Here is a 219,858-nt window from a genome sequence, read left to right as displayed (position 1 = left end):
TTTTTTTTTTTTTCTCGGTACGCGGGCCTCTCACTGTTGTGGCCTCTTGCGTTGCGGAGCACAAGCTCTGGACGCGCAGGCCCAGCGGCCGTGGCTCCGGACGCGCAGGCTCAGCGGCCGTGGCTCCGGACGCGCAGGCTCAGCGGCCATGGCTCACGGGCCCAGCCGCTCCGCGGCATGTGGGATCTTCCCAGACCGGGGCACGAACCCGTGTCCCCTGCATCAGCAGGCGGACTGTCAACCACTGCGCCACCAGGGAAGCCCTATTTTTTAGTTTTTTAAGGAACTCCCCCCATACTGTTCTCCATAGTGGCTCCACCAATTTACATTCCCACCAACAGTGTAGGAGGGTTCCCTTTTCTCCACACCCTCTCCAGCATTTATTATTTATAGACTTTTTGATGATGGCCATTCTGACCAGTGTGAGGTGATACCTCATTGTAGTTTTGATTTGTATTTTTCTAATAATTAGTGATGTTGAGCATCTTTTCATGTGACTTTTGGCCATCTGTATGTCTTCTTTGGAGAAATGTCTATTTAGGTCTTCTGCCCATTTTTTGATTGGGTTGTTTGGTTTTGTTTTGTTTTTTTGATATTGAGTTGTATGAGCTGTTTGTATATTATCACATTTTAAATAAAATCCAAAATTCTTACAATCCCTTAAAAGGTCTTCCATGACTACCATTCCAATCTTTCTATCATACTTCCTGTAACTCACTCTGCCCTCACCTTCTTGTTGTGCCTTGAAAAGAAAAAGCATGTTTCTGCCGCAAAGCCTTTGCAACTTGCTGTTCCCTCAGATTGGGATGCTCCTTCCCCAAACACTCTCTTTAGTTGCTCACTCAATTCTGGTCTCTGTTTAAATTTACTTCCTCAGAGAGGCTTTCCCTGGCTATCCTATCTAATACTGTACACTCTTGTCACCCTCTTCCATTTCTGCTTTTTCTCCATAGCATCTATCATTACCTGATACCATATCACATTATATTACCATCTCCCATCACTAAAACACAAACTTCTTGAGGATAGGGACTTTTGTTTTTGTTCACTGGTGTATTCACAGTGCCAGGCACATAGGGGCTCTCAGTAAATATTCACTGAGTGAACAAACTCAAAAGCATCACCAATGCAGTTAGTTACTCAGAGATACATTTCATAACTCTGGCAGGTTCACTAGGAAGCCATATTACTTCTAAAACCAAGTATTTGGTGGGTATTCTTTATCCCTTTCTTTTAATGAGATATAGTTCTTTATAAAATTCTCTTTTAAAGTATACAAGTCAGTGGTTTTTAGTATATTCATAAAGTTATGTAATTATCACCACTATCTAAGTCTGGAACATTTTCAGCACAATGGATATAGTCTTCAAATTTCTCTATGGCCTTGGTAAATGATTCCTGCTTAGGGAATTTTCCAGGCCAAAACCATGCTCTATAAGAACTTTGGGGACCTGAGCATTGTCTGTTCAGGTGGTAAACTCTTAAATTAAGGAAAATGTCAGTTTTGGGCGTACAAGTGCTCCTATTAGTACTTTGCCTACTGCACTATCAGTTTGGAATACTTGGGAGTCATGATTGGTTTGACCACCTATCTAGGTACCCTTTAAAGTTCACTCATCAGCCATTAATCAGTCACATAAATACCTGCGCTTCAGGAAAATATAACCTCAAACTCTTTCTTCAAAAACCTGGCTGAAAACTATTGAATTAAACAACAAAAAAACCAAACACCCCAATTTAAAAATGAACAAAGGACACGAACAGGCATTTCTCCAAAGATATGTAAATGACCAATAAGCACATAAAAAGATCTTAACATCACTAATCATTAAGTAAATGCAAATCGAAACAATGAGATACCACTTCACACTCATTAGGATGACTATTAAAAAAAACAACAGAAAATAACAAGTGTTGGTGAGGATGTTAAGAAACTGGATCCCTTGTACATTGTTGGTGGAATGTAAAATGATGCAGCTGCTGTGGAAAACAGTCTGGCACTTCCTCAAAAAATTAAAGAATTACTGTATGATACAGCAATTCCACTTCTGAATATAGACTCAAAAGAACTGAAAGTAGAGACTCTGATATTTGTACACCTATGTTCACTGAACTATTCACAACAGTCAAAAGGTGGAAACAATTCAAATATTCACCAACAGAAGAACGATTAAAATGAGGTAGAGTTGACCCTTGAACAACACAGGTTTGAGATCGCATGAACAAGCTGATGCAGAACCACGGATACGGAAGGCCAAGTATGGACTCAAGCATCTGTGAATTTCAGTATACCAGGCAGGTCCTGGAACCAATCCCCCAAGGATACTGAGGGACCGCTACACACAATGGAATATTTACCATAAAAAGGAATGAAATTCTGATACATGCTACAACATGGATGAACCCTGAAAACACCATGCTGAATGAAATAAGCCAGACACACAAGGACAAATATTGTAGGATTCCACTTATATGAGGTTCCTAGAATAAAGACAAAAAGAACAGTGTTTACCAGGAGGCAAAGGGAATGGGGAGTTATTGTTTAATGGGTACAGAGTTTCCCTTCGGGATGATGAAAAAGTTCTTTAAATGGATAATGGTGATGGATGCACAACCATGTGAATGCGGTTAATGCCACTGAGTTGCACACTTGAAAATGGTTAAAGTGGTAAATTTTGTGCTGTATATATTTTACCTCAATTAAAAACAAAAAACAAAACGTGGCTGAAACATTTACAGAAGCTAGTTTAATAGACAAGTAGCCAGTTCATCAATTCTTTTGGTCAGTCTGTCTTCTCCCTCAAGAATTGCTTTTATTGGGCTTCCCTGGTGGCGCAGTGGTTGAGAGTCCGCCTGCCGATGCAGGGGACACGGGTTCGTGCCCCGGTCTGGGAAGATCCCACATGCCGCGGAGCGGCTGGGCCCGTGAGCCATGGCCGCTGAGCCTGCGCGTCTGGAGCCTGTGCTCCGCAACGGGAGCGGCCAAAGCAGTGAGCGGCCCGCGCACAAAAAAAAAAAAAAAAAAATTGCTTTTATCAAATTACTTTGATGTTGTACATTTAGCATTCATCAAAAGACTTAAGAATTTCACTGGAAAAGTTTCTCTCAGAGCTAAGTGCTGGGAAAAGTTTTGCTTTTTCTGCGAACTCTAGTGTATTTGTCTTATGGCATTGTGAATCAAATGTCTGAGCTCTTCTTACTTTTAACCGCTAGGAGTCAAATCCGTGCTTGAATTTTGCTTTAATATGTCTCATACATAGTTATCACAGTTACAACACCCTCCTTGGCCTTGACTTTATTCCTGAATTTTGCTCTGTGTTTGTCAATTAAACTAATTACAACTTTGTAAGTCACACTAAACCTTTGAGGAGTCAGGTGAAGAAAAATAAATACAATTTAATGATCTTTGTAACTCTTCAGCTTACCTGCATGTTCATATAGCCATCTACAGACACCAGGTAGCCTTTGTACTCCATTCCCCACTTAAGCTTCACCATTACTGGCTTTCCTGTTAATCCATTGAGGAAAGGTTTGGGATTGAGGGGCAAACTCTGCACAAAGAACAAAAAAAGAACCCAATTGATTATTTTTCCTTAGTTTGGCTTCCATTACCTACTCTCTTCTCTATCAAATCACCAATATTTTATAGTACCCAAATAAAGCAAAACTCATTTCCCTCTCACATTATTACATAATTTTCACTTTTGTTGAAGAGCATCAGAGAAACTTAAATACCCAGTTAGCCAATTTCACCTTCAATCCATCAAGACTTGTAGAAGTATTCATTGTTCACTTAAGAAACACTGAACACCTAATATGCATCACTCACTGTTCCAAGGCCATAAAGAAACAAAGGTAAAGGCAGAAAAAAGAAAAAAAAAAAGCAGATAACAGTCCCTGTCCTCAGGCCCACAGTGGGAGGGGGGAGGGCCAAAACACATGCAAATAGACAATTATTTTGCAATGTAGTAAGAGGAGATATGCTATGTACAAGGGTACCAAACAATCAAACAATCCAGGTTAAAAGAAAAGGAAGAGTTGCCTGAAATAAGTAATGCCTCTGTTTTAAAGGATGAGAGGTATTTCCAGAGGGAAAAGGGCTGATCTGGTGGGGTGGGGGTGGGGGTACCTATGTAAAAGGAGGGAAGAGTGAATGAACAAGGGATCTCAGGGACACACAAATTAGTTTTGTATGAGGCTACAGGAGGAGGCAGGGACAGATCATGCTCCACGATCTTCAACTGAATTCCAGGAGCTAGGACTGGGTCTTCTTTGACTTTGCAGTGCCTCCTACATATGGGCAATCACTTAATGTTTGTTTATTCAGCTAACCGGTAGTACCCCCAGTGAATTCAGACTTTTCTTCCTTTCCTCATCTGCTCACTCATCGGCCAAAGAAAGAAAACCAATAACCTTGGCTACTAAACCCTCTAGAATAAGCACATTCACAGTGATCTCAAATGGGTCTCCAGTTTTCACTCATCTTTCTCCAACTTATTAGCCACATGGCAAGTATTATTTTTATCATACCATGTCTCTGCTTAAAATGCTTCGATGGCTTCCAACTGCACTTGGAGTGGAACCCAGACCTCCTAAAACGGCCTAAGAGGTCTTGCCCGACCCCATCTCATGACCACTATCCCTGCAGGCGGCTGTGGCTTTCTCAATTCCTCCAGCTAGTCAGGTGTTCCTTCCGGCCTCACAGCCTGTGCTCCTGTTCCCTGAGCTTGAGGTACACACGCTTCCTCCTGCTCTTCACGGGGCTGCATTCCACATCTCTTAGATTTCAGGTTCAATCCCTCCTCCAAGGGATGCCACCTGTAACCACTCTTCTAACGTACCTCGGCGCCCCCTCACAGCACCGTTTGCTCCCTTCTTAGCAGTTAACGTTATTCGAAATTATGTATTTATCGTTGTTTGATTAATGTCTGAGTTAACCTAGAGCAGGGTCCGCATCAGTACTTTTTATCCTATATTCCTAGCACCTAGAACGTTACCTGGCCCTGGCAGGCGGCAGGCGCTCAGTAAAGCTTTGCTAAACGAACAGGAGAATGCTCAAAGCCTGGGCTCTGTATTCCAAAGGGCTGCAGGGCCCCCCAACCTCACGGGACGAAAGCGGATTGTGGAGTGTGATAAGTGGGACGTGAAAAACCGCTGCATTTTTACCCCAGCCCTGTGGCCCCAGGCAGCAAGGACACCTCAGGCTCGGATACAAAACGAAGACGGGGAAGGGGGCAGGGGCACTCCTGGGGAGGGGAGCGCTTCGGAAGAAGGGCGCGCCTCAGACACCCAGAGCAGGGAGAAAGGGGCTGGCCACCCGGCGCGCCGCGCCTCACGCGGATGAATGGGAAACGCGCGAACCAACCACCAGGCCCGGCAAGGCTGGTCACCCGCCCTCTCTCTCTCACGGGACGCTGGCCGCTCTCTTTCTCCTTACCATCGCGACTACTGCTGCAGTAGTGGGCAAATGCTGCAGACTACTCGCCGCCGACCCAGCTGTCGTCCGACCCTCGTGACTGGAGTAGCCACAGCAGGGTCCCCAGCCGCGTAGCTTCCAGAGAAATGGCCGCCAAATAGCAGCGTGACCTTTCACCTCCGACTACCTCTCTTCTGGCTTCTGTGATTGGACGCAAAGAGGTGCGTGCTGATTGGAGGAGGTGGCTGGGCATGTCTCCTGGCAACCAGCTGCGCCGAGTGGGTGCGCGCCTCCATGGCAGTGCGCGGGCCTCTGGGAAACCGGCTGCTCCAAGCCAACGGGAGAATACCTGCGAGGCTGCAAATGCCGTGAGGCGGCTCTGGTTTCTCGTTTGCTCACCTACCTCGAGGGTGCACTGTGTACCCTGTAGAGTGGACGTGATGTCTTGCCAACTTGGCTAGTGGGGGCTTCCTTTGTCCTCGTACACCTGGGAGAACGAATTTGGGGCTCTCGGGTTTCCTCCTCACTTTCCCACAGAATCTGTGCTGGGAGGTCTCCTCTGACACGGTCCCCTTCTCTCTGTTCTGTAATGCTCAATGCTCATGTCAACCCACTTCAGGGGAAGTGGGAGAAGCAAGACTAGATAGGCTAAGGGACGTGAAACGCACCGAAGTAAGTCAAGTACAGAATATATTTCAGATGAGGTTACATGGAGTCTAGAACATGGTGTGGTGGGCTCCCGCTCCATCTGTTTCTTTTGCGTTGTGAGCAGAGGCCCGCTACAGTCTTTATACTGCACTTATAGCAGAAGGTGGAGGATGTTTACGCTATCACGGATTGATCCTTCCAATATAAGAGTGGAATTGTTGGGTCATACAGTAATTCTGTACTTGACTTTTTGAGGAGCTACCAAACTACTTTCCACAATGCCTGCACCATTTTACATTCCCACTAGCAATGTATGAGATTTCTAATTTCCCCACATTCTCACCAACACTTATTTACCATTAAAAAATATTATCATAGTCGTCCTAGTAATCCTAATAATAATAAGCCGTCTCATTGTGGGTTTGATTTGTATTTCCCTAATGACTAATGATGTGGAGCAACTTTTCATGTGCTTATTGGCCACTTGCATATCTTTGGAGAAATGTCTGTCCAAGTCCTGTATGCCTTTTTATATGTTCTATTTCTGGAACCCTTGAATGTATTGCCTAATTTGAAAAGTCATGTGACCATTCTGGGTCTCAGTTTCTTCGCTGATAACAATGAAGGGATTGGACTCGATCGGGGTTTTCAACCTCAATACTAGTGACATTTGGGGCCAGACAATTCTTGTTGTGGGGACTGCCCTTTGTATTGTAGAATGGATGTATTGTAGCAGTATCCCCAGCCTCTACCAAGTAGATGCCAGTTGCAACGCCCTCCCTCCAAGTTGTGACAACCAAAATATCTCCAGACATTGCCCAGTGTCTTCTGGAGGGCACAGTCGTCCCCTGTTGAAAACCACTGGATTAGATCCATGATTTGTAAACACAGGCCACAGACTTGGATCACTTTGCAGGTAGTATTGAGGCTTTGCAAACTATTTGTATTATTAAAAAATAAACAAAACAACTAACAAATCGTACATTTATTTAACAGGGACTGTATAAGAATGATGAAAACCTGATGCTTCTCTGCTTTTGATTAGAATGAAATCAACTCAAAATACAAATACTAGTTGATAATCATGGATCAGAAGCTCTGATTGACATTTATAGATGTATCTGATTTATAAAAATGGGAAAGAAAATTGTCAATAAATGATGTTTTTTAGCTTCATAAATCATAGATTCAGTTTGGGGGGAGGGTAGATAATAAAACCCTTTGCGGGTAAAAATCTGGGAACCCCTCAGCTAGCTGACCAGTGCTAAATACTGACTTTAAACACAGTTCGGTTCTTTGCCGTACTTCCACAAGGTGGCAGTGGTGAGTTTTGAGTAAAATTTCTAATCATACAGGCACTTGGAAGTTAATCTGTTCAAAAGGGGACTTCACTGTTCTCAAAACACAAACAACCCACTACTGGGCATATACCCTGAGAAAACCATAATTCAAAAAGAATCATGTACCAAAATGTTCATTGCAGCTCTATTTACAATAGCCTGGAGATGGAAACAACCTAAGTGTCCATCATTGGATGAATGGATAAAGAAGATGTGTGGCACATATATACAATGGAATATTACTCAGCCATAAAAAGAAACGAAATTGCGCTATTTGTAATGAGGTGGATGGACCTAGAGTCTGTCATACAGAGTGAAGTAAGTCAGAAAGAGAAAGACAAATACCGTATGCTAACACATATATATGGAATTTAAGAAAAAAAAATGTCATGAAGAACCTAGGGGTAAGACAGGAATAAAGACACAGACCTACTAGAGAATGGAGTTGAGGATATGGGGAGGGGGAAGGGTAAGCTGTGACAAAGTGAGAGAGTGGCATGGACATCTATACACTACCAAATGTGAAATAGATAGCTAGTGGGAAGCAGCTGCATAGCACAGGGAGATCAGCTTGGTGCTTTGTGGTCACCTAGAGGGGTGGGATAGGGAGGGTGGGAGGGAGGGAGACGCAAGAGGGAAGAGATATGGGAACATATGTATATGTATAACTGATTCATTGTTATAAAGCAGAAACTAACACACCATTGTAAAGCAATTATACTCCAATAAAGATGTAAAAAAAAAAACAAACGAAACAGAACAAAACCACATAGAACTTCTCCCACAGTCTCCTGTGCTGTACAGTCTCCATCCCCCTCACCCCTCAAATGTTTCCAGTGAATCAAATTTTTAAAAATAAGCTTGTTATTCTACTTTTCATCTGTTACCCACCTTGTTGCTAGAAGTATCTCTAACCTCCCCTCCTCCAAAATAAAATGAAAATCTGGACATACTACTCTGCTACCTTTTTTTGGTTCCCATTTACCAGCGGCCTAAAACAAGTTCCTTCCCAAAGTTTCTTTCCAGCTTTATGTCTTTCCGTTCTGTCCCACAAACCACAAAGCTGGCCTTTGAATCACAGGCCATGTTTGTTTTTGTTTTTGTTTTTTTACAACTCCATGTACTTACACATGATACTCTCTCCATCTAGAAATCCTTTCTCCTGTTTGCTTTGCCTGGAAAATTCTTATCTCCATGATCCAATTCAAATGGGCACTTTAGGTCTGAAGACTTCTCTTAAACTTCCCCAGGCCATTAGTTATTCTGTCACATGGTTCTACACCATCTATCCTGTTTTAACACCAGCTACCCTCTATTTTAGAGAAAAAAAGATTTTGTTCATTAACTCATTTGTTGCTGTTACATTTCATTCCGTAGTGCAATACACATCATTTTCCACATTCTGTTGGCTAGAACACAGTCACATGACCTCACCTAAGTCCAATGGAGGCTGGGAAATGTGCTTTGTCAGTGCACAGGAGGAAAAAGGCAACGTGAACACAGAGTGGTCTCTGCCACACTCAGAAATTCTACTCTAACAATTTGGTTAGTTTTTACAATTTTGCCTAACCTCTTATATGCCATCTGTTTACACTCATTCCATTTTAGGCTGTATATCAATATGTTATCCAGCTTCATTATCACCTTTCATTGTCCTGGGGTATTTATCAACTATAATTCCAATGCTGAAATAACTACTGTTAAATTTTGTTATCAACTCTTTTCTCTATGTATAAGTGTATGTATTTTGATATAGTTGGAATAATATATAAATTTTTATCCTATTTGACTTAACATTACAGTAAAAATAATTTCTCTTTCTTAGGAATGTTTCAGTGTCAATATTTTTAATGGCTGCATAACATTTATCATATATTTAGATATACCCTAATTGTTGGGATTTAAGTTGTTTCTTGATTTGTTACTATATAAAATATCAATCTAGGAATATTCTATTTATGTATGTATATTTCTTTCCTTTATGTCCATGTATCTCTGTACAAGTCATTCTGTAACATGGGTGCCTCTGTGCTACTAGAGGTAGTTTAGCGCAAAGTGTGTGGACTCTGGAATAGGCACTGCTTGAGTTCAAGTTCCTTCATGGGCCTTCTGACTTTGAGTTCTTCATTTGTATAGTGGGGCCAACGGTAGTCTCTACCTCCTGAGGTTTGGGATGACTAAATTAGTTAATAATTAAAAGAGATCCTTTCCTTCTTGAAACTTTCATTCATTTATTCAGCAAATATATATTGTGTCACAACGTGCTGATCATTATTCTAGGGGCTGTGGATGCAACTGTTCCAAAAGGAAGGAACAATCTGTGGGAGAAACCCAACCAAAAAGCAAAGAAATAGTTACAACTATTATGTGCTGAAAGGAAGTGAACTGGGCGGGGAGATAGAGAAACGGTATGGTGGAAAGTGAAACCAACTCAGATAAGGAAGTTCTATTTTGCCTAAATTTGTCTAAAGACCAGTCTGCCAAATGACGAATATACCAAAAATTGCTAAATATCTAAAACAGGTTGTTCAGAATGTTCCCTACAATGGTTTCACTGTCAGTGAGTGGCCAGGGTAGAGGCAAAGCTCCAGTTTACAAAAATAGAGAAGACAGCAAAACCTTTCTGATGGAAAGTTTACCCTCAAAGAGGGCTAGGCATCCTCAGATGAAATGCACGCAAAACTGATAATCAACTGAGCTGAACCCATAAATCCTTGGAGGAAAACAGCTGTGGCAAAATGACTGCAGTGAATCTTGCATGTAATGAATATTTCAAAAGCAATCAGTAATTCAGCAAGTGTGCGTTTAGTGAATTGACTTCCTTCTGGAAGTCAGAGAAGGCTTTTCTGAGGAGGTGACGTTTAACCTGAGGCCAAAACTATGAGAAGGCATAAAAACTCCTCTATTCGTAATAATTGGACTACTCACATAGTACATGTTATAGATCGTTCTGTATTGTGGTATTCGTGTACATGTATTTGACATCCTACTATAAGTTCCTTAAGTTCAAGGTAAACAAAAATTCAGTATTTGGTTACTGCTAGATGAGGACTGAGTGTGGTGAGACAAACAAAAGTGTCTGCGGGGCCATCCCTGTGGCTGTCTGTGGGTTGCTTGGTAGTAAGCTTGCTGGGCTTGGTGGCTCCTTGCCCTCTCTCTGCAAGGGTTCCAGGTGCTAGCACAGCTAGGCAACTAGCGTTCCCAGCACTGGTATGGAACAACCCTGAGCAGCTGGCAACCAAGCTCGAAGACCAGTTTTCCTCTACATGCAAGGCTGTTCTCGCAAGGAGGGGGCAGGCAAGTTTGCTTTTCTGGAGCACAACCCTTGAAGTATCTAGCCATGCCAAGCCCACACATATCTGTCCATGGGATGCCAAACAGGCCGCTGACCCTTCTGCCTGCAGATTCCTGCCCGCAGTGTTTGGCCCTAGCCCTTCACTCAACTGGATAACACCCAAGGCAGTGTTTCACTTTGCCGATATTGAGTGAATGAATGAACACATGGAAGAAAATGATGACTAGACTCAGCTCTGATCTAGATGATCCCACAGGCATACTACAGTATAAGTATAGGTGAGGAAAGCAATAAAGCCTTGAAACTGCAGTCTTAATGCTTGTTTCTCTTCTCCCAAACAGGGAGCTCCGCTGAAGATGCTACATTTGTTAAGCATAAGGTATCGCTGCTCTTTCTAGTCTTAATTTAGGTTGATGCTTTCAGAGAAGGAAAACCTTGCCAATGGTATGTGGCTTTTTTTTTCTTTTGCTTCCACCTATAATAAGTTAATTGTGTATGGAACATAAAATAAATATTAAAGAATACATTGATAATCTGTTATGGTCAGTTATTTCCTCTTTTATTCCCATCTTTTCTCTTCCCTTTTCTTCTCTCCCCTTTCGTTCCTTTTCTTCAGTAAGCATCTATTTATCACTGACTCTATTACAGGCTCTGGGGATACAAAGATTAACAAATAGAGGCTTGGTTCCTGCCCATGTGGAACTAACTGGACCCAGTTAACAAAAGGAAGAAGAAAAAACACTTTCAAGGCAAGGAAAGGAAGGCAGAGTAGAAAAAAGTGAACTACAAGGGACTAAGCAACATCTTTTATTTTTTCCTACCTCGGTCCTACTCAAATCCTTACACAGTTTTTCCTTGCTATGTGCTGTCTTCTCCCAGCTTCTCATAAATCCCACTTGCAATAATCATCAAAGGGTTCCACTGATATTACAGCAAGTTAACCATTTATTTTATCATATTTTCCAAGATGATCCTCAAAAACTTCTAGGAAAAGAGAAAACAGTACCTTTACAGCAGAGAAACTGGGCAAACACTGCCTTAACTAAGCAATGAAGGCCAAGATGACCAGTGATGTCTGTGGATCTCATTTAATCTGCCAAATGTGTATGCTCTCCTTTGCCGGTTAACGATGAATGAACCATCCTTGAAACTAAAGGAAGTTCTGTGCGCGAAGGGACTTCTGAAAGTTTTGGGGTCCTCGAGTTATTTGCTTTCTCCTTCAACCCTCTCCTCATCCATCCCTGCTCTCTGCTGAGACTGTCTTTTCTACTTTGAGCTTGATTTAGTGCATTTGGCCTACCAGTCAGGGCCACTTCCATTGCCATCATGCTTAACAGAAGTTGCTTTAAAATTGTTTTTATTAAAGTTTCAGACTATGTCAAACATACAGAAAAAGTGCAGAAAATAATGTGGCAACATGAAACACACTCCATCTCTGATTTAGCACATTCTAACATTTTGCCATATTTGTCTCCCATGCCACCCCACACTCTTTAACGTAGAGAAGTTCCATCCCTGCATCTCATTTTACAGCTCCCGACCACAATGCCAGTACTGCCCCTTTGAGAGGGACTGCAGGCTGCGTACCTAGATCTGAAATTGACCACGCCCATCTTTAGCTTTTCTAGAACTTGTTCAACTTCAGCTTTTCCCGAAATTGCCAAACTGTTCTTCAAAGTGAATTTGTATTATTTAGGGTTCTTCAGAGAAACAGGATCAGGAGGTTCTGTGTATATATGCATGGACACATGACACACAAAAACACAGACACACACACACACAGATTATATCATATACGTATAACATGGAGAGAGAGACAGACAGAGACAGACAGATTTTACTGAATGGGCTCACGAGATTGTGAGGGCAGACAAGTCCAAAATTTGTGGGGCAGGCCAGCAGGCTAGAGATTCAGGTAAGAGTTGATGTTACAGGCTTGAGCCTGAAATCTGCAGGGCAGCTCAGCAACTGAAAATTTAGGCAGGGCGGTCTTGGGGCAGAATTGCTTTTTTCAAGAAACCTCAGTCTTTGCTCTTAAGTCCTTTAACTGATTGGATGAAGCCCATCCACATCATGGAGGGCAATCTGCTTTACTCAAGCTCTACTGATTTAAAGGTTAATCACATCTAAAAATATACCTTCATAGCAACATCTGGACTGCTGTCTGACCAAGCAACCAGACACCATAACCTAGCCAAGATGACACATCAAATTAACGATCACAGGGTTGTACCAATTTACACTCCTACCAGCACTGTTTGAGAGTTCTTGTTGCTTCACAGCATTACAAACCCTTGCAATGGAATTTAAGAAAAAAAAAACTCAAAAATTACCCTTGTAATTTTGCTTAGTGTGAACAGGCATCTCGTATTAATTTGGATTTCCCTGACTACTAGAAAACTGAGCATCTTTTGTACGTTTACTGATCTGAGTTTTCTCTTTCATTATTTGCCTGTTTAAATCCCTTGTCCAATTTTACATTGGTTCTTTGCCTTTTTCTCATTGACGTATAAGATTCTTTTATAATTCTGGTTAAAAATACCTCATAGGTTATATACATTGCAACTTTCTTCATCTTGGCTGTAGATTTTAGTCACCTGGGGATCTTTTAAAACTCTAGGCACCTCAGCTGTATCTTCATCCACATAAAATCAGAATCTCTGGGAATGGGACCTATGAATCAGTACTTTTAAAAGCTCCCCAGGTGGTGACTATGAGCTTCTGAGAAACACTGTCCCAGACTGTCGCCTGAACTTTGATTTTGCCTATGGTATCTTCTGCCACACAGAAAATTTTGATTTTAATGTTTTCAGCTCACTAATCATTTTCTTTATAGTTTCTGCTTTTCATTTGGTTTACTTTTTTTCTTTACCCAAAGTCACTCAAATATTTCCCTATATTTTCTTCTCCCCATCTCTTTCGTAAATTAAAATTTTGTGACAAGAATTTCTCTACATATATGACTAAAATTCTTATTTTGACAGATTATCAGCATCTTTTTTCTAATGTGCTGTTATGGAACTAAGAGTAATTTTAGTAAAAGTTGTGTAAGATATTTATTTTTATGATGTGGCTATGTTATAGGTGAGAAAACTTTTTTTTTTTTTTTTTTTTTTTTTTTGTGGTACGCGGGCCTCTCACTGCTGTGGCCTCTCCCGCCGCGGAGCACAGGCTCCGGACGCGCAGGCTCAGCGGCCATGGCTCACGGGCCCAGCCGCTCCGCGGCACGTGGGATCCTCCCAGACCGGGGCACGAACCCCTGTCCCATGCATCGGCAGGCGGACTCTCAACCACTGCGCCACCAGGGAAGCCCGAGAAAACTTTTGATTCTAATCGTTGTGTTCCAGTTTTAGAGCTTCATTTTCATTTGTGTTAATATCAAAACTTTTGAAGGGCTATGGCTTTGCTGATATACTCTAATCCAGCTTCAGCAAGAGCTATTAATAATATGTATTGTCCCAATAAGAAATGTTTTAATTACCATTGACTAAATTGGGGAAGAGGGAATACTGATAAAATATTTGCAGAGCTGAAATAGTATAAAGTGAAGTGACTAATTACTACTGGGTTCAACTCTGAACACAGGGGAGATATTTAAAGTAGTGCGAAGGCAGATTTGAAGAAGCATAGGTTGAGGCTGCAGTCTACACTTGATAAACTTTCTTAATGGAACACTATTGAGTGGACGCCTGCATTTAGCTTCCTTTGTGACTAACACCAGAAAAAGAAAATAAATCTTCACTTCTATCTTTAGTGTTTTTTGATGCACGTTGCTTCATATTGTTTTGTTCTTTCTTCTCCATACAGCCCATGTGTCAAATTTTCTTATTTTCTGTGTTTCTGTGTCCAAGTTTCTTTGCTGCCCCTTATATTTGTCAAGACTTTTGTTGCATGTAACTGAAACCGAAGTCAAACTAGCCTAAGCAAAAACAAACAAACAAAAACCCTAATTATAGTTTCTGTTTTCATTTTTGTTGCAGTGGTATGCATGTTGGTGAGGAAACTAATTGTTTGGAATCATTCACTAGTGGATGAAAGAAATTTGGAAGCAAGTCAAGAGAGAACAAAATATGATTTAATAGAAGAAAGTAAAGTTGTTTGCTTTATTAATGTCACTTTATCAGATGCAGAGTCTTTTAGCCTTCCTGGAAGTACTGAAATACATTCCTTATAAAAGGACTCTCAGTGATTTAAAGCTCTCAGTCTCAGCACTATTGATTTCTTTTTATTGTGGTAAAATATACATAACATAAAATTTACCATGTTAACTATTTTTAAGTGTATAGTTTATCGGCATTAAATACACTCACATTGTTGTACAACCATCACCACCATCAATCTCCAGAACTTTTTCACTACTGACATTCTGGATCAAATAAGTCTTTGTTGGGGTTGAAGGGGGGTGTCTGTCCTATATATTGCAGGATGTTTAGCAGCATCCCTGGCCTCTACCCATTAGATGCCAGTAGCATCCCTCCTCCCCCTGAGTCTTGACAATCAAAAATGTCCCTAGACATTGCCAAATGTCCCCAGGAGGCAAAGTTGCCCCTAGTTGAGAAACACTGATTTAAAGAGGAAAAATTTTCATTGTAAATTGTGTCATTTTAACTGTGAAGAAATAACTTTGGAAAAATGCATTATGGGCATTCATTAATATCAGACACAGAACTATTTGTAACTTGACTATGTATCGGATCAGTCATGCTTTCAGTAGTAAACAAATAGAGCATTTAATTGCCACAAGAGTGATAACATAATCACTCTGATTGGCATTGCTTCAGAATAGCTAAGACTAATCAGAAATAGTCTAGATTGGAAATGACAGCTTTACATGCATGACTGAACATGCATGAGTGAAAAATTGTTGAAGTGTAAGGTTAAGAAGTCTATTTTAGTTTTTTATGATAATTACTGCCTATTTTATAGAGTGACATCAACTGGCTTACAGGAAAATAGCCATTCTGTGTTATTCTCAAACACAAAGAATATCCTTTGTTAAAAAATTATTTTATTTGACCTTGTTAGCCAATATATAGTAGAGTTACAGTGAACAAGACAATATAGACAAATATTTGAGTGATATATTAATATATACCAAGAACTGTGAAATATCCCAAAGCCAAATATGATTCTATATCCTTTTTTATCCAATGTCTAAAATGATGGACTTTGAGTAGCACTTTAACTTTTGTTTTGTTTTGTTTTTTGCGGTACACAGGCCTCTCACTGCTGTGGCCTCTCCTGTTGCGGAGCACAGGCTCCGGACGGGCAGGCTCAGCGGCCATGGCTCATGGGCCCAGCCGCTCCGCGGCATGTTTCCTGAACCGGGGCATGAACCCATGTCCCCTGCAACGGCAGGCGGAGTCTCAACCACTGCGCCACCAGGGAAGCCCTAGCACTTTAACTTCTAAGGCACTGAAGAACATGTCCATGTGTTGTAGAAATGCAGTGGGCTGTTATTCAAGGAGCTGTAGAAATGAAGCACCTAATGTTATTCACAGTGTCCCAAATAGCTGATATTTAACCCCAGGTGTGAGAACCAGTTAAGATTTAAAAAGTCAGATTTATTCCATACCAAGTTAGTTCTATTATTTACTTCTAGCAATTATCAGGTTATATTATTTATAGCTGCTGCAATTCTGAAAACAAAAAAATTTTTAATATTACCCTTGGTCCCACTGATATTTTGTGAAGTCCCTTGACTTCTGTAGGCCTTAGTTTTGCATTAGTCAAATTAAGGGATTGAAATAGATCATCTTAAGGACTTTTCCACCTTTAATATACTATTATTCTCTGATAGTTTAAATTAATAGCTGGAGTGAACTGAAGAGTAAAATAAAGACTATCCCTTGAGTTGTAACTATGGCTTCAATTACAGGAGATTAACCCTTCATCCTCCCAAAGACAGAATAGCTTTTCAGTAAGTGTCTCATAGCTTAAATCTTTCAGTTTTCCATGTATGTTGAGAATGTTAGGCAGTAAAATATAATTCTTTTAAAGCCATACACTGTAAAGTGAGATTTTGCAATGCTGCTGTTAACATCTGTATCTTGATTCTCAACGTATAATAGAGCAATCAGAAATGTAATAATTTAAGAAAGGGAACTGAAACTGATTCTGTTTCTATCCAATCATAGATAACAAATTAGATTTTATTACTGACAGAAGATTAAATTTATCAGCAGAAAATATTTTTATTCATAATATAATTTACTTATCCATAATTATTTAGACAATAAAAATTTTCTTCTCCTTACAGGAACTTATTATGCTTGGAGAAAAGCCTAGACTGTTCTTGGATCTGTATAATAATAATATTTAAGCCAGCAGCAGCATCATTATGACTGCCATTTATTGAGCACTTATGTGCCTACACTTTACATATATTATCTCATTTAATCCTTACAGGAATTCTGTTAAGCAGTTATTATTAGCTAGAATTGCTAAATAATTTGCACAAAGTCCCACAAGGAATAAGCCTCAGAGCCAGGATCTTTCTCCTAACTTTGCTCCTTAGCACTTCTAATCCAAACTGTAAGAAACTCAGGGAAAACAAACACACACAATCAATCTTAATCCTTAATTCCGCATGTAATTAATAGCCTAAGTAAGAGCGAAATTTCTATACTGCAGACTGAGTGCGAATTATTTTGACATATGTGATTGTCCACTTAATTACCCATACACATGACCTTCTGTATAGTATCAGATTCATCTGTCAGTCTCCAAATTAGGTTTTGGTGAGTGGTCAAAATTAAGATCACTCTTATATCCGAATGTCTGCTATTCTTTATTTCATTCTCTGTCCGTAAGCAGATAGAGTGCCCACAGAAAGCTCCTGGGAGTTTAAATTAGAGGAAGACTTTCTTAGCTTCTTACAAACCTACCCTCTCTTTTGAATGGTAGTCCTTCATAGGCTTGCTTAAAGAACAGACATTTTCCCACAGCCCCCTGCTGATTCTGACTGAACAGATTCTCAACCCCCTGCTGACTGGTGAATATATTGCTTATCCTCATCTTTACTCTTTACTGACAGCCTTCATAATAACTTGTTTAGAAGACAAATGGCATGGCAGAATCTCTGACAACTCATTAAGGAAGAATACAGTAGATTTCTGCCAAATATCACTACCATTTTAATGTGAACTAACAGCAGTTTTTGTCATGATGGAAGAAGGAAAAGATGCTGCCGACAACTGCTGCCTTCTGTCAAAAGCAGCATAATGTCTCTTTGCACTGTTTTTAAAGAGAGATTTAATGACACATCAACGTATCAATTATCTATAGCGTTTTGCCTCAGCACATCCCTCTTCATGGAATGCCTTTCTCTCCCTTCTCTGCTGACCTTTCCAGAGCCAGCCCAAATGGTACATTCAGTATGATCCCTTCCCTGTCCCCCACGGCATCACTCCTTCCTCTGGGATCTGGCAATGCTTCTTTTTTCTACCTCTGTTATAGCAATTAACATGTTGCAATATAGTCTGTATAATTCTTTGTCTGTCTTGAGTCAACCAGAAGCTTCTTGAACACAGGGACCATGGCATACTTATTCATCTTTGCATCCCTGGCACCCAGAACAATGCACAGAGAAGGTGCTGGGTTACTGATTGTTAAATAACTTGCCTACCATAGGATGAGTCTTTTCTCATTGGGGTCCAGACCTACTTAGAGTATGGTGATTGCGATCATGGAAACCACTGACAAGTCCCAGCTCTGCTAATTCTTTGACATGTAGCCTCTTCATTCTATAAAATGGGGGGTGTAATGGTACCTACCTCGTGGAAGTATGGTTCTGCAAGTGTTTTCAGTTTTCTTCATAGTTATAGATCTATTCAGGTTTTCTACTATTCTTGAGTCAATTAATGTAATTTATATTTTCCTGAGAATCATTCATATCTTGTTTTTATTTACTTTCATAAAGTAATAAGTAGTCTGTTGATTTCACCTATGCATTTGGTCATAGCCCATTCCTAATTTGTATATATATGTGCTCACCTGTCTTTTCCTCTTTCTAGAGAGAAATATGTCAAAATGTTAATATTTGGCTCTCTCTGGGTGATATTATAGGTTATTTTTATATTTTTCTGTTTTTTCCAAATATTCAGAAATCAGTATATATGTTACTTACATATTTGCAAAAAATACTTAAAGAAAAAAACTCTTTCAATTCCTGTATTTCCAAACAAGAAAACTGAGACCAGGAATATCACTTAAGTGGAACATGATCTTAGATTGCTGCTGGCTCAACTACTTTTTCCTGAGCCATGAGATAAGAGTCATGAAACCACCATGGTTTCTCTAGTTCTCATCTGATGTAAAGAAAATGAGCCACGAAACCATCTCACTTCCTCTTGTTCTCATCTTATATAAATGTGAAGTTTGTTAGAGGTGGGTAAAATATCACGAAGAATTATCACTGGGGCCGAACTCACCTTATGTGGTGGATTGAATTTTTTGGTGACTCAGCACATCGTTATCATAGAAGATCATTACTGTAGTGATAAAGGACAACTTAGTTAATATGTGAGGATAATACATGTGGCAATGAGTGAAACATCTGAATGTGTAATTGCAAGGTGGATGCTATTTATTTAATGTTTTAAAATTTCCTGTGATTCTATAGTAAGAGTTTTAAAGGAAAACTGGTTTTTAAAAAACTGTCTGGGAGAAGGCCCCATTTGGTTTTCCAACTCACAGCGAACTAAAAAGAAGAGATATGCATCCCAATTTGATTCGACAAATATTTTTGGATTATCTAGTTTGAATCTCTTACTAGACCTCAAATAGAAATGCCTTAATTACCTTGTTAGGGACATAACTACTTTCAAAGAGGCTTTCTACAATTAGATTTTAAATATTAGTTAACTAGGTTACTACACTGTAAATCACTCAAGGAGAGGCAAGTCATCTTAACTCACCTTTTAACTCAAAGTGATTTGCCTGGTGCTGATCACATAGTAAATACAATAATAATTGTGTCCTTTTCTCCTAGGATATATATAAGCATTATGAGAGCAAAATCTTTTCCTTATTTCATTGTTTTAAGGTCATTACCAAACCTTAGACCTCTGTGTGACACAATGGAGGCATGTAACAGACTTTTTTAAACTAATAGTGATAATAGTGGATAATATTTATCAAATGTGCCAAACATTGTGCCGGTCCCTTAAATGAATTATTACATTGAATCCTCATGATAACTCTGTGAGTTACTGTTAACATCTTCATTTGACTGAGGTTTAGAGAGATTAGGTACCTTATTCAAGGTCACATAGCTTGGAAATAGTTTGGGCAGAATTTGACACAGGTCCATCTGATTCCAGAGTTTTTGCTACTTTGATCACCAAACTCAAGAAATTAGTTAAAAGAGTGAATGAACTTTCATTCACAGAAATTTGTATTTATTTCATCACTTTTCTTAAAAAAGAAAAGGATTTCTGATTTTATGAACACCTTCCTATGGGCAGGAACAACTGCAAGTGCCTATGAGATTTATTTTACTATACTTCAAAGACATACCATTGTTTTATGTACCAGTTATGTTTCAGTTATAATTATAGGTATCATTTATGTATCAATATAGGTGTCAATTATAATTGTAGACCCTATTGAGGGTTGGTAATATCCCAATTTTAGAGACGTTGAAAGATGTGCCTTAGAACAGGTAATTTGTGTGATGCGTACATACATGTGTTTATTGCAACGTGAAGTTTTTTCTGTAAGTTCTGAGGCAATATAGTGTAGTAGTCAAGCATGAAGACTTTGAAGCCAGTCAGCTTCTTATTTGCTTGCAGGCCTGGGAAAGTTATTTAATTTCTCTGATTTTTAGATACTTCATCAATAAAATAGGGATAATAATATTTCCTCTGGATCATTCAAAGCACACTTCATTAGACCTAGCTAAGCATTTTTAGTTTGATTTCTAAAGCCTTTTGCAAAAGATGGATCTGGTTCTTTGCTTAAAATACCTATCAGCTCTCAGAAGAACTGCACCCATTATTTCTGCCTGTATTTTATTTTCAAATACTATCTTTTAGTTCAAAGACTTGTCATTGTCTTCAGGAGGTCTCCAGTTCTATGATGCCCTAAAAACAGCCGTCCTATCAGGTTATTGACACTAACTGAGCTCATGGTAAATGCATGATTTTGGGACTTCCCTGGCGGTCCAGTGGTTAAGGTTCCGCGTTCCCAATGCAGGGCGCCCGGGTTCGATCCCTGGTCGGGGAACTAGATCCTGCATACATGCCACAACTAAGAGTCCGCATGCCGCAACCCAAAAAAAAAAAAAAAAAAAAATCCCACATGACCCGCAATGAAGATCCCGCGTGTCGCAACTAAAACCCGGCACAGCCAAAATATAATAAAATTAATTAATTTTAAAAAAGAATGTGATGTTAACGAGACATGTTTCCATGCATTCACTTCCCACTGTAAACCAGTTAATTTTGCATAAAGAAAACTTCCAATCCATAATTACAGCCTACACTTCTCATTCCAGCCATCCAGGCAGGTTCTTGTTCCATATCTCTTTGCAACTGAAAGACATATAGTCATTCATATTTTCTTGATCTCTTGCTCTCTCCTCCTCTGTCTCACCAGTTAGTTTTTGTACAAATAAACCTCTTAGCTCTATTCAAGTAGCAACTGAATAGAATTTATTTTTGTCAGATGAGGCCCTCATGGGTCCAGTGGATCTATGTGGAATGTGCCAGGCTATTCGTTAACTAAGGAGAGCTATAATGCATTTTTGGAGGCAAAAACATGATGTCTTTTGCTGTGAGACTAGGAAATGTTTTCTGAATTTAAGTTTAGGAACTCTAAGATGTGGGGTTTTTGTTTGATTCTGTTGTATGCAATCCTGATGGCTAAGAAAGAATAAAGATGTTGACACGTGTTAACTTTGGACAGAGGATGTAAGAATGACTATTTTCTTTTCGTTTCTTCCACATTTAAAACACTTCCTCTAGGATAAGAAGCCTAAATTTCTGCTCCTCTTTGAAAAGGTCAGAAACTACTTCCCTAAAACATTATTTGATCATTATAGAACAGTGGTCCTCAACCCTGGCTGCTCATCAGGTCATCTGAAAATATTTATTTTAATGACATGCATGAGACCAAACACAGGGATTCAAATTTAATTGTTCTGAGGTGGGACCTGGGCATTGTTTAAAAGTGTTATTGTTTAAAAGTGCCTCTAGGTGATTCAAAATTACAGGCAGGTGTGACAGTCACTGAGGTAACGTGTTGCTTTATCTAAACATCTCCCCAATCTTTTAGTAGCTCCTTGGGAAAGGAACTGTTTGTAATACTTCATTTTATTCCTTATAGAACATTTGGTTAATATTTGTAGTTTGATTGAAGATAAAAAGGAAGAAGGAAAAGATATGATCTGTTATCTGAACTTTATAATACAATGATGTAATTGTGATCAATCAGAGACTCAGTTAGTTGATTTTTGAGTATTTATCTTAGTGCCACACACTTATTTTATTAACAGGCTTAAGCTAAATTTCAATGCCTATTCCTGCTATAGGAACTAGAAATTTTACATCCATGAACTGAACAATAATAGAACATGTTCCAGGACCCTTGTCAACCTGTTCAATGAACAGGTGATTGGCCATATGCCAAAGGAATCTGCTGCCCTCTAGAGGGTATTCTGCTGTGACAGATGAAAACAGAATTTCCCTATGTATATTCCAAAGTATGGGAAAAGTTATGAAAAAAGAAAACAAAAAGGTTTCATGGTCAAATCATTTGGAAGATACTATACTATCTCTGTATGGGGAAATAACAATGCAAACTAACAAAATAAAGACTGAGAAGTTCTATAATAAAGAAATTTATTTCCCACACTAATTGGATTATTTTTTCCCCTACCTAACTCCTGTTGATATTTGGGGAACTAATATTTACACAAACAATATTTTTATTAATAATCTACAAATAAGAGTTGGGATTTGGAGAAAGTAAAGGAGAAAACTTAATGAAAGATTTCTTACATAAGCTATAAAAAGGGAACAATTGATAAAGTAGATGCAATAAAATGAAAAGGTCCCACATCCATGCAGTGATGTTTTGACTGGAGGGATACAATCTGATGTGGCAGTGTGGTGTGCCATGCTATAATATTCATGTTTCTCTTTATTCTTAGTTTTTATCCTAATGAAACATTTGAGATGTTTGTACTGTTGCAAAACAAATGGAATTGTGACTTTTGCTTTATAATATATGAAGTTGACTTCTGTCAAATGTACCAGGAATAACATTCAACCAAAAAGTATGAACAGCGAGAGGCTAGGCGTAATGAGGTTCCACCCAGAAGTTCAGTTAGTACAGAGGTGGACCCCATGTATGCAACTACAACTATGCTTTCCTCAGGCTAGAATGATAGCAAGTTTAGTAGAAATAAAATACTTTTAGTCAAGAAACTTGGGTTTCAATCTTTTGTGTCACTAATTTTGTGATCCTTGCCAATTATATGCAACTCTCCTCGTGTATAAAAGGAAGACATACAGAGCTGTTGTAAGTGTTCAGTGAGATACTATATGTGAAAATGCTTCATACAGCCTCTGATATAGTAGGTGCTCAATAAATATAAGTTCAATGTAAAGATGATTGGTGAGCACAGAGATAACGCCAAATTAAAGAGTCAAGGGGTCAATATAGGAGGAAGCTGAAACTGGAGGTAAAAACAAAAGTGACCTACTGTCCCATTCCAGTTTGCCAAGAACTGTGCCAGTTTTTGCACTTAAAGTCCTGTTTTTGGAAAACTCTTCAGTCCTGGGCAAACTGGCATGGTTGGTCACCCTAACTCAGAATCCAGAATAGGAGTGCAAACGGCAAGGGTATGGACTGCAAGAAAAGAAACAGTGGTGAGAACACAGACACAGTCTGGGAACATTAGGAAGAATGGTGCTGAGATTGACCAATATTTCTCAGGCAGATGGCAAATCAGGCTCAGCATGTGAGTAGGGAAAAGCCCACAGGTGAAATGTGTCAGTAGATACGCTTGACTCAATTGAGGGAAACTCAAGGTCCTATTCAAGTAGCGCCATAAAAGAGAAATTTGACACAACTAATTTCTACAGTGAACAATAAAGAAGAGATCGTCTCTTCGATGAATAATGCTGGAACAATTATAATCTATAAGAAAAAAGAAAACAAATTCGCAACCTCACACAATACACAAAAGTTAGCAACATGGAAGCCTAAATATGTAAATCAAAACTTTAAATATTCGAGAAGAAAATAAAGGAGAAAAGCTTGCCAAAGGATTTCTTAAGCTATAAAAAGGGAAAGATAGATAAAGTTGATTACATTAAAAAGAAAGGATCCTATGAACATAGTGAAGAGCCGAGCCATAAACTGGGGAACAATATTTGCAGTGCATTAAACCTACAAAGTACTCATATCAAGAGTATGTAAGGAACCCCAAGAATTCGGTAAGGAAAATGCTAGCAATCCAACAGGCACATGTGAGGTATAGGCAATTCACAGTAGAAACTTGGGTGGTAAAAACATACTTTTTTAAGAAGCTCAGTTTTACTACTAATCAGGGAGATGCAAATTGAATATAAAAGTATATACCTGAGGGCTTCCCTGGTGGCGCGGTGGTTGAGAGTCCGCCTGCCGATGCAGGGGACATGGGTTCGTGCCCCAGTCCAGGAGGATCCCACATGCCGTGGAGCGGCTGGGCCCGTGAGCCATGGCCACTGAGCCTGCGCGTCCGGAGCCTGTGCTCCACAATGGGAGAGGCCACAACAGTGAGAGGCCCGCGTACTGCAAAAAAAAAAAAAAAAAAAAATATATATATATATATATATATATATATATATCTCTATCTGAGCACTACTTCCTTGGCATTCAGACTACAGAAACTCTCAAACGTGTGCACAAGGGTGCTGTGAGTGAATATGAGTGTTCACTGTAGCATGGTTTAAAAGAGCAAGACACTGGAAACAACCCAAATGTCCACCAATTGTAACATAAATTGTGCTATAATTTAGTCAGTGGATTACTACCACACAGCAGTTAAAATAAATGACTAGAGCTAATGATCCATATGAATAAATCTGAAAAGCATAATATTGAAACAGAAAGAGCAAGCTGCAAGGACTTATACAGGATGGTGTTATTTATATCAAGCATAAAAAGTGCAATATTATAAATTTTACAGGAACATAAATATGTAATAAAAAATATAAAAACAGTCACAGAAATCGCAAACCAGATAGTGGTTACTTCTGAGGAGAAAAAGATGAAAATGAACCAGGAGAGAGTTCACAGGGCATCAAATGTGTCTATTATGTCTTACTTTTAAGCTATCTGAAGCAAATACAGCAAAATGCCAAAACTGGGTGATAGATCCATGAGTGTTATTTTATTCTCTATGCAATACTTCTCTCTGTGCTTTGAGATTTTTTTTATGAAAGTAAAAACAAGGTTATCGACATTTAAATTCAGATTATTTCAAAATTACTCTAAAATGTAAAAAAGAATGAAAACAAACTATGCTTTTTAGGGTTGGTCAAGCCAAGTTTAACATTATTTCCAAAGAATAAGTTAAAGCTACAGTGTCTTTATACATATTTCACTGCCACTTAACCAACGCTAGATGTCACTTTACTTCATTCATTTAGTTTAATGTGAGCGCTTTTAGTTGAAATTAGATGAACTTGAGTATGTCTTATACATTTTTTTCCTCCAGTTGATATAGAGAACAAGGAAAACTGAGAGTGTCTTCTGCTATATATCCATCCTGGAAGGTGAGGGATATGTCTGTTTTGGTTCATCGTTTTTATCCTCAACATCTGCACATAATACATTTGCAAAAATATTGTTAACTGAACAAAGGATATGAGACTTTAACAGAAGAAATGTTTAATATTACCAAAATCTATAACATTACATTTAGAACAGTTTTTCTTGCAAATGGTAGCTAGGTATTTGAAGGGTTTTCCAGGGAAAGTTTGTGGTCAGCGGGGATGGGACATCATTTCAAATCTTTCTCTTTTTTTTAGCCATGTCCTGAGGCTTGCAGGATCATAGTTCCCTGACCAGGGATTGAACCTGGGCCCTGGCAGTGAAAGCGCCGAGCCCTAACCACTGGACCACCAGAGAATTCTCATTTCAGATCTTTTAATCCAAAGTTGTATTGCATTTTTGGTTTTTGTTGTTGTTGTTGTTGTTTGGTTTTTTTAATTAATTTTTATTGGAGTATAATGGCTTTACAATGTTGTGTTAGTTTCTGCTGTACAGCAAAGTGAATCAGTTATACATATGCATATATCCCTGTTTTTTAGATTTCCTTCCCATTTAGGTCACAACAGAGCACTGAGTAGAGCTCCCTGTGCTATACAGTAGGTTCTCATTAGTTATCTATTTATACATAGTAATGATTATATGTCAATCCCAATCTTGTATTGCATTTTATTGGAGCACTGGATCTTCCATGAACAAAGACTCCCTAAATCAATAATTGTTACCTTTTTAGGGGGATAATGACCTTTGATAATCATGAAAAACATGGAGGGGCTTCCCTGGTGGCGCAGTGGTTGAGAATCCGCCTGCCGATGCAGGGGACACGGGTTCGTTCCCTGGTCCTGGAAGATCCCACATGCCGCGGAGCGGCTGGGCCCGTGAGCCATGGCCGCTGAGCCTGCGCGTCCGGAGCCTGTGCTCCGCAATGGGAGAGGCCACAACAGTGAGAGGCCTGCGTACCGCAAACAAAACAAAACAAAACAAAACAAAAAAGGCACTCTCTGAAAAATTTCATATAAACACATAAAAATTTTTCATGCAGTTTCTGCAGATTTGAAGACCTCGGCTCATTAAAGCTCATGCTGGGGCCCCAGATTGAGATCCCCTGCTCGAGATAGGCAAAAGCACTTGCCTAGGTGCTTTTCCTGAGCCTCTTAAACGCTGCTTTCACTCTGGCAATAACCAGAATGTGCGTCTGAGGCCTGCACACATGATGGGGGCTTAACGATTTGATCGTGTGAATGAAAGGTATAGAAACAAACCCCGTAAATTCAGTATTAACCAATCATGGGCAATATCTGCTTTGGAAATATCTGGCTTATAGATACGAATCAAAGTATTTACATATATATATATATGTTTTTTCCTATCAAAATATTTAAGGAAAGAAAAAAATGTAATAATATATTTATTTGCTAAGATATTTATTGAAAGATTATTCTTCCTTGCGGAGCAAACTAAATCCCAGGAATTGCTCCACAAATTAAAAATATTTCCTGTGCCCCCTTGTCCAACTCTTTTCATTTTATGCATTCCAAATGGAATGAACTATTTTAATTTTTTATTATTGATTTTCTTGCATAATAAATAGTTCAAAAGTAATCTTTAGCACCAAACTAGGTGATAGTAGTTGATTTTATGAATTCAAGTTAATGAAATTTCACTATATAGTGTAAAGATACTCAAAATCAAATAAGTCTGAAACCTCTTTATCTTCTTTGTTTCAAATTCTTCCCTTATTCAAAAGGCCTCCCCTCTTTCTAGAAACTCTCAGTTCTGTTAGTCATTCTCAATCTACCAATAGCAGGTGTTGAAAGACAAACAGGATTCTTCTTTAACATGACAATTCTTTTTATTTAAACAACTTAGGCCATAGTTAACAGTAGATATATTGGGCCAGTTTTTTTAAATTGTAGTTTTACTCAATAGAGATTATGTTAATGCTGTGAGAATTGCACCAGACTTTATTTTTCTCCTATTATGCAACCCTACTACATGTGTAAGGCCATGGTAAAATAAACTAAGAGTATTTTAGAGTCCTGATTTGGCGCAATGACTCTGTATAGAACTATCCAGTTATAGCACCCATTGTGAAATTACATGTAGAAAATGGAACCTGCTATAAGAGAACAGAATCTGTCTTGGGTTCTCATTATTTGTCCACCAAAAACTTTCACAATCCTAATAGATAGAAAAGAACATATGGCCTTTATCAGAGGTATAAAAGGCTGCATTGCAGATGTTTTATTTGGGCAATTAAAAATTAAGAGCTCTGTTTCCTTAAAGCAAAGACCTGTATTCTGATCCTTATTTATAATTGACAATGCCCCTAGGATGTTTTCTTAAAGAAAATGATCAATATAAACTTTTTAACTCTATGGAGAAAAACATTTTCACAGCTAAATATTTAATCATTTACCCAATAAAATCTCTAAATTTTCAGTTATTGATTTAACTATTTCTCTCTGGCCTTAGAATTTAGAAACATTTGATCTTCATAAAAACTATTAACATAAGTGCTTAATTGAAAGACCAACCTTTTCCTTGGAGGAAATCATCTATATGAGCCATGGCTTAATCAATAGACTCGTACTTCCAGTTCTATAGCCAAAATCTTGGAATAACATTTGATAATTCTGTCAATTTCTGGTTATGTGATAAAATACTTTGCTTTTATATGATAATACCATATGCTAAATTTAAGTGTTTACCATCATTATTGACACTTTAAAAATTATTAGCATGTTTTAAGGTTTAGAATTTCTCAGTTTGGGGAGTTCAGTGAGGACTGTTGGGAGATAGCATCAGACCCAGGCGTTCCTAAAAGCTGGCTCCACCTCCTTCCTTATGCTGCTCCTTGGAAAAATAGACTTTCTTTCTGTTTCAAGTTATGTCTCCTTTTCCTTGCATTGTAAGCGTATCTCAAGGTCTTACAGTCTTTTCTCCTTCTTATTAACATAATAGAAGTAATTGGGGGCAGATGGGAATCCAATAAAGTATAATTTTGGCCAAACAGAAAATATGTTACACTCCTGATTAAATCCCACCTGTATCCCTCACCCCCAAAGAATGTTAAACGTCACAAGAGCAGAAACCTGGTCTGTGTTATTTCCCACAGAATCCCCAGTGCCTGAAAGAATGCCCGGCACATCGAGAGAACTCAGTCAGTATTGACTGAATGAATGAGTGAGTGAATCCAGTGTTTAGGATTGTGTGACTCTGGCTTTGGGAGAAGAAGCCTGTCTCAGTTCTCACAGTCTCCACTCGCCAAGTAACATCATGATTTTTAAAGATTACCAAGAAGCATTCTTAATTTTAAACATTCTTTAAATTCACAGAGAAAGGGCTTCCCTGGTGGCTCAGTGGTTGAGAGTCCGCCTGCCACTGCAGGGGACACGGGTTCGTGTCCCGGTCCAGGAAGATCCCACATGCTGCAGAGCGGCTGGGCCTGTGAACCATGGCCGCTGAGCCTGTGTGTCCGAAGCCTGTGCTCCGCAATGGGAGAGGCCACAACAGTGAGAGGCCCGCGTTCTGCAAAAAAAAAAAAAAAAAAAAAACACCCATTTACAGAGAAAGTTCTACCTCTGATCATGGTAAAATGGTCTTTATATATTTTCTGGTATCCTGAGTCACTAGGTTGTTTAAAGACTTTCACAAGTTAATAAATCAACTACATTTATTTTTGCACACAGAATCACTAGATTTTGTCAAATTAGATTCATTTTATATATTTTAAGAGAATTTTTTAAAAATCATAGACACCATTGGTTTTGGTATCAAACAAATACTAGGTAACTTTTGTGACCACTTTAACTCACTTATATGGAAGGTCCCCGATTTATGATGGCTGGACCTACGATTTTTTGACTTTACAACAGTGCAAAAGCGATTCACATACAGTAGAAACTGTACTTTGAATTTTGATCTTTTCCTGGGCTAGTGACATGTGGTACAATTTCTCATGATGCTGAGCAGTGGCAGTGAGCTGCAGTTCCCAGTCAGCCACACAATAATGTGGGTAAACAACTGACACACTTACAACCATCCTGTTTTTCACTTTCAGCACAGTATTCAGTAAAGTACATGAAATGTTCAACACTTTATTATAAAATAGGCTTTGTGTTAGATGATTTTGCCTAACTGTAGGCTAATGGAAGTGTTCTGAGCACTTTTTTGTGTGTGTGGTACACGGGCCTCTCACTGTTGTGACCTCTCCTGTTGCGGAGCACAGGCTCAGAGGCCATGGCTCACGGGCCCAGCTGCTCCGCGGCATGTGGGATCTTCCTGGACCGGGGCATGAACCCATGTCATCGGCAGGCGGACTCCCAACCACTGCGCCACCAGGGAAGTCCTGAGCACATTTAATGTAGGCTGGGCTAAACTATGATGTTCGGTAGGTTAAATGCATTTTCAACTTATGATATCTTCAATTTACAATGGGTTTATAAGACTACAATCCCATCGTAGGTCAAGGAAGACCTGCACTCAAATCCTTAGAGTTCCACAGTGTTCTTTGCTTGAAATCTGAATTTTTATGAGGCGAATCTATATCACAAATAATGCTGAAATATAAGAAAAATTTTAGAAGCTTCTCAACCTCATGTCTAATCATTTGAGCTGGCCAACGGTGGAAGGGCCATCTACCCTGGAAAAGGGTAAACACCTGGCTAGAGTGTGGACTCTGCAGCCAGACCATCTGTATGAGGATCCTGGATCAGCCACTTACCAGCAACGTGACCTGAGGCGAATCACCTATCTTCTCCTTGCCTCACTTCCTTATCTGTAAAGCAGGGATGATGAACATACCTTGGTCAGAGCGCTGTTATGAGACCACTTGAGTTAATGTCTGTGAACACTTCAGAGCAGTACCTGGAGCATAATTAGTGTTTTGCTAAACAAACAAGGAACGTGTAACAGTGGCTGTTAAATGACTATCATCCAGAGATGTTATAAAAGAGATTTTTGCATGTTCAGAAAGATGACATCTAAGCTCCCTTCCAGGCTAAATTCTATTATTCTACTCACCTCTGTGTACCCTGCTCCTATGACACGCCTACCCAGTGTATCCCAAACATTCCTTATTCACTTTAAACCTTCACTCCTGCCTTTGGAGAATGTCTTCCCTGCCCTTCTTTAGCTTATCCAAATCTTAGCTGCCCTTCTTCTTCTTCTTTTCTTCTTCTTCTCCTTCTCCTTCTCCTTCTTCTCCGTCTCCTTCTCCTTCCTCTTCCTCTTCCCCTTCTCCCTTCTCCCTTCTTCCTTCACCCTTCTCCTTCCTCTTCTTGGCATACCAGTCTCTGGTGTGTTTTATTGCTTTATATCATTCTCTGTTTGTTTTACGTGCAATTATTGTATTCTCAATCAGATGTAAGCCTCTTGAGAACAGTCTTACACTTCACTTATGTTTCCCAGCACATAAGTAAATATGTATTAAATGAATAAATGGTAGGGGGAAAGCAAATCAGAAATCAATTCTTTAGTGATAATTAAATGCAATTAAAGTGGATTATATATCCAGTGTTTATATTATATATTATATATATATATAATATATATCCAATAAGCAGTTCTTATTCCTAAAGAAATGTTGGTTCATAACTCCTCCTTCACTTTTTTGTGGTCTGATCTACTGTTGGTGAAACATTTGTAGATTAGCTGGTTTCCCTTCATTCCTTCTCTTCTGAAATGTGTGGTAAAGTAAAAATGCCTAGAGCAATAATTTGTGGATAAAAAACAGCTGCACATGAAAAATAATTGATGTGGTTTTAAAATTACCCTGAGATGGAAATTAAAATGCCTTTTCAACCTATGCTCTAAAAAGATTGCTGAAACTAATTCCTTGTTAATCATGAAATGGAAGCAGAGGAAGACACAAGTTTTTGAATAGTCAATTGATTTTGGATAAATAGAGGTTTTAAATTTTGTACATTATATTTTAAAATCTTCAGTTCTATGAAAGGACATATCTGTAGTTAAAGAAAATCTTATCTATACCGTTAGTAATGTGAGTAAATTGTTTTCCATAATTATAAATATGAAAGCCGATCACTCTGACTTCTTTATAAGTTAATTTTCTTTTAATTTTTTTTGTAGTTTTAATTCTTTCTCCTATTATGCCTCTGATATTTTCCGAGGAGTGAACCAAATGGCAAATATTCTTTATTCATCTTTTTCCAAGGGGAGGTTATCAGTGTGTGCTGCCTTCATGCCACCTATACCTGGTATGCAGGTATGTGAATGATGCCAGACATTGGGACAAGACTGGAGAATTCACAAAATAATATTCTATTAACATGACACAGACAACACTTGACTGACTCTTTAAACTCTAGATCTACATAGACCTATCCTTTCTAAACTCATAAAAATACTTTTTCTCTATTCACTTTCTCCTTCATCCGAAATTCTTAGCTCTAGAAGATATGCCTGTTAAGAGAATTCTAATTTCCTGGTTTTATTTTTATAGAGAATGCCTGAGAAATATTTAAAAGCAATACTTTCCTTTAGAAAGAAATTAAGCAGGAAATAGAAAAGGTTTTATCATTATTATTTAAATTGCTGTATCTCTTAGCTAATTCACACAGGAAGCCTAAAAATTAAGCAGCATTAAAATGGGATGCGGGGCTTCCCTGGTGGCGTGGTGGTTAAGAATCCACCTGCTAATGCAGGGGACACGGGTTTGAGCCCTGGTCCGGGAAGATCCCACATGCCGCGGAGCAACTAAGCCTGTGCACCACAACTACTGGAGCCCGAGCTCTGCAACAAGAGAAGGGACCGCAATGAGAAGACCACACATCGCAAGGAAGAGTAGCCCTCGCTCTCCGCAACTAGAGAAAGCCCGCACGCAGCAACGAAGACACAACGCAGCCAAAAATAAATAAATAAATTTATTTATTTATTTTTTTAAAAGTGATGAGTCACTGGCATATTTCTCTTCTTGATTTGAGCCTGTTGTTAATTTCAATACTCATAAACAGTACTTAAGCATAAAATTTTAAAATATGTACAAAAAAAGTACATGTATTTTGCTTAATTTTTGAGCTCTAAGACTTATGACGTTTAGCAGAGTCTGTACAAAAAATAAAATATTCTAAGTACTTATCACATTCACTATATCTTAACAGTTTGCTTTGTTAGTAAGGGAAATTGCTATAAAATTATATAAACAAGTTTAATCTCAAATAAACAACCTAACCTTACACCTAAAGCAATTAGAGAAAGAAGAATAAAAAACCCCCAAAGTTAGCAGAAGGAAAGAAATCATAAAGATCAGATCATAAATAAATGAAAAAGAAATAAAGGAAACAATAGCAAAGATCAATAAAATTAAAAGCTGGTTCTTTGAGAAGATAAACGAAATTGATAAACCATTAGCCAGACTCATCAAGAAAAAAAGGGAGAAGACTCAAATCAATAGAATTAGAAATGAAAAAGGAGAAGTAACAATTGACACTGAAGAAATACAAAGGATCATGAGAGATTACTACAAGCACCTATATGCCAATAAAATGGACAACCTGGAAGAAATGGACAAATTCTTAGAAAAGCACAACCTTCCGAGACAGAACCAGGAAGCAATAGAAAATTTAAACAGACCAATCACAGCACTGAAATTGAAACTGTGATTAAAAATCTTCCAACAAACAAAAGCCCAGGACCAGATGGCTTCACAGCCGAATTCTATCAAACATTTAGAGAAGAGCTAATACCAATTCTTCTCAAACTCTTCCAAAATACAGCAGAGGGAGGACACTCCCCAACTCATTCTATGAGGCCACCAAAACCCCGATACCAAAACCAGACAAAGATGTCACAAAGAAAGAAAACTACAGGCCAATATCACTGATGAACACAGATGCAAAAATCCTCAACAAAATACTAGAAAAGAGAATCCAACAGCACATCAAGTGGGGTTTATCCCAGGAAGGCAAGGATTCTTCAATATGCGCAAATCAATCAATGTGATAAATAATATTTACAAATTGAAGGATAAAAACCATATAATCATCTCAATAGATGCAGAAAAAGCTTTCGACAAAATTCAACACCGATTTATGATAAAAACCCTCCAGAAAGTAGGCATAGAGGGAACTTACCTCAACATAATAAAGGCCGTATATGACAAACCCAAGGCCAACATCGTCCTCAATGGTGAAAAACTGAAATCATTTCCACTAAGATCAGGAACAAGACAATGATGCCCACTCTCACCACTATTATTCAACATAGTTTTGGAAGTTTTAGCCACAGCAATCAGAGAGGAAAAGGAAATAAAAGGAATCCAAATCGGAAAAGAAGAAGTAAAGTTGTCACTGTTTGCAGATGACATGATACTATACATAGAGAATCCTAAAGATGCTACCAGAAAACTACTAGAGCTAATCAATGAATTTGGTAAAGTAGCAGGATACAAAATTAATGCACAGAAATCTCTTGCATTTCTATACACTGATGATGAAAAATCTGAAAGAGAAATTAAAGAAACACTCCCATTTACCATTGCAGCAAAAAGAATAAAATACCTAGCAATAAACCTACCTGAGGAGACAAAAGATCTGTAGGCAGAAAACTATAAGACACTGATGAAAGAAATTAAGATGATACAAACAATGGAGAGATATACCATATTCTTGGATTGGAAGAATCAACATTCTGAAAATGACTCTACTACCCAAAGCTATCTACAGATTCAATGCAATACCTATCAAACTACCAATGGCATTTTTCACAGAACTAGAACAAAAAATTTCACAATTTGTTTGGAAACACAAAAGACCCCGAATAGCCAAAGCAATCTTGAGAAAGAAAAACGGAGCTGGAGGAATCAGGCTCCCTGACTTCAGACTATACTACAAAGCTACAGTAATCCAGACAGTATGGTACTGGCACAAAAACAGAAATATAGATCAATGGAACAGGAGAGAAAGCCCAGAGATAAACCCATGTGCATATGGTCCCCTTATTTTTGATAAAGGAGGAAAGAATATACAATGGAGAGAAGACAGCCTCTTCAATAAGTGGTGCTGGGAAAATTGGACAGCTACATGTAAAAGAATGAAATTAGAATACTCCCTAACACCATACACAAAAATAAACTCAAAATGGATTAAAGACCTAAATGTAAGGCCAGACACTATCAAACTCTTAGAGGAAAACATAGGCAGAACACTCTATGACATAAATCACAGCAAGATCCTTTTTGACCCACCTCCTAGTGTAATGGAAATAAAATAAACAAATGGGACCTAATGAAACTTAAAAGCTTTTGCACAGCAAACGAAACCATAAACAAGGCAAAAAGACAACCCTCAGAATGGGAGAAAATATTTGCAAATGAAGCAACTGACAAAGGATTAATCTCCAAAATTTACAAGTAGCTCATGCAGCTCAGTATCAAAAAAACAAACAACCTGATCCAAAAATGGGCAGAAGACCTAAATAGACATTTCTCCAAAGAAGAGATACAGATTGCCAACAAACACATGAAAGGATGCTCAACATCACTAATCATTAGAGAAATGCAAATCAAAACTACAAAGAGGTATCACCTCACAGCAGTCAGAATGGCCATCATCAAAAAATCTACAAACGATAAATGCTGGAGAGGGTGTGGAGAAAAGGGAACCCTCTTGCACTGTTGGTGGGAATGTAGATTGATACAGCCACTATGGAGAGCAGTATGGAGGTTCCTTAAAAAACTAAAAATAGAACTACCATGTGACTCAGCAATCCCACTACTGGGCATATACCCTGAGAAAACCATAATTCAAAAACGGTCATGTCCACAATGTTCATTGCAGCTCTATTTACAATAGTCAGGACATGGAAGCAACCTAAGTGTCCATCGACAGATGAATGGATAAAGAAGATGTGGTACATATACACAACGGAATATTACTCAGCCATAAAAAGAAATGAAATTGAGTTATTTGTAGTGAGGTGGATTGACCTAGAGTCTGTCATACAGAGTGAAGTAAGTCAGAAAGAGGAAAACAAATACCGTATGCTAACACGTATATATGGAATCTAAAAAAAAAATGGTTCTGAAGAACATAGGGGCAGGACAGGAATAAAGATGCAGATGTAGAGAATGGACTTGAGTACACGGGGAGGGGGAAGGGTAAGCTGGGACGAAGTGAGAGAGTGGCATGGACTTATATACACTACCAAATGTAAAACAGATAGCTAGTGAGAAGCAGCCGCATAGCACAGGGAGATCAGCTCAGTGCTTTGTGACCACCTAGAGGGGTGGGATAGGGAGGGTGGGAGGGAGATGCAAGAGGGAGGAGATATGGGGATATATGTATATGTATAGCTGATTCACTTTGTTATACAGCAGAAACTAACACACCATTGTAAAGCAATTACACTCCAATAAGGATGTTAAAAAAAATTATATAAACAAGTTTAAACCTAAGCATGGATTTTAGGAAAAGTAACAGGCTGAGACAGTAAAAGGCAACTACTCTGAGTTAAGTATCTGAGGATTAAAGTAGAATTAAAGCAATAATTACAATATACTAAAATTAGATAGAAAGGCTTGAATTTCAACCACATATTAAATATATTTTAGGCATTTAGAGTAGGGGAATTTGAATGTTTTCCTATGGACATTTTGCTGATAAATTTTTAAAAATCAATTGACAAAATACATTTTTCAACTATATGGAAAAAGTATAAAAGAAATAATAACTCACGTAAGTGCAGACTATGTGCAAGGCATATTCCTAGAACTTTACTTGTAATGACTCATTTAATCCTCATAACAAGTCTATGACGTCGATACTATTACTATCCTAATTTACAGATGAGGAAAGTGAGGTATACATAGGGTAGATAATTTGCCCAAAGTCACTCTGCTAATGAGTGGAAGATCTGGGATTCTTCTAGAGTTAGAATGCCAGAGTCTGGTCTCTAAGCATCTCACTATTCTGCCTTTGCAACATGATCAATAATCTTTTAATTCATTTTTGTTAAAGCAATATGAATTCCTGGTTAAAATAGTAAGTTAAGGTATGTTGTATTACAACATGGAATATCCAAATAAGTTCTATAGGATTTTAAGAAATATGAGTACATGCTAGAAATCACATTCTTGGGCTACAGGAACTGAAAACATGTAGTGATATTGTAATTTTTTTTTTATTGTAATTTTTTTGTACCGAAAACAATCCACTGCCCCGATAGGAAAAAAATAAATAATAGTTAACTCTTATTAAATGCTTCCTATGTGCCAAGCATTATTCTCAGTGCTTTAATTAACTTATTCAATCCTATGGAAACCTACAAAATACATGTTATTATTACTCCCATTTTATGAATGAGGTTAAGTGGGCAGTAAAATGCTCACTGTCCCCTCCCACCTCTATTCTTTATTCCTGGAGATTTCTGGATCTTTGGTGTTCTCTTGTTTTATATTGTTAGGTAATTAGAAATGTTTAGGTGGCTTTTTCTGGTGAGGAAGGTTGGAATCGTTGATTGAGTTGAAGGATAATGCTGCTTAATGACAGAACAGGGAAAAAACCCATGACAACTTTAAGGCATTTTACTTTCTACCTGCCATGTAACTACTGCATAATCTAGTTTAGCAGAATGGTAATAACCACAGGCTCTGGAGTCCAATTTTTCAAATCCTGGCTCTGTCTCTTCTTAGGTGATCTTGGGCAAGTTACTTAACTTCCAAAGATAGTGCTCTTGAGTGGATTACAGGGAAACATCCCTGCCTCATAGGGTAGGGATGGAAGAGGTCAAGGGGAATAGGAGAAGTCAACATGTGAAAGGGAATGAAAGGAAGGAGGTTATAAATTATCTAGAAATGTCTCCTCCCATCATCATTCAACATTTTCCATTACCTATTTGATGTTTCCTATTTATTTAATGATGAAATCTGTTCAATTTCTGTTAGCGTCTTCTTAGTCATATGAGAACTTTCTAGAATGAATGTGCTTGTATGAGAACTGACCTACCAGGCCCACCCATGCTGCTTACAGTGAGATCACTTTTTTACAGCTTGTTCTCAGTCTGTTTGCCATCTTTCCTGATGTGTCACCAATGCTGGCTGAACCACACCTATAAAAACAACTCAGAAACAGATTTTCTTTAGCCACATGTGACATTTGTGAGTTGGGATATTTTATTTTATTTTATTAATTTATTTATTTTTGGCTGCATTGGCCTTTGTTGCTGGGCGTGGGCTTTCTCTAGTTGTGGCGAGCAGGGGCTGCTCTTTGTTGCGGTGCCCTGGCTTCTCATTACGGCGGCTTCTCTTGTTGTGGAGCATGGGCTCTAGGCGCACAGGCTTTAGTAGTTGTGGTATGCAGGCTCAGTAGTTGTGGCTTGCAGGCTCTAGAGCACAGTCTCAGTAGTTGTGGTGCATGCTCTGCAGCATGTGGGATCTTCCCGGACTAGGGCTTGAACCTGTGTCCCCTGCATTGGCAGGCAGATTCTTAACCACTGCACCACCAGGGAAGTCCCAGAATATTTTAAATTAGGTCACATAGGTATCTAATTGATCATCCTTCTTCCATTTTCAACAAGTATTTATTGAGAACTTATTCTGTGCCTGGCACTGGTGATATAAGGATGAAGTAATACAGTTGATGTCCCTAGCCACCTCATATTAGTGACAAGCCTAATATACCTTACACATTGCCAGGGCAGACTGTTTTTATTTTTTTCATTTAAGTTGCTTTCGAACTCTTGACTATTCATAACTTTTTCGTATAACCTGTGGTCTCTATTTTAGCCCTCTGTTTAGCTTCTATGCTAGCATCATTATTTGCAAATGTGTCCAAGCATCCAAACTTTATCCTTTTCTATCAAGGTCATGATTGATCTACACTCTTCTTTTGGCTCCATCCAGTGCTTTTTTTCTGATAGCGCAAGCTGGTTGCATGCGCTTACTTTGCACCCAGTACATGTTATTCCCTTTGTGGTATTACCTGCTGTGAGGTCTAAAACTGTGCTATCCAATACTGAATGAATGAGCAAGTGAAATATATATATAACTTAACACTGCAGATGTACAGCTATAAAGATGAATTGGCTATAATCTTTGCCCTTTTTAGTCTATAACTAAAGACCTGCCTTTCTAAAGAGAACTTTATGGGTTCAGTCAGATAAAATTAACTTTGACATTGCTTGGGCACAAGATGATAGTTCAAACAGTTGAGAATCTGGTATCATTGTATGTTTGGCATACATCATTAACACTGACATTTCTTAGTGAGAAAGTAGCAGCTATGCTATATAATCCTCTCTCTTTCTCTGTCTCTCAAGAACTTTTTATGGCAGAAACTAAGCCACAATGCAGTTTAAATTTGGAACTAAGCCAAAGTCTACAAATAACAAATGCTGGAGAGGGTGTGGAGAAAAGGGAACCCTCCTACACTGTTGGTGGGAATGTAAGTCGGTGCAGCCACTATGGAAAACAGTGTGGATGTTCCTCAGAAAACTAAAAATAGAATTACCATATGATCTAGCAATCCCACTCCTAGGCATAGACCAGAAAAAAACTATAATTCAAAAAGATACATGCACCCCTATGTTCATATCAGCACTATTCACAATAGCCACAACATGGAAACAACCTAAATGTCCATCGACAGATAAATGGATAAAGAAGATGTGGTACATATATACAATGGAATACTACTCAGTCATGAAAAAGAACAAAATAATGCCATTTGCAGCAACATGGATGCAACTAGAGATTATCATACTAAGTGAAGTAAGTCAGAAAGAGAAAGACAAATACCATATAATATCACTTATATGTGGAATCTAAAATATTGGCACAAATGAACCTACCTACAAAAGAGGAACAGACTCACAGACATAGAGAACAGATGTGTGGTTGCCAAGGAGGCTGGGGGGTGGGGGAGGGAAAGACTGGGAGTTTGGGATTAGCAGATGTAAACTATTATATATAGGATGGGTAAACAACAAGGTCCTACTGTATAGCACAGGGAACTATATTCAATATCCTGTGATCAACCATAATGGATAAGAATATGAAAAAAAGTATCTATATGTGCATGACTGAGTCACTTTGCTGTACAGCAGAGATTGGCACAGCATTGTAAGTCAACTATAACTTCAATAAAAAAAGGGAACTAAGCCAAACAACTACGATTCATTATTATCATTACCACCTTACCATTATCTAATCACAAATATTATTACTACTAGTGAGATTTGTAATTTATTAGTTTTATGTTGACTCTTCCCTCAAGCAATTCACCCAACTTTCCTTGTGTTTTTTTTTTGTGTGTGTGTGTGCGGTACGCGGGCCTCTCACTGTTGTGGCCTCTCCCGTTGCGGAGCACAGGCTCCGGACGCGCAGGCTCAGCGGCCATGGCTCACGGGCCCAGCCGCTCCGCGGCATGTGGGATCTTCCCGGACCGGGGCACGAACCCGTGTCCCCTGCATCGGCAGGCAGACTCTCAACCACTGCGCCACCAGGGAAGCCCCGACTTTCCTTTTTTTTTTTACCTCATCCTAATTGTGTGTTTATATAAACGGAAGTGACAATTTACTTAATTACATAATACTAAAGTTAAAGAACACTGAATCAATACTGATTTGGGGTGGAAGAAGAGGCTACCCTACTAAAGCTGTATTATCGTAACCCATCTCCTAGACATACTATTTTTCTGCTTGCAGCCAAAGAATCTTTTTGAAACACATTTAGGGTTATTTTTGGAGCCAGACATTTGCAGATTATCACTACTTGCTTGAGAGAGAACCCACAGTCCTAATTAGACAGAAAAATGAAACACACAGGCAAGGCCACTACATCAGCCTTGCAGGTTGTGCACTGAAAATTTCAGGAAACGCCATTCACGGAGACAGTGATGTGAATGGTGCCTCTGATGTTGTGCAACAAAGCAAGCTGCACATTCGGAAGTACCGGAAATATTGTAGGAAGATATAAAGAATGCTTCATTAATGTGCTAGGTAGACCCATGGTCATCTCATTGTCTTTGAAAGTACTTTCATTTTTTAATTAAGTTTTTCCTGGAAGCCATGAATATTAAGAGGTAATTTGAATGTAAAGAGAAAGATAATTTCTCAATAGGGTATTGATTTCACAATCAATATTCAATTTCAAAAAATATACACCATTGGAAATGAGAAAAGTGATTTTAAAACATGGACTTAGAAAGTGTATAAAGAGCAATTCACCTAGTAGAAAAAGAAGGTAAGGGTATGGGAAATGATTAAGGTAGGATATGACTCTAGCAATAGGGCAGATTAGACAACTTGATTTCTCCCAGTACAAAACACCTAGTGCTGGGTTAAAAAAAATCTTTTAAACACATTGCTTACCTCACAAAATAATAAGGGAAATCACCAGTCTTCCAGTATTGTGACTATTCAAAATGTACTAAGTGTTCTAGCCAGCGTAGTTAGCAAAGAAAAACAAAAGTTTTAAGGATTGGAAGTAAACCATGTGTATACACATATGATATGATTGTTTATACAGAAAAATCCAAAAAGTAAAAATATCAGAACTATGAATTTAGTAAGGTTGCTAGATATAAGATCAATACACAAAAAATCAGTTATGTACCAATATACCAACAACGATTTTTAAAATATTATTTTTAAAAAGGTATTTACAAACATAACCAAAAATAGTGTCTAGGAATGTCTGATTAAAGATTGACAAGATTTTTATGAAGAAAAGTATAAAACTCTATTGAAATGCCTTAAAGAGGACTTAAATACATGGAGAGTTATACCATACGCATAAAAATGTAAATTCAATTTCCTAAAAACGTAAATACTCCTAAAATTAACTTTTAATGTAATACAATTCCAATTCAACCCAACTCAACAGATGTGAGTAGTGGAATAGAATTGAGTTGCTGGTATTTGAAGTGAATCTGGAATTCTCTGGGGAGCCTAATATAATTAACGGTACCTCTGATAGAAAAAAAAAATCCCTGTAAAGTTTGTTATCAGAAAGATGAATGCTCAGATATATGTATACTGCAAAGAGAAAAGCTGTCTTATATACCAAGAACTGGATCGTAATGTCAACATTAGGAAATTAGGAATGTGATTTCTTGGCAAAGGAAGTGCTATCTCAGTTGCAAGATGGCATTTTTCATCTATGACTCAGAAGGGAAGTCTGGAATACCAGCCCAGTGCCTAAGATACAGACTCTAGGTTTCCAGATCTAGAGAGGAGAATGTTTTAGCAAGTGTACCCTGCCACACATGAGAGCATCGAAAGCATCCAGAGGTATCTGAATGACTATACCTCACCCAAAGGCCACTTGTTAAACTATAACAGACATGCCACCTGTTCCTTCAGAGGCCAATAAGTGATCTTTGAACAGGGTTGGAGTTAAAAAGTAAACCTATGGTTCACGTTTTTGGATTGCTATAACTAAAATGCAACCACTGACTTGATATAAGTATGCAGTCAGTGTTTGCTTCTAAGATTGGCTCAGTGTTTACTTTTTTTTTTTTTTTTTTTTTTTTTTTGCGGTACGCGGGCCTCTCACTGTTGTGGCCTCTCCCGCTGCGGAGCAGAGGCTCCGGCCGCGCAGGCTCAGCGGCCATGGCTCACGGGCCCAGCTGCTCCGCGGCACGTGGGATCTTCCTGGACCGGGGCACGAACCCGTGTCTCCTGCATCAGCAGGTGGACTCTCAACCACTGCGCCACCAGGGAAGTCCAGTGTTTACATTTTAAAGGAAGAACACATATATTATGAAAGAGGTTTTCCAAATAGTCTGATTGCTTTTGAAGGAGCTCTTAAAACTATAACACTATGTAATCAGTCAAACTTTCTGTACTACAGTTACCTTTACGACTCTTTAACTGTGATTTTCTGGTATTTTACAGTGAAAACAGGGTCAGTTCAAAATATTAGATTATAGATGTTGTTTTTAAGAGTTATTACTTTTTAATTAAAAATTATGAATTCTCAAGAAGACAAAGATAAAATAAGCTTTTTTTTTTTGCAATAGGCGTGAAACCATCATTTAGAATACGGAAAAATCTCAGACTAGTGACGTGATTGGTGTTTCCTTTCAACATTTTCTTCTGTGTTTCTGACTTACCCTCTCACCCAGCTTTTCCTCTCATACATCCTCTTCATTGTTAGAAGGAGGTAATAGGCAAAAATGAAAAACTTCATGAAAAGCATGCATGGAAATCTGTTTCCTCCATTATAAACTTTAAGTGTAATTAAGTTTTTTAATTTACTTTTCTCTTCTGTTGTTTTGTTCACTAGTTGTATAAAGTGAGTATAGGACTTCCCTGGTGGCTCAGTGGTTAAGAATCCTCCTGCCAAGGCAGGGGACATGGATTTGAGCCTGGTCCGCGAAGATCCCACATGCTGCAGGGCAACTAAGCCCGTGTGGCACAACTACTGAGTCTGCACTCTAGAGCCCGTGAGCCACAACTACTGAGCCCATGTGCCACAAGTACTGAAGGCTGTGCGCCTACAGCCCGTGCTCCGAAACAAGAGAAGCCACTGCAATGAGAAGCCCGCACACCGCAACGAAGAGTAGCCCCTGCTCACTGCAATTAGAGAAAGCCCGTGCACAGCAATGAAGACCCAACGCAGCCAAAAATAAAAAATAAATAAATAAACAAATAAAAATTTTTAAGTGAGTATAATTTGAAAAAGGTGAAAACAGTAAGGGTATATATGACGTGAACAGATCAGTCAATTTGATCGAGTTGACATTTACAGAATACTCCATCCAACAACAGCAGAAGTATACTTCACAAGAAGTATACACCAAGATAGACCATATTCTGGGCCGTAAGACACACGTTAATAAACTTGAAAGAATAGAAATCAAACATGGTATGTTCTCAGACCACAATGAATTAAAGTAGAAACAAGTAACAGAAAGATAACTGGAAAATCCCCAAATATCTGGAAATTAAACAGCATACCTCTAAGTAACGCATGAGCCAAAGAAGAAATCTCAAGAGAAATTTTAAGATATTTTGAATTAAAGAAAAAATAAAAGTACAACTTATCAAAATTTGTGGGACACAGCAAAATCAACTTGCTTAGAGGAAAATTTATAGCATTAAATGTGTATATCAGAAAAAGCGAACTAAAAACAATAATCAAAGCTTCCACCCTAGGAATCCAGTGAAAAGGGTAAAATAAAACTGAATAGCAAGCATCGAAAAAAATGTTCAATTTTGCACATAATCCAGTAAAAGAAAAGCAAATTAAAAAATCACTTTTCACATACTGAACTAGGAAATTTGTATTTCTAAAGTATAATACCCAATGCTGGTATGGGTGAGGTGAAATAGGCACCACATTGGTGGTAGTTGTACAGATTGATGTAACCTTTTTGGAAAATAAATTTGGCAATGTGATCTTAAATGTATTTAATGTGGCCTTTAAATGTATGTATTTGACCTGGTGTTTCCATTTTAATGATTATAAACAAAAAATTCCATTTTAATGATTATAAACTTAATCCCAGATTAAGAAAATATTTAATTCACATAAATAGCTATAAAAGTATTATTTATAGCAAAAATTTGAAAATAGCCCAAATAAGTGTGGCATTAAGTTGAACAAGGAATATCCAATCACTGGAATAGTTAATGGCCATGAAAATTGATATTTTGAAATAATTTCTAAAAAATTAATAATAATGTGTGAAAGAGTATGGAACAAAAATTGTATGGATAGAAATACAATCAGAAAGAAATATACCAAAATGAAAACTGGTTTCTTGGTATGATGGGTTTGCTCTTTTTGCCGCTTTTCCATATTTTCCAAAGACCCATGATGGACATAGTGGCTTTGGAGAAGAGTGGTTTGGATTACCGTCTCAGCTCTGCTGTGCGAGTCTCCGTTCTCATTTGTAAAGTGAGGATGATGACTGAAGGTCTCTCCCTAGTGTGACTGTGAGGACTGAAGGTGATAATGTATGTCACCTGTTTAGCACAGGGCCTGCTGTGTTTTAAGTCCCCAGTAAACACTAGCTATTGTTACCGGTTATAATAGTTTAAAAAACAATGTCCCATCGAGAGTAGGCACATTAGGACAGGTTCATCCAAATTTGCATAGGGAATTTTTTTTTCTATTTACTGATCCCTTTGGATTACATGCATATTCAAGATATTTGTTTACTGATTGCAGGATATTTTGAGTCCATAGAGGGGCCATTAAATATCCTTTTGTATACAAAAAAAGTACATACTAGAAAACCACAAATGTATTTGACTCTCTTCACGTATTTAAAAGTATGCATATAGCTGATTCACTTTGCTATACAGCAGAAACTAACACAACCTTGTAAAGCAATTATACTCCAATAAAGATGTTAAAAAAATAAATAATAAATAAACAAAAGCAGCATCAAAGTGGCATGGGAAAAAGCAAAAGTACTATATACCCAGGACCACACCAGTGAGACTGAGAAAAGAATTCAAAGCTACGGTTTAGCTACATATTACTTCAAGTCTGCAGGTTTTGATTTTTTTTTTCCCAGAGTAAGAGATAGTAATCTGTACCTCTTTCTTTTCCCCTGTTGGGTCGGTAGGAAGACAGAGAATATGATAATTTCAGAGCAAACATCCTATAGGGTCATTAGTAGACTGAGAAATCTCCTACTGCTTCAGGATTCTTTTTAATATAAATTCTAATACTGCTTTAAAAGTGTTCATATAATTCTATATGCTTTCATTACCAAAGGCAGAGTTCTGTCCATAATAGGGATATCATGTATTCTAACAATAATCTATCATTTTAAAAGAGGATTCCTTGTTTTCTGTTTGTAATAAAACCTGCCTTCATTCAAACATTCTTTTTTTTTTTTATAATTTGTTTAATTTATTTATTTTTGGCTGCGTTGGGTCTTCATTGCTGGGCGCAGGCTTTTTCTTCATTGTGGCGAGCGGGGGCTACTCTTGCTTGCGGCGTGCAGGCTTCTCCTTGTAGTGGCTCCTCTTGCTGTGGAGCACAGGCTCTAGGCGCGCGGGCTTCAGTAGTTGCAGTACGCAGGCTCAGTAGTTGTGGCTTACGGGCTCTAGAGAGCAGCCTCAGTAGTTGTGGCGCATGGGCTTAGTTGCTCTGCGGCATGTGGGATCCTCCCAGACCAGGGCTCGAAACCATGTCCCCAGCATTGGCAGACGGATTCTTAACCACTGCGCCACCAGGGAAGTCCATCCAAACATTCTTGAAGGAAGGAAGAAGGTGGGAAAATGATGTACTATTCCTTTATGATGAAGGAATCTTCTACAGTTATGTTAGAGAGACTAACTGCATACATGAAAAATTGCTTAGACTTCACCAGAGCAATGACTATTTTCATATTAATTTTGTATTAACTTTGGCTTTAAGGCCTTTATTCCTCAAGTTTAATAGGCACTATTTCTGTGAGTAAATGGCATTTATAAGTAGAGAAGGTTTAAAGTAGAACATTGGAGGTGCTATTTTGAATTTTGCAGGAACATAAATGAAATTATTTTTATTGTAACCTTGAGTGGCTATGGCCTTCCAATTTCCTTTACTGCTCAGTTTATAGGCTTTCGAAATGTATTAATACCCTGAAGCTGTTACCTTGAGCTCTGAGGATGGTGTTATGGTTCGACTTATTTAATGAGGTTCTCTGATGTTCCTGGTAACTGAATCTCTCTTCTACAATGAGGTCCATTATACTGAATTTAGGGTTAAAGCAAATTATGTCACCATTTTGCCCTCTAAATTGCATTGTAATCTTGTGAGATTTGAAATAAAAACATACAGAAAAGTGCTTGTGTTTGAAATCGCAGCCCAAGTTTAGTATTAAAAAATATCCAGGGCTTCCCTGGTGGCGCAGTGCTTGAGAGTCTGCCTGCCGATGCAGGGGACGCGGGTTCATGCCCCGGTCCGGGAGGAACGCATGTGCCGCGGAGCGGCTGGGCCCGTGAGCCATGGCCGCTGAGCCTGCGCGTCCGGAGCCTGTGCTCCGCAACGGGAGAGGCCACAGCAGTGAGAGGCCCGCGTACCGCCAAAAAAAAAAAAAACAAAAAAAATAAATGTGATCATAACAACTATATGGTATTGCTGAAAGTTTCGAAGCTAGAGAAACATGCATCTCTAGTATTTTTGATACATTCCATGCCTTTTTAATATGTATGTTTCCCATAGTTCTAACTAAAGCATAAATATAATTTTGCTTCCTGTTTTCCCCCACTTAATATATAAGAAAAAAACTATAATTGAGGATAATGAAGTGATCCATGGGATGATAGAGGGGGCAACTAACCCTGCTGGAAGAGGAGAGAGCAAGAGAGAAATGTGTCATAGTAGTTACTGTCTGAACTGAATTTCCGAGGACCTGCCAGAATTAGCCAGGAGAAGAGGAGGCAAAGGAAGGGAGAGAGCATGCAGAAACAAGAGGCATGAAGCCCGTTACCCACTCAGAGACTGCAGGAAGTTCACTCTGGGTGGAGCCAGAGACCCTGTGGCAGGAACTGGTACATCACAGCAGGTTTGGGTGCCAAGCAGCATGAATTCCATCTGTCAGCGATGTGGAGCCATGAAATATGTTAATAGGTGCTTGGGCCAGATACACTAGTGAAATATTACTAACAATTTGATGACATACACAGTACGTCTACTTGACATTCAATCTCCTCTTCCTTCTAATAGAAGCAGCCTGATTTTTTAAGGGTGGCAATGTGCCCAGTTAAAATATTCACCTCTTCAGACTTCCTCAGGGTCTGGAAAGGCCACATAACCCAGTTCAGGAAATTAGATATAAGCAGGTGGGTGGGGCTGCTGGGGAAGCTTTTTAAGACTCAGATGGCGTACATCCTTCTTCCTTTTCTCTGTTCCATTTCTCTTGCCTAGAAGGGGGATACAAGTCCTGGAGGTGGAATAGCCATCTTGCGACCATGAAGAAGAAAGCCACGCAAGTCCTGATGACTTCCTTGAGCAGCTGCACTTGTTGTGGACTGTCTACCTCCTGACTTCCGGTCATGGGAAGAAAATCAATCTCAATTTGGTTAAGCTAATGAGTTGAGTCCACGCAACTGAATGCAATCCTATGTAATATAATGTTATGTCCATTTCTTAAAGATTGGCAATGAACTTAGCATATGAAAGGTGCTAAGTCCTATTTAATTTTGTTTGACCTAATATTGATATCATTTGACAATAGAACTGTTTTTCCTCAGGACACTTAGTATATCTCACCGAGCATGAGTATTCTGCAGAAGTTTGGAAAATACTACTCATTTGTGTTGATCCAGTAGATGGATAGCTGTGACCTTCTACTAAGATAGTAAACACAGGAGGAGTAACCTGCTAGGGGAGAAAGATAGTGAGTTTAGTTTTAAATGTGTTGAATTTGAGATGTCTAAGTGGAGGTGTCCATTGACAGCGCTGAGGCCCATGAGTGACATTAGGGAGTAAACAAGGTAGGTGGTAGTTAAATCCATGGCTCAGTGGGTTCAACGGTAATTGTTAAGGTAGAAAATATTCTATGAGTGTTTTTACCAATGAGGAAATTGGCAATCTAGTCTCACACACTTTCTTTAACTGCCTTGTTATGCCACCTCTCTTGAAAGAGGAAACGGAAAGAATACTGTGCTTAAAGTCAGACACACTGGGGGTTCAAATCCTGCATTGTCAGTATACTTAGCTGTTTGAACTTGGCTCAGATATTTAACGTCTCTGAGCTTCAGTTTTCTCATCAAGTGGTTGACAACCTAACCATATAAAGTTGCTGTGAGAATTACGAAGTATTCAACATTGTGCCTGGTAAATTGCAGCTGCTCCATCAGTGCCAATCCCTCTTTCCCTCTAGTTAAAAAAGATTTGTTGCTTCATACTTTCACCTCCTGTGCAATGCCTTTTACACAGCTAAAACAGCACTTAAAATTAAGCCAGGGCAACGATTTCATTTCTGCCTATTAAATATCCATATATAACTTGAAGATGGAATTCTAGGGCAGGTCAAAAGAGACTGTATGTACTTGATGGATTTGTAGTTTACTATATTATGTATTTAACAAAACTTAAAGTGCTTCCAATGTGTCTTGCTCTTTTCTACCATTTCATAAATATAAACTCATTTAATATTCATAATAATCTTATTAATTAGATACTGTTATTATTTCCATACAGCAAATAAGGAAATGGTTGCACCAAGAGGTTAAATAACTTGCCCACACTCACACAGCTAGCAGGTGGCAGAGCCAGGCTTAAAATCTGGGGAGTCAGACCCCATTGTCCATGCTCCTAATTACTATACTGCTATATAAAAGATATAAATAAGAGAAATTACCCATATTGCTTACTGTTCTTTCATCCTCATGAGGCCTTTGGTAGCTGTTTCTTTATCTATTTCCCTACGTTTAAAAAAGTAGTTATTTGTCTCTGAGCATCTTTTCATTAATGTCAGAAATAGAAATATGTATAGAAAGTTTTAGCTAAGAGCTATTTTGAAGAGAAAATGTTTAAAATTCGTGCCAATACAGTGTTGTCCAGAGCAGCTATCTCTGTAACAACAACAGAACTGTTCTTGTTTATTTGAACTTTCTAGACTCCATATAATTAATTTGAACATGAGCGAACATGTGTGCATTTTTTTTTTTTTTTAAGGAAAGTACTGCTTACCTTCCTGGAAGAGCACATGTGTTTTCAAAGGCTCTTACTCCCTTCCTAGGAATGAGCAGCTGTAGCCAGGAAGCAGATGAAATAAGAAACACAGTGCCAGTGGCAGGAGGCTTAGATTAAAGCTTAAGGAAATTCCCAGGACGGTGTTTTTAAAGGGCATTTGAAGGGCATAGACCAGGTAGAAAACAAAATATAGGATTATTTCAATGGAAACAATTCTCCATTTCATTGTCTCCTAAAAGTCTTCTAGTTCAAAAAGAGAAGATTGTATTCACGGAAAATTGATGGATAAGCAATGATGAAAACAAACAAACAAATCTGGAAACCCATGTCCTATCTCTGGTGTATATTTATTGGATGATCTTAATTTGGCATTTATATCTTTCATATCATTTTCTCTCTCTGAAAATGTGCAAAATTATACCTGTTCCTTCCCACACATTGATGCTTCCAGGATAAATGAGATACTGTTTATAGTTCCATGGAGGAAAGATAGTAGGTATACTAAAAATATCACTATTTCAAAGTCCCTCCTTTCCTTGGAAATGTATAGTAATACCAATGTATACTGTGTTATTGAATCAAATTTTCCATAGAAGTGATGATTTTTATAGAAAATAGATACTTATCCCATTCAGGAGTAACAGTTTCCTTTTAAGAATTTAACCATTTTTCAAATTTAGCAATTTGAATTTGTTGCTTTTTTTCCTTAATATTTATTGAATGCTTGTTATCTGCAGTGTATTTTAGTGGAACTCTTTCCTTCTGGTTAAACAAAACATGTTTTATGTTTTATTAATGACTCTTTAAGACAGCAGTATATAAAAAGGGGATTTTAGTTTGCTTCAAGCATAATATCAGCTGACATCATAAAGCTTCTAATACATTTTTAGGCTAATGAAATATAAGCCCTAGACCTAAGTTAAAGGAACTACTAGTTCAGTTTTATTCCACACCGATTCAGACAAACCTGGAGTTGAGTTCTAGATGCAAAGTATAAAAGCAACATTGACAAACTGTAGTATATCTGAAGAGGGGTGAATAAGATAGTTAAAGGTTTGGAAATCATGCTACATGGGCAATTAAACACTTGAAGAAGAGAATAGTTAGGAGGAGCAATAAAACTTGACTTCAAATTTTCAAATACCTATTAGAAAAGAGATTGGACCTATTCTGTATTGTTGCAGACAACTAAACTATAAACATAGGAAGAATTTTAAGAAGAAAGATGTCACAGTTAAACAAAATAGTACCAAAAATGAAAAGGGCTGCTTTTGTTTACTGAGATTTCTAGAACAGAAACTGGATGACCATTGGACAGAGATTTTGTGGAGAGAATTCACGATGGGGTAAGAAGTTGGCCTCAAAGACCCCTAAGGTTCCTTTTGATGCTAAAATAATCCCATGATCCATTAGAAACCTCATTTACTGTACTAAGTTATACTCGAATGATACCTTTGCAGCCTTTTGGTGCTTTGCCTCTAAACTAAAAGTCTTCAGATGGCTGTGGGGTTTTTGGTCCTTATGGCTACTTTTTTCTTACCACTTTGCAACTCATTCCTTGTTTTAACAGGATTCTGCTTCATTCTACTTTGTTACTTCTAATATGCTATGGTCTAGGATAACAGCATAACCAAACTTATTAACATTGCATGAATAATTTAAGTGAAGACCTAAAGAGCTCTCCTGTGAGTAAGGTCTTTGGTGCATGGACTTTTTGCCATCTATTTTAGTTCTTAAAGGCCCTTTTATCTTTCTTTCAAGTTCTCAGGAGTAGTCTAGATTTGTCAATTATGTGGCTTCTGAAAACTGGTTATCAAAATTCCATGCTAAGCTTCCTACTAATTCATAATTTTTTAAAAAAATTCTAAACTCATTACTAAAATTTTCAAAAACACTTAATCATAGGCAATATATGCTGATCACTGAGCAAGATTTTCCTTAGGTAGGTAAACTTTTCCTGTATAGTTTCTTCAAAATGAAAATAGAAAAAAAGAAAAACAAAATTTTTAAATGAAAATAAAATTTATAACTAAATTAGACTATACCACCAAATGAACGTTATTAGAATGCTAATTACTTCTCTCCTGAGCTGCTTCATCTTGGTATAAACATACAGATTTCTTTAGACTATGGAGAATCATTCTGATTTCACTGGTTTTCTTCTTAATCCCTGCTCTTAGTATATAGTAATAATTTTAACATTACTCAGTCAAAAACATTTAATGAAAATTTACTATATATCTAGCAGGTGTTCTCAGTTACGAATAAAAGAAAAACATAATAATGTTTTATATAGACTAAGTATAAAAGACTGCTTGACCATTAAGGCATTTACTCTCTTGTTAAAGGAAACAGGAACCAGTTACAGAGCAATCAAGGAAGTATATTATCAAGGCAGGATTGGTGCAGATATTATGCCCCTAACACTTGTAATGAGAAATGGAGTAGTTCTGCCTCAATATAGTAGAATCAGAAGTTAATAATAAAAGTGCATTTTCTTTCTTTTTTTTAAAGATTTGCTTTGCTAATTAGGTTAATATTGGTGCTTAGAGCCTTTGGTTGTTATAATTTCCTATCATTTATTTGGTAAGAAAAATAATTTGGGGACATATTTCACTGACTTCATCGGGAACATGTCTATAAGATATGAAGAAAGCCCTAACACTACCAATATTTGAAAAACTCAAAGGGTTTATTTTCTAAAGTGTTACATAAATTGCTGTTCCACACCTTTTGCCACTTCCCAGTGTTGGCCAGAATAATTTTAATGTCTCCCAAATGGATGATGCTGACCTTGCCCCAGTCCCTCCTGGGAGATATAAACTTCTTACGTGTCCCCAGCTGAGTCATAAATAATATCTACATATGCCCCAGAGCTCTGAACTGTCGTCATCAGTAACACACACAACTGAATGGTATCTGTAAAGTAGATAATTTTCTGGAAAATATTTAAAGGCACAAAATGAACACTGCAATAAAAAATTGCTTTCTACTTAACTTTAACCAATTTCCCTGGATGTGTACGTAGAATTATATCTTCACAGAACTTGCAAAAGTCCCAGACTCAAGGGCTGTGTAATCGTCTTCCATAAGCAGCAGCCCTGAGCAATCCTATCCACAATTAGCTGCTTGCCGTCGCTACTAAATTGTTCCCCATACGTTATTACACAACATTATTGTTTCGCAGCACAACTGGAGAGAGAGTGCTTGGAAGGACCAAAGAGGTTGTCTTTGTCGTGCCCCTGCCCCTAGACAAGGATGTTCTTAAACTGGGTACTAGCTAATCCTGTGACCCTTTTCTTTTAGCACCTTGAGTTTGAATTAGGGAACACGTTTTACATCAAAACAGATACACCTCGGATGAAGTAAGCATTGATTGTTTAGCCAGGATGCCCTCCCCCACCCCCCGAAAGTCAGCAGAGAAGCGGCGAATGCCACTTAGCAGTTAATGAGCTCTCCCTTGCCCTTGACCCCGGACTGGATCAGGGGTTCCATCCCTGGGTCGTTAGACTCTGGGAGAAGGGGTGGCGGGAGAAGAGGAGGGCTTGTTTTTGTTGGGGGATGTAGGAAGTAGGAGCTAGCCTGTTTCGCGGTTTTTTAAGCCCCTTGGCATGCCCTGACCTGATCAAGAGGGAGTCAACTGCTCTCTGGAATGTTCCGGGAGAAGGTGGGAGACTGCTTCCAGAGGAGGCCTGTGGGTGCTGGAGGGCACCAGGGGGGTCACACAGGGAGATGCAGGGCAAGAGACGGGAGGGGCACGAGAGAAGCTGGGGTGCGAGGTGACGGACGCGCGCGGGGGCTGAGGCGGGCGGGTGGAGCTGGCAGCGAGGCAGCGGGGGCGGCTGGTCGGGCGAGAGGATCCCTCCCCGGGCGGCGGCGGCGACCCGACCGCGAGGGCTACTGCGCCCGGGCTGTCAAGCGAGCGCGGGGGGCGGGCGGGAGGAAGGGGTGGAGGTGCGAGGGGAGGAGGGCTGGCACCGGAGCGCCGCGGTGTCGGTGCAATAAAAATGCATCCCATGGAACTGCCCATGGAGAAGGACGGGACCGAGACGCAGCAGCAAGAGGACGTGGTAAAAGCGGAGGAGGACGCCCAGGAGGCGGTGGCGGCGGCGGCGGCGGCGGCGGCGGAGGCGGCCGGGAAGTGAAAGGTCTCGCAAAGTTCAGCGGCTGCTGCGGGCGCCGAGCCCCGGGCTAGCGGCGGAGGAGCTCGCAGGACCGCTCCGCGGGGCAGCGTGGCCAGGCGGGCTATGGTGCCGGGGCTCCCGCCGCCCCCGAGGTGCCCGCGCCCCTCCAGGCCGGTGCGCGAGGGTCACCCCACCGCCCGGCGCGGCCCCAGCCCGCAGCTCCCCGCCGCCGGCGCCCACTGACCGAGCCTGGCGCCCTAGAAGGAGGAAGAAATAAAGAGCCCGGTTCCTCCCGAGGACTGCTGGCGCTTCATCCCGCGGCCGCGAGGGCTCGACTCCCTCCCGCACCCGCCCGGCCCGGGTCCTCCCGGCTCCTCCCGGCCATGGGGAGCTGCGCGCGGCTGCTGCTGCTCTGGGGCTGCTCCGCGGTGGCCGCAGGTGGGTGGTGACGCTGCCGGGCCCCCAACCCCCTTCCTTCGCCCCTTGTGTGCCCCACCTCAGAACTCGGGGGTGCAGGCGAGTGCAGGTTGAGAGCGCAGAGCTCAGCTCCCAAGGATGAAATGAGTGGCCATGTTCCGCCTCCTTTCCCCGGGTCTCAGCAGTTTAAAATACTACTGATTTTTTTTTTTTTTTTTTGCAACTGCGATACACATGCCTTTGGATAACCCGATATCCTGGGTGCGCCCTGCCGGAGACAGCGCGACCTTGGTTTTTTTTCTCGGTTTGGACTTGTAAAAAACTGCCTTTCCATTTTGTGAGGGAACAAAGGACCAAGCTCGCCATCCCCCGGCACTTCATGGCCTGAGGAATGATGGGGAGGGGTGGCCCAGCGACCCTGGGCGCGCGTGGGCCGGGGCCGCTCTCTTGTTGAGAGCGATCGCCGTTGTCCCCGACCTCATGCTGGGTACTAGGGAGCCAGGTAGGGACACCTGGGGCGGGGTGAGTGGCCTCTCCCTGGGCAGTGGCTAGAACTCAGTGAGACCCCGGGCTGGGACGATAGGTAGTGATCGCCCCGGGTTGCACGGAGCCGGCCTGCCGCCCTTGGGGAATTGGTACCCTGGCCGAGGCTCCGCGGGAGGTCGGAGGCGGGTCTGCTTCCTGTCTCGGTAACTGGACGACCGATAGAGGCGTCGTCAGATGCGCTCTCCCTCCCACTCCCGTCCCGGCTGCCTTGGGTTGCCCTTGGCCACCCGTTCCTAGCTTGCCGTTTCTAAATTTGGGAACCCCTTTTGCTCCTCTCCCTCCTCTTGCAGGTCACCTGGTTTCCAGCTAGGCGTAAGTGCGGTTCAGGGTGTAAGGGGGAAAGAAAGTGAGGGACTCTTTGGCCACTTGGTCTCTCAAACGCATCTCGCTTGCTCCAGAAAGGGGAGTGTGGGCTGGAGGGACGGACTGGTGGAGAGAGAGCACTGGCACACTTCTCCCTTCCCTTCGGTTTCATCCACTCGGCCCCCAGAGACGCTAGCATGAAGTAAAAGCCAGGCTTGGAGTCTGCATCCCAAACGCGTCGGACTCTTAGGAGCATCCTTGCTATACTTGGATGGTCACTTCTTTAGGGATCTCTAAGTATTGTGTCCACCGATTATTTATCTGGCTCCAGTCTTTTCTGGATTTCTTCCTAGTTTGGGGTGGGGACATCTAAAATTATTCAGTACTTTTCCCAAGGAGCCGTTAAAGGTCTAAGCTTTTACTTTAATTCTTGCTACTTATGCACCCCTGCATGCTGTTATGCATGCTCCCCCAGCCACAAGGTGAACTTTAATAAACCTTTCCCTTTTCAAACCGTGTTATGGCAAAAACATGCAAGCAATCAAGAGGTTGTAAATAAATATCACAAGACAAGTGTTTCAAGTCAAAAATACTTGTACGGGCAGTATATGATTTTCCCTGAAATGCTTTACAGGTGAGTCATAGCACACTGTGTGTTTGGGTGATCCTGGCCACAAGCAACTGTTGCCCCAGCTAATCAGAAAAGTGGCAAACAGAGTCCAGGCATAACGCACACTTGAATTTGACATTTAAAAAATATGCCTAAGGAAGCCCTTTCTTATGGTTGCAAAGAACCATAAGGCTCGTGAGGCTCGTGATAGTCAGTTGAGTGTGTGAAATGTCTCTCTTTTGGTCTAAGCTGTCATTTGGCTTCTCCAACAGTATAGTGATAACGATTCAGAGATGCTCCCTCTTAAGAAGCAGAAACGTTCAATTAGCCGGAATTTGGGGTTTGACTTCTTTTTCCTTTTTTTCCCCTCTCTGTTTTAACTTTTAAAATAGATAATTTTGCTTCAGGTATTCATAATTAAAATGACAAGCCCAAATTAAGGATTATATTATGTAGTCAGGATGTTAGTAGGTGTATAATGTTTATCATTTTAAGTAATTTTGAAACATTAAAGTCTGTTGGACCTTTGTTTGGGTGGAAGCGCATGTTTCTTTAGGAAGGTGTTTTAGTTCACAGATTATGTTTAAAGGTCCTGTTAGTGGCTGCCAGACTGTAAACATTCTCCTGTTAAGCAAACAGGTAACTACTGTAGAACCTGTCATAGGTAGAAGCACTCAAGAGGCAGAGAGGGTGTCAAATAAGCTTTTCTGTCATTTGGCAGTTTAGAGGGTTTTTTCTTACTTACATTTACTTGATATTAAAAATAGATATTGCACATCTTGGCTCCAGTGGTCTCTAGCTTTGTATCCCTAAATGAGATCCCATTGTATACCAATACCTCATATTGATTTTCTTAGGGAATTGGTCCTTTCATGTTTTCGTCTTAAAAATATAGTAGAATTCTACATTTCCTCCTTAATGCATTCTCATAAACATGTTAGATAATGCTAAAGACTCAAATTATATCTGAAAGACTAAATTGAGTGATCTTAAAAACATTGTTGGTTTTTGGTATTATTTATGTCATGACTTCAAAAGCAAATGAGTGTATTTCAAAAATAGAGACTGTTAGAAAGCAGTCCCATTATCTTTACCCAATGTTTCCACTTTCCTTCCTCTTGCCCTTTACCCAAACTGATTTTATTTTCTTCTATGGGAATTTTACATGAAACGGGCACGCAGGCACACACTCACACACACACATGCACATTCACACACTTGCATATGCCAATAGTATAAATGCAGAACAGTATTCATGCTCAAATTCGGTAGCATTTCCTCTTTACTGAAAGCCTTGGGGCAATATGGGGATAACTCGACTGTTGAAGATGGACTAGGTGGACAAAAGAAGTTTCCAGATGGGTTTGTCTTGAATAACATATGCTCTCCCATCTCTAGGACTGAGTGGAGTGGCTGGAGTGAGTTCCCGCTGTGAAAAAGCCTGTAACCCTCGCATGGGAAATTTGGCTTTAGGAAGAAAACTCTGGGCAGACACCACCTGTGGTCAGAACGCCACTGAACTGTACTGCTTCTATAGTGAGAACACTGATCTGACTTGTCAGCAGCCCAAATGTGACAAATGCAGTGCTGCCCAGCCTCACCTGGCTCACCTGCCAGCTGCCATGGCAGACTCATCCTTCAGGTTTCCTCGCACGTGGTGGCAGTCTGCTGAGGATGTGCACAGAGAAAAGATCCAGTTAGACCTGGAAGCTGAATTCTACTTCACTCATCTGATTATGGTGTTCAAGTCCCCTAGGCCGGCAGCCATGGTGCTGGACCGGTCCCAGGACTTTGGGAAAACATGGAAGCCTTACAAGTACTTTGCAACTAACTGCCCGGCTACATTTGGCCTGGAAGATGATGTTGTCAAGAAGGGAGCTATTTGCACTTCTAGATACTCCAATCCTTTCCCGTGCACTGGAGGAGAGGTAAGGGCACATGTTTAACTCTACACTGTAAGTAAGGTAGAAAAATGTTACCAGCCCACATTTTTTTTAAAGCATGAAGGTATACTTGTAGCAACATGAGTGAAATTAGAATTTTTCATGAGCTTTATTTGTCATAAATTATTTCTCACCCTTAGACATGGATGTGTAATTATTTTCAAGCAGGTTGCCCACTGGCTAGGTTTAAGTCAGATTTCTAAGATTTTAATATTTTTCATTTTAAGAAAGAGGAAATATACAACATTATCATTTTGCCTTAGAGGTTTAAAAGGCTACTGATTTCTTCAGTTAGCAGGACTGATTACTGTGCTTCTGAAGAGGCAAGAGTTACTGAGACAGCCTGTTCCTGGAGCCCATGCTGGTATCTTCCTGAAACTGTTAGCATAAATAGGAAGTAAATAAAAACAAAACCAAGGGAGAAAAAAATATGTTTGTCAGAAGGATACTTTTATATAACAGAGGAGTTTTACTGGTAAGATTGCAAGAGTGCATAGCAAACAAATGAAGGTAGTTTCTTTTAAGATGCAGAAACTCTTTTTGGACACACATACACAATAGTTGCAGCTTAGAGTCTGGGGTCTATCCTGGGCGCAAGACCATCTCAATATCATTCTGCAAAACAGCCTCCTTAGCTACTAGTCCAATTTCTGTATGGAATGTTTACTCTTTGTTTCATATTTCCCCTCTCCTAAGGGGGAAACATGTCTTTTTTAACTTGTACAGATGTACCTAGAAAGCCCTCCCCCACTGAGATATGTGAAAACATGGAATTTAGAGGCAATTGAGAGAAAGCAGATTAAAAGAATAAAATACCTTCAACGTGTAGATCAAGAAATATCAATGCAGGAAAAAAGAGAAGAGAGAGTATAGTATTTCTAATTCTAGTACATGACACAAACACACAGAGTAGATAAGTGGTTCTCAACAAGGAGTGATTTTGTTACCCCCATCACGAGGGGGACATTTTTGCTGGGGAGAGGGACACTGTTGGCATCTAGTGGATGGAGGCCAGGGATGCCACTAAGCCTCCTACAGTGGGCAAGATAGCATCCCTCCCACTCCTGTTCCCAACAAAGAATTGTTAGCTCAAAATGTCAATAGTGTCAAAGTCGAGAAAGCCTGGACCAGGTGTTAAGCATATATCCAATGGCTTCAGAGACTAACATAATCATTCTTCTAGCAGTCATTTATATTACTGTTCACAGGCTTCCCAGATGATTATATTTAGTAAACATTCATTGAGCCCCTACTATGTGTGTCAGGCATTGTACTCAGTGCTGCTAATTCTGTCTTTGGTTTGGGGGACAGGGGTGCTTGCCAGGGACTTGATGGAAGGACTGGTTTGGAAACTTCTTCTCCCTCCTACCACAGACCCATATGGACTTTTGCCATGTTACCCAGCTACTTCTTCTTCTGTGGACACTCCCCAGACCAGGAACAGAGTTGCTGGCACCAGAGCCGAGCAGGATGTGGTACAAGCAGCACACAGACTATTTTCCATTCTTAGTCTTCTTTCCATTCTTCTCTAAAGTTGGCTTAATATTGTAAACCTGCATGCACCCTGTCATGATGGACATTTTTAAAGATACCAGGACAGGAAAGAGACAGATAAGTTAGACTCATTGTTTTCTTCCGTGGAGAACACTTCGTGTTGCAAACAAATGAATGGCTTGAACTCTCAAATTGCTTTGGAATTGATCCACAGGCTCCTATCAGTTGCCTGCATCTCAGTGCTACTGGGCCATGTGTACCTATGAAGTAGCAAAAATAGAGTTTCAGTAACCAGATGGCAGGCATGCTTGCTTAGCAAATATCATATTGAATGTATTACAATGGCCCAGCAATTACTTAGAGATGACTAAAGGAACATTTATTTAACCTATAGCAGAGCAAAATCTTGTCTTCTTTAAAGCCAAACTACTTATTGTCATCAACGCTTACATCAAATTTCAAGCAGAGACTAAAATTTACGTTAGATAGATCTTTCAATGTGCAGTCACCTTTTATATCCAGTTAAAAAAATTTTTTTTTACTGTAGTTGTTATTTCAGCAGACATATTTCAACGGCAAGAAAAACATCAAGGGCCACCTAGTTCTCTCTAGAGCATTATTTGCAAGTGTACATTAAACCATCATAGAATTTCTTCCCTTCAGAGACAGGTTTGAGAATGAATCTTTCCCTCCTGAGTTAGAGAGTAGAAGAGAGTCTTCCTCAAAGGTAAGGACCAGAGGAAGCCCCCTAGGAAATGATTATTATCTACCTCTCGCATGTTGCTTTGGAATATAAATTAGTGCTGAGCTACAAATTAATTTTTCAGTACAACCCTGTATCCTCAATCACTCTCTTTGAAAACTGAGTGATCAGAAAAATAAGCCAATTAATCTAGCATCAAATAAGTAGTCTCAAATTTCATTTACTCCTTATTTATAATACTATAGACCTGTATATAGACCTCCATTCTATATAAGACTTCTCAGGCTTTCTCTAGGTATTATCCTACTACTCAGACTAACATAAATATATCCCAGACTTAATTTGTTTCCATTATTCATTCTAAAATATTTCTTTGGGCTTTTAGGGCCCTAGAGAGTCCTGTAGTTTCATGTCTAAGAAATCAGATATGCCCATCTTCAGAGTGGAAGGCACCAGTCATCTGAAAAAGGACTTTAAAAATATAGGCCCGAAAAATCCACCCAGAAGAATACTTTTTAAATCCAAGAATAATTTTTAAATTTAAATACTTTTTAAATCCAAGTCAAATCTACTACACAGAAACTTTCTAAACTGGTCAGCAGTTTCAAAGAATAGGATATGGTTATCCTAAAATGTGTCTCCTTTACAGGAGAGGAGATAGGCTCAGAGGTAGGGCGATTTGCCCAACGACATACAGTTAGTTAGTTATGTGGCAGCGCTAGGACTAAATCACAAGTCTTCTGACTTTAAGTGTAGTATTTGTTTCAGAAAACCATGTTCTCTCTCCATTACCTCTAAGAATTGCTAGCAAAGAGCTATCTGCCTTTCTCTTCGCTCACTCTCTCACATTTGCTATTCATTTGGATGTGACATGAAGGTGAAAAAGAATTTGCCAGATGGCTTTCTCCTGAGCAGGAATGTCCTCTGAGATGTCAGTGGTGTTCTGGGAATGAAAGTTTCCATGGCCAAACCAGATTGGGAAACACTGACTGGGTTTAACAAAATTAGACATTTATAAGTATATAAATATTCTCATTATGTGTCCTCTGTCTCCAAGTGGGAAGTATAGGATGGGACATTCCCAAACTTATTTGCCCATGCAACCCTCTTTTTGCAGAACTCCGATGACTATCTTTCAGAACTCTAGAGATCCTCAGAGCACAACTTGGGAAATGCTGGGGTGGAGGTATTAAGTGCTCCCAAAATCCTGGTAAAAGGCACAGATGGGGAAGGTGTTGTTCAAGGGGTACGAAGTTTCAGTTATGCAAGATGAACAAGTTCTGGAGATCTAATGTACAACAGTATGACTATAGTTAACAATACTTTATTGTGTACTTGAAATTTGCTAGGAGGGTGGATCTGGAGTATTCTCACCACACATACGGAAAAGTGGTGACTATCTGAAGTGATGGAAACGTTAACCTGAAAGTGGTGATTATTTCACAATATTTATGTAGATCAAATCATCAAATTGTACACCTTAAATACATGCAATTCTTAATTTTCAAATATACCTCCATTTTTTTTTTAAAAAAGGCACAGGCAGATGTGGTGCTTGGCATGGTACTGGGAATGGGGGTGGGGAAGGGGGAGATAGAGAACAAATAACTAAGTAAAATATACAGTATGCCAGAGTGTGATAGGTAGTAAGGAGAAAATAAAACAGGGTAGGGGATAGGGAATGCTGGCAGGGGAGGGCTTGCTGTTTTTAAAACAGGTTGAAGGATTTGTGTTTGATGGAACAGACAGTGACAAGAACTCTGAGTTCCTGGCAAGTTTTCATGAGTGAACAAAATCTGTACTTAAGGGTCCCATTCTGTCAACCTGTTGATATGGAAAAATGAAGTTGTGTATTAAAATGACAAACATTGGTAAAAATTCCTCTTGCTAGTGTTTCTTAAAATGAGAGCATTTGAAAAGGAACCTGAATGTCATTGATGGAAAAGCACATGACTGATGAGTAATCTGAAGCCTGAAGAGAGTTAAGTGACTTGTCTACAATTACTCAGCTGAAATTCGTACTTCCTGACTTCTAGCCCAGTGCTGTTTCCATTATACTAGTTTGAAATTCCTTTGTACCAAGCTGTGTAGTGTGAAAGATACAAAAACTATATACATTCCTTTCCTTCGTAATCCTTACAGTCCAGTGGGTAAGAGATTAAATGTGATAATTTATGGACTGATTGATTAAATAATATGAGGTAGTGCATGATTAATTCCCCAAGTATGTTGTGAAAATAATGTGCTTTGCAAGATCTGAGTATCTGTTTGTCTCTTTAGGCCATTGAAAAGGATTATATTTCAATACCTTGTGATAAAGTCAGTATGGCACAAATGTGCAGAAAATGATAAATTAATCAGGTTTTTACAGGTATTTATATGTATAATGTCCTAGACAATATTTAGGATTTTTAAAACTGAAAAGATAAAGTAATACATGAGTAGAAATGCTTTCTAAACACTACTCTTTGGTTAGCTACTTGTTTTCTTCAATCATTGAAATGTGCTCATGCCTATTTTTTCAGCAGCATCAGTCATGAGTCATAGTGGCAGCTCTCATCTACTGAAGCTTTCCCATCTGCCAGGCATTCTGTAGAGTCCTCTGCATCCCTTATTTTCACAAGAACCCTGTTAGTTGGGTACAAGTATTGACCCCATTTTACAGACAAAGTACCTGAGACTTAGTGAGGCAGAGTAACTTGGTCAGAGTAAGTAAGTAATGAGCTAACCTGTGCCAGAGCTGGGATGATTAGCTTGCTTTAAAATTATTTATATGATTAGGATTTATTATAACTCCAAAATTAAAAACAAAACAAAACTAAAACTAAATTGCTCTGGTAATTATGAAACTGTAAGACAGTTTAATTGATAATTTGTAATATAGGTTTGTGAACTTTGCATAATAAAGTTAATTTTTTTTACATTAGATAGAAAAATAACAAGTAAAGATTCTTTGCACTTAATGTTACCCAAGATCATTTAAAATAAACTATATGGGAAAGAGTATTACTGTTCTTCAGTACCATTTAGCATACTTTTTATTTGATTGATTTGTTCGTTGGGTGGAAGGGAAATACTTTTTATCTAGTTGGTAACCGCTTTAAGTAATTCTTCTAAGTTATTAATGTTATGCTTTGAAGCATATTCTCAGCTACAATTTTGTTGAACTTTTTTGAAAATAAAATGTTGTATATATTTGTTTAGAGTGTTTCAATTATCCACACCCTGGGGCTACTCCCTTCCTGTAGGGGTGAGGCTAGAGACTTACAACAGCACATTTTAAAAAATGGCTTTAGTTTAAGGAAAACCCACAGGATGGTTATCAAATAAAATTATTCAAAGGAGCTACATTAAAAATTCGAACAAACCCAGAAATTAAATCAATACACTTTGACTTATTGATTTCAATGGGTGAATACCCCCCCCACCAAATACCTTCTTTCTAGCTATTAAAAAAATCTGTTTAGCATCTGCTTGCTTCGTATTTGTTCTACTTGATGGTTTAACTTTGCCAGTATTTGGTTGTCATTTTCTGGAAACTTTGAGAGATCAGATTGCAAAATGCTGAGTTAGTAACTGATGATTCATATGGAAAAATTAAGGCCAGACAATGAGGAACAGACACCTGGAGGTCAGGTATATCTGGGCATACAAGGTAACTTCCTACCAAGGAGCGGAGAACACAAACCAGGATGGGAGTATTAGAGGTTGGGGGCTCTGGAAGATGAGGAAAATGAATCATGCCAGAGAATATGGAAGTTGTTGCTTCTGATCAGTAATCAGAATTGTCTGAAAAGTCACTGAACGTAATCTCTCTCTGGTCTGCACTCCCATGCACTCTGGTCACTCACATGTAACTATAATATCATGTCCCCCGTCTCTTCTATTCCTACAGTGGTCACTTCGTGAGGAACTTTGTCTCCTCTCTCCTTGTATTCACTCTGTGGCTCCCAGGCCCCCAACCTCTGAACCTAGCACAGATCCCCACAAGGCATGAATGTCCAGAGTACATGTGGAGAATACTTCAGGACAGCGAGGGGGCTGGTGCTGAATTGAATTATATGAAGATAACTGTAAAATGATAATACTGTTTACTAATTGTGTTGGATGTTACACGACTCCTAAGTATCCTTTCAAACTAGTCATGATTCGTTCATTCTTCTTACAAATATTTATATAGTGTCTCCTATGTGCCAACTATTTTAGGAGTTGCGGACACACAGCAAAAAGTCAAAAACTGCTGCCCCTGAGATTACATTCTAAATGTAAGGTGCTAAACAAGTTAAGTAAGTAAAATATATGGAATGTTAGATAGTATCAATAATCAGTGTAAATTAAGAAAGAAAAAAAAAAAGCAGGGAAGGGGGCTAGGAAGTAGCAAGGGGGTTTTAAATGTTTAGACAGAGCTCCCAGGGAAAGCCTCACTGTGACTTTTAAATTAGGACCTGAAGGGAAGCAGAAATGAGTCATGGGCATGTCTAGGGGAAGAGCAAAGGCCCTGAGGAAGTCTGCCTCCTACTGATAGGACTGTGAAGAGGCTGGTGCTGAAGCAGAGGGGTTGAGGTGTAGTATAACAGGTGAGGTCAGAGGTCAGAGGGATAACAGGGAGGTGTGGGAGATTATGTGGAGTCTGATAAACAGGTGCCCAGGATGGCCCAAATTTACACCTAGATCACTTAAATCCTGTTCATTATTTGTAGCATCCCCTTTCACTCTCAAAGAGATCCCAGTTTGGACAATAAGTTATTATAGTCATTGAGTTTTACTCTGAATGATACTGGAAACCAGTGGAGTCTTGAGCAGAGGGGCAATATGATCAATTTATTTTTAATAGGATTTCTCTGGTTTGTGTGTTAAGGAAAGACCAAAGGGGGAAGCAGGGAGACCAGCTAGGACGCTGTTGCAGTAATTCAGGCTAGATCTGATGGTGCCTGGACAGAAGGTAGCAGTGGAAATGGTAAAAAGCTGTTGAGTTCTAGATCGGTTTTATGGATAAAAGCCAACAGCATTTGCTGACAGGTTGGATGCAGGGTATGAGAGAAAGAGAGAAGTAAGCATGTTTTTAGCCTGAGCACCTGGAAGAATGGGATAGCCAATTACTGAGATGAAGAAGACTCTAGAGGGGACAGATTTGGAGAGGAATGCCAGGAGCTTATATGTGGACACGTTAGGTATGAGTTGCCTGTGAGACATCCAAGTGGAAATACCGAGTAGGCAGTTGGATCTGTGAGTTTAAAGTTCAGAGGAGGGTTCTGGACTAAATATATAAACTTGGGAGTCATCAGTGCAGAGATGATGTTTAAAGCCATGAAACTGGATGAGATCATCAAGGGAATGGGTGTGGATAGAAAAGAGGAAAGTCCAAGAACTGAGCCCAGGAGAGGATCAAAGTTAGTCCACTGACGCTGCCATTACCATAAACGCTTGGAACTGCCCAGGCTTATACAAGAACCAGTCTTACCAATCTGCGGGTTCGTAATTAAATGGTTGTTTAATTAAGCAACAACATGAATTCGAATAACATTGACTTGCTACAGTCGAAACAGAGGGTACAAATCTAAAATGAAAAGTCAGAGGGAAGGCATGAGAACTGCAACTTTAGGTTTTCAAAAGATGAACCGAAACAAATGAGGAGAAGGGAAAGCACTGAGCAGGTAATAAATGATGATAGAAAAGGGAGAGGGAACAGTATTGAAGGAGAATGATAACCCTTGAAAATATCATGCTGAAAGAGAAATGTTGATTTTAGGTGCTTTCAGATTTTAAGGGCCTCACATTCTATTTTATCTTGACTCATCCAACTTTTAATCTTTTTTTGACTCACAATTCCAGCTATAGGAGCAATTTTTTGGAATGATTTTTTTAAAAGGCATTTTTTAAATGCCCCTGAGCTATTACAGTATTGGAAATGAAATTAAAATATAGCATTGTACACATTTTTTCTGCTTAGTGGGTTGTGAAATTTAATTTGCAAAATGTGATGGAGAACATCTACCTAAGGCAAGGGTGCTGTGCAGTTAATCCCATTTATGTAGAAGTATTTACATTTTCACAATCTTGAAAAATATTAATGTTTTTATTAATGCTTATGTATTAATGTTTAGTTGTTCTATTAAGGAGGAGAAGAGAAAAGCGTCATTTAGAGATCACAGTATAATGTGCCAGTTTCTATTAAGTTGGGCATTTTGTACACATCTCACTTTATCTCTAAGAAACAAGCTCTTTTCCTGGATAGTTTGTCTTGTTAACAAACAAACAAAAACAAAACACCAACCCTCTTTCTATGTCCTGTTTCACTTGTCTTCCTAACTTTCCTGTAACTGACAGGAGCAGAAGTCTTTCAAGGCATCAGCTATGTTTGCCGATGTTACTTTACACTTCATAATCACAGTTCCTAAAACAAAACAAAAAAAGTATGAAAAACATTCAAATGCCTTCTGCGTGACATCATTTGTGCTAACACTCTGTCTTTCGGCAGCTACTGAAAAAGGTTTCAGTGTTTTCAAATTAAATCAAAGAGAGAAAATGTAATCACTCCCTTATACTGTTTAATCTCCATTAAGAATTTGTGTTTCTTTTTATTTCAGCCAACCTGACCTTGCTGAGGTCTTTGAGGCTTTCCATCAGTTCCTTTTGTAATTGATGCCTACATTTTTCTCATATCCTGTGTCCCAATGAATAACCCTCTGACTCCACTCCCACCTCCAAATAAAAAGCAAAAGTAAATGGAGGCCACATCAACCACTTCTCTGTCAGAAGAACTAGGCACCTCACTCTCCAACAACCCATGTTCACCATCCCAACACACCCAAAGGGGGAGGACACTACACTCAGCCTGTTGTAACAATAGCTCTCTCTCTGATGATTACCAGAGTTCAGAAGAACATAGGCCCGCTGGGGAATCCTTTCTGGGGCAGGGGACGTAGTGAAGAGGTATAGTTTGCAACAACAGAAAGGTAATCGTCAACTCCTGCCCTCAATCCTGTTTGTTACTTTTGGCCATTTTTCTTTCTAATTTTTATTTCTTCTCTTTAACAATTTAGTTATGTCACATTAGACCACTTCTTTTATCTCTTCTTTGGCCCCCAAATATCTATTTGTCTGCAAAAATGGACATGATACCTAGCCTGCTCCCATGATTTTCTCTCTGGAATCTTCTGTCAGTTCTCTCAACTCCATTGCCCCCTTGTCTGTCCATCACATCCCCATTCTAGATCAATTCTACTGTTCGCCTTCTCGCTCCTTCAGCTAAATAGCTGAACTCTAATGGGAAAAATAATAACACAATTGTGCTGAGAGATACCTCTACAGATTTATGTTTTCCAGCCTGAATTTGGCCCTCAAACTTCCCTGGAAATCCTTTTTCCGTCAGCTCCCTTTCATTCCTGCAATGACTCTTTCAAAGTGTCTTCTCCTCTCCCTAAAACCCCTTCTCACACCATTGCTTGCTCTCAGCCAGAGTTTGCCTCTTACCTCACTGAGAAAATAAAGACCTAAACAAACAGCATCACTGTCTAACCCAGAAAGACCCATCAAGGCGAAAACTGAGATTCATTCTCGATTCTTTTCTCTCCTTCACCCAGCCTCAGCCAGTCCCCAGGGCCTGTCCCATTCTGCTACTGCAGTGTCTCTTGAGTACGTATGCTTCTCTCCATCCCCACAGCTACAAATGGTGGTGCAAATCATTTCTATGTATTATTGCAATGTTCTCCTGAAGGTTCTCTCTACTCTGTCTTGCTTGCTCCCCAATCTGTTCTCTGTACCACACTCTGAAGGATCTTTATGAAATCTAAAATGTCACTTCTCTGCTTAAAACCCTTCACTGACTCTCCAGTTTCCTCATAACGTAGTCCACGTTGTTTAATGGGGCACGCTAGGTCCTTTCTAATACCTGCTGCCTCAGCCTCTTCACTGCCGCTATGCCCCAGCCTCCAGCTCTATCTATTGAACCATCGTATTACCCCAAGGTGCCATGCTCTTTCTTATCCTCTGACCCTTGCACACATGCTTTCTTTTCCTGAGATGCTCCTCTCCCCAAGTCCTACCTCTCATCCACTTAGCCAAGTTGTCACTCAGATATTTTTGGATGGATGGATGAAAGGATAGATAATTGCTATTGATCCTTAAGGACTTTCCTTAAACTTCACCTCTTTCCAAAATCCTGGGTTAGGTGCACTATGTATGTGCCTTACACCTGTGCATCCTTATCACACGCTCACCTCTGTCATGGCGTTTATCGCATTGTTCTGTGAGCTCCTTAAGGCAGTCCAGACCACACTTTGAGAAACACTAGACTTGCATCTAACATGTTGCCTGCTAAATAGCTGTTTATCAAATATATGAACTCTGAGGCATTATTATTGTTAAGATTATCTATAATAACTATTTGTTACCTTTTGTTGTTCATCTTTATGGCAGAGCACCTGGTCTGCAGGCACACTAAACAGTCTGTTTGAGAGATGACTTGCTAAATGTCTGTTAAGTTAGCCATTTAGGATGACAGATCCTAAGGCAGATAGTTAATTAGTACAATTTCTCAACAAGAACAATGTCGTAGCCTCCATCCCTTTGCAAACCCAAACCATAGGCTCTATTTCTAATCTGCAAAGGCCTGGTACAAAGGGTTGCAGTTTAGATGGAAAGGTACAAATCTATCAACACCTGTTGGAAAACAGCAGAAGGTGCATGTAAAGGTTAACTGGGGGATTTTGTTTAGTTTTTCATTGAAATCATTGGAAATGATTGAATAGAGGGCCTCATGCTTCTGCTCCTGCAGTGCTTCCAGCTGGGCTTCTTTTCACAATGCTGTGTTGGGTGCAAAGGTGGGGTTTTTTTGTGATTCTGGAAAACAATCACCTTATGACATGGCCTCTGGACAAACCTGTGCAGCTATCTGGTTCACTCAGATAAACTGCCAAAGTTGTTACTCCCTATCCCTAAGAAATATTATTTCAAGTAAGCCAAACCCCACTCACCTGCATTTCTAGAGCTGGGAGGAGAAACTAGCTTTGAAGAAAGAGGTTTAAATATTCTTTTCTTTGAAAAATCGAACCAAAAAAACTTAAAAATATAAAACTTGTAAGTTATGTCTCTTTCTTATTATCTGAACATCACTGTAGTATATTCCTGCCTTCAGGGAGCTCACAGTCTGATCAGGACTTTTAAATTGCTGTCTCTTAAAGTATAAAAAAATAATTGAAAGGTGGAGAAGGAAATTCCATGGAAAAGTGCACATGTGTGAAGAAGGTCAATGCTCAGAATGGTTGGAGAGTATGGAACGGTGGGGAATGGAGAAGAGAGAGGGATGAGGGAAGATGAGGCTAACCCTGAAGGCTCAGTGCAGATTATACAGGGTCTAGTGTGCAAAGTATTTTGGACTTGATCCTGTGGGTAGTGGAGATCAATCAGTAGCTCTGGGTAAGGATAACATAATCAGAACTGTTTAAGAAAGACAACTCAGGGAACGTTGTGAAAGATTCTTGAGCAAAACTTATGAGATTAAACTTAATAGTGATAAATTCCTCTTTTCAAAAATCAGCTGTAATACCACCAAAGAGGTGTGACTTATCAGCCATTCATGTGAAAAAGACCTGAGGGTTTCGTTTGACTGTAATCTCAATGTGAGTCAACAATACATCACGACTGCCAAAAAAGCTAATGCAGTCTTAGGCTGCATTAATAGAAAAATAATGCTCCAAACAAAAAGAGAATAGTCCTTTTGTTGTGTTCTCTAGTCAAAGCACAGCTAGAATATTATGTTCAGGTCAAGATATTCCTATTTAGAGAAAGCTGAGCAGAATTGGTGAGATCAATTAGAAACCTCATTATATCATGAACAATTAACTTGGGATATTTCGCCTGTGAGAGAGGATTTATGGATGTTCAGGAATTGCTAGCATTCTTCAGATGTTTGAAGAGGGATTAAATGGACTCTGATGCTTTCAGAAAGCAAGAATTTGACCAAAGAAAGACTTTTTAAAAAAACGGATGTATCCAAAAGACAAAGTGAGATCCATTGAGTTTCTCATCCCATGAAATGTTTCAGCTAAGGCTGAGTGAGCCTCTATGAGAGATGTTACAGAAAGGATTTGTGTACAGATTTGATGATTTGTCTCAGGACCCCTTAATGTCTCATCCACCTCTTAATACATGGGTTATGCCATAGAGTGAGTAAATGACAAGAAAATTCTTTACATCCAAACTACTCCAATAGCAGGGGTCTTGGGCTGGATACTGCTTAGCTAGTCACATCAGTCTTCCTGCTAGCTAGGCAGGAGCCCTCAATTTTGGTGTAATCTTTTTGGGGAGATCTCATTTCTTGCAAGGTGAATGGGTCCTTCTTCTTAATCACTGAACATAAGGAAGTCACTTAACTGCTAAAGAAAAGGGTGTCAGCAGAAAAAGAAATGAGTCCCTACTCTCTCTGAGTCTCTATTTTGTATGTATAGATGATATTTTATCTATAGCTTGTATTTCTAATGCAATGTGATAGCATAAGTGTAGGAGTTGGAGGCCCATATCAGGTCCATCACCAGGTTCTGGTGGTTCTATCTCTAATTGGTTCTCACCTCCACTGTTACCACTTTAATTCAAGTTCCACATCTCACACCCAATCCTTTCAAGTAGCTTCAATGGCTCTCTTTAATTTAGGGGTCTTAGACTCTTCATTTGTAAATTGAATCAATGTGAGAAAGGACAAAATAAGGCACATATAAATGTGTTTTATAAATGGCTAAGTGCTCTATAAATGCTAATTATTATTAACAATAATATAGTTCAATTACGTTATTAGTGAAGTGCACTTTTAGGTCACTTCATCCAGTCAATCAGCAAATATTTGGATGCCCACTATGTGTCTAGCACTATCTCAGGCTCTGGGGATACAGTAGTAAACAAAAATAGACATAAAATGCATTCTAAAGGCCAGGCAACTGACTTACAAATAAATTTTTAGAACACAAACCACTTGTAAGTTAGGGACATCCTGTACTAACATTGGTTAACTGTCAATGTTTTTCAAGAGCATCAAGGGTCTACATTTTTGCTTAGGGCTTTTGGACAGCTATTTAATTAGAGAACACATCAGTCTTGGTCATTTCATAGTAGAGTGAATATAAAGAATTATATACTTTTTTTATTAAAGCAGTAGCCCAGTCATCTTCACAAACAGGCAAAAATAGACTAGAAGGAGTTAGATTTAGAGAAAAATGAACAAATCCGATGTACAAAGAACAATTCATGTCTCTTCATTCCATATTTAGTTCTACATATCTATTGTGACTCTACAAATTCTTTTAAAACTATATTATGAATGTCAAGTACAAGATAAAGAACTAAGTTTTAAAAGATATTTTTAGATGGCAAAGTTATGTTAAGAGATAAGTATGAGCTTAAAGTAAAACTTCTTATCAAAACTGAAAAAAAATGTATCCACCTACACCTTGTTGGTATTTCGGACTCCAAGGAGGAATCTCCAAGTGATCCCAGTAAGAGGTTGCTCTGTAGGGAACTCAGAGTGAGTGAGCAAAGTTCAGTTCCTGACCCTGGTCTGGATTCCCTATTTGGACTTGTCTTTATTCTTTTGTTAAGAATAGATACTCTTCATGACTTTGTATGGTAGGTTTGTTGTTAAAATAAATGGTCTTTTAAAACAATATGCTTGAAAAAGTCTCTCTTGAAGTCCTGTTCAAGTTAGTCAGGGAGTTATAACATGTTTAAAAGATTATCAGTTTGAAATACTGTAACCAGAACAGGTGGGAAACACCTGTTTTCCAAGAACTTTATAAAATATGCACCAGGCGCACGTGGAAATTCATGGGCCAAGAGTTCAGTGATGTATTATTGCTGTTCCTTTTTAGTTCTCCTTTTTAAAAAGCCCAGTTGAGAAAGCATTTAGCTACTTCTGGACGTTCTAGCAGGTGCTGTAAGTGTAACCAGAAGGCTATGTTACTTGTGGAGCTGGCCGCTGGTACTTTCATCCTCAGAGGCCATTTTAATCTCCTGGTCAGTTTCAACCAGTCACCTTCATCCCTTCAGCTGCTTATGGAGACAGGGGGAACCAATTCTGTTCATATGTACCTACTGAATATTTAGACTGCTGTGGCCACCCCCAACTCCGCTTCGTTACGTCAGCCTTACCTGCCAGTTTGCCTGTCAGTTTAGTTGGTGTGTAACCAGAAATATTATTTTCTCATGAATTAAATAATACAATGACAGATACTATGGAAATATGCAGATAATGTTACGACATTCTATTCACATATAGAAGTGACTCTTCCCTTCCCTACCTCCCAAAATAATGACACTGGAATGGCAATCTTGCCTCCCTGTTTTACCGTGATTGTAGGTGCGTGCTCAGTAGGCTACATAAATAATATTCTCATGGCGAATTCATTTTTTTTTTTACTTTCATACCACTGTCCCTACTCATCAACTCCATTTCTTCCCAAATAGCTGTATTGAAATACTATAGGTGTTTTAAAATCTGAATATTCCTTAGGTTACAGAAAAACCTTTGAAATGCATTTGGATTGAAAAAGAATTGGGAAAAAATGTTCAGCAGTAGAGTTTAGAATTTGTTTGACATCTTAGAGGGGGAAATGTGAGGAAAATAGTGTCATTGGTTGCTTACATATATAAATAAAACAGAGGTCATTTGCTACCTAGCCAGAGTGGTAAATGGTCTAAAAACTACATGATATGAGACACTGTAGATATTTTACCTGGAAAATGAAAGTGAAGTTGGTGGCTGCCGTTAAATGTTTGAAGGACTTGCTTGTTGAAAGTAAAATAGACTTATTTTGTGTAGCTTCAAGATCAGTATTAGAAGTTACAGAGGACAGATCTAGCTTAACACAGAGGAACTTTTTGATAATTAGAATCATCAAAAAATGAAATATGCTGCCTGATGAGGGTGTGGGATCTAATAGAGAACAGATGGGTATCAGCCATTCTAGAGGAACTTCCAGCATTGAGAAATTTGGTTAAACGGCCTTACGTGCTCTTCTGATTTAAAAAAATAATATTTGGGGCTGTTTTCTGACACCGCTTTTCACAGAGCTCGCTCAATTTTCAAGAATTCGGGAACAACTGAAATCCTACGCATGACTGATTTTTCTTATTCAGTTTTGTATCCAGAGTACCTAGCACAGTGCCTGATACAAAGTATCTCCTCAATAAATAATGGTTGAATGAATAAATGCTTCTTTGATTAAAAGGCTTAATGTCACATAGACCTGGAATTTTATCTTTAATCACAGCTCTGTCATCACTCAGAAATGACACTGCTGATAAGAGACACAATTAGGAGTTATATTAGCCAAGCTTGCAATCTATCCAGGTTGGAAATGTCTTTTTCTTATCTAAAGTATGAGAAAAAAACATTTTTAGAAACTGAAATGAGATTTAATTTGTTTCTCTTTGGAGGTCAGGATTTTTGTTATGGGCGTTCATGCTCTGTAAGCTCAATGGCTTAAACATCCTGAAAATTCTGTACTTCCAGTTCTTCTCTATAAATCTCTACTCTGGAGTGGAAGGAAACATAGACTAATTTTATAGTATTTATTGTTTTCCATCTTTTTAAAAATTTTTTATTTATTTATTTTTGGCTACGTTGAGTCTTCATTGCTCTGTGCGGACTTTCTCTAGTTGTGGCGAGTGGGGGCTACTCTTCCTTGCAGTGTGCGGGCTTCTCATTGCAGTGGCTTCTCTTGTTGTGGAGCATGGGCTCTAGGCGTGCAGACTCAGTAGTTGTGGCTCGTGGGCTCTAGAGCACAGGCTCAGTAGTTGTGGTGCACGGGCTTAGTTGCTCTGCAGCATGTGGGATCTTCCCGGAGCAGGGCTTGAACCCGTGTCCCCTGGATTTGCAGGCGGATTTTTTTTTTTAATAAATTTATTTTATTTATTTATTTTTGGCTGCGTTAGGTCTTTGTTGCGTGGGCTTTCTCTAGTTGTGGCGAGTGGAGGCTACTCTTCGTTGTGGTGCACGGGCTTCTCATTGAGGTGGCTTCTCTTGTGGATCACGGGTTCTAGGCATGCGGGCTTCAGTAGTTGTGGCTCGCAGGCTCAGTAGTTGTGGCGTACGGGTTTAGTTGCTCTGCAGCATGTGGGATCTTCCCAGACCAGGGCTCGAACCCGTGTTCCCTGCATTGGCAGGCGGATTCTTTTTTTTTTTTTTTTATAAATAATAATATTGTGAAAGAACTTGGCTCGTTGACGGAACATGGTGTTTTGTTTTGTTTTGTTTCAGATGTTTGGGGTAGGAGTTTAATTAATTAATTTATTTTTGCTGTGTTGGGTCTTCGTTTCTGTGTGAGGGCTTTCTCTAGTTGTGGCAAGCGGGGGCCACTCTTCATCGCGGTATGCGGGCCTCTCACTATCGTGGCCTCTCTTGTTGCGGAGCACAGGCTCCAGACGCTCAGGCTCAGTAGTTGTGGCTCACAGGCCCAGCCGCTCCGCGGCATGTGGGATCCTCCCAGACCAGGGCTCGAACCCGTGTCCCCTGCATTAGCAGGCAGATTCTCAACCACTGCGCCACCAGGGAAGTCCCTTGTTTTCTATCTCTACAAACATATAAATTAGGGATACCAGTCTTTCAGTTGAACTGATTGTACTTCATTACATGTAGGTCAAAGTAGAGAAAATAATATCTACTTTTTATCTTTTAAGCCAGTTTATTGGCTTTTATTTCTGCAAGTTTCTCCTTCTAATTAGCTTTCAGCTCTCTTCTTTAATTAATCTCTTGCAATTAATCCTTGTATGTCAGACTAGAACTTAATGGGAAAAGGTGTATGAGATTTATCTCTACTGGGAAAACTTTTCATGGTGGCGATCAACACCTATCTTCAAGGTCTCCTACAAGTGAAGGACAAAGTGGCCCTATGCTACCTATTACCATAGTAATAGCAAATATTTATCTGTGGTTTAGAGAAAGTCAGGAGGTCCCTTTGAAGTCTATTTGTTTTGTAGCCAGGATCTCCCCTCCAGGGTAACAGTGTTTAAAGTTTGATATATTTTTTAAACCTTAAGCAGTACATTTTGGTTGCTCCTGATTAAGTCTCTTGAATGAAAAGTTGAAAGCACATTCTAGTGGAGGTTTGCATTATGAAAATCCTCCAATAGGCACACAAATGTTCAATAAGAAAGCTAGTTTTAAAGTCAAACTAATTGGGACTTCCCTGGTGGCACAGTGGTTAAGAATCCTCCTGCCAATGCAGGGGACACGGGTTCGAGCCCTAGTCCAGGAAGATCCCACATGCCGTGGAGCAACTAAGCCCATGCACCACAACTACTGAACCTGCACGCTAGAACCCACGAGCCACAACTGCTGAGCCCACATGCCACAACTACTGAAGCCCGGGTGCCTAGAGCCTGTGCTCTGCAACAAGAGAAGCCACCGCAATGAGAAGCCCATGCACTGCAATGAAAAGTAGCCCCTGCATGCCGCAACTAGAGGAAAGCCTGCGTGCAGCAACAAAGACCCAACCCAGACAGATAAATAAATAAGTAAATAAATTTATAGTAAAAAATAATAAAATAAAATAAAGTCAAGCTAATTGCCATCTGTGGTTTTCTATGGTACATAGTTAGGGAAAGTGTTTGTTTTTAACTTATATGTATATATGCATTTTTATAAGGAAGATTAATTGAGGAGATAAACAGAGGGGAATAAAAATTTTAAAGCCTTTAACATGAAAAAATGGCTGAAAATTTTTGCCACAATGGACAATTTTCCTGGCATTCAGTCTTGTTAGCGTTTAAGAGTTGTCTTACTCTTTTTTTTTTTTTTTTTTGAGTTGTCTTACTCTTAAAGAGGAGGATAAAAGAAAAGAACTACGTATTTATAGAAATGTAGATATAGTAGACTTAGAGAATTCTTCTGGGTGTTAACAACTGAGTGTTCATGGTTTATCTTTTTTCAATGTGGGTAGGTTTTGTAAGTAAACTGGAGATCCAAGGCTGACTCTTCTAGTGCACTTCATTTAAAGGAATATCTCAATTGCTGTGCTTCAGGAAAACTCACTTTTCCGTGTGCACAATTTTACATTCTGCATTAAAGTACCTTGATATTACAGTTAAGCAACTGAGGCATAGAAGAGGGTAAAGAGCTTTGTTCTGATCGTGTTGAATGACAGCAGGGCCAAAGTGAAACCCTAGGAACTTTTAATTCAGTAAGTGAAATAGCTACCCAGAGCTATTGTAATATCATCTACTTTGAAAAAAAAAAGGGGGGGATATCTGCAACACTATGGTTTCTGCTCCTTAAATACTGAGTACACCTCCAAATACAACAAATTATAGAAAGCAGTTTCATTTGCAAGTTTCATTTGCTCAAGGGAAAGATCTCAGGTAGAATCCTCTACCCTTTAGGGAGGAAAGGGAGATGGATAGGGAAGGAATAAGAAAGAAAGAATAATTACATTTAAGTATTCAAAGTGATCTCCTTAAAATCAGTTAGGTTTTCCCTTTTGTCTCATTTCTGACACTCAAGAAGTTGCAACATATTAAAAGTTAGCAATTTGAAATGGGATTTCTTCTTCTGCTTGTGAAGGATTAACTGCTGTAGGAATTACCTTTCCACATTAAAAAACTAGAAGACGAGGAAAAAATATGTGATACAATTATTTCAGACTGGCCAACAGGCAGCACAAGACTGATCTCTGAGAGGGGAAACAAATATGACAAGCCCTGTGACTGTCCAGCTTATTGATGGGGCATTTCTAAGGCATGGCATAGGAAGGGGAACCCAGAGTCCAGTGATCTCACTGACTTGAGGAGATCAGTGCTCAAGGAGGCCAAGGCAGCTAGAATTTGTGGGGAAGAATACTGGAAAAGAGGAAGCTGCAGAAAGAGAGAAGTCCAAAGATCTGTCCAAAGGTCCTCTCAAATCTTTGGCTGAATACTGAGCTGCTTATGTGTGAACTAAAACTCTATGAGAGGGGGAAAAGAACTGATAGAATGCAGAGGCTAGCTGAACAATTCTTAGTATTCCCAGAAGGCTGAGAATAGTTCATGTTCCTACCACCCAAAGTGGAAAGACCTCATAATTCACAGGCACTGGGAAGGGTTCTCAGAAGGGTCCTCAGATGGCCTTACTAGTGGGGTTAAATTAGCTCTAGAATAAAGACTAAACTGGATTCACCCTAACGAAAATTAAAAACAATGCTCAAAACAATTTGACCCCAAGTAAATTAACTGCAGAACAAAGTCTAACCCTACTTAGAGAAATGCATCAGAATCCAGCAACCAGCAACATAATATTTACAAATGTCTAATGATTAATCAAAATTAACAACCATGACACACTACTATATACAAAATAGGTAACTAATAAGGACCTACTGTATAGCACAGGGAACTCTTCTCAATACTCTGTAATGACCAAATGGGAAAACAATCTAAAAAAGATTGGATATATGTATGTGTATAACTGATTCACTTTGCTGTACAGCAGAAACTAACACAACACTGTAAATCAACTGTACTCCAATAAAAATAAAATAACATAAAAGATCAAAAAAAAAAATAACAACCATGAGAATATGACTCCTGATCAGAAGAAAAGTCAATTAATAGAAACATAATCAGAAATGACACAGCTGATAGAATGGGCAGACAAAGGCAATTAAAGCAGCTATTATAAATATGCTCCATATGTTGAAGAAAACACAAACACTGAAGATAGAAATAGAAGATATAAAAAAAGATCCAAATGGAGCTTCTAAAGATGAAAAATGCAATATCTGAAATGAAAATATACTGCAAGGGGTTAACAGCAGATTAGATAGTGCAGAAGAAAAAACTGGTGAACCCAACAACATAACAATGGAAACTATATATTAATGAAGTACATAGAGAAAAGAGAATTAAATGAAAAGAGTATTAGTGAACTGTGGGACAATATTGAGTGATCTGACATTCATGTAGTTGGAATCTAAAAGGATAAGCAGAGGACAAAAAAATTTTTTTTTAAGGAATAACAGGCAAATCTTTTCTAAACTTGATGGAAAGTATAAATCCACAGATCTAATAAGATCAATAAACTTCAAGCAAAAGAAACATGAAGAAAACTATACCAAACAAAGCCGTCAAGGTGATTCAATGAAGAAAAGCTAGTCTTTCCAACAAACAGTGCTGGAATAATTGGATATCCACATGCAAAAAAAGAAAAAAGAAGAAGAAGAAGAAAGAAAATAAAGAACTTAGTTCTCAGCACTTAGTTCACACCATATAGAAAAATCAACTTGAAATGGACTGCATATCTAAATGTAAGAGGTAAAACGATAAAACTTCTAGGAGAAAATATTTATGACCTTGAGTTAGGCAAAAATTTCTTATCTGGGACACAAAAAGCACAAATCATAAAAGGAAAATATTTATAATTGAATTTCATAAAAATTAAAAACTTTTGCTTTTAAGACACCATTAAGAAAATGAAAAAGACAAACCTCAGACTGGAAGAAAGTATTTGCCAATCACATATCTGAATATATATTTACATATCACAACTCATAACTCAACAAGAAGAAAAACAACAAGAATAAAAATGGCAAAAGATTTGAACAGATACTTTACCAAAGAAGATGTATATCAAATAAACACATGAAAAGATGCTCAACACCATTAGTCAACAGGGAAATGCACATTAAAACCACAATGAGAGACTGTTCACATTCACTATCAAGGCTAAAATTAAGAAGACTAACAATACCAAGTGCTGGTGAGAACATGTAGCAACTACAATTTTCATCATACATTGCCAGGAGAAATGCAAAATAGTACAATTACCTTAGAAAACAGACTTGCAATTCCCAATAAAGTTAAACACGCTCTTATCAAACCACCTAGAAATTCCTCTAAGTACCCATGAAAAATAACTTAGGTTCTCACAATGACTTCTATGTGAATGACCTTAGCACTTTTATTCATAATAGCCAAAATCTGTAAACAACCCAAATGTCTATCAATGGATGAATGAATAAACAAACTGCCAAAATTCTTCAATTGCTTCTTTCTTGCTTCCTTTACTTTGTCCCTTATTCTTTCTTGAAACCTTTACAAACCGTTCCTTATTCCATCTAGGCTCTCAAAAGTCTTCTGTGAGCCAGCCAACCCCTCCCCCATTTTTTTCCTCAATCTTCTTCCTTGCCTCCTGAATTGAATTTGCCATTAATAACTACATTTTCTTTCTTTGCATTCTCACTTCCTTTGGCTTTTAGGAAAATGAATTTTCATTATTTTCCTACATTGCTCACTGATCCTTCTTTTGTATTATTTCTGGCTCATCTCCTTTCTTCTGGCCTCTAACTATGAGTGGCCCCTAAAACTGAGCCTTTAGTTCTTAGTTTTTGTTCTAATATTCATTTTTTTTGCCTCTCACCTATGGGTGTTCTGCCCCGCCCTTCCCCCACTGCCTCCACCATGGTTCAAGCTCTTCTCTTTGCCAGATTTATTCTCCTGCTCCAATTATTTATATCCCCTGATCACTTGCTTTAGACTTTTAATTATTCTATAACCAAACAAAATTAGTTGTGATGTAATGGTAATAACACTGAACTTGGACTCCAACAACCTGGGTTCAAGTACTAGCTCTGTCACTTACTAGGTAGGTAAGTTTGGACATGTCAACTAACATCTTCTCAGGGTTTCTACATCTGAAAAATGGAAATGAATAATAACCACACCATAGGTTCACTGTAAGGATGAAATGAGATAAATAAAGGTGAACGCAGTTTGTGACATGTAAATCCTTATCAAGCATGAGTATTGTATTTCCACAAATATGTGTTAACTCTTCTATGTGCCAAGCATTCGCTGTACACTGGTAGGCAAGCAAACAAGGCCCTCTGTACTCATGGGGCTCACCGTCTAGAGAGGAATATAAGCAATTAAAATAGACATGGTTAAGTTTTAAGTCTGAAAGAAATAACAGGTGCTTGAAGTAGCACGTTGGAAGAACATCTTGTCTAGGCGTGCAGTGGAGAGGAATGGTGAAGAAAGTGACATCTAGGATGACACCTAAAAGATAGGTAATGAGTTGGCCAAGTAAGGGGGTCAAGCAGTGGGTGACAGTGGCAAAGAGGTGTGAAAAGTATTCCAGGCAGTAGAATTTTATGGGCATAGGCTGGGAAGGGAAGGGAGAGAGACCGTGGCGCTTTCTAGGAACAGAAAGTGTTCAGTATGACTGGAGTATATAAAGTTGAGTACACAGAGAGGGAGCAAGAATTGGAATTTTCACAGGCAGTGAAAGCAGAGAGATCATGCATGCAATTTCCAGCATCGGTGAGGCAAACAGAAGGTATCAGGGACCCAAGATGAAGCAGAGGGTATTCCAGACTGTAGGCCGAACATGGTTCTAGGAAACAGAAGGTAAATGCTGAGAAGTTACTCAGGTTGACATACAATCCACATCTGAAGGGCCCGTCAATGAATCCTAGCCACTGGGCTGCATTTACTGATAGGGCTCAGTCCCAAAGAAGAGAGACTGGCAAAAACAAGGCAGGTCCCTAATAAAAAGCTATTCACCAATCAATTTTATTTATAAAGAGCAGTAATTTTTCAAGGTGTTTCTATATCTGATATCTTTTTAAAAATCTTCACTGTATCCCTGTGAGCCAAACAAGAGTAGCTATCGTTACCTTTATGAAGGGTACAGTTATTCACATCCATTAATAAAATAAAGGTGGCAGGCACAGTTAGTCCCATCCATTATTAACATGACAAGTGGAAATGGGATAAATCATATATAATATTTTCCTTAATCCTCCACTTTAAATTTAACTTTAATTCAGGAATGGCTAGCTGCCAAACAAGTATAAAGTGGGATATAATGGAAAAATCATTAGACTGGAGGTCAGGAAACTGGGTACTAGTCTTAGCTCTGTCACAAGCCTATGGATTGACCTTTGGCAAATCACTTTCAGCACTCTGCGTCTCAGTTTCCACTAGTCGGACTAGATCATCAATTGCTAAGGACTCTTTTGACACTCAAATCCTATGACTCCAAGTACTGAGGGCAAAGGAAAAGCTGGGATTCCAAATGTATTGAAAAATGTTTTAAATTTTATTTTTAGCCTCAATCTTTATTTTTATTTTGGTCTTCTGTCTTGTTTCTTGTTCCTCCTTGCAGTTCTGTCGTTTCCCTTCCCCCTGAAGATATTTAAGAAGCTGCCTTTTCATCATTTTAAAACTATAAATATGCCCTTGAAACATGCAAAGAGGCTTTTGTGTACTTACAAATCGAGGTTATTATAGTACAAGTAAGTCACTTGAGTGCACTGCATTCCTCAGCTTGCTCCATTGAGAGCTTTATTAGCTTATATTGTCCTATCTTAGAAGAACTAGTTGAGTAGATAAGACTCTCCCACTTTAAAAGGTGGGCTATCTGATGAAAAAGCGTGCTTAATGCTCTAGAGTGTAAGCAAAAGGATTTTGGCACTGCCCAAAGACAGACACACTTCTCTAAGACAAGCAGGTGCTCCACTTAAAGTGGCACAGACAAGGACAAATGTTCTAAAATTAAACCAACCAGCTGCTCTGCCACAGATGCCCACCTGTTAATTATGCTATCTTTTCCTTGTCCAGCCTTCTCTCTCCATGAAACCGGAACTCTCCACTCACGGCAACCCTTAAAAAGCCTGAAACTTCACATACTTTCCCAAAGGTTACCTACCCAGGAAAGCAGAAAGCTGGTTTCAGAAACATATTAGGGTACATGTACTCAAAGAATCTGTGCTCTTTGAGCTTTTCGTCTCAAATTCCTAAAACCTCAACTTAAATGGTGCCAGCAACTAACTTCAGAAGTCAAGTGACATAAAGCCATCCTTGTTTGCGTGGTGACAGTATAAAACTAGAGTGTGTGGATCGCACTAAATTTTAGGAACTTTTTAAGTATGGGAATTTGCACTTTTGAGATAGCTTGATAAACAGCAGAAATGAAGACAAATATATCAGTTTCTATGTTTAGGTCTTAGGTGTGTCATCAACCTAACAATATACAGAACAGTTGTCAATGTGTAGTAGTTATGAGATTCAAATGAATTTATCAGATGCTATTTGTAAACAACTAGTAAACAACCACATAAAACAAATGATGGCTTTATAATGTAATTGGAAATATTTCTTTTTCCATTGAAAAAGAGGTAAATATATTTTTATATTTAACATAATTTTAAAGAGAGAATAAAACATATATATATATATATATATATATATATATATATATTTCCAAAAGAAACACTGGAAGGAAAACTAAGAACAAATAAAAGGCACTGCCTTCAGAGGAGGGAGAGGACATCAATAATATGAGACTTTTCTAGATAGACTCTATATTATAGTTTTGCCTATGGAAGCAAAAATGTTTTACATATTTTAAAAAAATGAAATCAAGAAGAAAAAAGGCATCTGTAAAGGAAATATTTCTTAATACAGATGTTACTCTAACCAGGCTTAAGTAGAGCAGGGAAGAAGTGTGATTATTTTTCTAATATAGAGTTAGTTATTACTGTAGATTATATTAGGCAAAAGTACCAGGGATTCCTCTCTAAATGGGTTGTCATCCTGGCAGTTGGGGTAAATTTATTACTGAAAATACATTATTCAGATTTGGCACTCAAAAAGTATTTTAGGGCTTCCCTGGTGGCGCAGTGGTTGAGAGTCCGCCTGCCGATGCAGGGGACATGGGTTCGTGCCCCGGTCCGGGAGGATCCCACGTGCCCCGGAGCGGCTGGGCCCGTGAGCCATGGCCGCTGAGCCTGCGCGTCCGGAGCCTGTGCTCCGCAACGGGAGAGGCCGCGACAGTGAGAGGCCCACGTACAGCAAAAAAAAAAAAAAAAAAAACAAAAAAAAAAAAAAAAAGTATTTTAATATTGACTAATAGTAAATCCATTTTTTTCAATAAAGTAAAATTTTTAAGTGGTATAAGATTAGCAAACAACTAAGATACCTTTAAGATGATAAAGTTTCTTGTGAAGTACTATGTGCCTAGTATATTCTCTTATGAATAAAATTCACATTATATAAATAAAATTTTATTACATTTATATTATTATTATTTTGGGGGGTGGCCACACCATGCAGCGTGTGGGATTTTAGTTCCCTGACCAGAGATCAAACCCGTGCCCTCTGCAGTGGAAGCGCAGATTCCTAACCACCAGACCGCAAGGGAATTCCCATATTATTATTCTTGTATAAGAAAATAAAAATAAATCTGTCTTAACATGATTCTATATTGACTCAGTCTTTCAATATGTATTGTTGAGAATCTATCAGACAGTAGTACATGGGAATACAAAGATGCATCACAGCATAGCATAAACATAAAAATATAAAGTAGAAGATTATAATAAGTATCATAAATTATAAAGAAAGTTATAGTGAAGGTTTACCTGTCTACTAAAATATACAAATTACCAAAATCGAATTATCAAATAAACTTATAAAGTTTAAATGCTTATGTTTTCAATTATTTTTCCTATTTCTTAGTTTGATAAGCCCCATAAGAAAACTCATTTGTTCTTCAAGCCTTTTTATCTGCGGAATGGAACCACACTTCTAGCTTTATTATGAAAATTTCAATATGTCATTTCTATGATATTTTTATACAAAAATAAGGGCTTAGTCCAATTACAGTTTTATAAATTGTATTTTATACAATTAAGCTCTCTTGGTTCTTTAGACTTCAGCTCTCAGCCAAGATGCAATAACGAGAACCAGACTAACCCTACTGCCTGAAACAACTTGGAAAAAAAAAATGGACAAAATATATATGAACCATGTTTTCAGGTGTTGCACATCAGGCAGCAGAGGACAGTGATCCCTGGGAGAGCAAAAGCAAATGAGGTGAACCCTATGATTGCCCCAGCTTATTGCCTGGAGTTTCCAGGCTGGAGTACAGGGAGGAGGAACCTAGGAGGAGCCTAATGGATTTCCTGAATTAAAGAGCTGAGAGTCTGGGAAGGCCAAGGTGGCTACAGTTTTCAGGGCGGAGTACCAGAGAAGAAACAGCTGCACTGGAAGAGGCTTCCAGAGATCTACAGATGGTCCCCCTCAAGTCTGCAACTGAGTACTGATCAACACATGTGTTTAAGAAAACTACCTGAGGCCAGAGAAAGAACCACCCTAAAGGACAGAGGGAGAAAATCCTCAGAGGTTATATAGGACCAGGACTAGTCAGCCAGAATGGAAAACCTTATAATTCAACCTTGTGATGCATCAGTAGAGTAATCAGAAGGGTACTGCCTGAGTAAAAGTACAGAGCCAGCCCAATACTAATGAATGCATCGGCCCCACCTAACAAAACTTAAAAGCAAGCCTCAAAAGGAGCGAGCTATTTCCAAGTAACTGCACCCCAGAAAAGAACTCAAGAATACAAAAATATCCCAGCAATCAACAAGGTAAAATTCACAGGCTTCCCTGGTGGTGGCCTGGGTTTGATCCCTGGTCAGGGAACTAAGATCCCACAAGCTGCGTGGCACAGACAAAAAAAAAAAAAAAACATGGAATGGGATTAGTAGGTTAGACACTACAGAAGCGAAGATTTGTGAAGTTCAATATAGAGCAATAGAAATATGATCCAATATGAAACACAGGGAGAAAAAAATGCAGAAAAATAAATAAATAAATCAGCAATTTAAATAAATCAGTGAACTGTGGAACACTTTCAAGCAATCTAATATATGTGTAGTTGGAGTCCATGAAGGAGAGAAGAGAGAGGAGGGGAACAGAAAATTTAAGAAATAATGGCTGAAATTTTTCTAAATTTGACTGTAACTATAAATCCACAGATCCAAGAAGTACAACAAACCTTAAACACATGAAACAGGAAGAAAAATACCCCAAGGCACATCATAATCAAATAGTTTAACAACCAATAGTAAAGAGAAAACCTTGAGGCAGCAAGAGGGGGGAAAAATAACACATTATATACAAAAGAACAAATACAAGAGTGGCAGCTTTTGTACAAAAACAATGCAAGCCAAAAGACAGTGGGGCAGAACCCTGAAAGCAAAAAAATTGTTAACCTAGACTTCTATACCTGGCAAAAATAGCTTTCAAAAATGAAGAAGAAGGGACTTCCCTGGTGGCACAGTGGTTGAGAGTCTGCCTGCCAATGCAGGGGACACGGGTTCAAGTCCTGGTCTGGGAAGATCCCACATGCCATGGAGCAACTAAGGCCATGCGCCACAACTACTGAGCCCACACGCCGCCACTACTGAAGCCCGTGCGCCTAGAGCCTGTGCTCCGCAACAAGAGAAGCCACTGCAATGAGAAGCCCGTGCACTGCAACAAAGAGTAGCCCCCGCTCACCGCGACTAGAGAAAGCCTGTGCGCAGCAGCAACGAAGACCCAATGCAGCCCAAAATAAATAAATACATAAATATTTTTTTAAATGAAGAAATAAAGAATTTTTCAGGCATAAAAAGCAAAAAAAAAACCAAAAAACAAAAAACCAGCAGAGCTGCACTACAGGAAATGTTAAAAAAAGTCCTTTAGGCAGAAGAAAAATGATACCAGATGGATATCTAGATCTGTGCAAAGGCATAAAGATCATCAAAAAGGGAAAATAGGTGGCTATATGTAAAATAATTGTTTTCTTATTTTTAAAATCTCTTTAAAAGATAACTGACTTTTTAGAGAAAAAATATTAACAATGTGTTATGGACTTTATAATATATATAGAAGTCAAATGCATGAAAACACAGATTGAGGGGAGGAAATGGGAGTACACTGCTGTAAGTGTCTTAAAGTATATGTGAAGTGATAAACATTAGTTAAAGATAGACTGTGCTAAGTTAAAGATGTATACTATAAACCCTAAAGCAATCACTATTTTTTCTAAAAGAGTTATGACTAATAAACAAAAACAGAAGTAAAAAGGACCCTAAATGTTCAATCCAACAGAAGAGAGAAAAAGAAGGGCACAGAATATAAAGCAAAAAGCAAGATGGTAGATTAAACACAACCATATCAACAATCACATTAAATTTAAAAGGTCTAAACACTCCAATTAAAGGCAGAGATTATCAAATTGAATAAAAAATTTTAAAAGACACAATTATGATGCTTATAAGAAATCCACTTTAAATATTAAGACATAAGTAAGTTAAAAGGAGAAGAATGGAAAAAGATATACCATGCTAACACTAATCAAAAGCTTTTGATAGTGGCTATATTATTATCAGACAAAGTAAATTTCAGATAAGAGAATATTACCAGGGATAAAGAGGGACATTTCATACTGATCAAGAGCCAATTAATCAAGAGAATATAACAACCTTACATGTTTATGCACCTAATAACAAGGCTCAAATTGCATGAAGCAAGAACTGCAAGAAGGAATAGATAAATTGATAATTATAGTTGGAGATTTCAACAACTTTCTCTCTGAAATTGACAGAACAAGTAGAGAAAATCAGTGAGGATATAGATGATTTGAATAACACTGTCAACCAGCTTGATCTGATTAACATTTATATAACACTTCACCAGCAACAGTAGTATATACAATCTTTTCAAGGGCACGGGAGCATTTATCAAGATAGACCATATTCTGGGCCATAAAACAAGTACCAATAGATGTAAAAGGATTCAAATCATACAAAGTATATTCCCTGACCACAAAGGAATTACTTAGAAATCAATAATAGGAAGGTATCTGGGAAATCCCCAAATATTTGGAAGTTAAATAATATATTTTTGGATAACCCATGGGTCAAAGAAGACATCAAAAGGAAAATTAGAAAGCATTTGAACTGAATTAAAAATGAAAACACAACATAGAAAAATTTATGAGCTGCAGCTAAAGAAGCACTTAGGGGAAAAGAAGGTCTCAAATCAATGATCTACAGTTCCATTTTCAGAAACTAGTAAAAGAAAAGAAAATTAAACCCAAAGGAAGCAGAAGAAAGTAATAAAGATAAAAGCAAAAATGAAATAGAAAAATAGAGAAAATCACTGAAACCAAAAGCTGCTCTTTTGAGAACATGAAGATGTCTAGGGTTTCAAAAACCATTAAATAACAGTTGCAGTTATGATCCTGAAGCTTCTATTTTTGGTAACTAAGAAAACTAGACCAGAAACCATGGGAAATATCTAGTATTTGTATGTGTTTGGGTGCTTGCTCATGCCTGCCTGATTTGTTTTCTGAAGAACATGAAAGATCTTGTGTGCTACTGAAGAGAAAGAATCCATAAAGCCGTTTGAAATGTATTACCTATTTTTACATAGGTATTTATGCAAATGTGTGTGTTCACATGCTCCTCATCAAGAGTGCAGAACTGGTGGTAAGACCATCTTGCTTTCTTTATTTTTCTAAACCCTATTCCCTATTTGGCTTCTCCTTTTAAAAATGCTATTTGGAGAAATCATTCATTCATTTATTGGTTCAACATAATTATGAAATGCTACAATATGCCAAAGACTGTGGGACATGCTGGGGGACACAGCTGTTAACCAGACAAACAAGATGCCTGCCCACTGAGCAGAGTCTAATGTGAGATACAGACAAGTAAATAGGCAATAACAATGTACTAGTGTAAAAATGCTGTCATGGAAAGAGCAAATGCCAGAGGAGTCCGTGGGATGGTAATGAACTTGGACCTGATATATTCCTCAAGCTAGCAGCTGAAAAGTTTTTTTTTAATGTGATAACTAAGTTTCTCAAATTATTATGATTCAACACAGGCAATAAAATTTTAGGTACAAAGCAATATGTCAGGTATGAGTTCAATACTGAAAGAATTCCTTGATTATTACGTACCAAATACTTCCTCTACTTCTTATTCTGTTCACACTGTGTTAATACTCTGTTGAAATTTCTATCTCAGAGTATAAATAAGACATAAAGAATACAATTTTTACTAACTTTCAGTATTATTGAGAGTTTTTTGTAAGTATTCTAGAAGAGAAAGAACATACAGGTGATTCTAACCTGTTCAGAACTTCTTAAAGATCTCTTTGTTTTAGAGGGGCATAAGAAATGGCAGAACCTAAGCCAAGATTCCAGATCCTTAGGCAAAGTTTGAGGGATTCCAGGATTAGAGAAGTGAGGCAAGACCAGAGAAATGTGAAGATTCCAAAGATTATGTAGGAAAGGGTCCACGATTCATTCAAGAAACTCAGATAGCTTTTAAAACTGTGTATTCCGGGGCTTCCCTGGTGGCGCAGCGGTTGCGAATCTGCCTGTCAATGCAGGAGATACGGGTTCAAGCCCTGGTCTGGGAAGATCCCACATGCCACGGAGCAAATAGGCCCGTGAGCCATGGCCGCTGAGCCTGCGCGTCCGGAGCCTGTGCTCCGCAACAAGCGAGTCCGCGATAGTGAGAGGCCCGCGCACCGCGATGAAGAGTGGCCCCCGCTTGCCGCAACTAGAGAAAGCCCTCGCACAGAAACGAAAACCCAACACAGCCAAAAAATAAATTAATCAATTAATTTTTTAAAAAAATTTTTAAAAAAAACAACTATGCATTCCTTTAACTCTTGATTTTCTCATTTGGAAATGTGTCAGGATATTATTATAAACTTCCATATTCTAGCTACAAGACTGTACATTGTAATGTTATACTGAAAAGTTGGAAACAACTTAGATGACTAACAGTAGCAGTCTGGCTGAATAAACTATGTCATATCCACACAATGGAATTCTAACCAGGTTTTAAATTATGTAGCAGTGTTTCTCAAAATTTATTGTGCATCAGAATCACTTGGAAGGCTTGTTGAAGCACAGATTTCTGGGCCCCATCTCCAGAATTTTTGATTTGTCAATCTGGTGTAGGGCCCAAGAATTTACACATCTAACAAGTTTCCAGGTTGATACTGATGATATTAGTCTGGGGGCCACACTTTGAGAACTACTGATGTATGTAGAGTTATTTTTAACGATTTGGAAGAATATTCACAAAGTGTTGCTAAGTTGAAACAAAGTTGTTTACATTATATTCTGTATTTATACATATAGAAGTTTAGATGGAAAAATATTATCAAGCTGGTATCCCTGGTTGCCTTTAGGATGGATTGAATTGTAGTTTTTTAATGTCTTCTACATTTTGAGTGACAGATTTTTCTGTAATGAGCATAGTATTAATCACTAAAACATAATCAAATTTCTTAGTTAAAAAAATAAGATCATGAAGTCCTGGCCAATGGCACTAACAAGCTGGAAACATCAAAGTGGGCTTGATCCTAATCCCCCTCTGGCTTTTTAACTATGTCTTGTTAGGAGTGCATCTTCAGAAGCAATCACAGGCAGAGGAACAGCGATGGGCCCATAGGTACATCCAGTTCCTGATGGGGACAAAAACAGAAGAGGCTGATATTATATGGAGGGCTTCTACACTTTTTCTTCCTTCATTGAGTAGTGCCATACAGGCTTCTTCTGGGGATATTTGAAGAAAAACTGGGTGGGACCCAAAAGGCGACCTGCCAGAAGTTTGAAGCATCTGGATTGGCACACTCTTTGTTTCCTGACACAGGGTAGATCCATTTCCCAGGGTATCAGATTAAGGCGTCTCCTTTCTGGAAAAAAGATTTCATGGTTTAAATTCCCATCCACTTTTGTGTCTGTGGCACTCCGCTGTCTCCTTTCCAGCACGCAGCCTCAGGGGTCATGATGTCCGTTCCCTGCTGATATCAGCGTGCCAACTGTGGTGTCATGCACACCAAGCACAGAGCCGCCATTCAGCTTCCACAGTCTGGGTCCAGGAAGCAAAAGAGCTTCTAAGTTCCTACAAACCTTGACAGATCTTCCTGTAGTCCTGCATGTGCTGAACAATTCTCACGGGGAGGGAGACAGAGGGAACTAGGGTAAATGTCAAGGGTAAATATGTGCCAGGAGCAGAGACAGTAAACAGTTGCCACCAATGTTCAGGAAAAGGATGGGTGGGTGACAGTGTAGCATGCAATAGACTTTTCAGTGGAATACTTATTTAGTTAGCACTGGTTACCTTTTTCCATGTCCTTGCACCACTGTGCTTGATAAATTGGGAGGCAGCCACATCACTGATCTTATTTAGAGCAAGAGTGCGTCACAAATGTCTAACATAATGCCAGTGTTTGGGAGTCATATGGAAAATAAACCCCATGTAAAGCTCACAATGGATTCAATGCTTTTTAAAATTTTTTTTTAATGATTCAAAATATGAAATCATGTTCTGATTTAGGCTGTTGTTAAAAGAAAAAGACATTGATTCTATATTGACTTTCAAATAGGTGACATATTGTTTATTGGAAAATTTTATTCCATACTATGTTGCTTTCTACCACTTTCCATGTGAATAAATGGTGCAGAATATTGTTTAAGATACAACTTTTTTAAGTTTTGCAAGTTCAAAATTAGCTACATATGCAGATACTGGTTAGTAATTCATTATTGGTAACTATTGCTTTAATACAACTTCTCACCTGTCCCCTTCTGGTGCTATGACATGAATTCAGTGTGTCAATCTGTTTAGGACCCTGTAAAAGGAAGTTATTTGAAATTCTCACCTATTATTTGAGTGCCAAGAACAATGTTATAGTTAATCAATTCATTTACCAAAAATTTATTGAGTACCTATTCTGTGCCAGGCACTGTCCTGGGATACACCAGTGACTCCGCTCAAGAAGTTTACATTCTAGGGACTTCCCTGGTGGTGCAGTGGTTAAAACTGTGCTTCCATTGCAGGGGGCACCGGTTCTATCCGTGGTCTGGGAACTAAGATTCTGCATGCCACGTGGCCCAAAAAAAAAAAAAAATCAAGTTTACATTCTAGACGGGGAAGACAGTAAAACATTAAGCAACTACAACTAAAACGTGCAGGTGGTAATAGCACTAAGAAAAAAAAATAAAGCAGGGCCATTATAAGGACTTGTATTTTATTCTGAGAGACATGGGAGGTCTTTAGGTGCGTGTAGATCTAAGCAAGGACATGGTCCAATTTCTGTTAATAGAGAATCACTCTGGCTGCTGGATGGAGAATTGGCTATAGGAGGCCTAGTGCTGATTATCACCTTCCCTTAAGTTATATTTCATTGAGGACAGTTCTGTACCAATAGACCTGGAGATGTGATCCTACAGAGTAGATTCTTGCCTTTTCATACTTTCCGTGCAAAAGCAATTTATAAAATGAAATTTTTCTATCCAAAGTATTCCTTAAAGAAAAAAATTTTTTTTCTGGAAAGTTACTTTTAGGTACATTCTCTCTAAATGGGAGTTTATCCAAAGCTTACTTTTTAATAATTACTTTACTTTCATACTACAGTCAGCCCTCTGTATCCACAGGCTCCACATCTGCAGATATGGAGGGCCAACTAAGGGACTTGAGCATTCGCAAAATTTGATATCCAGGGGGGCCTGGAACCGATCCCCCACGGATACCAAGGGACGACCATTATGTGATTATCAAAATATTTCTGTGTTTTTGTAAATAGGGTTTTTTTGACATATTTTTAAGAAGTCAAGAGATGCTTAAGAATTTTTCGGAGGAGCTTTGTATTTCTTACTATATAAATCAACAAGATTGATTGAGGTGTTTTTTTTAACTGCATAATGAGGTGCAACAGTGTTGCCCTCCTTATAATAATGCTTCATGTTACATTATATTTATATTCATTGGTTTCCATGGGCAGTGATTTCCCTTTCCACTAACCTCTACTCCTCCAAAGTAACAGGTCCACTAGAGAATTTGCACCACCCCACCCCAAGGCCCATTTTATTGCCCCTGTATAATGTATAGACTCACAGACATGTCCAAAGTCTGTCCCTTCTGAGCCTTCCTCCCTCTGGTTTCCTCCTCAGAACTAAAGCCTTAAGTTGCCTGTAGAGTCTGTCTATAACCTGCACAATAAAAAGTCTCATTACTTAGTTACACCTTGCATTTAACCAAAAGTGCTGTTAACTAACTTGATCAGGTACATTACTCACTGCCTTGGCTTCTGACTAATTTTAGAAATCAAATCCACCCTCAAAGGGTTGTATATTTACTTCCAGTAAAAATATTCCAAATATATGCCACAAGTTGCAAGGCAGATCCAGAAAAGGAGAATCAAAAATACTCATAGCGAAAGTGGTCCCAATTAATAACTGATGAGTCTTTGAAAGGGTCATACCTCATTTAGAAATATAAGTGCCTGGATCTTTATTTTGCAGTCACTTCCTAACTGGTCTTCCTGCTTCTATCCTTTACCCTTTATAATCCATTCTCCTCGCAGAAGCAAGAGAGAGTTACCTTTTTTAAAAATGCAAATCAGATCACATCACTTCTCTGCCTATTACCTTCCAGTGGCTTCCCACTACAGTTAGGATAACTCCACCACGGCCTATAAAGGGCTCTCTATTCATGATCTGCCATACGTGGCCTCTGTCCTCCTCTCCACTGCCCCCTTGTCCCCTGAACTCTAGTCACACTGGTCTTGTTCTTCCTTGGATAAGCCAAGCTTGATTCCACTTCAAGGCCTTCAAACTGGCTGTTCCTTCTGCCCAGAATGCTCTTCCCCCAAGATCTTTGTATGGCTGCCTTCAACCCAAGAGTCAGATTTCTGCTGATTACTCAATTTATACTTCTTCTGCATCCCAACAGGCAGCACATCTGTTCCTTAGAATAACAGGGCAGCTCTTCCCCAGGGGTGATCAAGGTCTGAAAACCTCTTGTTATCTTATCACTTGCAGATAATAAAAGGTATAAATCAAACCAGGACTACACAGGGCAAATAGTTCAGGGTTTGCACACAGTCCTATATATGCACAGCATTTTCTTTTTCTTTACAGGTTATTTTCAGAGCTTTGTCACCACCGTATGACGTGGAGAACCCTTACAGTGCCAAAGTGCAGGAGCAGCTAAAGATCACCAACCTCCGTGTGCAGCTGCTAAAACGACAGTCTTGTCCCTGTCAGAGAAACAACCTGAATGCAAAGCCTCAACATTTTACGCACTATGCAATCTATGATTTCATTGTCAAGGGCAGCTGCTTCTGTAATGGCCACGCTGATCAGTGTATACCTGTTGATGGCTTCAGACCTGTCAAGGCCCCTGGAGCATTCCACGTGGTATGTAAAACAAGTCCTCACTTACGAAAAAAATCATTTGGTAGTCTAAGTTCCCTTAGAGTGCGTCTGTGCTTACATGGTTCTTCTTCTTTCTTCCTCTGCTGATTCACTCCTCTGACTCCATGCCCATCCTATAAAGTGCCTATTAACTTGTTTTTTAATCTTCCATTTTAGAATTATAAATAGTCAAGTATGATAACCAGATTCCTTGGAAAACATCCATGCCAGTTTTTAGTACCATGACTTCCAGATATAAAGTGTAAGGCGAGCAGTAGAAGAGGTTGGCATAATCATATTTGTGGCATTATCACATTATCACCTTTGGGCAGCTTTGACAGTAAATGCGTGCCATTGTTAAGGAGATTTTAGAGTGTAAAAAATAAGAACTTCAATTTAATGCCCAGTATCTTTTGCTGGCCAGCCAGTAGAATGAAGAGTAATTTTCCTCTGTAAAGAGTAGCCTCTCACCCTAAGGCAGACTTAAAGGCTCTCTCCTCTAGGCTCACACTTCTCACTGCGCTTTCCTCTGAACTTTTACTTGTTTGCATCTCCCAGGAGATCACGAACTTCCTGAGGACAGGGACTGTGTGATCTTCATATCCTCAGGACCGAGTGTATTACCTGAGCCAGAAGAAGGTGTTCAGTAGGTGTTTGGTTGAATGATAGCAACATAGGAATAGGGAGATGATGAAAATTACTGTCATTGTCTTCACCTCATCTTCTTCCAAAAAAGATACAGAGTGGCTCAGACAGCAAGTACCTTGGGATGCATCCAGAGCTGTGAATGAGGATTAGGCAAGTAGGAGAGCACTCTATTTCTTTCTTTTTATGTTTTGCTCTGATACTTCTAATCAAACCAAACCAAAAATAAATAAATAAAACTTAAAAGGCCTCAGAATATCCTTACTTCATTACCTAAAGAGTAGACTTACACATTTGTCTTCTTTCTCCCAGCCCTGATATAGGTACAGCCGTGAGGGACCATGAACCAGTTAGCCAGCAGGACAGTCTGTGTTAGCTGGGCTGAGTTGCTGGGGTGCAGAATAGCATTGGGGTAACTGAAATGACTAGGACAGTAGCCAGGAAGTTACAAAAATAGAAACAATGCTGTTACTTCTAGAAGTGAAGCTGGGGCTTCCAAGTTGAAGGGAGTGCAATACTCATTCAACAAACATCTACTAGTTTCTACTCATTAATGGACTTTTGAACCAATATTGTTTCAAATAAAGGATGGAATTATTTGTTATACCTAAGTTAATTGGGTTCAGGTATTATTCAAATAGAAAATAACCTAGATATTCTAGATACATGCCAACCAACTAGACTGAAACAGGAAAATTTGCATGAGGTAAGATGCTAATAAATTTCTGCCATTATATTTAAGTGCATTAGTGAAGGAGAGCCGGCTGGCTGCAATGTTCTGAATGTTTTTGTCCCCACCCCCAAATTTGTATGTTGAGACCCTAATCCCAATGCGATGGTATATGGAGGTGGAGCCTTTGGGAAGTAATTAGGTCATGAGAGGGGAGCCCTCATGAATGGGATCAGTGCTCTTAAAAGAAGAGGCCAGACAGCTAGCTAACTCTGTTTCTGCCATGTGAGGACACAGTGAGAAGTCTGCAGTCTACAACCTGGAAGAATGCTTTTACCAGTACCTGACCATGCTGACACCCTGATCTCAGACTTCTAGCCTCCAAAACTGTGAGAAATACATTTCTGTTATTTATCATCCGCCCAGTCTATGGAACTTTGTTCTAGCAGCCCAAACGGACCATGACACTGGCCTTTTGTTTCCTCAACTATCTTTGTAATCCAAGCCTTATAGGATTATTTCAGGGTAGAGTCCTGAGCAAAAGGACAGATACAAGCTTAGAGGCCCCCAAAACATGGCCCAGAATAGGCCATATCTGATTTGTCTCATGACCTATGAGACAACCTGAATGGCTCTGGTCAACCCAACTAAATTACCAGAGTTCTCAAGAGCCTTATAAAGCATTCATGAGTATGCGTTTAAAAGCAATGGTTCTGAGACTTCCCTGGTGGTCCAGTGGTTAAGACTCCACGCGTCCACTGCAGGGGGCATGGTTTCGATCCCTGGTTGGGGAAATAAGATCCTGCATGCCACATGGCCAAAAAAAAAAAAAAAAAGCAGTGGTTTCTTTTTTTTTTTTTTAAGTAAATCCTCTGAATGTAAACTTTCAAAGAGTTAGCAACACTTTCTTAGGCTGAAGAGAAAATTCTGGAAGTTTTTATTATATACTCTGGGTATATGCAAATAGACTGTCCAGGGTGAGAGCCACTGGGAGTGGGTATCTTGCATTTGCTTCTCACCCAATAGCAGCAATCCCATCATCATCTCCTGTGCCCGGGACAAGCTGGTCAACGTATGGAACCTGGAATACTGCAAACTGAAATCCAACCGTATCAGCCCCCCGGGCCACCTGAACACTGTGACTGCTCTCCAGATGGATCCCTCTGTGCTTCTGAAGGCAAGGGTGGCCAGGTCATGCTGTGGCACCTCAATAAAAGCAAGCACCTTTATATGCCAGATGGTGGGGACATCATCAATTCCCTGTGCTTCAGCCTCAACCACTGCTGGCTCTGTGCCACCATGGGCCCCAACACCCAGCTCTGGGACTTGGAGGGCAAGGTCACTGTAAATGAACTGAAGCAAGAAGTTATCAGTACCAGCAGCAAAGCAGAGCCACCCAGTACACCTCTCTGACCTGGTCTGCTGATGGCAAAAGTCTTAAAATACAACTCTTCTCTACAATCATCTGCCAGCCTACCAAGGCTTGGACAGTGGTGATGGTACACGGATGTCTGGGCTGTGCACCACTTCATTCAAGAGGGCATTAGTGTTTGTCTCTGCCGATCCTATGCCAAGAACATGGGCTTACATGGTGAGCATGTGGGAGCCTTCACTGTGGTCCTACAAAGATGCTGATGAAGCCAGAAGGGTGGAGTCACATTTGAAGATCTCGATCCATCCCATGTGTTCTCAATGGAGCCCTGACTGCCTTAACCATTGTGACCAGCCTGGATTTGCAAAAACAACGGTTGCAAGAAGTGAAAGGCATGGCCAACTGTGTCATTAGATTCGGATTCAGCTTGTCTCCAACCTCAAGAAAGAGGGCTTCTCCCACAATGGGCAGCAACATCGCTAACCAAATTGGCATGTTTTATTTCACAGGGCTAATGCCTGAACAGGTGGAGTGGCTGACCAAGGAATTCTCCATCTACATGACAAAGGTCAGCCACATCTCTGTGGCAGGGGACACAGACACCTGGGCTACCTTGCTCATGACATCCACCAGGTCACCAAGTGAGTTCCCTGATGAAAGGGAACAGAGACAACCTTCCTGTCTTCAGCCTCTGCAGTTGTGAGATTCACACGGAGGATGAGGGAGGGTGAATCATTTTTTTCAGCCACAGTGCTTAACACTCAGCAATGTGTTTCTCAGAAAAGAACATGTAGTGAAATGGGGCAGAAACATCCGTGGCTGGTGTCTGGAACTTTGTGGCTCTAAACAAAATTTTCCCCATACTTATATTTCCAGCTTTTCTGTAAGAATTTACATGTGTAAGGAAGTAAGAGCCCCCCAAAACCTGCCAATCACTCCATTGTAATATTTCAGAAGCTTTAACTGAAGCGCCCTGCAGTGTCGGGGGTTCCTCTGTGGATCCAGCATGTGAAATAGCCCCTGTCCGAGGCTTCGTGAGAAGACCTAGCTCTGACATTAACGGTCAGCCTGTTTGTTCTCCAGTGGTTGAGGAGCCTTGTCAACAGACCATATTACAGAAATCGTGTTCTGTGAAAACCAGCAAGTCTGCTGCCACTGCCACAAGAAAAAGAAAAGATGCCGTCTCCTGTCTTACATAAGTGAAAAGAAAGAAGGCTCTCCTTTTTAATACTTGCAGGCATTTTTAATGTTCCTCTCTTTTCCCTTATCACTGCTGTTCTTTTCCTTAGAAAGATCTAGAACTAGCCTAGATTTTCATCCTGTTCTACTACTTGATTGACCATCAACCCCATCCTATCAGGATTTACTTACTTGAAGAATGAAGAACATCATTTACTGCTCATCCCATACCCTCACCTCTCTCAGCAAGGAGTAGTGGAGAGTAGGTAACTGCACTTTATTTCAGCAACCTCTTCAGTGATTATCTCCTGTCGGGATGTTGCCTCTGGCCAGTAAGACCTCATACTTTCATTCAACGTGGTTGTGCAGTCACTCATTTCATATCATGAATAGGCCAATGCAGTGTTGTACCAGACAAGAGAATTCCCTGGGCTTTGGTGTTAATCTTTGTGTGCTGCCAGCTAGGCTTAGGCTTTACCCTTTGGAAAGGTAACCTTCATCTGCTCTAATCATGTAGACTTATTGCAGCTTGGTTTCTCTGCTACACTAAACTTACTGTAGACCCTGCCCCCCGCCACCCAAATAGATAACTATCAACCTAAAAAGAGGATCTGGATAACCACGAAAAGGGGATTGTATAGTAAGTGGTTTTTTCCATTTCAAAAGGATATTAGAATGAGAAGTCTCCATCCTAGAAGACCCTATGGGATGGAAACCTCATTTCCTTACTCATCTCAGGCTCCTTTGAAATTGGAAGCCATATCTTCTTAAAATAATACTCATCTTGTGACATCCTACTCCCCAGCTTACGTACTGATTTCAACTTCTGCAACAATGCTGGTAGCCCCCAGTGCTGTAACTATAGCATGTACCAAAACCAGGCAAGACCAAGTCACACGTGGAGCTAGGGCCAGGTAAGGGGTTAGAAACAGGTAAGTGGCCAAGGCCATGAGGGCTTGCAGGGATCTGGTTCCAGAAGAATTCCTGCTGTCTCGACTCTCTTTAAAAAAAAAAAAAAAAAAAGCCATAAGCAATTGGACCAGCAGAGGCTTATGACTGGAAATGTGAATGGTTCTGGTTTCAGATTTTTCCCATCCCTAAGCTTAGGTGCATTTTATTTTCATGTATATATTTTTTCTGGATTATAAAGAGCTGGTATTAAATTTGGACATAGTTGCCTGGTTTGAATGTGATATTCTTATCCCTATGATTGCTTAGCTGAGCAAATTGCACATTAAAAGCATAGTCTTTTGCTTTATTAAGAGCATGGTCATAAGGTCAATTGTCCTCCCATATTTGTGTATCTGTGAACACCATTCATTTATACACATGCAGCTGTAAATAACCAGATTCATAAATTGTGCCTGCAGAACAGAAGGTAGCCTCTTAAGAGAGCGTTCTTTTACTAGTCAGCTTGTCATAGGTATGTGTGTATAAATCTGACTTTCTTTAGCACAGTTTTTCTTTGTATCAGTCATTCTCAACGTGTGGTCTCTGTACCAGCAGCATCAGGATTACCTGAGAACTTGTTATAATTGCAAATATATATCCAGTCCTACTGAATCAGAAATTCTAAAAATGGGGCTCAGGAATCTGTGTTTAACAAGCCCTCAGGTGATTCCAGTGCTTGCTAAAGTTTGAGAGCTGCTGCTTTATAGACTATGCCAAGTCCCCTGCAGCCAAGGTTGTGAGGATGAGTAATTAGTTAATGAAATCTGGTTTTACGGGCTAGAATTTTTGATGGCTAATGACAGAGAACTAGGGAAGTTAATGGAAATGATACTTAGTCTGTTTCTTAAGCTACATAAGATTTTAGGGCCATTTTCCTTCTTTGGAAGAGGCGGGTAGGAAAAGGCATGAAGTGGGGTACCAGTTCGCAACCTCATTTACCTTTAAACACTCCTCTTGTGTCTTTTAAAGTAGTACCACCTTTTCCATGTTTCCCCTTCTTCCCAATCCATTCCATTTAGCCTTCACCAGTTCAGTTTTTCCTTATCTGTTCATGTCACTGGAAGGCAGAACAGCACAGTGTTTAAGACCCTAGCATTGGAGTCAAATAGATCTGGATTTGACTCCCCACAGCATTTACTAAATTAATGTCTCACTGAACCTCAGTTCCCTAAGAAAATGAGAACAATGTCTACCTTATATAGTTATTGTGAGGCTTAAAAATATGATAGCCAGTGCCTGGCGTATGGTAGCCTCTATCTACATTGCTGCCGTTATCTTATATTATCTCAGCCTTTTCTACCACATTTCTCACAGACACTTTCTCCCCAGTAGTGACAGGAATAAATCATAGTGTATGTGCTTTTTGACATGTTTACAAGGCTAGAGTTTTTGTGTCAAGGAAAACTGTACTTTGATTCCAGCCTGCTGGGATCCCAGAAACTATGTGAAGAGGAGATCTCAAGCTTTTTCTCCTTGCAGCTGGGGAGAACTGATGTAGTTCTCTTTTTCCCAGCAGCTGGTGATTTTACAGCTGTTGGATGATGGATGGTAATAAGAAGGAACATGGAACATTTCATTGTTTTACTAAAATATCATTCATTGGATAACAAGAGGCCATAGAATGCCGTGGAGAATTGTTTAAATGCCTTGAGTTACACTAAGGTTAAAGTGGATTTTTCTTTTGTAACCAGAAACTCATTATAAAAGAGTGTCAACATTTTGACTAATGTGTTCTAAATCTAAAAGAAAACATTAAAACCTATGGAACCATAATGTGGGTTTTGAGGAAAATATTACTTAGCCTACCTAGCTGTGTAAGGCAAGTTTCAGAATCATTCATAAAGTTTCATTACAAAAATTTTTCTCATCTGAATCTGAATACATTTATTCATGTATTATATTTGCACATCTTATATGTCATGTTTTATAAATTCAGGACAGATTTAAGACCATAGTTTTCTTTTTAAAAATTCTTTATTGTACTGTGAATAAGCCAAATGGACAATAATAATTAGAAAGCTCTTGGCTCTTCAAGGTATTAAGGAAAAGAGCAGAGGGTTTAAAAACAATCAGTAAAGTTATTAAATGAGAATATTAAATCAGAATTTTAAAATATTTTCATAGAGCAAACATGCATGTATATTTGGAAATGAACATCTGTAAATTAGTGTCAGGTCTTCTCAGCAGAGAAAAAATTATTATCATGGATTATAAATACTGCTGATAATAGTTACAACTTTTTAAATGCTTATAGTGTGCCAGGTCTTGTGCTGTCATGTTACAAATGTTATTGAATTTAATCTTCACAACAACTGCATGAAGTATCATCATCACTTTCTTTCATAGATGAGGGACTGAGGCCTGAGGCTTGGGAATGCTAACTGATTTCCCAAAAGTTAATAAAAAGTAGAGCTCAGGTTAAATTCACCACCCATTCTCTTTTTGTTGTTGTGTTGTTAAAAACTTAATCTGTACTTAATCTATCTTGATATTATGCCAAGAACAGAGTAAAAAAGAGGGGAGAAAGCACAGGAGGGCCAGTGTGGTAGGGGTGGGCTCAAGCGATTGATTATCATCATGGATCATGGAATCTAAACTGAGCAAAGGGAATTCCCTGGTGGTCCAGTGGTTAGCTTTCACTGCCGAGGGCATGGGTCTGTGTGGCCCAGCCAAAAAATAAATAAAAAATAAACTGAGCAAAGAGGGAAGTGAGGACACAAGAGAGCAAACACTAGTCCCACAACCAAAGTTTCCTTGTTTTATATTTTATAAAGCCCTTTCCCATGCATTATTTCACTTGATCCTTACTACAATCCTATAAGATAAGCATTTTTGTTTCTGTTCTGCAGATAAGGGGAACTGAGGTACAGATAGATTAATTTACCTGCTTGTAGTCACAGTGATAGAGAGCAATTTCTCACATTCAGAGTTCTTACTACCATACCCTACCTCCACCACCAATATGGTACCAAGAAAAAAACTCTCATTAAAAAGACTATTTTTATAGGAATAGGTAATCTATCCAAGTCATCTAATTTCTGTTGAACCAGAAATTATCATTGATTCTCTCTTCTCTTCTATTCATTACTGAAATGGCCCAAAGGGAAAAAAGAAAGAGTAAAAGCAATAAGTTTGGAAAATCTACAAAGAAAATAATTCAGAAGTGGCTATCTTTTGGGGGGCATGAATCATCTTTGATCAGTATCTTTCGTTTTATTAGGAAGAGGGATTTCTGGATCTACCATTCTTTACTTCCATCTTTAGCCATAAATCATTTTCACTGCTAATGAAAGGCAGCAGCAATCCCAAGCAGTTCACTTGTCACATTAGACCAGGAGGAATGGGTAATCCTATCACCAAGGGGCGTGCAATGTTGTATTCCTAATATTAACAAAAGAGAAACTGTCAGCTTGATGCAGTTAGTGTGAGAGTATTCTCAATTCATTTCAAGGTCTCAGAGTTCTTCTTTCAATATTCCTACGTTAGTATAGTATAACTTTGCCAGTCGTCCCTTGGCAGTGAATAACTACATAGAAGGCGTACAGAGTGTTCTTTATACTTCATTTACTACCTTGTGTTTCCTAGTAGCAGGGCAAGTCAGTAAAACATGTTCATGGCTGCAAATTGTTAGTGTTTTGACTATAAGATTGCAAATGAATCTAGCCTTATTTTCCCTCTAAACAGTAAGACACACTCTCTTCTAATGGCAAAAGTTGCCTGAGATTACTCTTTTTATTTGATGATTAGGAAACCAAAAGACTTTAAACCTAGAGGCGTTACAAAATAATTTTTGCACTCAGGAAAGGAATTCCCTGTGGGGTTCCTTTCAAGGGTTCCCCCAGAACATTTAAGTATTTGTTTATAGGCTTTTGACTACTTCACAGAGAGGTTGAAGGATAAAAATACCAGAAAGCTAAAATGTTAGTGTGAGAGCTGGCATCTCTGAAAGTAAAATATAAGCCAATAGGAAAGTAGGTTGATTCTCCAAATAGTATAATATTTGTACATTCAACTTTTCATGAACATGCTTTACAGAAAGTGAATCACATGTATTTTTAGGTCAAAATTTGGGCACTGTAAGGATACAAAAATGAGTTTCTTTAACAGGTTTAAGCTGCTAGTTCTATAGATTGGGAAACAACAACTTAAATTTGACATTTTTCCTACTGTAAAATACTCCTCAGATATTCAAGGCATATCTCACTTTGCCGATTTTCTTATGAATATTTCCTTTTCAGTCCAGTAGCATTTGGGGGTCCATCCTGTGGATAGCTGGGAGCCTAGAGTCAGATCTCTGGATCTGGAAAGCCTAGTCTCCCTGTTTAATTGCTAAGATAATGGAGTGAGTGGAGGGTGAAGCTACATGGAAAGAGAAAAGCTGAGGTTACAGATATCTGACTTCTGGTTCACAACCCCAGGTCTCATATCTCTGTGGTATTTCATTTGTGTCTTGCCAATTTTGTAAGAGCTGGAAATGTACTTCAATTTGTCTTAAAACAATTACATTCAGTAGAAGATAAGTTGTAATTTAAGTCCTGTTCCCTCTTATGAGGCGAATTTTAGTTAAAGGTTAAAATACACACGCACACACATACAGACAAGTATATAGATATATATAATAATTACTCCACAAGATGGAGGAACCTCACAGCCATTTCAAATAGTGAGGAAGACAAGGTCTCTTAATCTTGGCATTCAAAACCTTAATGCTATAATTGGAGTTAGAGTCATCTTAGCAATGTAAATATTTAATGGAATAAAATAGTACATGTGTGGGGATACAGAAGTAGTATGGTATTTGTTAATTCTTAATAAGATTTTTTTAATCATATGGAATTCTGATACTTTTTTAACTCTCGAGCTTTTTAGATAGAAAAAGCAGAGAAAATTATGGTTTCAAAAACTACAGTATATTGTATATGGAAATGGAAAAATGATTACTTTTTCCTACTATTAAATATGTTATATATACAAACAATTATGAAATTTGTAAAAGTAAACACTGATCAAGTGTCTTTGTCCTTCAATTTTTGCATCTCTAAGGGCACCAGTACCAGGCATGTAACTTAGCTGGCTCAGTCAGCTCAGAATTCCTGAAGGGCAATGGTTTCATTGTTTACCAGATAAGCCCCTAGTAGGCATTAAAATGAAAGGAAACATGGAATTGTAGTATTTCCATATGCTGAATAGAGGCTAAAGATCATAATTGTAGTATATTTATCTTCTAATTCTCATTTGTAATTTAATTCAATTCTCATATGTAATAAAAAGAGAATTACACTTAGGCACCTAACTTCACTAACATGCAAAGCAAAGAATGACAGTCTATTTTATCAAGCAAGTAGGTATTAGTGGCCTTGACACAAAGCCTCAATCATTCCTCAGACCTCCAAGAGTCCGGTGTACTTATCACGATTAAAATATTTACTTCACTCTGTTATTTGCTTACATATCCAGCTTTCCCTATCTGCTAAACTATCTGATTTTTTAATGGCAGACACTGGGATAGTCACAATGTCTAGCATATAGTGGGTTCAAAAAATCCCCAGTCAATATATGAATGAATTAATCAATGGCATTGAAAAAATAAGAGATTCATTTCAGATAATAATGTTAAAAATATCAATAATAATGACTGTTCTTGATTGTGTCACACATCTACATATATTTTCTCTTTTAATCCTCAAATACATGGAGCCAGTACTATTATCCTTATTTTATAGGTAGGAAACTATGTCTTGTTATTAAGGAATTTACCCAAGATTATTGAGAGCAGGGATTGGAAACCCCATGTATCTAATTCCAAAATTTATTCTCTTTATGTCACATTTATCCACATAATGCTAAGAAAAGAACCCAATTTAAAAATGGGCAAAGGTTTAAATAGGTATTTTTCCAAAGAAGACATGCAAATGTCCAATAAGCCCATGAAAAGATGCTTGACATTCGTAGGCATTAGGGAAATGCAAATCAAAACCACAATGAGATACTGCTTCACATCCACTAGAACGACTATAACCAAAAAGACAGATAATAACAAGTGTTAATGAGGATGTAGAGAAATTGGAACCCTCATACATTGCTGGCAGGAATGTAAAATGGTGCTGCTGCTGTATGGCAGGTCCTCAAAAAGTTTAACAGAGTTATTATATGATCCAGCGATTCTACTCCTCAGTATCTGCCCAAGTGAATTGAAAACATATGTCTACACAAAACCTTTTACATGAATGTTCATAGCAGCATTATTCATAGGAGCCAAAAAGTGGAAACAACCCAGTGTCCATCAACTGATGAATGAATAAACAAACTGTGGTATATCCATACAATGGAGTATTATCCAACCATAAAAAGGAATGCAGTACTGATACATGCTACAACGTAAATGAACCTTGAAAACAGTATGCTAAGTGAGAGAAGCCAGACACAAAAGGCCACATATTGTATTACTCCTTTTCTATGAAATGTCCAGAAAAAGCAAATCCATAAAGACAAAGTAGGTTAGTGGTTGCCAGGAGTTGGAGCTCAGGGAGGAATGGGGAGTGACTGCTTAATGGGCACAAGTTTTCTTTTTGGGGTGATGGAAATTCTCTGGAATTAGGTGATGGCAATGATTGCACAATTTTTTGGATATTCTAAAAACCACTGAATTGCATGCTTTACAATTGTTAAAATGATGAATTTTATGCTATGTGAATATAATCTCAATAAGAAAAAATCAAAAGCTAAAAAACAAACCAACCAACCCATGGCTGGTTATAAGGGAACTTTACAAAATGAATATATTTCGTTTCAAGTCCCAGTCATTAAGCCGACTGTTTTAAAAAGCAGTACCTTTGGATGGATGGGTATTGAAGAAAACCAATTCTTTCAGTATCTGTGGTTGTTGTTTCTGGACATATTCAAATGATCACAGATGTGGTAATGACTGCTTTCTGATAGAGTTACCAAACAAGCATAAGTTCTTAATATCAGTACTTCCACCTTAATCTTTCATATGAGCATACTCAATAATGAAGACAATATTTTACAAGATTCACCTGGAAACAAGCAATTTTCCAATATGAAAAGAAGCACCTGAATGAATTAATTCAACAACAAAAGACTATGGAAGAAAACATGCCCTAGCAACTGGCTTCTTGTACTATAATCAGGGGCTCATTTATCTTAAGTCAACTTTTGTAACACCCTCTGCACTGTATAGAATACTGAGTGACAGTTAAACAGAACTGTCAAGAAAAAAGGAAAACAGTGGGAAATGTGAACTAGAATGAATTTAAAAAAAAAAAAAAAAAAAGAAAGAAAAAACTTTGTATAAGAATGCAAAATAGTGGGTGACAAGGAATTTTCCTTTAAAATAACCAAAAGCTATGTGAATACATTGAGCAAGCGAATGTCAATGTGGTGAAAAGTACTTAATAATCCCCCACAGCATTTCTAATAGAATTTACCTGGTCCCCAACTAATTATAAAAACCCATCTAAATCCTCAAAGACATTGAACAAAACCCCACAAGACCTTCCTTCTTTCTTGCATCAAATGCTGCTTGACAGATAAGTTGCTTACAAAATGAGTTCTAGTTTTTCCCTTCACTTAGTTTCTTAGGTTCTTGTCTGATAGTTTTAACAGCATAGGAGAAGTTATATATTGTTAATTCTACTTTTGCTATTTCTTTCTAAGATTATTCAAATTAAATAGATACTAAAAAATTGAAATTGATATGATCCCTTTTTCCCTCCAGAGGTTTTATCATAAGAAGTTATTTTAGGTGTTTGTGGGAAGGAAAAAAAAAATCTTCCTGATGACATCACTGTTCTAAGATGGAAGCCTCTAATATTTTAGAACTCTCTTGGGAGTTCTGTTCCCTGTTTTGCCACTGATTTGTGTTGTGACCTTGGAAAAGTTTAAATATAAAAAGACAAGTGCAAAGTGAACTTATGAAAACAAGACTTAACTGAGATCAAACGAAGAGCAGAGATGGATTGGTCACACAGCTATGTATGATAGCAACTGTCCCAGTGACTCAACACGGTAACGCAGGCAGTAATCGGGCTTGAAAGAAATTTCAGATGCCTTAGCTGTATACTAAGTTTCTTATATAGTATTTTAGGAAAGTCAAAGTCTGCCTATAAAAAAGAACTACAGCAAGACTCTAATGATATTTGTCAATCTTATCTTGAAGAAATTGTAGCTGTTATAGAGGAGAAAAGGAGCTAATTTGATATTATGAGGCAATTCCTTAGATACACTGAAATAAATGTCTTAAAATCAGAGTACCTTACTTTATTGCATTGTACACATGCAAATCTGAAACCAAATTATGCATGTAACCTAACTATTCATTTGTAGGATTTATCCAAATAAATACACCTGTTGGACAGACATCATTTTTAAAAGCCCAGTAGTCAGAAATAATTTTTAAAAACCACTGGAAACAAAAAGCAAATAAGAAATAGTTTTATGTAAGGAAGTAATGATAGAAAAAAATCACATAAATTGGTAATAGTATGATCTTATCTAAATATAATCTTCATAAGCTTCCTGAGCATCACAATTTTTAGTTTAATGCTATTTTCACTTTTTTTTTTTTTTTTGGCGGTACACGGGCCTCTCACTGTTGTGGCCTCTCCCGTTGCAGAGCACAGGCTCCGGACGCGCAGGCTCAGCGGCCATGGTTCACAGGCCCAGCCACTCCGCAGCATGTGGGATCTTCCCAGACCAGGACTTGAACCCATGTCCCCTGCATTGGCAGGCGGATTCTTAACCACTGCACCACCAGGGAAGTCCCAAGGATACATTTTTAAAGAGTAAAGCCATGACTGTCACACAGATATAAAATAAACATGTGTCAACCATTTTACTTAACTCAGTAATTAATGAGGTACCAGTAAGACCTTATAACTGCTTCAAAGGAAAATTTGAAGAACCACACATACACTGGTAAATGAAGAAATATACAAAGAGGTGCAAAATAGGTCAATATGAAGGGCAATGATCAATTGCATTGTCAGACACAACTGATTTGCATTTCTACGGACAAGAGTTATTTGAATTATTATTCATTTTCTACAACTTACAGAGTTGTAAAATGGTTCAGTGATATGATAATAAAATGCAAAGATGGGCAGAAGACCTGAGTAGACATTCTCCAAAGAAGACATACAGGTGGCCAACAGGCATGTGAAAAGATGCTCAGCATCACTAATTATTAGAGAAATGCAAATCAAAACTACAATGAGTTATCACCTCACACCAGTCAGAATGGCCATCATTAAAAATTCTTCAAATAATAAATGCTGGAGAGGGTGTGGAGAAAAGGGAACCCTCTTGCACTGTTGGTGGGAATGTAAATTGATACAGCCACTATGGAGAACAGTATGATGGCTCCTTAAAAAACTAAAAACAGAACTACCATACGACCCAGCAATCCCACTACTGGGCATATACCCTGAGAAAACCATAATTCAAAAAGAGTCATGTACCACAATGTTCATTGCAGCTCTATTTACAATAGCCAGGACATGGAAGCAACCTAAGTGTCCATCAACAGATGAATGGATAAAGAAGATGTGGCAAATATACACAATGGAATATTACTCAGCCATAAAAAGAAAAGAAATTGAGTTATTTGTGGTGAGGTGGATGGACCTAGAGTCTGTCATACAGAGTGAAGTAAGTCAGAAAGACAAAAAGAAATACCGTATGCTAACACATATATATGAAATCTAAGAAAAAAAAAAAAGATCATGAAGAACCTAGGGGTAAGACAGGAATAAAGACACAGACCTACTAGAGCATGGACTTGAGGATATGGGGAGGGGTAGGGGTAGGCTGTGATGAGGTGAGAGGGTGGCATGGACATATATACACTACCAAATGTAAAATAGATAGCTAGTGGGAAGCAGCCGTATAGCACAGGGAGATCGGCTGGTGCTTTGTGACTGCCTAGAGGGGTGGGAGGAAGGGAGACACAGGAGGGAAGAGATATGGGAACATGTGTATATGTATAACTGATTCACTTTGGTATAAAGCAGAAACTAACACACCACTGTAAAGCAATTATACTCCAATTAAGATGTTAAAAAAAAAAAAAAAGGCAGAGATAACCCACAAAAGTATGCTAGCCAGAACACTTAGTCTTTTTTTTTTTTGGCGTGGGGTTGGGGGGGTGGGGGTGGTGGGGGGGCAGCATTTCAAAGCTTATCTGAATTTTACCAAACAAAAAGAACATTATTTGTTAATTAGGGAAATATGCAAAGAAAATTATTCTGATAATGTTGATAATGTTGTTTCCCAAAACTTGCTACATTTGAACCTTTTAAGCCCATTGTTATAAATAAAAGTAGTCCCTATACCTGGACTAACAAAGAGAGAGAGATTTTCTTTATTCTAGGAAATCATCACTGAAGGGTAAAAGAGAATCCTACCTAAAATTTACTGAAGAACCCAAAATTTAAACTAAAGTGCTCACTTTAAAACCATTGTTGAGCTAATAGTACATTTTAAAACAATGGGAATATTTTAAAACCTTCTTTCATGTGGCTTTTAAATAAGGTTACGTTATTAACCCTATTTTTTAACTCAAAAGTGTTTTGAAATTTATTTGGAAAGCCCAAAAATGCTTTTTTCTGTCCTGGAGCAGTTTCTGCCTTCCTTTCTGCAGGGAAGTTTGTTTGGAAAGTTTGTTTGGGCTTTGTTTTGTTTTTGGTTTTGACCAATCATCTAATTTCACAGAAAGCACCACGATGAATGTTGAAAGACAAACCACAAAACTTGATTTTAGTTCTTAGTTCTAGCTGTAATACTACAAAACAGAGGTCTGCTGAAACACATCTTTACGAAATCTTAAAATTAATGTCCACAATTTGGAGTACACATATTTAGTAGCATTTGGAAATTGTGTGTGTGTGGATTCACGCTTCTGAATACTACTTCAACTCCTGGTTTCATATGATAAATACATGCACAATGGCACAGAAAAACTGCCATTTCGATATATAAATAAAAGCTTTGGGGCATACAAAGTTTTGTACATGAAAAAATGGAAATAAGCCAGCAACCTGAATCTAAAAATTAACCTGAATCATTAGGCTATGCACAGTGTTCTCACTTAGCATTCTTTATAAATTAAAACTAACTGTTTAAAAGCCATCACACTACATAATATTACTATCTATCCCTACCAAATCATATCTAATAGGGAGAGCACATAACAAAAGGGAGGCTATTCACAAAGAGCAAATCTTTAATTAGAATTCATTTACATTCCTATTATCTCCATTTGCAAATTTATTCAGGGGAGTTTCTGATAAGTTAAAGAGTTGTTAATACTTGCAGTGGCCCAGAAATGCCCCTAGGAGGCATCAGAATTTTCAGTGTACAGACAGATTTTACACTGAACCAATGAGAATCTAAAAGTATTCTCTACCAGTACATGCACTGAACTTATTCATGCCAGGTATGGGAAATGGGGGCCAATCTTCCTATGTTCACCCATCTTGAAAACTGCTAGGTTTCTCCCAGAGGAATAGGACAAATAATCCATTCAAGAACTTAATACCCTTGAAATGGCTCACTTTGAGTCCAAACCAGCGTTTGTCCCAAGGAGCTCTTCAAGGACAAATTGGTTTGAAACATACCAATATTATTTAAGTAACACACTGAAGAGATCTGGCCAAAGTAGATCCCTCAAAAATCCTACTCCCCAGGGTCTTCAGAATAGTATAGTTTAAGGGTTAAGATGGTGGCTCTGGAGTCAGACGGCTAGAATTCAAATAGCTCCACCATTTACTGGCTTTGTGACCTTGGGCAAATTACTTAAACTCTTTGGGCTTCAGTTCCCTCATTTATGAAATGGAAGTAATATACCTACCTTATTCTTGTGTAAATCCAATGAATATTTATACAATGCCTAGAACAGTGCCTGGTACATAGTAAATGCTAATCAATATTAACTACTACTATTAATTGTTATTATTTATCATCATCATTATCATCATCTTCTTCTTCATCTTTATTGTTCCCATTTCCCTCCCTGACTAATCCATGTTCCTTGGGCCTACAGTAGTTCTCCCAGATCAACTATAGACGACCACTCTATGTAACATCATATTTACCAATATTCCTTGACCAGAAGCACTCTGGACAAAGCTGAATGTGTTTCAATCCTACTCTGCCCGAAATCCTGCTCTGTGACAAACAAAAGTATCCTAGTCCCACTTCAAATGAATAATTAGCACCCTGCTTTCTTGGGAAGTTTTTAAAATGGAACTAAACTCAATAACTAAGGTTCTCAATGCTCATTTGAATATACATTGGCTGAATAAAATTAACACATATTGATTGAAAACCTATTATATGCCAGTTACTGGGGATTCAAAGAAATTTAAGCCACAGTTTCTTCCCTGCAAGAGTTTAGTGGAGAGAGGTATATAAACACGATTACCATACAGTGCACTTACATGCAGTTTTCCTATGAAATTTGTATTGGCTCCATGCATGTTTTTTGTTTTTGTTTTTTTTCCAGGTTTGTCAGTCAGAGCAAGGTTCTTGGCAAAATAGTGAAGTAGGCACAGTTTGTCTTTGGCTCCTTCCCTCTCCCCTTTAGACATTCCCTTTCCTTCCACCAGGAAACTACTTCCTCCTTTAAGCAACTCTGAATACAGTTTTAGGATTGAAAACAGATGGTTATAATCCCTGCTGATATGTTTGTTGCTAATAATTTAAGGATTTATGCCTTCTGAGCTTAAGTACATTTTTGTAGGGAGCTCTTGAACCTAAAGCACCATTCAGAAGCTAAAGGAATGAGTCCCAATAGGAAGAATTTCAGGCAACAGGCTGACAGGGAAGCCTCTCGTGGCTGATTTTCATTCTTTACTCATAATTATTTCTGCTCTATACCTCTATTTTTTTGCCCATGCTTTCTTACAAGACCCGTTTTCTCTAGTGTTAAAGTATAGACCTAGGAATAGACTGTAGAGCTTTTCAACTTCTTACATTCTTGCTATATATATTACTGGGCAAGGGTTTGGAATACTCGGGCTTCAGCCTATTTTATCTCATTCTGACAGTATGTTTCAAGCCCCCTTTTACCAAACTCAATTACTATGCTTTATATTCACCATAGAACTCCCGCTTCTTCTGTTAAATTAAAACATGCAAACCTTTAATAGGGGTAGAGGAATATTTTATTTGTTAATGAAAAGACGTGTTTTCCTCACAATGCTTTCTATTCAAAGGTTTATGCTGTAGCATTGTTGTGCCTGTTTTTGCCCTGCTTAAGAGGAGCAGGTTCTAACAGGCTGGCCGTTATTAGAATTTATCTCTTTTCATGCATAAGAAGTTCATTCTTTTAGAAGTTAATCCTTTTCTCTAAAAGGGACATACTATCTCTTTAGAAATTAAATCAGTTTTTTGCCTTTACATTTTGTCTTAAGGTGCTACAAAGCATTGTTCCACTTTCTAAATCATTTGTCATAGCTAAATGGAGGTCTGTGAATTGCCACAGCTGCCTTTAAGTGGGCATTTTTCTTAGGTTCATAGAATAGGCACTGTTTGTATCCTTTTTTCACAAACATTTTTTAAAGTTCCAATGATGGTATGAAAGAATATTCATTTCCCACTGGAATTCAAAGAATGAAAATAAAATCATGTATATGTAAACAATAATGGCACAAGAGCTCAAGGAAATTAGTCAATTGATGAAACTCAGGAATTTCTGAATATTTAGCTGTAAAATCTTTTTTTCCGCTAACTTTCATTATAAAGTTTAGTAGGACATGAACAATAGTTGGTCCTTTCTTTCTTGGAAAGCAGTTGGGAAGTAAATTTTATCAGACATTCACAAAACAATTCAGTTAATTTGAGTCCTTCAAAGCTTTAACCAGACTGATTATTCGCTTTGGTAATTCCATTATGGTGGATGTCTGTGGTGAGCATCACTAGATGATGAAATATACCTTTATTTGGAAGGCAGGTGCTAGAATGACAGTCTACAATTACTTTAGTCACAAGCCAATGGGGAAAATGCAGTTCAGAAGGAGGAAAACAGTAGAAGAAAAATCAGAAAGAATACAATTTAGTTTAGGTATAGTCATTATTGACAAATGCAAATCCATCTTCAGAGACTATTAACATTTATTTTTCATTTGTGCCACATCAGGTAGTACCTGCAAAAAAGAAGAGATATTCTCCTAGCTCTCCCTTGTTTGACTTTCACATCATTTGGAAACATGCTGCATTGGAAAGATGCCAACAGGACCCAGCCATATGACATTTAAGTCTTATATGGTAGCTCAGAAAGGATTATGGGTAGTTGCCTACAACCAGGCAGTATTCACAATACAGAACAGCAGGGCTTAGAATCATAGAACCTTAAGACTAGAAGGACCTTACAAGTTGTCAAAGCCAATCTTCCATCTAATGTTTAAATATTCTACAACATCTTGATAAGTGATTGTCCAACCCATATGCTTGACATGGCAAACAACCAGATTCTCACAACCTCCTGCCATGGCCAATTTCCTCAACTCTATGTTTGCTGACTACTAGAAGGCCTCCTGCCCCAAAGAGAACAATTAAAAAGCAGCTTTTCGGGCTTCCCTGGTGGCACAGTGGTTAAGAATCTGCCTGCCAATGCAGGGGGCACGGGTTCGAGCCCTGGTCCAGGAAGATCCCACATACTGTGCAGCAACTAAGCCTGTGTGCCACAACTACTGAGCCTGCACTCTAGAACCCATGAGCCACAACTAGTGAAGACCACGTGCCTAGAGCCCGTGCTACGCAACAAGAGAAGCCACCGCAACGAGAAGTCTTCACACCTCAACGAAGAGTAGCCCCTGCTCCCACAACTAGAGAAAGCTTGTGCGCAGCAACAAAGACCCAACAGAGACAAAAATAAATAAATAAAAGAAATAAAAAAGAAAGCAGCTTTTCTAAGCAAGATGTGTATCTTCCAATGACGGATTTGAAAGAATCATTTCCTCATTTTGCACCCACCTAGATTCTTACTTCTATAGCCTTACATATGAAGGAGTGGTATTTTCTCTTCCATGTCTATTTGCCTCTAATATATAATATGTGTCAAAGTGCACAGGTATTAATGAGCAAGCTGTTCCAGTAATTCCTTAAATTACTGGTTCAAAGTTTGTATGATTCCCTCCCTGTAAGATAAATATGCTAAAAATGACTTGCAAGTAGGTTAATATTAGTAACAAATAAATACTATTAGACATGAGGCTGAAAACTTGGCCTCTGTGCACCGGTGCTGAATCAAATCTTGGAGACAGAGTTTTGGGTGAAGTAGAAAAGAATAGCTTTATTGCTTTGCCAGGCAAAGAGGGACACAGTGGGCTCGTGCCTCTCAAAAGTGTGTGTCCCAACCTGGGAGGATTTGGTAAGGAGTTTTATAGCAATGGTTCAAGGGCGGAATTGTTGATAAGGGTCAGGGTGTGTGCAGGGCCTGCACTCCTTTAATCTGGCCTCAGGTAGTCTCTCTTGATAAGCTCCTCTGGAATGAAGAATGCTAACATCTTCCATTTGTTGGGAATTTTAGTTCTGTAAAGAGCTTAAAGATATTGTTATGTGTGTCCCTTGAGGCAGAAGCAGGACCCTGCCCCAAGGCTGCACTACTGTTTCTTGGCTGCTCCTCCCTTATCTTTGCATCACCTCCATTCCTTGATTAGCAACTGTTTGGACCTGCTCTTTGGAACTCAGGGAAGGTCATGGAGGCTGAAGACTATTCCCTGCAAACAAAAAACAGGGGACACAGAAAGGCTTTCATGCCCAGGAGTCCCACAGGGTCTTGCTTGGTTTCAGATATAGGTAGGAAAACTTTTGACATCAACAGAAAAAACATACTCTCAGCATAGCAAAGGAGTTTATGAAATTCATAGAATATCCAAAATGCCAAGGTATTATCTAAGAGGTATACCTCTTAGATAATTAGGAGTTGTAGATTTTTTTGTTGAAATAGATTTCTCATTTTCCAATTATAAAGCCAGACACCACTCTTCAACTAAGCCTTAAATACATAATCCCATTTTCCTGCTCTTTATCTAGCTTATGTTTGTGTACCAAATAAGAGCTATGTTTAACTTGTTACTAAATTTTCCTTTTTCTGTTTTGTTTTTTTTTTTCAGTGAAGACCTAGTTTTACTTGCACATTTTTCACGAGCATCAAATAGTGGGTGATCTTTCAAGCTTGAACTGTAACAGTTGTATTGCTGAGGAAGGATTTCTTGTTTCAAATGGTCTAGGTAATGATTTACAGCTATTTTTGGTAATTCTCAAAATGACAGCTCCTTGAATTTTTCTGTGTGCAGAAATATTTGCTGGGCTGGCATCTTTCAGACCCTGGGAGGTTCATCCCAATCCCTGGCATGCAGGAATGAGGGAATGCTCTGAAATCTTTACTCCAGAGGGAACTGACCTGTCCACATTATCTTGTGATACATGTGAATGTTTGATGAGGTTTCCCTAAATGTCTGTGGCCTCCTGAGGCCTGGAATTTGTGGGCCAGGACTAACCTATGAGTTGGGTGAAATTACATATAGGCCTTGGGCATTCCAAGACCAAACCAGATAAACTGACTTATGATGATAGTTTAGTTCCTCTAAAGAAAAGTAGCAATAATTTGCAGCATCTATGTTTATATAGTATTCAATAAATGGTTGTTTTAAAAGTAGGAAGGATACAAAAAAGCAATAAAATAAAAATTAACAACCTTTTAAAATTCCAAACATTATCAGAAAATACATTTGACTGCCATTGGCTGTTGGAAGGTATAAGCTGGGGTAAAAATTTTGGAAAAGAAATAATAAAGGAGGGGGAAGAAACAACATAACAGACAAGATAGGAGATAAAAGGAAATCTTTTAAAAGAGAGGAAAATAAAGTATATTTAATATACCTTTCAATCACTTCCTACTCAAAAATCTTCAATGGATCTTCAGTATTACAGGATAAATTCATCATTCTTAAGCTCTATAATGTATTCCGTGGTCTAGATAGAACGTACTTATTCAACACATGTCCTCTGGTTTACTTACTGACTATTCAGAATATTCCTTTGGGGTTATCTTCTTGTCTTTGCTCCCTAAGGAAAATCCTAGGTACTCTTCAAGACACAACCTCAGGGACCACACTTAGAGTTTTATACAGATAGCAATTATTGACCTTGGTCTCTACTATATTTACTTTGGATTTCTTAACATTGTTTCAAATGCCCTCCTCAGATAGTATTCCATATAATCTCCGTAACAGCAATGATGAATTAGGGATGGTTTATTCTAGGAATTTGGACTCTAATTCTATCAAATATTTGTATCCTGGGTGTTTTGTACGTAGTGGTTTGTTTTTTATTTTTTCACAGGTTATTATAGAATTTAGACAGTTACAAAACTGCTTTTTCTGCTAATCTTCATTATGCTACTAACTTGTGCCAGCTACATAAGTATGCCTTCGCTTCACTAAATTCTTCAACTTTGGAAGATTTTTCTTATTCATTTTTTCAAAAGACTCCATTTTGTTTGAAATCAGGATCTAGTACAAGTAAACAAAGGATCATCCATCTTTTTAGAGCCTTTAAAGAATCTTACCGTTCAAATCTAGAATATGACACAAATGAACTTATCTACGAAACAGAAACAGACTCACAGACATAGAGAACAGACTTGTGATTAGCAAGGAGGAGGGGGTTGAAGAGGGAAGAAGTTGGAGTTTGGGGTTAGCAGATGCAAACTATTAGATATAGAATGGATAAACAAGGTCTTACTGTATAGCACAGTGAACTATATTCAATATCCTGTGATAAACCATAATGGAGGGCTTCCCTGGTGGCGCAGTGGTTGAGAGTCTGCCTGCTGATGCAGGGGACACGGGTTCGTGCCCTGGTCTGGGAAGATCCCACATGTCGCGGAGCGGCTGGGCCCGTGAGCCATGGCCACTGAGCCTGCGCGTCCAGAGCCTGTGCTCTGCAACGGGAGAGGCCACAACAGTGAGAGGCCCGCATACCGCAAAAAAAAAACCCATAATGGAAAATATGAAAAAGAATATATATATATATATATATATATATACACACACACACACATGACTGAATCACTTTGCTGTACAGTAGAAATTAACACAACATTGTAAATCAACTATATTTCAATTAAAAAAGAATCTTACCATGCAGAAATTATTTTATAGAATAACTATTTATTTGATAGAATAAATTTCTAAAAATTAATATTTGGGATCATCTGGAATACTTCCTAATAACTAAGTATTGCCCTGAATTCCAGTAGAAAAATGCATTTATTGACACATGATGTCATGACTGTACAAATGAATGTTTTGTAAAGCAGCTCAGAATGGGATTCCCAAATTTGGATCTATGAGGTATTGTTGTTGTTTTCTTGAGAAACAGTATAAGAGGTAAATCAGCATAAAGGTAATAAATTATATCAACCCGTCAACAATTATTTAATGAATATCTACAAGAGAGAGTTGCTATGTTAGGCAATGTTTGGTACACAAAGCATTACAAAACATTTTTTCTGTCTTTAAGCGAAGTATGATGTAGCTGGAGAAAAAAAAAATTTACATAGAAAAAAATTACAGATAAACAAGACAATAAATAAATACCTAAGAAACAAAATGATGTTGGAATTCAAAGAATGCAGAAATCACTATAGATTAGCAGTTGTTGAGGACCATGAGAGGGACTGGGTTTTGAGATGGTTCTTGAAGTTGGGCAGTATTTCTGACAGGCAGAAGGGAAGAGACTTTCCAGGAAGAGGAAACAAAATTAACCAAGCTGCGGTGCTAGGAGGCTAGGGGAAATCTGTGAATGTGTGGAGACTTCCCTGGTGGTGCAGTGGTTAAGAATCCGCCTGCCAATGCAGGGGACACGGGTTCTGTCCCTGGTCTGGGAGGAGCCCACATGCCGCAGAGCAACTAAGCCCGTGCACCACAGCTACTGAGCCTGCGCTCTAGAGCCGGCGAGCCACAACTACTGAGCCCGCGAGCCACAACTACCAAACCTGTGAGCCACAACTACTGAAGCCCGCGAACCTAGAGCCTGTGCTGCACAACAAGAGAAGCCACTGCAATGAGAAGCCTGAGTACCGTAATGAAGAGTAGCCCCCACTCGCCACAACTAGAGAAAGCCTGTGTGCAGCAATGAAGACCCAACACAGCCAAATAAATAAATAAATAAAATTTTTAAAAAAGAAATTATTGGTGAGATAATACAAAAACTATTAAAATTCTCATAAAACTCTCAGATCCCAGATAATTCCACTAAAGTATTCCTCCCTGTGAGAAATACTATTTTAAAAACCCTCAACTATTCTGAATTGTGGGATTAAAAGAAAATGCCCAGTCATTATGACAAAATGTGTTCAAAGCCTTAAAAATATACAAATGTTGACTGTTCAATTTTACCTCTAGAAAACACATTCCTAATAAAGATGTACACAAATTGTTAGCTACAAGGATATTCATTATAGAATTAAAATATAGTATGTAAAAATATTTTAAAGCCTAAATGACAAAAAATAGGTGATTGGTCAAATAAATTTTACATCATACAAGGGAGCCATTAAAATGTGTGTTGTACAAGAATATTTAATGACATGAAATGATGATCTCAATCCAAAAAAGAAGTTTTAAATATAATTGTGTTTTTTTAAATTTTATTAAATATAATTTTATTTTTAAAGTGCCTCAAATATATGCTTCAAATGTTGATAATGATGTCACTTTGTGATGGGATTACAGATTTCTAAGTTTTCTATATTGAAGATGTATTACTTCTGTGTAAAGAATAAAATAATTTAAAGGTATTAAAAATTTAAGTAGGGCTTCCCTGGTTGTGCAGTGGTTAAGAATCCGCCTGCCAATGCAGGGGACACGGGTTTGAGCCCTGGACCGGGAATATCCCACGTGCCACGGAGCAACTAAGCCCATGCACCACAACTACTGAGCCTGCGCTCTAGAGCCTGCGAGCCACAACTACTGAGCCCGTGTGCCACAACTACTGAAGCCCGTGCGCCTAGAGCCCGTGCTCTGAAACAAGAGAAGCCACCACAATGAGAAGCCCATGCACCACAACGAAGACCCAACGCAGCCACAAATAAATAAATAAATAACCAAAAACAAAAAAACAAAACAAAACAAAACAAAAAAATTTAAGTAAATGCCTAGCCAGTATCTCAGAACTGCTCATTAGGGTCACATATTCTATAGCCAAGGATATGAATTAACAACAAGACAAACTAAAGAAAGGATCTTTCATCTTGATGACTAACTTCTCAGCAAAAATGAATGAATGTCATATGGCTAAAGCCAACCAATGAGATGAGGTTGTGGGAAGAGTGTTCTTTCCTAGCACTGTTTGTGCTCATAGTGCTTACTTATTTTTGTTTGCAGGTCCATGGAAAGTGTATGTGTAAGCACAACACGGCAGGCACCCACTGCCAACATTGTGCACCTTTATACAATGACCGCCCCTGGGAGGCAGCTGATGGCAAAACAGGGTCTCCAAAAGAGTGCAGAAGTAAGTACCAAACCACAGACTCAGAGCCTTCTTTGTAAAGTAAACATCTATGGACTCCTTGTTGTCTCTAGAAACACAATATAAGGTAGTAGCCCATATCAAACATAAACCATATCACTGCCCACTGTAACTTCAGCCATTTGGAAACAATACTGCTTGCAAAATCACCGATATACTATTTTGCCAATAATGTGTTGCCCATTTGCTAGGACACTATGTGGGACCTAAGCACCCTCCCTGAGACTTTGACATAATAAAACATGGCTAGACGCAAGAGCAACTGAGGATTAGAATGTGCAGTTACCATCATAGCTGAGATATTGAATTATAATCATGAAAATAGCTATCTTGAATTCAGTTCTCAAAACAACCCTATAAAGTAGGTGGTGTTAATCCCATTTTAGAGATCAGGAAACTGAGGCTCAATAAGATTAAGTAACTTGCCAAAGTTAGTAAATGATAGAGTCAGGACTTGATCCCGCTCTTCAGACTCCAAATTAAATGCTTTTTTTTCTGTAATACCATAATGCCTTTCTTTTCACTTATGATACTTGTAGTGACAAATTAGATTTAAAACTAAGCCAGTTCATCAAGAATGAGACTAACATTGCCATGGCTAACTTTGGGTTTGAGGTTGGAGATTAGATAGAAGGGTAAAAACTATGGGAATATGAATCATTTTTTTTCTTTGCAATTCAAAATGAAATATACATGAAATAGAAATACACATGCACAGAGAAATACACATGGCCTTAACAATGTTTACACTCACAGACTTCAGTTTTACTAGGATTTAAAGGCAAGTACAGTGGGTAAAACTGAGAAGTCTCTTCCCTTACATAATTTGGAATCATAACTGATTTATTTTAGTTTCTAGGAAATGTAAAGGATTTCCTCTAAGCATAACTCTTAAATTATCTTACAATATGCTTTTTAAAGACTATGAGTCTGGTCAAAGTATCATAACACATCAAGGAAACAATGAAAAACAATAGCACAAACATTTTCAAATGCAGTTGACCTCCAGAAAAAAGTCTGGATCCTTATTCAAATCACTCATCAAGAGAATCTAAAGAATTTCTCCTAAATTCCTAGAGTGCCATTCTGGCCCTTTCCACCGAAACCAGCTGCATATCTAAACACATATAGAACACAGAGACTTGTCACTTGGCACTATTGACTGATAATCTTAGAAATGCCTTTGAGAAATTGTTATATGAGAAACTCTGCAAGCCTCTTCTATAAGAAAATTAAGGCTTCTATAGGAGACTACCTCGTACTCACCAGTACAGCAATAGCTGAGGAATAGTACTTCATGAAAGGTAAATCAATCTATCTGCCAAGTTACTAACCCCTGTCCACCAGAAGGTTCCTTCTAGGCTCAGAGGAAGGAGGGAGGGAAGGAGGGGAGAAAGAGAAGGAAGGAAGGAAGAAAGGAAAGCAGCTGCTGAAGGCCAGAGGAAATGGGGTGAAAGAGTTCTTAATGTATAAATGTTTTTATACTGTTTTGAATCTTGTACTGTGAAAATGTATACTACTCAAAAAACTAAATTTTTTTTAATGGAAGTATAGTTTATTTACAATGTTGTGTTAATTTCTGCTGTACAGCAAAGTGATTCAGTTATACATACAGATAGATGTATGTACATATATATACATTCTTTTAAAAATATTCTTTTCCATTACGGTTTATCACAGGATATTGAATATAGTTCCCTGTGCTGTACAGTAAGACCTTGTTGTTTATCCATTCTATATATAATTGTTTGCATCTGTTAACCCCGAACTGCCACTCGTCCCTTCCCCATCTCCCCTCCCCCTTGGCAACCACAAGTCTGTTCTCTATGTCTCTGAATGTGAAAAAACTAAATTTTTAAAAATTAGGAATCAGCTTACCCTACTTTTAACTGCCTGAATATTAGAGAACCTGTCATTTTATTTTTAATTCTTTGTTTTCCTCCCATGCTTCTTTTTCCCAGCCTGCAAGTGCAATGGACATGCTGATGCCTGTCACTTTGACATTAATGTGTGGGAGGCATCAGGGAATCGTAGTGGTGGCGTCTGCAATGACTGTCAGCACAACACAGAAGGTCAGCATTGCCAACGATGTAAGCCAGGCTTCTACCGGGACCTCCGAAGACCTTTCTCTGCCCCAGATGCTTGCAAATGTAAGTGAATTAATGGTTACTGGGAAAAAAAAAAGGTCGATTTGTACAAAAGAGATGACTCTCCATCCTTCATTTGCTCACGCATGGGAGAGAGGTCATGAAATTCTCAAACAATCCACTCACACACATCAGTTAACTTCATTGATAAGGGGTAAGAATTTTCAATCTGTTAGGTGGAAACAGTATAATATTCTTAAAGACAATGTCCTTTCTCACTCTCCATGAAGTAAAATTGTTTCCTATAGCACCACATTTTGGAAAACAAGATGTTTAATAAGAGAGAAAAAAGAATGATGAAGAGGGAGATATATTTAAGATCATCATAAGACCAAACATATGAGTAGGACACAGACAATAATGGACTCAAATAGACGAAAGAAAGAGTGGTTATCTGCACTTGGGTCACTCTAGTGTTCATCTCTGCAGTGAATTTGAACACCTGAAAAACGACAGGTTTTGGTTTCATTGTGAATGCAATTTGGTTGACTCTGCTCTAATGTAGCAATGAATTTAGAACATAACAATAATTCCCTACTCTCCCCCCAAATACTAAACTGTTACAGAATGGTTCTGCTTTTTTGTTGGTATAACTCCAAGAAGAGGTTTATTTGAAAAAGAGTAGAATCTTCAAAGATCTGCTCAATTAATGAGACATTACCTGAAACATGACTGTGAAAGATATATGCAGAGCTTAAGTAGAAGTCCAGTGTGGATGAATAGTCATTTAACTACATGAGCATTTCCACGTCTGTCAACTCAGAAATTATTAGATAACAGAAACCACTCAAGACTGTTAATGGAGATGAATGATCATGCCCTTCCTTTCCCCGCCAAGGACTCCATGTTCTAGATCAAAAACAGTGGCAGGAAAGGAGCAATACAATGGGAAACAATCATTTAAAATCTTGGGTTCATTTTTAATTTAAAGGAAAAATTCTATTGCTCTTGAAAATACAGTTTTAACCTCAAGCAGGAGATACCTACATGAAATATGAGTGGTCTTCCTTGTTACAAGCTTTCTCTCTTAGGCTGTGGAAGACAGAATGTGCAACAGCTCCCTTTCAACCTTGAGCCCCAAATTTGGATTTACGTCATAATATTTCTCCAAGAATTCTGTTTTACTCCTGCTCCTTGTTGTACTCAGACTTTCATTTTAAACGGTTTCAAACAGATCTAGAGTAGAAGCTTTCCCTGCCCCTTACGGCCGTGTCATCCTACGCCAGCTGTTGAAGCTCTTTGCACTTCGATTTCCTTCTCCCAACAGGGTTGTAATGAGAACTACATAAGCTAAAGTATGTGGAGTGTTTAGCGCGTTGCTTGTCATATAGTAAGCCCCCAAGAAATGAAAACTAGTATTATAATAACTGTTGTCCTATAAGATAGTGGGAAATAATACTATAGAGTTTCTACTCTTTATTGACTAAATACACCTTATGTCAAAGATAATTACTTCTTTAAAATCCACAGTACCTTAGGGACTAAAATGTAGTTTCCTTAACTCCATGTGCTGACTGAAGGATCTGCTTATGAAATTTCAATCTAGAATATATTCAGCCCTAACACCATTTGTACAGGATATATTTAAATAGATATGTATGTGTGTATTCCACATCCTCAGACCACTAGTAGAAATGTCTAAAAATAAGAATGTATGGACTAACAAGCAGATGAAACAGGAAAGGAAATTCATTTGTCATTGAGTAACTTCGATACTTGTAACTGTCTTGTATAGCAACAGGCAACATTTTCAAAAAGATACTGTTATATAGCACTGACTTGAAACAGTATGTTGTACAAAGTACCTAATGTATTCATTCCTTCCTTCATTCATTCGTTCATTCAGTGGATATACATTGAGTGCCTACTATGTGCCAAGGGCTTAGGATGTGTTCAGGAACAAAACAAAGACCCCTGCGCTCAAGGAGCTTATATTCTAGCAGAGAAGACACACAATAAATATAAGTAATAAGTGAAATATATAGTATGTTAGAAGGTGATAAGTGCTTTTATCACCAAAACAAGTTAAGAAAGATCCAAGGTGCCAGAGATTTGGAATGAGGAGTGACAAGATGCAGTATTTTTTTTTATTTTCCCCCAGTTTTATTGAGAAATGATTGGTATATAGCATTGTATAAGTTTAAGGTGTACAACATAATCATTTAGTATATGTATAATGGTGAAATGATCACCACAGTAAGTTTAATTAACATCCATCACCTCACATAGTTACAGTTTTTTTCCTTGTGATGAGAACTTTTATGATGTACTCTCTTAGCAATTTTCACATATACAGTATGGTATTAACTATAGTTATCATGTTGTACATTACAACCCCAAAACTTATTTATCTTGTAACTGGAAGTTTGTGGGGTTTTCTGTTTTTTTTTTTAACTTAGTTGAAGTTAACAAGCAAACCAGTGATTCTCAAAGTGTGGTTGCAGGGCCATCAGCAACAGCATCACGTGGGAAATGTGTTAGAAATGCAAATTCTCAGACTCCAGCCCAGACCAACTGAATCAAAAATTCTTTGGGTGGAGCCCAGAAATCTGAGTTTTCCAAGCCCTCCAGGTGTTTCTGATGCAAGCTAAAGTTTGAGAAACACTGGTCTAGTTGAAGGTTCCCCCAATTTTACTTACATTGGTTAAAACAAACCCAGTTTCTAATATCTAACATTCAAGTATCTCCTATGTTCTGGTATAGCAAATGGCTGGTCACTTTCATTAGAGTAACAAGTAGAAGATCTACAAGAACAGTGAAAGAAAACTTTGAAACATTGATTAGGGCTAGATTTTAGAGAGTCTTGTATGCGATCCTAAAAATTTTAGTATTTATTCCCTACGGTACTGGGGGCCAAGTGATTTAATTAGGAAAGTTTCATATATTTCAAATATATTTTACTGATATAATGTTCAGATTAATTTGAAAGCATTGCATATTATGCACTGCGTTTTACTTTACTAATCAAACTTTAAATTCTGCAGCTTTATAAAATTGTAAGGTAAGTAAATGTACAAAAGATTAAAACAGTGACTTTTTTTTAAAATGTCTGTGTCTTACCAATAAAAAGAGAAATAGAAAGGTTTATTGGCAGACTTGGAGCCAAGATAAATACTTTGTGTTTTGTTTTGTTTTGTTACTGTTCTATGTTCAAGCTACTGCTCATATTCTTACAAAATGTAAAAAGGTTGCCAGCTCTAACTATGTAAATCCTAGAGGGCTCATGGCTTCAGAGTTTTATAAAAAGAGCATGAAAGAGGAGATTATTTTAAAAGTTACCCCACTACTTATATAGCTCTTCTAGGGACTTGTGCCGAAAAGGCTTTATAGGTTTTTGGTCCCCAAACTACAGTTCTATAAAAACATAAGCAAAATTTGAGAAGGTAGCTAAAACTAACAAAACACATAACTTTTTATTATTTTTTAGCCTGTGAAAATGTCAATAGAGACAGTATTTTCCATATTATAGTGTTTGATTTCCAAGGTCAATAGACTTGAGCAAAATTAGGACATTTAAAAAACTTATTCTTTCATTCTACAAATTCTTATTGAACACTACTGTGTGCTAATTCTTGGGAATTATAACAGTGAGCAAGAGACACAGTCTTTTTAAAGAGCTTATGAGTGTGTGTGTATGTGCATATAAATGTGTATATATATATATATATATATACATATATACATACACATATGTGTGTGTGTGTGTATAGGCAACTAGTGGTATATACGTGTGTGTGTTAGATCACACAAGTATGACCAGTATTGTTTAGCGAGTGTACAGGGCAGCTCATAGGAGGGGCAATGAACAAGAGTTAATTTTTTCATTAAGGAGACCTGAAGTTTAATAGGAATCAACATAACATGGGTAGGAATATTCCCAGCAGAGAGAACAACCAGTGCTAAAAAGGAGCAGAAGGAAGAAAGACTATAGCATGTTCAAAGAACTGAAAAAATTTCAGAATGGTTATAGAGGCAAAAAAAGAGGGGGAGGACAATAAAGGAGTATGAGGATGAGAGAAATAGAGAAGATGGGTGGTTGGCTAGAGGTGCCCTCATCTTGGACGCCTCAGTCAGTGAGATGGTGTGGATTGAACTATCCACAAGTAGATGATAATCAGTCAATAGGTACCTTTAGTATAATTACCTGGACCCTGCCAGTTGATATTTATAGGCAATATCCAAGTGTCCGAAGACCAAAGGTATCAAAGCTATTTTAATGAAAACTGCATGAAGAGCACATTAATATATTTAAAAGAAAGAAGGAAAGAAAGAGAGAAAGAGAGAAAGAGAGAAAGAAAGAAAGAAAGAAAGAAAGAAAGAAAGAAAGAAAGAAAGAAAGAAAGAAAGAAAGAAAGAAAGAAAAAGAAAGAAAGAAAGAGAAGGGAAGGGAGGGAGGGAGGAAGAAAACATTATAAGACAATTGTAACATACTTGTCTGGATTAGTTTCTCAACCCCTTAAATTATAGAATTCCCCTGCATCTGGGGTACTGAAAGACTTCAAGCTAGAAGCTACTACCAATAATTCATATTGCTAATCATTCCTAGTTAAAAACATGTACACAATACTTGCACCAAGTAGGGGGATTATTAAAATAACTGGTACCAATTTAGTCCTTTTAGCATAATTTGTAGGTGGTGGATGGATTAGTATGGAAGATCTGTATTTCCTTTTTTCATTTTCTAGACATACCCTTGATCCTGGGTAGGCTGCCTGAGGAAGGCGTATCTCCATTCACTTTATGACTATTCCAGCATGTGTTTGGGGCAGAGATGCCTGTGTCCACTTCCCTAGCATGGGTTTTCTTACTGGCACCTTCTTCCAGAACATTATTCTGGTTCTTCCCTTCCCTTTTCTGAGCCAGGGGTAAATTCCACCACTTATTAGCACATTCAATTTTTTTCTCTTTCAAGTATTTTCCATACTATACTGTTTGATTGGCAATGTTTGGCAACATTTTCATTTTTATTTAGTAATATTTTCTTATCATTAACTCCCTCCTTAGCAGATGTGTCTCTGTATCACCTTTACAGTTACCAAGGCTGATAATAAAGTGTATGACAAATAGGTTAATGTACTTAACAGTTATTAAGTACCTACAGTACACCACATTTCACACTAAGTGCTGATAGAAATATCGCTAGAGCTACAACTTTTCTGCCCATTGGGTCCCACTTTACTTTTATGAGGAAGGTAGTATCAAGAAAACAAGTGGATACCTCTAAAAATTTAAACTATCTCAGTGTGTGGTTCCATCAACAGCATGTACAATGTTATTCAAAGTAACAATTTTATTATATTTACTCTACTGTGCTTACCAAGGCAGAAAAGTAACCTGATACTCAGTGTGTGGTCCAAAGACCAGCTGCACTGGCATCATCCAGTTGCTGATTAGAAGTAGCAGAACCTCTGATCCCACCCCAGACCTACTGAATCAAACATGCGCTTTACCAAAATTCTCAGGTGGTTGTGTTATATTGAAGTTTGAGAATGCTGCAGAGTACTTTTCTTCAAGGGTTAAATGCAGTTAGCATTTACTCTACAGTTAATTTTAAAAAATTAGTTAGCCAGACAGAATATCCCACTATTCCCTTAGCATCCAAATTAACCAGAGTTTGCATCTCTGTTTGTATGCACATAGACTTAGACTTTTTAATGAATTACATAGAGATTTATTGAGGAAAAAAATGGAAATCTGGATAAATGTGTTTCTATGATATAGCATTTTCCAAAGTTTGATTCATGGAACACTAACTCCGAAAGGTGTTAATGGGAACTAGATTCGGGGAAATTTTTCTACAGACTTCAAATTCAGGAAGTGGTGAATTAATCAAAGGTTTCTTTTCTTCAGGATTTCTCAGAGCTTTTAATATGCTAGTGTTCATGATAAACCTCCTATAGAGCTCTGAAGTCTGTCTCCCAAATCTAATCAGAGAATGCTTTTCTTACAGAGCATCTTTTAGGACCAGCATTCTACAGAATGCATGGGAAATACTGCTATTGTCTTGTGGCCATATCTATATGAAGAGTCACTTACAAAGACATATCCTAGAAGATTCCTTCTGTATGTTTGCTCCTCATTTCCAAGTGCTAGAGCCTACAACTGTTTATCAAGGAAATAATAAACTTTATATTTCTATCAGTGAAATAATTACAAACATAATATTAAATAGGCCTGGACAATTACCGTCTATTGGATTATCAGTGACGATGTATCAAAACCCTTCTCACCCTTATTTCCTAGTTTATGTCTTCTCAGGAGTTGGAACTATTGAAAACCTGAAACAGCAGGTCAAAGTTTACTATTGGATTATCAGCGACGATGTATCAAAACCTTCTCACCCTTATTTCCTAGTTTATGTCTTCTCAGGAGTTGGAACTATTGAAAGCCTGAAACAGCAGGTCGAAGTTTATAAATCATAGCTCAATTTAGCCAAAGAAGCACTTATTGGAAAAACATCTCCTCTATGGCAGGCACTGCAGTAAGCACTAGCTCTGAAAAAGATGAAAAGGTCTTCCCTAAAGGATCTTACATTCTAGATGGGGAGAAATTTATAGTAACAGATCATTTCAATACACTGTGGTGATGGTAATGATATAATAGTAATAGCTGACATTTATTGAGTGCCTACTCTTTTCTGTTCACTGTTCAAAGGGCTGTATATTTAGTAACTCACTTAACTTTCACAAAAGCACAAAAGTATTAATGTCCCCCCATCATATGAGGAAAATGCAATGAAAGTGACACATGAAGTGCCTCAAGGAGAGTTTGGGGGTGGTGTGAGGGCAGTTAAGGGGAGGCTTCCTTAGAAAGATGCCTTCCATACTTCCTTGGTGGCTGTTTTTATTTTTTCCTTTTAAAGTGCTGAAATACAAAGTTTGTCCTACTTTCTAATCTATGATTGCCTTTGTTGCCTTTAATGAGATAATCTAGAAAAGGGAATGAATTGATGTTTATTCTTCCTCACAGAATCTATATACTATACATTGAACAGCATACTCAGGACTTACTGGCCCCATGGATGTTCTAGGCTATTTTTTTCCTCCTGATAAACATCATGCTAAATACTATGGTCCTTATGTGTACACTTGTAGTTAATGGCCATAAGTTCACCAAAGCTGAATAAACAGGGCCCTGAACCAAATCTACTAGCCAATAGATTTATTCCTGTGAGAAATTAAATCATCTTTGTTCTCAATTCCTCTTTATTTTAACCTTAACTGGAGTCAACTGTGGGACCCAAACAATCAACTACACATTTTCATAGTCAAGAAATTACTTCTGAGGATTTTAGAGAGGTTGTTTGTTCTTTTTTAAGACTAGTGGAGATCATTGAAACTGAATTTATTTCTACAACTCAGAAAAAAAAATTTTGTTTTTAAAGACAGTGCATTTAACATCTATAAACACAAGAGACAACGTGAATCTCTCCAGCTGAATCTAGGGCTGAGAGCAGAATGGAGGTGCAAACTGGTTGTTAAGATACATGAGAAATATAACTATCACTGTGTACTGAGACACTTGGAGGAATACTGTCTCTTTGTTCTAAAAGAGAAGTCTCTTCTACACAGATGTAGAGACAGACGTAGGGACACCAAGGGGGGAAAGTGTGTGTGTGTGTGTGTGTGTGTGTGTGTGTGTGTGATGAACTGGGAGATTGGAATCGACATATATACACTAATGTGTATAAAATGGAAAACTAATAAGAACCTACTGTGTAAAAAAATAAATAAAGAGAAGCTTCTTCTAGAGTAGCTCACTTGAAATCTTTAAAGTCACTTATGTGCCTTTAGTAGCCTATAACCTAAGTAGATTTTCCTATGGCAAGCATATTAAAAATAGAATAATCCTACTGGACAGTGGCACGCTGGCTTTCTAGGGGGGAGAAAGCCCTGATTTGTAGCACTGGTCAATTTCTATGGTTTAAATATTCCCACCATGGGGATTTCCCTGGTGGTCCACGGTTAAGACTCCACACTCCCAATGCAGGGGACCCAGGTTCGATCCCTGGTCAGGGAACTAGGTCCTACATGCATGTCACAACTAAGAGTTCGCATGCTGCAACTAAAGATCCCACGTGCCACAACTAAAAGATCCTGCATGCCGCAACAAAGACCCCACACGTGGCAATGAAGATCCCACGTGCCACAACTAAAAGATCCTGCATGCCGCAACAAAGACCCCACACGTGGCAATGAAGATCCCATGTGCCGCAACTAAGACCCGGCGCAGCCAAATAAATAAATAATAAATAAATATTATAAATAAATAAATATTCCCACCACGGCCTATTTCAAGCTACCATATATATATTTTTAATATCAGGAACTCAGACTCTAAACCAAAAGTGGATGGTTTCTCTCCTTTGAACAAAGTCTGGCTTCCACTTTCACAGCCCCCTTATCTGATCTCAAGCACTGTTGCTATCTAGTAACTGGTTCCCAAACCTGTATGTGGACCAGAATCACTTGGGAAAAGTTGCTGAAATATGAAATTTCAGAGCCCTGCCCTAGATCTGCTGAATCAGAATCTCCAACAGGGATGGAGACAGAAATTTGTATTTTATTTTAAAAAGCATCATTGGTGATTCTGACTCAGCCTTTTGGTCTCCAGGCTAGCATGTGAGAACCACTACACATACTATTCCTGTTTCTAGTGTGAACTCTGTTCACTTTCATCCTTGGATCAAAGATTTTGAGCTAATTATCATCTATAACTTAATCCACTCCCTGAATTAGCCATATCTCTGGTGGAAAATCCTAAAGGATTACTAAAACTCTGGCTAGACATGTTTTTCCTGACTCAATGATAGATATAAATGCTGGTAAGCATTCATTCAATTATCTTCTCCCACATAAGGCTGTCTAACTCAGAACCTCTGTTTTTCTCCAAGAAAATTTCTGGAAGAATTCTAGGATGTCTGTTTTTCATGTAACAGTTTCAAAATAAATACCAAGCAATTCCATTCACAGGACTCCCTTACTCATAGTGTACAGGTTTATTTACCATAAATACCTCATACTTTAAAGTGAATTATTATAATGAGATTAGAATTTATAATAAAATTAGCTTATCACTACATTGACAATTTGCTTTTACTTCCATGTTTACATATTCCAGAACATAGCATTAAACTAGTATAAGTATGTTATGTTGGTATTGAAATAAATATTGAAGCCAGTACTTCATGAAGTCCCATCCTCCCCCGCTTCCCTATTCTTTTAACACCAAAGGATATGTTAAATGTTCAACGGGTGGGAAATTGATTGGGTATGGAATATTGACAGCTAATCCATGACATTTTTCTATAGAAAATTTCCCTTCCTTTAGTGGGACACGTGGATTGAAACAGATGTTTTATAGAACAGAAGAAATGCTTTATAGAACAGAATTAGTTCTCTTTTTGGGAAATAGCCAGTTAGTTACTTTACAACGAATGAATTGACTTTTATGTCAAGACATATTTTTGACTATTGCATAGTCTCTTTCTACATCTAAAGAAAAATCAGCAAATGGAAAAGAAAGTATCATTCATTCTCTGTCAGAGTAAACAACCTCTTGAAGAACTGACATGCCCTTCCTTCTTCCCTGGTGGGACAAAATAAATGTATTCAACTGCCTTTTAACAGAGAGTGAATAGAAATAAACTTAGTCCCTCTGCCCTAAAACCTAAACCAAATGTTTACCAAGATAGTGTCTGGTTACTTGGTTACCATTACCCTAAGTAGCAAGCTATCTCTGTAAAGAAAGAGTTCTATCATCCATTCAAATCTCTCTTGTGTTCCTTCTTGCTTTTTATTTCTTCTTTCTTCTTTCTGGCTTAGATGAAAACTGTTCAACTGATGGAAATACAAGTGCCTTGAGTGGGTGACTATCTTGCTGCAGACCATCTTTCCATCCTTCACAGTCTACTCAGATATCACCTTCTCAACATGGTCGCAAGAAGAATCACTGTCTCTCTCTGCTTGTACCTCTATTTAACAACTATTTCATTCTACCTTTAGCATGGTTATTCTTTACCTTCAAATTGTCTTTGAAGTATAATTGTTAAATTAATAAAATCCAGAATACCTTATCACAATATCACCTTCCATTTTTCATTCTTGTGCCTGTATTCCAGTCCATCTCAGAAAAGAATTGTTCCCCAAGGGTCATTGACATTTCTTCCAGTAGTAGCTCAGTGGGCTTTTTCTTTCAAATTGTAGTTTTAGCAAATCCACATGAAGTCATCTTATGTCATATAAACAACATAGACATCTTTGTTTTATTTTGGAAGCAACTGTGAATGATTCCAGCATAGAACCAATATGAAGTAACTGTTTTTGAAAAGCAAACTTTAAATAGAACAGTGACTTGGCAATAAGAGTTGGGAAACTTTAATCTCAGTTTTAAAAAAATCTAGGATGTAAAACCGGAAGGTTAAGAAGTGAAAGGGCTAGGTAAAATACATATATCATTATGTAATAATCATACTAGGACTATCCTTTAAAAAGCTTAAATAACATTAAAATTCACCACAAAAAGGAGACATTTTATGAACTGATGAATAATAAAAGTCAGTCAAATTTTGGAAGAGAAGTGGGAGAGGTCATGGAATTCTCTAAAATGTCTCCAGAACAGTTCACTGAATAAATAAATAATATGCTATTCTGCATTTGATGAGAAGAAGCATTAAATAATCAAGCAAATAATTATAAAATATCTAAACTCTCAGAAAGCCTAGACAAAACTAGATGGGGTATAAAGAAGAGAACTAGCATTTGTTGAGTGGCTATTATAGGTCAGACACTGTGCTGGGCAATTTACATAAGTTTTCTCATTTAGCAATCTTTACAAGTTAGGTGGTATCTTTTGTATTTTATAAATGAGGACACCAAGGCTTAAATTGACTACATAATTTGTCCAAGTTCACACAGCTGGTCAGAGGCAGAGATTTGAACCCAGATTTGTCTGACCCCAAAGACTTTGATCCAAAGACCTATAAAGATCCGAAGAACTTGATTCCATACTGTGACCTAACTGACGAAAACAAAATGAGTAAACAAAGGCAGAAATAATCGGAAATTTTATATATATATATATATATATACACACACACACACACACACACACACTTGCATTCTTGAATCTTAAGAGCTGTATTTATCTTAAGGAATCTTAGTATAAGAAAGGTGAAGGTAAATGGAGAGTGCTTCAAATAGACCAACAAAACAGTCAGGAAAAGAGCGATACTAATGAATAAATATGAAAGAAGATAAATATTCTCAGATCAACTAGTAAACTGCTCAGGGAGAATACAACAACTTTTTACATATACTTGAAAGGTATAAGGGGACATAGGGAGGGGCAAAGAATAATTTAACTTACCTAGAACAATGAGTCATAATTATATATAATTGGATGAAAGTGAGGAAAGGAATTTCAGATTGATTAATGTGAAAAAAAATGCTTTGCTGCCAGTGAGAGGCATTTAGGGGTGGGGAATCTCTCCCACAGAGTTAGAATAAAGAACTTTTCTTGCAAATAATAAATAACAGTACTTGACTGAGTGTAGCATTAAATGTAGGAAGCAGTCTTGCACTCGTGCAGGGAACAGTCTTGCACTGGGAAGATTCAGAATATTCTGTTCTGTTTGACCATTTCAGTTCTTTATGAATTTGCTGTGTTTGTTCTGTTTCTAATATCTTAGTGTTGCAATGCTATGATGCTAAGATACTAAAAACCTGTAAAAGAAATAGTATGAGCCTTTTAGGAGGTTCATCAAAACATAAAATCATTTCCTGGTTGTTGCTCATTGAGAGGCACATTCATTCAACAGAGATTAAGTTCTGAAAATGGGTCAGTCATGGTCCTAGGTTTTGGGGATACAGAGATGAAAAGACATGGCCCCTACCTTCTAGGCCTTCACAATGTACTATGGAGACAGCAATGAGGCGAAAAATCATAACAAAATTACATTGGAGGCCAGAAGACCATCAGTCATTAAGAAATATCTATTAACTGGCTATAATTAATCCATTTTTAAAAAACTCAACAAGGATTTACTCAGTGCCTATCATGTGGCAGCCCTATCCTATTCACGGTATATACAACAAAACAGTCCCTGACCCCATGGGAACAAACTATAAATAAATTTACCCAAGTAAATATGTAAATTAAAAACTGCATTAAGTATTAAGAAGAAAAGGGTACCATGACAGAATCTAGCAGAGGCTAACCCATCAGTTCCATGGAGATAAATGGAGTCAATAGGGATTCTTTCTCCAAAGGAAAAAGGAGTTAGAGATGACCCCAGTTTCTCACTAGATGCCTAGCTAGGAACTAGGCACCTGAGTGGTACCTGAGTGGCCTGGGAATATAGAAGACTGTCTTCAACAAAAAAGATAATGGTGTATGATCAAACCAAATTCTTCAAAGCAAAATACATTGTCCAAAATTATACTAAAAAGTTTTCTTATAGTAAAATTTGTCTGTACACTCAAAAGTACTTTCTTCAATTTTAACTAAAGTAGCAACCTAGGAATATAAAATCGGCTATTTAGCTTGCTAAGATCTCTTAGATATACTCAGAAATAAATAGGAACTGGCTCAGTTACAACTAGTAAACAGGAAAGGAATGATACAGAAATCAAACTGAGGGTCTGAGCAGTGGTCACATAGTGAAGCATTAAAAATAAAGGGCATTGGGACTTCCCTGGCTGTCCAGTGCTTAAGACTGTGTGCTTCCACTGCAGAGGGTACAGTTTGATCCCTGGTAGTGGAACTAAGATTCTGCATGCTGCGTGGTGTGGCCAAAAATAAGTAAATAAATAAAATAAAAATTCAGTGGGAGTATATTCAAACAATTGAATTTAAAAAAAATTTTTAAAGGGCATGACTTTTGTATTTATTTGCATTGCCCATTTAAAAGCATATAGAAGACAGATAGGAAATACACTTAAATACCTTATATTTATTTTTAAAAAGCATTTAATAGAGGCAAGAATGAATAGATCTCATGCATAAATGGATCTCTTTCTTTTGTGTGTGATGTACAGTTCAGGAGATATTACATTTCAGTAACTGACAGGCAAATCCTAATTTAGATTATTTTCTTATTAAATTTATTCTAGTGTAATTTTTTTTGAAATTAACATATTGAATATTGTGGAACAAGCTATCTTTGAATACAATATATATAACATTTAAAGGATGAATAAAAAGATGCTCCTTAGGAGAGTAAAGGGGTAAAAACCATATTGTCTTTGAGTAAAGTTCATTTAGTTTTTTCTCTATTATTTGTAGCTATCCATCCACTAGCAAAAAAAAAAAAACCAGTTGATAGTAGAAGGAGAAAATAATGCCCAAAAAATGTAGAAGACTTCATTTTATCTAACATTTAACTTCACACTTAATATAGTAATGACAGTTCATACTGTCTCCTTCTGTTTGGAGCTGCATCTCAAAGTCATCTTCTGTTCCTTCTAAGAACCTTGGCAGGAAGCTGGACAGCTTTCAAAATGGCTTTGATATTAAAAATTCTCCATCAGAAATTCTGTAGGGCCTTGGCCTTTGCAGGAGAAAACAATGTTGGGAGGCTGGGAGGCGCAGCTGAAGGAGTGGCCACTGAGCAGTGGTGAAAGGGCTTGACGAGCAGTTTCTTTCCCAGCTGAGGGCCTTGAACTTTGAGTTCTGTTTTTAGAAAAGCTAAATCAGGAGCAAATACTTTCAGGGTATTTTGCTCCAAGTGTAGCTTTTACTAATAAAATGGCAAAAGCTAGAGCCATCAGGTAATACTAAGGAGTTCGGGCAATTTAAAAAAGGTGAGATGCTAAACTCAGCAGGCTGTTTCTGCTGCACACTTGGCACTGTGGATCACTCTGAGTGAAAGATGTGAAGACTCATAGAGCTCAAGTGAAGGTGGGAATAAAGATGAAAAGGCAGCAGTGGTCTCCTGCGACTCTACCACCAAATGCTTTAGCAACCCCATCAAAATAAAGGAAGCCATAACTCTTTCATTATGTTCCTGGCCATTTTGTACCCATGTTTACATGCTTATTATGTTCATATAGATTGACAGCTGTGACTTTTGTCCTACATTCCATGGCAGGGTATCTCCCTATAAGCAGCAGGATCATAGATAATACCCTACTTTTTCTCAACATACTGTGATCCAAAAAATGAAAGTAATAGCCGATTAATTTTTTTTTTAAGCAAAGAAAGGAACATGTAACAAGAGAGTAACCTAATTCTATAGGATTTAGATTAGTCAAGAAAGCTGTTTGCCACCAGTTCCTCACAGGTGCAAAGCAAGGAATTTCAGCCTATTTTGAAAGCCAGTTAGATCATTAATTTCCTTAAAAAACAACCCATATCTATAATGAGGCAGTTATTATTCTTTCTTCTGTGTTTCCATGCACCCTGGTCTACCTCTGTTTTAACATTTACTGCCCTGTAATTATTTATTTGCATATCTCTCTTCCCTCTCTGAAGAGATACGACTGTATTTGTCTTTGTATCTTCAGCCCCTAGCATAATTCATGTTAACACTAAAGCTCAAGAACTCTTTGGTAAAGGTATAATGAATGAATGAATGAATGAATGATGGACATTTTAAAACCAATATGTTTCATCCAGATAACAATAATAGTTATTATCTAAGCATATGGTACCACTAAATGCCTGAAACATTGCTACACATATACACTATCTCATTTAGTCCTCACACAAACAACTCTATAGCCTAGGTATTTTTACTCTTCCTTCATGAATGAGAAAACTGAGACTTGAGGGGGTTAATTTCACAGTCATATAAGGAGTAAGCCTCATAACCAGAATTTGAACTCTTCTAGTCTGACTCCTAAGTTTGTGCCCTTACCAACTCTATTACATTGCCTTTGTTTTATTTTATGTCTTCCTGAGATATTACAAGTACTTTCCAGACAGCTGTATTTATTGTCAGCCTTTGTGATTGAAACAATTATTAGTTTAGAGCCTTACAGATACACAAGGTTATTTAAAAACGTGTTCACCCGTTGTTTCATTCATAGTTATGTTTCCTAGGAGAAAAGCAGCTCATGTCCTCTTTTCTGTGCATGCTCTATGGAGGGACAATACTTCACAAAATAGATGTAATTACAAATATATATCTGTAATATATATTTGTAAAATTTGTACAACATTTAGCAATTATCTAAATTCATTATTTGAAGGAAAATTGTTGTGAAATCTTTTGTAAAGTACCCATTTCCTCTATCTCATCTGTTCTGGAAGTTTTGTATTACTATGTCATGTTTTCTTATAACAGGACATACCAGTATAGAACATACTGTTTAAAATAAGATGTTTTCATTATTAAAGAAATCTTGTGACAATAGTGAGGAATTAAAATGACATTTTTAATAATTTTGCTTTGCCAATATGATTATGTGAGAGCAGCCTAGGGCAAATTTTCATTTGGGGGGTAGTGGTAATAATTACTCCAGTAATGATTTGCTACCTAGGTAGACCACATAGTTTCTAAACATATCTGGTTACCAGGCGATTTTCGGCTGTCAAGAACAATTTACCACAGCTGAATACACCAAAAGTGGTAATGAAACAAATAATTAAGTTTAGAATAATAGTATATGATGTTAGTTCAATCTTTACTATTGGGTTTTATGTCTAACAAGGAGAAAGCTGAAGTCAAGGATTTATGTCACTGCAATTGGGTTCTAGTTTGACGTTCATCATAATGAATGCATAAAAAGTAAGTGCTTAGGTTGCATTTTAGAATCAACAATTGGTAAGAAATATATGTTGGAGCTTCCCTGGTGGTGCAGTGGTTAAGAATCCACCTGCCAATGCAGGGGACACGGGTCGAGCCCTGGTCCGGGAAGATCCCACATGCCATGGAGCAACTAAGCCCATGTGCCACAACTACCGAGCCTGCGCTCTAGAGCCCGCGAGCCACAACTGAAGCCTGCATGCCACAACTACTGAAGCCCACGTGTCTAGAGCCCGTGCTCCGCAACAAGAGGAGCCACCGCAATGAGAAGCCTGCGCACCGCAACAAAGAGTAGCCCCCGCTCGCCACAACTAGAGAAAGCCTGCGCACAACAACGAAGACTCGTAGCCAAAAGTAATATATTAATAGAATAAATAAATTAAAAAAAAAAAAGAAATATATGTTGGAGGATCAGAACCTGAACCAGAATCTAAGAAGAAACTTTTTTCCCCCCAAGCAAGAAGAAAATATATTTGCATTTTGGAAGAAAATAAGAAATGTAGATTATGTGTGTCAGATATTGCCTGCTATACAAACTTCAAGAGATAGGTATGCAAGGCAAGCCTCCGTGTGCAGTCCGAAAAAGTATGCCATGAAAGGTGTCAGGGCCTTCTGCCTGAAGCTAGTTCTGCATAGTTTCCAAATGGTATTTTTATCTTGTAATTATGTGAAAAGTCACATTGACAGAAATCCACTAGCACATGTGATAGAATCACATTCTTCTCTGGCCATTCCTGAAATGTGTGTAGGTTTTAAAATATATGGCAGGGCTTCCCTTGTGACGCAGTGGTTGAGAATCCACCTGCCAACACAGGGGAAGCCGGTTCGAGCCCTGGTCCAGGAAGATCCCACATGCCACGGAGCAACTAAGCCCGTGCGCCACAACTACTGAGCCTGCGCTCTAGAATCCGCGAGCTACAACTACTGAAGCCTGTGCACCTAGAGCCCGTGCTCCGCAACAAGAGAAGCCACCGCAATGAGAAGCCCACCACACCACAACGAAGAGTGGCCCCTGCTCACCGCAGCTAGAGAAAGCCTGCTCGTAGCAATGAAGACCCAACGCAGCCAAAAATAAAATAAATAAATTTATTTAAAAATTAAATAAATAAAATAAAATACATGGCAGTACAGAGAGGTCAAATCCTAGAAAGGATTGGATCTTCTATTAGAGTAAAAGATAATGGTGGTGGTGGTGGAATACCATATAATAATAGATGAGAGTCCTACATTGTCTTTCTTCTGGCTCCCTGTCTGCTGTCAAGAACCAAGTTGACTTAACTGAATCATACAGTAACTATTGGTTTAGTCACCTCAAAATGATGAAATGTTTATACTGGATTATGGGATTTAATTTAAAGTCATAGCATTTTGATACATTCATGTTACATATTATATAATACCTCCAAATTATTTAATTAAAAACAAATGAAAAATCAAAAGTGCTTTGCTATCTTAAGAGAAAATGCCAATGTTTTCATAATGAGGCCCAACCAAAAGAAAAAATATCTGGGGATTTAATGTGGAAATAGTGATCACCGTAACTGTATGAATTAAAATAAAACTGGTCTCCTGAGAAATTCAGCGTTTTAGAAGCAAAATGTTTACTTCTCTCTTTTGTTAGGTAAGTTTTTTTTTAATCTTGTAATAATTATTCTTCTAAATTATGAATCTCTTTAAGGGCCAAGACTGTCTTATCCCTAGGAGTTTGTTCAGTATTTAGCACATAGTAGATGCTCATTAAATGTCTGTTGAGTAAGTGAACAGATAAATAAATGCTGCCTTAAACAAACACACACATTGTTATCCTTTCGAACAAAATCTATTATGGTGTTTTCCTCCTCTGTCCTTTGTAAATAGTTTCTTTTATCACTGCCTTTTAATTCAATTAAACAGTCTGTTTTAGAACAATAATCCAATAGAAAATAGGGAAAGATCAAGAAGACAGACTTCACAGAAGAGGAATAAGAATAAAAACAAACAAAAACAGTCTTTTTTTGAGCAGCCATAATTTGCTATCTGCTAATTGCCTGTTAAGTGCTAGGGACATACATCATGGCTCATTTAACTCTCGGTACCACCTGGTAAAATAGAAATGCGGGGCTCATAAAGGTAAAAATTTAGCTAGGAGTTGCACCCAAGTCTACCTCCACTAAACCCTTCAGGGGATAGGTGAGTGAGACCCATGCTCACCTTCAAGGAATTTACATACCAGTTTGACAGAGAAAAGTAAACCTCTGACTGTCTGAAATGCAAAGTAGAAGAGACCAGAGCGATAAGAAGAAGTGTTATTTTTAAAGCACTAGAGGGTTTCAAAGAAAGGATGAAATCATATTCAACTGTGCTGAAATAAGGAATGACTTCTCAAAGAAGGTAAACTTGTCCATTAGATGGGTAACTGGAATGGCTGCTTTGGGCTTCATGCTTGGTGAGGTGGGAGAGGGTAGCAGAGGGAAGGGTGCTGCATCTCTTTTCTGAATATCACTGAATATGAGTTTTGAAGTTCTGTCTTTACAAGAAAGGTGCAAACAGAGCTGCTACCTTGAGCACTTCCACTGCTCCAAATGGTTGAATCGCTTTGACCATACCCTTCCAGCGACAACTTTAGGGGTGACACTTGAATAGATCTTAAAGGACGTGTAGAATTTTGGAAGATAGATATAGGAGAAAAGATTTCCCTATTGAAATTAATAAAGGTACAGAAACAGGAAAGGTTGAGGGTTCATTTAATTAGAATAAAGGCTAGCTGCAAGAATTCATCCCATTCGATTAGAATAAGGGCTATAGGCAAGAGAGTAATGAAAAGTAAGACCGGAAAAGTGGGCTAGGGCCATAGTATGAAGGATCTTAAATGTTTGATTAAGAGGCAGTTGTGTTTTGTAGACTACAAATGCTTCGTAAACATTAGAATTATTAACTAACACATGTTGGTTGAGTAAGCAAATAAATGAATATTCTCAAGAAGATAATTTATACCTTTTGTTTAAAAAAAAAAAAAGGCAATATTCCATGCCCTTACTGTAGTGGTTCTCAACCAAGGAGAGCATAAGGGAGGAGAGGAAGGGTGTGTTTCACATATGTAAGATGTAAAGAACTTTTGCAGACTTCTCACATTCCTGCTGGTTTGGGAACCACTGCACTAATGATTATAGGCTTAACAAAATTAAAGAGATCTAAACAGAGTACTACACCATCAATACCTGCATTTCTTCAGCTCCTGTTCTCACAAGTCACCAACACCTTCCTGTTTGACAGCATTACTGTCCTATTATAAATCTTATGTGACTTACTCATTCTGTGTTGTCTTACATTGTTAATCACTTGAAACTTTCTCATCCTTTGGTTTCTATAACAACACCTACTTGATTCTTTTCCCTCTCTATCTGGTCCTTATCTGCCTGGACCAGTGTTCCACCCTTGGTTGCCTTCTCACTCTATACACTATCCCTGGGAAATCTCATCCAGCCCTCCTAGTTTCAATCCCCATCTGCTGACAACTCTCAACACTGTATTTGTGACCCCAACCTTCTCCTACACTTCAGATTATTATTTCCAGTTGTGTATTATAACTTATTGGTGCATCCTTCAGACATCTCAAACTTAATATGTCTAACCCTGAACTCACTCTCTTCTCCCTCCCTTCCCTATCTCCACCCCAACATGGATTCACCTATCCCAACCTGCTCTAGTCATTCACTTTCATAAACTACAAACCTTAAAATCTTCCTCAGTTTCTGTTTGTCCCTCAACAATGCATTCTTCCTCTAAACCAGATGGCCTCCGAACCCTATCAATTCACTATTAAAAAAAATAAGGTTTTCTCCCATTCCTTCACCTGCTGTCTTAGTCAAGTTCCTTGTTCTCTCTCATTTCTTTGGTTTCTCTGCCATCAGTCTCCCCCTACTGCAGTCTATTTCACACAATGATGCCAAAGTAACTGTCAAAATTAAATTATAACCATGTCGTAATTCTGCTTTTTTAACATTTTACGTCCTATGATTCTTTATACCCATAAGACAAAATTCAACTTCTTGGGTTAGGCCCTGCCTCAGTCTGGCTCCAAACGTAGCTCTATAGCTTTTTCTTCAGACTCATCAGCTCCAACTGCTTTCCACTCAATGTACACTCTAGACACAGTAACCTTCTCACAGTCCCCAAATAGGCCCTTTCACATATGACTCCTACAGCCTGGAATGTCCTTCAGGTCAATTCCGTAAATTCTTATTTGGGCATCTACTATGTACCAGGCTCTGTTCTGGGGCACAGAAAGCAAAAATAAGAAGATAAAGATCCTTCTGTCAATGAGTTCAGAGTCCAGTAATAAGGGAGACAGGCACATAAATAATAATGCACTGTGATACACACAGAATAGAAATACATACAAAGAACAGAGGCAGCATAGAAGAGAGGGTGGTTAATTGTCTGGAAGGCGTGGGACAAGGAAGGGTAAAGGTAAAAACAATGCAGGCACAGCCAGGGGCACTGAGGCATGAAAGAGTTTCACGTTTTCAGGAAGCAGGAAGAGCTTCCACATATAATGCAGAAACATAAAATGCAATGAGGATGAACCATACACTTAAAAATGGTTAAGATGGTAAATTTTATGGTATGTGTTTTTTACCACAATTAAAATTTTGTTTTAATTATTTAAAAGAAATGCAACGGGGAGAGAATCTAAAGACAGGTTGAAATAAGCAACTGCCTATCTTCCCCTCCTTTTTACCTTGCAAACTCCTACTCATCTTTTAGGATCAACTCAGATGTCTAAATGACCCCTCCTTTGTGGATCCTATGTGAGACCCTCAGCCTGTGCACCCCTCCTCTGTGCTCTTATAGAGCTCTATCAGAGTGCTAATCACAGATTATGGAAATGTTTTGTTTATTCCTCTGTTTCCCCCACACGGATATGAGCTCCTTGACTCATATCCGTGAGTCACCATAACTTATACAGGCATAGACTCTATGCTTCTACAAGAATTATCTAATGAATTCATTCGTTATTTAACTCACTATTAACTAACCATATGTCATACACTATACTAAGTGCTTTATATACGTGATCTCCTTTCACCCTTACAACTGTATGAGGGTAGATATTGTTCTCTTTTCCATTTTATAGAAGAGAAAGCTGAGAAAACGAGAGGCTAGGTATCTTGCCAAAAGTCACACAGTTAGTAGTTGATGTGAAGCCAGATTGAAGCCAAACAGAGCTTTTAATGACAAAGAAAGTAATCAATAGAGTAAGTTTCCAAGGGGATAAAGGAGGGAGTGGGATCTAGAAAGTTAATTGAGAAGATTCAGAAGGAAGAGCCGGCTGGCAGGTGTCAGACTCTGTGCTATGCACCTTGCTGAAGTAATCTCATTTAAAATAGTTTCATCCTCATCAAATCTCCGTGTAATGTAGATACCCAAATAAAGAAACCGACATTCACAAAAGTTAAATTTTTTGTCCAAAATCACAGAGCTTGTGAGAGACAAGGCCATAAAGCAAGATCTCTTCCAGCTTTCTCATTTGATTCTTAGAGAAAAGCGTGGAAAGTTGAAGATAAAAAGATTTTGAGGTGGAGAAAAGATTACCTGAGGACCTTATCAGTGAATCAGAATCTTCAGACCAAGTGGTGAGGGTGAATTAAAAAGCCTGGAGAAATTTTGGGACACCCACTGTGAGGAATTTTATTTAAAAAAAATAGGCAGGGACAATTGAATAAATAGGGCTAATGAGCATCAGTTAGGGGACCCTACTGAGGTTAGGGTACACAAATTTGTGATAAACCCAACAAGCACATTTTTTTTTTTACTTTTTCAGCTACTCTTGCTAGCCCATGAACAAAGAAAGTGTTGGGGATTGTCAAACTGAGCAGTAGGCAATCGCAGGAGTTGGGAGAGGGCTGAGGGGAAGGACTTTTGATTAATAGAAAGGACTTGCAGAAGTGGCTGATTATAGATTCTAGTCTGAGGAGCTGTCTTAGCCCATACAGGCTGCTATAACAAGATACCATAGACTAGGTGGCTTAAAAGGTAAACGTTTATTTCCCACAGTTGGAGAAATAACTGGAGGTTGAAGTCCGCAATATGGTACCAGCATGGTCCAGTTCTGGTGAGAGCTCTCTTCTGGGTTGCAGACTGCCAACCTCTGTTGTTGCCTCACATCCTTCACAAAGAAGAGAGCTCTGCATTCTTCATTCCCTTATAAGGGCACCAATCTCATCTCCCCCAAATTGTATCCAAACCTCCTAAAGGCCCCCCACCTCTAAATACCATCACATTGGGGATTAGGCTTCAACATACAAATCTGAAGCCGGGGGACACAAACGTTCAACAAATCAAATTAAGCTTTCTTCCTATACCAAACCTGAACTCTCCCACTTGTATAGGGTTGGAGAAACAACCTATCATTTTATCTGGGGTCACTATAAATTGATGACTACTAACCTCAAAAGGTGGCCTTTATGCTGCTGGCAATTATACTTCACTTCCTAAGTGTCTCATTCACTCTCCCACCCCCATTCTTCATCATCTCTCTCACCTGATGACCTTGCTTTCTATTTCATCCAGAAAATACAAGCAATCAGGGGACTTCCCTGGTGGTACAGTGGTTAAGAATCTGCCTGCCAATGCAGGGGACACGGGTTCAATCCCTGGTCCGGGAAGATCCCACATTGCTGCGGGGCAACTAAGCCCGTGCGCCACAACTACTGAGCCCACACACTGCAACTATTGAGCCCATGTGCCACAACTACTGAAGCCTGCATGCTCTAGAGCCTTCATGCTGCAACTACTGAGCCCGTGCTTCGCAACGAGAAGCCACTGCAATGAGAAGTCCGCACACCGCAACAAAGAGTAGCCCCCACTTGCTGCAACTAGAGAAAGCCCGGGCACAGCAACGAAGACCCAGCGCAGCCAAAAAAAAAATGCAAGCAATCAGAAGAAAAATCCCACCGGCTCCCACCACTGCATCTATTCACTTCCCTGCATTTGTATCCATATGCTCTGCCTTCTGTCCTATTACTATGAACTAATCATGCTCCTACCCAAGTCCAACACCTCCTCTTCTACACCAAATCCCATCCTTTTTTTCCTCACTCAAGTATCCCTTTAAAAATTCTCCCATCTCTCTTCTACTCATCAATTTTTCCCTTTCTACTGGATCATTTCCATCAACATCAAACATGCTGTAATTTCCCCCATCTTAAAACAATCAAAACAGACAAAAATTCAAACCTTCACTTCAGTTCATATATCCATTCGCTATTAGCTACCACCACATTTCTGTGCCCTTATAGAAAAGCTCACAACAGAGCTGTCTGTTCTCTTGCTCAGATTACTCTATTCCCATTCTCTCCTGAGTTTTCTTCAGTGAGGTTCGCCACTCACTGTTACACTGAAACCGTTCCTGCCAAGGACACCGGTGGTCTTCATGCTGTCAAGTACAGTGACCCATTCCTGTTCCTCATCTTCTTGGACCTGTCAGCATTTAACACAGTTGATGTCGTCCACCTCCTTGAAACTTTGTTTGGCTTCCAGAACACCATGCGCTCATGAATTTTTTCCTTTCTCACTAACTGCTCCTTCTTTGTTTTCTTTGCTGATTCATTCTCATCACCCCAAACAAAAGCCATTCATATTTAATGCCTTTAATTTTAGGATAAATTAGGTGGTTTAGCAGCAGATGTGCTTTTCTGATGATATCTTCTTATCTGTCATTTAATTAGCTTTCATTCATTGAGCATACACCAAGTGGGTAAAGGAGGAGCCTCAGAGATATGCTGTGTGGTGAAGGGAAGCCAGTTTGGGATGGCTGGGCCTACTCTCCACAGATAATCTGGTCACTCATTGGTCCTTGTGTGTCCTCTCTGTTGTAGTGTGTTCCTGTCATCCAGTTGGATCAGCTGTCCTTCCTTTCAGCTCAGTGACCTTCTGTGACCCCAGCAACGGTGACTGCCCTTGCAAGCCTGGGGTGGCAGGGCCACATTGCGACAGGTGTATGGTGGGATACTGGGGCTTCGGAGCCTATGGCTGCAGGCCTTGTGACTGTGCAGGGAGCTGCGACCCTCTCACAGGAGACTGCATCAGCAGGTGAACGTGCATGGCTCTTGTTCTCACCTCTGTGTCTTTCAGATTCTTTTGAAGATCTGGTAGTGATTTGGAAAACGTTGCATGCCGCTAGTGGACAAAGATGTATTTGCACATCTCTTTAAAAAATTTTTGTCAAAGTGCAGAGTCAAGCAATTTGTTCTTGCAAGATTCTAGAGATGGCCTGGTTCATTCTGCAAAATAAATTATTCTTTTTAACAATAAGCCCTTTACAACACTATTTCTGAAAAGTGAAAGGATGGGAAGGTAGCTAATAAGGTTTAAATCTCTAGAAATACATTCATTTCATTCAAGTTCTAAGAAATTCCTTAATAAGTTCTTCATCATTTTATATTTTATTAGCAGCACAGACATAGACTGGCATCATGAAATTCCTAACTTCCATTCCATGCACAATAAGACTGAACCAACCTGGGAGTGGGAGGATGAGCAAGGATTTTCTGCACTTCGACATTCAGGTGAGACAATAGATATTACTGCGTCTAGTCATATTTCCGGGTCTGGTCGTGAGTAATAGTGATTCATGACAAACCAGAGAACAGATTTTGGATCTTACAAGGGGAACTCTAGTTCTAAGGTTAACAAAGTAGTGACCCCCGTAAGTATAAAACTCTCAAACATAGCTAAATGGTATTTAACAAGCTTTTGTTTATTTTCTGATTGTTAGAATAACATGTAATTAGTACAGAAAATTTGGAAAATGCAGAATATCACAGTAAAAAAAAACTCCAAATCTCACTATCCCACTGTTAATACTTTGGTATGTTTCCCTCTCTCTAAGATTTTTCTTTTTTTTTTTGTCGTGGACCATTTTTAAAGTCTTTATTGAATTTGTTACAATATTGCTTCGGTTTTATGTTTTGGTTTTTTGGCCACGACGCATGTGGGATCTTAGCTCCCTGACCAGGGATTAAACCCACGCCCTCTGCATTGGAAGGCGAAATCTTAACCACTGGACCGCCAGGGAAGTCCCTTCCTCTCTCTAAAACATACTGTTTTACACAGTTGAGAGCTAACTCAATGGAAATGTACAGATTCATTTAAAGGAAAAACATTCTTACAGACCTAGTGTATGTAACTCAGTACAAAGCAAAAGCTAGCTGTGAACTCCTTATGTTTAAAGCTTTTAACCAACTATAAAACAAAAATAATTTTACAAACTAAATATAAGCCAAATAAAACTAATAAAATTCAAATTAACATTAACTGAATATGAAAAATGATTTTTACTGAAGCCAAAACACTGTTTACTACATAAATATGATTCCTTGAGTTTATCAAGTCTATACTCCTCTTTATTCTGATTTAATTTTCCTGTGATGTTTACGTGTTCTGTCACTTGAGGAGCAGGCTGTGATACTGGCGTGAACACATAATTTCTGTGTTCATCCTATCTCTATTCTTTTCTCATAGAAACTCAAGTGGTTCTATTTAGCATCAACTTAAATCATGTCACAAATACAAATGTGGACAAGAAATCTTGTTGTCAGCATTTGGTTGTAAAGTGCTCACCAAATCATCCAAATAAAACTTAAAATAACATTAAAATATTTTTTATTATTAAACACGACAAACACCAAAAATGTGATATGAACACCCATATGAACACCTTCTAGTGTTATCAAATCTTGATTTTGCCATAATTGCCTCATATTTTCATTTAAATTCTACAGATGCATTTGAAGCCCCTGATGTACCAATCTACAAGTTGACTAGCCTCCCTTACTCCACAGAATAACCACTAACCTGAATTTTGGTGTTCATCATCCACTTTCACATTTTTACTATTTTACTATATATATATATATTAAATAGTATATAATTAATATATTTATATATTTATGTAATGTTTTAAAAATCTCATGTACATGATAACTTACCTACCCTTTAAATTTTTTTTTTTTAGTTAAATGTGTACTTTTTTTAGATTTATCCATTCTATTATATGAATACAACACTCTGTATTCTCCCATTGTTTGCCATTTAGGTTATTTCCAATTTCCATTTTTCACTATTATATATAATGCTACCATGAATGTTCTCTTATATGTGTTATATTGTGTACTTGAGAAGGAGTTTCACTAGATCAGGGGCTGGCAAACTACAGCCCTCAGGCCAAATGTGGCCTGCCATCTACTTTTCTACAGGCTAAGCTGCCTGCTCTAAGGTTTAAATGGTTATATAAGTTATTTTAAATGGTTATATAAGTACCTACATAAAATCTTTAATTTTTCCCCATGGCCACAAAGCCTAAAATATTTATTATCTGTTCCTTTATAGAAAATGTTTGCTGACCCTTGTTCTGGGGTACAATCTAGACACTGTTGGGTCACAGTGTGCTTATTGTCAAATTTACCATTTATTGCCAAATAGCTCTCTCAAGTGGTTGCATAAATTTCCATTCCACCAGCAAAGTATGACACCCTGTTGTTCCACATCCTCACAAATAAGTACTTTGTACTTATTTAACAATGTCTATATAGCACATACAAGGGGCCAAGCAGTATTCTAACTCGTTAATAACTCAGGCACAGTTTAACTCATTCAATATTTATTGGACTTCTAAAACTGATGTTATCAAACCTCTAAATTTTTGCCAATCTGATGGGTGTGAAATGGGATCTTGTCATTTTAATTGCATTTTCCTGATTAGTAATTTTTCATGGTTTCTTGGACTTTCAGGTTTCTTTTTCTGTGAATTTCCTATTTGTAATTTTCTTACTAATTTGTAGGAATGCTTTACAGACTCATTCATTTGACAAATATTTATTGAGTACTCATACTACGTGCCAGTGCTGTAAATCTAGTAATTGAACAGACAAAAACCTCAGTCTCCAAGGAGTTCACATTCATGCAGAGGAAGACAGCTAATAAACAAGTAAAATATTTAATGATGTTTAATATAATAGACAAATAAAGCAGGGATGTGGGATAAGAAATACTTGAGAAGGACATACTTTTAAATGGGGTGATTACAAAAGTCCTATGAAAGGACTTTTGAAAAAAATACCTGAGGAAGGTAAGGGAGTGAGCTATACAGATAACAGAGGAAAGAGAGTTTAGGCAGAAGATACAGCAAGTACAGAAACCCTGAGGTGAGACTAGGCCTGACTTATTTAGGGAACAGCAAGGAGGCCAGTGTGGCTGAAGCAGAGTAACAAACCACAGTTTTAATACCCTCTCATAGAGAATTTATGGACCTTTCAAGAATCAAGAACTCAAGTTATAGAAACACTTGGTATCTGCAATTCCATATCATGGGTTTTTTTTCACTTAACATAATCTTATGATCATTTTCCTAATTGGTTTCATTTTAATTCACAACAGGAAAGAAGGTGGGAAAGATAAGGTAATATGAAGTTGTCATATTTATCTTTTTTAGCATTTGAAAAGGAAAAATCTTTCCCATTAATTTTGTGCCTTAATGCTACGTAGTCTGAATTCTATGATGTTAACTTTAATAACCACTTTTGAAAGATTTCTTCTCTTTTTCTAACACAATCGTTTTCAGAATTCTCCAACTTTGTCTGCCAAGCCAAATCTGTAAAAATCAAGGTTCTAGTGCCATAAGACATTCATTAAGCCAATCATCATGTTACTAGGGAGGGAGCTGGCAGCACACTAATGAAGCACATAACGGTGCTGGCATCAGACTAACTCCAGACTCTCACATCCATAACAGCTGTTAGGTCTATGATGTCCCCAGAGAGTCTCTGAAATTCATCTGGATGAGCTCCGGATTGAGGAAGAGACTGTTCAGTCTCCTGCTACAGCAATATTCCCAATGAGTATAAAATAGTGCCCCCAGGCACCTTTTTCAACAGAAAAGTGATAATCAGTTTTCTAAGCACTGTGGTTCATTTTCAAATCTATGTGCCTACATACCTATTTACCTGCCATAAGTTTCCATAACTAGGAATATAATGCACTATACCAAGATACTCTTAATTTCTACCACCTCTTGTGGGGTAGAGAGCACCAGATGTAAAATTTCACTTCCTGTCCAACAAAACTGGCTTTAACTAGTACCAGAGAACTGTAAGCAATACTTTTTTTTGAAACGTTCTAACAACCCAGTATAACTAAATAGGTTTTCCTCTTCTTCCAAATTTCTTTTAAGAAAACACATCTGGGCTGAAGCCTAATCAAAAAAAGATTTATTCAAAAGCAAATTTTAATGTCTGATTTCTTAACATATGAAAAGGGAGTATTGGAAAGCAGCCAAGGAAAGGTCTTCAAGTAACAGACTTATTCATGTTCTTTTTATTAAATTTTTTTTTCTTTTTATACAATTTTTAAGGGTTACTTTCCATTTACAGTTATTACTATATTCACTATAAATATTCACTATATTCCCCATGTTGTACAATACATCCTTGAGCCTATTTTATACCCAATAGTTTGTACCTCCCACTCCCCCACCCCAATATTGTCTCTCCCTACTCATGTTCTTATAGGCTCAAGGACAAAGGGAAGAGCATTATGTTGAGGAGTAAGATATGCATGGTAGTTACCATACTCTTCTGCTTTGGTGGAATCATCAAAGGCCATGAGCTGTCCACTCAGGTTACTACAGTTTCTGCTTTGTTTAGATGATAAGCAATATTACTTAACAAATCACAACAGCTCATTTTAAGCATCTTTGATTTAATCTTTCCCACTATTTAATTCCACTGTGATTTTCTACTTGCAGATCTCGTTCTGGTTTCTCAAGAAACTTTAGCTAGAGCCGATATGTCAATATTTTCCATTCTCCATATCTACCTACCTAGTTGCACCAGAATCACAGTCTCATTTCCACATGTATGTCTGTCAGCATCTCTAATTCATTATATTCTCCTCGTACTAGACCTCTTGTTTTTTGCCCGACCAGATCCCTTTCCCCTTCTTTCTTGCTATTTCTGTGGTAGCTCAACCCAGTTTTTCTTTGGGGAACCACTCTTCCGCCATTTAATACAGTCTTAGAGAGGTCAATCAGATGTTCTGTCCCTAGAGTTTAAATCTTGAGCTGAAAGTGGCAAATTCTGAAAATGATTAGAGTTCATGATTCCAATGGCAAAGCCGTAAAGAGACTGCCCAATAGATCTCTGGCGCTCTCTTGTTTCTTGTCCTTTCAGAGTTCTGGTTCTTCGGCTTTTTCTCCTTTCTATGAGCTACTCAATAAACTTTCAATAATTAAGTTAGACTATTGATTACTACAAAAAAAAAAAACGTAATACACTCCTAAAATGCTCTCCTTCTCCTAACTTCCCTATTTCTGTTAGTGAAACTACAATCCCCTCTGTCACCTTGGCTGAAAATTTCAAGTACATTTTTATGCTTCCTCATAAAATTGGATGCTTGTCCTCATCCAATGCAGTGACAGGATTTGTAGACCTGTAGACCCTAACTCTGCAGCATCCCTTGATATTTCTTCCTATCTACACCCATGGCCACCTCTCAGACCCACATCCCATCTGCCTTAGAAAGACAGTACAATGGAAAGATTGGGGGCTTCAGATTCTCCCCAACCCAGGCTTAAAATCTGGCTTTTCTACTTGTTAGCTATACACTGCCTTGAACAAGCTAATTAACCTCTCTGAGCCTTCCTTTTTTCATTTGTTAATAGTACCTATCTTATAACCTAACTGTAAATATTAAATAAGATCACATGGATAAAATTCCTTATAAAGTTTATGGCTTATAGTTGGTATTCAATTTAGTTACTGTTGTGTGTTACCAATTTCACGAGTTTCTAACTGGTCTCCGCCTTCATATTTTCTCCATTCCAATAGTTTTGATACAGTAATGCCAGATTAATTTTCATATATATATTTTTAAATTCATGTAACTTCTTTAAGCTGATAGCTTTGAAAATTCCCCTTTATCTAACAAATTAAATTCAGGCCCTAACTGCATATCAGTCAAGGTCCTCCATGATACCTTCTATTATTCTCAACTCAATCTGTACCCAGGATAAACAGAACAACTGGTTCTTCCATGAACACTCTCTCCTCTTTCTCTTACATTTCTTTGCTCATCCTTTTATCTCTGTATTCCTGTCAAATTTCTATTTGTTAGAATCTTAGACTATTGTAAATAGTAAATAAATAATAAATAAATAAATAATAAATAAATCCTTAGTAAATAAATGTAAAAGACTTAAAATAGTGTCTGGCATGTAGTAAGTGCTCCCCAGTAAATGTTACCTGCTGTTATGCCACTCAGTGCCTATAAAATGCAATGTGTAAAAAAAAAAAAAATGCAATGTGTGAGGGTAGGAGGGGAGGGGTTAGGGAAGAGGTAGAATTATATCTAATTGTTAAATCAGTAAGAATGAAACTCCTGGGGAATTCCCTGGTGGTCCAGTGGTTAGGATTCTGTGCTCTCACTGCCGAGGGCCCGCATTTGATCCCTGGTCGGGGAACTAAAATCCCACAAGCTGAGAGGCATGGCCAAAAAAAAAAGAATGAAAATCGTATCCATTCTGGGCTTTAAGAATATAAAGATGAATAAGACATAACCATCGTCCTCAAGGATCACAGTCTAGAGAGGAAACAGGTACATAAATAAGTATAAGAATGCTATTATAGACTATGTACAAAGGCATTTTGAAAGTCTTCCAAAGATTTCTTGAATTTACTTGCGATTGTTGTTTGTTTTGTTTTGTTTTACTTTTTTTCTAAATAACTAACACCATGTTCATTTACTTTCTGTAGGTAAATGTGAGTGTAAGGAACAGGTGTTAAGAAACTCCAAGGCATTCTGTGGAATGAAATATTCATACGGTGAGTTTGAAGTGCTTGAATGCTTCTAAGGATCTATTCAAACTAAGTAGGAAGAGTTTTTAAGGAAATGGGTGGCCTGGTTTATCACATTCACAGTAAATCAAAGCACTAGTCTTATATAATAATAGTAAACATAGTAGTCTGGCCTTGACCTAGATTCTCCTAATGGAGATGGTGTTGAATGTAATGGTGAGAGCAGGAGGCTTCAGAGCAAAAGCAGGGTTATCCTGCTATGTGGAAAAGAGGCAAACAAGAAAAAGAAAAAAATCATGACACGTAATCCTTTCTTATAAATGCTTCTTGTATTAGTAATCTAAAAGGGAAGTCTCTAGCCACTTAAATGATTTCTCAGCCAGTTTATCCTGTAGTACTACTAGGCAGAAATCAGTTTAAAGCTGTATATTTCACAGTGATTAAAAGCTCAGGCTTTGGGCTCAGACCTACATGGGTTTTATTTGTGGTTTATTGGGTGGGTAACTTAACGTCTCCAGACTTCCTCCTCTGTAAAATAGGGATGACGCCACCTTCCCCATGAAATGAGATTTTTGAAAAGCACACAGCACATTACCTTGCACATACTAGATGCTCAGTCAGTGTTAGGGAAGGAAGGGGAAATATAGTGGGGAGGCCTTGAGACAAGCTCTCTGCCTGAGTCTCTTCCCTGCCCTCTCTATATACTCTAGACTCCTCTACCTTCCAAATGCCAGGAAAATACAGTGTATGGACAAAGGAAAATGCCATTGCCCTAAGTAAAGACTGTTACTATCTTCAAATTCTAAATGGCTTTATGTTTATTATTAAGTATATTAAAGATGCCTTATCTTGCCAACATATCATTGACTAGTGTCTGAATCTTTTTATTATTCCATAATGTATACAGCATTATTTATTATTTATGCATTACAATGAAGAGAAAGTTTTAAGTCATGATTTCTGAAACAAAATGTTTAGGTTCTTGATAACATCGTATTTATTCTCATAAAAGATAAAAACACAAATGTTAAAAACCTCATAAATCTTATCTAAAATTATGTGCATATTTCCCTCCTTTCACCTGCCAACTTGGTTAAATAATAGAAGCAAACTTTTGAAATGCATAGTGCCCAGTAAAGAAAAGTCAGTTTAGAGGGAAAGGTATTTACTATTAAAAGCAAAAAAATATGACAATTTAGTCCAAAGTCATTCAGTTCAATAGAAATATCAACTGGTTTTCATTATCACATAGATTCAGTAGCTCTTTGACTGAATTTACAACCACATTGATATCTTTTAATACAACTGTATTATTTTCTGCTTAAGAGAACTTGAATGCTTTTAATGATGTCATGAAGTATCTTGGTCTTATTAAGTGCAATACACCTACAGACTTGGGGAAAAATGGTCTCCCCCTCCCCATTCTCTGACTTAATAGAAAAAATACTCGATTCATTTTTATTCTTTTAGCAAATATTTATTGAGTTATAATAGTGAATTGATAAGGTTCCTGCTCTCTTTGAGCTAGAAAAATAATAGTGAACATTTATTGAGCATTGGCCATGTGCAAGGGGCTACTACAATATGTACCCTTCATGCATTTATCCTATCAGAGTTCTAGTCCAAAGTCTACCTCTAATCAATCAGGCATACAGGTTTGAGCAGTTCACTTAAAACTTGCTTCCTCATACATAAAACAAGACTAGATGAGCTCTTAAGAGCCCTTAGACGTCTAAAATTTGGTGAATCTATAATTTGGTGCATTTGGTGAATCTATAAAGAAAACATGGCCATCTGACAGCCATATTCTCAGGATATGGTACCAGCCAAGATAGGGTTCTTTTATTACACACAATCTTCCATCATCTTCCAAGATATAGATGAGCCAGTAAGAACTCTCCTAATAATACAGAACGTTGCATTCAGTGTTCCTTAGGTCTATGTTTTTCCCCACCCCAATTTATCCCATTACTTGATCCCTATCCACATCCATTTCATAGATGGAAGAACATAATAGAATCAGGAGTCATATCGAAAACTGGAGCTCTGCCATCACGTAGGACAGCTTCCTAATCCCAGTCAGCTTGCATTACACCAGGGAAGAAAATTAAGTAATCAATAATATTATTTAATCTCTTTGGAATACGTAAAATATGTCCTGGCAGTAACATTTTGCTTTTTGTCATAACATTACACAAAGCTAGCTATAAGAGTATAATATAGTCAGAATCTAAATAAAAACCAGGATAACAATTCTACTTCCTGTGCATCTTTTTTCCTTTTTTCTATTTAGATTTGATAGCTGAATGTGTTTAAGATTTATTTGCAGTAGGCAAATGGCTGATATTCTCTTAGCATAGTGATATGGACAGAAGTAGCAGTTGAAAAATGTTAAGAAAGAAGAGGATAGTTAATATAGATAAATGAGATGAAGTCAGTGCAAAATCAATGAGCCTAATGATTTTCTTTCTTTTTATTGAGGTACATACAGTTAATGTACAATATTATATGTTTCAGGTGTACAGCTAACGATTCACAATTTTTAAAGGTTATATTCCATTTACAGTTATTATAAAATATTGGCTATATTCCCTGTGTTGTACAATACAATATATTCTTGTAGCTTATCTATTTTATACATAGTAGTTTGTACCTCTTAATCCCTAATGATTTTTAAAGCAAATTTCCACATTATCATCATTGGTTCACTTTTCCATTATACTCTGAAATGCATATTTAAGTTGTTCAGAGTTCAAAGGATAGTATGAAATTCTATGCATTTTGACTTTTGGAATTGTGTTGTTACAGTGCTAAAAATAAAGATTTTATCAGCTCATGATAAAGGATCTCATGCTGAGGTCAATGTGAAGATTAAAAAAGTCTTAAAATCCACCAAATTGAAAATTTTACGAGGAAAACGAACATTATATCCAGAATCATGGACTAACAGAGGCTGCACTTGTCCAATCCTCAACCCTGGTGAGCATTAGTCTCTTCTAGCTTGTTACCTACCGTGTTTCTGCTGATGTGCTGCTTGTCCTACATTCTCTGAACCACAACCTAAATAAACTCAGCAAGAGTATCTCTCCTTTTCACCATCTGATCTAGGGAAAATCCAAATGGAATTCTTTGAACTGACAGCAAAAAATTTTTTCTCTTTCACATGCTCTATAAAAGTAAAATATTTTAAAATCCAGCAATATATTTTCTGTCCTGAAAGAGAAGTCTCAGATTGGTTCCAGGTGTCAGTAGCAAGGAAAGCACTTTCATGAATTTATCTGCCAATAATACTGTATTGGAAAGCTAGGTCCTATTATGATGCCCTGGTTAGAACTTGCTCCCAAAAGGAAGTTCAAATGCAAAATTCCATCTGTGCAAATAATATCGAATTCATTTTTACTGTTGCATGAGAAGCATCTGTTTCTCCTGGATAGAAAACAACTCTCAAGTTCTCATCATCTTCTTTTTCATTAAATGACCTTTTGGTTTCAAATTAGAAACAGCAAAAACAAACAAACAACAACAAAACTACAGAATCTTAGAGAAACTTGGAGTGGAGGAAAATTTGCACTTTAAAACATTGTGGCAGACATAGAGGCAAGCAAGTAAGGATGGGATTCATATCTGTTCACTCTACAAGTACACTCATACTGTGTCGTAAGCTGCTTATTTCTGTCTCCCTCATTAAATTTGAGGATGGGATTTAGATTTTTGACCATACTATCTCCAGGGCCTACCATTAGTACCCAAATAATAGTAACAAAGTACCCACAGAGTAAGTTCTAGTAAAACAAATAATATATTTTTTAATCTTCTGTATTTCCTTGTTTATGAAGTTGCCAGCTGTGTCTTAATGGCACTGCTGAAACAGGTGCATAATTTGTGTTCTGGATCTAATTCTTTTCAAATTTAAGTCCAGTAAACCACAGTTATGTTAAGAAGTCATTTATGGGTTTTGGTTAATAAATTTGAGAGAAATAGATAACTGAGTGAGAGAAAGAGAGAGAAAAACTATCAATAAAATACTCCCCACAACCTAAACGATCTACACAGTGATATAAAACTCTTGACTTTTGACCATTGACTAATCTCTCACACCCTTTTATACCTCTTCATATTTTATTTAAATTAATCTAAATTTTAATAAGGAAAAATTTAAAGACATTTTAAAATAAATATGTTTACAAAGAACAAATGAAGTAATCAGAATCTTGGATTTTGAATACCGGAGACTAGGAGTCATCAATTTAAGTTCTGTTTCCCGGGGCTCTTTCTATAAGCACTTTCTACTATCTTGGCAAAAGAAAAAGAAAGAAAGAAAGAAAGAAAGAAATCCACTCAGTTTTTTAGTAAGACATTATAAACAAAAGTTTTGACAATCTGAGCCACCCTCCAGGAAGTGAATTACACTTCCTAATCAGATTTCTGCCAAATAGAGTAAAAGAATCAACTGAGCTCATCACAATTGAAAACATAAGCACAATTATTCAAAGAATTCTTGAAAACATGTTTATTCACTTTGATGAAAAGACTAGAACCTGCCAAAGCAAAACCAGACACTCTTTCATTTCACTTTGTTTTTCCATTTTACAAGTTCAATAGCTAAGGCCAAAGAAAGCTGATAAGAAAACTCTGAAACTTTACACGCCAACATTTCCTTTGCTACTTTTGAAAAGGAGTAATCTAATTGGCATCCCTGCAAATTCATTCATTCCTACATTCATACATACATTTACTCATTCATCAATCATATATATTAGAATACCAAGACTAGCACTAAAGTATTATATTTTCTTTCTCTATGGATACAAAGTAAACTTTGCACCCTCAAACTTATAGCAAGGTTGGGACTTCCCTGGTGGCGCAGTGGTTAAGAATCTGCCTGCCAATGCAGAGGACATGGGTTTGAGCCCTGGGCTGGGAAGATCCCCACATGCCGCAGAGCAACTAAGCCCATGTGCCACAACTACTGAGCCTGCGCTCTAGAGCCTGTGAGCCACAACTACTGAGCCTGCGTGCCACAACTACTGCAGCCCCCGTGCCTAGAGCCTGTGCTCTGCAACAAAGAGAAGGCACCACAATGACAAACCCGCGCACCGCAACAAAGAGTAGGCCCCGCTCACCACAACTAGAGAAAGCCCGCGCACAGCAACGAAGACCCAACGCAGCCAAAAAATAAAAATAAATAAATAAATAAATAAAAACTTATAGCAAGGTAGATGTCAGATGTCAAAAGCATAGAGATAGGAAGATAAAATGTAAATGCTAATAAGTGATACAACAGGTAACATTGTTTTCCACGCTAACGTTTGGCATGATGCTGTTCCATAATTTATGGATTTATTCAGCATCATTTTTATTAGTTTAATTTATATTTATACTTCAAAGTAATGGCAAACTCCTATAATATTTGTTCTATTTATAGTTTCAAAGTAAATTCATTTAAAATACTAGACTTAACACTGAAAGTTTCCTAAAAATTGTTTATCGTATTTTTAAATGAGGATTTTATTATTTTAGAGATGATACAAACAATATCAAGATGATTATGTTTTGGGTTTTTTTGTTTTTTTTTTTGAGACGATTATGTTTTAACTAGTCTGTTAATCAAATATTGGGATTCTTTTTCATGAAGAAGCTAAGGTTACCCTTTAAAGAATTTAAATACCTTATAATCCATCTTACGTATATATGTATATATTTTAACAAAAATGAAATCATAAGTATATGCTTCATTCTGCAACCTACTTTATTCAGTTATTATCTTTACCTTCAGTTTTAATTTTCATATACTCTAATACTCAGATCATATTCCAATTTCCCAACTGATCCCAAAATGTTCTTTAGACGTGGTTTGTCCTTGCCAGTATTCAATCCAGAATCACACATTTTATCTAGTTTTTAAGTCCCTCAAGTATCTTTTATTCATGCAGAGTTTCTTTTTAGTATTGAAGAAATTATTATTGTTGAAGAAACCAGGCCAGGTGTCCTGTAGATTATCCTGCCTTCTATATTTGTCTGGTTGGTTCTTTGTGGTGTCATTTAGCTTGTCTCTCTACTTCCTATATTTCTTGTAATCATAAAGAAAAGCTTGATAGACTCAAGATAAACATTTTGTCTAGAATTCATCATAGATATTGTTGTGTGCTTCATGTTAATTCACATCATGTTAAATCACATCACAAGATATACAGTACCTGGATGACCCACCGTCAGGGTTGCTAAACTTGACTCTGGGGTTGGAGTGATTACAGTCTGATCTCTCCATTGGGTTCCCTTTTGAGACTAGAAAACAATGAGTATGAGTTACTTAGTCACTAAGCAAACATCCAGTTCCCCATTAACTATTCAATTTAATGATTTTATCACCAATTCAATTGGCAATCCCTTCCTCAATGAATAATTTCATTATAATTTTTAGAAATGATGTTTTTCTAATTTCACCTAATTCCCTTCATTTATCAATTAACGTTATTCTGTAAGAGGACTTTCTCTCCCAAGCTGGGCTATTAGGTTACCATGAAATATAGTTCCTATTATAAAAGCACGATAAATGCTAAATTCTTTCCTTTAATTTTCAATTTCCAAAGTAAGGAATGGTTTTAACAACTGTCTCAAGACAACAAGTTCATTTTTCTCTGGATTTCTCTTTTTTGAGTATCACTTTGGAATTATGGATTTTTGTTGATTCAGTATATTAACACACACACAATTATTACATTCTTGGTGCTCAAATTATCACAACTTTGGTGAGTTATAACCCTCCCTTGCTGGTTCCTGTATCCTTTTAAAATGATTCCCATTAAGCTTTGAAAGCTTCCTTGCTTTTTTTAGCACAATAAGAAATCCCATGCTTACCTTGTATCTTCCTGCCCTGGACCTAAAAAAAGCATTTCTTCAAGAAGCCTTGTTTAGTTTTGTTTTGTCTTCAGTGAGACCTGTTATTAGAGACATTATGTTTGTTACAGGTGTTCATTACCACTGGAATGACATTTTTAAAGCCATTTTAGTGAATGAACAAGACTGTATATATTAAACCATGAGCTTAAATTGATATTTTCAATTGAATTTTAACATCTTGTGTTTTCCCTTAACTTGAGTTTTAAAGTATATGTCTCTTGATCTTATATAGGAAAGTTTTATTTTATAAATGTAATTACTTATTTGCTCTACCCTATAATATTAAAGAAAATTGTTTCAAAATACTAATATTGATATTACTACAGACATGTACCGAGGGAGATTATCACATTTCTTTTTATTAATGTATGGATAATGAGATTGTCCTTTTGGATTCTTATGTTTGTTAGCCAAAATTTTTACTTGAAGCCTGAAAAGAATTTTGAATAATAAAGTCAGCACTAGTCAAGTCTCATCTTTTTTTTAAGTATGACAAACAAACATTCTATATTCCAAAAACACACTGACTTTATATAGGAGATATGTGTTATTTTGTATAATCCATAGCTCTCTTCCAATACGTTTTCCCAAATGATTGTTTCACTTTTATAAAATCCTCCTTAATATACACTACTATACATAGTGAGTCTCCAAGAAATATTGAACTGTAGCAGCATGTTAAGTACCCACAGAATCCTCACTTCTTCACCATAGAGGGAAAGAGTGGAAGTTCAACAATCAGACAGGCCTGAACTTGAGTCAGCGTGCACTGCTTACTGGCAAACACTGTTTCTCAATCTTGCCAAGCCTCTGTTTCCTCATTTGTAAAACAAGGAAAGAAGAAAGGTAATACCTACTTCATAGGGTTATTTTCAAGATTAAATGAGGTAATACATTTAGAGCACTTAGCACATAATAAATATTTACTAAGTGTCAGCTATTATTGCATATGACTCCCTATTTCAACTATGAATTTATAAAACCATGAACCATGTATATATAAAACTGCTAAAGTCACATCTCTCCCTTCACTAAACTATGATACTACATAGTCCCTAATTTTGTTCTCTTTCAGGTTTGGAGTACCTTGTAGCAGGACATGAGGATGTAAGAACAGGCAAACTAGTCGTGAATATGAAAAGTTTTGTCCAGCACTGGAAACCATCTCTTGGAAGAAAAGTCATGGATATTTTGAAAAGAGAGTGCAAGTAGCAGAAAAGGTGTATAGCACATAATGGCAATTCTCTATGTACAAAACACAAACTTAATGGAAAGGAGACCTCAAAGATGAAACTGGAAATTTTTTTTAGTGCCAAAATATATAGAAATGTTCCAATGCATGGCCCTTGTCTACCCTATCTCTTTTGGGCCCATGTTTAAATACAGTTTGTTTCATAAAGTGGAATGAAAAATCCAATACCGATACCTATTTTCTATAGGACTGATTCTGAAATTCATAACTATTAAGAATATTTTAATAGCAGTAAGATATTTAGCAGTAATCCATTAAGGGCAATGCATGTAACAAGGACTCCTCCCATCTTCAGATATGTTACTTACATTTGTGCTACTTAGAGTAATTAATGAGATTTTAAGGAATCCCCAACCCTACTATCAGAAAAGGTGTTTCTTAAAAAGAGCCTTCTCTTGCGTGATGTGTGTGAACTTTGGTCTGTGGGGTGTTAAATGGAACCTCTCCACATGTATATAGTATTTCATTGTATAAAGCACTTTACTACCTACCACTTGTGTTGTGAAAGTTTGGAGACTGCCGTTGACAGAAAAAAAAAGAAGAAAAGGGCACGTAAGAAAACCTGCTGAAACAGAAGCACTATCACTACGTGTGGAAAAAAAGTGGAAGTTGTACTCTTTAAACTTGAACACTTGAGAGTAACTATGTGAAGATGCAACCTGAAAGGAGAATATGTTTGCATGAAGTCTCAGCTTTGGGATAGAGGTTAGATTCCACAGATACCGGCCATGATGAAACTTTTAAAAAAACTGAACAAGAAGAGACTCTAAGAGAAAGGAGTCATAAGTGTAGAAAATGCTTGGATAAAGAGAAAATGGACTTTAAATTTTAAAAGCCCATTTATTTGCAATGCACTTGTATACACTTCAAAAATTATTGTAGACACAATTTATTTTTGTGTTTAGTATTTAAACCTGAATATGGAAACAGTTTCCTCCTTGTCTTTATTAACAGTATATGGTCATTCTATTCACTCATTTTTTGACTCAATGTATGTGATAGTTCACCAAATTACAGTTTTTCATTATTATTTCTCTTCTGTACTCATGCATAACCACTATACATATCATTTCTTCTGTACTTGAATATATAAAACCTGAACCACAGTGCCATAAGATTAACTTCACATACAGAACATATTTTTCCTGAGGTCCTGTGGACTTGCAAAATATATATATATATTGCTCTGTTAATTTTTTATATTTCATATATGTAATAAAGGAATATGATCTCCTGATTTTTGCCTCATTTCCTGATCAACTGATGCTAAAGATTACCTTCTCTTAATGAGGGAACTCAAATCTAATTCCTTAAACTAAGAAAATCAAATAAGGACCTGGTATTTCTACTCTTATATTCTAGGGTTTGGGGATGGAGTGGAAGCTAATTCAGATGGGTTTACTTTCTGTAGCTGTTGGACATGAACTTTTTCATCAGATGCATTGCATTTTTTTTATATTACATTTACTTTTTTTTTTTTTTGTGGTACGTGGGCCTCTCACTGTTGTGGCCTCTCCCGTTGCGGAGCACAGGCTCCGGACGCGCAGGCTCAGCGGCCATGGCTCAAGGGCCCAGCCGCTCCGCGGCATGTGGGATCCTCCCGGACCAGGGCACGAACCCGTGTCCCCTGCATCGGCAGGCAGACTCTCAACCACTGCACCACCAGGGAAGCCCTTACATTTACTTTTTAACTAATTTAAAAAGTAATAAAAGTTCACTGTTGAAAATACAGAAAACCATAATGAGAAAAAAAAATGCCTATATTCCAACAATCGTGATAATAGCTGTTAGCAGTTTACTGTAGATGCTGCTAGACTACTTTGTATGCATATACATACCTCTTATAGAATTGGAATTATACTATACATACTCTTATGAAGTCTGCTTTTATAACCTGTAGCATATCTCTTAGTTTCTTACCTATTCCTATCTTATCCTCATAGATGGAATGCTAACTAGTAGACATCATTTACAAGCAACTTATAAAACATGGTGTAAGTACATCATACCAAGAAAAATATTTTAAGTATGTCAGATATAGGATTTTCTTAAGTTTCAAAATTGCCAGGTTGCCTTCTTTTCCATTTCACTTTATATAAAATAGCTACTACACATTAAAAAGAAGAATATAAATAATGTCTATTTTTTAAAAGAGTAGAAAGATGCCCACAATATACTATTCAGTGAAAGAAAATGACAGAACAATACTTATAGTATTAGCTCCCACCCCCAAAACACATTTATAATAATATAGCAACTCGGGCTTCCCTGGTGGCGCAGTGGTTGAGAGTCCGCCTGCCGATGCAGGGGACACGGGTTCGTGCCCCGGTCCAGGAAGATCCCACATGCCGCGGAGCGGCTGGGCCTGTGAGCCATGGCCGCTGAGCCTGCGCGTCCAGAGCCTGTGCTCCACAACGGGAGAGGCCACAACAGTGAAAGGCCCGCGTACCGCAAAAAAAAAAAAGAAAGAAAAAAAAAAATAATATAGCATCTCAAAAGTTCTGACAGATAGATTATAGCAGTATTTACCCCTGCAGGGGAAAGAGAATTCTCACCTTGTAGTTTGCATATGTCTGCATTGCTTGACTTTCTTTCATTGGTCACGTACTGCTTTTGTAATTTATTTTTTAAACACTTAAATTTTTTTAAAAATTTATTTATTTTATTTATTTATTTTTGGCTGTGTTGGGTCTTCGCTGCTGCACACGGGCTTTTCTCTTGTTGCGGCGAGCAGGGGCTACTCTTCGTTGCGGTGTGCAGGCTTCTCATTGTGGTGGCTTTTCTTGTTGCGGAGCACAGGCTCTAGGCATGTGGGCTTCAGTAGTTCTGGCTCACGGGCTCTAGAGCACAGGCTCAGTAGTTGTGGCGCACAGGCTTAGTTGCTCCGCAGCACGTGGGATCTTCCCGGACCAGGGATTGAACCCGTGTCCCCTGCGTTGGCAGGCGGATTCTCAACCACTGCACCACCAGGGAAGCCCTAAACACTTAAAATTTAATCAACTGTTTTTAAAGTATGTTCAAGCAAAATCATAACTGAAAGTTTAATTTAGCTAGTTTACCAAATTGCTGGGCCCCTATATGGTTTTCCAGTCTTTTTTTTTGTTTTTGTTTTTGTTTTTTTTGGTTACGCGGGCCTCTCACTGTTGTGGCCTCTCCCGTTGCGGAGCCCAGTGGCCATGGCTCACGGGCCCAGCCGCTCCGCGGCATGTGGGATCTTCCCGGACCGGGGCATGAACCCGCGTCCCCTGCATCGGCAGGCGGACTCTCAACCACTGCGCCACCAGGGAAGCCCTTCCAGTCTTTTTGATTAGAATCTTCATTAGGTGCTGTTTCAACACCTTTTCTGGCAACATTCCAAAAACATAGGTCACTGTTATAATCATTTTTTAATCTTTTGATTCTTAAATCATTTGCAGCCCTTTCACTGCAGTTTTAATTTCCTATGAGCATTATTGGCTTCCAAAGTGAAAAAAAAAGGAAAGAGAAAGAAAAATAGAAGGAACCTCATGTTCCTCTTTGTAAAAGTAAACAACAAAATGAAATGTGAGCAAGCCGCCCCCTGACCCCACTCCCATTCCATCATTCCATCATTCTGCCACACTTCTGTATACTTTCTCACCCTTGGCATCTTTCAAAATAACCATCACAGTACCAAGGCAACAGAATCACATAAAACTTCCATCTATGGCTTCAGATGAACATGAATACTTCCTTCACGAGCTAGTGGGAAAGTCTCTGCCCCCAGAGCTTTATTCTCTGTACTGTGGGGCTTTATTAGCCAGCAGATTAGTTGCATAATCTCCACATACCTATGTGCATAATTTGTCTGAGGTCAACCCAGTCTATGCCTTCTTATTACATCACTTTCCCCATAGAGGAATGTTACTAATATTTGGTATTTGATGTAATGGAAATTCTCAATCGCAGGATAATCTTTTAATAGTGAGGTCAAATCTGTGGGGATATGATGGTGAGTCCAAAAAGCAGTGTGCATCTGGCTATGTTAAACAGAGAGCAAGGCCTGTTACGGGTAAACATAGTTCTTTGGGATACTTTGGGTTCTTGCAGAACAAGTCCCTTTCTAAATGATTAGAGACTTATCTACTCTGAAGGGTGGGAAAAAAAAAACCCTTGAAAATTCCTTGTGCTGGCTGTCCCTTTGCCACTGCTCTGGAATGCCTGAGAACAAGGAGCACGAACACCGCCTTGGCTGTTGAGAGTTTTGTCAGAGGCCCCAGGACTGAATCGCCTTTGTGTTCATTGTTTCAATGAGAAGCAGTCCCCTAACCTAACTTTATCAAAGAGCCAAATTACTCACGATTTATTTCCCACAGTTTGGAAGGAAAATATTTATGAATAACCTCAAGTTTGCAAGGGAGATTGGTATGATAAAAATGGAATAGAAGCAAAAGGGTGTGTGCCTTGCATGACGGATTTTTTTAAATCTCAGAGAATGATTTGTCTGAGAATACTTTTTGAAAACCGATGCCCTTGTTCCTGCTTTCCTACACTTGCGCCAAAGGGATTTAAACATTTCTCTACTTCTTGAGCATTACTGTGTTTGAGACCTGCAATATTTTAAATGACAAATTCTCAGCTTTATTATTAGTCAACTCACATAGGGTGGGTGACCCAAAAAAGCAAAATACTAGTGAGAGAGAAAGAAATATGCACGGGGCCAAATAGATAGTTCCAGAATTGAGAAGCATGTTCTGTTAAGAGAGAGTTTTAGTAAATGCTGAACACATCTCTAGTTTCTTACTAGGTAGTCACAGGTGGGTGGCTGTGTTCCAAAGTGTGATCATTAATAATGAGTCAATTTAGAAATCCAAAGCTCTCCAAGATTTACTGGGGATGATCAAATCATAGTGCACTTATCTGAATAGAGGGGAATGGCAGCCAGGCAGGGAAACTTGCTTCCCAGAAAGAAAAATAACCACTGTCAGCAAATTTTCACAGTGTGAACAACATGGTCCACCCAGAGACACCCTGGACACCCCCTCCTCAGCCAGGGTACCATCAAGGATTTCAAACGTGGTGAATAAAAAATAAGAAAAATAATATATCAGTAGAAATCAATAATTAAGAAGACACTTTTCAAAATGTTTTACATGTGTTATTCTTATTTGATCCTCCTAAGCACACGTAAAGGACATATTATTACCTCCATTTCCCAGATAAGGAAACTGAGGCACAGAGAGACTAAATTGTCCAAGGACACTCAGCTAATAATTGTGACACCTGGGTTTAAACCCAAGCATTCTAATTCCCAGAGTCCGTATTTCAACCACTAAAAGGGGATCCTAGCACTCAGAAAGGAATTCACGTGAGATGATGCCAACTGTACCATTTTCTCCATTGGCCATTTCATTTATTTATTATTTATTTATTTATTTATTGAAGTATAGTTGATTTACAATGTTGTATTAGTTTCTGATGTACAGCGAAGTGACTCAGTTATACATATATATACATTCTTTTTCATATTCTTTTCCCCTATGGTTTATTATAGGATATTGAATATAGTTCCCTGTGCTATACAATAAGACCTTGTTGTTTATCCATTCTATATATAATAGTTTGCATCTGCTAGTCCCATACTCCCAATCCGACCCTCCCCTGCCCCCCTCCTCCTTGGCAACCACAAGTCTGTTCTCTGTGTCTGTGAGTCTGTTTCTGTTTCATAGATAAGTTCATTTGTGTCATATTTTAGACTCCACATGGCTGTTTCTTTTAGATCATAGTTGAGGGAAGAACACTGAAGGTCAGCATTTCTCCCAGTTTTCCTTCTCTATACTCCAGATTATAATGTATCCCATTATTCCACCTTGCAATTACATAATTTTCTACTATCTTTCTCATTATTACATTGCCATTAGAGTAAAACTGTTTACCATAATTTATACTAAGTTGAGATAATGAGTCCATTTTTATCTTTGCTCTTTTCCTCTTGATCTGATTTTCTGAGATCTATTTAGGTATAAGGTCCACTTTTGCATTTATCAGTAATGTCCCTGAATAAGCTACTATACAATTCAACAGCATTTCAATCAGTTCTCTCAGCTCTAAATTTTGCTGTGTAGAGCAACTCTGCTTGCAAGATAAATGAGAAGGAATTACACCAGAAAGACACAAGGAAACGGAAAAAAATAGAGAATGTAGGCACTTGTCAACCAAGGAGAGAGAGCAAGAGGCAAGAAAGAAGGGGTAAAGATATAAGAGAATAAAGGAAAGCAACAGCTGGAAAAGGAGCCAGGTGATCTGTTCTAGTAAGAATATGCAAAATATTTTAAAGTAGAACATACTCAGTCAACCAATTCTTCCATTGGTTGACTGAAGTATGTTCATAGATACTTCACATAGATATCATGATTTATATGAGATCACTGCAAATATTTATTACAAAATTTTTCCATCCAACTCTTTTGCTATCAGTTATGTTTGAGGAGTCAGAAAAGCTAAAAAAGATAAAGCAACAGAGAAACCTTAGGTGATAGTAATTAGGAAATTAGGAAACCAATTGGTTTTACCATATATTGAAACAGAATTTTAAATTTACCTTTTACAAGGTACATAGTCATCAAAATATTTAATACCAGTAAGCACTGCCTAAGACTCATCTTAATAATGATTATCACTTTTGCCCTTATTAAGTGCCAGATGCTGTGCTAAATTTTATACGACTTACCTCAGACCTCAGTTAACAATCTCGTGAAGCTGGTACTGTTATTAGACAGAAACTGAGGGCCAGAGGGTTACTTGTCCAAGGTCACCAAACAAGCAGAAAAGCTGAGATCTGAACCCTGATTTTCCTAGCTTTAGAACACATACTTTTAACCCCTATGATCTACTGAAGCCTCCAAACCAATGATTCTCAAATAACGTCCATAAAAATCAACAGACATGTTTGTTAAAGTGCAGAGTCCCAGGCCCCTATCTCACAACATCTGTTTCAGAAGGTCTGGGTGGGGACCCGGGAGGGACAATTTAATAAGCACCAGTGGTGACGCAGATACAGGTGGTCTATAGAAAAGACTTTGAGAAACACTGCTCTAGACACTTTTACAGAATAGTCTCAACAAAGTCAGAATTATCACTAGTTCTGCTTCTACAAATGCATCTCCCTCTGGTCATAAATCTACTTGGCCTTCATCACACATATTATTTTATGAATAACCGAATCATTAGTCCTGTTATGGTTACCCAGGAACTAAAATGGTGGAAAAAGGGAATTGAAAAGAGATTCTTCCAACTATTATATACCCTACTTCTTAACCTGGCCTGAAACGGAATTACGAAATGCCTGAATTTGTCTTTGATATCTTAGCTCCTTGGTCCATTTTGGGCAATCTCCTCCCAAATGCCTATTGGCTTCATACTGCTCAGAGTCTACACGAAGATGCTACACAAAAATCTGAACTCCCAACATTCCCTCCAGCCTTAAACAGTATACTTACTTGTCAAGATGCTACTCTTGACCAAGAGATTGGTAGATTGATAAGATAAAATAAGTCATTCTAATGAGATACTTTCCCGTTTTCCCACTTTCCTTTTTCCCAAACACAATGTTTTATTAACTCAAATAAACCATGCGTGTCTGCAGAAAACTTTTAATGGGTGATTCTTATCATGGGAATTTCAGGCACTGATGGCAGGCCAGTGGAAGAGATATTTTTGGTCAGCTGTGCCTTTCAATGCCTCATAAATCAGGACGCTTAGGCAGTTTCCTAATTACCCTTTAGGCAGTGCCAGTCCTACTCACACACTCAATTGTACCCCACTCAGAAGCTTAAGAAGTTAGGAGAAAGGTAAAAAGCAGTGACATTGGGAAAGGAAAGCATTGGGGACCATCTAACTTACCCTCTCTCAGAAGTAAGGATTCAAGCCACAAATAAAATACGAATCCACACAGACTTCACATTTTGCTTTCCCATTCCTGTAAATGAGAAGTAAAATCTAGGATAACATTTTCCTTGATACGTATGGGGAGAAAAACCAAGGAAATGTACACAACTTGCATCACAGCGAATAGAATTCCTTAACCTCGGTAATACTCATTATACATACACACACGCTCCAACCTCTTACACAGGGACACTTGCCCAGAAGTGACCTTCAGCAGCCTTGAGAGCTTTTTATAACAATTGAGAATACACAACTGGATATTTTTATCAGCGTGCTCTCTGCCTTTGATAAATGTTGCACTAAGCAGTTTGAAGCAAAAACACAGTGATTACATTATTTTTAATGCAGTATCTACAAGTATACTTAATTTGCATCCTCCAGAATTTCACAAGTCTCGCCAAATGTCTCAGGAAAGAAGGCTAACTTTAAGGAAGATTCCTCTAAGTTTTCACTTGCCCCCAAATGTTATCCTACTTGGATTAGGTAAAAGCTATTTGAGAAGTGATGTTTTAAAGCCTCATATAGGCCACAGTTGATTTTTCAGGACTCTGATTCAATATCTTTATGAAATGTGTTTTCAGTTTTTAAGTAGAAAATAAAAATAACACATGTATAAAAACAGAACAATAAGTACCCTGTAACCTGAAGAGTTCTTTAAAATCTATTTTTACGGCAGTAAGTAGATGCTAGCCTAGCTTACTCCCCCATTGAGTAGGTCGTCCATTGTGTAAATTCTTATTAAAACAACATGATTTATGGAAGGTAGGGGTAGAACCAGCATTTTCAGAGTGCCAAACACCATCACGATCCTCATCTCAATTAGTCCTCAGAACAAAGTTTTGAAGACAGATCTTTCTTATGACCCTCCTATGCAGTGGGCATTGTTCTGGGTCCTGGGGATACAGTGGTGAACAAAACAAAATTCCTACTCTCATAGAGCTTACATTTTAGTAGGGGAGGCCATTCAGAAGATAGATATAATAATCCCTGCTCTATATCCACACTGTAGGAATTATTTATGGAGCACTCAATGCCCTAAATGATTTAAGAGAAATATTCTTTCTTCATCACTAAAGGGAAAATTCAATGCAATGGACCCTATCCTCTTGATTGCACTGAACACTGCTTTCCCCCAGATGAACTGAAAGCAGTAAATGACTAAATTCTTCAGAGTGGAAAGCTGTTAAAATTGGCTAATGAACACAAAGCAGGCGTTCTGAGTTACACTAAATGCCTGGGGGGAAGCAGCAGAATTCTTCCTCCCACCACCCATTATGGAGCTGACAAGGTCCTGCTCTGTGCCGTGCTCATTAATTTTCCTGTTGGCTTTAAAGATTTACAACAGCTCTGACACTCATGCATGAGAATCACAGGGATCCCATGTGCCCAAGCTGTGGTGCACTGGCCAGCTTTGCTCCCCACAAACCTGCTGGGGGCTCATGTACTCCAGTCACGAGAGCTCAGGAAGATTCACTTGCCTCTGTGAGAAATAACAGTGATCATAATAAAAAAAGAAATTCTAAGCATTCTTTCAAGCCATTGGGAAGTTCCAGCACATTCCAGCTGCAAAAGAATTCAAGTTCCTCCACTTATGTCAAAGCTTCAGCACCATCATTGTATGCTTTGTACATTTAATAGACCGAGGTCTAGTAATTAACTCTACAAATTCTCTCCCTGCCTTTTTTTTTAAATCATGAACCACAAGCTGATTCTATAGGGAGGTCAGTCTGGGATTTGGTGAATTATCCTCAGGTTTTGAGCAATGACTTTTCAGAGGTTCGAAGATTTTCAACTTCAAGGATTGCTATTCCAGAGCAGAGTCATCGTTTGTGATCTGGAAATTTTGCAGAACAGTTTATTCCTTAAGCTTCAGAAATCTACATCTATGACTACTGATGGCTGTTCTAAGAAGTCTTCACTCCTTTCAGGGTCCTGAAAATCAAATGCTCCTGTGTCCTTTTCTAGGTCCAACTGCATCCTCCAAATCATCCTTGTTTGAATTTCTCCTGCAAATTTCATTCTCACTTGTGATTCTTTTGCGGAGCAGTGGGGGAGGGGGGGCACCGCAGGGCTTGTGAGATGTTAGTTCCCCAACTAGGGATTGAATCAGGGCCCTCTGCAGCGAAAGCCTGGAGTCCTAACCACTTGACCACCAGGGAATTCTTTTTAGGAGACTCACTTCCTGCTTACCTCCTCTTTGCTATTTCTTCCTCTATAAAGAAAGGGAGGAAAAATAATAGAAAAATATGAGAAGTTGCTCCAATTTTTCTTAAGGCAAAGAAAAAAAAAATTATCCCATCATTAAGAAGTGTCCCAAAGGAGCTTCAACTGATACAAACTTAGGCTACTGTTACTAGGAGTCAAAAACACTGACCTTGATAACAGAGCAGGGATAATTATTACACTCTGCAAACAGAAACTTATTTTTGGCCACACTGTGTGGCTTACAAGATCTTAGTTCCCCAGCCAGGGATCAAACACAGGCCAGGGCAGTGAAAGCGCTGAGTCCTAACCACTGGACCTTCAGGGTATTCCCAGAAACCATTTCTTTACAGAGCCACAGATTGAGTATATATTTCCTCCAACATAGAGTACACATGCACTTATTCTAATAATTGAGAGGTGGAAGGGGGGGAGAAAACTAATGCAATTCAAACACTAGCAAATAGAAATCTGATTGAGAAGATAATACAAACAAGCAACAGTATGTCACACCGGGATAAGCGCTATTAATGAACCACAAAAATGCATGCTGAGGAAGCCCTGAATGAGAGATTCTTAGAGACATTAAAGAGAAGGTGATTTGGCTGTGTCTAACAGCAACTTCTCCGCTTTTGAATTTCACTAGGCAAAGGGGATAGACTCTACATTGTAGTTTATAATGACTAGGATGGCTCTAATGTCCTGACTCCCCTGAAATCCAGATACTGTTGTCATTGAGATCTGCTTTATATGCATTATCTTCACAACAATGAGGCCGGTGCTATTATTATTCCCATGTTACTCCTGAGGAAGAGGAAGCCCAAGTGAGCAACTAGGCCCTTGTCACAGGCAGTAAGTGATAGAGCAAGAGTACAAGCCCAGTTCTGAGCCCCAGAGCCTGTGTTCTTAGTCATTATACTGTAGTCCTTCTTCTTTAACATGTGCTTTCTCAGTCTGCAGAGGCAGCCAACTGCTCTGACTCTCCCTGAATCTCTCTCTTCCTTCTGGCCCTCTGCACCATTTGCTGGAAGAACTCAGGAACTGAGTCCTGAGACAATGAACTGGTAACTCTTCCTGCAGCTAGGCACCATCATTAGTAGGAGCTTCAGCATCTCCATTCTGTTCTCCCTATTAAGCCTGGCAAATGATGACTTCCCTACAATCTTTTTTAAAAAAATCACTGAGTGTAGGGAATGGTGCCATCGTGGCCCCATTACCTAAGAGTATGCCCTATGGGACTGGTACGGGTGGTACTCTAGTTGCCTAAAAATGAAACCAAACATCTTGGACAGCAATGATAGTGATAACTACTTCTAGACCACCACCTTAGAAGGATGGAAAATAACACATCACAATAAGATAATTACTCATTTTCATACTTAGTCTATTTTCTTCCATTAGGTTGTACAAGCTCTTTGAGGGCAGAGATCATATCTGTTTTGTTCATATTTTATCCCCTATGCATACCAAAGTGCCTGGCAGATAGCAGGTACTCAGAAAATATTTGTCAAATGAATAAATAGGTGATATCCCCCAAAGCATATTCAACTATTCCCTTTTCCTTATTTATTCAATCATTCAACATTTATTGAACAGCAGCTACAAAAAGAAACAGCTTATTGGCGTGGTTAAGTACACAGAATCTAAACTCTGATTTCCTGGATTCAAATACTGGTTCTGTCACTTACCAGCTGTGTGGCCCTGGGTGAGCCAACTAACCCTTCTGTATTTTATATTCCCAATCTGTAAAATGGGGGAAGTAATAGTACCAACCTCACAAGGCTGTTATAAGGATGAAGTGAATTCACATAGATAAAGTATTTAGAACAGCACCTGGCATATAATAAATAGTAGGTGTTTACAAGGATGAAGAAGATGAGGATGTTCTAAGCTTCAGGGCACTGGAGGCACAATAGTGAAGAAATCAGACAGGTCCCTGTGTGCATGTAACTTACATTCTAGTGGGAGAAACAAACAATAAACTTACAAAGAATCAGTGAAACCATTTCAAATAGTTTTAAACACTGTGAAGGAAATGACACTTTCCTGGTGTTGAGAAATGAACACTGAGGTGGAATTTTAAGAATTTTACTAAGGAGGGATCAACCTCTGTGGAAGGGAGGAAAAGGAACCAGAAGCAGGCAGAAGAAGAAGCTGCACTGCAAAGCAGCCCCAACGATAGCCCCAGCCCATGCTACAAGGAGAGCTGGAGTGGAATGACGCTTTGGGGAGGTCCCGAGTGGGGCTGAGGTGACCAGACCTTTAGACCCCTCTCTGGATGTAGGCTACCCTAGGAAGGGTGATGACCTTGCTCTCTGCAGCTGAAGCAGTCCCTAAAGGGGCTGACAGCTGAAGACTGCCTGTTGCCATCGAAGGGAGATAGGGCAGCACAACACAGTATGCATTCCACCCAGCAGATATGATGGTGGGGGTGGGTCACTACCTAAAAAATGTGGTCATGGAAGGCCTCTCTGAGGAGGTAATATTTAAGCTGGTAACTATACAGTGAGGAGGTGGCAGCCACATAAATAGAGCAGAGAAAGCATTCTTATTAAAGGAAATAGCCAGTACAGTGTCCCCCAGGGCAGAACAAGTCAGGAGTGTTCGAAGTTAAAACAGCCAGCCAGGCCCGAGAGTTGTATAAAATGAGGTCTGAAGAGGCAGGCAGGGGCTGGAGCATGAGAACCTCGCAACAGTTTGGATTTTATTCTAGATAATGATGAGTAGCAACTGGAGGGAAGAGGCAGGATCTGATTTATTCTTTTAAAAGATCCCTCTGGCTGATATGTGGGGAATAGATTAAAGAAAGGATACAAGTGAAGGCAGAAAGGCCAATTAAAAGGTTGTGGAAATTTTCCCAACAGGCAATGGTATGTTGATGAAGATGAGAAAAGTGGCTGTATTTATATGCAGTATTCTGCAGGAAACCCCACAGGGCTTGCTAATGGATTAAATGAGGAAAGTGAAGAAAAGGAGACTCAGGAATGACTCCTAGTTTTTTCGGCTTGAACAACTGGAAGGATGATGGTATGTACTGAGATGGCAAAAGGCAGATTTAGGGTTGAAAATAAAGAGTCCATCTTGGATTTTTTTGGTTTGAGATACCCACTAGACATCAGTGGAGATGTCAAGTAGTCAGCTGGATATAAAAGTCTGGAGCACAAAAAAGAGACGTCAAAGCCTAAAGATTTATATTTGGGGAGTCATAGGTAAATAGATGTTGCTATTGCCACGTAACCATTCCCAACACTCAGTGGCAAAAAAGAACAACAATTTATTTTTGCTCACATCTGTAGATTGGGGTTTAATCTAGGCATCTCTGCTTCTATCTGCAGGTATATGGGTCAGACAGGTGGCTCTACTCTACGCGTCTCTCATCCTCCATCAGGCCAGCCAGGCAAAGGCAAAGGCAATGGCAGAGGCTCAAGAGGACAAGAGGAAACATGCGAGGCCTTGAGAAAGTCCTAGGAAATGAAAACAGGATGTGAAAAAGATATCTGCACTCCCATGTTTACTATAGCAGTATTCACAGTAGCCAAGATGCAGAAACAACCTAAGTGTCTGTCAGTGAATGAATGGATAAAGAAAGAAGATGTGGTATGTATGCATACACATATATACATAATATTTTATTACATATAGTGGAATATTATTCAGCCATGAGAAAGAAGGAAATCCTGGCATTTGCACAACATAGATGGACCTTGAGAGCTTTAGGCTTAGTGAGATAAGCCAGACGAAGACAAATATTTTATATCATTTACCTGTATAATCAAAAAAAGCCAAACTCGTAAAAATAGAGAGCAGAATGGTGGTTAGGCCAGGTTCACAATTCCAGGCTGCTGTTCAGACTTATCCCCTGAGTCCCTGCTGCTCTCCTTCCCCGGTCCCAGCCCTGTCTGTTCTCCCAGACTGCTCAACGCACACTGAAAATTCACGGAGTTCAGAACATGGCGATAGCCCTCACCGTGCTAGCATAGGCTCTATTCTTTCTTCACCAGTCCTCCTCATCTCTGGCTTGACATCTTTCCACCTTGTACAAATGCTTTTCCTACTTAAAGTCCCACTTGGCCCCTCTAGGGACTCTTAGCAGGGGGCTGAGGTGGGGAGAGGGTGTGAGCAAGTAATGATCCTGAAAGGCAGCCATTCTGTCTACTACATGGCTTAATCTGCACCATTTTCCAAGAATCCTAAAAGGTACCAACAAATATCTCACATAATGAAATATTATTGTTGGTATTATATAGTAGTTTGGCTTGGAGAATTTATCCTACATTCTCATGCCAGGGCTTCCATCAGAACAGGTGGTGTTTCCTGGAACACAAGGATTACTTGAAATGAGCTATAGTTTAAAACAAGAAGTCATTGTTGGATAGATGCTAGGATTTTCCTTGTTGATTTTGAGGGACCATGATGTTTATCTATAATTCATACATCTTCAGTTGCTATGCATGGTATTTTCCTGTTGTCTGTTAGCTAAATATTCTTTCGCTGACTGGTCCTAGTGAGATATGGAGAAAATCATAAAACGAAATCAGGAAATAATGACATCAGCTTTCAGATCGCAAAAGACAATATGGAAACAAATAGTTATTCCCTGGTACATGTGGGGCACTGGTTCCAGGATCCCCCACAGACACCGAAATCCACAGATGCTCAAGCCCCTTACATAAAATGGCGTGGGTTGCATAAAACCTACAGACATCCTCCCATCCTCCTGTATACTTTAAATCATCTCTAGATTACTTATATACCTAATACAATGTAAATGCTATGTAAGTAGTTGTAAATACAATGTAAATGCTATGCAGACAGTTGCCAGTTTACGGCAAATTTAAGTTTTGCTTTTTGAAACTTTCTGGGATTTATTTTTCGAATATTTTTGATCCTTGCTCGGTTGAATCTGCGGTTGCAGAAACCTCAGATAGGGAGGGCTGGCTGTATTCTGCTTTAATTCTGGTTCACACTGTTAACAAAGGATTGAATTTGGCAAAGCTGGAAACTGCTAACTGCTTGGTCACTGCCATTTAGTAAAAATTTATTTCCCTAAACTCAACAGTACTTCATCTGGCTGTGGTGCTCACTGGGAAATTTCCAATAACATGTGAAACTCTCTCAGATTTCACCACTCCTGGGTTCTAGTTATACCTCCTTGCCACAAAATCATTTTGTGGTCTCTGCCTCTTCCTTCATTCTTTGCCCTGAAAATAAGGCAAAGAGTAACTATGCTGCCCACCTGATGACAGAGCCACTCAGAGCTTCCTGTGCTTCCTGTGCTCACAGGCATCTTCAAAAAACAGCTTTAACTTTGGTCCCTGCTCTCAGGCTATTTCATTATTTGATTTACTTGAAAGTTTGTGATACCCAGACTGAATTACTTTTGCCTGGTGGGGACCAGAGTCTCTTTAGTCTCAGGCTGCCTGTTGCTCCCTTCAGCCATGGCTTGCCCCAGTGGCAAAGCTCTTATACACGCTGATGCCCCTTGTTGCCTCAGGAGTTGGTTACACTTCTTAGAGGGACACTGCAATACCTTTGTCAAAGGGTGGTTCATAGCAGTTTCTCCACTGAATATACATATTGCTTGCATAGATAGTATCTCACAGCTCTTCCCAAAAAGGCTTTTTTGAATTGAACTTGTGTAAGACCCTAAAAATAATTAAAGTGGGGAAGCTAAAGGAACACACCACAGACACACTCAAAGCTGCCGTTTGACTTTATCATTTGGGTCTCTGAGGCAGGACATGGGCCCACTGACTCTCTTTTAGCTCATGTCTTTGAGTGTGTTCTTGGCCCTTCCTGCATGACTACCAGCCCTAATACCGCCCCCAGATGAAAAAGTGATGCATGTGCAAAACAAGCCTTGAGTATTTCTTAGTTCCCCCAACACAGACATACAACACCCTAGGTTATACTGGTAAAGGAATGGAGTCTATGACTAGAGCCTGTGTCAGAGTCAGTTCACTTCAAATATTTACTGAGAACCTTGTTTATGCCCAATACCAAAAAGTTCTTGGCACCCAGCTATCATCACTAGTCCCAACAGCTTTCTCTGAAAGCGTCATTACATCACATGCTTTTCACAGCCCTCACTGCCCTCCAGAAGCTATGGTGCAATACTGGGTAACTGTTGACTGTTGAATGGAGCAAAAGCCTGGGCCACAGATGGACCAAAGACAGACGCAGTACAGCTGACTCCTCCATCCCTCCTGTACCCTCCAAAAGACTCCGAGTAAAGAGTACCTCTATGTTACCGTCATTATTTTGTACTTCCCTCCTTTGTTTCATTACTTCATATCTGTTACTTAGATTGTAAACATAGACCAAATGCCAAGACAGAGATCAAGTCACTAGGAAACCCAGTTCCGTGTGCCAGACCCACCTTTGTGCTATGTTTATTTAGAGATGGCAGGAAAAAGGTGCCACATGGCTCAGTGCTCATTTGCTTCCTGCTCTGTTAGGTATTAAATCCCAGAAACCTGCGCAAGGCTCGGTCTCCCTGACTATGGCCAACTGACTAGAACACTAACCCCCGGCTTTATGCCCAAAGAGTGTTTTCTCTTCTCCTCTCTTCTTCTCTTTCCTTTTTACTTCTCTTCTCTTCCCAAGGGCCTGTGAACCAAACACCATAATATAACAAGCAAGAAGTATATGTTGCAGAGACTTCTCTTCTTTATGGTTCCACTCATAGAAAAATAAAAATAAAAAAGAACTGTTGATTATCTTAACCTGCACATAACTTGTAGGTCAAAAAGATTCCTATGAAATAATCCTCCCTTAATAAATTCCCTTCGCCATTGTAAACTAAGACATGACCTTCAAGCATTAATAACCAGACGATACAACATTTGTGTGTTATTTAGCTTATTGCTTTTGTTAATGTACACGCCTATGGTTACACTACTTTCCACTCAAACTTGAAAAAATTTTTTTACCAATGCATCTATACTTTTGCTCCATTTTTTAATTATTATTTTTTTACCTCCTAGCCAGGATCTTTTAATGTTTTGAGATTATCTCATAACAATGGCTAATGTATTAAGTCCTGGAAAATTATAACAGTAAGTTTTTTTGCAAACTTTTGGCATGCTTGAGATTTTTGGTTAAAAAAAAAAAAAAAAAAGATTGTGACAGATCCAGCAGAGACCACTGTCATTTTTGTACCATCTGATCCCCATTATGAAGTGATTTTTATCAAAATGGGAAGTGATCATCTGGCAGCATAAACAACACTGGAAAAGCTAATTCAATACATCAGAGGGGTTATTCCATGTCATCTACATGCTCAAACAAGAGGGAGAGCACAGAGCTTTAATAAATCCTCAGTTTCTAGCCAAAGGCCTTTCAGAGCTCTTGGCTGCCTGATCATTTGTCTGGAATTATGAAAGAAAGGAAGCTTTTGGAGATGAAGGAGGAACTCTGATTTACCATAAAAAGATTTGGACTGTACAATTTGCTCAGTATTCTACATGAGTATCTAATAATCATGTAATTATCTAATAATTATTATCTCATTTTACCTATGAGGAAATAAGACTAAAAAGAGTTAAGAAATTTACTCATTGTCAGGCAGCTGGGAAGTGATGGATCTGGAATGCTAACCTTTCCACAACGTCCACATCATACAAGAGGATATCAGAGGGTGCTGCTGGTCTTAATCAGTGATTCCATTTCAGTCCTACACATTGCCTGGTTACTGGGCATGATGTATATCACTGGTGACTCAGATCACAGTGTTTATGGGGCCCATAACAAATATTATTGAGAAACTACCATGCGCCAGGTACTGTTCTAGGTGCAAGAGATACAACAGTGAATAAATGGACAAAGTCCCTGTTCCCACTGGGTTTACATTCTAATAAGGGGAAACTGACAAACAAATACGTACATAATAATGTCAGGTAGGGATAAGCACTATGTAGAAAAATGAAGAAGGTTAAGGAGGAAAAGAGAAAACTTCAGTGGGGGTACTACTCAATTTAGATGGTCAGGGAAACCCTCTCTGATAAGAAGACCTCTGAGCAAAGAGTGAAGGAAATGAAGGGAGGGAGAAGAAAGTGAACCATGTGATATCCACAGAAAGAGAATTCCAGGCAGAAGGAACATCAAGTGAAGAGCCTAAGGAGGGTGCTCTGTACATTTAGGGGAAAGCACTGAAGATGCCAGTGTGGCTGCAGCAGAGTAAACAAACGGGAGAGTTCAAAGAGATGAGGTGGAATGGGTGGCAGGGAGGGAAGATCATTAAGGACCCTGCAGATTCTGTAAATGTTTTGAATTTCACTACAGTAAGTCCCCTACATACGAACCTTCAGGTTGTGAACTTTCAAACATGCGAACATGTGTTCCATTAATGTCAGGTGTGAGTGAAATTGCAGCTTGCCCTCCACCTCCTATTGCTGACGATCCTTCACCTCTACCATCTCCCACCTCCTCTCCCTCCTCCAGTCAGTAACTCTTCTTGCCTGTTCACTTGATGCCAGCCCCCGTATGCCAGCTGTTGTGCTGTACTACTGTACTTTTTAAGGTACTGTACTGTAAGATTAAAAATGTTTTCTTGGGCTTCCCTGGTGGCGCAGTGGTTGAGAGTCCGCCTGCCGAAGCAGGGGACACAGGTTCGTGCCCCGGTCCGGGAAGATCCCACATGCCGCGGAGCAGCTGGGCCTGTGAGCCATGGCTGCTGAGCCTGCACGTCCGGAGCGTGTGCTCCGCAGTGGGAGAGGCCACAACAGTGAGAGGTCCGCGTACCACCAAAAAAAAAAAAAAAAAATGTTTTCTTTATTTTTTTTGTGTTTGTTTTTTATGTACTATTTGTGTGAAAAGTATTATAAACCTATTACAGTAGAGTACTATATAGCCGATTGTGTTAGTTGGGTACCGAGGCTAACTTTGTTGGACTTAGGAACAAATTGGACCTACGAGCGTGCTCTTGGAACGGAACTCGTTCGCAGGTAGGGGACTTACTATATATGAGATGGAAAGTCTTTGGGAGGTTTTCATCTGAGGAATGACATAGTCTGGGTTATGTTTTAGGAGAATCACTGTTAATTAGCCTATTGACTTGGCTGCCTCTAGTCAGTAAGGCCCCAAACTACACATAGAATGAGAAGTAGGAGGGTAGTACAAAGAACATGGGCTTTGGAATGAGACAGGTCTGGGTCCAGACCTTAGGCTCAATCATCTGCTGCTTTATTAACTTTACACTAGTTATTTAAACTCTCTGAACCTCAGTTTCCTCAACTGCAAAAGGAGAATAACATAACCTACTCTATAGAGCTATTAATTAAATGAGATATTTATAAAGCACCTGAAATATAGTAGTCAGCACTAAAAATATAAAAATAACTAACCATTGTAGTTATTTAACTTAGTAATTAAGTTTTGGATTATTTTATCATTATTACAAATAATACAGGCAAGCCCCAGGTTAAATTATATTTCTTCTCTGCTATGAGAATAATAACAATAACAAATTAATGGGAAAAATAAAGGAAGTGCTCTTTCTCCCTTCTTAAAAAACAACTTTGTATTTGGGGAAATTTCCAAATGTATACAAAATTAAAGCAAGTAATCTAACGAATCTCCATGTACACAGTGTCAATAATGAGCATTTATTCAATCTTATTTCACCTTATTTTTCTGGAATGTTTTAAAACTAAAGTATATTATCATTTCACCTATAAATACTTCAGTTTGTATCCCTAACAGGAAATAACATTTTTTAAACATAACCCCAACACAATGATCATATCTAACAAAACTAACAATCATTTCTTTTTTTTGTTGTTTTGTTTTTGTTTTTGTTTTTGCGGTATGAGGGCCTCTCACTGTTGTGGCCTCTCCCGTTGTGGAGCACAGGCTCCAGATGCGCAGGCTCAGCGGCCATATCTCACGGGCCCAGCCGCTCCACGGCATGTGGGATCTTCCCGGACCAGGGCACGAATCCGTGTCCCCTGCATTGGCAGGCGGACTCTCAACCACTGCGCCACCAGGGAAGCCCAATCATTTCTTTTTTTAAAAACAATCATTTCTTAATATCGTCTAGTACCCATTCTATGATCAAATTTCTCAGTTGTATCAAAAGTATCTTTTTACAGTTGTTTTGCTCAAATCAGGATCTCAACCAGGCCCACAGATTTCGGTTGGCTGATATGGCCCTCAAGTCTCCTTTTATCTGTAACAGTACATCCTTCTTCTTCTTCTTTTCCCCCCAGGATGTCTGTTTTTGAAGAAACTGTCATTTGAAGGATAAGCTCATTTAATGGCAGGTTAATAATGTCCCCTCCATATGCAAAGGATAAGAAACCTACATATTGTACTGTAGACACATTCCAAATGTTTTCAGAGAATAAGAGGAAAGTTTTATCTTTCTAAGAGAGGAGATTGACACTAGCAACTCTTGTAGAGAAAATGCCACTTAACATGGTGAGGAAGTGACCAAGAGTGGACTTAGACTCTTTAACATGGACATAAAGGACTGTTGTGGAAATGGACCATATTACCTGAGGGCTTTCTTCCAGTCCTAGAATCCTCTGAAACCTATCTTTAGATATGTATTCAGATGATCACCATGGGATAATGACCAACACAATTCCTGTTTTATGTTAAAGAGCAATCAGAAATTTTCCTTGTTGGTAGGAAAAGACAAGATTACTTCCTGTCCTAGTGAAAAGGGGATGGGTCAGTTATTACTATGGAAGGCCTATATTGCCCTTAGAACTGATGATGCAATTGGGTTGGTTTAGCTAAATTCAACTCTGAAGTCATAGCTAGAGCTAGTTGGGTTTCACTAGTTCTTTCAGGTAATTATTTAGAGCAAGACCCAAAAGAATTAAAGGGCTACTGATAAATTCTGATTGAGCATAAGTGATTTTCTGAGATGGGAGGAAAGAAAACCAGGTAAAGGTAGGCTCTATTGATTCCATATCATGTTATGAATAAGTTTTGCCAAAGGCTCAGTTGTAGAAATAACTACTGAGGAGCTAAACTGGCAAGATCTTGTCCAGGAACTGACTTCTGGAAGGAAGTCAAAAACTTAAATTTAGATATTGGTTCCCACACACTTTATTTAACCATCAAGTACACAATTCCTTTATAGACCTCAATTAAAGGCCAGAATTAGAAATTAAGTATTTGTATTCATTGCAAATTATTTTGGACTTGGGGAATCCTTTGAAATGTCCATGTGAGTCAACATGAGGTGGGAGTTGGAAAAAGAAAGCATGGTCTCCCACTCATAGCTAATTCTGGCTCTGGTAATCAGGGAAACACAAGAGGCAGCCAAGTATGGACTGGCAGCTCCGACTAGCTTATTTTGTTATTTTGTCTTTCGCTCAATAGTCAACCTTCCTTCGGCATTCACTGGAGTATGACCTAGCACTAGGCCCACTGTGTTCTGAGTATAATAATTCTTCATCAAAACATGAAGCCAGGAGTCTGGTTTAACACTGACACTCACTCTTAATTAAGATGAATAATTCAGAAAGAGATTTTTGTTGGCAAACAAATCACAGAAGGAAATTAGTGGTCTACAGCAGCGGTCCTCAACCTTTTTGGCACCAGGGCTGCCAGTTTCATGGAAGACAATTTTTCCATGGACTGGGGTGGCAGCGGGGAGATGGTTTTGGGATGATTCACACACATTACATTTACTGTGCACTTTATTTCTGTTATTATTACATTGTAATATATAATGAAATAATTATACAACCCAGCATAATGCAGAATCAGTGGGAGCCCTGACCTTGTTTTCACTTGCCACTCACTGATGGGGTTTTGATATGAGTCTGAAAGCAATTGATTTTATTATGGTCTCTGTGCAGTCAAACCTCTCTGCTAATGATAATCTGTATTTGCAGCCACTCCCCAGCGCTAGCATCACTGCCTCAGCTCCACCTCAGATCATCAGGCATTACATTCTCGTAAGAAGCGCACAACCTAGATCCCTCGCGTGCACAGTTCACAGTAGGATTTGCACTCCTATGAGAATCTAATGTCACTGCTGATCGGACAGGAGGCGGAGCTCAGGCAGTAATGCGAGCGACGGGGAGCGGCTGTAAATACAGATGAAGCTTTGCTCGCTCCACTCACCTCCTGCTGTGCGGCCTGGCTCCTACAGGCCATGGACTGGTACTGTCCGTGGCCCAGGGGTTGGGGACACCTGGTCTACAGGACACAAGGCAGAATAGTGGAGAGAAAACAGAATGACAGGAGAAGAACATAGATAGGAGAAAGAAAGAACATTTTTTAAAAATATATCCCAAATATCTGATGAAAAGGAAAATATAAGATGGGGGGGGAAATGTGGGAAAAGAAATTACAGTGATAACTTTGGGTACAAAGATGTTTTTAAAAATTGGCACACCTAGGATTATGGGGGGGAAATGTCTAGTCTCTTCTGTGCTGGGCTGGCTGGGGGGAAGAGCAGGAGAGGTCAAGCATAGCCTAGTATGTGCTTCATCAGTACTAACAAAAAGAGGAACGAGTGAGGCTCTTTCTTGGGTAAGGCCTCCCCTGTGCAAGCAAAGGCCTGAACTGTCCCACCGGGGCTTGGTCTCTGGGGTATGGGGAAGACATGACCAGCCTATCCAACCTATGTATGCTTTTTATATTACTATTCACCTCTCTTAAAGCTCAGAATTGATGAAAAGCAGAAAAAAATTTTTAAGTCTTTAATTTTAAATTTCAATGGGAGGAATTTTGGTTAGATTTAATCAACTTGATAATAAGTTGCTTTAAAAGAAAAAAATGAAAAGCTGACAACTAATAAGGGCTTTTCCTTGGAAGAAAGCATAATGTATTGATTCTGTTTCTTCCAACTAGAATCAGTAAGACCAATGGGAAAATATGGGGAGACAGATTTCAACTCAATACTCATAAGAACTTTTTAACACTTTTATTGGCCCAATCATGAAACATGCCACCCCTTGAAGAGGTGAGATCTATGACACTGGAAACAGTCAAGATGGGATGACTTCCCATCAGGAAAATTGAATACTAGTGGTTTCCAACATTTGTAGGTATAAGGACCCCTTTTAGGTTTAGTATTTGTGCTCTTAGTATCTATTAAGAAACCGTGATGACTAATGCCACAGAACTATCCACTTAAAAATGGTTAAAATGGTAAATTTATGTTGTGAATAGTTTACTACAATAAAAAAAATCATGATGGCAAAATATGAATTTAGTAATGCTTTTAAAATAAATCTGTATTTTTATGACACATATGTTAGGAAACACATGTTCATTATTTCCTTTATTTATTTATGTATGGAATGCATAATATATCCCAGGCACCAAGTGAGGCACTAAAGATACAAGAGTGAGTAAAAACCAATATGGCACCTGACTTCCTAAAGTACATATATATGCAAGACTTGTTATTTATTGATCCACAGACAGTGCTGTTTCACATGCTGATTAGAGAACACTGTCTCTAATTCCCCAGTATCTCAGGAGTCCTCAGCTCACAGTTTGAGAACTACTGGTATAAAGCAATCTCCTTCTTCTTTAACCATCAAATCTCTACGGTATGCATTATAAATGAAAACACTGGTCAGGAACAACACTTGGCTACAGGTAATATGTTAAAGTGTGAAAAGTTCACCCCATGCTGACTTGGTCACAAGAAGATAGATTTAGGATCTTTTTCATGGTAACCCAATATGCCCTTGACAGGAATATGAAGGTGATTGATACATGTTGATTTGTTATTCTAAGTTTGGACTTTAGTTGCTATAGTACGAAAGCTAAAAAAAGAAAAGCACACTTTTTTAAAGTTCTTATGAAGGATTATTTAGGGGCATCTAAAACAGGACTATGAACAACTAGTTTAAAATAAAGAGGTTTTGCTTTAACATCACACTCAATTTTGGTGTTGTAAAAGAACGGTCAGATAGTTAACAATTTACCTGATATCTTGGGTGTCTGCCAAGGTACCTGCTGATTTCATTCTAAAATGTGTTCTGCCAGGGGCTACAAATGAGAGGGATTCCTCTGTTTTGTATCTGTGTTTGACACATGGTTTTTTAGGAGAGGAGTCAGGGGAGAAGGAGGGTCTTTTTTATTCAGCTATACACTTTGACAACGCAGAGCCCCTGAATAATCAGATTGTTTTTTTCCTCCACTTGGCCCCCAACTGAGCAGGTTGCAATCCTTTCCTAACTGGAGCGCTGCAGGGGGTGTGACAAGTGGAGACTTTACTGGACATTTGCATTCAAAGAATTAATAAAAATTCCTCATTTGCCTGAAAGCCCCATGAAGTTTATAACCTTGACGTTTTATAACCCCCTACACTGGTTTCTCTCGTGGTATGGCCAAACAAACCAACATAAATCTGTATTTTAAAGAATGCAATTAGTAATGTGCTACTGGACCACATACTGGAACTATGCAGTTCCCTGGCCACAGAATTTCACAAAAGGGAAACAAACAATACAGAACAATGAAAAGCATTCCCTGGGCTATATTAACCTTTAGGTCACCCATATTAATGGCAGCTATTCCATGTGAACATTTCTTATTTCAGGCAAAGTCTATTGAGGACAAAAGGTCAAAATGGCCTTTCTTTGGGGTTGACAGAGAAGAACTTTTTTTCCCTTATTCTTGGTTGGAAATTATATTATTGGTGCTTCCTGGGGGTGATTTTCAAGGTTTAGTTTGCAAATCTACCTTAGGGTTCTCTGTGATCTGTTTCTACAGCAGTACCTGATCCCAGTCTGCCTCTGTGGTCCTCCTGTACTCTACTTGGGGCAACACAGAAAGAGGTAATTAGGGCTGTTGCCAAATCCACAAGACTCCTGAGAATGGGTCTGGCAGGAGAAAGTGATAGACTCTACCGTCAACACCCTGCAGTGCAGGGGGAGCACCAGGAAGAGGGTACCTAATGGAAAATTCAAAAATGTTTCCTGAGCCAGGGGCGAGAGAAGAAACCTGGCCCTGAGCACAGCACTGAAGAAGATAGAGAGCACAGGACATTGATTAACACCCCACAGGGCTGCCTCTCTTGTGTAACCTTAAAAAAGGAATTTCTTAGAAGTGGAATCCCAAACTAGCTAGACCACTGAGGGCTTTGATAGAGACCCAGGCGCCCTCTAGAGGCGACATTGAGGTTTCCAGTCACTGTGTGGCTTGAGAATGTTTGGGAAGGGGTGGGGGTAGTTACCAAACACATAAACTGGAGAAAGTCCCCAAGAGCAGCAGTACCATTGGGAGCTGCCAAGAAAGCCCAGCTGATGAGAATGGTTCCCAAGAATAGCAGTGTCGGGCTCTGTCTTCTCTTCCTGTTTGTCACCCTTGAGGGAAACTGAAGTCAGTCTTTACTGGCTACATATACCTGGGGATGGAATAGGGAACGAGAAAAGGTGGTCTTCCCTTCTTTTGGAAACCACTCTGTGATCTTGAGCCCTAAATTTATCCTAAATTAGCTAGATCCTTGACTCCAAATTATTTCTTCTTATTTCTTCCCCTGTAAAACCCTTGCAGACTTCAACATTGTCACCTCCCCAGCGACCTAAGGCTGCTGCCTCTCACAATGCCCCTGATGAGACAGTTACTCTATTAAGCATAGCTTTCTTCAGCTGGGTCACCACCACTGCTCCCACTGCTCTGGCCTTGGGGATGCAGCGTCATTCTCCTCTTGGCCATACATTTTAAAGCATGCAACAGGCCTTTCTAGTAATTCATCACAGCAGACTACCACCTGTAAGAAGACTTCAACAAAGAATCAAAAGTAACCAACTGGAAGAGACCCTAAGATTATCTGCTAAATTTTGAACTAAATGCATTAGAATAATCTGAAGTGTTTGTTACAAACAAGATTAAGGGCCCCACTTCACACTTAATTAGAATTTCTGCAAGTGGCTCTGAGATATCCGCATTCATAACAAGCTCCCCAGAAGATATATATGCACACCAACATTTGAATCACTGGCATGGGAAGTAATTTATGACTGCTATAAGATGTGGCTTCTTTCAGAGCCCACAGGACCAGCAACCAACAGGGGGAACCCTCAAGGCACATCCATGCCTCCTAGTTTTTAACCTGCATCCATGTGGCAAACATTGGCTCACCCCCACCACTGGTAGTGTACTGGCATGTCCATGCAGCAAAACCCAGTCAAAACACCAAGAGGTCCAGTGAGAGAAGAGTTCTCCCCTCATCCTGTCTAAGGCTCATCCAAGTGCTGCTTTATTTCCAGTCCCAGGAACTGTTTCTTTCAAGATGACTGAGTTTCCAACATGACAAATTTCCACTGGCATCATGGAAATCACCAGCCCAAACCACAAAGGTATGGTCTTACTCTGAGAATCTCAAGGATAATCACTTCAATACACTTCCAAAAGCCTGGGTCATCCCCTTCCCAAATAACACCAGAGCTCAGGCATAACAGTCCAAGCTGACTTCACCAATTTCAATCCAGTTCTTTTTAGAGTCCCGCCTCTCTTCTAAGATAAAGATAGTGCCTATATCCCCTCCCTATAGTTCTCTTGGTCCTGGCTTGGACTATGTGATTAATCTTGCTTAACTAGAATACAACAGATCTTCCCAAGAAAAAGAGGTAACAGACAGAGGAGTCTTGATCCATACCTGGAAAAGAGACATTCCAAATTCTTTGATTCTAAAATGCCATCAATTCTCAGACAGAACATCAATATAATGCCGGGTTTTTTTTTCAGTTACTTGCATACTATCATAAATATTTAAATTTAAATTTGGGTCCCTCAATGTCACTTAAAATAATTTCAAGATTACATTTTAATGTAGCATTGAAAAGTTGTGTATTTAAAAGGGCATGAAAATAAAACAGTATACTAAACGTACACAAAAATGTTTTACTAATTGACAAATAGTATATATTTATGCATATAATTATTCTACTTTATTATACAATATTACATAGTTTGAGACTTTTTTAATTTATAAACTTCCAAATTACTTCTTATAGACAGCATGATATGTGACATCAAACACTGATCTCCATTTGGCCTAACACTTGCTGATTCCCTTTACCACTTTTAGGATTAACAAGATAATTTCAAAGCACAGTAATTAAAGAATGCCAGGATGGAGAGGGCAGATAGCAGAAGCAAGAAGAACTACAATCCCGCAGCCTGTGGAACAAAAACCACATTCACAGTAAGATAGACAAGATGAAAAGGCAGAGGGCTATGTATGAATGATAAAGATGAAGGAATGATAAAACCCCAGAAAAACAACTAAATGAAGTGGAGATAGGCAACCTCCAAGAAAAAGAATTCAGAATAATGACAGTGAGCATGATCCAGGACCTCGGAAAAAGAATGGAGGCAAAGATCAAGAAGATGCAAGAAATATTTAACAAAGACCTAGAAGAATTAAAAAACAAACAAACAGAAATGAACAATACAATAACTGAAATGAAAAATACACTAGAAGGAATCAATAGCAGAACAACTGAGGCAGAAGAACGGATAAGTGACCTGGAAGACAGAATGGTGGAATTTGCTGCTGCGGAAGAGAATAAAGAAAAAAGAATGAAAAGAAATGAAGACAGCCTAAGAGACCTCTGGGACCACATTAAATGCAACAACATTGGCATTATAGGGGTCCCAGAAGGAGAAGAGAGAGAGAAAGGACCCGAGAAAATATTTGAAGAAATTATAGTCCAAAACTTCCCTAACATGGGAAAGGAAATAGCCACCCAAATCCAGGAAGCACAGAGAGTCCCATACAGGATAAACCCAAGGAGAAACATGCCGAGACACATAGTAATCAAATTGGAAAAAAATTAAAGACAAAGAAAAATTACTGAAAGCAGCAAGGGAAAAAGGACAAATAACATACAAGGGAACTCCCAGAAGGTTAACGGCTGATTTCTCAGCAGAAACTCTACAAGCCAGAAGGGAGTGGCATGACATATTTAAAGTGATGAAAGGGAAGAACCTACAACCAAGATTACACTACCTGGCAAGGATTTCATTCAAATTCGATGGAGAAATCAAAAGCTTTACAGACAAGCAAAAGCTAAGAGAATTCAGCACCACCAAACCAACTCTACAGCAAATGCTAAAGGAACTTCTCTAAGTGGGAAACACAGAGTAGAAAAGGACCTACAAAAACAAACCGAAAACAATTAAGAAAACGGTAATAGGAACATACATATCGATAATTACCTTAAACATGAATGGATGAAATGCTCCAACCAAAAGACACAGGCTCTCTGAATGGATATAAAAACAAAACCCATATATATACTGTCTACAAGAGACCCACTTCAGACCTAGGGACACATACAGACTGAAAGTGAGGGGATGGAAAAGGATATTCCATGAAAATGGAAATCAAAAGAAAGCTGGAGTAGCAATACTCGTATCAGATAAAATAGACTTTTTTTTTCTTTTTTTGTGGTATGCGGGCCTCTCACTGTTGTGGCCTCTCCCATTGTGGAGCACAGGCTTCAGAAGCGCAGGCTCAGCAGCCATGGCTCACGGGCCTAGCCGCTCCACGGCATGTGGGATCTTCCCGGGCCGGGGCACGAACTCGTGTCCCGTGCATCGGCAGGCGGACTCTCAACCACTGCACCACCAGGGAAGCCCAAACTAGACTTTAAAATAAAGAATGTTACAAGAGACAAGGAAGGACACTACATAATGATCAAGGGATCAATCCAAGAAGAAGATATAACAATTACAAATATATATGCACCTAACATAGGAGCACCTCAACACATAAGGCAACCACTAACAGCTATAGAAGAGGAAATCGACAGTAACACAATAATAGTGGGGGACTTTAACACCTCACTTACACCAATGGACAGATCATCCAAACAGAAAGTTAATAAGGAAACACAATCTTTAAATGACACAATAGACCAGATAGATTTAATTGATATTTATAGGACATTCCTACACTTTCTTCTCAAGTGCGTGCAGAACATCCTCCAGGATAGATCACATCTTGGATCACAAATCAAGCCTCAGTAAATTTAAGAAAATTGAAATCATATCAAGCATCTTTTCTGACCACAATGTTATGAGATTAGAAATCAATTACAGGGAAAAAAACATAAAAAACACAAACACATGGAGGCTAAGCAATACGTTACTAAATAACGAAGACATCACTGAAGAAGTCAAAGAGGAAATCAAAAAATACCTAGAGACAAATGACAATGAAAATATGATGATCCAAAACCTATGGGATGCAGCAAAAGCAGTTCTAAGAGGGAGGTTTATAGCAACACAAGCCTACCTCAAGAAACAAGAAAAATCTCAAAAAACAATCTAACCTTACAGCTAAAGGAACTAGAGAAAGAAGAACAAACAAAACCCAAAGTTAGCAGAACGAAAGAAATCATAAAGATGAGAGCAGAAATAAATGTAACAGAAACAAAGAAAACAATAGCAAAGATCAAAAAACCAGAAGCCGGTTCATTGATAAGATAAACAAAATTGATAAACCATTAGCCAGACTCATCAAGAAAAAAAGGGAGAAGATTCAAAGCAATAGAATTAGAAATGAAAAAGAAGTAACAACTGACACTGAAGAAATACAAAGGATCATGAGAGATTACTACAAGCAACTATATGCCAATAAAATGGACAACCTGGAAGAAATGGACAAATTCTTAGAAAAGCACAACCTTCTGAGACTGAACCAGGAAGAAATAGAAAATATAAACAGACCAATCACAAGCAGTGAAGTTGAGACTGCGATTAAAAATCTTCCAATAAACAAAAGCCCAGGACCAGTCAGCTTCACAGGCGAATTCTATCAAAGATTTAGAGAAGAGCTAACACCTATCCTTCTCAAACTCTTCCAAAATATAGCAGAGGGAGGAACACTCCCAAACTCATTCTACGAGGCCACCATCACCCTGATACCAAAACCAGACAAAGATGTCACAAAGAAAGAAAACTACAGACCAATATCACTGTTGAACCTAGATGCAAAAATCCTCAACAAAATACTAGCAAACAGAATCCAACAGCACTTTAAAAGGATCATACACCATGATCAAGTGGGATTTATCCCGGGAATGCAAGGATTCTTCAACATATGCAAATCAATCAATGTGATAAACCATATTCACAAATTGAAGGAGAAAAACCATATGATCATCTCAATAGATGCAGAAAAAGCTTTCGACAAAATTCAACACCCATTTTATGATAAAAACCCTCCAGAAAATAGGCATAGAGGAAACTTACCTCAACATAATAAAGGCTGTATATGACAAACCCACAGCCAACATTGTTCTCAATGGTGAAAAACTGAAACCATTTCCTCTAAGATCAGGAACAAGACAAGGTTGTCCCCTCTCACCACTATTATTCAACATAGTTTTGCAAGTTTTAGCCACAGCAATCAAAGAAGAAAAAGAAATAAAAGGAATCCAAATCGGAAAAGAAGAAGTAAAGCTGTCACCCTTTGCAGATGACATGATACTATACATAGAGAATCCTAAAGATGCTACCAGAAAACTACTAGAGCTAATCAATGAATTTGGTAAAGTAGCAGGATACAAAATTAATGCACAGAAATCTCTTGCATTCCTATACACTAATGATGAAAAATCTGAAAGAGAAATTAAGGAAACACTCCCATTTACCATTGCAACAAAAAGAATAAAATACCTAGGAATAAACCTACCTAAGGAGACAAAAGACCTGTACGCAGAAAACTATAAGACACTGATGAAAGAAATTAAAGATGATACAAACAGATGGAGAGATATACCATGCTCTTGGATGGGAAGAATCAACATTGTGAAAATGACTATACTACCCAAAGCTGAGCAGATACCCTAGGATGTCCCTCCCCTCACCTGGCCTTTAAAAATGCTTTGCTGAAATGCTTCAAGGAGTTAGGGGTCTTTTTTAGGCACAAGCCACCTGTTCTCCTTGCATGGCCCTGCAACAAACCTTTCTCTGCTCCAAACTTCGACGTTTCGGTTTGTTTGGCCTTACTGTGCGTCAGTCACAGGAACTTGCGTTCTGTAACAGAAATAGAATCTTAAGCCAGTCAGTCAGGAACTACCCAATCAACACTAGTGAGGTAATCTGCCTGACAGACCCGTGCCATCCTGTAAAAGAACGTGACCTTGACACAAACAATCCACTCTTTTTTTTTTTTTGTATACAGCAGGTTCTTATTAGTTATCTATTTTATACATATTAGTGTATATATGTCAATCCCAGCCATAAAAAGGAAGGAAATTGGGTCATTTGTAGAGACGTGGATGGATCTAGAGACTATCATACAGAGTGAAGTAAGTCAGAAAGAGGAAAATATCGTATATTAACGCATATATGTGGAACCTGGAAAAATGGTACAGGTGAACTGGTTTGCAGGGCAGAAATTGAGACACAGACGTAGAGAACAAACATATGGACACCAAGGGGGGAAGCAGCGGGGGGTGGGGGGCGGGGGGTGATGAATTGGGTGATTGGGATTGACATATATACACTAATATATATAAAATGGATAACTAGTAAGAACCTGCTGTATAAATAAATAAATAAAATTAAATTAAAAAAAAATAAAGAATGCCAGGATATATTCTGTACTCTGCATTTGTTTCTATTTTCTTAGTTGAATTACATATGACTGTAAAAATCAGACAGGTTTCCTTGACTATTATCTAGAAAATTTTGACTTATATTTAGTGCCTGAATCTTTCATGATGTGTGAATCAGTCAAACCAATCTGTCCTATACTTGGCAATTTCCACTGCCTTTAACTGCATTGTCAGGCCTGTGACACATGTCACAGTAAGAATATTAAACAGTATTTGTGTGCGGCTCCCCTTCTTGGAACCAAGCATGTGGCTTTTGCTAATCAAGAAAATACAGTCAGCAAGCCAGTCTTAGAATGACAAACTTTTGTTCCCTCATAAAAAAATTTATATCCCATAGATTTTTTTTCCATGCCCTTTTGAATAAACAGTAACTTTACAATGCTACATTAAAGTGTAATCTTTTTGAAATTATTTTAAGTGACACTGAGGGACGTAAATTTAAATATTTATGATACTATGCAAATAACAACCAATGTGACAATCAAATGATAGAAATTTCTACACAAGGCTAAGTTTCCATGTACCTATAAAATGGTAACTATGTAAAATGTCTTTTGATGCACAGCTCTGTTGGCAGTTAAGAATTTCAGAATCATTGAAATGTAAAGAGGGAAAAAAAGCCTGGAAAGATACGACTCTACCTGCACCATTAAAAAATCTATTTTTTAACATTCAGAACATGTTAATAAGTAGTTTTATATGTAGAAAAAATAACTCACACACACACACACAAATCAGCTTCAGGAAGTTTAAAAATTTAAATATGAAAAGCAAAACTTTGACACTGTTTAGAAAAAAAATATAGGATTTAGAAAAATGATCAGTAAACATCTAAAGAGATATTCAATCTCACTAGTAATCAGAGAAATGTAAATGTAAGCAATGAATGAGATGCCATCAGATTGACATAAATTAAGAAGTCTGATAATACCCAGCGATATTGAAGGGGTGGAAAAAATAGGAACTCTAATGCACTATAATTTGCATAACAGAGCAACTTGGCAATATCTAAGTTAAACGTACATCCCACTTGTTGGTTTATACCATAGAAAAGCTCTCACACATGTGCATAAGGAAACACATCAAGTAAAAAACCTAAACATCCAGCAAAAGAAGAATAGGTAAATAAACTATGGTATATTTAAACAATGGCACAGGGTACAGCAGTTTAAATAAATGTATGAGAGCAACATCTGTCAACACATATAAATCTATTATGTTAAGCAAAAAATATAATAATTTGCAGACTATAGGTACAGTATACCATTCATATAAAGTTTAAAATCGTGCAAACAACCCTACCTACTGTTTATGGATGCATAACTCAAAAAAAAAAAAGAGTATAAAACAGGCAAAAATAAGACAAAAACAAAAGCAGGCATGGAATGATAAACACCAACTTCAGGATAGTGGTTATCACAGGAGAAGGACAGAGGAGGGGAACACACCATATCTCAACCAGTATATATTACTTTTTGGTACTCTTATGCCAAAAAAAGAAACAAAAAGATCTGAAAGAAATGTGGTTAAATGCTAAGATTCTTTTAAGCTAGGTAGTGGTCATTTATTATTTGTCATATTATTTTATATACCTTTTCTGTATGCTTACTATATTTTATAATTTTATAAAGCGGAAAGACATTATATAAGATAGTAACAACAGAACTTTAAGACAACTGATACCTTGTTAGCTTTGTCTTCCACTGTATATGAGAGTTACTCCAAGTAGATAAACGCAAGTAAGTCAAAAGTTTTCTGTGACATACTTTAAACTTTAAAGTACTTTAAAGCATCAGCATAGGTATTAGGTATTGTAGCATATTGATTATTTCAACATAGAGGAACACAGGCTATTTCAACTAGACATAGCCTCTTAATCAAATCTGGACATTGAATTAGTTCATCTCTAAATTCCCTTCCACTCTTGACTATCAATATGTTAATTTATCTTGAACCGTAAAGTATATAGTAAGATGGTGGTAAGTGAAAATAAAAAGCAAAGTGTAACCTCCAAATGAAAGGTAAGCATTTCAAAACTCCCAACCAGTGGCCTAATAGTCTAAATCCAGAGTACAATTTATTTAGGCATCAAGTAATAATCAAATCAGATGGTCAATTGGATCACAGAGGTATTTCTAATTTAACACTATCTGAATGACCTTCTTGGCGCTTTTGGGAAAAACTGAATTGTGGAGAACTAAAAAAATTCAGAGAAGGACACTATAATCTCTTGTTCTCAAACTTTCTAATGTATCAGAACCACCTGTGTGTCTTGTGTTAAATACAGCTTCCTGGGCTCCACTGTAAAAATTCTGAAGTTTGAAGTGGGACTTAGCTTTGTCCTTCATGAGCCCCACAGATGATTTTAATGTACACAAATATTTGAGAAAGATACCAGCAGATTTACTGGTCATTTTACTTGGTAATTAATTACAGAATTGAAAACACATGGTTACAATTGTTCAGTTATTATTTACCTCCTCACTTAAAAAAAACTGATGCAACAATGATGATAATGATAGCAGTTAATAGCAAGCATATATTAATCTGAGGCAGAAATCATCCTACAATACTCTACATTATATAATCTCTTTAAAACTTCATAACAACCCCAGGAAATAGGTAGTATTACTATTATTATTCGTAGTAGTAGTAGTACCATCACGTGGTCTGACTTAACAGTTAGTGAGTGGCAATGCCAGGATTCCAACTCTGGCAAATTGACTTCAGAGCCTATACTATCAGCCACTACCTTACACTGCCTCTATAAATGGTACGATTACTAACAATAGCTCTTAATAACAATAGCTCTCACTTTATAGAGTACCTACTATGTGCTGAACTCTGTTAAAATATACATTATCTCATTTAATCCTCAAAGCATCTCTGCAAGTATTTCTATCCCTGTTTTACAGATGGGGAAACTGAGACTGAGAGATGGGGTAACACAGCCGTGAGGTGGCAGAACCCAAAGTTTAGGTCAGATCTGCTAACTCCTAAACCTATTACCTGTTTGCTACACCATGTTGCCTCTTGAACTATCAGTGGTCAGAACCCCAATTCCTGCCCAGGTTTCTCCTTTTCCTGGCATTTTACCCTTGTCCTGCCTGGGTCAGTCATTCTCTATGATACAGTGACTCTAGAAATGTAGTGTCCATTATATCTGCTTCTGAAGGCCAAATATTCATTTTGAATACAGACCTGCCCCTTCAGGATAAGTTTTCATTTTCCCAGCCTTCTAAGGCTGTGGTTCCCAAATTTTGTTTTGACTGCTCAACCCTATCAGTAAAACATTTTGAGCACTAGTCCCATTCATATTTATTTATAAATTATATCATACAATAGGTACTCACATATCATGTATTTCATAAAGCATGAAAAATGTACATTTTAAATGAGATTTTAAAAATACAAATATTTCTAATATTTTTTTCTAACATCCCTACTTTGGAGACTATATAACTTTAAGAAACTCTACTAGGTCGATGGCCAGAGTCCATGATCACAATTTAAAACGATAAAGCTTCAAGACAACAGCTCCTAACCTGACTGAGTTGAAAAACTTTTTTAAAAGATAGAATCTCAAGTCCCCTCCCCGCAAAGATTCTGACTTAGAACCTGTCAATGCCTCAGCTGTAGCTGATGCTCAGATGTGGAAACCACAGCTCTAAGAGACACAGCCCTGGCCAGAGGACCACAGGGACAGTGACAACAGGGATTGTCTGTTTGGTCCTAACATCACCTCTCTCTATCACATCTCTCTGATAAACTCTGTCTCACAAGATTTCGATTATCCTTCTTATCTCGCTTTAATTTGGGAGGAGGGATTATTTATGCCGATTCTTTGGTTTTAGATGGAAGGAAGACTGTCCTAGGTAACAACAACTTTCCTGGTGGGCTGGTGCTCTATCCCTTTTAAAGAAAATTCCTTATTGTTCCGTAGTATTACAGCAATGCAAGCACAAAATAGCTTTTACTATTTTTTTTTTTTTTTTGGCTGTGTTGGGTCTTCATTGCTGCACGCAGGCTTTCTCTAGTTGTGGCAAGCGGGGGCGACTCTTCGTTGGGGTGCGTGGGCTTCTCATTGTGGTGGCTTCTCTTGTGGTGGAGCACGGGGTCTAAGCGCTCATGCTTCAGTAGTTGTGGCACTCGGGCTCAGTAGTTGTGGCTCGTAGGCTCTAGAGCACAGGCACAGTAGTTCTGGCGCACGGCCTTAGTTGCTCCGCAGCATGTGGGATCTTCCCGGACCAGAGATTGAACCCGTGTCCCCTGCATTGGCAGGCCGATTCTTAACCACTGTGCCACCAGGGAAGTCCCACAAAATAGCTTTTAAATCTTCTGGCTTTGCTCAATGCATAAAAATTATTTATTAAAAATTAATTATTGCTTGTCCATGACCTTTGGGTTACATTTGCACTCAAAACACTACCACTTCTGAAGTGAATATTTTTAATAATTATTTTGATTCACGTGGCTGCATTTTTGGGCACGTTGGGGAGAGGTAAATGATTGAAGCGGAATACAACTGTGCAATCTGTTCCCAGGGCCTACATCTTAATAACTAAACTGTATCCAATACTCAAATGTTTGCATAAGCCTTTGTATTTTGGCACATTAGGACAAGACTGTCACTAAGCCAGCTGATTAGCATTCATTAAAATAGATTAAATTATCTACTCTGGTTCTCAGACCCATTCTGACCAGCCTCAGTTCTCACCATTTATTTAAGTCCTTCTTGCCTGATTTGGTATTAATTCCTAATCTACCTTTGGTCACCAGTCTTTGTCTCTACCTCCACCCTCCAAAACCCTGCCCAAATGACAGGAGTGATAATGTCAAGCCTGTAGCTGCAAATGGATTGCTGTGAATGAAGCAATGGGGCACTCATAAAGAAGGGGTCTCCAAGGCAATTTGTTCCCCAAATACATTTTGCAATGCTTACAAAATCACATACACAGAGTCACTGATATAAAGTTTCATTCGTTGGACAAGCCAAAACTATCTTTACCATTAAAAAAGAAAAAAGATTATTTTGTTAGAGAATTTATTTCTCACATACAGAAACTGAAACTATTGACTTGAAAATAATAATTTTTTTTTTTTTTCTTTTTGCGGTACGCGGGCCTCTCACTGTTGTGGCCTCTCCCGTTGTGAGCACAGGCTCCGGATGCACAGGCTCAGCGGCCATGGCTCACGGGCCCAGCCGCTCCGTGGCATGTGGGATCTTCCTGGACCGGGGCACGAACCCGTGTCCCCTGCATCGGCAGGCAGACTCTCAACCACTGCGCCACCAGGGAAGCCCGAAAATAATAAATTTTAAAATTATTCACCCATTAAAGTCGAGGTGACTATAACTTTGGACTCACTAATGTTAGACTTAGGAACTTATCCTAAGAAAATAATCAAGATGCATCCAAAGATTTATGTTCAGTGGTATTCTGCTGAATGTTACTATAAAAAGGAAAAATTGAACCCAATCTAAATGTCCAACAATAGATATTTTGTTAAATAAATTGTGGTATGTTCGTCTGATTAAGCTTTAAAATCATGTTACCAAATAATACTGAAAGAAATAGTAAAATGTATAAAATATCACATCGTGAGAGCAAAAGCAGATAGTAAAACACTGTTGGATTTATATAGATTTTTATATCAATTAGGTAAAAGAGAAAATGGTTGTGTGCATTTTTTAAAAAAGACTGGAAAGATGTAACAAAGTATTTGTTTTTATCTCTGATAAAATTTTAGGTGAAATTTTTCCAAATTTTCTACAACAAGCATTATTTTACTTACATACAGATATACACATATATTTTGGTTTGTTGAAACACTGAAAAATGATTTTATTATGGAAGTATGCTTTGGTCCCTAAATCACTTTAATTTGAAAATCAGTGTAAATATAACTTTCAACATTTTATTATGGAGACCACTCAGTGATTTCATATTATTATTCATATTACTAATTTAATTGTCATAAAATATTTAAGCCTTATTCATTTACATAGACATAATAAATAATATTCCTATGTTGTTTTTATCTCATCTGCTTTTTTTATTAACTATGCGTGAAAATAATATACAGAAAAATATTACCTGATATCCAGTACTAAAGAATAATAACAATAAGCATTCAAAGGGGCCTGCTAATAATAATATTGTTTCTTCTGTAGGAAAAGATAAACTTTAAGACAGTTAATCATAACCAATAGATGACTTTTGCTATGCAATGATACAACTTGGGTTTCCCATGATTCCCATGTATTATCTGTCTTTATATTAAACAATGTCAGCTTATATAATTGGGGGGCTTTAAATTACTAACACTAAAAATGATCAAAAAGAGAGCTACAGCTTATTCCTCAAGGTTCTTAATCTTTTAGAAACAGTAAAAAAGGAATAAAGTTTTCAAACAGATATTTAAAAGTGTTGGCTTTTGTAATTCTTAATAGACCATCTCTTCACGGGATTTACACCATTGAAACCACAGATAAATCACAGAAGGAAAGCACCATCCATCTTATCATCCCAATGAGGATGTGGCAGAGAAAGGAAAGGGAAAGTTTCCACCCAACAACCCAGCTTCAAGGCTTCATGGGTTGTTGGGACATAACAGCATGACCAGTTTTAACACGCCCATAAAACGGTATTCCTCTGACCACTTATTTAAAAGATTAATGCCACATATTGGAGGGAGGGTGTGAGTGTGAAGGTTGAGTTTAGTTGGTTTAGTGCGGATCGTTAAATTGAGCCATCAAATAATAATAATATTTTTCTCCAACTATGCAACATAGGACAAAATGGGAAGCTAAAAGAGCTATTCATCAGAACAAAATCTGAGCTCTGAGTCAACTGTTTACACATTGTAAATGTATTTCATCCACTTTAACACAACACCACCCCTGGGTGGCAATGCCTGCCAAGCTGGAGACTGTCAAGTTTAAGGGCCCAAAGAAGTTGACTATGGACTTTAAAATGTCCCCAAATGTACTGTTATCTCAGATGAAAAGGAAGCACCTGGATTTGGGACTAGCCCTTCTCATAAATCTGCTGCTGTATAAACTCCCAGCTTGGAATCTCTTCCTTCTACTTATACAGATGGTATGGTAACTGGAAAGGGTTTCCCAGATAAAAAGTAAGCATGGTTCAAGGTTGAGACCTTATTAGCATTTCCAAAGAGCTGTGAAAAGCCTCTATTCTCTCTCCCCTGCCAAGTAAATTTTGTTTTGCTGAGCTTTGGCACTGTTCCTCTGTTGTCATGGTGGGGCATTATTGTCACAGCTGTCTCAGGGGATGCTGCCTTGAATATGTTTAGAAAATAACACACAAATAAGGAACATGACATTTGCTATACCGAAAGAACTTTTATAAGGCAACCACACCTACTACTGCAAAAATCCAAACTGGTAATATAAATATCACTTGGTACTTCTAAAACTATAGAGCCAAAAGATGAAATTAAGTAAATGAATAAATGTGCTATTTACAACAGAGATGAGAACACTAAACTGAGTACACACTGATGTCTTCACTAAAAAGAGGGCAAATAAAAAGAATACTCTGAAGACCTTTTTAATATGAACAATCGATGCAAATTTTCTCAAAAAAAAATTATAACCCATTCCCTCCAACCTCCTGCTTCATTTAGTAAATTTTCTTTTTCAAAGTGACCAATTCTTTTGTTGTCATTATCTTGCTCTTCAGAAAACAGTGGGCAATCAGCAGCATGAAAGGAAGCTCTTCTCAATTTCATATTGATTATGAATAAAGAAGATGGTCAGAGAAGTTAATAGTGCATACAAGGCCTTAAATGATGGGCAAAATGTAAATGTTATACAACATATTGGAATTTCCTTTACAAGCATGCTGCCTTTAGGATATTTATGTTTAACCAGGATTGCAGGTAAGAACCTGCAACTAATGTGCATTTAATGAAATGTTATTCATTATATCCTTATCAGTAAATAAATGGCTCAGAGGTCATCTGACATTTCCTTAGCACTTTCACAATGATTTCAGCTTAAAAACAAAAACAAAAAACTTTAGTTGTTACTCCTGACATCTTCAAAATCAAGGGAAATGGGAGCATTCCTCAATACCATCACAGATTTGCCATGGGATTTTGAGAAAGTTACTTTCCAAATCATTGCTCTTTTTTTCTAGAAATAGATTAATGATTAAAATAAAGTAATAATACTTCTAGTGGATCATGACTACAAATATTTAGGGATTTCTCACAATAAGATATAGTTGCATTAAGACATTCGTTTGAACACCTTAACAGAATCCAACATAACAGTGACTTAAGTAAGATTGAAGAATTATTTCTCCTTCACATAAAAGTCTGAGCTAGTAGATGATGTGGACTGTAGGGTGACTTTCTTCCATGAGGTCGTCCAAGGACCCAGATTTCACCTATGTTATTGTTCCACTAGAGCAGGGGTAGAGAAACTACTGCCAGTAGGGTGATCGCTTGTTTTTATTAAAAAAAAAAAAAAAAGTTTTATTAGAACACAGCCATGCCCAATTGTGTAAGTATTGTCTATGGCTGCTGTGACAGCAAAACTGAATAGTTGTGACAGAGATCCTATGGCCTATAAGTCAAAATATTTCCTATCAGGCCCTATAAGAAAATTTGCCAACCTCTGCAAAGAAATATACTAAATGAAGTTCTCTACTGCACAGTCAAATCTGGTTCACCACCACACTGCAGCTTATGTAAAAGGGTAGAAAGATAAGTAAAGATATTTTCTTTGGCCAGAACTTAGCTATATGGCCTACATTCAGAGGAAGCTGGAAAATGCTGTTTCTAGCTTGAGAGCCATGTTCCCAGCTAAAAACTGGCACTTCTGTTAGTAAGAGAAAGACTGACAGAATGAATATCAGAGGCCAATTAGTAGGCTCTTCTACAGACCACCTCTGGCCACCCAAGTATTGATACATACCCTTCTGATACATAAGAACGAATTCACCTCCTTCCCATGGAAACCCATCCAACGTCCCACCCAGTTACCACATCTATTGGAGTCCGAGATCTCCGAGTGCTAAGCAGTCCTTTCCATCATATTTGGATGTGGCTCCTTTTTGGAAGTGACTCATAAGACAGCCAATGTGCAGTGGTATGACAAGACGAGCCAACCACAATAAAAACTCCAAGTCAGAAAAGGGAAGAATGGGAAATACATAGTAATCACTAGTCCACAGCAACTGTCAAATCCTAATGAGCAAGAACTGCAAAGATTCCCTGCCCTGGCTGAGAGTAAGCCCCTTGGTTGGCCTTTCCGATCACCCTCGATTCTGCTATATGGGGGTTCTTTCACCATTGCCCTCCGTGGCCACATCTGAAGTTGGTGTTAGAGACTATGGCCTTCTTGGAGATTTGACATTTTCTCAGCCTGTTTCCTGCTGGTGTGGGCTCCAGGTGTTGTATTGGGGATGAAAAATCACAGGTTTATGGTTGCTTGCAGACATTTAAAAGTTTTCTGTGAGTGGTGCACCTGCAATTGTATGGTACACAAACTGCAAGGCTATTTGTGATGACCCCAATCCTGATTGAGGTCAGATTACAGGAAAGGGCAAGGAGACCTTTTAGAACAGCAGTCCCCAACCTTTTTGGCACCAGGAACTGGTTTTGTGGAAGACAATTTTTCCACAGACCGGGGGGCAGGTGGATGGTTTTGGGATGATTCAAGCACATTACATTTATTGTGTACTTTATTTCTATTATTATTACATTGTAATATATAATGAAATAATTATACAACTCACCATAATGCTGACAGGAAGCGGAGCTCAGGTGGTAATGCGAGCGATGGGGAGCGGCTGTAAATGCAGATGAAGCTTTGCTCACTCGCCTGCTGTTCACCTCCTGCTGTGCGGCCTGGTTCCTAACAGGCCACGGACTGTACCAGTCTGTGGCCTGGGGGTTAGGGACCCCTACTTTAGAAGACACTCACTGTGAAGGTAGAAGGAGTCTAGACTCACAAGCCAAGCTTCCCAAGAAGAGTTGAAAGTCAGAGTGCTGCTTCCAAGTACTTTGCAGTTAATACCAGAATCCATCCGGAACCAGCCATATCAGAGCTGTGAGTGTGCCTATGAGGGAAATAGGTGGGGACTTGTAAATTGAGTAGAGCTCTACCTTTCGGGATCCAGGGCTTTTGCCGAAGTCCACCCCCCCAAGTGAGCATTACACAGCAGGAGGGAACATTTTCTCCTTCTCTCTATTCCACCTTCAACACAATGCCATCCTAATTATATAAATATTTTACCCGTCCTTCCAAGCAAAGTAAAAATGCCCCTTCTCTATGAGATCTTATTATATCCAGGTAAGAATTAATCAGTTCCTCCTTGGGGCTCCAATAGCACTTACAAATTGTCATTTATTGGCTGGTTACTGGTTACTTAACTTCCCTGTGCTTTTGTTTCCTTATGGAAATAATATGTAAGATCTCACAGAATTGTTATGAGAATTAGATCTGTTAAACACAGAAAGCATTTAGAACAATTCCTGTTAAGGGGGAAGCACTTGATAAAATTTGGCTACAATTATTATTATGAACCAGTAAGTTCCACTTTTGCATAAGCAGTTGGGATTGCGTTTCTGTAACTTCCAACTTAAAGTGGCCTTACTCAGTTTTACTTTTGTAAGAAACTGGCAAGAGACAATAACCAATCCCTCTAACACAAATTCATTTTTTCACTTCTAATTTCACCAAACTGTGCAGAAATTGGTTTTGAGAACATATGAGATGGAAGAAAACTAACATTTTAAATTGCACACTGAACCTGTCATGCCTCTGTGTTCAAAAAGCATAATGGACATTGTTAGTCAGTTATCTAAACAGATCCATTACCTTCCTGATAATACCCTGATGAGTTCAAACCTATGTCCCCATCTGCCTTACACAAAGCTGATCCTCCCTCAGCTTCTGGAGTAATCCTAAACTATCTAAACCAGTGTTTTTCATTCAGGGTGATTTTGCCTCCTAGGGGACATTTGACAATGTCTAGAGACATTCTGGTTGTTGCAACTGGTTGGGGAATGCTCCTGGCCTCTAGTGGGTAAAGGCCAGGGATGCTGCTAAACAACCTACAATGCACAGGACAGTCCCCCATAACAAAGAATTATCCAGCCTAAAATGCCAATGGTGTCAAGGTTGAGAAACCCTAGTCTAAAGGGAATCCCATCCCTTTATGAGAGGGAATATGTGACCCTGATACCGACCAGGGTTCTTGACCTTCCCCAATCAACAGAAATTGACTCGAGGCCAGACAAGAAATTCAGGCCTCTGGGGCTCCTGCATCAGCTGCAGGAGGGGGCGAAAACAAGTAACAGGTTCCCTTACTTGCTCCCCAAGGAGGGGGTGAGCTTGATCCTTATATGGGGTGAGGGTAGGGGGTGTGTCCAGGGGTTGGGCCGGAGGGGTGGCTTAGGTGTTTTGTCCACCCTTTAGGTAGTGTTATGTGCAGAGGGGCATGAGCAGTCCCTTGCTTTTGTTCCTGACACCCAGTTTTTGCTCCCAGCTCTTCAGAAATGGCAGTGGGTTTTTTTTTGTCTTTTTGTATATTTTGGGTCCAGATTTTGCCCCAACTGCACATGCACAGTTATTTTTAGTCCCATATAGTTTCTTTGTATTTTGCTGCTTGAGCAGAGGTGTGTCTAGGTGCAAGCATTGCAGCACTGCAGCAAAGGGTCCCAGGTCCCAGGTCTGTCTCAACCCAATTCCAACCAATGAGATATGAGAAGAGGTTTTCTAGATGCTCTGGGAAAGCTTTTCATCTCTCCTAAGAAAGAAGCTCAGGAGTATCTCTCTTTCTCTTTCCCCTTCTCTCTCTCTCTCTCTCTCTGTCTCTGTCTCTGTCTCTCTATCTTGTCACACGCCAAGTTTGCATGCAGCCTAATTGCTCCAGTAGCCATTGTCCAACACCAAAAGGAACCAGCCTGAGGATTAAAACAGAACAAAGCAACATAAAGACCCACTGTCTTTTTTTTTTTTTAAATGTCTTTATTGGAGTATAATTGCTTTACAATGGTGTGTTAGTTTCTGCTTTATAACAAAGTGAATCAGCTATAAATATACATATATCCCCATATCTCCTCCCTCTTGCATCTCCCTCCCACCCTCCCTATCCCACCCCTCTAGGTGGTCACAAAGCACCGAGCTGATCTCCCTGTGCTATGCGGCTGCTTCTCACTAGCTATCTATCTTACCTTTGGTAGTATATATAAGTCCATGCCACTCTCTCACTGCGTCCCAGCTTACCTTCCTCCTCCCCATGTGCTCGAGTCCATTCTCTACGTCTGCGTCTTTATTCCTGTCCTGCCCCTAGGTTCTTCAGAACCTTTTTTTTTTTTTTTAGATTCCATATATATGTGTTAGCATACGGTATTTGTTCTTCTCTTTCTGACTTACTTCACTCTGTATGACAGACTCTAGGTCCATCCACCCCACTAAAAATAACTCAATTTTGTTTCCTTTTATGGCTGAGTAATATTCCATTGTGTCACATCTTCTTTATCCATTCATCTGTCGATGGACACTTAGGTTGCTTCCATGTCCTGGCTATTGTAAATAGAAATACAGTGAACACTGTGGTACATGACTCTTTTTGAATTATGGTTTTCTCAGGGTATATGCCCAGTAGTGGGATTGCTGGGTCATATGGTAGTTGTATTTTTAGTTTTTTAAGGAACTTCCATACTGTTCTCCATAGTGGCTGTATCAATTTACATTCCCACCAACAATGCAAGAGGGTTCCCTTTTCTCCACACCCTCTCCAGCATTTATTATTTGTAGATTTTTTGACGATGGCCATTCTGACCGCTGTGAGGTGATACCTCATTGTAGTTTTTTTTTTTGTTTTTTTTTTTTTTTGTGGTACGCGGGCCTCTCACTGTTGCGGCCTCTCCCATTGTGGAGCACAGGCTCCGGACGCGCAGGCTCAGCGGCCATGGCTCATGGGCCCAGCCGCTCTGCGGCATGTGGGATCTTCCCGGACGAGGGCACGAACCCGTGTCCTCTGCATCAGCAGGCGGACTCTCAACCACTGCGCCACCAGGGAAGCCCCTCATTGTAGTTTTGATTTGCATTTCTCTAATGATTAGTGATGTTGAGCATCCTTTCATGTGTTTGTTGGCAATCTGTATATCTTCTTTGGAGAAAAGTCTATCTAGGTCTTCTGCCCATTTTTGGAGTGGGTTGTTTGTTTTTTTTGATATTGAGCTGCATGAACTGCTTGTAAATCTTGGAGATTAATCCTTTGTCAGTTGCTTCATTTGCAAATATTTTCTCCCATTCTGAGGGTTGTCTTTTCATCTTGTTTATGGTTTCCGTTTCTGTACAAAAGCTTTTAAGTTTCATTAGGTCCCATTTGTTTTTGTTTTTATTTCCATTTCTCTAGGAGGTGGGTTAAAAAGGATCTTTCTGTGATTTATGTCATAGAGTGTTCTGCCTATGTTTTCCTCTAAGAGTTTTATAGTGTCTGCCTTTACATTTAGGTCTTTAATCCATTTCGAGTTTATTTTTGTGTATGGTGTTAGGGAGTGTTCTAATGTCATTCTTTTACATGTAGCTGTCCAGTTTTCCCAGCACAACTTATTGGAGAGGCTATCTTTTCTCCATTGTATGTTCTTTCCTCCTTTATCAAAAATAAGGTGACCATATGTGCATGGGTTTATCTCTGGGCTGCTTCTCCTGTTTCATTGATCTATATTTGTTTTTGTGCCAGTACCACACTGTTTTGATTACTGTAGCTTTGAAGTATAGTCTGAAGTCAGGGAGCCTATTTCCTCCAGCTCCGTTTTTCTTTCTCAAGACTGCTTTGGCTATTCGGGGTCTTTTGTGTTTGCATACAAATTGTGAAACTTTTTGTTCTAGTTCTGTGAAAAATGCCATAGGTAGTTTGATAGGGACTGCATTGAATCTGTAGATAGCTTTGGGTAGTAAAGTCATTTTCACAATGTTGATTCTTCCAATCCAAGAATATGGTATATCTCTCCATCTGTTTGTATCATCTTTAATTTCTTACATCAGTGTCTTATAGTTTTCTGAATATAGGTCTTTTGTCTCCTTAGGTGGGTTTATTCCTAGGTATTTTATTCTTCTTGTTGCAGTGGTAAATGGGAGTGTTTCCTTAATTTCTCTTTCAGATTTTTCATCATTAGTGTATAGGAATGCAAGAGATTTCTCTGCATTATTTTTGTATCCTGCTACTTTACCAAATTCATTGATTAGCTCTAGTAGTTTTCTGGTAGCATCTTTAGGATTCTCTGTGTATAGTATCATGTCATCTGCACATAGTGACAGCTTTACTTCTTCTTTTCCAATTTGGATTCCTTTTATTTCTTTTTCTTCTCTGATTGCTGTGGCTAAAACTTCCAAAACTGTGTTGAATAATAGTGGTGAGAGGGGACAACCTTGTCTTGTTCCTGATCTTAGAGGAAATGGTTTCAGTTTTTCACCATTGAGAATGATGTTGGCTGTGGGTTTGTCATATATGGCCTTTATTATGTTGAGGTAAGTTCCCTCTATGATTATTTTCTGGAGGGTTTTTATCATAAATGGGTGTTGAATTTTGTCAAAAGCTTTTTCTGCATCTATTGAGATGATCATATGATTTTTCTTGTTCAATTTGTGAATATGGTTTATCACATTGATTGATTTGCATATATTGAAGAATCCTTGCATTCCCGGGATAAATCCCACTTGATCATGGTGTATGATCCTTTTAATGTGCTGTTGGATTCTGTTTGCTAGTATTTTGTTGAGGATTTTTGCATCTAGGTTCAACAGTGATATTGGCCTGTAGTTTTCTTTCTTTGTGACATCTTTGAAAGACCCGCTGCCTTTGATGAAATAGTGAAACTACTGGATCCACCCTACCACTGGAGTTCCTCTTATGTGAACTAACACACTTCCCCATTTTTAAGTCAGATTGAGTTGTATATTTCATGAGTGCCTCAACATCCAGCTTTTATTAAATACCTACTGAGCCAGGGACAGTATTAGGCACTGAAAACATAAAAGTGAATGACAGTCAATTGTCCCATTGTAGAATTTTTATTGTAAAAGAGGACATGGATCCTTAAAGAAATAATTATGATGGACTTCCCTGGCAGTCCAGTGGTTAAGACTCCACACTTCCAATGCAGGGGGCACAGGTTCGATCACTGGTTGGGGATCTAAGATCCCACATGCCGTGTGGTGCCGCCAAAAAAAAAGGAAAGAATTATGATTTGTGCTGTAATTGAGATAGGTGCAATGAGAGCCTAACGGAAGAAGAATTAATTCTGCTTGTCTGGGAAATCAAATCTACCTCCCTTACTAAATTCTTAAGGGCAAAGAATCAAATCATTTTCATCTTCTCATTCTCGATATTTGGCATGATTTCTTATATGCAGGTGTTGAACGATATTTGATTAATTTAGCTTAAGTACTTAACAAAAGGATCATTTTTTACTAGATCCTCTAATGTGGTTGTTAATTTTTTAGAGGATAATATTGAGTCCAAATTGAACATATGTTTCTGTTAATACTTCCTCCTATTTTGCAAGAAGTCTCTAGCCTGATCTAGTATGTATGTGCATATATGTATTTATTGTACTTCCAAAATGTGGTTAAGGTATTTTAAAATATAAACACACCTGGATAGGGACTTCCCTGGTGGTGCAGTGGTTAAGAAGCCACCTGCCAATGCAGGGGACATTGGTTCGAGCCCTGGTCTGGGAAGATCCCACATGCCACAGAACAACTAAGCCTGTGCGCCACAACTGAGCCTGCTCTCTAGAGCCCATGAGGCACAGCTACTGAAGCCCACGCGTCTAGAGCCCGTGCTCCGCAACAAGAGAAGCCACCTCAATGAGAAGCCCACGCACCGCAACGAAGAGTAGCCTCCTCTCGCTACAACTAGAGAAAGCCCACACACAGCAATGAAGACCCAATGCAGCCAAAAATAAATAAATTAATTAATTAAAAATATATATATACCTGGATAGACATTTTTCCAAGAAGACATATAAATGGCCAACCATTATATGAAAAGATGCTCGACATCACTAATTATCAGGGAAATGCAATTCAAAACTACAATATGGGAGATATCACCTCACAACTGTTAGAATGGCTATTATCAAAAAGTCAAAAGGTAACAAGTGTTGGTGAGGATGTGTAGAAAAGGGAACCCTTGTGCACTATTGGTGGGAATATAAATTGGTACAGCCATTACAGAAGACAGTTTGGAAATTTCTCAAAAACACTAAAAATAGAAATACCATGATTCAGCAATCTCAGTTCTGGGTACATATCTAAAGGAAATAAAATTACTATCTTGAACAGATATCTGCACTCCCATGTTTATTGCAGCTACTCATTAACAGCCAAGGTATGGAGACAACCTAAGTGTCTCTCAACATATGTATGTATATATTCCATTCGAATATTGTAAAATATGGAATTCATAGAAACATGGAGTAAAAAATTGACTGGTTGCCAGGGGCTAGGGGCTGGGAAAAAATAGGGAGTAGTTGGTAAAAGGGTTCAAACTTTCATTTATTTAAAAAATAGCCTTCTGGGAATTCCCTGGCGGTTCAGTAGTTAGGCCTCGGTGCTTTCACTGCTGGCGCCCAGGGTTCAATCCCTGATCAGGGAACTAAGATCCCACAAGCCATGTGGTGCAGCCAAAAAAAAATTTTTAATTTTAATTTAAAAAATAGGCTTCTTCTTGGAAATGTGAATGACAGTTGTTAAAATTTTAGAACAGAATTTTCATATAATTTAGTAATTTTTCAGAAGGTGAGAGGGCCAGAGCTAGAAGTGGTTTCCTTAATCCAGCCAGGTAGAGCCTTGTCTTACAAGATTCTCCATCCTAATCTTCTTTCAAAAAAATGTATTGCTACCCACTGGGAAGTTTTAGACCAAGAAATATAGTTGTAGCATCTCTTTAGCCTGAAATATTAGAAATATAGAAACCAGAGAAATAATTGGAATTAAGGAACTCTGGCATGTACCTCCTTAGGAATGCCTCTTGGGGACAGGTGATAGTGATTTCAAGATGTGCTGAAGATGTGATGAGTCCACTGAGCATAAGCTATTTTCTGATGGATGTGTCAGGAGAAGTGAAAAGGACACTTCTAAGTACGGATGATCAGTACCTGTTTTTAGTTCATCTTTTTTTTTTTCTTTTTTTTTTTGCAGTACACAGGTCTCTAACTGTCGTGGCCTCTTCCGTTGCAGAGCACAGGCTCCAGACGCGCAGGTTCAGTGGCCATGGCTCACAGGCCCAGCCGCTGCGCGGCATGTGGGATCTTCCTGGACCGGGGCATGAACCCATGTCCCCTGCATTGGCAGGCGGACTCTCAACCACTGCACCACCAGGGAAGCCCTTTAGTTCATCTTACCTGTCAGCTTTGTAATTATATGGGTTTTTTTTTAACCGAGTACAATTTTAATTTTTTTTTTTTTTTTTTTTTTCTCTCTTTTTTTTCTTTCTTCTTTTTTGGCTGCATCGGGTCTTAGCTTCAGCATGCGGGATCTTCGCTGAGGCGTGGGGGATCTTTCATTGTGGTGCGCAGTCTCTTCATTGTGGCACTTGGGCCTCTTGCTAGTTGCAGCGCTCGGGCTTCTCTCTGATTGTGGCGTGTGAGTTTTTTTCTCTCTGTAGTTGTGGCCTGCGGGCTCCAGGGAATGTGAGCTCTGTTGTTGCGGCACGCAGGCTCCAGGGTGTGTGGTCTCTGTAGTCTGCAGCGCGCAGGATCTCTAGTTGAGGCACACGAGCTCAGTAGTTGTGGTGCTCGGGCTTAGCTGCCCTGAGGCATGTGGGAACCTAGTTCCTCAACCAGGGATCAAACCCACGTCGCTTGCATTGGAAGGCAGATTCTTTACCACTGGACCACCAGAGAAGTCCCTGTAATTATATGTTTTTATCTTTACAAAGAAAACTGACATAATCCTCCAAGATTTTCCAAGTTTGAGAATGTCTTCTCCCTTCTACTTCTTCCCTTCCCACTTTTTTAACTTGAATTTTGCCTGTTCACTTTGATTAGTGATTTTCAGTTTTAACTGTGTCTGAATTTTATCTACCTACCTACCTACCTACCTATGAATGACAGATAAAAATTGTATATATTTAAGGTGTACAACATGATGGTCTGACATATGTATACATTGTGAAATGATTACCACAATCAAAATAATTAACATACCCATCACCTCCCATAGTTACCTTGTGTGTGTGAGTATGTGTGTATGGTAAGAACACTTGAGATCTACTCTTTATGCAAATTTCAAGTATACAATACATTATTACTAGCTACAGTCACCATGCTGTACACTAGGTCTCCAGAAATTAATCATCTAATAACTGAAAGTTTGTACCCTTTGATCAATATCTCCCCTTTTCCCCTATCTTCTAGCCTCTGATAACCACCAGTCTACTCTGTTACTATGAGTTTGACCTTTATTTTAAGATTCCACGTGTAAGTGGTACCAGGCAGTATTTGCCTTATTTTACCTAGCATAATACCCTTCAGGTTCATCCACGTCATCTCACATGACAGGATTTCTTTCTGTTTTAAGGCTGAAAAATATTCCTGTGGCGGGGCAGGGTATGGGGGTATGGGTGTGTGTGTGTGTTTGTGTGTGTGTGTGTGTGTGTGTGTGTGTGTGTGTTTACAGAGAGAGAGAGAGAGATTTTTTTGATCCAGTAATCTGTTGATGGACACTTACATTATTTGCATACCTTGGCTATTGTGAATAATGCTGCAATGAACATGGGAATATAGATATCTCTTCAAGATAATGGTTTCATTTCTTTGGATATACACCAAAAAGTGGGACTGCTGGATAAGAAAGGAATTTTTAAGGTTGCATAAATTTTCCTTAAAGAATAGGTTGCTATTAATTGACTCAATTAAAAATGATTCAAACACAATTAAAATGAGTTTAAGAAAAAGAGCAAGTGACTAGGTTAGCTGAGAAGTTTAAATACAACTATATCCAGGGACCAAACCAATATTGGCAGCTTTCATTTTCTCTCTGTTTCTCCACTCTGCTCCTGTGTGTTAGTTTTCTCTTAATATAAGACAGACTCCGTGAGGCCAGAGAAGATTACTATGTGTGGCTCCATGGTACATCCTAATCTAGCAGCTTCTGTAGAAGGAATCCTCTCTACCATCATCCATCAGTTGAGTGAAAGTCTGATTTGTCCTGCTTAGGTCAATGTCCACTCCTGAGCCAAACACTGTGTTTAGAAGAAGAGGTTACTTCGAAAGGCCAACCTTGGTTCATGTGCCATTACTGTGGCCAAATGACTTAGCCCCTGGGAAATGTAGTCCATAAGAATCACAGGAAGTAGAGGAGAGGCAGTTCTTGCAAAGAAAGGATGCTGGATAGAAAAAAAAAAAAGAGTCTAGTGTAGTAGGAAAGCAGAACTTTGGGTAAACAATATTACCCCAGAACATTTGTATTCAAGTACTTAAGGAGCCTGTGACAATTAGTGCTCTTCCAAGTTGAAAGGTTTAGTGGGGAGGGAAAACACTGGCCTTCTGCACTGGAACTAGTAACCTTACATCATAGGAATTTGTGTTGTGTTAACCTTACAACCTTATAGTTGTCCCATAGATCAACTCTTCTATTTTGCTCTTACCTCAGATAATATATTTAGCTCCTAGATATTCTGAGTATATCATCTGTGAGACAGGATAAGTGGACCCTAATATGGCATGCAGTCCTTTTCTAAAGCACTTTGAAATTCTGGGAAGACCGGGGTTATAGCATATGCTCCAGTGAGCCTGTTAAGATTACTCATGATGACTCTAGGCTATGTTTAGAACTCTTTCTGAAGTGAATAAACAGATGGTCAGCAGTGGCTAAAATTGAAAGTAGTTTAAAAAATGCTGAGAATCAATTACTTTAATACTCTCCAAGCTTAAAGGTCCTTTAAAAATGACTGGACAATATTTACTAAGAAACATGTTCCTTCTGGAATGAATTCAGCTCAAGGAGAGCAGATGTGCTGTAATATTCTGAGACGTGATGTGAAAAAAAATTACTGGTTTCACATCGATATCACAGAAGTCCTGAGGCATAATTAATTGATGATGATTGCTTCAGAAAGAGTCTGAGCTCAGACTCCACCAAAAAAGGGAAATATTTTTCTCATTAACTTTCTAATAGCACATATTATTCACAAGAAATTCACATGGATGGACATGCTATGTCTTGGAAAAGTGACCCATTTAGGAGTATTCTTGAGCCAGAAACAGCAAAATGGTGGGAAAGGCGAGTTTCAGGATTCTGAATCCTAGAAACTATGCCAGTAGGATTTTCTGAGAGCCAAGAAAAGACAATGAATCAGCCAGTCCAGCTGTGAGAATGCAGCTGTGAGATTGCTGAAGGAAATGATGAAGTAAAAAGCAAGCTCATAAAATGGACACACCAACAAGCTGAGAGCAGTATTAGCATGCTAGAGGATAAAAATCAGTATTCAGAATGACTCTGGCAAGTTAGAGACTTGGGTCCAAGGAAAAAAAAAGAAAAAATTTCAACAAGAACAGTCACAAATTGGTATGAAGAATCTGTAGGACCAACACAGGGCTGCAGGCAGAAGTTGAGTAGCAATGTGTTGAACAAGGTGGACCACACTCTAATTGAGAGTTTATGCTATATGGAAATTACCTTGTCCAACTAATTCATTTTACAGATGAAAAAAAGTCTTGCATAGAGAGAGTGTTTCAATTGTCTTGCTATTTAACAAATTACCCTGAAAAACAGTGGCTTTAGAAAGTTGTTTGTTTGCCTATAATTCTGCAATTTTGGCAAGGCGAGGCAAGGAAAACTTGTCATTGCTCCGCATGGCTTCAGATGGGGTGGTGCAACTATGATTAGAGAATACATCTACTTCCAAGATGGCCTCACTCATGGGCAGTCAAGCTGGTGTAGTTGGCGTGGTCGGTTAGATCGGTGAGGGCTGTTGGCCGGGGATTTGGTCTCCTCCACAGGCCTCTACCATGTGGCTAGGTTGGGCTCGTGGAGAGGCCATGTGGAGCACAAATGTTCACAGCATGGCAGTCTCACAGTAGAAATATTACATAGCAGCTGGCTTTACCCCAGAAAGCGGCGAGGTCTTCTTAAGGCTTAAGCCTGGAATGAGCAGTGTCACCTCCTCTGCATTCTATTAGTTAAAGCAGGTCTCAGTGCCAGCCCACATTCAAGGGGAGAACACCACACAGGGGCATGAATAAACAGGAGGCATGGTTCAATTTACCACAAATGAGATGTAACTTTTGTAAAGTTAACTGTATACTACTATCAATTAGAGTAAAAGTTGACTCTAATATGTCTGTATAATAAAACATAGGGAAAAAAAGAGTATTGTTTTGCACGGCCAACACGGGAAAGGAAGAGAAAGAAAAGGAAGAGAAAAGAAAGAGGAAAATAGGCAGAAATTGTAAAACAATGATTCTGTTATAAGGACCATGTTCAAATCTCAGCTTCACAGCTTAAAAGAAACCTGGAAATTTTGGAGATAAGTCTGAGGAAAGCAGTAATTACAACTGGAGGATAGGAGAATAAAATTTATGATGAAAACTTTAAAAAATTATATAGCCTGGAGAAAAGAAGACTGGAGAGTGACTTAATGATCCTCAAAGCCTGTATATGAACATTCACCACCAATTCCTATTCTCCAAGAAGAGAAAAAGAAGATATCTGTTTAAACTGATCATATAAGATTTAGGTTGAAACAACTTCCTGGAAGAGATGATGGATTAGAAAAAGGGGACACAAATTTTTCTTTCTATATGAGGAAGTTTTCTCTGCCCTGGACAAAAGGGAGCCCTCCATGATGACTCCCTCATGTTAAGCTGTGAAGCTCCTAGGGAGGGTGATGCTCTCTATAGATCAATTGTCTATATCTTCCCACCTGCATTATTATTAACCCTTTAATGCCCCTGTCTTTGCTCCCTGCCCTACATCCCACCTATATCAAAGGTTCCTTGAGGGCAGGGACTATGTCTTGATCTTCTTTTCTCAGAGCCTAAAACTCACTCTTTACAGAATATGTGCTTAATATATAAAGTGGTTAGATACCTTTGCCCATGCTAACTGATTGGATGCTAAGCACAGTGATTAAATAATTGTCCATTTATTCAATTCAATTGATATTCACTGCACATTGACTCTGTGCCAGGCACTACACTATATGCAATGATATACTGTGGTCAGCAAAACATAGTTTCTGTCCTTATAATATAGTAAGAAACTGTATGTATATATAGTTTTTGAAGGAAAACTATAGGATGATATGAGAGGTTAGAGGAACTATTACAGAATAGTAAGTGATTGTATTAGCACAGGTTGTGGAGCTGGGCGGACTGTAAGTTTCTTAATTTGAACACTAAGTTTTTTGATCTGTAAAATGGAAATAATAGAATCTATCTCATGAAATTGTTTCAAACTGTAACCTTGGTATAATGTCAGTGTCCACTGGACTCATTTTTGATTTTTGAATTTCTTTTTTGAGCAGTTCTATTTGTACAGATTAATTTTTCATAGAGGTCTTTATTTAAGAAGATTGATTTTTTATCTTAGAGGTCTTAAAAAACAAGGAGAAATTTTGCTTTTTTATTTTTTAGGATAAAACTCATTATATCTTGCAATTACCAAACAGGTCCAATGAACTCTTTAAAATCTAACATAGGGTATCTTAGAGATATTTTTCTCATATCTTCAATTACTTTGCTATGTCACCATCCTTGAAATTAGTTCATCATTACTGACCAACTATTCTCAACTGTGATTTTTTTAAAGAATAAAATAGTAAGAAAATGGAAGAATATTATTAAATTATCTAGAAGCATATGCAGTAGTAAAATAAATCACCACTGATATATCACTCTTCAGTTTCTTATTGTACTAAACAAAATGTTGAATCATCTTTCAAAAAGTATAAAAGATATAATAAAAACTATTTCTTTTGTTAAGATTTTTTAACACAGTTGAGAGATTTGAGTATATAAGTCAAGTTCTGGAAACAAGAATGTTCAGAAAGGGGGAAGTAATACTTCATGTGGTACACATGACAACAAAGAAAAATAGTAAATGAATAATTAAGGTGCAGAAACACTCCCCTTGATCATCTTAAAATCTTTCCAGTCCTGGGCTGTGCTGGGTTCACAGTATGTTTTCAATAAACAATTGATTAACTGAGAGGAATCAAGGACTCAAATCCTTGAAGGACTCAAATCAGTCCTTCATGTCAGTAAAGTGGAATGATTAGAAATATGAATCTTGCAGCCCAATTATCCTGGGTTCTAATTCCTGTGCTGCCCCTTGACTAGATGTTTGACCTTAATCAAATTACCTTTCTGAACCTCAGTTTCATCATCTATAAAAGAGACAGTAACAGTATCTACCTCAGAAGACTGATATATGAGATAATGCAGGTAAAATACTTAGAAGAGTACTCAGTAAGTATTATTAGCTTCTTTCCTTTTCCCCCTGGTTAACAGATATTTTTCATCAGCATACAGTCAAATGTACAAAACCAAATTTCAACAGCATTAACGCAATAGTCTCACACGACTATTTTTTCCTAGAGCAGAAGCTGGCTTTTCATTTATTGTTATGATTTATGATGGGATTACATTTGTCAAGGGAATTAATTTAAAATCTGGGTCTGGGCTTCCCTGGTGGCACAGTGGTTGAGAGTCCGCCTGCCGATGCAGGGGACACGGGTTCGTGCCCCGGTCCGGGAAGATCCCACATGCCGCGGAGCGGCTGGGCCCGTGAGCCATGGCCGCTGAGCCTGCGCATCCGGAGCCTGTGCTCCACAACGGGAGAGGCCACAACAGTGAGAGGGCCGTGTACCACAAAAAAAAAAAAAAAAAAATCTGGGTCTAACTTTTTTCTTAATAAACCAGGAAAGAGAGTTCCTTAGGAATCATCAAATGACACTGAATTATAGCTTATAAAATCAAAAGGGAAGAATAAAATTCTCTTTATCATATGAAAGGGATTACAGGAAAACAACCTAAAATTTGTAACTTTTTCAGGATAAACTTAATATAATGTATGTTCAACAGAAATGTTGTAATATTCTTTTCCGCTTGTACCAGCTCTTCTCCATGCTTAATAAAAACAAAGCTTGGGAAATTACACTATGTTTTTTTCAAGACATCTGCCAACTAGGTGAGAATAATAATTATGATAATGATAGCTAGCACTTAATAAGCACCATAAGTATTTCACGTGACTTATCTCATTAAAGTACCATACTGATATGATTATGTAATGGGATTACATATTTTAAAAAATGACACATAAATGGTTTTAGAAGTTGATCCCAAGAATAAGAAGGGTGCATGAGGCAGACATTGTGGTGTGCCACCCAGATTCTTCTTCGCTGATGGACTTGTTGCTTCAGCTAGGAGAACACTAGGAGTACTCGTGGCAGACAGCCTTACCCTATGTTAACACCTTTCAGGAATTACCTCAATCAGTCTTCTGCTGTCAGCCAGCCCCTTTCAGGATTGCCTCAGAAGCAGAGACCCTTGCCTGAAACCTTGCCCAAAACCATGCCCCTTCCAGGGTGGCCCCTTATCCAATGACTGGTTGATGTGGGAGTATAAACACTTAGCCACCTAGGGCCAATTTAGGACAATCCCGAACGGCCATTCTAGCTTCAGAGCTCTTTGTGGGGTCAGCTGAGACTGTGGTTGGTGTGCACCGCAGCTGGATTTATCCCTCTGCTTCCTTCCCCATGTTTCAACAAGCTTTATTCCCAAGGGCACTGCTTAATAAACATCCTGCATGCTAAGCTGTGTCTCAGAGCCTGCTGCCTGAGGAGCCCAATTTGCAACACTGCAAGTACACTACCAAAAAAAAGCCATCTTTACTCACACAAAATATCTCACATCTTTAATAATTTGTTACTACATTTAGTTATTGTAAAATATGGAATCTCAAACAAGTTACATTATTCTTAGTCTTATTCTGCACATTTGTACAGCCTGTAGGCCGGAAGGAAGATAGTCATGGTGTAGCTGTGCTTTGACATGCATAGCACTAGTTCCAGCTTACAGTTGTAGATGAATATTGGGAAACAAAATTTGTCAGACTGATAACTGATCCTCTTAACCAAAATAAGGCAAAGTAGGATCTTCTTCTGGAATAAAGGACAATTGTAAGAAATACATTCTGACTGGGGAAAATTTTAATTACAGAAATTTTATAAAATCAAAAAGGAATGATACACCTCTTTCCTCACCTCAGCTCCTGTCCCATTCCCCAGAGGTAATCGCTGTTGGTTTGGTGTGCATTATTTCCAGAACTTTTTTCATGGCTACTTATTTATATGTGTGCATATGTTTGAATATGAATTTTTAATAAAAACGGAATTTACTCTGTGTATTGCTCAGCAACCCACCTTATGGAAGGTAATCTGCTTTACTCAAACTACTGACTTAAATGTTAATCACATCTAAAATACCTTCACCACAACATCTAAACTGGCATGTAACCAAACATCTGGGCACCATAGACTAGCCAAGTTTATACATAACATTAATTATCACAAATCCACTACTTGTCAATTTGGTACTCTTTAAACCATACCTGATATCTAAACAAAGATAATAACAAGTGTCTTAGTTCAGGCTGCTATAACAAAGTATCCTAGACTGGGTTGCTTATGAACAACAGAAATTTATTTCTCATAGTTTTGAAGTTCGGAAGTCTGAGATCAGTGTGCCAGCATGGTCAAGTTCTGGTGAGACTGCTCTTCCAGCAACTCTTCCAGTTACTAAGTGCTGATTTCTTGTATCCTCACATAGCAGAAAGCAGGAAGGGATAGGAAGCTCTTTTGTGACACTTATAAGGACAGTAATCCCACTCCTGAGGGCTCTATCATCATGACCCCATCTAATCCTAATCCCAAAGGCCCCATCTCCTAATACCATCACATTGGGGGTCAGGTTTTCAACATATGAATTTTGGAAGGACACAAACATTCAGTCCATAATAATAAGGTTATACTTCCAGCTAATATAATACAACTATACTTTGTTCAACTGAAAAAGCACTAACACTTTCTCCAAAAGAAGATGCAAAGTTCCTGGGTGATGTTCACTCTTCTTGATACCATACAACTTAAATATTGTAGTGTAAAGTCAATACATCTAATGTTATATGATAAGAGGATAAGAGAGAGAAGAAAATGAAGATACTTGCTAAGAATACACACACAAACATATTCATAACAAAATAAGGAAGAAATACTCATGACAATTACAATTCTTATTATTACTGGTCATGTGGTCACAGCTGGTATTAATTAATTTATTTTAATAAATTTATTTTATTTATTTTTGGCTGTGTTGGGTCTTCGTTCCTGTGTGTGGGCTTTCTCTAGTTGCAGCGAGTGGGGGCTACTCTTAGTTGTGGTACGTGGGCTTCTCATTGCGGTGGCTTCTCTTGTTGCAGAGCACGGGCTCTAGGCACACGGGCTTCAGTGGCTGTGGCATGCGGGCTCAGTAGCTGTGGCTTGCGGGCTCTACAGCGCAGGCTCAGTAGCTATGGCGCACGGGCTCAGTTGCTCCGCGGCATGTGGGATCTTCCTGGACCAGGGCTCAAACCCGTGTCCCCTGCATTGGCAGGCAGATTCTTAACCACTGCGCCACCTGGGAAGTCCCATAGCTGGTATTTAGAATACATTCTTCCACTCCCTATTCTGTATTTCCCTTGTCCTCAGCAAGCACCTCAGCTGGTCGTGGTTCTTTACCAGGTAGATAACTCGAACTTTCATTCCTAAAGGGTCTGTGTCATTACTAGTCCTGCCTGAATTAGGTTGCTGTAGTTTTCCATCAACTTTGATAACAGGGCATGGTAATAATAAGAGATACCCTAAGAGATCTGTATGCCAAACATACACTTCCTTACCTCCACTGTGAAGTAGTAGTCCAGTTTCCCCTTGGTTTTCAAGGTCAGTCACCCCAGCCAACACAGTAACTCTCTTCTTTGCCTGTTCAGAGGCATGAGGAGCCCAAAGTGGCCGGGTGGCAGTCTTAACTTCCAATCCATTGTTGTGTCTCCTGGTAAAGTTATTCTTCCATTTAAAACCAAGACCTCTAGGCCAGCAGAGTATGAGCTCATGAGGACAGGAAGAAAAAACTTTGCTAGTGGGTCACCAGGGGAAAAATGGTACTGCTCCCATTTCCACCCCTTGATTCCTGGACGCATGAATCCTGGCTATGGGAGAACAGCAGAAAGTACAGAGCACATAGAGCCTCCTGGTGAACACTGTCCTACAAGATGCTGCCACCTAGCTGGCACTATAACCGAGTCTTCAAAGGGCCATTCCACCATTCTATGAAGCCAGCTGCCTCAGGATGATGGGAAATATGGTAAGACCAATGAGTTCCATGAGCATGGTCCATTGTCACACTTCATTTGTTGTAAATTAAGTTCCTTGATCAGAAGCAATACTGTATGGATACCATGACAGTGGATAAAGCATTCTATATGTCTATGGATGGTATTTTTAGCTGAAGCACTACATGCAGGGAAGGCAAATCCACATCCAGAGTGTCTATTCCAGTAAGAACAAAATGCTGCCCCTTCCATGATGGAAGTTGTCCAATGTAATCAACCTGTCAGCAGGTAGTTGGCTGATCACCCTGGGGAAGGATGCCATATCGGGACTCAGTGTAGGTAGCAGACTGAGCACTCAGCAGTGGCCATAGCCAGGTCAGCTGTGGTGAGTACAAGTCCATGTCACTGAGCCCAGGCATAACCCCCATCCCTGCCACTATGGCCACTTTGTTCATGAGCCCATTGGGCAATGACAGAGGTGGCTCAGGAAAGAGGCTGACTGGTATCCACAGAATAGGTCATTCTATCCACTTGATTATTAAAATCCTTGATTAATAAAAAAAAAATAATTAAATTAAATTAAATTAAAAAATAAAATCCTCCTCTCCTGAGGATATACTTTGGTGAACATTCACATGACACACAAATAACTTCACATTTTCACTCATTCAGAGAAGTCTACCCATATACCTCTTCCCAAAATGTCTTTGTTACCAGTTTTCCAGTCGCGCTCCTTCCAAGTCTCTGACCATCCAGCCAAACCATTGGCCACAGCCCATGAGTCAGTGTATAGGTAACATCTGGCCATTTTTCCTTCCAAGAAAAATGAGCAAGCCGCTGTGCTGCTTGACGTTCTGCCCACTGGGAGTATTTCCTTTCCCCACTGTCCTTCAGGGATGTCTCAGAAGGGGGTCATAGTACTATAGCTGTCCATTTTCAAGTAGTGCCTGCATACTGCACAGAATCATCTGTAAACCAGTCCTAAGATTCCTCTTCCCCTATCAACTGATTGTAGGGAACTCCTGATGAGGTCATAGGCACAGGCTGGGAGAAAGAAGGTAATATAGTAGAAGTGTGAATCCTTTTACATTTATACTATAAATCTAGCTCATTCATTTTATCATTGTATTCCATTTTATCATTGTACCATAATACAACCATCCCACTTCAATGGGCTTTTAGCTTGTCTTCAGTTTTATTTTTTCCTTTTAAAATGTTCCAGGGAATTTAATAGGGATTGCATTGATTCTGTAGATTTCCTTAAGTAGTATAGTCATTTTTACAATATTGATTCTTCCAATCCAAGAACATGGTTTATCTTTCCATCTGTTTGTGTCATCTTCAATTCCTCTCATCAGCATCTTATAATTTTCAGAGTACAGGTCTTTTGCCTCCTTAGGTAGGTTTATTCCTAGGTATGTTATTCTTTTTGATGCAATGGTAAATGGAATTGTTTCCTTAATTTCTCTTGATGATATTTTGTTGTTAGTGTACAGAAATGCAAATATCATATGATATCACTTTTATGTGGAATCTAAAAAAATGATACAAATGAACTTATTTACAAAACAGAAAACAGACTCACAGACATAGAAAACAAACTTACGGTTACCAAAGGGGAAAGGCTGGGGGAGGATAAATTAGGAGTTTGGGATTAACATATACACACTACTATATATAAAATAATCAACAAGGACCTACTGTATAGCACAAGGAACTCTACTCAATATTCTGTAATAACCTATATAGGCAAAGAATCTGAAAAAGAATGGATATATATATGGATAACTGAGTCACTTTGCTGTACACCTGAAACTAACACAACATTGTAAATCAACTATACTCTAATATAAAATAAAAATTAAATTAAAAAAATGTTCCAGGGGGACTTCCCTGGTGGTCCAGTGGTTAAGATGCCACACTTCCAATGCAGGGGGCACGGGTTAGAAAAAAAAAATGTTCCAGGGAATGAATATATATATATATATATATATACACACACACATACACACACACACACACACACACACATATATATACATATATATATGTGTGTATATATATATATATACCCTTGTGCACTTGTGAGATTCCCATAAAAATTAGGTAATAGAAGTAGAAAATAAAATATTAACTGTGGCAACCAGATTACCTACCCTGAAACAATCAAAGATGCATCAAGATACTTAAACAACCATTTAGAAATCTACTACAGGTATCCCTGACCACTCAGAAAAGAAACTAATGAAATTCTCAAGAAAATGGGTGTGTGTGTGTGTGTGTGTGTGTGTGTGCGCGCGTGCGAGAGAGAGAGAGAGAGAGAGAGAGAGAGAGAGAGAGAGAGAGAGAG

General features: G+C 38.5%; 2 protein-coding genes and 1 pseudogene across 3 annotated transcripts in view; 2 read left to right on the top strand and 1 right to left on the bottom strand.

Annotated features, from left to right (window-relative positions):
* SNRPF (small nuclear ribonucleoprotein polypeptide F) overlaps positions 1-6,879 on the bottom strand; it is a 9,530-nt gene extending 2,651 nt beyond the window's left edge. The window contains exons 1-3 of the mRNA XM_027108220.1: positions 6,817-6,879; positions 5,438-5,599; positions 3,426-3,551 (exon numbers count right to left, since the gene is read on the bottom strand). Coding sequence (XP_026964021.1) covers positions 3,426-3,551; positions 5,438-5,599; positions 6,817-6,879 — 351 coding nt within the window. The remainder of the gene's footprint in view (positions 1-3,425; positions 3,552-5,437; positions 5,600-6,816) is intronic.
* Positions 6,880-53,018: 46,139 nt separating this feature from the next.
* NTN4 (netrin 4) lies at positions 53,019-159,717 on the top strand. 2 transcript variants are annotated; one of them, XM_027107239.1, is made up of 10 exons: positions 53,019-53,632; positions 56,469-56,998; positions 91,951-92,229; positions 117,458-117,584; positions 119,564-119,752; positions 143,357-143,570; positions 143,934-144,046; positions 150,287-150,355; positions 153,137-153,307; positions 158,304-159,717. In XM_027107239.1, exons 1-10 carry the CDS (start codon positions 53,578-53,580, stop codon positions 158,438-158,440), a joined length of 1,884 nt encoding a protein of 627 aa, XP_026963040.1. In that variant the 5' UTR covers positions 53,019-53,577; the 3' UTR covers positions 158,441-159,717. The 2 variants fall into 2 exon arrangements, with proteins under 2 accessions (XP_026963040.1, XP_026963039.1); XM_027107238.1 differs by having other exon boundaries at positions 143,931-144,046.
* Positions 93,707-95,088, top strand: LOC113621222 (receptor of activated protein C kinase 1 pseudogene; annotated as a pseudogene).
* Positions 159,718-219,858: the final 60,141 nt, after the last annotated feature.

Source organism: Aethalodelphis obliquidens, unplaced genomic scaffold (genome assembly GCF_003676395.1).
Source record: "Aethalodelphis obliquidens isolate GAN/ISIS:26980383/991018 unplaced genomic scaffold, ASM367639v1 scaffold8, whole genome shotgun sequence".
Lineage (NCBI taxonomy): Eukaryota > Metazoa > Chordata > Mammalia > Artiodactyla > Delphinidae > Aethalodelphis > Aethalodelphis obliquidens.
The sequence above is the reverse complement of the archived record's forward strand: the minus strand, read 5'-3'. Positions and strand labels throughout refer to the sequence as shown.

Coding starts and splice junctions, on each gene's coding strand:
- NTN4 (XM_027107238.1), top strand. CDS start 53,578: ATGGGGAGCTGCGCGCGGCTGCTGCTGCTCTGGGGCTGCTCCGCGGTG. Junction 92,230..117,457: donor CCCCTGGAGCATTCCACGTG/GTATGTAAAACA, acceptor TTTTGTTTGCAG/GTCCATGGAAAGTGTATGTG. Junction 117,585..119,563: donor GTCTCCAAAAGAGTGCAGAA/GTAAGTACCAAA, acceptor TCTTTTTCCCAG/CCTGCAAGTGCAATGGACAT.